This window comes from Somniosus microcephalus, chromosome 13 (genome assembly GCF_052327205.1).
Source record: "Somniosus microcephalus isolate GS21.2 chromosome 13, FLI_Smic_1.0, whole genome shotgun sequence".
NCBI classification, from domain to species: Eukaryota; Metazoa; Chordata; class Chondrichthyes; order Squaliformes; family Somniosidae; genus Somniosus; species Somniosus microcephalus.
In genome coordinates this window covers 38,045,146-38,333,503 of record NC_140999.1, presented here as the reverse complement: position 1 = coordinate 38,333,503, position 288,358 = coordinate 38,045,146, and the positions used below count along the sequence as shown (strand labels likewise).

The 288,358-nt window shown below is 48.4% G+C and overlaps 3 protein-coding genes and 1 long non-coding RNA gene across 11 annotated transcripts in view; 2 read left to right on the top strand and 2 right to left on the bottom strand.

The window, feature by feature from the left end:
* Positions 1–77,266: 77,266 nt before the first annotated feature.
* LOC147108242 (uncharacterized) lies at positions 77,267–84,431 on the bottom strand. The gene is made up of 2 exons (XR_015080553.1): positions 83,928–84,431; positions 77,267–78,592 (listed from the first exon to the last, which is right to left on the bottom strand). It is a non-coding gene; the product is annotated as an uncharacterized LOC147108242 (long non-coding RNA).
* Positions 84,432–95,731: 11,300 nt separating this feature from the next.
* On the top strand, positions 95,732–231,951 carry cers4a (ceramide synthase 4a). 6 transcript variants are annotated; one of them, XM_086004782.1, is made up of 11 exons: positions 95,732–95,968; positions 166,718–166,891; positions 196,187–196,304; positions 203,291–203,382; positions 208,213–208,270; positions 215,811–215,861; positions 217,212–217,304; positions 219,451–219,579; positions 223,521–223,627; positions 225,285–225,441; positions 229,778–231,951. In XM_086004782.1, the coding sequence occupies exons 2-11, from the start codon at positions 166,719–166,721 to the stop codon at positions 229,946–229,948; spliced, it is 1,149 nt and encodes a 382-aa protein (XP_085860908.1). In that variant the 5' UTR covers positions 95,732–95,968; position 166,718; the 3' UTR covers positions 229,949–231,951. The 6 variants fall into 6 exon arrangements, with proteins under 6 accessions (XP_085860908.1, XP_085860907.1, XP_085860905.1 ...); XM_086004781.1 differs by having other exon boundaries at positions 203,288–203,382; XM_086004779.1 differs by having other exon boundaries at positions 203,264–203,382.
* A 12,524-nt stretch (positions 231,952–244,475) lies between these two features.
* LOC147108240 (kelch-like protein 23) lies at positions 244,476–261,284 on the bottom strand. The gene is made up of 3 exons (XM_086004775.1): positions 260,354–261,284; positions 246,861–247,272; positions 244,476–245,434 (listed from the first exon to the last, which is right to left on the bottom strand). The coding sequence occupies exons 1-3, from the start codon at positions 261,282–261,284 to the stop codon at positions 245,116–245,118; spliced, it is 1,662 nt and encodes a 553-aa protein (XP_085860901.1). The 3' UTR covers positions 244,476–245,115.
* Positions 261,242–288,358, top strand: part of LOC147108239 (CDC42 small effector protein 2-like) — a 28,674-nt gene continuing 1,557 nt past the window's right edge. Inside the window, exons 1-6 of one of the 3 annotated variants that reach the window (XM_086004777.1) lie at positions 265,122–265,527; positions 269,109–269,143; positions 271,391–271,689; positions 272,166–272,270; positions 278,303–278,447; positions 284,130–288,358. The exon at positions 284,130–288,358 is cut by the window's right edge and continues 1,557 nt beyond it. In XM_086004777.1, the coding sequence (XP_085860903.1) occupies positions 271,636–271,689; positions 272,166–272,270; positions 278,303–278,404 (261 nt within the window). In that variant the 5' untranslated portion in view covers positions 265,122–265,527; positions 269,109–269,143; positions 271,391–271,635 and the 3' untranslated portion in view covers positions 278,405–278,447; positions 284,130–288,358. Of the gene's footprint in view, positions 261,333–265,121; positions 265,528–269,108; positions 269,144–271,390; positions 271,690–272,165; positions 272,271–278,302; positions 278,448–284,129 lie in introns of those variants that run through there. The other 2 variants (XM_086004778.1, XM_086004776.1) reach the window with 2 other exon arrangements.

Sequence of the window (288,358 nt, the reverse complement as noted above, 5' to 3'; positions counted from 1 at the left end):
CCTTCTTTGGTTCATCGTCCAATCATGCATAACACCTCAGTGAAGCACCTTGGGACATTTCCCTATGTTAAAGGTGCTACTTAACTGCAGGTTGTTGGTTATTGTTGCCTGTACTGCTGTGGGCGACAGTGATCAGCTGACTCAGTACAGACCAGTGATCAAAAATCCAGGACCCCTTCGGTCTGTATCCGTACCTCACCAGGCAACGCAACTGATCACTGAGTGTTTGGGGAGCTGCTTACGAATATCAGTGTGGCATGAAGTCTGGTATTGTAAGGAAAGAATCACCACAGACACCATCTACCAGCCAGGACCCTGTGTGCCAAACAGAAAGTTCACGTTGTGCTGCTGATACAACACAGGAATGGTATTTATAATGCGGCCGGGATCGAGTCCTGGGACACTTTACAATAAACATAATTGTGAATGGTTTCAATAGCAGGAACTCGGTAGAAATGGGTTATTTATAGATTTTGGCAGGGACCAGAATACAGAGAAAATAAACGGGATTTTCATGTTGTAGCCAAAGTTCCCAGGAGGTGTGCAGACACATATTTCTCTTCCCAATACAAAGTAGCTTCAAAGTGTCAGCTGTGGCTCAGCGGGTAGCACTCTCTAGGTGGGAGGGGCTAGGAGTGAGCCAGGTGTTACTGGTTGCCTGATTGCAGCTAGGAGTTGGAGGGAGTTTTGTAAAAAATTGGTGGTGGGTTTGGGGGTTTGGTTTTCAGGTTTTAGGGCCGTTGGGGCCCACAAAAACAGCCAGATGGCTGCTGAGGGGTCCGGAGTGCCGGGCCCCTCAGAGGACAATGTTCCCGAGAGGAATTTAATTAGGGAAGAAACTGTGGTGGGAAAGGGAAAAAAAAGGCCCAAAGATTTGGGCCGGGACCTCAGGAGGTTTGGTAAAGAAAACACGGTGGTGGTGCAGTGTGAAGATAAGAAGATTCGAGCTTGGGATATTATCCAGGCAGTTCATGAGGACTGTGGCGAGGGAAGCTGCTTTGCCTGCCGACCTAAGCCAAATGTGGGATTCGAGGTGACGGTCAGTGGCCATGAGGAGGTGGAAAGACTGTTAATCAGCCTGAAAGTTGGTGAGAAATTCTTGGAGGTGACTCTGCTATATTCAGAGGAGGTGGTGGTTTCATTTTTAAACTTGCTAGTTTACATTGAGGGCGAAGTACGAAGCAAGAAGTTGGAGTCGTGGGACAATAAAAATCTCTTCTGCAATAAAGAGGAGGTATTATCCGGGAACACGGGTAGCAGAAGGAACCCGGTATGTAAAGGTGCGGTTCCCAGAGGGGGTGAGGTCATTGCCGTACAGTATGAAGTTCAAGGCACTGGAAGGAGTGCAGTACTTTCGTGTGCTGCATGATAACCAAGTAAAGGTGTGCTATTATTGTCTTGAACATGACCATCTCGTAAGAAACTGTCCAGAACTGTATTGTTACAATTGCAGTGAGTCGGGACACATTGCTCAGAGCTGCAAGGCGGAGAGCTGTGGGGTGTGTCATAAAGGCCCCACCCATTGTGAGTGTGTGGCAGAAGGGAGCGATATGAGTGATGAGGAGATGGGAGAAGAAGCAGGGGATGAGTGTGGAATGGCCGGAGGAGCGGTGCAGTCGGAGGACACAGCCGGTAAAATGAAGGAGAAAGGAGCACAGGAAGAGGCAGGGGATGGCGGAGTGGAGAACGGGATGGAGATGGTGGAAAACATGCCGAGTGCTGTGGAGGGGAACAAAGACAGCAGCGGGCAGCGAGGGTCGAGTGCAGACTCGAGGCTTAGTGCAGTTCGGCTCCCCCTAGGGAGTCTGGTGTCTGCGGGGGGAGAGGAGGCGGGAGCGGGGTGTGTGGTGGATGTGGGTGCTCCGGGGAGAGGCGGGGAGCCCTGCAGCGGGTAGTCAAAACTGCCCAACGCATTACCGGCACCCGGCTACTGACCATAGAGCACATATACCAGAAACACTGTTTACGGAGGTCACGGTCTATCATCAAAGACCCTACCCACCCCAGCCACAGTCTGTTCACCCTCCTGCCATCTGGGAGATGCTACAGATGCATTCGCACCCGTACGACCAGATTTAGGAACAGCTTCTTTCCCAGGGCTGTCATCCTACTGAATTCCACAAATAAACTCTAAAGCCTGCACATCTGCCAATGCACTTTATTATGGTTATGTTTATGTTAATGTATTACAAGCCAAATGTATGTTGAACGTTTAAATGTCTTAATCTAAATGTACACTCTCAGGAGCTGCAAGCCTACATTTCGTTGTACTGCACTTGTGCACTAACAATGACAATAAAGTTGATTATTATTATTATTATTATTATTATTATTATTATTATCTTGGTGAGCGGGAGGGGGCAGGACGGGGAGAGGGTGCAAGAGGCAGGAGCCTTAAAGGGACAGCAGGATGGGATCGGCGAGATAGAGACGTCAGAAGGGAACAATTTAGGTGCGCCATTGTCCCATGGAGTGAGGGAACAAGGTGCAAGGGTCAGAGGTGGAGATGTGGTCGAAGGGAGCGGCACAGTGGGAGAAACTACGATAGCAGGAAGACTCTCTATGGGAGATGAAGTATCTGACAGGGAGCAGGATTATGTATGTGACGGGGAGCAGGCACAGAGGGTTGCAGAAGAGCTTGAGTGTGAGGAATTAGAGGGGGACAGAGACATGGAAGTCGGGGGTGGGGTGGCATCATGTAGAAAGGAAAAGGTTAGTGAGAGGCAGAAGGAGGGAGAAAGGGCAGCTCCTGGGCCCAAACTTAATGCAAGGAAGAGGCTGAAACAGCAGGGAGGGGTCAAACAGGAGGTGAAAAAGAGCCGGAGGCTGCAGGAAAAAGCAACAGCTGCCCGAAAAGTTGAGAAGGAGCATGAGAGGAGGGAAGACCCAGAGATTAAATGATGGGGAGATTATTGGGCATACTTCCCTTCTTTGGAGCCAGATTACATTGGTCTCGATTAATGTGAACAGACTGAGGGGTGAGAAGAAATTGCAGCAGTTGTTGCAGGGTTTTAAAGGTTCGGACTTGTTGTGTCTGCAAGAAACCTTTTGGGATGAGGATATTCTAGAAAGAGTTCAGAAGGTTTGGAAGGGAGAGGTGTTTGCAAGTTGTGCAAACAATAACCGTAGAGGGGTGGCTGTTTTGGTGAGTCCGTCCATAGAAGAGAACATTGCCTTGGTGGACAAGGACACTGAGGGGAGACTTTTACGGCTAAGGGTAAAAATGGAGGGATTTAATTGCGATCTCTTTAATATCTATGCACCGAACGACCATTGCAAGCGTCGCGAGTTTTTTCAGGCGTTATTCACTGAAGCGGCAGAGGTGGAAAATCCTTGTATAGTGGGGGATTTTAATGTATTTTTATCTCGGATGGACATTTCAGCCCAGATGACCTTTAAGGATGATAACTCCAGAGGGATGATTGTAAAAATGATGGCAAGTTTAAATTTGAGAGACTTATGGAGGGACCGGAACCCCATAAAAAGGGAGTTCTCCAGAGCAGGTTGGATGGGTGATGTTTTAAAACAGAGCCGAATAGATTTTGTGTTAATGCGGGAAGGGTTAAGTTCTGAGGTGATGGAGATTTATTATAAAAAAGTATTTTTTAGTGATCACTCGGCTTTGGTTCTTAGAATTAGGAACAGCAGAGTTAAGATCGGTTCTGGGGTGTGGATTTTAAACAATCAATACCTGAAAGAAATTGCTTATAAAGAAGGGATTATAAATATAATAAAGAATGCTCGGAAGGAACCTTTGTTCTTGAAAGAAAGAAGAGTTTGGTGGGACAATTTCAAATATGAGGTAAAAGTTTTTTCGGTACGTTATGGGAAAAAGAGGGCGGCAGCTAACCGGCATCGAGAAGAGAATATAAACAAAAGGTTTACGGATGTCTGTAAAGCAGTTGACGGAGGGGATAAGGGAGCTGAGACTAAGTTCCGGGTGCTAAAGGAAGAGTGGGAATTATTGCAAGCTGAAAAATGCAAGGGGACATTCTCTGTGCAAAGGCTAGAGATACACTGGAGGGCGAAAGATGCACTAGATATTTTCTAGAGCAAGAGAAGCTGCGACAGAGATTATCGTTAATTGAAGAGTTAAAGGTTGTGGAGAAGATCATTCATGAAAGTGGGGAGATTTTAGAGGCGGCTAGCAGCTTTTATCAAGAGTAATATACAAAAGAAGACATTTCCAATTTGGCGATGGAGAAGGTTACTGCTTTTATTGAAGAGGGTTTAAAGGAGGATGAGGGAAGCATGTGTGACAAAGAAGTAGGATTAGCGGAAATAAAAGTAGCAATAAGTGGAATGAAGGGGGGGGGGGGAAAGCCCAGGGTCCGATGGACTAAGTGCAGAATTTTATAAAGAATTTTTCGAGATTTTAAGTCCATTGCTCTTAGAAGTTTTTAAGGAAATTAAAATTGAGGGAAGCCTGGCCCATACATCTATGAGGAGAGGTATCATAAGCTTAGCTTATAAAAATAAAGGGGATAGACGGGATCTGAAGAATTGGAGGCCCATCACATTATTAACTGTGGATTATAAGATCTTGGCGAGAGTTATGGCAAATCGTTTGAAGGAGGTGTTACCGGAGATAGTTTGGCCCTCTCGGTCCTATGGAGTCATAGGCCGGGACATCACAGACTCTGTGGTCTCAATCCGAGATGCGATAGAGCTCATGGAAGAGAGTGGGAGGGAGGCTTATGTATTAAAGATAGATCAAGAGAAAGCCTTTGATAGGGTCTCTCGTGAGTTTTTATTGAAGGTTTTGGAAGCATTTGGTTTCAAGGAAAATTTCATTCAGTGGATAAGGATTTTTTATTCAAACATATTTAGCTGCGTTAAATGTAATGGTTTTTTATCCAAGTATTTTCCGATACAGAGATCAGTGAGACAGGGTTGTCCCCTGTCCCCATTGTTGTACACATTGGTAGCAGAACCATTAGGTTACATGATGCGAAAGAAACAAGGTGTAGTTGGGATTGTGGCCCCCAGTTCTGGGCTGGTGTCGGTGATACACCAATATGCAGATGACACAACCTTAACATTTAGAAATGGGGAGTCAGTGAGGAAAGCTATGGATGTAGTGGAGGAATATTGTAGAGTTTCAGGAACCAGAGTGAATTATAGTAAGTCCCAATGCCTGGTTGCAGGGAGGGGTAGGTGGGAATGGTTGGGGGAATGTCCCTTTAAGGTGGTGGAGGTTTTGGAAGTTCTGGGGGTGCATATGGGGTGCAAGAAAGACAGGGATGAAGTGGATCAATTAAATTGGGAACCGAAGGTTATGAAAATTAAAAAGATTTTGGGAAGATGGGAAAGAAGGTGGTTGAAAGTGCAAGGAAGAGCGACAGTGGTGTCTGCTCTCCTGCTATCTAAGCTATGGTACTTATTGATGGTGGAGGATATTCCTGAGTGGGTGGAAAAGTCCATCCGAGAGGCTTGTGTCAGGTTTTTATGGGAAGGGAAACCAGCCTTGGTGGCATACAATACCATCATTGGACGGAGAAATCAGGGAGGACTCAAATTTCCAGATATCGATTTGAAGAAGAAATCCTTTAGAATCAAACGGGTGAAGAGATTTCTTCAGAAGTCAAATACAAGTTTTTGGAAGAGTTGTTTTGAGCATTTTTTTAAACGAAGTGGGATAGGAGGGCAGGGGATATTGTATATGGAATACAATAATATGTTTTTGAAATCGATTAAACTTCTCCCTAGGTTTTATAAGGGGGTTGTAGAGACTTGGGCCCAATTTTTAAAGAGTGTGCAGTTTATGCCCAAGGGGGCTGAGGAATTTTTAGAACAGCCCTTATTTTTGAACAGGTGGGTCAACATCGAAGGAGAGGTTTTATTTAATCAAGCTTTTATAAAAGCTGGGATTATATCTGTGAAAGATGTATTATACGAGGTAATTCCAGGTTGGTTGTCGGAAGCGATAGTGAGGGACATGGTGTGGGAGGAGGATCAGGAGGTAGAAGGAAAAGCAATAGGGATCAGGTGTGAGAAGATTGTGAGGGCAATGCCACAGGATTGGATGGAAGAAATAAATGCGGAAATCTCCAAAGGAAGTAAAATGCGTCCTGCTTTTCCAAGCTTTGTACTGGAGAAAGGGGGAGAGTTGGTCCAATTTGACAACTGTAATACTCGAGATTTCTGTGAGGTATTTAGAGAATGGAGATTCAAGACACCTGCTGGTCAGGAGTTTTGGCAGAGTATATACCCACAGCTGGACTTCAACAGGATTTGGAAGGGAGTGTGGGTGAATTTTAAATGCCCAGAATGGATTGAACTGGATTTCAAATTAGCTCATAACCGGATTTTTACCATGACGGTCTTGTGCAAGATTGGACGAGTGGAGGCGGCAACTTGCCCAATGTGTGGGACACGGGATGAGACTCTGTCCCATTTACTGGTGTTATGTCTGCAGTTAAATGACTTTAAGTACTATGTTCAACAGTTGTGTGAAGCTTTTTTGCTGGGTGGGGACCGAAGAGCGAGAATGGGAATCCCGTGGGACTCAATTTTGAGATGGGGATTGCAGGAGAGTCTGCCAGAGTCTAGCGGAGCGGCAATTAATTTAATGTTCAGTTTGGCTAGATTCGTGATTGTGCAAAGAAGGAATGCTCTGTTTTTTAAGGGGAGGAGAATCAATCTAAAAGAGTATTTTAAATATAAGCTAAAAGATCATTATAAGGCTCTGTGGATGTTTTATTCAGAAAGGAATTTAAGGACAGTATTTTACAACCAATTTTTAAAGTACAATCGATTAATATATGTTACAGGTGACAAATTAAACTTCAGGTTTTGACGTTAAAATGTGGTGGCGGAATGGCTGTGCAGAGTGGTGGAATTGATTTGTATCATACAATGTAATGATCATGATGTTGTAAATGTTCTTAATGTTCAATAAAGTATAATATAAAAATAAAGTGGGTAGCACACTTGCCTGTGAGTCAGAAGGTTGTGGGTTCAAGTCCCACTCCAGGGGCTTGTGCACATAAAGCTAGGCTGACACTCCAGTGCAGTGCTGAGAGAGCACTGCGCTGTCAGAGGTGCCGTCGGACCTGCAAGAGGTGAGGCGGGAGAGGCTGATTTAAACTGAGCTCCGAGTGCGGGAGAGAGAGAGGTAAAAAGTAATTGAAGTGTGATGTCACCAGAAAGCTGGTTGGTGAGTATTTTTCGCTTTTTTCCAATCTTAAATTTTGTGGTTTATAGTTTCTAAGGTCTCTGTTGTATAGCGGGGACTGCTGGTAAAAAAGGGCCCTTGAGTATATCATTTAATTATAGTGTAATTGGTGGGATTGATTTGATTTAATTTAATTTGAATTAATTAAAGGGTAAGTCATGGCACTACAGCTCGGCGCCGTGGTATGCTCCTCCTGCACAATGTGGGAAATCAGGGACACCTCCTGTGTCCCTGACGACCATGTGTGCGGGAAGTGTATCCAGCTGCAGCTACTGGCAGACCACATTGCGGCGCTGGAGCTGTGAATGGATACATACTGGAGCATTCGCGATGCTGAGGATGTTGTGGATAGCACGTTTAATGAGTTGGTCACACCGCAGGTAAAGGCTGCACAGGCAGGAAGGGAATGGGTGACCGCCAGGCAGAGTAGTAGGTGCAGGCAGGTAGTGCAGGGGCCCCTGTGGCCATCCTCCTCTCAAACAGATATACCGCTTTGGATATTGTTGGGGAGGATGGCTTATCGGGGGAAGGCAGCAGCAGCCAATTTCCTGGCACCATGGGTAGTTCTGCTGCACAGGACGGGAAGAAAAAGAGGGGTAGACCTATAGTAATAGGGGATTCTATTGTAAGAGGAATAGATAGGCGTTTCTGCGGCCGCAAATGAGACTCCAGGATGGTATGTTGCCTCCCTGGTGCAAGGGTCAAGGATGTCTCAGAGCGGCTGCAGAACATTTTGGAAGGGGAGGGTGAACAGCCAGTTGTCGTGGTGCATATAGGTACCAACGATATAAGTAAAAAATGGGATGAGGTCCTAAAAGCTGAATATAGGGAGTTAGGAGGTAAATTAAAAAATAGGACCTCAAAGGTAGTAATCTCAGGATTGCTACCAGTGCCACGTGCTAGTCAGAGTAGAAATAGAAGGATATTTCAGATGAATATGTGGCTAGAGGAATGGTGCAAGGGGAAGGGATCCTATCTTCTATGTTTCTATGTTTCTATGTCTTTCAGATGAAATGTTAAACCAAGGCCCTGTCTGCTTTCTCAAGTGGATGTAAAAGATCCCATGGCATTATTTCGAAGAAGAGCAGGGGAGTTATCCCCAGTGTCCTGGCCGATATTTATCCCTCAACCAACATAACAAAAACAGAGTATCTGGTCATTATCACGTTGATGTTTGTGGGAGCTTGCTGAGTGCAAATTGGCTGCCGCGTTTCCCACATTACAACAGTGACTCCACTTCTAAAGTACTTCATTGGCTGTAAAGTGCTTTGGGACATCCAGTGGTCGTGAAAGGCACTATATAAATGCAAATCTTTCTTTCAAAGTGGGCTGAAGAGGCCGAGAGAATCCCAATACAGGTTCGGCTGTGCTGCTCCTCTTTCAGTGGGCAGGGCTGGAGATTTTGTCACAGTCACTTCCTGGTTAATCCAGCCTGCTTCCCAGACATAAACATTGGCGTATTGAGGTTCTTGAATGAATGAGGCAAAACCCAGATGGCTTCATTTCCTGCACCTTGGCGTGCTGAGTGCAGGCTGCTTTCCGTCTGGTACAAGCAACCTGAATGGCTCTTCAATCTTTATTTTGGTAGGGTTCCACCAATGACCAGCCCACCTCATATCTCACCCGTTGATTTACGGAGAGGTCCACGTGTGCCCAGTCCCTCTAGTATTTGACATATTGATTTGCATAGACTTTAATGGGTGGAAGGCACACCTGGTACCTCATCCATTGGCTGTTCCTTATATTTGCCTGATCCCATCCTCACACAATATCCATACATTGCACTCTCCAGCAGCGACAACCCCAGCTGATTTCCTTCCTCCCTAGCTCAGGGAGAACTGAATCCATTAGTGACCTCACTGCTGCAGGTTGGTTACTGCCTGAAGCGCACAAACTACGAATGTATTATCTGTGGGCTGTTTTTGTGCCTAATCTCTTCCCACATGTAACTAATGTTATTTGAACGGTTTAAATTAAAAGTCCATTCCCCACATCGGAGTTTATCAAATTACAGATCATCCTCATGAAATAGAACAGAAGAAAGCAGGGCAACAACTACAGACACACGCGTACAGAGAGACACTAACACACACACACATGTGAAGAGAGAGAGACACTAACACAAATACACACACACACGTACAGAGAGAGAGAGACACTAACACACACACACGAGCAGAGAGACACTAACACACACACACACGTACAGAGAGAGAGAGACACTAACACACAAACACACACGTACAGAGAGAGACACTAACACACACACGAGCAGCGAGAGAGACACTAACACACACATGAGCAGCGAGAGAGACTCTAACACACACACACGTACAGAGAGAGAGACACTAACACACACACACACGTACAGAGAGAGACACTAACACACACACACACACACACACACACGTGCAGAGAGAGACACTAACACACACACACACACACACACACACGTGCAGAGAGACACTAACACACACACACATGCAGAGAGAGAGACACTAACACACACACACACACACACACACACACACACGTGCAGAGAGACACTAACACACACACACGTGCAGAGAGAGAGACATTAACACACACATGAGCAGAGAGAGAGACACTAACACACACACGTACAGAGAGAGAGACACTAACACACACACACACACACACACGTGCAGAGAGACACTAACACACACACACGTGCAGAGAGAGAGACACTAACACACACACACGTGCAGAGAGAGAGACACTAACAAACACACACGTGCAGAGAGAGAGACATTAACACACACACATGAGCAGAGAGAGAGACACTAACACACACACGTGCAGAGAGAGAGACACTAACACACACACACGTGCAGAGAGAGAGACACTAACACACACACACGTGCAGAGAGAGAGACATTAACACACACACATGAGCAGAGAGAGAGACACTAACACACACACGTACAGAGAGAGAGACACTAACACACACACACACATGAAGAGAGACACTAACACAAATACACACACACGTACAGAGAGAGAGAGACACTAACACACACACGAGCAGAGAAAGAGACACTAACACACACACGTACAGAGAGAGACACTAACACACACACGAGCAGCGAGAGAGACACTAACACACACACGTACAGAGAGAGAGACACTAACACACACATGTACAGAGAGAGAGAGACACTAACACACACACGTACAGAGAGAGAGACACTAACACACACACGTACAGAGAGAGAGAGACACTAAGACACACACGTACAGAGAGAGAGAGACACTAACACACACACGTACAGAGAGAGAGAGACACTAACACACACATGTACAGAGAGAGAGACACTAACACACACACACACACACACACACGTACAGAGAGAGAGACACTAACACACACACACACACACACACACGTACAGAGAGAGAGACACTAACACACACACACACACACACACACACACACACGTACAGAGAGAGAGACACTAACACACACACACACGTACAGAGAGAGAGACACTAACACACACACACACACACACGTACAGAGAGAGAGACACTAACACACACACACACACACACGTACAGAGAGAGAGACACTAACACACACAAGGGCAGAGAGAGAGACACTAACACACACACGTACAGAGAGAGACACTAACACACACACACGTACAGAGAGAGAGACACTAACACACACACACGTGCAGAGAGACACTAACACACACACACGTGCAGAGAGAGAGACACTAACACACACACACGTGCAGAGAGAGAGACACTAACACACACACACACGCGCAGAGAGACACTAACACACACACACGAGCAGAGAGAGAGACACTAACACACACACACGTACAGAGAGAGAGACACTAACACACACACACGTGCAGAGAGAGAGACACTAACACACACACACACGTGCAGAGAGACACTAACACACACACGAGCAGAGAGAGAGACACTAACACACACACACGTACAGAGAGAGAGACACTAACACACACACACGTGCATTGAGAGAGACACTAACACACACACACGAGCAGAGAGAGAGACACTAACACACACACACGTACAGAGAGAGAGACACTAACACACACACGTGCAGAGAGAGGGACACTAACACACACATACACGTGCAGAGAGAGAGGCACTAACACACACACACACATGCAGAGAGAGAGAGACACTAACACACGTGCAGAGAGAGAAACATAGAAACATAGAAGATAGGAGCAGGAGTAGGCCATTTGGCCCCTCGAGCCTGCTCCGCCATTTAATGAGATCATGGCTGATCATCCAAACTCAGTACCCTGTCCCTGCTTTCTCCCCATATCCCTTGATCCCTTTAGCCTTAAGAAATATATCTAACTCCCTCTTGAATATATTTAATGAATTGGCCTCAACTGCCTTTTGTGGAAGAGAATTCCACAGGTTCACCACTCTCTGGGTGAAGAAATTCCTCCTCATCTCAGTCCTAAATGGCTTACCCCTTATCTTTAAACTGTGACCCCTGGTTCTGGACTCCCCCGCCATTGGGAACATCCTTCCTGCATCTAGTCTGTCTAGTACTGTTAGAATTTTATAAGTTTCAATGAGATCCTCTCTCATTCTTCTAAACTCCAGCGAATATAAGCCCAATCGACCCAATCTCTCCTCATACGTCATTCCTGCCATCCCAGGTATCAGTCTGGTGAATCTTCGCTGCACTCCCTCCATGGCAAGAACATCCTTCCTCAGATAAGGCGACCAAAACTGCACACAATACTCAAGGTGTGGTCTCACCAAGGCCCTGTACAACTGCAGCAAGACATCCTTGCTCCTGTACTCGAATCCTCTCGCTATGAAGGCCAACATACTATTTGCCTTCTTAACCGCCTGCTGCACCTGCATGCTTACCTTCAGCAACTGTTGCACAAGGACACCCAGGTCTTATTGCACTTCCCCTTCTCCCAATCTATTGCCGTTCAGATAATAATCTGCCTTCCTGTTTTGCCACCAAAGTGGATAACTTCGCATTTATCCACATTATACTGCATCTGCCATGCATCTGCCCAATCACCCAGCCTGTCCAAATCATACTGGAGTTTCTCGGCATCCTCCTCACAGCACACATGCCCACCCAGCTTTGTGTCGTCTGCAAACTTGGAGATATTACATCTAGTTCCCTTGTCCAGATCATTGATATATATTGTGAATAGCTGGGGTCCTAGGACCGATCCCTGTGGTACCCCACTAGTCACTGCCTGCCACTCGGAAAAAGACCCGTTTATTCCAACTCTTTGCTTCCTGTCTGCCAACCAGTTCTCTATCCAAGTCAGTACCTTACCCCCAATCCCATGTGCTTTAACTTTACACGCTAATCTCTTATGCGGGACCTTATCGAAAGCCTTCTGAAAGTCCAAATACACCACATCCACTGGTTCTCCCTTATCTATTCTACCAGTTACATCCTCAAAAAATTCTAATAGATTAGTCAAGCACGATTTACCTTTTGTAAATCCATGTTGACTTTGTCCGATCCTGTCACTATTTTCCAAGTGCTCTGCTATTACATCTTTTATAATGGACTCTAGCATTTCCCCCACTAATTTATATGTCCTCTCCTTGGATCTTATGCTATCCCTAATTTCCCTTGTTAGCCATGGTTGAGTCACCTTTTTTGTTTTATTTTTATGCCAAACAGGGATGAACAAATTCTGTAGTTCATCCATGCGATCTTTAAATGTTTCCCATTGCCTATCCACCATCAACCCTTTGAGTAACATTCCCCAATCAATCCTACCCAACTCGTGCCTCATACCATTGTAGTTTCCTTTACTTAAATTCAGGACCCTAGTCTCCGAGTCAACTACTTCACTCTCCATCTTAATGAAGAATTCTATCATATTATGATCGCTCCACCCCAAGGGGCCTCACACAACAAGATGACAGCATTCCTGCTGCCACCACTGGCACTTCTCCACTGCACTTGCCACCGCCTGTAGCCCAGACTACTACCGCCCATGCAGAGTTGGTGCAGTCTGCAGCCGGGCCCTCCAGGCCCAGAGCTGGTCGAGGCCGTCCTTCAAGGGCATCTGCAGTCTCAGGTTCTGACAATCAGCAGCCTTCCATCAGCCTTGCTGCAGCCACTGGGGTCCCATTACGGAGGAACAGTAGGGTGGGAAGGGGGGAAGTGCGCAAGGGAAGGAGATCACCCTCGAAGTGCAAAAAGTAGGAGGTGTGACGAAATGTTGTTCATTTTTTTATTAAAGGCCGAGGTTCGTGGTCAAACTTTTGTTTAGTGTTTTGGACATTATCTCCAGGTTGTGAGAACCAGTTATGTTAATGACTGTTTTTTTGTGTTTCTTTCTATTAGTTTGTCATGAGGAAATGACACACACAGAGTTTGTAAAATAAATATGTTTTTGTATTCAAAATGTACATGTTTGGTCTTTGCAATCATTGCTGCTTTGGCCGGCTTAGGGGTTGCGGGTTGGTTTCATTCATGTTGTTCTCAATGGCAGAAGCCATTTCCTCAGCAGGGGCCTAGAAGCAGCTTGTTATCAGCCATTGATGGCGGCCCTTCCAGTTTCTACATTGTGGGCCTTCCTCCCGCCTTGGTGCTGCTGATGATCATCCTCCTCCTCCTCTGGTGGTGCTCCAAGGCCTGGTGGCATTGGCTGGGCCCTGAGGATTTCCAGGTTATGCAGCATGCAGCACACAACGAAGTGGGAGACTCGCTCAGGCGAGTACTGCAGGGCTCCTCCAGAATGGCCCAGACAGCGGAACCGTTGCTTGAGCACGGCGATTGTGTGCTCAATGATGTTCCTGGTAGCTTGATGGCTCTCGTTGTACTGCAGCTCAGCAGGGGTGTTGGGCATACGGAGCGGTGTCATCAGCCAGGTGCACAGTGGATATCCCTTGTCCCAGAGAAGCCAACCATCTGGGTGATGCGGTGCCTGCAAAAGTTCTGCCACAGTAGTCTGGCACAGGATGTATGCATCATGGCTGTTGCCAGGATAGTGGGCATTGACAGTGAGTATCAGCTGTCTGTGGTCACAGACCAACTGCACATTTAAGGAATGGAACCCCTTTCAGTTGCGGAAATCCTCTGCATTCTCATGCAGAGTACGCAAAGCCACATGCGTGCAGTCAATGGTGCCCTGCACCTTGGGTAGGCCACTATCCTCGCAAAGCCCATAGCGCGTTCATGCTGCTTGGCCAGGGTCATGGGGAAAGAGATGTACTCGCGTCTCCTTTTATAGAGGGCATTTGTGACCTGACGGATGCAGCAATGGACCGCGAACTGGGAGATATTGGCGATGTCCCCAGTAGCTGATTGAAATGAGCCGGTGGCATAAAAGTTGAGAGCCACTGTTATCTTCACAGCAATCAGCTGCTCCTCCTCTGCGTCCAGTGCAGTAGGACTCGCTGGCATACTCTCCCTCTGGGGAGAAGGCCCCCGAGCTTCCCTACCCCCATCGCGTTGCTGCAGCCCGCTGGGTCCTGGAGCTTCACCCTCATCAGACCCTTCCCCCCCTGCTCCCCTCTAGGGAAGGCGTGTTCCCAGTGTGGGCATGGGCTTCCTCGGGAGAGGGTGGCGCTGATGCTCTGGCTTCATCTTCCTCCTCGCCTGCAGCTTCACTCCCACTGGCAGCTTGAGGGCCCGTCTCCTCAGCTGGTGAATCACCATCTGAAAGCAGGGAGGTACAAGAGTGGCTTTAGCGTGAGGACAGGGTGGCAGTAAGGGAGGAATGAGTGCAGCGATTTAGTAAGTTGGATTGAAAGTGTCAAAGGCTGGTGTTGTGAGGGACAAGTGGAAGGAGAGAGGACAAAAAGGTACCTTACCATTGCTGTCCAGAACGGGGTCGGCCTCTCCAGTGGCGATGGGACCGATCACCCGGCTTGCCACAATCCTGTGGACGCGCTCCTCAAGATCGCTGAGGGGCTGCAGCTGAGGCCGCCCTCCACCCGTCCGTTGCTGCTGTCTCCTATTACGAGATAGCTTGGCCTGCAAGAAAAAGGACGGCGTCTGAGTAAATATACAGCCATGGTCTTGCCTGATGTGCCTCCCATAGGTGAATAGCCCTTACTGTATGCAGCCATGGTCTTGCCTGATGTGCCTCCCATAGGTGAATAGCCCTTACTGTATGCAAAGTGTGGAATGTGCGTCTGTGTTTCATGAGGGGGCCGTAGGTGTTGGATGAGTGTTGGGCATTGGGGTTTTCAGACCCTCTGGCCATAGAGTGAGGTTGAGATGGAGGGATGGAGAGGTATTGAAAAAAAGCCACTCACCCTGACGACCCGAGTGAGGTCGTTGAAATTTTTTCGACATTGTATATGGGTCCTGGGCACCATGCTCCTGGAGGAGACGCTCTGTGCCACCTCCCTCCACACTCTTCTATAATCACGCGGCAAAGGCCTCCTGCCACTCTCTGGGTACAGTACTGATCTTCTGCGCTCCACCGCGCCAACCAGAGCCTCCAAGGCCCGCTCGCTGAAGCGCTGTGCTCGTTCTCTGGCCCTCTCCATAGTCCTTGGCTGCAAGATTTAGTCACAGGTCTCTCCAGGCCGAGATTCAAGGCTCCAATGAGCAGGGTGTGGCTGGAGAGCAAGATTGACCCTCCCCTTTAAAAACTGTCCGGCGCCAGTGTGTCTGTGTTCCATGGCTAACTGACAGCACCTGCACTGCACCCGCGCTCCGAGTTAGCGCCTCGCTCCTCGGCCTTTGCGCCTTAAGACAGGTGTGACGCGCCTGATTTAGCGCTCCAATAACCTCCAGGGGCGATAAAAGCCAAGTTTGCTGTCGGAGGCGATAATTAGCACCAGGCGCTAAACTTTGCGCATGGCCGATAATCGCACCCCAAACGGGGAGATACTGAATTTTTCCCACACACACACGCACACACACACGTACACAGAGAAACACTAACACACACACACACGTGCACAGAGAAACACTAACACACACACACACGTGCACAGAGAGACACTAATACACACACACACGTGCACAGAGAGACACTAACGCACACACACACGTGCAGAGAGAGTCACTAACACACACACACACGTGCAGAGTCACTAACACACACACACACGTGCACAGAGAGACACTAACACACACACACATGTGCAGGGAGAGTCACTAACACACACACGTGCAGAGAGAGTCACTAACACACACACACACATGTTCAGAGAGACACTAACACACACACACACGTTCAGAGAGACAATAACACACACACACACGTTCAGAGAGACACTAACACACACACATGAACAGACACACACACACACAGGCAGCAGATGGGTGGAACTGTTGCAAAAAGGAGACATTCCAGGTCTCACAATGAAATACCCAGAGAAATAGTGAGCACCAAGCAGGTCAGATTACAGAGAAGAATTTGTTAGCCCGATATCCCAGTGACTCTAAGAAGGGCTTTGTGATTTTTTAAGTTTGGAAATCAGCCTTGCCAAACAAAATAATCGGTGGGACTCGTAGCCAACTCTAACTTGGCACTTGGCCCACATGCTTAAGTTTCCATGTTATACCCCCTAAGGGTCCAAGTCGTTTGCCATCAACTGAAGTACAGGCCATGTGGTGACAGATTGAAGTTCTCATTTACAGTCCAAGAACGAGTGGTCCTGTGTCCTTAGTGAGGGGTTTCACTGGGTCATAATACTGGATGGCTGCCACAATAATGGAATCAAGGGTTAATTCTTTATGGCCAGTGTGGAACTGCAAGGACACTGACCTGTGTCTGCTGTCAACTGCTTGTTGTTCTTCGTGCATTTAGGCCTCCCAGGAAGCCCTCTGGCTGCAACGGGTCAGCACTTGACCAAACAAGCCCAGCTCTGGTAAGCAGCTGGTTTTACTACGGATCTGAAAACACACAGCCTGTGAACGCAATGCGCTCAGCTTTCTCTCGGTATGCAACTGGCTAGATTCTAAACACGTAGCGGTTACCCCACACAGAGCGGAAAGGTCCCAGGGTTCGTCCCGCATCTGTACCAAGTTAGCTGGAGGCGTGCTACAAATTAATCTCAGGACCCGTCTGTTAGGGAGGTGAACAACCAGCCCAAGTTCCTGTTCCTGATCACTATCCAATAGAAAGTTTGTGTGTGTGTGTATGGATATGAGGGAAGGACAGGTTTGGGCTCTACCTTGATACTCTCCAAGGCTGAATAGCCTGTGAACATTAATTGTTTGGCCACTTGTGTAGGGTACCAGAGATCTCCAGAGATCCGTGTTCCACATTGTATCCCCTTTGTGTCCTCCTGTGCTGTGTTTAATCGCACACCCTGTCCTCTGACCCTGTCTGTGTTTAATCGCACACTCTGACCTCTGACGCTCTCTGTGTTTAATCAACACCGTAACATCTGACCCTGTCTGTGTTTAATCACACACCCTGACCTCTGACCCTGTAGTGTATGTACCTTTAAGGGGAGAACTACTTTTTACAGCTCCTGTATACTGTAGTACCGGCAGTGACCACACCTGTATATAACCCTGAGTAGGGATCTGTACAGTTAGTTTTAGAGTAACCCTCATTCAGTAAACACCTGTTGATTGTTCTCTGCAGTCTCTGTCTAGATATTGAAGGATACAACATCAAGATACACGGATTTAACATTGGCGACGAGCAGATTCGAACCTACCTGCAACTCTGCAGAAGAAGGCCGATTCCAGAAGCACGGACGTCAACCATCCAACGGAGACTCCAGCGAAACGGGCTGGCAACAGGTACGGCGCAGACCCTTCCCGCACAGCAGCGGCTAGAGCCGACCGACGGCACAGGAAAAGGCCGAGCAGCGTCGACGGGAGCAGAGAGAGGACAGAGCGCACAGGGCGCAGCCGGTGTTCAGGACCGAGCGACATCGATGGGAAAAGAGAGAGGGTAGAGCGCACAGGGCGCAGCCGCTGTTCAGGACCGAGCGGCGTCGACGCGAGAAGAGAGAGGGATGCTGAAGAGTGGCAGTGTCACAGCGTTCGACAATGAAGTCGAAGATTGAACGACATATGTCAAACGCATAGAAGTGTACTGCAAGGCGAATGAAGTGCCAGATGACAGGAAAGCGCTGGTATTGTTGAACTCAATGGGTGCAAAAATGTATGGCTTACTGCGAAACCTAGTAACCCCAGAGAAGCCAGTGGAAAAGGATTTTGAAAACATAGTGTCAATCCTACAGGACCACTTAGACCCCACACCGCTGCTGATAGAGGAAAGATTTAAGTTTCACAAAAGGAACCAGCATAAAGATGAAAGTAATGCTGAGTTTTTAACGGAACTGTGCAAGCTATCGAAACACTGCCAGTTTGGAACGGGACTAGCAGATTCTTTAAGGGACAAGTTTGTGTGTGGGCTTCAAAGTGAAGGAACCCAGAAACGGCTTCTATCAGAAAAGGATCTTACACTGGACAAGGCTTTCAGCATGGCAGTATCACACGAAGCAGCAGCACGGGGCGCGGCAGAGATACAATGGAGACCGCAAGAATATGGCACAAATGAAATGTCATACGGAACAGTGAAGTGCTATCACTGCGGCAGAACAACACACAACCATAAGGATTGCTGGTTCAAGGAGCAAGTGTGCAGACAGTGTGGAAAAGTAGGACACATAGCAAGAGTCTGCAGGTCGGAAAAGAAAATCAGCAGCAAGAAATCCCCACAGGAGAAGTACAAGAAGGTACATAAGGTGACGGAGAGTAGTGCAGACGAACAGAAAAGTGATACAGACTCTGGAAGCAAGGAGTTGGGTTGTCTGAAATTACATAATGTGATCAAAACGGAGGATCACCAAACTATCTAGGTCACGCTCAAGATAGCAGGAGTCCAAGTGAAAATGGAATTGGACACAGGATCAGCCCTAACAGTCATAAACCGAAGGGACTACAAGCGGCTATTCTCACATATACCCTTGAGAGATACAGAGATTGTCTTGAAGACGTACACGGGGCAAAAAGTCTACCCCAAAGGAAAAATAAGGGTGAAAGTTATATATAACGGCAAGGAAACACCAAAAATGGACCTATATGTATTGCCAGATGGAGGACCACCACTACTAGGACGTGAATGGATCCGGAAGATACAGCTAGATTGGCATTCCATACAAGCACTGACTGTAGATGCCAAAAAGGATGACGACGTCACACCTGGACGACTGTCAAAAATGCTAACTGACGCACAAGAAGTGTTCCAGGAGGGACTCGGAACACTAAAAGGCATAACAGCGACAATCAAAATAGAGGGAAATGCAAGCCCAAAGTTTTATAAGGCCAGACCGGTACGTTATGCGATCCGCCCAGCCGTCGAAGCAGAGCTGGAAGGTTTGGAACGTTCAGGAGTACTGTCCAAGGTGGACTGGAGCGAGTGGGCTACACCCATCGTTCCTGTAATGAAGAGGTCGTTGAGTAATATGCCTGGGGAACCAAAGAAGGTTCGCATCTCTGGGGACTTTAAGGTGACAGTGAACCCAATCCTTCACACTGTACAATATCCGCTTCCGCGGATTGAAGATATTTTCGCCTTGCTATCTGGAGGGAAACGCGTCACTAAGATTGATCTGGCCCAGACGTACCTGCAAATGGAGGTAGAAGAAACCTCGAAACATTACCTCACGATCAACACTCATAAAGGTCTCTACCAATACAACTGGCTGGTGTTCGGGGTAGCATCAGCTCCAGCTATTTGGCAAAGGGCAATGGATCACGTCCTGCAAGGGATTCCAGGGACCCAGTGTTATTTGGACGACATCCTGGTCACGGGCGAAAATGACAGTGATCACCTCGCCAACCTGGAGCAGGTGCTCACTAGATTGAAGGAATATGGGCTCCGAGCTAATCGCCACAAATGCGAGTTTTTCCAGAAGCAGGTCTCGTATTGTGGCCACGTTATTGATGAAGAGGGGTTACATAAGTCCCCTGAAAAGATTGAGGCAGTAGTCAAGGCTCCAGCACCGGAAAATGTGTCACAACTGAGGTCGTTCCTCGGGCTGGTGAACTACTATCATAAGTTCTTGCCGAATTTGTCTACAGTACTACACCCACTGAACACCCTACTGCAAATGGGGGTACCATGGAAGTGGAATGACGAATGTAAACGAGCTTTCCAGAAGTGCAAAGAATTGATCACATCAAAAGAGGTGTTGGCTCATTTCAACCCAGCACTACCAATTCAGTTGGCGTGTGATGCATCGCCCTATGGCATTGAAGCGGTGCTGTCGCACAAATTCCCGGACGGCTCGGAGAGGCCAGTAGCCTTTGCGTCTCGGTCACTAACCTCAGCCAAGCGTAACTACGCCCAGATTGACAGGGAGGCCCTCAGCCTAGTGTGGGGAGTGAAAAAGTTCAACCACTATCTGCACGGGCAGAAGTTCACCTTGCTGACTGACCACCAACCACTTGTCTCCATCTTTAATCCAAAGAAGGGCGTTCCGGTGATGACTGCGCAACGGCTCCAAAGATGGTCCCTTTTTCTAGGGGCGAACCAATATGAAATCGAGTATAAGGGCACGAAACAGCATGGAAACGCTGATGGGCTATCACGCCTGCCACTGCCTACTGCGGAGGAAGCACCAGCAGTGGGCCCTGTCGAAATATTTGATTCGAATATAATTGAATGCTTGCCAGTAACTAACGCTGATATAGAGAAGGAGACCCGAAATGACCCGACACTGTCTCGGGTATATGATTTGACGGTGAAGGGATGGCCAACACATGGCGACTCACTGTTGCCAGCATTCTCATCCAGAAGAGAACAGCTGTCAGTATGCCAGGGGACTTTGATGTGTGGATCCCGAGTGGTAATTCCACCCAAGTTAAGGGAGAGAGTGCTCAATGAGCTTCACGAAGGCCATCTGGGAGGGGTGAAAATGAAAAGCCTTGCTAGGGCTTATGTGTGGTAGCCAGGGATCGATCAGCAAATCGAGGACCTGACAAAGAGCTGCTCAGGATGCCAGAAGGTCCAGAATGCACCACCACATGCCCCTCTACACCCATGGGAGTGGCCTTCATCTCCATGGCAACGGGTGCATATTGATTTTGCTGGTCCATTCATGGACTCAATGTTTTTAATAGCCGTGGATGCGCACTTGAAATGGCCTGAGGTGATCAAAATGTCCTCCACCACCACGGAGAAAACTATTGCAGTCCTACGGACCATATTTGCCAGGAACGGCTTGCCAGAGCAGATTTGCTCTGATAACGGACCACAGTTTGTGTCCGAAGAGTTTCGAAGATTTATGAAAAAGAATGGGGTAAGGCATTACACATCCGCCCCGTATCATCCTGCCACAAATGGATTGGCTGGGTCATTCTACAGAAATGGTGGCATTCCTGTCTCTCACCTTTGCAGCAAGCAAAATACTTTAAATGAACTTAATGATCACATGTAATATATATTTTTGATAAATATACACTGTTCTTTTAATAATAAAACATATTTGAGTCATGTAATGAGCAATGCTTGTTTTTTATAATTTATATAAAATACCAAGTGCAAGCAATTTGCTTGTCACTCAGATCATGTATGGAAGTTTAGAGACATATTCTGAGTTTAAAAATATATTTTTCTCCTACTTTAAATGTCATTAAGTAAACACAAATGTCACATTTATGGAATGGAAACCGAAAAAAAATAAAATACCAACTAAATATTATAAATAATATAACGGTAATAGCGGTAACCCCATGTTATGTCATTGGTGTTACTGCTTCACAAAACACACTATTTTGAAAAAATGCAATGACTTTTGGAAGTACTTCCTGGTTCAAGAGGTCATTGGAGGAAGTGCGACCAACAGAGGCACCTGGTGAGTCTGCTGTCTCTCTTCATTTGTTATAAATTTGATGATTTAGTTGATAATTTAATGCGAGGCTTTTAAGTATGTCATTGGTGTTAGTCATTTCATAGGAAGGGAAATGAGAAATTGATCATAGAAATTGATTAAATTAGATATTTGAATGATTTTAATATGATTGAAGACATGTGGTCTGAGGTACGGTGGCGTCCATTTTGTAAAAAACATTTTTTCTGCAAATTGTCATTGGTGTTACCGTCATTGGTGTTACTACTCCTCCTGGTAACACCAATGACAATCAGTAACACCAATGTGTTTTCCGTCTGCGGGGTGGAGTTGCAAATTCCAAAAGCCCAGGAACGAAGACAAAAGAGATCCTCCAAGGTTACACAGTCCACTCTCCAGTCAAGAAAGCTCTGAAATTCCACTTTGCTCTTGTGGGAGATTTAAAGGAAAAGTACAATGCAGGCAAAGAAACAAAATCCAAACAGGCTTTTGCAAACATACTGACGGGAAAGCTGATCAGAAAATACAAATTCCAGCTGCTGTGCCAGAAGAGCATTGGCTTCTCATACAAAGCTTGGAGAAAACCAAAGATCGGCTCTCGAGAAACCACCACAAACAAGAGGAAGACTGTGAGACAGTTCTACCTCAGAGATGATGTCAGCAGACTGACCACAGGAAAGAAGAACACAATCACTCTCCAGAAGGTGAAGAAACAGAGGAGGTTACTCTGTGACTCCCTGCTCAACCTCCACAAGAGATTTGCTGCTGAGCATGGAGAACAGATTTCTTATGCCTTCTTCTGCAGGCAGAGACCCTTTTGGGTTGTGACACCAAATGAGCGGGACAGAGAAACATGTCAGTGCAAGACTCATGAAAATCTTCAGTTTATGGCAGATACACTGTACAAACTTGGGCTCTCAGAGTGTAAAAACCTGGATGAAATGGCTGACAGCACCGTCTGCAACAACTCAAAGTCATGTGCCTATGGTGAATGCCAAGAATGTGAACGCACCACATATCCCCTCACCAAATCAACATCAAATACACTGGTAACTTTAACCCAGTGGTGTCTGGAGAAGATTGACCATTCCAAACCAGGTGAAGAGTCTGAGAAGAGAAGAACAATCACTGTCAAGAAAGATGTGCCAATAACAGAGGATGAGCTTGCTACCCATTTTCAAGATAGGCTCTTTAAGTTCCGCAGACACATCTTCAACATCCGTTGGCAGTACAATGCTTACAGAAATCTAAGAGAGAACCTGACCTCCAAGGACTGCCTTATACACATAGATTTTAGTGAAAACTACACTTGCAAGTATGCAAATGAAATCCAGTCTGTGCACTTTGGGGGGTCACATCAACAAGTGACCCTCCACACTGGTGTTCTCTATGTGCAGGACCAGCCCCCCATGCCCTTTAGTACGATCTCCCCAAGTAGAAGGCACGACCCAGTGGCTATATGGGCTCATCTTGACCCCATCCTGGAGATGGTGAAAAATCAGTGCCCTGAAGTCCAGAACCTTCATTTCTTCAGCGATGGCCCTGCCACCCAATACAAGCAGAAGGGCAATTTCTACATGATTTGCTCAGAACCTCACCAGAAGAGCTTCCCCAAAACCACTTGGAACTTCTTCGAGGCAAGCCATGGGAAGGGTGCTCCGGATGGGCTGGGGGGTGCATTAAAGAGGTCAGCCGACATCTTGGTCCGTCAGGGAAGGGATATCCCAGATGCACTCTCTTTCTTCCAGGAGTTAAAGGACTCTGGAACGCAGGTGAAACTGTTCTATGTAAGCGAGGAAGATGTTGAGACTAAAGCACAGAAAATGCTGGAGGTGCCTCTTGTGGCAATAAAGGGGACCATGAAAATGCATCAAGTTTTGAGCATCACACCTGGCATCCTCAAATACAGAGATATCAGTTGTTTCTGCCACGCAGCAGAGGGTGTGTGGGATTGCCCATGTTACAGTCTCCAAGAAATCATTGTAGGAGCTGTGCCGCCTACAGGACGTGACCACTCTGCTCCACAACAACCACACCGACCTGATGTCATTGAGACTCACCATAGCGGGCAGTGGTGTATTGTGAGGTATGATGACCAGCCATACCCTGGCATTATACTGGAGGTGGAAGAGCACAACATAAAAGTCAAGTGCATGCACAGGAATGGCGTGAACAGGTTTTTCTGGCCAAGCCCAAGAGATGACGTAAACTGGTATGGGGACGACCAGATAATGTGTTTCATGCCAGAGCCAGTTCCTGTGAACAAACGATCAGTTCAGGTTGACCAGAAGATCTGGGCATATTTGAAGGGGCAGTTGGATGTGTGACCACAAGTCAAAAACCAGTTGCTGGAAGCCTAAAGTTGATGTAAAGACAGATTACTTTGTTTACTTGTGTTCTAATGAGTATGTTTTATATCTGGCTCAATCAGGATAGAACTAGGCTACATGTTTTATGAGTTTCTATGAAAATGGTGATGTTGACTACGATGTTGATGACAATGTTCAGACACAATCATTCTTGGTCTTGGTCTTAATGTGTTCTCTTTAATGTGCTCCTCTTTGGTCTTAAAGTGTTTTGGCTAAGTTTTTTTATGTTATTACTCAAATTATATGAATCTCTCAGTGCTGTAAATGAGTTAACTGAAAAAAATGGCACATTAGTTAGATGAAATGTAATAAATTCATTGAGTTGTTTGAAATAGTCTGGGGTCAAGTCATTGGTGTTGTATTGTGTCACTGGTGTTACTGCATGTTTTTTTCAGTGATATGATAGCAAAGGTGTCATTTTTGACTTTATAATAATTTTGTGTTTGTTGATTGTTGCTTTATTCACGAGTTAGCAGTTTACAGATAGTATCATTCAATTTTGATGACTGTCCTTCAGTTATTGTTGATATTATAGCAGAAACATGATGGCGCAAATGAAAAAATGTCACTCAATGTAACTTTACACATACCTGATTATAATAAATAAATAAATAATCAAAACTTTTCTTTAAATTATTATCAACCTACTCTGTCTTTCAGTATATGTGCAGATTGAATTAAGAAATAGCATTCTGATAAGCCTTTAATTTTGTTTAAGGTATAAGTAACACCAATGACAAAAAGACGGCACAAGCATTCTTTGAGTGAATGTATAAAAATAATTAAAATACATTAAGCTTTCATTTTTGTGGATTGATAAAGTTAAGAGGTTAATTAATATTGTACAATAAGTTTTGATTATGTAAAATGAAATACATTTCAAGACATCTTGCAATTCCAAATGCCACCGTTTCTGTAGAACGACCCGGCTGAGAGGTTCGTACAAACCTTTAAAAAAGCAGTAAAGACCATGTGCGATGACGACATTCCACTGCAGCATAAGGTGGACAATTTCCTGTTAGCCTACAGAAATGCGACACATGCAGTCACCAACCAGACCCCGGCCATGATGTTCTTTAACCAAAGGTTGAGATCTCGTCTGGATTTGCTCAGACCAAATGTACGAAGAGATGTTGAGAATAAGCAATTCCAGCACATCAATGAGAAGCCGACAAGGAGCTTCAATGTAGGGCAACCAGTCTTGGCCCGCGACTACCGAACAGAGAAATGGCAACCAGGAACGATATGCACACGGCAGGGGCCACTAATGTACACAGTGGATGTTGGGGAGAACAATGTGAGATGCCATGTTGACCAGATCCTAGAGTCACAGGAACGAGTCAACCCCATGTCTCGCGTACCTGGTGATGAACCCGACATACAGGTAGCATCTACCCCAGAAACAGTAGCATCGGAAGCTGATGAACCAACCGACGACAGGGGGCCAGAATCGCCTCCGCACCAAGAGCAAGACACTCAGGAAAGGCGCTATCCAGAAAGGATCAGGAAGCCTCCCCAAAGACTGAATTTATAAATAGACTATTTTCAGTTAATGTTGTGTGTTAAAAGTGTTAATTGTAATTAGTTGATATTTAATTGTTAAATGAATGTTATGGTACTGTTAATCTAAAAGGGGAGGAATTGTAGTGTATATACCTTTAAGGGGAGAACTACTTTTTACAGCTCCTGTATACTGTAGTACCGGCAGTGACCACACCTGTATATAATCCTGAGTAGGGATCTGTACAGTTAGTTTTAGAGTAACCCTCATTCAGTAAACACCTGTTGATTGTTCTCTGCAGTCTCTGTCTAGTTATTGAAGGACACAACATCAAGATACACGGATTTAACAGACCCTGTGCTGTGTTTAATCACACACCCTGACCTCTGACCCTGTGCTGTGTTTTAATCACATGACCTGACCTCTGACCCTGTCTGTGTTTAATTGCACACCCTGACCTCTGACCCTGTCTGTGTTTAATCACATGACCTGACCTCTGACCCTGTCTGTTTAATCACATGCCCTGACCTTGTCTATGTTTAATCACACACCCTGACCTCTGACCCTGTCTGTGCTTAATCACACACCCTGACCCTGTCTGTGTTTAATCACACACGCAGACCCTGTGCTGTGTTTAATCACACACCCTGACTCTACATAAGAACTTAAGAATTAGGAGCAGCAGTAGGCCATACGGCCCCTCGAGCCTGCCCGGCCATTCAATAAGATCATGGCTGATCTTCAACCTCAACTCCACTTTCCTGCCCGATCCCCATTACCTTGATTCCCCTAGAGTCCAAAGATCTATCGATCTCAGCCTTGAATATTCTCAACGATTCAGCATCCACAGCCCTCTGGGGCAGAGAATTCCAAAGATTCACAACCCTCTGAGTGAAGAAATTTCTCCTCATCGCCAGTCTTAAATGGCCGACCCCAAATCCTGAAACTATGTCCCCTAGTTCTAGACTCTCCAGCCAGGGGAAACAACCTCTCAGCATCTAGCCTGTCAATCCCCTTCAGAATCTTGTATGTTTCAATGAGATCACCTCTCATTCTTCTAAACTCCAGCGAGTATAGGCCCAATCTACTCAATCTCTCCTCATAGGACAACCCTCTCATCCCAGGAATCAATCTAGTGAATCTTCGTTGCGCTGCCTCTAAGGCAAGTATATCCTTCCTTAGATAAGGAGACCAAAACTGTGCACAGTACTCCAGGTGTAGTCTCACCAAGGCCCTGTACAATTGTAGCAAGACTTCCTTACTTTTGTACTTCAATCCCCTTGCAATAAAGGCCATTTACTTTCCTAATTGCATGCAGTATCTGCATGTTAATTCAATGGCCGTGATTTCGCCGACCGAGGCAAGTCCGGGGTGGCCAATTAAAAGGAAGCGGGTCTGATGACGCCATTTGATGACGCATCATCAGCCGGTTTCCTTAAAGGGACCATGTCCACATTCATTTGGGCAGTTGTGCTGTCAGTGTTCTGCAGCATTGAGCTGCTGCAAACACTGACAAGCACTGCACAAAGGTGCACGGCTGCACCCAGGCTCTCCCATGACTCCCTTCATATGCTCATGGAGGGAGTCACAGCACACAGGGAGGGTCTCTTCTCTTCCAATGGGCAGAAGACACCTCCCCACGAGACCAATGCAACCTGGTTGCACATTGCACAGGAGGACACAAGCAGGGATGTCGTCAGGAGGACCAGGCTGCAGTGGCGCAAACCTTTCAATGATCTCAGCAGATCACGAAACGTTACTGCCAAGCCACACTCAACCTCATCCTGCTGTGCCACATCCTTACTCACACCAATTTACCTTGCACCTCCACCCATCCCTCTCTGTCTACATTATCACTTCCCCATCTCACTAGCCACCCCTCACACTCACCCTCAAGCATACCAACTAACAGCACACAAGGGTAGGCACTTGGTTGGTTTAGCCTATGTTCATGTGAAATTTCTGGTAATGTGCTGCCAAGCATTGAAATCTTTATTTTCAACACTTTGCATTCTTGGACAGATTTGTGTACCTTTCGAAGTGGCTTAGTGAGCTACAGTGAATTTTGGTGTTCAGAGGGATTTGGGTGTCCTCCTGCAAGAAACACAGAAAGCTAGCATGCAGGTACAGCAAGCAATAAGGAAGACAAATGGCATGTTGGCCTTTATTGCAAGGGGGTTGGAGTATAAGAGTAAGGAAGTCTTGCTACAATTGTACAGGGCCTTGGTGAGACCACACCTGGAGTACTGTGCACAGTTTTGGTCTCCTTATCTAAGGAAGGATATACTTGCCTTGGAGGCGGTGCAATGAAGGTTCAAAAGATTGATTCCTGGGATGAGAGGGCTGTCCTATGATGAGAGATTGTGTAGAATGGGCCTATACTCTCTGGAGTTTAGAAGAATGAGAGGTGATCTCATTGAAACATACGAGATTCTGAAGGGGATTGACAAGGTAGACGCTGAGAGGATGTTTCCCCTGGCTGGAGTGTCTAGAACTAGGGGGCATAGTCTCAGGATAAGGGGTAGGCCATTTAAGACTGAGATGAGGAATTTCTTCACTCAGAGGGTTGTGAATCTTTGCAATTCTCTGCCCCAGAGGGCTGTGGATGCTGAGTCCTTGAGTATATTCAAGGCTGAGATAGATAGATTTTTGGACTCTAAGGGAATCAAGGGATATGGAGATCGGGCGGAAAAGTGGAGTTGAGATGGATGATCCGACATGATCTTAGTGAATGGCGGAGCAGGCTCGAAGGGCCGTATGGCCTACTCCTGTTCCTATTACTTATGTTCTTAGGCTGGTGAGACATAAGGGTACCCCCTCCCCCACCCCGCAACGGTGATGTGTGTTAATGGAATGACTTGGGCATTGTAGGAATGCTTTATGGTGTTGATGTGGGGTGGTGCCAACCTGGCACATCATATGACAGCCAGGGTGTGCAGCATCAAGTGAAGTAAATCTGTCTATGGTGAGGCCATCCCTGGCATCCTGGGCAGCAATGTGGTCGGGTGCTGATGGCCTGTGTCCTGTGCAGCATCAGTTGATTGCGGAGAAGGTTGGTGTTAATGTTGGTGCTGCTGGTGTGCCCGGTGATGCTGGTGTTGGGGCTGATCGTGGTGGGATTCTGAGGACCAGGGTGAGAGAGTTTCAAGGGCACCGATGCTGATGGAATAGATTGCAGGTGCGGTTGAGATGACAGAAGCGATCTGTCAATGTTGAGAGAGGTTGTTCCAATGAGGTGACACTGGATAGAGAGTTTGCTCCAAACACTTGCTAGCTGCATAAAGCTCAATCTGTCTTCCAAATGCAGTAAGCAACAGCTTCTAACCTTGGAAAGTGAAGACCTATGAAATGGGAGCTTTTATAGACCATTTGCAGCTGTCAAGTTAGTAAATCATCCCATGCTGACACAACACCCGACCTCCTTACCTGATGTGATCCCTGAGCAGCCGGGAAGCCATTGGCGAACTCTAAAAATCTACTGGTAAGCTTAAAATAAGACTTAATTGCCTCTTAACAATGCATTGAATGATCTAAATTGCCTCCCCCGCTGTTTGGTGTCGGGTCTGTTCAGCACTGACAGACCCAACACCTGGGAGACTCGCATGGAGGCAGCTTGTCAGCGGGTTCCCGACCTGCTGAAAATCTTTTCTATTTTGACAGCTGACCCACCTCCAATCCCACCCTCTCAGCGTGGGTAAAATTCTGGCCTCTGTGTTTCTTGTACTAGGATGTTTAAATCTCTCTGAACACCAACATTTGATAGTTTCTTACCATTTAAAAGATATTCTATTTTCCTATTCTTCCTACCAAAGTAAATAACCTCACATTTCCCTATATTATATTCCATCTGCCACCTTATTGACCACTCACTTAGCCTGTCTATGTCCCTTTGCAGGCTCTTTGTGTCCTCCTCACAGCTTACTTTCCCACCTAGCTTTGTATCATCAACAAGATTGTAAATAGCTGAGGCCCAGGCACTGATCCTTGCGGCATCCCACTAGTTACAACCTGCCAACTAGAAAATGACCCGTTTATTCCTACTCTCTGTTTTCTGTCCGTTAACCAATCCTCTATCCATGCTAATATATTAACCCCAACCTTATCTTGCGTAGCAACCTTTTATGTGGGACCTTATCAAATGCCTTTTGGAAATCCAAATATACTACATCCACTGGTTCCCCTTTAGTTACATCCTCAAAAAAACTCTAATAAATTTGTTAAACATGATTTACCTTTCATAAAACCATGTTGACTCTACCTAATCATATTATGATTTTCTAAGTGCCCTGTTACCACTTCCTTAATAATGGATTCCAGCATTTTCCTGATGTCTAATGTCAGGCTAACTGGCCTGTAGCTCCCTGTTTTCTCTCTCCCTCCTTTCAATCCTCAGGCTTACTACTATTCTTTGCAACATTATAAGCCTCTTCTTTTAATCTAATACTAACCTTAACTTCTTTAGTTAGCCATGGATGGATCACGTTTCTCAATATTCATTGAGAATTTTGGAATATTTCTTTAAATGTTTGCCATTGGTTATCTGCCGTCATACCTTTTAATCTAATTTCCCAATCTACCTTAGCCACCTTGCCCCTCATACTTATGTAATTGGCTTTATTTAAGTTTAAGACTCTAGTTTTGGACTTAAGAATGTCACTCTCAAACTCAATCTGAAATTCTGAAATTCTATCTTCCCTGAGGATCCTTTTCTATGAGATTACTAATTAACCCTGTCTCATTACACAAAACAAGATCTAAAATAACCTGTTCCCTGGTTGGTTCCATGACGTATTGTTCTAGAAAACTGTCTTGAATGCATTCCATGAATTCGTCCTCCAGATTACCCTTGCCAAGTTGATTTGCCCAGTCTCTATGAAGATTAAAGTCCCCCATGATTATTGCATTATCTTTGTTACAAGCTCCTGTTATTTCTTGATTAATACTCTGTCCAATGGTACAGCTACTGTTAGGGGGCCTATAAACTACTCCCACCATTGTTTTCTGCCCCTTGTTATTTCTTATCTCCACCCATACTGATTCTACTTCCTGATCAATCCGAGCCAAGATCCTTTCTGTCTGTGTTTAATCACACACCCTGACCCTGTGCTGTGTTTAATTACAAAAGCGACTACACTTCAAAAGTATGTCATTGGCTATAAAGCGCTTTGAGATGTCCTGAGGTCATGAAAGGTGCTATATAAATGCAAGTCTTTCTTTTTTTAAATAAATGCAGCACTAACTGCAGTCTGCACTCTCGACTAGTCAGCTCTTACTCCATCGAACTCTATCGGGATGGATCTCAACTAGGATAGGGTGGGATATGTGTTGGTGTAGGGGTTACGGGGATCGGGTGGGATATGTGTCAGTGCAGGCTCGATGGGCCGAAATGGCCTCTATCTGCACTGTGGGGCTTCTGTGATTCTGTGATAGAGAACAAGTGCTCCCTTTAAGCAACACAGCCAATAAGCAGCCAGTCCATCCCCAGACAGGGTGGGATGATGAAGCACTACGCCTGACTAATGTACAACATAGTCAGCATTTCGGTTATAGTCCGGCAGTTCACTGACAAGAGGAAATGCCGTCAGTTACTTAACATGGAGCAGGCAGGTGCGGAGTCACTGGACCCATGGGTAGGCTCCATGTTCAACCTGTTGCACAAATCTTGCTGTTTGTGGGGTCTTGCTGTGTGCATATTGGCTGCCGCATTTCCCTACATTACAATAGCAACTAAACTTCAAAAAGGACTTCATTGTTTGTTAAAGTGCTTTGGGATGTCCCGAGGTGGTGAAAAGCACGATAAAAATGCAAGTTCTTTCTTTTAAATGAGAACAGTTGGACTGATTAAATAACTTTAAACTCAATGCTGTCTGAATCTGCCTAACCTCGATGTGTATTGGGCCGATATGTAAACCTGGCCAGGGGTTGTTGCCATCTGCTGGCCAGAACGACACAGCAGTTTTGTCACGTGGGGTGCAATGCCAGTTTGAGTTGGCAGTGTGAGGTCAGTGGTCCTGCCAATTGTTCACTGCCGATTGTTTGACATGTGTCTCTGATTTACAAGGCCACACCCAGTCATCACGGCGATATCAGAGGAAGGGGCAAGCTGAACGCAGGCTTTCTGATTTCTGACCTTTGAATTTGTCCTGATGGCGGGGCCGATTTAGCCCAGTTTACCCGAATAGAATGATACAGCACCATTCGGCCCATCGTGCCTGTGCCAGCTCTTTGAAAGAGCTCTCCAATTAGTCCCAACATCCCTGCTCTTTCCCTGCAGCCCTGCAAATTTTCCCCCATCAAGTACTTATCCAATTCCCTTTTGAGAGTTACTATTGAATCTGCTTCCACCGCCCTTTCAGGCAGTGCATTCCAGATCACAACAACTTGCTGTGTGACAAACGGTAGCGTAGTGGTAATGTCACTGGGCTAATAATCCAGGAGCTGGACTAATGATCCAGAGATGTAAGTTCAAATCCCACCACGGCAGCTGGGGAATTTAAATTCAGTTAATTAAATAAGTCTGGAATTAAAAATTGGTAACGTTAGCCATGAAACTATTGGATTGTTGTAAAAACCCATCTGGTTCACTAATGTCCTTTAGGGAAGGAAATCTGCTGTCCTTACCTGGTCTGGCCTATATGTGACTCCAGACCCACAGCAATGTGGTTGACTCTTTAACTGCCCTCTGAAATGGCCTAGTAAGTCACTCAGTTGTAACTAACTGCTACAAAACAAAATAATAAGAATTAAACCAGACGGGCCACCCGGCATCGACCTCGGCACCAGCTACGGACACGGCAACGGTATTCCCAACCCAGTCGACCCTCCAAAGTCCTCCTCACCAACATCTGGGGACTTGTGCCAAAATTGGGAGAGCTGTCCCACAGACCAGTCAAGCAAACAGCCTGACATAGTCATAATCACTGAATCATACCTTTCAGCCAATGTCCCAGACTCCTCCATCACCATCCCTGGGTATGTCCTCTCCCACCGGCAGGACAGACCCACCAGGGGTGGTGGCACAGTGATATACAGTCGGGAAAGAGCGGCCCTGGGAGTCCTCAACATTGACTCCAGACCCCATGAAGTCTCATGACTTCAGATCAAGCATGGGCAAGGAAACCTCCTGCTGATTACCATCTACTGCCCTCCCTCAGCTGATGAATCAGTACTCCTCCATGTTGAGAAGCACTGAGAGTAGCAAGAGCACAGAATTTACTCTGGGTGAGGGACTTCAATATCCATCACCAAGGGTGGCTCGGTAGCACCACTGCTGGCCAAGTCCTGAAGGACATAGCTGCCAGTCTGGGCCTGCAACAGGTGGTGAGGGAAAAACCAACTTGACCTCGTCCTCACCAATCTACTTGTCACAGATGCATCTGTCCATGACAGCATTGGTAGTAGTGACCACCGCACAGTCATTGTGGAGACGAAGTCCCCTCTTCACTCTGAGAACACCCTCCATCATGTTGTGTGGCACTACCACCATGCTAAATGGGATAGATTCAGAACAGATCTAGCAGCTCAAAACTGGGCATCCATGAGGCGCTGTGGGCCATCAGCAGCAGCAGAATTGTATTCCACCACAATCTGTAACCTCATGGCCCAGCATATCCCTCACTACCATTACCACCAACCCTGGTTCAACAAGGAGTGTAGAAGAGCATGCCAGGAGCAGCACCAGGAGTACCTAAAAATGAGGTGCCAACCTGGGGAAGCTGCAACACAGGACTACATGCATGCTAAAAAATGGAAGCAGCATGCTATAGGCAGGGCTAAGTGATCCCACAATCAACGGATCAGATCAAAGCTCTGCAGTCCTGCCACATCCAGTCATGAATGGTAGTGGACCATATAACAACTAACGGGAGGAGGAGGCTCCAAGAATATCCTCATCCTCAATGATGGTGGAGCCCAGCAAGTGAGTGCAAAAGACAAGGCTGAAGCGTTTGCAACCATCTTCAGCCAGAAGTGCCAAGCGGATGATCCATATCGGCCTACTCCCGAGATCCCCAATCTTCAGCCAATTCGATTCACTCCACATGATATCAAGAAACGGCTGAGTGCACTGGATACAGCAAAGTCTATGGGCCCCGACAACATCCCGGCTATCGTGCTGAAGACTTGTGCTCCAGAACTAGCCGTGCCTCTAGCCCAGCTATTCCAGTACAGCTACAACACTGGCATCTAGCCGACAATGTGGAAAACTGCCCAGGTATGTCCTGTCCACAAAAAGCAGGACAAATCCAACCCGGCCAATTACCGCCCTATCAGTCTACTTTCAATCATCAGCAAAGTGATGGAAGGTGTCATCCACAGTGCTATCAAGCAGCACTTACTCACCAATAACCTGCTCACTGATGCCCAGTTTGGGTTCCGCCAAGACCACTTGGCTCCTGACCTCATTACAGCCTTGGTCCAAACATAGACAAAGGAGCTGAATTCCAGAGGTGAGGTGAGAGTGACTGCGCTTGACATCAAGGCAGCATTTGACCGAATGTAGCATGAAGGAGCCCTAGTAAAACTGAAGTCAATGGGAATCAAGGGGGAAACGCTCCACTGGCTGGAGTCGTACCTAGCACAAAGGAAGATGGTTGTGGTGATTGAACGTCAATCATCACAGCTGCAGGAGTTCCTCAAGGCAGTGTCCTAGGTCCAACCATCTTCAGCTGCTTCATCAATGACCTTCCCTCCAACATAAGGTCAGAAATGGGGATGTTCGCTGATGACTGCACAGTGTTCAGTGCCATTCACAACTCCTCAGATAATGAAGTAGTCCATGCCCACATGCAACAAGACCTGGATGACGTTCAGGCTTGGACTGATAAGTGGCAGGTAACATTCGCACAACAGAAGTGCCAGGCAATGACTATCTCCAACAAGTGAGAATCTAACCACCTCCCCTTGACATTCAATGGCATTACCATCGCCGACTCCCCCACTATCAACATCCTGGGGGTCACCATTAACCAGAAACTGAACTGGACCAGCCACACAAATACTGTGGCAACAAGAGCAGGTCAGAGGCTGGGTATTCTGCAGCGAGTGTCTCACCTCCTGACTCCCCAAAGCCTTTCCACCATCTACAAGGCACAAGTAAGGAGTGTGATGGAATACTCTCCACTTGCCTGGATGACTGCAGCTCCAACAACACTCAAGAAGCTCGACACCATCCAGGACAAAGCAGCCCGCTTGATTGGCACCCCATCCACTACCTTAAACATTCACTCCCTCCACCACCAGCATACCGTGGCTGCAGTGTGTACCAACTACAAGATGCACTGCAGTAACTCGCCAAGGCTTCTTCGGCAGCACCTCCCAAACCCATGGCCTCTTCCACCTAGAAGGACAAGGGCAGCAGGCGCATGGGAACACCACCACCTCCAAGCTCCCCTCCAAGTCACACACCATCCTGACTTAGAAGTAATTCGCCGATCCTTCATCGTCGCTGGGTCAAAATCCTGGAACTCCCTACCTAACAGCACTGTGGGAGTACCTTCACCACATTGACTGCAGCGGTTCAAGAAGGCGGCTCACCACCACCTTCACAAAGGCAATTAGGGATGGCCAATAAATGCTGGCCTTGCCAGCGACGCCCAGATCCCATAAAACGAATAAAAAAAACAGATGGGCAGGCTTCCAGTGGGTCTTTATTGAGGAATGTCCCCTCGCGGAGGCACCGGGAACTGAGCTGGAACCTAACCACGCAATGACAAATTCGCAGTGGGTGGGGGTGGGGAAGGCCAGTTATACGTGCGGTTCTGAGCCACAGGTGAGCCTCGTGGAGCAGGAATTGGCCGGCAATCGACCCCCGAGAGAATCAGCTGCCGTTTAATTCTGGGCCCACTGTTCAGGGAGCAACATCCCAAAGTCAAATGAAAATGAGGCACCGATGTCTCCGAGCTGAGCGGCCTCGGCAGGGGCAGGGCACAGCTCTGGTGTTCCAGCTGGGAACCCCCCCGCCCCCCGGAGCACCGCTATCGGAGAGGGCACACGCCCCTAAAATGGTGATGACCCCGTTTCCAGGATTTGTTTGGGGTCACGATGATGATCCGTCCCACCAGCGATGCAGCAGAATTTCTACTCTAAGTGGGTGAATATGAGCTGTGGCTCTCCCACTGCTCCACTGTAACCGGCAGAAGGGTCGCAGACACTCCCTTGATGCCATTTTGTCGAGGTTTCTGTGGCTATTCCGACGAGTGGGTGAACCCCCGAGTACATTCTTTATCTGTGGAGCACCTTTCAGTCAAGACCCTCCTTAGTAAGGAGAGGCTGCCATCTGGTGGCTTGTCCAAGAACTGATAACAGAAACAACAACTTGCATTTATATAGTGCCTTTAAAGTAGTAAAATGCCCCAAGGCGCTTCACAGGAGGGTAATCAGACAAAATTTGACCCCAAGGTTAAGAAGGAGACATTCAGACAGGTGGCCATAAGCTTCGTCAAAGAGGTAGGTTTTAAAGCACATCTTAAAGGAGGAGTGAGAGGTGGAGAGGTTTAGGGAGGGAATTCCAGAGCTTGAAACGGCTGAAGGCTCGGCCAGCAATGGTGGGGCGAAGAGAGTGGGAGATGCATAGGAAGCCAGAGTTGAAGAAACGCAGATATCTCGGAGGGTTGTACGGCTGGAGGAGATTACAGAGATAGGGAGGGGTGAGGCCATGGAGCAATTTGGCTCACCACCACCTTCTCAAGGGCAACTAGGGATGAACAATAAATGCTGGTTTTGCCAGCGACACCCACATCCCAGGAACAGAAAAAACAAATTTGAACACGAGCAAGAGAATGTTAAGATCAAGGTGCTGCTGGACCAGGAGCCAATGTAGGTCAGTGAGTACAGGGGTAATGGGTGAACGGATGTGGTGCGAGTTAGGACACGGGCAGCAGAGTTTTGGATCAGTCAAAGAAATGGAGGGTGGAAAATGGGAGGTCAGCCGGCAGAGCGTTGGAATAGTCGAGTCTGGAGGTAACAAAAACATGGAGGAGTGTTTCAACAACTGGAACCACAGAAGTTTACAGCACAGTAGGACCCATCGGGCTGGATTTTGTTACTGGGGCGGGCTGGGGTCGTGCAATCTGCTTTTCGTGTTAGCCACCCGATTCTAAATCGATGTGGGAGAATGATGCGATTTTAACTTAAGTGGGCAATTGAGTTCCAGCGTGTGGAAACCCATGGCCCAATTAGTTTTTTCAGTCTGAAACTCGCCTCCGATGACGTCATCATTGCTGCTGCATTTAAGGTCTGCAACAAGCCTTGCGTCTTCTGCAGACTGCCAACCTTTTGGCCTTTCATGTTAGAGGGACCTGGAGGCAGAATGACAAGCGAGAGACCTAGGTCTGCTCCCAGGTTTGATGACGTTGCCTTGCAGGCTTTAGTGGAGGGAGCAAGAGCTAATAAAGAGGTGCTCTTCCCTTCTTCAGGGAGGAAGAAGCCTCCCCAGCAGACCAAGGCTATGTGGATCCAGGTGGCCCAGGAGGCCAACTCTTTGTCGATAACCCGCAGAACCTGGGTTCAGTGCAGGAAGAGATTTCATGACCTTCTGTGCACTGGAAAAGTGAGTATGAATTTCCCATCACCCTTAATCTGATCCCCATTGCCTCTCCTCACCAGCACTCAACTTTAGCAATCTCTTCCTCCACATCCCACTTGACACTGACATCCATGCACACTTACCCATTCCCTCTCTCTCTATGGTCACATTCACCTAACTATTCGACTATGCAGCCCTCACACTCCCTATCACTCTGATGCTATGAAAACAGCTTACAACACACAGGGAGGGCCCTTGGTCTTGCCACCTCACTCCATCTTTGTCTCCTTCTAAGCATCTATGCTATGGATTCTCTACACTCACTCCTTCATTCTCACTCAAACTCCACTTGTCTCCCTCATTGCAGAAAAAGAGAGCTCACAATAAGAGGGAAAGAGCGAGGACAGGAGGAGGGCCACCCTCAGTAGCCCAGCTCACCCCCTGGGAGGATGCGGTCCTGGAGATCGTGGGAGTGGAGGACGATGCGCAAGTGGGGGACGGACAAACGGGTGCATCACAGCAAGCTGGTGACAGAATCGTTTTCCATCTCTCTCACTGACATTGCATGAGTCGCTGATAATGATTCTGAAGCTATAACAGATGGACTTACGATCATCTGCAATATGCAATGTGCATGTAACCTTGGCATCACATCTCTGACACTTTCCTTTACTCCCCCACAGGACCATCGCAAGCACTAGCCAGGAGGAAGAGCCTGAGCATCCAGACTCCTCAGAGGAAGCTGCAACCTCTGAGGGCGCAGCGTCAGCAGAATTCAGCGCACCCAGCACCAGCGCAGACACTCATACCTCGATGGTACCTTCGCGAGATACTGCAGTGTTATCACCTGGTGTATCACCGCTCACAAGTGAGCATCAGCAGATTGTGCAGAAAGGGACAGCAGTGGAGAGTCCTAGTTGGAGGGCGCAGGACTCTCCCAGCTCGGCTCAGCTGCATGTCAACTCTCTGCCTCTGGGCCCATCCACAAGATCAGCGGTGCTGGAACTCCAGGAACAGATGCAGGAGTCTCTGGCAGGTTTTGTCTCCAGGGTCGCTGCGAGTGTGGAGTGAATGGAGGAGTCCATTGCGAACATAAGCAGTGCCTTTGTGGAGTCATTGGCGCATGAACGCATCACCATGGAAAGGATGGCAACCTCCATGGAGGTGATAAGTCGCCAGAGTGCAGAAAACATGGTGAGTGTTCTGAATAGAATGACATCTCTGGAGGAGCAATGGTCACCTGTTGAACAGAGAAACCAGACCTTCATGGAAGTCCTTCTGAGTAGGACTGCCAGTGCAGATACCGGTCCCCATGGCCCCTCTGATGTGCAGCAAGGTGCTCTCAAGCCACTTGCAAGCGCTGAAGGGGACCTGACCCATGAGAGGGAAGTTGGTGGCAGACATCAAGGAAGTGGGGGCTCCTCTCCAAGTGCTCACACTTCCGTGCCACTGCAGAGCCCTCGGTCAGAGCCCCACCAGAGTCCCCACCCAAATGAGATCGGCGTCTCAGCCCCTGCACAGCCACAGGAGCTGCAGACTTTTGGCGAGCCCTCACAGGTTCACAACCCCAGAGGACGCCCGCCAAAGGTGTCGAGACAGGAGCAGCAAGAAAGTGAGCAAGGGGCCTCCACATCTGCTGAAGCCACAGGGGAAGCATCACGTAGGAGCACGCATAAGAGAAAGATACTGCACAAATAGTCACAAGGGTAGTCACTTGGGTGAAATTTAATGTTTAATGTTAAAAAGCTATCAGATGGTTACTGTAAATAAAAAATCTGATGGCTACTGCTGCAGTTGTGGTGTGTGTCATTTCGCTAATGGGACTTCCACATTGAGGGCTTAGGATTACTTGCAATTGTCAGTATGGTGGTCAAATTGTTAGGAATCCGCTGGTTCTTGGCCATTGTCGAAGCTCTGGTAAGCAGCTGCGAGGCAAAAGTGCTTGATTGGCTAGGCTAAGCAAATCTGGCCAAGATGAGTGCGTTCCTTGCATCCCGGGCAGCAATGTTCTCGCGTACTGCTGCCGCTGGTTGATGGGCCTCTGCAAGATGTTCGTTTTCGCCCTCCTCCTCCTCCTCCTCCTCCTCATCTGAGGAGGATATGTGAGGAGCCACTTGGTCCTCAGGAATCTGCAAGCCACGATGCTGTGCCATGTTGTGAAGTGCACAGCAAACCATGACGATTCTGGAGACCCTGGCTGCTGAGTATTGCAGGGCTCCACCTGATCTAGCCAGGCATCTGAAGCGCATCTTCAGCAAACCGATGGTTTGCTCGATTATGGATCTGGTGGAAATGTGGCTGGAGTTGTAGCTCTCCTCAGCTTCGTTGGATGGGCTCCTCAACGGCGTCATTAGCCACGTCATCAGGGGATAGCCCTTGTCTCCAAGTAGCCATCCGTTAAGTTGGTCTGGCGGACTGAATAGCAGAGGCACACTAGACTGGAGAAACCAGTCTAGACTAGTATGAAGGAGTCATGGCAACTGCCAGGGTACTTGGCACAAACATGCAAAATTTCCTTCTTGTGGTCACACACCAGCTGAATGTTGAGGGAGTAGAAGCCCTTGCGGTTGACAAAAATACCTGGACTGCGATGGGGTGCCTTAAGGGCCACATGTGCGCAGTCAATGACACCCTGCACCCTTGGAAAGCCTGCCAGATTAGCTAATCCAACCGCACGCGCCGTGACACTTGCTTGATCCTTGGTGAAATGGATGTGATTGTGCGCGATGGCAGAGGGCATCAGTTACCTGCGTGATGCAAGTGTGTGCAGCCACCTGGGAGATGCCGCTGATGTCTGCTGCTGATCCCTGGAATGAGCCGGAGGCAAAAAAGTTGAGTGCGGTGGTGACTTTGACGGCCACTGGTAAGGGGTGTCCACCTGGTCCTCTGGGCTCCAGGTCTTGCTGCACCATTGCGCAGATGTCACCCACTACCTCTCGCGAAAGTCGGAGCCGCCTTTGGCACTGCTGCTCAGACATGTTGAGGTAGCTGACCCTGTGTTTGTAGACCCTGTTTGGGGGGTATCTCCTGCACCAACAGGCTTCCATGCACTTGCCCCTTCTGGCCTGTGCAGCTTCAGGTGGGTGAGCAGCAGCTTGGTGCTCCTGTTGCTGCTGCTGATGTTGGTGCTGCTGTTGTTCCTGGTTCTGCTGGTGCCACAGCTGGTCTTTGTCCTCATCTGATGTCCAGAAGGGAAGGAAATAAATGGCTCCCATTCTTCTGGTATATGCCTCAGTTGAGGAACCGCTCAGTCAAGGTGGCGAGAGGGGTTTCCCAGGAGGTCACACTGGAGATGAGTGTCTGGCTCCAAACTTCCACAGCTGTGGTTATGCCTTCTAAAAGTTCCCCCAGACCTGAGACAACAAAGTCCTGCCACCTGCAAATGATGGCTGGTCAATTATCCTATTTAATGGTGGAGCTGCAGCTAATAGTCAGCAATCCAATTGTGCTCCCGCCAGGTTTCACCGTCGTGTTTCAGAGCAGGCGTGCTTCACGTGGGAAAAGGGTTAAAATCACAAAGGCCTTTCAAAATGGGATAATAGAGGCAATTTAGTGCTTGTTAAGGGCCTTAAGGGCGTATCCCACCTCTTAGAGGCGGAACGGAGACGGGAGCAGTAAAGATGATTTCTTGAAAATTGCTTGGAGGCGGGATGTAGGCGGGGTTGGGCCCGCCTGCCACTTTTTGCAATTTTAACACCCCACACGCCTCCATTCCTGCCTCCAAGGCCCTGGGAAAGTCGAGCCCATTGCGTCTCTGCTGGTTCTTTGCTAAAGCAAGCCAAAACTAATCCCACTACCTCGCTCTCTCCCTCTAGCTCTGCATCTTTCTCCACTTCAAATATTTATCCAATCTTCCCTTAAAAGATGGAACAGACTTTGCCACAACCGCTCCCTGTGACAAAATGTTCCATGCTCGACAACGAACTATAAAAGAATTTTCTCCTAACCCCTGCCCTCACTCCCAGTGACAATTTTAAATTGATAACAGAAAGCAGTGGTTTGTTTTAAGGCCACAGTTTGTGACGAGGTTTTAATTTGGTGTTGGCATCTTCCAGAGTACTGGGATAGTCCATTCAGTGTCACAAGGAGCAAGATTGCTTCACTTGGGGCCCTCTGTTGGTGCCCAGTCCTTCAGTGCCAGGAGTAATTGTACACTTCCCTCGTGATCCAGGCAGCAGCAAACTCCTAACGATAAATGGGGAGTCGGACATCAATCAGAGAGTGTGCATATGTGATGGTTATCACGCAGCTTGAGCACTAAGTGCACACGGGCTCACACGCAAGGTTTTATCGATGTGTCTGCTGTTGAAGCGGTTATTCCTGGCAAACAGGCAGGACCACTGGTCATAGACACAGAGGAAAGCACCTAGCATCAGAACAAATAGGCCCTATTCATGTAGGGATAGGAGCGCAGCATCCATATACAGCAGTGCCCATATACATCAGCCTCCAAATGCAGTGTTGGAACAAATGTAGGAAGTTACACAACACCAGGTTATAGTCCAACAGCTTTATTTGAAATCACAAGCTTTCGGAGCGCTGCTCCTTCATCAGGTGAAGTGAAGAGAAGCATACAGGCACAGCATATATAATCAGAGAAAACTGCCAGATGATTACAGGTAATCTTTCTAACTGCCCTTTATCACACCTCGGCAGAGAGATAATCACAGCAATCAAAGGTGTGAATGGTGTCTAAACAGGTCAGTCAGGAAAACATTACATCAAAGAACAATGAGGTGGGGTCACAAGGGGTCAAATGTTGCAGATGCTGGGGTCTGTATGAAAAACAGAAAAAAAACATTTGGGTTCGCTGCTGACATCTTGGGATTTGTGGAAGAATTCCCGGAACCTGCTGTGATTTCCAGCAACGTTTTTTGTTTTTCTCCTGTTTTTCATTTGCAACAAGTGACCCCTTGTGATCCCACCTCATTGTTCTTGATGTAATGTTTTCCTGACTGACCTGTTTGGACACCATTCACACCTTTGATTGCTGTGATTATCTCTCTACCAAGGTGTGATAAAGGGCAGTTAGAAAGATTACCTGTAATCATCTGGCAGTTTTCTCTGACTATATATGCTGTGCCTGTATGCTTCTCTTCACTTCACCTGACGAAGGAGCAGCGCTCCGAAAGCTTGTGATTTCAAATAAAGCTGTTGGACCATAACCTGGTGTTGTGTGACTTCCTACATTTTTCCACCCCAGTCCAACACCGGCATCTCCACATCATGGCTACTATCGACACCACAAACTGCCGGCTCAAAGTGGAGAGGATCTCCAAGAAGATCGCGCATATAGACACAGACATCAAGTTTCTACAGAGATGCAAGAAAGCAGACAAGATCCCGAAAGGACTACAGATCACGAACCCACTCAAGTCGACCTACAACACAGACTACGCTGAGAGACTCTGCCGTCGTACCTCTCGCATGCTCCTCAACCATCTCGTACACCAGCTCTACAGCAGACGCCTCAACCTCAAAATCAAGATAGAGTCCATGTTCTCAGCTTGTGCTCAGGACACAGCAGACCAGCTACGAGACACCGCCAAGCAGACGAGGCAACGGAACTACAGTGCCTACATGCACACCAAGAACAGGAAGCTTGAGAAACTCGGCATCACCACCAGCAGCAACCAAGCCTCCCCCGGTACCACAGTTGGAACCACAGGGAAGTCCATCGTCAACTTGTCCAACCACACCCTTCAACCAGACGAAATCGAAGTTCTCAGCCAAGGGCTCAATTTCTGCCCCACCACCAAAATGGACCCCATCAGCCTTGCGGCAGACACAGAGGAATTCATCAGGAAAATGAGGCTCCGGGAATTCTTCCACAAATCCCAAGATGTCAGCAGCGAACCCAATGAGACAATCAATGATCCGGAACAGCAGAGTGAGGGATCCGCGGTGCAGCAACCGAAGAAGAAAGAGTCAAATTGGACCCCTCCGGAGGGCCGCTGCCCTAAGCTTGACATGTATGCTCAAGCTGTCAGGAGATGCATCAATGCCAGATTCATCAGCCGCACTCACAAGACAGTCCAGAATGTCACCCGAGCACAACACAATGCCATCCACGCTCTCAAGACCAACCGCAACATCGTCATCAAACCAGCAAACAAAGGAGGAGCCATCGTCATACAGAACAGAATGGACTATTGCAAAGAAGCATACCGACAACTGGACAACCAGGAACACTACAGACAGTTACCCGCAGATCTGACCAAAGAACACACCCGCCAACTCAACAGACTGATCAAGACCTTCGATCCAGACCTTCAGAGTATCCTGCGCGCTCTCATCCCACGTACTCCCCACATGGGAGACTTCTACTGCCTCCCAAAGATACACAAAGCCAACACACCCGGACGTCCTATCGTATCAGGCAACAGAACCCTGTGTGAGAACCTCTCTGGATACATCGAGGGCATCCTGAAACCCATCGTACAGGGAACCCCCAGCTTCTGTCGTGACACTAGAGACTTCTTACAGAAACTCAGCACCCACGGACCAGTTGAACCAGGAACACTCCTCGCCATGATGGACGTCTTGGCACTCTACACCAGTATCCCCCACGATGACGGCATCGCTGCGACAGCCTCAGTGCTCAACACCAACAACAGCCAATCTCCAGACGCCATCCTACAACTCATCCGCTTCATCCTTGACCACAATGTCTTCACCTTCGACAACCAGTTCTTTACCCAAACACACGGAACAGCCATGGGGACCAAATTCGCACCCCAATACGCCAACATCTTCATGCACAAGTTTGAGCAAGACTTCTTCGCTGCACAGGACCTCCAACCAACGCTATACACCAGATACATCGACGACATTTTCTTCCTATGGACCCACGGCGAAGAATCACTGAAAAGACTACACGATGACATCAAACTCACCATGGACTACTCCTCAGAATCGGTTTCATTCTTGGACACACGAATCTCCATCAAAGACGGACACCTCAGCACTTCACTCTACCACAAGCCCACGGACAACTTCACGATGCTCCACTTCTCCAGCTTCCACCCTAACCACGTTAAAGAAGCCGTCCCCTATGGACAAGCCCTGCGAATACACAGGATCTGCTCAGACGAGGAGGAACGCGATGGACACCTACAGACGCTGAAAGACGCCCTCGTAAGAACGGGATATGATGCTCGACTCGTCGATCGACAGTTCCGACGGGCCACAGCGAAAAATCACATAGACCTCCTCAGAAGACAAACACGGGACACAACCAACAGAGTACCCTTCGTCGTCCAGTACTTCCCGGAGCGGAGAAACTACGCCATGTTCTCCGCAGCCTTCAACATGTCATCGACGACGATGAACACCTCGCTAAGGCCATCCCCACGCCTTCACTACTCGCCTTCAAACAGCCGCCTAACCTCAAACAGACCATCGTTCACAGCAAATTACCCAGCTTTCAGAACAGCGACCACGCCACCACACAACCCTGCCACGACAACCTCTGCAAGACATGCCAGATCATCAACACAGATACCATCATCACACATGAGGACACCACCCACCAGGTACATGGTACATACTCATGTGACTAGGCCAACGTTGTCTACCTCATACGTTGCAGGGAAGGATGCCCCGAAGCATGGTACATCGGCGAGACCATGCAGACACTGCGACAACGGATGAACGGACACCGCACAACAATCGCCAGGCAGGAGTGTTCCCTTCCAGTCGGGGAACACTTCAGCAGTCAAGGACATTCAGCCTCCGATGTTCGGGTAAGCATTCTCCCAGGCGGCCTTCGAGACACACGACAACGCAAAATCGTCGAGCAGAAACTGATAGCCAAGTTCCGCACTCATGAGGACAGCCTCAACCGGGATCTTGGGTTCATGTCACGCTACATGTAACCCCACCTGACGTAGAGTCATCCAGACTCGAGTCGTCATTGGCTTGTTCTCTCTGCACAGATGCGGCCGGACCTGCTGTGATTTCCAGCAAAGTTTTTTGGGTTTTTTCTGTTTTTCATACAGACCCCAGCATCTGCAACATTTGACCCCTTGTGACCCCACCTCATTGTTCTTTGATGTAATGTATTCCTGACTGACCTGTTTGGACACCATTCACACCTTTGATTGCTGTGATTATCTCTCTGCCGAGGTGTGATAAAGGGCAGTTAGAAAGATTACCTGTAATCATCTGGCAGTTTTCTCTGATTATATATGCTGTGCCTGTATGCTTCTCTTCACTTCACCTGACGAAGGAGCAGCGCTCCGAAAGCTTGTGATTTCAAATAAAGCTGTTGGACTATAACCTGGTGTTGTGTGACTTCCTACATTTGTCCACCCCGTCCAACACCGGCATCTCCACATCAGTGTTGGAACAGGTGTGGGCCATTCAGCCCCTCGAGCTTATTCCAACACTATTAGATCATGGCTGCTCTGTTACCCTTACCTAACAAAAACCTAGTGATCTCAGTCTTGAAAATTTCAAACGCGCCCACCCCGCCACCCACCCCCCCCCAAAACCAGCACATTGGGGGAGAGAATTCTCATTTTCCACTACCCTTTGTGTGAAAATTTGCATCCAAATTTTGCTCCAAAATAGCTTAGCTCTAATTTTAACCTTGCACCCTCTTGTTCTGGATTCCCCCACTAGCAGCCTCACTATATTCAGTTATCTCATTGCTCACCTTTGCACTTTTCTTCAGAGGGGCCACCATTTTGCTGATATCTGCCCAGCTTCCCCAAGCAACCCTGTGATTATGGCCTGGGCGATTGCCTCCCACATCAACAGCCCCTGTGCTCTCCGCCGTCCTCCCCTCGGCACTGCAAAGACCGCTCTGTTATTGTCTAGTCACTGCAGATCTTCATCTGAAATTACGGTTTGCACCTTCACTCCATCCCTCCCTAAAAAAGCACACGCCACAGTGCATGAATTATAACTGCTTAGCGATATATACAAGTTAAGTAAAAACAGAAAATGCTGGAAATAATCAGCGGGGAGACTATGGCCGGGATTTTGCCAATGGGGGCGCGTTGGAGGCGGGACTGCTGCTTGTTGGGTTTTAGTCCCGCCTCCAATGACTTTTGGCCAACCCACGCTATTTTCCCCTGATTGACCTTGTTAAGCTCGCCCAGCGAGCTTAGCAGGCCAATTAAGGGGAAGCCGGTTACAGAGAACATCTGTGAAGCTGTCAAACGCTGACATTCTCTGTTGTTTGATGAGTCCTTGTATTCAAGACTCATCAAACCTCTTTTGTGAGCAGAAATTAGATGGTTGTTGCATTGGAGAATGCAGCAGCCATCTGTCATCTCTGCTGGTGAGATGCGAGACTCTCTGGATCCCCAACTGTTGAAGCCTGCAGGAAGAAACAAAGGTAAGTAAACATTTTCTATCACTTTCCACTCACCTCACATACTTACCTCTCCACACTTGCACCCATCACTTACCTTCACAGCGCACTTTTGCACCCCTCCGATCCCCGCAGACCAACTGCTCGCCTTGGTGACCCTGGAGGGGTTTCCAGACGTCGGGAAGCCCGCGCCTCTGGTGGAAAAATGGGGATAATCCTCTTAACTGCCTGATAACTACCTGTTAACAGGCAGTTAAGTGGCTGTAATCCCCTTTCTGCCTCCAGGAGATGGGACCCAGCGCAGGTCAGCTACCCACCTCCTGGGAAGATGGCACGGAGATTCTGCCATTTTCCCAGCAGTCCCGCCTCCAAACCCACCTCCCCAGGGCTGGCAAGATCCAGTCTGTTAACTCTGTTTTTCTCTCTCCACAGATGCCGCCTGACCTGCTGAGTATTTCCAGCATTTTCTGGTTTTATTTCGGATTTCCAGCATCCGCAGTATTTTGCCTTTATACTGATTAAGTAGCGGTTCAGCTATTTACATTGGTTACGTGGCTGTTAACTATTATCATTGGTTAGTGGCTGTTTAGCCAGTTAAGCAGCATTGCTGCTGGTGCTTCCAGATTGGTCGCTCAGTGTGCGTGTTTTTAACAAAACCCAAACTTGCAGAAAGTGCAACAGATTGTTCGTTCTGGTTGCCTGCCTCTCTTCCGTGGATTTGCCCGTGCGCGGGTGGCCCTGGAGAAGTAGCGCGGGATGTCCGCCGGTACACTTGAGGCCTTCCTCAACCAGTGGGCACCGCAGGGACTGGAGTGCGTGGTCAACACCAGGAACAACATATTGATTTGATTTGATAAGTTTCCTTTTGTTTTATTTATAATTTGGAGTTTATTATTTGTGCCCCTTTAAACAGGGGGCACTTTTGTTCATTTGACTTCTATTGATGACACCTGTGTCATCCTAACTGGCACTGAAAGAAAATCAGAAAGCACAACAGAAACTTGAGGTCTGCTCCTGGGACTGGCCAAGGTGGCCATAAACTGGTCCAGGCAGCAGGCGGTTGAGGGGGTCGTTCGGCCCGATTGCCTGCTTCTCTTCCGCGGCTACGTTCACGCCCGGGTGGCCCTGGAGATGGAGCAGGCGGTGTCCGCTGGCACGCTCGAGGCCTTCCGCGACCGGTGGGCACCAGAGTGACTGGAGTGCATCATCACCCCCGGGTATAGCATTTTAACTTAATTTGTTAAGTTTCCCTTAAACTTATTTGTTACGTTACAGTTTTATTGGTTGTGCCCCTTTAAAAAGGGGGCACATGCTTGACTTTTAATAGGCAATTGCCTCGAACAAGAAGAGTCAGAAACTGGAGGTGCTTTAAAACCAGGAGACAAACTCCTGTTGAACGCAGCCTGAGTGCATATCCCAGGAGTTAAAGGCAATTCTGTAATCAGAGATGCGAACAGCAGAGGAAGCCCAGGGATTTCACAGAATCATAGAAATTTACAGCACAGAAGGAGGCTATTTAGCCCATCTTGTCCGTGCCGGCCAACAAAGAGCTATCCACTCTAATCCCACTTTCCAGCTCTTGGTCCGTAGCCTTGTAGGTTACGGCACTTCAAGTGCACATCCAAGTACTTTTTAAATGTGATGAGGCTCTCTGCCTCTACCACCCTTTCAGGCAGTGAGTTCCAGACCCCCACCACCCTCTGGGTGAAAAAAATTCTCCTCAAATCCCCTCTAAACTTCTGACAAATTACTTTAAATCTATGCCCCCTGGTTATTGACCCTTCTGCTAAGGGAAATAGGTCCTTCCTATCCACTCTATCTAGGCCCCTCATAATTTTATACACCTCAATTAGGTCTCCCCTCAGCCTCCTCTGTTCCAAAGAAAACAACCCCAGCCTGTCCAATCTTTCCTCATAGCTAAAATTCTCCAGCCCAGGCAACAGCCTCGTAAATCTCCTCTGCACCCCCTCTAGTGCAATCACATCCTTCCTGTAATGTGGTGACCAGAACTGCACGCAGTACTCTAGCTGCGGCCTAACTAGTGTTTTATACAGTTCAAGCATAACCTCCCTGCTCTTTTATTCTATGTCTCGGCTAATAAAGGTGATGCGCTATCAATTACTCATAAAAGACGGAGAGTTAGGAGAGTAACTAAAGGCTTTTATTAGCAAAGAACAGAGCATGCCTCTCGTGGTTGACTGGGTTCCAAGAAGGCAGGGGGGCTGCAGAGCGGTCACCTTTATACCTGGGCCTGTGGGTGGAGCCAGGGGCGGAGCCAGCAGAGACATGCTGAGGCATGCGTAGGTACAACAGTGTGCAACAACAACAACAACGGTGAACAACAATAACAGTGGTTTACCACATTCACCCCTTGTTTAAAATTGAGTCCGACGGGGTGAAGTGTACTAAAGGTTCGTGTAAGTAAGTCTATCAGGTGGCCTTGTATGCCGTCCTGATCGTCGTGGTGGCGGCGGTGATGGTGCAGCATCCAACGTTGAATCAGGCGTCTCATTGAGTGGTTGGGTGGTCAATGACGGGTCCTGGGGCTGCGGCATGCCATCTAGCGGGGTTGGGTTGTGGGTAGTGGTGGATGGCAATGGTAGTGTTTCAGGGGCACCCGAAGGTGCAAGATCTCGTGTGGAGGCTGTGTCCTCCCGCCCGTCCGGGTACGCTACGTAAGCGTACGGGGGGTAGGCGTGGGTAGTGGTGGGTGGCGAAGGAGGTGTTTCGGGAGCACCCGAAGGTGCGAGGTCTCGTATGGAGACTGTGTCCTCCCGCCCGTCCGGGTACACCACGTAAGCATACTGAGGGTTGGCATGGAGGAGGCTCACCCTCTCGACCAGGGGGTCCGTCTTATGGGACCTCACGTGCTTCCGCAGTAGGACGGGTCCTGGAGAAGTCAGCCATGTCGGTAACGAGATCCCCGATGTGGACTTCCTGGGGAAGGAGAACATTCTCTCATGAGGGGTGGCATTGGTGGCTGTACAGAGCAGTGACCGAATGGAATGGAGCGCCGCAGGGAGGACCTCCTGCCAGCGAGAGGTCGGAAGGTCCTTAGATTTCAAGTTTAAAAGGACTGCCTTCCAGACCGTCGCATTCTCCCTTTCCACCTGGCCATTCCCCCGGGGGTTGTAGCTGGTGGTCCTGCTTGTAGCAATACTTCTCGCGAGCAGGTACTGACGAAGTTCGTCACTCATAAAGGATGAGCCCCTGTCGCTATGAATATAGCTAGGGAAACCGAACAAGGCGAAGAGGTCATTCAGACATTTAATGACCGTGGTACTGGTCATGTCTGAGCAAGGGATGGCAAACGGGAAACGGGAGTACTCGTCAGTTATGTTGAGGAAGTACACATTGCGGTCAGAGGAGGGGAGGGGCCCTTTAAAATCGACGCTCAGCCGTTCAAAGGGGCGCGTGGCTTTGATCAGGCTTGCTCTGTCTGGCCTATAAAAATGCGGTTTGCACTCGGCACAGATTTGGCAGTTCCTGGTCATGGTCCTGACCTCCTCGATGGAGTAGGGCAGGTTACGGGATTTGATGAAGTGAAAAAACCTGGTGACCCCCGGGTGGCAGAGTTCATTGTGGAGGGTCTTCAGTCTATCAACCTGCGCGTTGGCGCATGTACCACGTGATAGGGCATCTGGGGGCTCATTGAGTTTCCCGGGCCGGTACAAGATATCGTAATTGTAGGTGGAGAGTTCGATTCTCCACCTCAAGATCTTGTCCTTCTTGATTTTGCCCCTCTGCTTATTATTAAACATAAAAGCTACTGAACGCTGGTCAGTGAGCAGGGTAAATCGTTTTCCGGCCAGGTAATGCCTCCAATGTCGCACAGCTTCCACAATGGCCTGGGCCTCCTTTTCGACAGAGGAGTGTCGAATCTCGGGGCCCTGGAGGGTCCTTGAGAAAAAGGCCATGGGTCTCCCCGCCTGGTTAAGGGTTGCAGCTAGGGCAAAGTCGGATGCGTCGCTCTCCACTTGGAAAGTGATGGACTCATCCACTGCGTGCATCGTGGCCCTCGCAATATCTCTTTTTATGAGAGTGAAGGCTGCACAGGCCTCTGCTGTCAGGGGGAAGGAGGTGGACTTGATGAGGGGTCTGGCTTTGTCCGCATAGTTGGGCACCCACTGAGCATAGTACGAGAAAAACCCTAGGCATCTCTTCAGTGCTTTTTGGCAGTGGGGGAGGGGGAGCTCTATAAGGGGGCGCATCCTGTCGGGGTCGGGGCCGATGACTCCGTTCTCCACTACACAGCCAAGAATGGCAAGGCGCTTGGTACGAAACATACATTTGTCCTTGTTGTATGTTAGATTCAGCCGCTGGGCCGTACGGAGGAATTTCTCTAGATTAACATCATGGTCCTGCTGGTCGTGGCCGCAGATGGTGACGTTGTCTAGATAGGGGAAAGTGGCCTGGAGCGCGTTCTGGTCAACCATCCGGTCCATCTCCCGTTGGAAGACTGAAACCCCGTTGGTGACGCCGAAGGGAACTCTGAGGAAGTGGTAGAGACAACCGTCAGCTTCAAAAGCTGTGTACTGGCGGTCCTCAGCCCTGATGGGGAGCTGGTGGTATGCCGACTTCAGATCAATCGTCGAGAACACCCGGTATTGTGCTATCTGATTGACCATGTCAGATATGCGGGGGAGTGGGTATGCATCTAGCTGGCTGTAGTCAATAACTAGGCGCTGTTTTTCGCCAGTCTTCACTACCACCACTTGTGCTCGCCATGGGCTGGTGCTACTTTCAATAATCCCTTCCTTCAGGAGTCTCGCTACCTCGGATTTAATGAAGCTCCTATCCCCGGCACTGTAATGCCTGCTTTTGGTAGCGATGAGCTTAGAGTCGCGGGTGAGGTTAGCGAACAAGGGGGGGGGGGGGGACTTTAAGGGTGGAGAGGCTGCAAATGGTGCGCGGCGGGCGATTTAAAAGCTGCTGGCTGCAGACTGTGAGTGGGGGGAGGGGTCCGTCGTACGCTAATGTGACACTCTTAAGGTGGCACTGAAAATCCAACCCCAGTAGAACGGCAGTGCAGAGATGGGGCAGGACCAGGAGTTTAAAATTTTTGTATTCTGTGCCCCTTACTGAAAGGGTCACTACACAGTAGCCACCGACGTCCGCTGACTGGGCTTTGGAAGCCAAAGAGATCCGATGGCGCGTCGGCAGGACCGGGAGAGAGTAACTGCGCACCGTGTCGGGGTGGATAAAGCTCTCCGTGCTCCCGCTGTCAAAAAGGCAGGTAGTGGCGCGGCAGTTTACTATAATGTCCATCATGGACCTGGACAGTTGATGAGGGAGAGATTGGTCCAGCGTCACGGAGGCCAGCGTATGGTCGAGCGAGTCGATGTGGTCGTCAGATGAGGCGGTGGTTGAGTCCAGGTCCCCCGTGGTTGAAGTTGGAGACGTCCAAGATGGCGGACAAAATGGCGGCGCCCATGATCCCGATCCCCACACGGCTGGGGGAGCCCAAGATGGCGGACAAGATGGCTGCCCCCACGGTTCGCACGCGGCGCTGCTGGCGTTAGCGGTTTTACCTTTGCAGGCGCTGACATAGTGTCCTTTCTTCCCGCAGCCGGAGCAGGTAGCGTTTCTCGCCGGGCAGCGTGCTCTGGGGTGTTTTGCCTGGCCACAAAAATAACATTTCTGTGCCTTGGACATCGCAGCAGCAGTTGAAGGTGGCGGTCCCATGACCCAAGGTTGTGGCGTCCACGTTGCGGAGCGGTTAGGGGAGAAGGCGTCCATATTCCTGTGGGCCGCGTCGAGCGAGAGCGCGAGGGACACTGCCTTTCTCAGGTCCATTTCTCCCTTTTCCAACAGTCTCTGCCGGGAGTAGTCGGACCTTAGACCCGCAACGAAAGCATCTTGGATCAGTCCCTCCGTGTGTGCTGCGGCTGATACTTCTTTGCAATCGCAGCCTCGGCCGAGTATCCGTAGTGCCCATAGGAAGGCCTCCACCGATTCCCCGGGCTGCTGTCTGCGGGATCTTAAGAGGTGCCTGGCATAGACCATATTTACCGGGCGTGCGTATTGCCCTTTTAGCAGATCGATAGCCGCCGCGTAGGTCGTCGCATCCTGGATTATTGTATAAACTTGGTGGCTCACCTTTGAGGCCAGGATTTCCAACTTGTTTTCGTCCAGGGTCACAGTTGAGGCTTGCAGGTAGGCCTCGAAGCAACGCAGCCAATGCGCGAATTTGGTAGCCGAACCCGCTTCTTGGGGGTCTAGGCCCAGGCATGTTGGTCTGAGGGCTCGCAGCAGCTCCTGCTGCTCAGCATTTGGTGCAGCAGCCTGCTGCTCAGCGTTTGTTGTCGACATTTTGTTCTTTGCTAATAAAATTGATGCGCTATCAATTACTCATAAAAGACGGAGAGTTAGTAGAGTAACTAAAGGCTTTTATTAGCAAAGAACAGAGCATGCCTCTCGTGGTTGACTGGGTTCCAAGAAGGCAGGGGGGCTGCAGAGCGGTCACCTTTATACCTGGGCCTGTGGGTGGAGCCAGGGGCGGAGCCAGCAGAGACATGCTGAGGCATGCATAGGTACAACAGTGTGCAACAACAACAACAACGGTGAACAACAATAACAGTGGTTTACCACAAAAGGCAAATATCCCGTATGTCTTCTTAACCACATAATCTACCTGTCCTGCTTCAGGGATCTGTGGACATGCACTCCAAGGTCCCTCTGATCCTCTGCACTTCTCAGTGTCCTACCATTTATTGTGTATTCCCTTGCCTTGTTAGCCCTCCCCAAACGCATTACCTCACTCTTCTCCAGATTGAATTCCATTTGCCACTGTTCTGCCCACCTGACCAGTCCATTGATATCTTCCTGCATTCTGCAGCTTTCTTCTTCATTATCAACCACACGGCCAATTTTTGTATCATCTGCAAACTTCTTAATCATACTTCCTACATTCAAGTCCAAATCATTGATATATACCACAAAAAGCAAAGGACCCAGTACTGAGGCCTGCAGAACCCCACTGGAAACAGCCTTCCAGTCACAAAAACACCCTTCGACCCTTTGTTTCCTGTCTCTGAGCCAATTTTGGATCCAACTTGTCACTTTGCCTCGGATCCCATGCGCTTTTACTTTCGTGACCAGTCTCTCATGGGGACCTTATCAAAAGCGTTGCTAAAATCCATATAGACTACATCAAATGCATTACTCTCATCGACCCTCCTTGTTACCTTCTCAAAAAATTCAATCAAGTTAATCAGACACGACCTTTCCTCAACAAATACATGCTGACTATCCCTGATTAATCTGTGTCTTTCTAAATGAAGATATATCCTATCCCTCAGAATTTTTTCTAATAATTTTCCCACCACTGAGGTTAGGCTGACTGGCCTGTAATAATTCAGTCTATCCCTTTCTCCCTTTTTAAACAACGGTACCACATTAGCAGTCCTCCAGTCCTCTGGCACCACACCTGTAGCCAGAGAGGATTGGAAAATGATGGTCAGAGCCTCTGCTATTTCCTCTCTTACTTCTCTTAACAGTCTGGGATACATTTCATCCAGGCCTGGGGATTTATCCACTTTCAAAGATGCTAAACCACTTAATACTTCCTCTTTCACTATGTTTATTTCATTTAATATTTCACACTCCTCCTCCCTGATTGCAATTTCTGCATTGTCCCTCTCTTTTGTGAAAACAGACGCAAAGTATTCACTAAGAACCATACCCATGTCTTCTGCTTCCACACACAGGTTACCTTTATGGTCCCTAATAGGCCCTACTTTTACTTTAGTTATCCTCTTGCTCTTAATGTATTTATAAAACATCTTTGGGTTTTCCTTGATGTTACTTGCCAATATTTTTTCATGCCCTCTCTTTGCTTTCCTAATTTCCTTTTTGATTTCACCCCTGCACTTTCTATACTCTCAGCTTTCTGCAGTATTGAGTCCTCGGTTTCTGTCATAAGATACCCTTTTATTCTTTATCCTACCCTGTATGCCCCTTGACATCCAGGGAGCTCTAGATTTGTTAGTCGCACCCTTTTTCTTTAAGGGAACATACTTGCTCTAAACCCCCACTATCTCCTCCTTGAATGCCTCCCACTGCTCTGACACTGATTTACCTTCAAGTTTCTGTCTCCAGTCCACTTTGGCTAAATCACATCTCAGCTAAGTAAAATTAGTTTTTCCCCAATTGAGAACTTTTATTCCTGGTCTATCCTTGTCCTTTTCCATAACTACCTTAAATCTAACTGAATTCTGATCACTACCACCAATATGCTCTCCCACTGATACCCTTTCCATCTGCCCAGCTACATTCCCTAAAACTAGGACCAGAATCACCTCCACTCTTGTTGGGCTTGCTACGTACTGGCTAGAAAAGTTCTCCTGAATAGATTTTAAGAATTCTGCTCCCTCTATGCCTTTCACACTAATTTTATCCCAGTTAATATTAGGGAAGTTGAAATCCCCTACTATTACTGCCCTATTTTTGCACGTCTCTGAAATGTGCCTACATATTTGCTCTTCTATCTCACTCTGACTGTTTGGAGGTCTATAGTACACTCCCAGCAGTGTAATTGCCTCTTTTTTGTTTTTCAGTTCAACCCATATGGCCTCATTTAATGATCCTTCTAAGATATCCTCCCTCCTCACAGCTGTAATTGATTCTTTAATCAATATTGCGGACCCTTCCTCCTTTTTTATCCCCCTCTCCCTCTCGTCTGAAAACCCTGTAACCAGGAACATTGAGATGCCATTCCTGCCCTTCTTTCAGCCATGTCTCAGTAATAGCTATAAAATCATACTCCCACATGTCTATCTGTGCCCTCAGTTCATCTGCTTTATTCCCTAGACTCCTTGCGTTGAAGTATATCCCATTTAGCACTGCCAAACTCCCTTCTTGTCTATTTTCTAGCCTTTGTTTCCTCTGCCTACCAAACTCGCTTACTAATTTTCTGCCTTCCATTTCCAGCTTTGCTTCTCTCCCTTCTGCATCCACTCTCAGGTTCCCATCCCCCTGCCAAGCTAGTTTAAACCCTCCCCAACAGCACCAGCAAACCCCGCCGCGAGGATATTGGTTCCGGTCCTGTTGAGGTGCAACCCGTCCGACTTGTACAGGTCCCACCTCCCCCAGAAATGGTCCCAATGCCTCAGGAATCTGAAGCCCTCCCTCCTGCACCATCTCTCCAGCCACACATTCATCTGTTCTATCCTCCTGTTTTTTGTACTCCTTAGCCCATGGCACTGGGAGTAATCCGGAGATTACTACTTTTGAGGTCCTGCTTTTCAATCCCCTTCCTAGCTCCCTAAAATCTGCCTGTAGGACCTCAACCCTTTTTCTACCTATGTCGTTGGTACTGATGTGGACCACGACCTCTGGCTGTTCACCCTCCCCCCTCAGAATGTCCTGTAACTGCTCAGTGACATCCTTGACCCTGGCACCAGGGAAGCAACATACCATCCTGGAGTCACGTCTGTGGCCACAGAAACATCTGTCTATTCCCCTAACTATCGAATTCCCGACCACTACTGCTCTTCCACTCTTCTTCCTCCCCACCTGTGCAGCTGAGCCACCCATGGTGCCGTGGACTTGGCTCTGGCTGCACTCCCCAGAGGAACTACCACCCTCACCAGTATCCAGAACTAAATACTAGTTAGTGAGCGAGATGCACTCAGGGGACTCCTGCACTACCTGCCTGGTCCTCCTCTTCTGTCTGGCGTTCACCCATTCCCTCTCTGCCTGCACACTCTTAAGCTGTGGGGTGACCACCTCCAGAAACGTGCTATTCACGTAACTCTCAGACTCGCGGATGCACTGCAGTGGCTCCAGCCGCTGCTCAAGCTCCGACACCCGGAGCTCAAGCTGCTGTAGCTGGCGACACTTCCCACACATGTGGTCGTCCAGGCCATGAGAAGCGTCCAAGATTTCTCACATGGTACATTTCTCTTCAATTTCATTTGAACCTGATTACAAACACAGCGATCATGGCCCAGCAGCTTCTGCTGGGCTGGGTGTGGGAATGTTGGGCCAGTAAAGGATCAGGTTGCCAACCCTCCCGGATTGTCCTGGAGTCTCCAGCAGCTCAAGGTTCGTCTCCTGGACACTACCGTGAGCAACCCGGGAGAAACATCAGAGGAGCATTAAAAAAAATAGTTTTTATATTTTCTTTTCACACTTTTGTTTATTAATTATAAAAACATTGGATTGGGGGAAGGATGTTTTACCATGCGGCGAGGTTGGAGGTCATGTGATGAAACCTCCGGGAATACGTCCCATCAGAGTTGGCACCCCGAGGATCAGGCTCTGCTCTGGTGCCTGGATCAATCTCTGCTCCTGTTACACAGAATGACATAGTACTTACAGCACGGAAACAGGCCATTCGGCCCAACAGGTCCATGCACCACACGAGCCTCCTCCCACCCTACTTCATCTAAACCCATCAGCATATCCTGCTAATGCTTTCCCCCTCATGTGTTTATCGAGCTTCCCTTACATCACATCAACCTGCCCACTAAGACCTGCTGTGGGAGGCACCTCATTTCTCCACTCGGAATCTCAGGAGGCCATCGAATGGAGAACCAAACTAGACACCCCATTATAAGCTTTTCTTGTCATACGAAAGAACAACAATATCTATGTTATTCATCTCAACTACTCGCTGTGGTAGCTGGGTCCACATTTTAACCACTCTTTGGGTAAAGAAGTTCCTCCTCAATTCCCTATGGGATTTATTAGTGACTATCTTATATTTATGACCCCTAGTTTTGGACTCCCCACAAGTGGAAACAGCGGGCTGGATTTTCAATGGTCCGTGGAGGCGTGATTGGAGGCGTGTGGGGGGTTAAAATCGCGAAAACTGGCGGGCGGGACCCACCTGGTTCCCGACTCCGAGCAACGTTAACTCAGTCGTGTCTAATGGGCCCGTCTCCATCCCGTCTCCAACAGGCAGCATAGGTCGTTAAGGCCCTTAACAAGCACTAAATTGCCTCTATAATCCTATTTTGAAAAGCCCTTGCGAATTTAACCCTTTTCCCACGTGAAACACGCCTGGTGGGAAACACGATGGTGAAACCTGGCGGGAGCACAACTGGATTGCTGACTATCAACTGCAGGTCAACCATTAAAGAGGAGATTTGATCAGCCATCATTTGCAGGTGGCAGAACTTTGTTGTCTCAGGTCTGTGGGAACTTTTAGAAGGCATAACCACAGCTGTGGAAGTTTGGAGCCTGACACCCATCTCCAGTGTGACCTCCTGGGAAACCCTTCTCGCCACCCTCACTGAGCGCTTCCTCAACTGAGGCATATACCAGAAGCATGGGAGCCATTTATTTCCTTCCCTTCTGGGCATTAGATGAACTCGAGCACCAGCCGCGGCACCAGCAGAACCAGGAACAACAGCAGCACCAACAGCAGCAGCAGCAACAGGAGCACCAGGCTGCTGCTCACCCACCTGCAGCTGCACAGGCCAGAAGGGGACAGCGCTTGGAAGCCCATCGGCGCAAGAGATATCCCCCAAACAGAGTCTACAGACTCAAGGTCAGCTACCTCAACATGGCTGAGCAGCAGTGCCAAAAGCGGCTCCGACTTTCGTGAGAGGTAGTGAGTGACATCTGCGCAATGCTGCAACAATACCTACAGCCCAGAGGACCAGGTGGACAAGCCTTACCAGTGGCTGTCAAAGTCACCATCGCACTCAATTTTTTGCCTCCAGCTCATTCCAGGGATCAGCAGCAGACATCAGCGGCATCTCCCAGGCGGCCGCACACACTTGCATCACGCAGGTAACCGATGCCCTCTTTGCCATCGCGCACAATCACATCCATTTCACCAAGGATCGAGCAAGTGTCACGGCGCAAGCGGTTGGATTAGCTAATTTGGCAGGCTTTCCAAGGGTGCAGGGCATTGTTGACTGCACACGTGGCCCTTAAGGCACCCCATTGCAATCCAGGTATTTTTGTCAACTGCAAGGGCTTCCACTCCCTTAACGTTCAGCTGGTGTGTGACCACAAGAAGGAAATTTTGCATGTTTGTGCCAAGTACCCTGGCAGTTGCCATGACTCCTTCAGTTGCCATGACTCCTTCATACTGCGCCAGTCTAGTGTGCCTCCGCTATTCAGTCCACCAGACCAACTTAACGGATGGCTACTTGGAGACAAGGGCTATCCCCTGATGACGTGGCTAATGACGCCATTGAGGAGCCCATCCAACGAAGCTGAGGAGAGCTACAACTCCAGCCACATTTCCACCAGATCCATAATCGAGCAAACCATCGGTTTGCTGAAGATGCGCTTCAGATGCCTGGATAGATCAGGTGGAGCCCTGCAGTACTCAGCAGCCAGGGTCTCCAGAATTGTCATGGTTTGCTGTGCACTTCACAACATGGCACAGCATCGTGGCTTGCAGATTCCTGAGGACCAAGTGGCTCCTCACATACCCTCCTCAGATGAGGAGGAGGAGGAGGAGGAGGAAGAGAAGGAAAAGGAGGAGGAGGAGTGCGAAAACGAACATCCTGCAAAGGCCCATCAGCCAGCAGCAGCATTATGTGAGAACATTGCTGCCCGGGATGCAAGGAACACACTCATCTTGACCAAATTTGCCTAGCCTAGCCGATCAAACACTTTTGCCTCACAGCTTCTTGCCTGAGCATCGACAATGGCCAAGACCCTGCTGATTCCTAGCTATTTGACCAGCATACTGACAGTTGCAAGTAATCCTAAGCCCTCAATGTGAAAGTCCCATTCGCGAAATGACACACGCCACAACTGCAACAGTTGCCATCAGAATTTTTATGCACAAGAACCAACTGATGGCATTTTTACAATAAACATAACATTTCACCCAAGTGACTACCCTTGTGACTATATGTGCAGAATTTTTCTCTTACGCGTGCTCCTACATGGTGCCTCCCCTGTGGCTTCAGCAGATGTGGAGGCCCCTTGCTCACTTTGCTGCTGCTCCTGTCTCGACACCTTTGGCGGGCGTCCTCTGGGGTTGCGAGCCTGTGAGGGCGCATCAACAGTCTGCTGCTCCTGCAGCTGTGCAGGGGTTGAGACGCCTATCTCACTTGGGTGTGGACTCCGGTGGGGCTCTGACCGAGGGCTCTGCAGTGGTATGGAAGTGTGAGTGCTTGGAGAGAATCCCCCACTTCCTTGATGCCTGCCACCAACCTCCCTCTCATGGGTCAGGTCCCCCTCAGCGCCTGCAAGTGGCTGGAGAGCACCTTGCTGCACATCAGGGGGGCCATGGGGACCCGTATCTGCAATGGTAGTCCTAATCAGAAGGACTTCCATGATGGTCTGGTTTCTCAGTTCAATAGATAACCATCGCTCCTCCAGAGAAGTTATTCTATTATGAACACTCACCATGTTTTCAGCACTCTGGCGACTTATCTCCTCCATGGCCGAAGCCATCCACTCGTCTACTGTTGCCATCCGTTCGAGGGAGGTTGCCATCCTTTCCGTCGTGATGCGTTCATGCACCAATGACTCCACAAAGGCTCTGCTCATGGTTGCTATGGACTCCTCCATTCACTCCACACTCGCAGCGACCCTGGAGACAAAACCTGCCAGAGTCTGTTCCTGGAGTTCCAGCACCGCTGATCTTATGGATGGACCCAGAGGCAGAGGGTCGACATGCAGCTGAGCCGAGCTGGCAGAGTCCTGCACCCTCCGACTAGAACTCTTCACTGCTGTCCCTGTCTCCACAATCTGCTGATGCTCACTTGTGAGCTGTGATACACCAGGTGACAACACTACTCTATGTCCCAAAGGTCCCACCGAGGTGTGAGTGTTTGCACTGGTGCTGGGTGCGCTGAATTCTGGTGACGCTGCGCCCTCAGAGGTTGCAGCTTCCTCTGAGGAGTCTGGCTGCTCAGCCTGTTCTTCCTGGTTAGTGGGGACGGATGCTTGCGATGGTCCTGTGGGGGAATAAAGGAAAGTGTCAGAGATGTGCTGCCAAGGTTACATGCGCATTGCATATTGCAGATGCTCATAAGTCCATCTGTTAGAGCTTCAAAATCCTTATCAGCGACTCATGCAATGCCAGTGAGAGAGATGGGAAACTTTTCTGTCACCAGCTTGCTGTGTTTTACCCGTCTGTCCGTCCCCCACTTGCGCATCCTCCTCTACTCCCACGATTTCCAGGACCGCCTCCTCCCAGGGGGTCAGGTGGGCTAATGAGGCTGTCCCTCCTCCTGTCCTCACTCGCTCTCTTTTATTGTGAGCTCTCTTTTCCTGCAATGAGGGAGACAAGTGGAGGTTGAGTGAGAATGAAGGAGTAAGTGTAGAGATTCCATAGCATCGATACTTAGAAGGAGACAAAGATGGAGTGAGGTGACAAGACCAAGGGCCCTCCCTGTGTGTTGTCAGTTGTTTGCATAGCATCAGAGTGATAGGGAGTGTGAGGGCTGCATAGTTGAATAGCTATGTAAATGTGACCACAGAGAAAAAGGGAATGGGTAAGGGTGCATGGATGTCAGTGTCAAGTGGGATGTGGAGGAAGAGAATGCTGAAGCTGGTGAGGAAAGGCAATAGGGATCAGATTGAGGGTGGATAGGAAAATTATAATCACTTTTCCAGTGCAGAGAAGGTCATGAAATCTCTTGCGACACTTTATCCAGGTTCTGTGGGTGACTCCCAAGGAGTTGACCTCTTCAGCCACCTGCATCCACACTGCCTTGGTCTGCTTGGGAGGCCTCTTCCTCCCTGTAAGAGGAGCACCTCCCTGTTGGCTGTAGCCCGATCTACTAATGCCTGCAGGGCCACCTCGTCAAAACGAGGAGCTTATCTGGGTCTCCCGCTAGTCATCTTTCCTGCAGGTCTCTCACACTCCACAGGCAAAAAGCTTGGCAGTCTGCAGAAGAAGCAAGGCTTGCTGTAGACCTTAAATGCAGCAGCAATGATGATGTCATCAGAGGTGACTTTCAGTCAGGAAAAACCCATTTGCCAAGGGTTCCCACACGTTGGAAATCAATTGGACAATTAAGTTAAAATTGCATCAATCTCCCACATCCATTTAGATTCGGGTGGATATCACGAAATGCGGATAACACGACACCATCCCGTACCTGAGTTAAAATCCAGCCCATCTTCTCTACGTCTACCCTATCAAACCCCTTCATAATCTTAAAGACCTCTATCAGGTCACCATTCAGACTTCTCTTTTCTGTTGTGGATCTCTATTGGTCTCTGATACGAAACCTGATTGTTATTTGTTTATACAATGTTGCACGTTGACACTCGTCTCTCCACTATCCCGCGGTTCATGCTGCCGCCTTTCACTGCCCTCCCTGCCACCCCTCAGTTCCAATTCATCTCAGCCCCCTGCTACTCCAAGCAACAGTTCACAGCAATAGAGGGGAAGGCAAAACTCACCAAACTATCATGTGGAATTTCCATTCACAGTATCGTCCCATGCTCCAGAGAACAGCAGTAGGATAGAGCAGGGGGTGGTGGGGGACTGGGGTTTGGAGAGCAGGGAGTGAGGAGTGTGTGAGGGTTTATAGAGTGGAATGAGTGAAGAGCAGTGAGTAAGGAGTGGAGAAGGTAGGAATGAGGAATGGCAACTGAGGATCATGGAACAGGGAATGGTGGTGGGTAAGTGGGACTGGAGAGCAAGGGGCATTCCTTTTCAATGCTCAAGGAGATTAAAAATGGCACAATTGGGTACAGTTTGCATGCCCTGGGTAAGGGTAGTCATTAACTGAGCCACACAACCAGAAGGAGCCAGGTTTTATTCCTGGTCTATGAGGAGTTCGCTGATCACAGCTGGGTTGGAGGCAAAGGTGGTGCATTTAGCCTCAGTGCCACGGGTTAGGGGAAAATAAGCCCAGGTTCCTGCTCCTGATCACTGTATTGGAACGTGGATGCGTGTGGACATTGAATGAGGACAGGATAGGGCTTCATTGCAATACTTCCTCAGTTGAATATAAATAGTCTGGATTAACACATAAAAAATGGCCACTGGATACGTTTCTGGAGGGTAGACCATGCCCCTGCAACCTGAACACCAACAACACTCAGCACATTAAGGGAGGAAGCAGGCCAATGGGGAATAAAAATCTAGTCCCATGATACAGGTGTGGGTTGGCATTCCCTAGTCCCAGCGTACAGCTGTGTGTTGGTGTTCCCCCAGTCCCAGGATACAGCTGTGTGTTGGGATTCCCCCAGTCCCAGGGTACAGCTGTGTGTTGGTGTTCCCCCAGTCCCAGGGTACAGGTGTGTGTTGGTGTTCCCCCAGTCCCAGGGTACAGGTGTGTGGTAGGATTCCCCCAGTCCCAGGGTACAGGTGTGTGTTGGGATTCCCCCAGTCCCAGGGTACAGGTGTGTGTTGGGATTCCCTCAGTCCCAGGGTACAGGTGTGTGTTGGTGTTCCCCCAGTCCCAGGGTACAGGTGTGTGGTAGGATTCCCCCAGTCCCAGGGTACAGGTGTGTGTTGGGATTCCCCCAGTCCCAGGGTACAGGTGTGTGTTGGGATTCCACCAGTCCCAGAGTAGAGGTGTATGTTGGTGTTCCCCCAGTCCCAGGGTACAGGTGTGTGTTGGTATTCCCCCAGTCCCAGGGTGCAGCTGTGTGTTGGTGTTCCCCCAGTCCCAGGGTACAGGTGTGTGTTGGGATTCACCCAGTCCCAGGGTACAGGTGTGTGTTGGGATTCCCCCAGTCCCACGGTACAGGAGTGTGTTGGAGTTCCCCCAGTCCCAGGGTACAGGTGTGAGTTCGTGTTCCCCCAGTCCCAGGGTACAGGTGTGTGTTGGTTTGCCCCCAGTCCCAGGGTACAGGTGTGTGTTGGTGTTCCCCCAGTCCCAGGGTACAGGTGTGTGTTGGTGTTCCACCAGTGCCAGGCTACAGGTGTGTGTTGGTGCTCCCCCAGTCCCAGGGTACAGGTGTGTGTTGGTGTTCCCCCAGTCCCAGGGTACAGGTGTGTGTTGGTGTTCCCCCAGTCCCAGGGTACAGGTGTGTGTTGGTGTTCCCCCAGTCCCAGGGTACAGGTGTGTGCTGGTGTTCCCCCAGTCCCAGGGCACAGGTGTGTGTTGGTGCTCCCCCAGTCCCAGGGTAAAGGTGCGTGTTGGTGTTCCCCCAGTCCCAGGGGACAGGTGTGTATTGGTGTTCCCCCAGTCCCAGTGTACAGGTGTGTGTTGGGATTCTCCCAGGCCCAGGGTACAGGTGTGTGTTGGGATTCCCCCAGTCCCAGTGTACAGGTGTGTGTCGGTGTTCCCCCAGTCCCAGGGTACAGGTGTGTGTTGGTGTTCCCCCAGTCCCAGGGTACAGGTGTGTGTTGGTGTTCCACCAGTCACAGGGTACAGGTTTGTGTCGGTGTTCCCCCAGTCCCAGGGTACAGGTGTGTGTTGGGTTTCCCCCAGTCCCAGGGTACAGGTGTAAGTTGGGATGCCCCCAGTTCCAGGGTAAAGGTGCGTGTGGGTGTTCCCCCAGTCCCAGGGTACAGGTGTGTATTGGTGTTCCCCCAGTCCCAGTGTACAGGTGTGTGTCGGTGTTCCCCCAGTCCCAGGGTAAAGGTGTGTGTTGGGGTTCCCCCAGTCCCAGGGTACAGGTGTAAGTTGGGATTCCCCCAGTCCCAGGGTACAGGTGTGTGATGGGATTACACCAGTCCCAGGGTACAGGTGTGTGTTGGGATTATGCTAGTCCCAGTGTACAGGTGTGTGTTGGTGTTCCCCCAGTCCTAGTGTACAGGTGTGTGTTGGGAGTCCCAGGGTACAGGTGTGTGTTGGTGTTCCCCCAGTCCCAGGGTACAGGTGTGTGTTGGTCTTTCCCCAGTCCCAGGGTACAGGTGTGTGTTGGTGTTCCCCCAGTCCCAGGGTACAGGTGTGTGTTGGGATTCCCCCAGTCCCAGGGTACAGGTGTGTGTCGGTGTTCCCCCAGTCCCAGGGTACAGGTGTGTGTCGGTTCCCCCAGTCCCAGGGTACAGGTGTGTGTCGGTGTTCCCCCAGTCCCAGGGTACAGGTGTGTGTTGGTCTTCCCCCAGTCCCAGGGTACAGGTGTGTGTTGGTGTTCCCCCAGTCCCAGGGTACAGGTGTGTGTTGGGATTCCCCCAGTCCCAGGGTACAGGTGTGTGTCGGTGTTCCCCCAGTCCCAGGGTACAGGTGTGTGTTGGTCTTCCCCCAGTCCCAGGGTACAGGTGTGTGTTGGTGTTCCCCCAGTCCCAGGGTACAGGTGTGTGTTGGGATTCCCCCAGTCCCAGGGTACAGGTGTGTGTCGGTGTTCCCCCAGTCCCAGGGTACAGGTGTGTGTTGGTGTTCTCCCAGTCCCAGGGTACAGGTGTGTATTGGAGTTCCCCCAGCCCCAGGGTGCAGGTGTTTGTTGGTGTTCCCCCAGTCCCAGAGTACAGGTGTTTATTGCGATTCCCCCAGTCCCAGGGTACAGGTGTGTGTCGGTGTTCCACAGGCCCAGGTTACAGGTGTGTGTTGGGATTCCCCCAGTCCCAAGGTACAGGTTTGTGTTGAGATTCCACCAGTCCCAGGGTGCTGGTGTGTGTTGGTGATCCCCCAGTCCCAGGGTACAGTTGTGTGTTGGGATTCTCCCAGTCTCAGGGTATAGGTTTGTGTTGGTGTTCCCCCAGTCCCAGGGTACAGGTGTGCGTTGGGATTCCCCCAGTCCCAGGGTACAGGTGTGTGTTGGTGTTCCCCCAGTCCCAGGGTACAGGTGTGTGCTGGTGTTCCCCCAGTCCCAGAGTACAGGTGTGTGTTGGTGTTCCCCCAGTCCCAGGGTACAGGTGTGTGTTTGTGTTCCCCCAGTCCCAGGGTACAGGTGTGTGTTGGTGTTCCCCCAGTCCCAGGGTACAGGTGTGTGTTGGTGATACGCCAGTCACAGGGTACAGGTGTGTGTTGGGATTCCCCCAGTCCCTGGGTACAGGTGTGTGTTGGTGCTCCCCCAGTCCCAGGGTACAGGTGTGTGTTGGTGTTCCCCCAGTCCCAGGGTACAGGTGTGTCTTGGTGTTCCCCCAGTCCCAGGGTACAGGTGTGTGTTGGTGTTCCCCCAGTCCCAGGGTACAGGTGTGTGTTGGTGTTCCCCCAGTCCCAGGGTACAGGTGTGTGTTGGTGTTCCCCCAGTCACAGGGTACAGGTGTGTGTTGGTGTTCCCCCAGTCACAGGGTACAGGTGTGTGTTGGTGGTCCCCCAGTCCCAGGGTACAGGTGTGTGTTGGGTTTCCCCCAGTCCCAGGGTACAGGTGTATGTTGGTGTTCCTCCAGTCCCAGGGTACAGGTGTGTGATGGTGTTCCCCCAATCCCAGTGTACAGGTGTGTGATGGTGTTCCCCCAGTCCCAGGGTACAGGTGTGTGTTGGGATTCCCCCAGTCCCAGGGTACAGGTGTGTGTTGGTATTCCCCCAGTCCCAGGATACAGGTGTGTGTTGGTGTTCCCCCAGTCCCAGGGTACAGGTGTGTTTTGGTGTTCCCCCAGTCCCAGGGCACAGGTGTGTGTTGGGATTCCCCCAGTCCCAGGGTACAGGTGTGTGATGGGATTACACCAGTCCCAGGGAACAGGTGTGTGTTGGGATTACGCTAGTCCCAGTGTACAGGTGTGTGTTGATGTTCCCCCAGTCCTAGTGTACAGGTGTGTGTTGGGAGTCCCCCAGTCCCAGGGTACAGGTGTGTGTTGGTGTTCCCCCAGTCCCAGGGTACAGGTGTGTGTTGGTCTTCCCCCAGTCCCAGGGTACAGGTGTGTGTTGGTGTTCCCCCAGTCCCAGGGTACAGGTGTGTGTTGGGATTCCCCCAGTCCCAGGGTACAGGTGTGTGTCGGTGTTCCCCCAGTCCCAGGGTACAGGTGTGTGATGGTGTTCCCCCAGTCCCAGGGTACAGGTGTGTGTCGGTGTTCCCCCAGTCCCAGGGTACAGGTGTGTGTTGGTCTTCCCCCAGTCCCAGGGTACAGGTGTGTGTTGGTGTTCCCCCAGACCCAGGGTACAGGTGTGTGTTGGGATTCCCCCAGTCCCAGGGTACAGGTGTGTGTCGGTGTTGCCCCAGTCCCAGGGTACAGGTGTGTGTTGGTCTTTCCCCAGTCCCAGGGTACAGGTGTGTGTTGGTGTTCCCCCAGTCCCAGGGTACAGGTGTGTGTTGGGATTCCCCCAGTCCCAGGGTACAGGTGTGTGTCGGTGTTCCCCCAGTCCCAGGGTACAGGTGTGTGTTGGTGTTCTCCCAGTCCCAGGGTACAGGTGTGTGTTGGAGTTCCCCCAGTCCCAGGGTGCAGGTGTTTGTTGGTGTTCCCCCAGTCCCAGGGTACAGGTGTTTATTGCGATTCCCCCAGTCCCAGGGTACAGGTGTGTGTCGGTGTTCCGCAGGCCCAGGTTACAGGTGTGTGTTGGGATTCCACCAGTCCCAGGGTGCTGGTGTGTGTTGGTGATCCCCCAGTCCCAGGGTACAGTTGTGTGTTGGGATTTTCCCAGTCTCAGGGTATAGGTTTGTGTTGGTGCTCCCCCAGTCCCAGGGTACAGGTGTGTGTTGGGATTCCCCCAGTCCCAGGGTACAGGTGCGTGTTGGTGTTCCCCCAGTCCCAGGGTACAGGTGTGTGCTGGTGTTCCCCCAGTCCCAGAGTACAGGTGTGTGTTGGTGTTCCCCCAGTCCCAGGGTACAGGTGTGTGTTTGTGTTCCTCCAGTCCCAGGGTACAGGTGTGTGTTGGTGTTCCCCCAGTCCCAGGGTACAGGTGTGTGTTGGTGATACCCCAGTCACAGGGTACAGGTGTGTGTTGGTGTTCCCCCAGTCCCAGGGTACAGGTGTGTGTTGGTGCTCCCCCAGTCCCAGGGTACAGGTGTGTGTTGGTGTTCCCCCAGTCCCAGGGTACAGGTGTGTCTTGGTGTTCCCCCAGTCCCAGGGTACAGGTGTGTGTTGGTGTTCCCCCAGTCCCAGGGTACAGGTGTGTGTTGGTGTTCCCCCAGTCCCAGGGCACAGGTGTGTGTTGGTGTTCCCCCAGTCCCAGGGTACAGGTGTGTGTTGGTGTTCCCCCAGTCCCAGGGTAAAGGTGCATGTTCGTGTTCCCGCAGTCCCAGGGTACAGGTGTGTATTGGTGTTCCCCCAGTCGCAGTGTACAGGTGTGTGTTGGGATACCCCCAGTCCCAGGGTACAGGTGTGTGTTGGGATTCCCCCAGTCCCAGTGTACAGGTGTGTGTCGGTGTTCCCCCAGTCCCAGGGTACAGGTGTGTGTTGGTGTTCCCCCAGTCACAGGGTACAGGTATGTGTGGGTGTTCCCCCAGTCCCACTGTACAGGTGTGTGTTGGGATTCCCCCAGTCCCAGGGTACAGGTGTGTGTTGGTGTTCCCCCAATCCCAGGGTACAGGTGTCTGTTGGGATTCCCCCAGTCCCAACGTACAGTTGTGTGTTGGGATTCGCCCAGTCCCAGGGTACAGGTGTGTGTTGAGATTCCACCAGTCCCAGGGTACAGGTGTGTGTTGGGATTCCCCCAGTCCCAGTGTACAGGTGTGTGTTGGGATTCTCCCAGTCCCAGGGTACAGGTGTGTGTTGATTTTCCCCCAGTCCCAGGGTAAAGGTGTGTGTTGGTGCTCCCCCAGTCCCAGGGTACAGGTGTGTGTTGGGATTCCCCCAGTCCCAGGGTACAGGTGTGTGATGTTGTTCCCCCAGTCCCAGGGTACAGGTGTGTGATGGTGTTCCCCCAGTCCCAGTGCACAGGTGTGTGTTGGTGTTCCCCGAATCCCAGGGTGCAGGTGTGTGTTGGGATTCCCCCAGTCCCAGGGTACAGGTGTGTGTTGGGATTCCACCAGTCCCAGGGTACTTGTGTGTGTTGGGATTCCCCCAGTCCCAGGGTACAGGTGTGTGTTGCTTTTCCCCCAGTCCCAGGGTACAGGTGTGTGTTGGTGCTCCCCCAGTCCCAGGGTACAGGTGTGTGTTGGGATTCCCCCTGTCCCAGGGTACAGGCGTGTGTTGGGATTCCCCCAGTCCCAGGGTACAGGTGTGTGTTGGTGTTCCCCCAGTCCCAGGGTACAGGTGTGTGTTGGTGTTCCCCCAGTCCCAGGGTACAGGTGTGTGTTGGTGCTCCCCCAGTCACAGGGTACAGGTGTGTGTTGGTGTTCCCCCAGTCACAGTGTACAGGTGTGTGTTGGTGGTCCCCCAGTCCCAGGGTACAGGTGTGTGTTGGGTTTCCCACAGTCCCAGGGTACAGGTGTGTGTTGGGATTCCCCCAGTCCCAGGGTACAGGTGTGTGTTGGTGTTCCCCCTGTCCCAGGGTACAGGTGTGTGTTGGTGTTCCCCCAGACCCAGGGTACAGGTGTGTGATGGTGTTCCCCCAGTCCCAGGGTACAGGTGTGTGTCGGTGTTCCCCCAGTCCCAGGGTACAGGTGTGTGTTGGTGTTCCCCCAGTCCCAGGGTACAGGTGTGTGATGGCGTTCCCCCAGTCCCAGTGTACAGGTGTGTGTCGGTGTTCCCCCAGTCCCAGGGTACAGGTGTGTGATGGTGTTCCCCCAGTCCCAGGATACAGGTGTTTGTTGGTGTTCCCCGAGTCCAAGGGTACAGGTGTGTGTTGGGTTTCCCCCAGTCCCAGGGTACAGGTGTGTGTTGGGATTCCCTCAGTCCCAGGGTACAGGTGTGTGTTGGGACTCCCCCAGTCCCAGGGCACAGGTGTGTGTTGGTGTTCCCCCAGTCCCAAGGTACAGGTGTGTGTTGGGGTTCCCCCAGTCCCAGTGCACAGGTGTGTGTTGGGATTCCCCCAGTCCCAGGGTACAGGTGTATGTTGGGGTTCCCCCAGTCCCAGGGTACAGGTGTGTGTTGGGATTCCCCCAGTCCCAGGGTACAGGTGTGTGTTGGTATTCCCCCAGTCCCAGGGTGCAGGTGTGTGTTGGGGTTCCCCCAGTCCCAGGGCACAGGTGTGTGATGGTGTTCCCCCAGTCCCAGGATACAGGTGTGTGTTGGTGTTCCCCCAGTCCCAGGGTACAGGTGTATGTTGGTGTTCCCCCAGTCCCAGGGTACAGGTGTGTGATGGTGTTCCCCCAGTCCCAGTGTACAGGTGTGTGATGGTGTTCCCCCAGTCCCAGGGTACAGGTGTGTGTTGGGATTCCCCCAGTCCCAGGGTACAGGTGTGTGTTGGTGTTCCCCCTGTCCCAGGGTACAGGTGTGTGTTGGTGTTCCCCCAGACCCAGGGTACAGGTGTGTGATGGTGTTCCCCCAGTCCCAGGGTACAGGTGTGTGTCGGTGTTCCCCCAGTCCCAGGGTACAGGTGTGTGTTGGTGTTCCCCCAGTCCCAGGGTACAGGTGTGTGATGGCGTTCCCCCAGTCCCAGTGTACAGGTGTGTGTCGGTGTTCCCCCAGTCCCAGGGTACAGGTGTGTGATGGTGTTCCCCCAGTCCCAGGATACAGGTGTTTGTTGGTGTTCCCCCAGTCCAAGGGTACAGGTGTGTGTTGGGTTTCCCCCAGTCCCAGGGTACAGGTGTGTGTTGGGATTCCCTCAGTCCCAGGGTACAGGTGTGTGTTGGGACTCCCCCAGTCCCAGGGCACAGGTGTGTGTTGGTGTTCCCCCAGTCCCAAGGTACAGGTGTGTGTTGGGGTTCCCCCAGTCCCAGTGCACAGGTGTGTGTTGGGATTCCCCCAGTCCCAGGGTACAGGTGTATGTTGGGGTTCCCCCAGTCCCAGGGTACAGGTGTGTGTTGGGATTCCCCCAGTCCCAGGGTACAGGTGTGTGTTGGTATTCCCCCAGTCCCAGGGTGCAGGTGTGTGTTGGGGTTCCCCCAGTCCCAGGGCACAGGTGTGTGATGGTGTTCCCCCAGTCCCAGGATACAGGTGTGTGTTGGTGTTCCCCCAGTCCCAGGGTACAGGTGTATGTTGGTGTTCCCCCAGTCCCAGGGTACAGGTGTGTGATGGTGTTCCCCCAGTCCCAGTGTACAGGTGTGTGATGGTGTTCCCCCAGTCCCAGGGTACAGGTGTGTGTTGGGATTCCCCCAGTCCCAGGGTACAGGTGTGTGTTGGTATTCCCCCAGTCCCAGGGTGCAGGTGTGTGTTGGGGTTCCCCCAGTCCCAGGGTACAGGTGTGTGATGGTGTTCCCCCAGTCCCAGGATACAGGTGTGTGTTGGTGTTCCCCCAGTCCCAGGGTACAGGTGTGTTTTTGTGTTCCCCCAGTCCCAGGGTACAGGTGTGTGTTGGGATTCCCCCAGTCCCAGAGTACAGGTGTGTGATGGGATTACACCAGTCCCAGGGTACAGGTGTGTGTTGGGATTACGCTAGTCCCAGTGTACAGGTGTGTGTTGGTGTTCCCCCAGTCCTAGTGTACAGGTGTGTGTTGGGAGTCCCCCAGTCCCAGGGTACAGGTGTGTGTTGGTGTTCCCCCAGTCCCAGGGTACAGGTGTGTGTCGATGTTCCCCCATTCCCAGGGTACAGGTGTGTGTCGGTGTTCCCCCAGTCCCAGGGTACAGGTGTGTGTCGGTGTTCCCCCAGTCCCAGGGTACAGGTGTGTGTTGGTCTTCCCCCAGTCCCAGGGTACAGGTGTGTGTTGGTGTTCCCCCAGTCCCAGGGTACAGGTGTGTGTTGGGATTCCCCCAGTCCCAGGGTACAGGTGTGTGTCGGTGTTCCCCCAGTCCCAGGGTACAGGTGTGTGTTGGTCTTCCCCCAGTCCCAGGGTACAGGTGTGTGTTGGTGTTCCCCCAGTCCCAGGGTACAGGTGTGTGTTGGGATTCCCCCAGTCCCAGGGTACAGGTGTGTGTCGGTGTTCCCTCAGTCCCAGGGTACAGGTGTGTGTTGGTGTTCTCCCAGTCCCAGGGTACAGGTGTGTGCTCGTGTTCCCCCAGTCCCAGAGTACAGGTGTGTGTTTGTGTTCCCCCAGTCCCAGGGTACAGGTGTGTGTTTGTGTTCCCCCAGTCCCAGGGTACAGGTGTGTGTTGGTGTTCCCCCAGTCCCAGGGTACAGGTGTGTGTTGGTGATACCCCAGTCACAGGGTACAGGTGTGTGTTGGTGTTCCCCCAGTCCCAGGGTACAGGTGTGTGTTGGTGCTCCCCCAGTCCCAGGGTACAGGTGTGTGTTGGTGTTCCCCCAGTCCCAGGGTTCAGGTGTGTCTTGGTGTTCCCCCAGTCCCAGGGTACAGGTGTGTGTTGGTGTTCCCCCAGTCCCAGGGTACAGGTGTGTGTTGGTGTTCCCCCAGTCCCAGGGTACAGGTGTGTGTTGGTGTTCCCCCAGTCCCAGGGTACAGGTGTATGTTGGTGTTCCCCCAGTCCCAGGGTAAAGGTGCATGTTGGTGTTCCCCCAGTCCCAGGGTACAGGTGTGTGTTGGTGTTCCCCCAGTCACAGGGTACAGGTGTGTGTTGGGATTCCCCCAGTCCCAGTGTACAGGTGTGTGTCGGTGTTCCCCCAGTCCCAGGGTACAGGTGTGTGTTGGTGTTCCCCCAGTCCCAGGGTACAGGTGTGTGTTGGTGTTCCCCCAGTCACAGGGTACAGGTATGTGTGGGTGTTCCCCCAGTCCCAGTGTACAGGTGTGTGTTGGGATTCCCCCAGTCCCAGGGTACAGGTGTGTGTTGGTGTTCCCCCAATCCCAGGGTACAGGTGTCTGTTGGGATTCCCCCAGTCCCAGGGTACAGGTGTGTGTTGGGATTCGCCCAGTCCCAGGGTACAGGTGTGTGTTGAGATTCCACCAGTCCCAGGGTACAGGTGTGTGTTGGGATTCCCCCAGTCCCAGTGTACAGGTGTGTGTTGGGATTCTCCCAGTCCCAGGGTACAGGTGTTTGTTGATTTTCCCCCAGTCCCAGGGTAAAGGTGTGTGTTGCTGCTCCCCCAGTCCCAGGGTACAGGTGTGTGTTGGGATTCCCCCAGTCCCAGGGTACAGGTGTGTGATGTTGTTCCCCCAGTCCCAGTGTACAGGTGTGTGTTGGTGTTCCCCCAATCCCAGGGTACAGGTGTGTGTTGGGATTCCCCCAGTCCCAGGGTACAGGTGTGTGTTGGGGTTCTCCCAGTCCCAGGGTACAGGTGTGTGTTGGGATTCCACCAGTCCCAGGGTACTTGTGTGTGTTGGGATTCCCCCAGTCCCAGGGTACAGGTGTGTGTTGCTTTTCCCCCAGTCCCAGGGTACAGGTGTGTGTTGGTGCTCCCCCAGTCCCAGGGTACAGGTGTGTGTTGGGATTCCCCCTGTCCCAGGGTACAGGTGTGTGTTGGGATTCCCCCAGTCCCAGGGTACAGGTGTGTGTTGGTGTTCCCCCAGTCCCAGGGTACAGGTGTGTGTTGGTGTTCCCCCAGTCCCAGGGTACAGGTGTGTGTTGGTGTTCCCCCAGTCACAGGGTACAGGTGTGTGTTGGTGTTCCCCCAGTCACAGGGTACAGGTGTGTGTTGGTGGTCCCCCAGTCCCAGGGTACAGGTGTGTGTTGGGTTTCCCACAGTCCCAGGGTACAGGTGTGTGTTGGGATTCCCCCAGTCCCAGGGTACAGGTGTGAGTTGGTGTTCCCCCAGTCCCAGTGTACAGGTGTGTGTTGGTGTTCCCCCAGTCCCAGGGTACAGGTGTGTGATGGCGTTCCCCCAGTCCCAGGGTACAGGTGTGTGTCGGTGTTCCCCCAGTCCCAGGGTACAGGTGTGTGTTGGTGTTCCCCCAGTCCCAGGGTACAGGTGTGTGATGGCGTTCCCCCAGTCCCAGTGTACAGGTGTGTGTCGGTGTTCCACCAGTCCTAGGGTACAGGTGTGTGATGGTGTTCCCCCAGTCCCAGGATACAGGTGTGTGTTGGTGTTCCCCCAGTCCCAGGGTACAGGTGTGTGTTGGGTTTCCCCCAGTCCCAGGGTACAGGTGTGTGTTGGGATTCCCTCAGTCCCAGGGTACAGGTGTGTGTTGGGACTCCCCCAGTCCCAGGGTACAGGTGTGTGTTGGTGTTCCCCCAGTCCCAGGGTACAGGTGTGTGTTGGGGTTCCCCCAGTCCCAGTGTACAGGTGTGTGTTGGGATTCCCCCAGTCCCAGGGTACAGGTGTGTGTTGGTGTTCCCCCAGTCCCAGGGTACAGGTGTGTGATGGCGTTCCCCCAGTCCCAGTGTACAGGTGTGTGTCGGTGTTCCACCAGTCCTAGGGTACAGGTGTGTGATGGTGTTCCCCCAGTCCCAGGATACAGGTGTGTGTTGGTGTTCCCCCAGTCCCAGGGTACAGGTGTGTGTTGGGTTTCCCCCAGTCCCAGGGTACAGGTGTGTGTTGGGATTCCCTCAGTCCCAGGGTACAGGTGTGTGTTGGGACTCCCCCAGTCCCAGGGTACAGGTGTGTGTTGGTGTTCCCCCAGTCCCAGGGTACAGGTGTGTGTTGGGGTTCCCCCAGTCCCAGTGTACAGGTGTGTGTTGCGATTCCCCCAGTCCCAGGGTACAGGTGTGTGTTGGGATTCCCCCAGTCCCAGGGTACAGGTGTGTGTTGGTATTCCCCCAGTCCCAGGGTGCAGGTGTGTGTTGGGGTTCCCCCAGTCCCAGGGTACAGGTGTGTGATGGTGTTCCCCCAGTCCCAGGATACAGGTGTGTGTTGGTGACGGAGTGAATACACATGCTGAAGATGGGCTGCTGAGATTTTAGTGTTTTTAGTGTCTAAAGTGGGGAAAAAAAGTTTCATTTCATTTCAATTTTTAAAAAGGTTTTAAAATTAAATTTAGTTCTAGTTAAGTTAGTTTAGTTTAGGTTAGTTTATGTTTAGATTAGTCTAGACAAAGTAGAGAAGGAAAAGACCGCCAGAAAGACTACCAAAAAAAAAAAAAAAACCCAGAGGAAAATAGAGGAAAAAAAAAAGCCAAAGCAAAAAAAAAAAAAGAAACAAGAGAAGAACTACACAAACCAGTGAACGGCAGCCACACGGGGCTTCAGCAGCGGTGGTTGAGTCGGCGGCATCGGGACCGAGTTCGAGGAGGCGAGGTGACTCGGGCCGCAGCCCAGCGGTCCAGCAACCGGCACAGCCGAGGGGACTCGGGCCGCATCCCAGAAATCGGAACGCAGCCCGGCAACGGGCACAGCGGAGAGGACTCGGGCCGCATCCCAGAAATCGGCACAGCCGAGGAGATTCGGAACGCAGCCCGGAAATCCAGCAATCAGCACAGCCGAGGGGACTCGGGCCACAGCCCAACAATCCAGCACGGGAAAGGCCCGAGGAGCCAGGCCAGCAGGCACAGAGACCTCTGAGGAGAAGGAGAGCAACCAGAAGGCTCGCAACCAAGACCGTGAGTACAGGGCCCAGGGAGGGAGGCCCAGGGAAAGGCCCGAGGAGCCAGGCCGAAACAGAGGCCCAGAGACCTCTGAGGGGGAGGGGAACAGCCCGAAGGCACCGGGAAACAGTGGCTCACAGACTCAGACCTGAGAAGGGTGAACCCAGGAGCCGAGGCCCTGGGACCACGGGGTCGGAGAGGGGGACCGGGAAAGTTCGCGAACAGGGAGAGGGTAACACCAAACCCGGGGCCCCAGAAAAGCTTATTCTAAGATCAACAATACTTTACCAAAAATGAGCGAATCAGAAGATCCACAACAGCCCCACTTCCAGATTCCCCCCAACACCACAAAAAAAGCTATAAAAACGATCAAGCATGCTCAGATGAGAGAAAAACCAGAAACTCTCTTTACTGACTGTTACAACAATGGGACAAAAAGTAACCTCATATTCTACTCAGATCAGCCAGCGGCTTGGATCAGAGCAATAAAATCACACTATACCAGTGTTAAGCTAAAAAATACCGCAAATGGGTCCATAATGAAAATTAACACACCAGGAGACAGTTCAATCACGACTGTCAACGCGTACAATACCGGAACAATATTAGTGCAAGGCAACCTCGACAAATTTGCAACGGCCTTCAGGACACTGAAAAGATCAACTACGAGGGGAATGAACAGCCCCAGAGTGGCCCGCACTCCCCCCAACATTGACAACTTACCAGGAGAAAATCTGCATGGTCAAGGGATGAACGAGCCACACAGTTCAAACCAGACACTAACCCCGGGGAACCACAGCCACACGATACAACTGACAAACCCCAGCATAACTACCACGGAGGAAGCCACACATAGTTCCCCTACCATTCCCAGCCCACCAAGAGAAGAGCAGCATAGCCAGGAAGTGAGTGAGCCTTCCAGGGCCGACCAGCTTAGCCAGGAAGTGAGTGAGCCTTCCAGGGCCGACCAGACACATACCCCGGGATCACACAGCCAGATACAACCAAAAGATAAATTTTATCAATTAGAGATAGAGATGGTTAAACTTAGAGAGGAGGTCCTCAAATTGAATGACAAACAAAAGCAGGAGAGGGAGAGACACAAGAGAGAGCTGAATAGACTTGATAACCAGGTGAATCTACTTAAGAATCAGGTGAAAGAGCTGCAGGAAAAAGAAGAGAGCCATAGAGGAGAGAAAACACCATTAGACCAGCAACCAGAGACTAGAGATAAGACAAGACAGAGCCGGACGGAACGGCTGCACTCCCACACGGAACAAAAGCAACAGACACACAATACAAGGGGTGCCACACAGACCGACCAGCATACTGATTCGCAATCTTCCCCCACCACCGGGGAACCACAAGCGAGCCGCTCACAAGAGGTACGCACACACCAGACACCCCAGCCCAGCACACACACTATGAGTCCAGGCGAAAGCCACCAGACAGTAAACACAAACAAGGCTGACGTCGTAATACTCATAGACTCAAATGGGAAATTTCTATGGGAGAAAAAGCTCTTCCCTAGAAGTAAAGTAGAAAAGATTTGGTGCCCAACAACAGACAGAGCCATGGGATGGCTGACCAAAGCCAGATTAGGCTCCCCCCAACACATAATAATACACACGGGCACAAATGACCTAAAGGCCAAACAGAAAGAGGTAGCAACATCGCTCAGAGCAATGATTAGGAAGGCAAGCAGTACATTTCCAAACACTAGAATCACTGTTTCCACAATATTGCCGAGAACAGACTTCAACAACAACACAATTCATGAGATAAATGCCAGCATAGCAAGAGACTGCGAATCAAACCACAACGTACACCTGGCCCAACACCCCACCCTCGATGAAGAATGTCTTTACGACCACGTCCACATCCAAAGGCAAAAAATATCGATCTTTGCTAAAGCCCTGAAGGACGTCGCTTTTAACCGGGTCCATACCCAGACTCCAAGAGGACCCCCCCCCCGACCACCAGAGATCAGCGGGGTACATATCAGGAACACTACAAAGACCACCACCACACCAACCGAGACCGGAGAGGATCCCCATGCAAAACAACATTATCAGACCTGCACCACTCCTGTCCCACAGGGGAATAGGACCGCTACCAGCCAGACAGAGGGAGAGATGCACAGGACGTACGCAATACCTCAGACAGAAACAATCCATTAAGAGACAATAAGCAGATGTGCAGCAGCATCTACTTCCGCCTTATGGATCAAGGACTAATTAATAGAAAGAACTGTAACCAAATTGTATTAACTTTTGTAGACAACTGGGGTGATCTTTTTTTTCCCCACACTTAGACACGACAAACACGTACCACTCTTTAACCTATCATAGAAAAAGATAAAACTTAACATGAAATCCTTATATATTTCGACCTGGAATATCCAAGGTCTACGCTCTTCACTGCGAGAAGTGAAGAGTAGGACCCCAGAGTTCATAGAGGTGATGTAAGCCCCCAAAGTGTGGACTGAGTGATATACACAGTCGACAACACTGGCTTGTTGTAAGAAAGACAGACCCAATAATTGAAGTAAAAACGGTTTATTCAGGCCTGGGGAGCTATGGCTCTTGCGTCCCAACACAAGGCTCCAACTCCACCGAATCTCTTGAGGTTCACACAGTTATACAAAACTTAAGGCCCTGCCCTAAAGGCGGGGATAAGCTTATTAACATATACAGAATTATAGTTAAATTGTAATTATAAAACCATGACATTCCATTCTTCCAGTCGCTTACAAATCTCACATTTCGTTATCAGTTGGTCTTGTTACTTTCTCATGACCCGGGCCTCAATTTTATTACTTTACGATCGTCCATTTGCTGTTGTCAGATGGCTTGGTCTTTCTAAGTATTTCTCTAAGATAGTAGATCTTTCCAAAGCGGGCAATCCGCAGACTTTCTGTCTCTCTCTCTTGAATTATTTCTACAGAGCAAAAACACTTTAGTTAGTTAAAAGAATAGAACCCTATTGAGCTTCACACTTAACAAACCCTTAAGTGCAAAGGTGTCGACTCGCGTGGCCGAACCCATATATCTCTCCCTCTTTCTAAGGGGTTGTTTTGACAGTTTTAATCTCTCAGCAGTTACCCCGTAGTCCTGTTTAAACCTTATCTGGGTTTATACAACTTTTACAGACTTCTATTGTTCAACTCGGAGCACGAATTAACCTATTCCCTCCATTTTGTATATTGGTGTTACAGATGAATCCTGGTTTGTTTTTCCTTATTAAATCCAATTTTTAATATCTTACTTCAGTCCCCCCTTTTGACCTTTGGACAATTGCTCCAAACAGGTCAACATGTATTTCCACTTCCTGGTGTCTGCCAGAGCGTGCACTCCCTGGCCTTCTACCAGTTTAGGTTATACATGTATATATATCTTATCAATTTGGAGGCCGACTTCCCCCTCTGTGGTATGGTGGTCTTTCCTTTACGGTGGTCTTTCCTTTAGGGTGGGCTTTCCTTTATGCACTCCGTCCGGTGTAACCATTCCCGGGGCCCCTTAGACCCTACACTAATGGTTGAGGCTTTCCTGCTCAAGCCTGTCCCTCATTCCCACGTGGGGTGTGTGACGTGCCAATTCGAGACTGTCATCACACACCAGTCCTCATTCACCACCCTCCTTCTGCCACCCTCCTTCTGCCACCTCCATCTTACGGTTGGCCGGCCCGGTCATTAATTACCATGCCCAATTAATCCCACATAATTTCAGTCGCTTCCCATCGCGTCTTACACCATTTGCCTTGGAGAGGCAGGGGAGTTGTCCATTCTTAACATCGCTGCCTGCCCCTCCTCAGGCTCTACTTCCTTCACCACACCACTTTCGGCCTTACTCATTCTGGCACAAAGGCACTGGAGAAATAAAAATACACAATATATCAGAATAACAATCAAGAGGAATATCATTATGCCTTGTACCACCGAGGCGCCCACAGTCCCCGACCATCCTGGTCCCCAATTATCAAAATATGAGGAAGTGGGTGAGTTTCCTCTAATGTTGCACTAATGTCTTTTTGTTGTTTCTTTAAGCCTTCTTCTATTTTATGATAGTACTTTAAAATTTCCTTTGTTTCCTGCCGTAACTTCTGCCAAGCTTCCTCTAACTTAGGAATTGTCTTGGGCTCTGGTATGACATAAGTTTCAACCCTTTTTAGTAAGTCTCATATTATCAAATGACCAGGTTTTCCTATCTGTATAAGTATCTTTCGACCAATACAACGGTTTGGTTGGGGAATGGTATAAGCCATATCTTGATATTCATATTTCTGTTCAATTGTGGTGACACAACAGGTCCCATTGTTCCTTGATGCTACCCAGGTCCAGTGTATCCCCTTGGGTGAACCTCGAGGGTGCAATTGGTAATTTTCGTAAATCCGTACTCGGATGTGTCTCCCTCGGTGGGGGGGGTGTGTGCACACCCATGTCCTTCCCTTGTGGTGGCACCCGTCCACTACCACCCCCCTTTAGGTTTCATTCTTCTGTTTATTATCTTCATCCCTTTCCCAAAGCACCTTGGTAGGGACATCATGATATTTAACCCACTTTCCCTTTGTACTTCTCATATATTAATCACGTCGTATCGGAGTTGTCCCCCTTCTGGGAATTGTGGGATGGCCAGTACAAAGCCAATCATCTTAGTCCATGGGGTCAGACAATCACCTGCCCGGTGTACTTGTCCCATTTTACATTCCTTACATAGGCTTTTATTTGTGTCAATCCAAGGTTCCAGATCCTTATTAGTAATCCAATCAGGGATCTGTCCATTATTTATTTGCCTCATGTTATGCTGAGCATTCGACAATAGCCATGAGCCCTACGTGGCACATATTAGTTCCTTATCGGTTTAGTGAGAAGCATTATTAAGTCTATCAATAATTGTATTGATTGTTTCTGCATGGGGGGCTACTATCTCTTCCACCCCCGACAATTGCATTATTGTTTGGTTTCCCTGCCAGTGTCAATTGCTGGCTATTTCCAGTAGCTTGTTTTAGTAACTTCTCTATTTTTGCTTGTCATTCTTCTACTCCTTCGTTTACTCCTTCTATGTCCAAGCTATTAACTGTTGCTAACCCGGCCGCATACCCTGCTCCGGTCGTTTCCAATACTCCCCGTTTCTTACATCTTTGTAAGATAGATTTTTCCTGTGGATCCTCTAATTGTTTTACCCACAGGGAGTTCCAAGTTTGTTTTGTATCTCAAAAGTACTCATATTAATGGCAAGCTTAGTAACTCTATGTGCTACACTAAAATACACCTCATCCTGTGTTCTCCTTATTACTAATCCCCCTTGATAATGGCAATACTTATATTTATCCCTAGAATCAAGGCGAGGACGCTCCATCTCATTCCGGATGTCCAATGTTCCTGTAATTACAAAAAGGGGGCTGGTCGTCACCAGCCAGTCAGAATTATTCTGCTCTTATCCATTTTATCAGTTCAAAATGCTGTACATCTGGTTCATTTCTTGTTCTGTGGCTCTGTCCCCAGACATACCTGAAGATGCAAACTATGGCATATAATATTATCATCCACAGCCCTATCATTGATATATGTAGTAACTCCCCTTCCCATTCTTTATATCTTCTAGTATACTCCTCACTCTGTCAAAAAGGGCACCATCTCTGGTTTACTCATTGTCTTTCTTATATATTTTTAGCTGGGTCCAGTGTTTCCACCTTCCTTTACCCGTTCCAGACCCATCTACATGAGCACGTGTCATTATTCATTAATACTTCATAAGGTCCTGACCATCTGGGTGCTAGCCCTGGTTTGGCTGGTATTATTTCTGCTATCACTTTGCTGTCTATTGCAAAGACCTCCTTCTGGTCGTCCCGTGTATCCTGTTCTCGATCCCGTATAATCTGTTGGTCTTTGGCCTCATGTCTCTAACTATCTGTCCAGATTTATCTTTGGGTAACAGGACAGCTTCCCAAGCAGTCTCCTGGCCGTTTGAGACGGTGCTGCAATTAGTTTATAAGATAACTTCCATTTATCAAATCCTAATTTTCCTTCTATCACTGTGGGGAAATATTAACTCAACATTAAGAAATTTACATTTAATAATGTCCAATATCTTTAAATTCTGTTCAGTAATACTGAAGTTGTTACTTGGTGAACTCAAACAGCTGTCAGTGGAAAGGGTTAACTCCTTCGCAGGCTTTTGAAGGTGGAGCTAAACATTATTGCGTCACTTCACGCAACCCAAAAAAACATCCCTGACTGAAAGACAGTTGTGGTTTCACACTTTGATTCAACATGAACATTTGGGCTTCATTGGTCAGATTCCCTCTCTCAGTTGATCGTTTAGCTGCCCATCCTCTTGTGTGCTTTAACTTATTATTACGGACTCTTTGGGTAGGAGAGAGATTCCTACTCATTCCTTGATTATATTCTTGTCTCTGGTGTCATATATCCCTGCCTACTCCCGCTATCATGTAATCAGACACCACCCCAAAGGCATTCCGACTATCTATATAGGTTTACACATTTTCCTTTGGCTACCCCCCTTTGATCAAATCCTGTATAGGCTGGGCCATTTCTACTTTGTTTCCCGGGCCTGCCTGTTTGTTTGACTTATAATCTGGGGGCCAGTACACTTCATTCGCTTTAGGGTCGACTAAAGCTCCTACTTCTCGCAGTATATCTATCCCTAGGATTGTTCCTTCGGTGTTCTCGCATACCCACAACTGTGTAGGTATTATTATTATAGCCAATTTCTAGTAAGACTGTTTCGCTCTTATAAGCCCTGATTCTTCATCCACCGATTCTTGCTATACTAACTGAAAGTTTCGTTCGGGGTAAGGGTAAGTCTGTCAATGAGATTGTGGCTCCTGTGTCTATTAACATTTTGCACTGTCGGCCCCCTACCAATGCATCAACAAACATCCTCGGATCCCCCTCCCCTCTCTGGCGCGGTCCCTTCCTGCTGCCATCCCTAGAAGCTTGCGAGCAATCAAAGCACGCAGCCAGTCCTAATGCCCCTCCCATCTGTTTTCGGGCATTTGTCTCTTCCCTTGTGTCACTATGTATCCTAGGTAGACTACTTCATCCTTCCCTACCTATACCTTTCTAAGGTTTAACTCTAGTCCCGCCTTCTATAAGGCTTCCAGTACCATAGTCAATTAAATATTGTAGCGGGACCTGCCACTATCAGATATTCTTGCGGAGTGGAGTTATCTTATTCAATTCGGACTACACCAATTTACATCAACCAGAATTTCGCTGTGGCCACAATGAAAGTCTGGTTTTAATAGGTTAATTTACCTCATAACTTCAAGGTTAGATCTTAGACTGAAACTTAATCTTTCATTAAGCAAACTTTTTGTTGCTCTTCTCAGTTTTTACACTCCAGCTTAACTTAAATTGTAATAGGTTTTTTTTCATTCTGAGGGCACAATCTTATTTGCACATTCTTAAACTTCCAAAATCCCCGACAAGACAAAGGGGTTAAATGCTTTTACTTTAACACAGAGAAGTGGGTGGAGCTACAACACACAGCAGACATTTCTTTTTCTTAACGGACAGATTTTCAGACAAAGGAATATTGAATCCTCTTAAACATTCCTAATCAGGAAAACATCCACACTCTCACATTTTTATACAAACTGTAATTTCAGCATATGTCTAAGGTTCCTTTCACTCAGCAAATCTCGTGTTTTACTTGTCTTGGTACAGATGCTAATAACTTCCATGTTGGTAAAGCTTTAAGTTTATCTTTTCCTTCCTTTTTAAATCTGTGACTCAACAGCTTTCCCTAGTTTCCAAATCCCTGTTTGTTTGTTTTTTTTTTGCTGGGGTTTCAAATTGGTTCGCCTGCAAATTAGATCTTTTTCCTTCTTTATCTCTCCCTTCTGTTTCAATTCCTTACATTATCTGTTGCCTCTTTATCTTTAGCTCCTCCCCACCAAGCCTTTGGCTCTCTGCACTGTTTCTTTTTATTTTCCAGGAGTCGGGTTATAGAATCCAGGTCCCTTGAGGATTCTTCTTCCACCCTCTTAGTCATAACTAACTGCTATGTTTCACGCATAATTCACGATGTTGAGGAATTAGGTTTGTACGCTACGTTGTTCGCCCCATAGCGTCACCTTCATTAGTTTCTTGCTTTCTATTAGTCACTTCGTTTCGTTAGACACACACCAACCCTTTAGTCCCGAGGTTTTGGTACTGTGGGGTCTGTAGCTCCCGGCGTCCTACTTGATCCTGGCCGTCACGTGGGACTACTGTCCTCTTAATTCAGGCTCAGGCTAGGTGCTGGGGACAGACCTCACCCTTGTCCGTTCTAACCTCCTTATGACCGCAGGGTTTTATCTCATTCACTCACCACGGTGCACCCATTCATTCAATTGTTGAGATTTCGCCGTCTCACGGATAAAGAGGATTTCCCGCCTCCCCGGGGTAGGGGTCTTTCCGCCCCTGTCGGTTCGCCTACCTACGGCTAAATGAGGACTTCTCTGCCTCCCAGGGTTTTCCGCCCCGTCGGTTCGCCTACCTACGGCTAAATGAGGACTTCTCTGCCTCCCAGGGTTTTCCGCCCCGTCGGTTCGCCTACCTACGGCTAAATGAGGACTTCTCTGCCTCCCAGGGTTTTCCGCCCCGTCGGTTCGCCTACCTACGGCTAAATGAAGACTTCTCTGCCTCCCGGGGTTTTCCGCCCCGTCGGTTTGCCGCTATACGGCTTAGGGAACACCTTATCCCTATCTTTCTAACCGCCTTCAATTAAGGGTGTCTTTCTTTTTATAGTTCTTTTATACGTCGATTCTGACTCACCGTCTCGCCAGCGATTAACCCCTAATTTTACAGGTGGTAATTAAAACATACTCACCCGTCTTAGGTTAACGCTGTCCGAGAGTCTGGTTCAGAACGCGAATCCCATCCTCGTCGCCAATTGATGTAAGCCCCCAAAGTGTGGACTGAGTGATATACACAGTCGACAACACTGGCTTGTTGTAAGAAAGACAGACCCAATAATTGAAGTAAAAACGGTTTATTCAGGCCTGGGGAGCTATGGCTCTTGCGTCCCAACACAAGGCTCCAACTCCACCGAATCTCTTGAGGTTCACACAGTTATACAAAACTTAAGGCCCTGCCCTAAAGGCGGGGATAAGCTTATTAACATATACAGAATTATAGTTAAATTGTAATTATAAAACCATGACATTCCATTCTTCCAGTCGCTTACAAATCTCACATTTCGTTATCAGTTGGTCTTGTTACTTTCTCATGACCCGGGCCTCAATTTTATTACTTTACGATCGTCCATTTGCTGTTGTCAGATGGCTTGGTCTTTCTAAGTATTTCTCTAAGATAGTAGATCTTTCCAAAGCGGGCAATCCGCAGACTTTCTGTCTCTCTCTCTTGAATTATTTCTACAGAGCAAAAACACTTTAGTTAGTTAAAAGAATAGAACCCTATTGAGCTTCACACTTAACAAACCCTTAAGTGCAAAGGTGTCGACTCGCGTGGCCGAACCCATATATCTCTCCCTCTTTCTAAGGGGTTGTTTTGACAGTTTTAATCTCTCAGCAGTTACCCCGTAGTCCTGTTTAAACCTTATCTGGGTTTATACAACTTTTACAGACTTCTATTGTTCAACTCGGAGCACGAATTAACCTATTCCCTCCATTTTGTATATTGGTGTTACAGATGAATCCTGGTTTGTTTTTCCTTATTAAATCCAATTTTTAATATCTTACTTCAGAGGAAACTAAAGATCTAGATATTATCATTTTACAGGAAACTTGGTATAAAGGAAAAGGACACACCGGCTGTCCCCAAGGGTACACTGAGCTAGTGGTCCCCTCCAATAAATTACCAAGTGTAACCCAAGGCAGAGACTCCGGAGGCATACTGATCTGGTTTAAAACAGAACTTAAGAATTACATCAAATTTATAAAAAAGGGCGAAAACCATATGTGGCTCAAACTTGAGAGGGAGATTATCTCAAACACCCAAGATGTTTACATTTGCGCACTTTATATCCCTCCAATCGATTCCCCGTACTACAAAGAGGACACCTTCTCCAACATGGAGGGGGAAATTATCCAATACCAGGCCCAGGGGAACGTGTTGATCTGTGGGGACCTCAATTCAAGAACGGGCGAAGAACCAGACTTCACCAATAATCAGGGAAACAATTACGTATTCGGGAATAACCACTTTGACATCCCTTCCCTTCCATACAGGCATAACTGCGACAAGCAGTCAAATACCAACGGTAAACAGCTACTACAGCTCTGTCGAAACCTGGGTCTGTACATTGTCAATGGTAGGTTCATAGGAGACCTCCTAGGAAGATCGACCTACTGCTCACCTCTTGGCTGCAGCACAGTAGACTATATGATTACAGACTTGGACCCATCCTCTTTCAGAGCATTCACAGTCAAACCACAAACAACACTGTCAGATCACAGTCAAATTACTATGTTTCTCAAAAAGACAGAAACAAACAACATAGAAACACAACCCAGTAAACTGTACAACACCAAAAAATCGTACAGATGGGCCAAAAACGACACGGAAAAATACCAGAAAACAATTAGCAATGCATCAACTCAAGCTCTCTTAGACACCTTTCTGGATAACATATACACTCACAATAAAGAAGGCGTAAACCGGGCAGTTAGTAAACTAAACAATATTTTTGATAATTTGGCAACAAATGCAAACTTGAAAGCTCGCAAGAACAAACCCAAAACAAAAAACTATGAAAAATGGTTTGACCATGATTGCCATAACATGAGGAAAAAACTTAGAAAACTATCAAACCAAAAACACAGACATCCAGAAAACGAGGAATTACGCCTTACTTATTGTCAGACGCTAACACAATACAGAAACACACTCAGGACCAAAAAAGAGCAATTTATTAAGAATACACTCAGCTCCATGGAGGAATCCATTGAGTCGAATTGTTTCTGGGACAACTTGAAAACACTACACAAAAAACAACACGACGATTTGTCCATTCAAAATGGGGACACATGGGTAAACCACTTTGAAAAATTATACCAGAAAAACACACTAGGACCAGAGCAACACCAAATACGCAAAAAACTTGAAAAGCTTGAAATGGCCATAAAAGATAACCAAAACCCGCTAGACGCCATAATAACAGAAAAAGAACTTCTTGAAAAACTCAAGGACCTGCGACCAGGAAAAGCTTGCGGGACAGACGGCATACTAAACGAGATGATTAAACACGCAGACGACAAACTGAAACTGGCTATCCTAAAACTCTTCAACTTGGTTCTGAGTGTCGGTTATTTCCCTGACATCTGGAACAAAGGACTCATAACACCCATATACAAAAGTGGGGACAAAATCGACCCAAACAACTATCGAGGCATCTGTGTAAACAGTAACCTGGGGAAGGTATTCTGTAGCATCATAAACAAAAGACTTATAAACTTCCTTGAGGAGCACAATGTCTTGAGTAAAAGCCAAATTGGATTCCTGCCAAACTATAGAACATCCGATCATATCTTCACCCTACAGACCCTAATTGACAAACACGTTCACCATAACAAAAGCAAAATCTACGCATGCTTTGTAGATTTCCAGAAGGCTTTCGACTCCATCTGGCATGACGGTTTATTCCTGAAACTTATCGAAAGCGGGGTAGGAGGTAAAACATATGATGTAATTAAATCAATGTATACAAACAATAAATGTGCAGTTAAAATTGGAGACAAACAAACAAAATACTTCCCACAGGGGCGGGGGGTGACGCAGGGCTCGCCAATCTCACCGACACTCTTTAATATTTACATTAATGGATTGGCAAAACTACTTGAACAATCTACAGCACCCGGCCTCACCCTATATGAATCCAAGGTTAAATTCCTCCTCTATGCCGACGACCTGGTTCTGCTGTCACCAACTAAGGAGGGTCTACAGCAGAACCTGGACCTGCTGGAGTCGTACTGCCAGACTTGGGCCCTGACAATAAATCCCCAAAAAACCAAAGTCCTTGTGTTCCAGCAAAGATCCAAACAACATGGACCCACAATAAATTTCACAGTAGGAACAACCAAAATTGAACAAACCACTCACTACACATACTTGGGCTTAAAAATCAGTTCTACGGGAAACTTCAAACTGGCTGTGAATGAACTGAAAGAGAAAGCAAGAAGGGCTTTCTATGCCATCAAAAAATCAATCCAAATAGAAATCCCAATTAGCATTTGGCTCAAAATTTTCAAATCAGTAATTGAACCAATTGCACTCTATGGCAGTGAGGTCTGGGGACCACTAACACAACAAGATTTTGCAAAATGGGACAAACACCCAATTGAGATCCTACATGCGGAATTCTGTAAAAGTATCCTCCGGACTCAAAGGAAAACAGTAAACAACGCATGCAGGGCGGAACTAGGCCAATACCCATTAATAATCACTATCCAAAAAAGAGCCACCAAATTTTGGAATCACCTACAAATGAGCAACCCCCAATGCTATCACTACGACGCCCTGAAATGCCAAGAGCTGACCATAAAGAAGAATACCCTCAGTCAACTAGTCCTGGGACTCAGTGAAGTAACTAATAACAATACTAAGAAGAACCAGCCCCAGGACAGTGACAGGGTAACACAAAGAATTCGACCCAACACAATCGTCGCTAAGCAAAAGGAAAAATATCTGTCATATTGGGCAGAAACAACAAAAACCCAAAGCAAACTCAATTGCTACTTGGCCCTAAACAGACAATACAACATAGCTGATTACCTGACCATGGTAAAGGATAACAAACTGAGAAGAACCTTGACAAGGTACAGACTTAGCGAACATAGCCTAGCGATCGAAAAAGGCAGACACAGGCAGACCAGGCTGCCAAGAGAAGACAGGATATGCTCTCACTGCAGTCAGGGAGTAGTTGAGACAGAGATGCACTTCCTCACAGCCTGTGGAAAATATCAGGGCATCAGAGAGAATTTCTATCAAAAATTCTCACAAATATGCCCTGAATTCAGAAATCGGACTGACAACCAAAAACTCCCATTCCTACTGGGGGAGGAGAGAAGCTGTGTAACACTGGCGGCACACTATGTTACAGCTTGCCATGAACAGAGGGACAACCAGTAAACTAAGACAAGAGTATATATAAACAAGGCGAAAATATATTTATAAACTCAGGGATATACCTGTTTATACACTGTATGAATGGAACCGCGTTTATGTGTTCAACCATAAATGTATTTTGATGCTTTGGCAACATAAGATGTACCTTATCATGCCAATAAAGCGATTTGTATTGTATTGTATTGTATTGTGTGTTGGTGTTCCCCCAGTCCCAGGGTACAGGTGTGTGTTGGTGTTCGCTCAGTCCCAGGGTACAGGTGTGTGTTGGGATTCCCTCAGTCCCAGGGTACAGGTGTGTGTTGGGGTTCCCCCAGTCCCAGGGTACAGGTGTGTGTTGGGTCTCCCCCAGTCCCAGGGTACAGGTGTGTGTTGGTGTTCCCCCAGTCCCAGGGTACAGGTGTGTGTTGGTGTTCCCCCAGTCCCAGGGTACAGGTGTGTGATGGTGTTCCCCCAGTCCCAGTGTACAGGTGTGTATTGGTGTTCCCCCATTCCCAGGGTACAGGTGTGTGTCGGTGTTCCCCCAGTCCCAGGGTACAGGTGTGTGTTGGTGTTCCCCCAGTCCCAGGGTACAGGTGTGTGATGGTGTTCCCCCAGTCCCAGTGTACAGGTGTGTGTCGGTGTTCCCCCAGTCCCAGGGTACAGGTGTGTGATGGTGTTCCCCCAGTCCCAGGATACAGGTGTGTGTTGGTGTTCCCCCAGTCCCAGGGTGCAGGTGTGTTTTGGGATTACCCCAGTCCCAGGGCACAGGTGTGTGTTAGTGTTCCCCCACTCCCAGGGTACAGGTATGTGTTGATATTCCCCCAGTCCCAGGGTACAGGTGTGTTTTGGTGTTCCCCCAGTCCCAGGGTACAGGTGTGTGTTGGTGTTCCCCCAGTCCCAGGGTACAGGTGTGTGTTGGTGTTCGCTCAGTCCCAGGGTACAGGTGTGTGTCGGTGTTCCCCAAGTCCCAGGGTACAGGTGTGTGTTGGGATTACACTAGTCCCAGTGTACAGGTGTGTGTTGGTGTTCCCCCAGTCCTAGTGTACAGGTGTGTGTTGGGAGTCCCCCAGTCCCAGGGTACAGGTGTGTGTTGGTGTTCCCCCAGTCCCAGGGTACAGGTGTGTGTTGGTCTTCCCCCAGTCCCAGGGTACAGGTGTGTGTTGGTGTTCCCCCAGTCCCAGGGTACAGGTGTGTGTTGGGATTCCCCCAGTCCCAGGGTACAGGTGTGTGTCGGTGTTCCCCCAGTCCCAGGGTACAGGTGTGTGTCGGTGTTCCCCCAGTCCCAGGGTACAGGTGTGTGTCGGTGTTCCCCCAGTCCCAGGGTACAGGTGTGTGTTGGTCTTCCCCCAGTCCCAGGGTACAGGTGTGTGTTGGTGTTCCCCCAGTCCCAGGGTACAGGTGTGTGTTGGGATTCCCCCAGTCCCAGGGTACAGGTGTGTGTCGGTGTTCCCCCAGTCCCAGGGTACAGGTGTGTGTCGGTGTTCCCCCAGTCCCAGGGTACAGGTGTGTGTTGGGATTCCCCCAGTCCCAGGGTACAGGTGTGTGATGTTGTTCCCCCAGTCCCAGGGTACAGTTGTGTGATGGTGTTCCCCCAGTCCCAGTGTACAGGTGTGTGTTGGTGTTCCCCAATCCCAGGGTACAGGTGTGTGTTGGGATTCCCCCAGTCCCAGGGTACAGGTGTGTGTTGGGGTTCTCCCAGTCCCAGGGTACAGGTGTGTGTTGGGATTCCACCAGTCCCAGGGTACTTGTGTGTGTTGGGATTCCCCCAGTCCCAGGGTACAGGTGTGTGTTGCTTTTCCCCCAGTCCCAGGGTACAGGTGTGTGTTGGTGCTCCCCCAGTCCCAGGGTACAGGTGTGTGTTGGGATTCCCCCTGTCCCAGGGTACAGGTGTGTGTTGGGATTCCCCCAGTCCCAGGGTACAGGTGTGTGTTGGTGTTCCCCCAGTCCCAGGGTACAGGTGTGTGTTGGTGTTCCCCCAGTCCCAGGGTGCAGGTGTGTGTTGGTGTTCCCCCAGTCACAGGGTACAGGTGTGTGTTGGTGTTCCCCCAGTCAAAGGGTACAGGTGTGTGTTGGTGGTCCCCCAGTCCCAGGGTACAGGTGTGTGTTGGGTTTCCCACAGTCCCAGGGTACAGGTGTGTGTTGGGATTCCCCCAGTCCCAGGGTACAGGTGTGTGTTGGTGTTCCCCCAGTCCCAGGGTACAGGTGTGTGTTGGTGTTCCCCCAGTCCCAGGGTACTGGTGTGTGATGGCGTTCCCCCAGTCCCAGGGTACAGGTGTGAGTCGGTGTTCCCCCAGTCCCAGGGTACAGGTGTGTGTTGGTGTTCCCCCAGTCCCAGGGTACAGGTGTGTGATGGCGTTCCCCCAGTCCCAGTGTACAGGTGTGTGTCGGTGTTCCCCCAGTCCCAGGGTACAGGTGTGTGATGGTGTTCCCCCAGTCCCAGGATACAGGTGTGTGTTGGTGTTCCCCCAGTCCCAGGGTACAGGTGTGTGTTGGTGTTCCCCCAGTCCCAGGGTACAGGTGTGTGTCGGTGTTCCCCCAGTCCCAGGGTACAGGTGTGTGTCGGTGTTCCCCCAGTCCCAGGGTACAGGTGTGTGTTGGTGTTCCCCCAGTCCCAGGGTACAGGTGTATGTTGGTGTTCTCCCAGTCCCAGGGTACAGGTGTGTGTTGGAGTTCCCCCAGTCCCAGGGTGCAGGTGTTTGTTGGTGTTCCCCCAGTCCCAGGGTACAGGTGTGTGTCGGTGTTCCGCAGGCCCAGGTTACAGGTGTGTGTTGGGATTCCCCCAGTCCCAAGGTACAGGTGTGTGTTGGGATTCCACCAGTCCCAGGGTGCTGGTGTGTGTTGGTGATCCCCCAGTCCCAGGGTACAGTTGTGTGTTGGGATTCTCCCAGTCTCAGGGTATAGGTTTGTGTTGGTGATCCCCCAGTCCCAGGGTACAGGTGTGTGTTGGGATTCCCCCAGTCCCAGGGTACAGGTGTGTGTTGGTGTTCCCCCAGTCCCAGGGTACAGGTGTGTGTTTGTGTTCCCCCAGTCCCAGGGTACAGGTGTGTGTTGGTGTTCCCCCAGTCCCAGGGTACAGGTGTGTGTTGGTGATACCCCAGTCACAGGGTACAGGTGTGTGTTGGTGTTCCCCCAGTCCCAGGGTACAGATGTGTGTTGGTGCTCCCCCAGTCCCAGGGTACAGGTGTGTGTTGGTGTTCCCCCAGTCCCAGGGTACAGGTGTGTCTTCGTGTTCCCCCAGTCCCAGGGTACAGGTGTGTGTTGGTGTTCCCCCAGTCCCAGGGTACAGGTGTGTGTTGGTGTTCCCCCAGTCCCAGGGTACAGGTGTGTGTTGGTGTTCCCCCAGTCCCAGGGTACAGGTGTGTATTGGTGTTCCCCCAGTCCCAGTGTACAGGTGTGTGTTGGGATACCCCCAGTCCCAGGGTACAGGTGTGTGTTGGGATTCCCCCAGTCCCAGTGTACAGGTGTGTGTCGGTGTTCCCCCAGTCCCAGGGTACAGGTGTGTGTTGGTGTTCCCCCAGTCCCAGGGTACAGGTGTGTGTTGGTGTTCCCCCAGTCACAGGGTACAGGTATGTGTGGGTGTTCCCCCAGTCCCAGTGTACAGGTGTGTGTTGGGATTCCCCCAGTCCCAGGGTACAGGTGTGTGTTGGTGTTCCCCCAATCCCAGGGTACAGGTGTCTGTTGAGATTCCCCCAGTCCCAGGGTACAGGTGTGTGTTGGGATTCGCCCAGTCCCAGGGTACAGGTGTGTGTTGAGATTCCACCAGTCCCAGGGTACAGGTGTGTGTTGGGTTTCCCCCAGTTCCAGTGTACAGGTGTGTGTTGGGATTCTCCCAGTCCCAGGGTACAGGTGTTTGTTGATTTTCCCCCAGTCCCAGGGTAAAGGTGTGTGTTGGTGCTCCCCCAGTCCCAGGGTACAGGTGTGTGTTGGGATTCCCCCAGTCCCAGGGTACAGGTGTGTGATGTTGTTCCCCCAGTCCCAGGGTACAGTTGTGTGATGGTGTTCCCCCAGTCCCAGTGTACAGATGTGTGTTGGTGTTCCCCCAATCCCAGGGTACAGGTGTGTGCTGGGATTCCCCCAGTCCCAGGGTACAGGTGTGTGTTGGGGTTCTCCCTGTCCCAGGGTACAGGTGTGTGTTGGGATTCCACCAGTCCCAGGGTACTTGTGTGTGTTGGGATTCCCCCAGTCCCAGGGTACAGGTGTGTGTTGCTTTTCCCCCAGTCCCAGGGTACAGGTGTGTGTTGGGATTCCCCCTGTCCCAGGGTACAGGTGTGTGTTGGGATTCCCCCAGTCCCAGGGTACAGGTGTGTGTTGGTGTTCCCCCAGTCCCAGGGTACAGGTGTGTGTTGGTGTTCCCCCAGTCCCACGGTACAGGTGTGTGTTGGTGTTCCCCCAGTCACAGGGTACAGGTGTGTGTTGGTGTTCCCCCAGTCACAGGGTACAGGTGTGTGTTGGTGGTCCCCCAGTCCCAGGGTACAGGTGTGTGTTGGGTTTCCCACAGTCCCAGGGTACAGGTGTGTGTTGGGATTCCCCCAGTCCCAGGGTACAGGTGTGTGTTGGTGTTCCCCCAGTCCCAGGGTACAGGTGTGTGTTGGTGTTCCCCCAGTCCCAGGGTACAGGTGTGTGATGGTGTTCCCCCAGTCCCAGGGTACAGGTGTGTGTCGGTGTTCCCCCAGTCCCAGGGTACAGGTGTGTGTTGGTGTTCCCCCAGTCCCAGGGTACAGGTGTGTGATGGCGTTCCCCCAGTCCCAGTGTACAGGTGTGTGTCGGTGTTCCCCCAGTCCCAGGGTACAGGTGTGTGATGGTGTTCCCCCAGTCCCAGGATACAGGTGTGTGTTGGTGTTCCCCCAGTCCCAGGGTACAGGTGTGTGTTGGGTTTCCCCCAGTCCCAGGGTACAGGTGTGTGTTGGGATTCCCTCAGTCCCAGGGTACAGGTGTGTGTTGGGACTCCCCCAGTCCCAGGGTACAGGTGTGTGTTGGTGTTCCCCCAGTCCCAGGGTACAGGTGTGTGTTGGGGTTCCCCCAGTCCCAGTGTACAGGTGTGTGTTGGGATTCCCCCAGTCCCAGGGTACAGGTGTGTGTTGGGGTTCCCCCAGTCCCAGGGTACAGGTGTGTGTTGGGATTCCCCCAGTCCCAGGGTACAGGTGTGTGTTGGTATTCCCCCAGTCCCAGGGTGCAGGTGTGTGTTGGGGTTCCCCCAGTCCCAGGGTACACATGTGTGATGGTGTTCCCCCAGTCCCAGGATACAGGTGTGTGTTGGTGTTCCCCCAGTCCCAGGGTACAGGTGTATGTTGGTGTTCCCCCAGTCCCAGGGCACAGGTGTGTGATGGTGTTCCCCCAGTCCCAGTGTACAGGTGTGTGATGGTGTTCCCCCAGTCCCAGGGTACAGGTGTGTGTTGGGATTCCCCCAGTCCCAGGGTACAGGTGTGTGTTGGTATTCCCCCAGTCCCAGGGTGCAGGTGTGTGTTGGGGTTCCCCCAGTCCCAGGGTACAGGTGTGTGATGGTGTTCCCCCAGTCCCAGGATACAGGTGTGTGTTGGTGTTCCCCCAGTCCCAGGGTACAGGTGTGTTTTGGTGTTCCCCCAGTCCCAGGGTACAGGTGTGTGTTGGTGTTCCCCCAGTCCCAGGGTACAGGTGTGTGTTGGTGTTCGCTCAGTCCCAGGGTACAGGTGTGTGTCGGTGTTCCCCCAGTCCCAGGGTACAGGTGTGTGTTGGGATTCCCTCAGTCCCAGGGTACAGGTGTGTGTTGGGGTTCCCCCAGTCCCAGGGTACAGGTGTGTGTTGGTGATCCCCCAGTCCCAGGGTACAGGTGTATGTTGGTGTTCCCCCAGTCCCAGGGTACAGGTGTGTGATGGTGTTCCCCCAGTCCCAGTGTACAGGTGTGTATTGGTGTTCCCCCATTCCCAGGGTACAGGTGTGTGTCGGTGTTCCCCCAGTCCCAGGGTACAGGTGTGTGTTGGTGTTCCACCAGTCCCAAGGTACAGGTGTGTGATGGTGTTCCCCCAGTCCCAGTGTACAGGTGTGTGTCGGTGTTCCCCCAGTCCCAGGGTACAGGTGTGTGATGGTGTTCCCCCAGTCCCAGGATACAGGTGTGTGTTGGTGTTCCCCCAGTCCCAGGGTGCAGGTGTGTTTTGGGATTACCCCAGTCCCAGGGCACAGGTGTGTGTTGGTGTTCCCCCGGTCCCAGGGTACAGGTATGTGTTGATATTCCCCCAGTCCCAGGGTACAGGTGTGTTTTGGTGTTCCCCCAGTCCCAGGGTACAGGTGTGTGTTGGTGTTCCCCCAGTCCCAGGGTACAGGTGTGTGTTGGTGTTCGCTCAGTCCCAGGGTACAGGTGTGTGTCGGTGTTCCCCCAGTCCCAGGGTACAGGTGTGTGTTGGGGTTCCCCCAGTCCCAGGGTACAGGTGTGTGTTGGGACTCCCCCAGTCCCAGGGTACAGGTGTGTGTTGGTGTTCCCCCAGTCCCAGGGTACAGGTGTGTGTTGGGATTCCCCCAGTCCCAGGGTACAGGTGTAAGTTGGGATTCCCCCAGTCCCAGGGTACAGGTGTGTGATGGGATTACACCATTCCCAGGGTACAGGTGTGTGTTGGGATTACGCTAGTCCCAGTGTACAGGTGTGTGTTGGTGTTCCCCCAGTCCTAGTGTACAGGTGTGTGTTGGGAGTCCCCCAGTCCCAGGGTACAGGTGTGTGTTGGTGTTCCCCCAGTCCCAGGGTACAGGTGTGTGTTGGTCTTCCCCCAGTCCCAGGGTACAGGTGTGTGTTGGTGTTCCCCCAGTCCCAGGGTACAGGTGTGTGTTGGGATTCCCCCAGTCCCAGGGTACAGGTGTGTGTCGGTGTTCCCCCAGTCCCAGGGTACAGGTGTGTGTCGGTGTTCCCCCAGTCCCAGGGTACAGGTGTGTGTTGGGATTCCCCCAGTCCCAGGGTACAGGTGTGTGATGTTGTTCCCCCAGTCCCAAGGTACAGTTGTGTGATGGTGTTCCCCCAGTCCCAGTGTACAGGTGTGTGTTGGTGTTCCCCCAATCCCAGGGTACAGGTGTGTGTTGGGATTCCCCCAGTCCCAGGGTACAGGTGTGTGTTGGGGTTCTCCCAGTCCCAGGGTACAGGTGTGTGTTGGGATTCCCCCAGTCCCAGGGTACAGGTGTGTGTTGGTGTTCCCCCAGTCCCAGGGTACAGGTGTGTGTTGGTGTTCCCCCAGTCCCAGGGTACAGGTGTGTGTTGGTGTTCCCCCAGTCACAGGGTACAGGTGTGTGTTGGTGGTCCCCCAGTCCCAGGGTACAGGTGTGTGTTGGGTTTCCCACAGTCCCAGGGTACAGGTGTGTGTTGGGATTCCCCCAGTCCCAGGGTACAGGTGTGTGTTGGTGTTCCCCCAGTCCCAGGGTACAGGTGTGTGATGGCGTTCCCCCAGTCCCAGGGTACAGGTGTGTGTCGGTGTTCCCCCAGTCCCAGGGTACAGGTGTGTGTTGGTGTTCCCCCAGTCCCAGGGTACAGGTTTGTGATGGCGTTCCCCCAGTCCCAGTGTACAGGTGTGTGTTGGTGTTCCCCCAGTCCCAGGGTACAGGTGTGTGTTGGTGTTCCCCCAGTCCCAGGGTACAGGTGTGTGTCGGTGTTCCCCCAGTCCCAGGGTACAGGTGTGTGTCGGTGTTCCCCCAGTCCCAGGGTACAGGTGTGTGTTGGTGTTCCCCCAGTCCCAGGGTACAGGTGTATGTTGGTGTTCTCCCAGTCCCAGGGTACAGGTGTGTGTTGGAGTTCCCCCAGTCCCAGGGTGCAGGTGTTTGTTGGTGTTCCCCCAGTCCCAGGGTACAGGTGTTTATTGCGATTCCCCCAGTCCCAGGGTACAGGTGTGTGTCGGTGTTCCGCAGGCCCAGGTTACAGGTGTGTGTTGGGATTCCCCCAGTCCCAGGGTACAGGTGTGCCCGGTGTTATACAGATTATCAATTGGAAGTCTCCACCCACTGTTAGACGAGGGGATCTCCGGGAGTTGCAGATTTTGCACTAGGTGGCAGCTTTAGTTCAAATCAGGTTCGGCGGAGCTGAGCTCCTTTATCTGTTTCCCGGTTCTCTGCAGTCTGAATCGAGTTCTTCTGAAATCGCTCGACTTTCACCCACCCGCTCCGGTCCTGTTCGTCAATTTCATAAATCAATTTCTGTGTCGAATCCGCGTCAGCTGCAAGTCGGTGAGCGATGGCAATCTGCAGATTATTGACGCAACTTTTACAATTGTTTTATTACAATGATGATGAAAGGGGCTCGTGCGAGTGCGGCCGGAGGGATGCGGGTAGGAGGAGGAGGAAGTGGGGGCAGAATCCGGGGCAAAGGAGAAAGGGGAGAAGAGAATGATTTGGGGACAGGAGGACTTTTAATAGATGGGAAGGGGAAAGGAGAGTTAGGGGACAGGACAGGACAGGACAGAGAATGAGCGAGCTAGAATGGGAAGGTAATAGAAGAAGGGAGTGAAGGTTAGGGACTAGGATGGGAGTTGTTTTTCTCTATTGTTAAAGTAATCCTTTTCTCATGTATTTGTGGAAATTAATTTTGCAGTCACTTTTTTGTATTTAGTTTTATCGAGATTGTGGAGCTAGCTATCTTTTGGTGCCTGCCATTTTGGGGATTAACCCTCGGCTCATAGCATGGAGTTTGATCTGTATATTTTATGGTGCCTCTCGGTTTTGCTGCATCTTTGGAAGCTGTGAAGTTTTCGGGCTGGTCAGTTGATAGATAAACTGCCCCAACTCCGCTGCCCTGGTACTTGCAGATTTGCTATGTCCCACTCCTGCTGTAACTTGGCAGCTTCCACTTTCCTTCTCGAACATCCTCACTTTCTCTTAATATTGGAGCTTAAATGTTGAAATTAAATATTTTCCAGAGAATAATAGTTTTTTTTTGCTGTGTGTTATGAATAATTTTTGATTTTGGAGGCTGAATAGATGATAAAGTAATTTCTGGCTGGTTGAGAAGGGTCGAAGGGCCCTTTGATCTGCCGCAGGTTAAGCTTGTTGTGTACAAGATGTATCTGAATTGTTCTCCTTCAGGGTTCAGGATGTCCACACATACAACTGGAGGGCTTCCTTCAGCTTGAGATCCATAACCAAACTCTCATGAATCTGTGGCCAAAAAAAAGGGAACCAGCTTCAGGGAAGAAGAGTTCTGTCTTGCTTGGGACCCTGGAGTGCATGAGGGCCTGGATTAAGATATTGGTGAAGAGTAAGGCTAGTCCATGGCATTGGACTTGGACATCTAGGAAATCACAGACTGTTCTGACGTGGGTCCTTCCACCATGTTGATGGCAGATACCTGGTGATGAAAAAACCGAGGCTCAGGATGTCGGCCGCTGGAAGGCAATCTGGAGGCTGAGTGTGCGATCACGTGCTCCTATCCAGGGCCCGGGACCTCCTGGGTTGCGGACTGGCAGGAAGCTTCTGCTGAAGTTCTGCACCTTCATTTGGTGGAACCAACCTCTGGGGGAATTATGGTGTGTGTCTATGCTGTGGTAATCTCTGCTGCTCATGAGAAACATAGGAGTAGGCCATTCAGCCCCTCCAGCCTGTTTCCCCCATTCAATTAAATCATGGCTGATCTATATCTTGACTCCATTTACCCGCCTTGGTTCCATACCCCTTAATACCCTTACATAATTCAAATCTATCAATCTCAATTTTTGAAACTTTCAATTGACTTAGCCTCAACCGCTTTTAGGGGGAGAAAGTTCCACATTTCCACAACCCTTTGTGTGAAGAAGTGCTTTCTGACAGCAACCCTGAACAGCCCAGCTCTAATGTTAAAGTTATGCCCCCTTCTGAACTCTCTACTAGAGGGAATAATAGTTTATCTCTACCCTATCAACTTCTACCTCCTCAACACCTTTAATCATCTTAAACACTTAATTAGATCACCTCTTAATCTTTTCTACTCAAGGGAATGGTCTATGCAACCTTTTCCTTTTAACCCTTTTAACCCCAGAGCTCCTGGTACTTGCTGCCTACCTAGTGAGAGCTCAAACCTGCACTTAGCTGTTATCTAATGACCAGCTCATGACTATCCTTTTTGGGGGAGGAGGTGGGAAGGAGGTAAGCAGGGACTCTTTGGGCTGGATTTTGATACTGGAGGCGTATAGGAGGCGGGACTACAACTTTCGGGGTTGTAGTCCCACCTCCATCGAGTTGTGGCCAACCCACGTGATTTTCACTTGATTGACCTTGTTGAGCCTGCCCAGTGGGCTCAGCAGGCCAATTAAGGGCCACCTGGCAACAGGTGACATCACAGATTGACATTTTGTCTGTCAAGAGCTTTTGACAGAGGAAATATCAGCGTTTGACAGCTCTTTGAAGCTGTCAAACACTGACAATCTGTACTCCAAGCTAATTCCTTCCTCTCAGGCTGATTTAGAGATTGCTCCGGAACAGAAAGCTGAATGCTGCAACTTTTGACAGCTCGTGGCCATTCTGCTTTCTGTACCGGTGAGAATGAGGGACTCCTGAGACCTGAAGGAAGGAAGGCTGTAAAGGTAAGTTAAACTTCTTTAAACACACCAAACACACTTACCTTTGCACTCATGCACCCACCACTCACCTGAACACTGGACATTTTGAACCCTCCAAGCCCTTCAGCCCGATGATCCACCTCGCTAACTTGGCGTGGTTTGGAGCCGTCGGGAATCCCACACTTCAGCAATAAAAATAGGGATTAGGCTAAAAACTGCCTGTTAACTACCTGTTAATTGGCACTAATCCCCTCCCCGCCTCAGGGAAGCGGGTCCCAGCACAGGTCGGGTATCCGCCTCCTTTGAAACTGGCATGGAGGCGGGTTGGGGGTGGGATGGGTTTGTGCCCCCCGATTTTTGAGATTTTTAACCCCCCACACACCTCCAATCCCGCCTCCATGGCCCAATGAAAATCCTGCCCTTTTGGGTTCGAGTTGGCTCCAAAATGATGGGTCTAGAGAGGGACGATTGGAACAGAGTCTACCCGCTGATAGCCTTGGTAATCTGTACTAGACAAGTCTGTAGGACTCCAGAGCACTGTTGAAGATTGACCTGCCAATTTGGCTGATATAATGGGACCAGTTGAGGTAGCTGTGTCACTCCCACTCTGCTCCAAATAACCCTGCAGGCCAGTGCCCAAATGGTTGTCCTACCTGGGCAAGCAGTGAGAAGCTTACCAATGCTCTAGTGAACTGTGTGGTATTTGCGAGTTAAAACTCCAGCAGTACTTTGCATTTTCCCACTTTGAGAATTTTCCGAGACAGAGAGAGACAAAAAAAACTACCCATCAGGCAAACAGAAACTGTGGCTTTAGGGGGCTCCAGGTCAAACTACTGTGAAATTCAGAGTTATTGGTTTCTTCACATGTCGGGCACCTTGCTGACCAAAAACAACTTCTGGCTGAGACTAATACAATAGCAAAATATCGCGGATGCTGGAAATCTGAAATAACAGAAAATGCTGGAAACACTCAGCAGGTCAGGCAGCATCTGTGGAGAGAGAAACTGAGTTAACGGGGTCGATTTTCAGTGTGCAGTGAGGCGGGCTTTTAGGCGTGCGGGGGGCTAAAATTCCCGAATTCGGGGGTCCCGACACCATCCCGTCCAAAACCTGCCTCCATGTAAGTTTCAAAGGAGGCGGGTACCTGCCCCGCACTGGGATCCGCCGACCCGAGGCGGGAAGGGATTAGTGCCAATTAACTGCCTGTTAACAGGTAGTTAACAGGCAGTTTTTAGCCTAATCCCTATTTTAAAGCTTGAAGTGTGGGATTCCCGACTGCTTCAAACCACGCCAGGTTAGAGGAGTCGGACCGTCGGGTTGAAGGACTTGGAGGGGTCGAGATGTCAGTATTCAGGTGAGTGATGGGTGCATGAGTGCAAAGGTAAGTGTGTTTGGTGTGTCTAAAGTGTGTAAAGAAGTTTAAATTACCTGTACTTACCTTTACAGCCTTCCTTCCTCTAGGCTTTGGGAGTCCATCATTCAGCCGGCACAGAAAGCAGAATGGCCACGAGCTGTCAAAAGTGACAGCCTGCAGCTTTCAGTGCCGGCGAGATTTCTAACTGAGTCTGTGTAGAAGGACTCGGGTTAGAAGTGAGACTCAGTGTTTGACAGCTTCAAACAGCTGTGAAACACTGATATTTCATCTGTCAACACGCCTTGACAGATGAAATTTCAGTCTGTGACGTCACCTGTTGCCGGGTGGCCCTTAATTGGCCTGCTGAGCCCGCTGGGCAGGCTCAACAAGGTCAATCGAGTGGAAATCGCGTGGATTGGCCGCATCTCAATGGAGGCGGGACTACTAGTCCCGCCTCCTACCCGACTTCTGAATGAAAATCCAGCCCAACGTTTTAGGTCTGTGACCCTTCATCAGAACTCTCCCCGGATGCTGCCTGACCTGCTGAGTGTTTCCAACATTTTCTGTTGGTTATTTCTGGCTGAGACTGTCCATCACCATTTTAATTAAAAAATGTTGGAATTTTTTCTGAGAATTGGAGTCCTGATTTATTTGTGCTGTCTTTGGGACACGCTGGACTACAAGATGTCGGTGACGTTTCTAGAGTATGCCACTCACATCGGGCTGTTCTAGTGATTGAGGTGAATGTTAAAGATTTCCTAGCGCCACTCAAAGAAGAGCAGCGAGTTCTCCTGGTGTCATAGAATCATAGAATGGTTACAGCATGGAAGAAGGCCATTAAGCCTACCGAGCCCATGCCGACTCTCAGCTAGTCCCACTCCCCTGCCCTTTCCCTGTAGCCCTGCAATTTTTTTTCTTTCAGATACCTATCCAACTCCCTTTTGAAAGATAAAATTGAGTCTGCTGCCTCCACCCTTTCAGGCAGTGCATTCCAGATCCTAACCACTCGCTGCATAAAGTTTTTACTTGCATCACCTTTGGTTCTTTTGCCAATCATCTTAAATCTGTGTCCTCTGGTTCTCGACCCTTCCGCCAATGGAAACAGTTTCTCTCTATCTACTCTGTCCAGACCCCTCATGATTTTGAACACCTCCATCAAATCTCCTCTCACTCTTCTCTGCTCTAAGGAGAACAAACCTAGCTTCTCCAGTGTATTGACGTAACTGAAGCCCCTCATTCCTGGAATCATTCTCGTACATCTTTTCCCTCTAAGGCCTTCACATCATTCCTAAAGTGTTGTTTAATGTTGGAGGCGTTTAGTGTTGATTAGGAGAGCAGACAAACCAGGATCGTTTGGCCTGTTGTAGTCTGGTTTATTCCAGTTTACAAAGGAGATTGTGCACGGTTTGGAGAAACTCTATTTAGCCCAGCTTAATTCATTCATCCACTTGATGTGTTTCCTGCATTGAGCACCCAGCCAGGTCTGTGCTGAACACACTTTATGATCCCCTCACCCCAAGGGAAGCGAGAGAGGGGGCACGATGCCAGGAGGCTTAAATTGGACAGCATTATCAGCAGCCAGTGTTGATGAGGGGGTGGGTGGGCGGAGGCAGGCAAGGGGCGTGTCGAGGCGGGGTGACACTATGCTGTGGAGTAAGGGCGCATTCTACCTGAATGAAGAACGACAGATTGAGAACTGATCTAAATCACTGTGGGAGATGCAGCTTCTGGTGGGCAGGGCCAGCTAGCCCTTGGGAGAAATTTTGACTTTTGATTTGCATTGACTTCAACGGAATTGAATCTGGAGAGATGCATAACGAGTGGCTGAATCCTGTTTTACACTAGTGCCCAAAGTCAAAATTAACCCCCTTGTGTTTAATGCCTTGGATGGGATGGAATACACTAATTTTGTTTGTTCTTTTGCAGTGGGTACAGTTTGAAGGCCCATAGAGCACTCACTCGGTGTTCCCCCTGCAGACCCATGTCTGCCTCCAGTTATCGCAGACAGACAATGCTCCCTCTGTTTGTGCAGCGTTTTTTTTTCTCTTAAAGTGTCTCTTCCCACCCCCCCCCCCCCCCCCCCCCAAAACCCGGTGGGCCCCAGGTAATACCTATGTGTAATCACCCAGGAGCCACTGTCCTCTGAGCCGCTCCATTTAAATCCCACTGGGAGCAGTGATAACCTATTTGTTTTCAGCAGAGAGGGAGTCAACGGAGAAAAGGGAATGGAATGCCTAAAATGTGTGCAGGACTCCTTCCTTGAGCAGAATGTTCATGTGCCAACAAGGGGAGAGGCGTTGCTAGATCTAGTTATGATGAATGAGAAAGATCAGGTTAAATGTGGGTGAGCACCTTGGCAGTAGTGGCGATAATATGATGAGGTTTAAGCTCCAAATAGCAAAGGGGAAAAGTTAGCACAAAAAACAAGGACACCAGATTGGAATAGGACAGATTTTGGAAAGGTGAATGAACTACCGGAGGTGGAAAGAGAAATTGGGGCCCACAGGACTGCAGATTGACGATGGGATCTTATGAAAAAGGAGCATGCAAAGTTGTAGAATGAATATATATCATTAATAAAGGCGACTACTTCAAGTCTGAAAGCACTGAATAAACAGAGGTTCTGAAAGGAATAAGGCAATAGGGAGGGAACAGTGCAGATTCATTAGAATGCTGCTGAGCATGAAGACAGACTTGGAAAAGTTGGGAACTGAGGATTAGAGTGTCATTTGAAGAAGGTATTTAAAATTATGAAGGGATGGGACAGAGTACATGGAATCGGACTGTTTCCAGTGGCTGAAGGGTCTAGAATGAGGAGACCGATATAAGATTAAATGTAAGCGATCTAGGACAGAGAGCAGAAGAAAGCTTTTTTTTACACAGAGGGTTGTGAGGCTGTGGAATGGAAGTGGAGACCATGTCAACATTTAAGAATAGGTTAAAAAGGTGGTGGAAGGCAAGGGGAATAAAGGGATTATGGGCGCAGGGCGGTCACATGGGATTAGGAGTCGTGCTCGAGTGGAGGATAAACTCCCAACACAGACTGGTTGGGCCGAATGGCCTGTTTCTGTGTTGTCATTTCTGTGTAATTCTAGTATGTTGTTTGAGGAATCACTGCCGGTGACAAACATCACTTCAATGACACATTAATAAATAATAGACCGACGCCTGTAACCTGTCGGACTCCTAACCCTTAAAATGTCCCTCATACAGGAAGCAACTGAGGTGCTGTGTTGACCAGAAAGTTTATTCTTTGTTTAGCTGTCTGGAAATTTGTAAATATGTAAATTGGAGAACAACTTTTTTTTCCACTCGCTTCTGTGTGTCGTGTTGTGGAGACGAGTGGTTCGGCAGCAACAAGCCCTTTCCCAGTTTTGGATTTGGGAAAAAGATGGTAACTGTAGAGATAGCTCAACCTCAGCCCCAGGAGGTTCCCTCTCCCCGGTCTTCAGTGCATCCAACACATTCACACCTGACCCTACTGTCTGCAGCATGTGCTGTTTTTAACCTTCAGCAAATGCCGCATGCAAATTCCCCAGTCTGAACAGCTTGTTTGTTTATTGGTTAGCAGTTTGGCGTCAGACTATCAAATGTGGAAAAGGGGACTGCAACCCGACCTTTTATTTCCAGAATTTTCAAAACTGAATTCAAATTTTCAACCTGCCCTGGTGGGATTTAAACCTGCTTTCTCTGTATTGCGAGTCCAAGTTAAAACAGACTGACTGAGACCTCGGTACACAGTGCAGGCTGTACATGATACAAGTACATGGCTGTACACAGTGCAACTGTCAACTTGTCTGAGTTGGGTGTGCCCTTGCCTCTTCAGTCAGGAGGTTATCGGTTCAAGTCCCATGGTCTTGGCCTAACCAGTTTCAGCTGCTTCATCAGTGATCGTCCCAAATTCATAAGGTCAACAGTGAGGCTGTTCGATCCACAGTGTTCAGCTCCACCTGTAACTCCTCCTATAATGAAGCAGCCCATGCCGGCCTACAGTAGGACCTGGACAACATCCAGGCTTGGGTTGACAAAATAATAACCGGTAACATTCAGGCAATATAAATAGTAGATAATGACCACCTTGAACAAGAAAAAGCCCAATCGCCTTCTCCCTAACCTGCAGTGATTCATAGAGAAGGCCCACCACCATCTTCTCAGGTCAACTTGGGATGGACAATGAATGCTGCTGTTGCAGGATCGTCCACATCCCAATTCTTTTTTTTTAAACTTCAGGACGAGCACATAAGCTAGGCTGACACTTCAGTGCAGTTCTAAGGATGGCTATGCTGTTGGAGGTGAAACATACTGCGTTGGCCTAGTTTCAGATGGATGTCAAAGCTGTAATGGGCTGATGGTAGGCTTGGTGGTTCTGGAGGAATGGGATCAAATGGGCTGAAGGGCTGCCTTCATCGGAAGTAACCTTGAGCGTGGGCCCCGTGCGGAGCCCGTGCTGGTTTTGTTGCTGTCGCCATGTTGGCTGATGGCTCAGTTGCCTGCAATGCCGTTATTTTAACTGGGCTGTAATGACATTGAGGGGGGAAACTAAATCGCAGCACTCAGCTGTGGCTCAGTTGGCAGCACACTTGCCTCTGAGTCAGAAGGTTGTGGGTTTAAGTCCCACTCCAGATACTTGGTCACAAAAATCTAGGCTGATACTCCAGTGCAGTGCTGAGGGAGTGCTGCACTGTCTGAGGTGCCATCTTTTGGATGAGACACTAAAGTGAGGCCCCATCTCCCCTCTCCAGTGGACGCAAAAGATCCCATGGCACTATTTTGAAGAAGAGCCAGGGGAGTTATCCCTGGTGCCCTGGCTGATATTTATCCCTCAATCAACATCACTAAAACAGATGATCTGGTCATTATCACATTGATGTTTGTGGGAGCTTGCTGTGTGCAAATTAGCTGCTGCGTTTCCCACATTACAACAGTGACTACACTTCAAAAAGTACTTCATTGGCTGTAAAGCGCTTTGGTGATCGTGAAAGGCGCTATACAAATGCAAGCCTTTTCTTTCTTTCATCGCGGACTGCAGCACTAAGCACATGCCACTTGAGTGGATTCACTCTTTGTCTCCTAGTCAAAGCTTTGTGTGACTGAAATAGTGCCAATATGGTGAATTTTAACTTTCACCAATGGGCATAAAACTGGGGCTAGTGGGATCGGCCACCCGTTATACGCCCGCCTGATTTTCCTTTCCATTCACTTCACTGGATACGACAATTAGGCAGGATGTGCAATGGGCACCTGATGCACTATTGCTAATTTTCCACCCAACATTGAAAGTTTAAAATCTAACTCCATGATTTAAGATGGAAACAGATTTTTGGTGTCATTAGTTTCAAGCCCGTGTGACTGTGCAAAGGATCATTAAGAATCACAGCAGATGATGTAAATGGTGCGTGGAGAGCCTGGCACAGGACGCATGGCAGTCCAGTTCGGTTTCCTGTCTGTCACTAACCTAATAAATCCCGCAACATTCCATCAGCTGAGTTTCTCAAGAGGCCACCTGCCTCGGCTCTTAAGTTGGCATTAAATGTTTTAGCAGCCTAGTCCTATGCAGTGCACTCATTCCCAACGTTATCTCCTTTTCCCTGGATTCCTTGGAATTGGACAAACCAGGGAGAGAGAATGATTGCATCTGATTCCATTATACATAACCCCTGCTGGCAGTCAAGAGCACTGCGACTAAAATGCAGCCTGTGGTCATTAGTGTTGTGTCCGTCAGTAGTAAGACACCGACTGCAGGAGAACGGTACAACAGGTGTTTACGCAACGTGGCTCACTCTGGAACTGAACTGTACAGATTACTACTCAGTGCTATATACAGGTGTGGTCACTGCCGGTACTACAGTATACATGAGCTGTAAAAAGTAGTTCCCCCCCCCTTAAAGGTATATACATTACAATTCCTCCCCTTTTAGATTAACAGTACCATAACACTCATTCAACAATTAAATATCAAACTAATTACGATTAACACTTTAACATACAACGTTAGCTGAAAATAGTCCATTTATATATTCAGTCTTTGGGGAGGCTTTCTGATCCTTTCTGGATAGCGCCTCTCCCGAGTGTCTTGCTCTTGGTGCGGAGGCGATTCTGGCACCCTGTCGTCGGTTGGTTCATCAGCTTCCGATGCTACTGTTTCTGGGGTAGATGCGACCTGTACGTTGGGTTCATCACCAGGTACGTATGGGCGAGGCATGGGGTTGACTTCTTCCTGTGACTCTAGGATCTGGTCAGCATGGCGTCTCACGATGTTCTCCCCAACGTCCACTGTGTACATTAGTGGGCCCTGCCATGTGCATATCGTCACTGGCTGCCATTTTTCTGTTCGGTAGTCGCGGGCCAAGACTGGTTACCCTACATTGAAGCCCCTTGTTGGCTTCTCATGGATGTGCTGGAATTGCTTACTCTCAACATCTCTTCGTACGTTTGGTCTGAGCAAATCCAGGCGACATCTTAACCTTCGGTTAAAGAACATCATGGCCGGAGCCTGGTTGGTGACTGCATGTGTCGCATTCCGGTAGGCAAACAGGAAATTGTCCACCTTATGCTGCAGCGGAATGTTGTCATTCTACATAGCCTTTATTGTCTTCTTAAAGGTTTGTACGAACCTCTCAGCCAATCCATTTGTGGCTGGATGATACGGGGCGGATGTGTAATGCCTTACCCCATTCTTCTTCATAAACCTCCGGAACTCTTCGGACACAAACTGTGGTCCGTTATCGGAGCAAATCTGTTCTGGCAAGCCGTTCCTGGCAAAAATGGTCCGTAGGACTGCAATAGTTTTCTCCGTGGTGGTGGAGGACATTTTGATCACCTCAGGCCATTTCGAGTGCGCATCCACGGCTATTAGAAACATTGACTCCATGAATGGACCAGCAAAATCAATATGCACCCGTTGCCATGGAGATGAGGGCCACTCCCATGGGTGTAGAGGGGCATGTGGTGGTGCATTTTGGACTTTCTGGCATCCTGAGCAGCTCTTGGTCAGGTCCTCGATTTGTTTATCGATTCCCAGCCACCACACAAGCCCTGGCAAGGCTTTTCATTTTTACCCCTCCCAGATGACCCTCATGAAGCTCATTGAGCACTCTCTCCCTTAACTTGGGTGGAATTACCACTCGGGATCCACACATCAAGGTCCCCCGGCACACTGACAGCTGTTCTCTTCTTGTCGAGAATGCTGGCAACAGTGAGTCACCATGTGCTGGCCATCCCTTCACCGTCAAATCACATACCCGAGACAGTGTCGGGTCATTTCGGGTCTCCTTTTCTATACGAGCGTTAGTTACCGGTAGGTATTCAACTATAGTCGAATGAAATATTTCAACAGGATCCACTGCTGGTGCTTCCTCCGCAGTAGGCAGTGGCAGGCGTGATAGCCCATCAGCATTTCCATGCTGTTTCATGCCCTTATATTCAATCTCATAGTGGTGCGCCCCTAGAAAGAGTGACCATCTTTGTAGTCGTTGCGCAGTCATCACCGGAACGCCCTTCTTCGGATTAAAAATGGAGACAAGAGGCTATTGGTCAGTCAGCAAGGTGAATTTCTGCCTGTGCAGATAGTGATTGAACTTTTTCACTCCCCACACAAGGCTGAGGGCCTCCCTGTCAATCTGGGCGTAGTTACGCTCGGCTGAGGTTAGTGATCGTGACGCAAAGGCTATTGGCCTCTCTGAGCCGTCCGAGAATTTGTGCGACAGCACCGCTCCAATGCCGTAGGGTGACGCATCACATGCCAACCAAATTGGTAGTGCTAGGTTGAAATGGGCCAATACCTCTTTCGATGTGATTAGTGTTTTGCTCTTCTGGAAAGCTCGTTTACTTTCATCACTCCACTTCCATGGCACTCCAGTTTGCAGTAGGGTGTTCAGTGGGTGTAGTATTGTAGACAAATTTGGCAAGAACTTATGGTAGTAGTTTACCAGCCCGAGGAACGACCTCAGTTGTGACACGTTTTCCGGTGCTGGAGCCTTGACTACTGCCTCAATCTTTTCTGGGGACTTATGTAACCCCTCTTTATCGATAACGTGGCCACAATACGAGATCTGTTTTTTTTAAAACTCGCATTTGGGGCGGTTAGCTCGGAGCCCGTATTCCTTCAATCTAGTGAGCACCTGCTCCAGGTTGGCGAGGTGATCACTGTCATTTTTGCCCGTGACCAGGATGTCGTCCAAATAACACTGGGTCCCTGGGATCCCTTGCAGGACTTGTTCCATTTCACTTTGCCAAATAGCCGGAGCTGATGCTACCCTGAATACCAGCCGGTTGTATTGGTAGAGACCTTTATGGGTGTTGATTGTGAGGTATTTTTTTGATGCTGCTTCTACATCCATTTGCAGATACGCCTGGGCCAGATCAATCTTAGTGAAGCGTTTCCCTCCAGATAGCGAGGCGACAATATCTTCAATCCGCGGAAGTGGATATTGCACGGTGTGAAGGACTGGGTTCACTGTTAGCTTAAAGCCCCCACAGGTGCGAACCTTCCTTGGTTCCCCAGGCGTGCTGCTCAATGACTTTTTCATCACCGGGACAATGGGTATAGCCCACTCGCTCCAGTCTACCTTGGACAGTACTCCTGAACGTTCCAAACTCTCCAGCTCTGCTTCGCCGGCTGGGCGGATCGCATAAGGTACCGGTCTGGCCTTAAAAAATTTTGGGCTTGCGTTTTCTTCAATTTTAATTGTTGCTGTCATGCCTTTTAGTGTTCCGAGTCCTTGCTGGAACACTTCTTGCGTGTCGGTGAGGATCTTTGACAGTCGCCCAGGTGTGACGTCGTCATCCTTTTTGGCAGCCACAGTCAGTGCTTGTATGGAATGCCAATCCAGCTGTATTTTCCGGATCCATTCACGTCCCAGTAATGGTGGTCCTCCATCTTGCAATACATACAGGTCTAGTTTTTGGCGTTTCCTTACCGTTATATATAACGGTCACCCTTTTTTCCTTTGGGGTAGACTTTTTGCCCCGTGTACGTCTTCAAAATAATTTGTGTGTCTCTCAAGGGTATGTGTGAGAATAGCCGCTCGTAGTCCCGTCGGTTTATGACTGTTAGGGCTGATCCTGTGTCCAATTCCATTTTTACCTGGACTCCTGCTATCTTGAGAGTGACCCAAATGGTTCGGTGATCCTCCGTTTTGATCACATTATGTAGTTTCAGACAACTCCGCTCCCTGCTTTCGGAGTTGGTATCACACTTTTGTTCATCTGAACTATTCTCCGTCACCTTATGTACCTTTGTGGTAAACCACTGTTTGTATTCCTGTTTGTCCTGTTTGTATTCCACTGTGTACGTGCCTGGACATGCCTCGGCTGACTCCTCCCACAGGTCCTAGTATAAAGGTGACTGCTCCCCAGCCCTTAGTATCATGGACCGGTCGACCACGCGAGGCAGACCTCCATTCTGTTGTTAATAAAAGCCTTTAGTTACTCTTCTAACTCTCAGTCTTTTATGAGTAATTAATAGCGCATCAATTTTATTAACAACATTTTTATAATGGAGAAGATCCTCACACCAGCATGCCTGGACTTAGATCATCGGGAGGCGGACTCATCCACCAAGTTTACTCACTGGCTTAAGTGTTTCGAAAAATTCCTGACCGCCTCCGAAGCAATCAAATCGGACGAGGACAAACTGGATGTCCTGACCTCCAAAAGTGAACCACCGAGTGTACTCGGTCATCCAAGACGCGACCTCGTACGCGGACGCTATCAAGCTCCTCAAGGACCAGTACACGCGCCCAGTGAACGAAGTGTACGCCAGGCACCTCCTGGGGAGTCGTAAACAACAACCTGGGGAATCGACCGTGGAATACCTTCAGGCACTGTCTGTGCTTGGCTGGGCCTGTGGTTGTAAGGATGTAAAGGCCGCCGTGTACACAGAGGAACTTATCCGGGACGCTTTTGTAGCGGGCCACAGATCCAATTACACCCGACAGCGACTGTTGGAGCAGAGTAACCTCGACCTCAACAAGGCCTCTGAACTCGCACTATCGTTGGATGCAGCCTACCAGGGCATGGATGCCTACTCCTCTGCACCGTGGACGCCACGGGGAATGACAGCCTGGGACACGGTAGGACCGCCTCATAGCGCCGTGCCACCCCAGCAACGGCCCAACTACCGCAGCAGTGTCCCAAGGCCAGACGGCAGTGCCCCAAGGCCAGAAATGCTACTTCTGTGGCCAGGCAAAACACCCCAGAGCGCGCTGCCCGGCGAAAAACGCGATCTGCTCGGGCTGCGGGAAGAAGGGACACTACGCTAGCGTCTGCAGGGCCAAAGCCACCCCGAACCCCAGCAGCGCCGCGTGTGGGCCATGCGGGCCGCCATCTTGGACCTCCCCGGCCATGTGCGAATCACCGGTACAGCAGCCATTTTGGACGCCTCCAGCCACATGGGGATCATGGACGCCGCCATCTTGGACGACAGCCGGGACGCAGCAGGCCCCCGACACCGCCTCATCTGATACCCGCAGCGACACACCGACCCCTATGCTGGCATCCGTTACACTGGACCAAGCGAGACCGCACCAACTGGCCAGTTCCACAATGGACATTAAGGTAAATGGTCACGATACAATCTGCCTTTTTGACTCTGGGAGCACGGAGAGCTTCATCCACCCCGACACGGTGCGGCGTTGCTCTCTCCCAGTCCTGCCTGCGCAACAGCGGATTTCTATGGCCTCCGAGTCCCAGTCGGCGGACATCGGCGGCTACTGCGTGGTGACACTCGTAGTAGACGGGACCGTGTACGATCATTTTAAACTTCTGGTCCTGCCTGACCTCTGCGCTGCCGTCCTGCTGGGGTTAGATTTTCAGTGCCACCTTAAAAGTGTTACGATGGCGTACGGTGGACCCCTACCCCCACTCACAGTCCGCAGCCAGCAGCTTCCAAACTGCCCGCCGCGCACCAGGTGCAACCTCTCCACACTCAGAGTCACCCCCCCCCCCCCAACTGTTTGCTAACCTCACCCCCGACTGTAAGCCCATCGCCACAAAGAGCAGGCGATACAGTGCCGGGGACAGGGTTTTCATTAAAACCGAAGTGGAGCGGCTCCTGAAAGAAGGGATTATTGAGGGCAGCACCAGCCCCTGGCGAGCCCAGGTTGTGGTCGTTAAGACCGGCGAGAAGCAGCGCCTGGTCATCGACTACAGCCAGACAATAAATCGCTACACCCTGCTGGACGCCTACCCACTCCCCCGTATAGCTGATATGGTCAACCAGATCGCGCAGTACCGCGTCTTCTCGACCATTGACCTGAAATCAGCGTACCACCAGCTCCCCATCCGCCCTGAGGACCGCCAGTACACTGCCTTTGAGGCAAACGGCTGCCTCTATCACTTCCTTAGGGTTCCCTTTGGCGTCACCAACGGGGTCTCCGTCTTCCAAAGGGAGATGGACCGGATGGTAGATCAAAATGCGTTGCAGGCCACTTTCCCATATCTGGACAATGTGACCATCTGCGGCCGTGACTTGCAGGACCATGACGCAAACCTCGAAAAATTCCTCCGCACCGCCCAACTCCTAAACCTGACATATAACAAGGAGAAGTGCATATTCCGCACAAACCACCTCACCATCCTTGGCTGTGTTGTGGAACACGGAGTCATCGGCCCCGACCCCGACCGGATGCGTCCCCTTATGGAACTTCCACTGCCCCACTGCCTCAAGGCCCTGAAGAGGTGCCTAGGGTTTTTCTCCTATTACGCCCAGTGGGTCCCCTACTATGCGGACAAGGCCCGTCCGCTGATCAAGTCCACCTCTTTTCCCTTGACGGCAGAGGCCCGCTTAGCCTTCCACCGTATCAAGGAGGACATTGCCAAAGCCACCATGCACGCAGTGGACGAATCCATCCCCTTCCAGGTGGAAAGCGACGCGTCTGACTTTGCCCTGGCCGCTACCCTCAATCAGGCGGGGAGACCCGTGGCCTTCTTTTCACGAACCCTCCAAGGCCCGGAGACCAGACACTCCGCTGTTGAGAAGGAGGCCCAGGCGATTGTGGAGGCTGTGTGTCATTGGAGGCACTACCTGGCCGGAAAACGATTTACCCTGCTCACTGACCAGCGTTCAGTTGCTTTTATGTTTAACAACAAGCAGAGGGGCAAAATCAAAAATGACAAGATCTTGAGGTGGAGAATCGAACTTTCCACCTACAACTACGAGATCTTGTACCGGCCCGGGAAGCTAAATGAACCCCCGGATGCGCTATCGCGTGGCACCTGCGCCAGCGCGCAGATCGATAGACTGCGGGCCCTCCACAATGACCTCTGCCACCCGGGGGTCACCAGGTTCTTCCACTTCATCAAGGCCCGCAACCTGCCTTACTCTATTGAGGAGGTCAGGACCATGACCAGGAACTGCCAAGTCTGCGCTGAGTGCAAACCGCACTTTTATAGACCAGACAGTGCCCACCTGATAAAGGCCACTCGCCCCTTCGAGCGCCTGAGCGTCGATTTTAAAGGGCCTCTCCCCTCCTCCGACCGCAATGTGTACTTCCTCAATATTATTGATGAGTACTCCCGTTTCCCGTTCGCCTTCCCCTGCCCGGACATGACCAGTGCCACGGTCATTAAATGTCTGAACAACCTCTTCACCCTGTTCGGCTTCCCCAGCTATATCCATAGCGACCGGGGCTCATCGTTTATGAGCGACGAACTCCGTCAGTACCTGCTAACTAGGGGTATTGCCACAAGCAGGACCACCAGTTACAACCCCCGGGGGAACGGACAGGTGGAAAGAGAAAATGCGACAGTTTGGAAGGCCGTCCTGCTAGCCTTAAAGTCTAGGGGCCTTCCAACCTCCCGCTGGCAGGATGTGCTCCCCGATGCGCTCCACTCTATTCGGTCACTGCTCTGCACTGCCACTAACGCCACCCCTCATGAGAAAATGTTTGTCTTCCCAAGGATGTCCACATCGGGGACATCGCTACCGCCATGGCTGACGTCCCCAGGGCCGGTCCTACTGAGAAGACACGTGAGGACCCATAAAACGGACCCCCTGGTCGAGAGGGTCGACCTCCTCCACGCCAACCCCCAGTATGCTTACATCGCATACCCGGACGGGCGGGAGGACACAGTCTCCATAAGAGACCTTGCACCCTCGGGGGCCGCAGTAACCCACTACCCACTACCACCCCCCCCCCCCACGATCCGATATCCAGCCCCAGCAGACGGCAGGCCTGGGCCCCGCGACCCGCTCGACATCTACGAGGACGACACGCCTGTGCCACAGCCTACGCTGGACTCGACGCCGGAAACTTCACTACCCCTGCCGTCGCCACGCAGATCACAGCGGCAGACAAGACCTCCGGAGAGACTCCAATACACTAACTTTTAATACACTTCACCCCGCCGGACTCAATTTTAAACAAGGGGTGAATGTGGTAAACCACTGTTTGTATTCCTGTTTGTCCTGTTTGTATTCCACTGTGTACGTGCCTGGACATGCCTCGGCTGACTCCTCCCACAGGTCCTAGTATAAAGGTGACTGCTCCCCAGCCCTTAGTATCATGGACCGGTCGACCACGCGAGGCAGACCTCCATTCTGTTGTTAATAAAAGCCTTTAGTTACTCTTCTAACTCTCAGTCTTTTATGAGTAATTAATAGCGCATCAATTTTATTAACAACATTTTTATAATGGAGAAGATCCTCACACCAGCATGCCTGGACTTAGATCATCGGGAGGCGGACTCATCCACCAAGTTTACTCACTGGCTTAAGTGTTTCGAAAAATTCCTGACCGCCTCCGAAGCAATCAAATCGGACGAGGACAAACTGGATGTCCTGACCTCCAAAAGTGAACCACCGAGTGTACTCGGTCATCCAAGACGCGACCTCGTACGCGGACGCTATCAAGCTCCTCAAGGACCAGTACACGCGCCCAGTGAACGAAGTGTACGCCAGGCACCTCCTGGGGAGTCGTAAACAACAACCTGGGGAATCGACCGTGGAATACCTTCAGGCACTGTCTGTGCTTGGCCGGGCCTGTGGTTGTAAGGATGTAAAGGCCGCCGTGTACACAGAGGAACTTATCCGGGACGCTTTTGTAGCGGGCCACAGATCCAATTACACCCGACAGCGACTGTTGGAGCAGAGTAACCTCGACCTCAACAAGGCCTCTGAACTCGCACTATCGTTGGATGCAGCCTACCAGGGCATGGATGCCTACTCCTCTGCACCGTGGACGCCACGGGGAATGACAGCCTGGGACACGGTAGGACCGCCTCATAGCGCCGTGCCACCCCAGCAACGGCCCAACTACCGCAGCAGTGTCCCAAGGCCAGACGGCAGTGCCCCAAGGCCAGAAATGCTACTTCTGTGGCCAGGCAAAACACCCCAGAGCGCGCTGCCCGGCGAAAAACGCGATCTGCTCGGGCTGCGGGAAGAAGGGACACTACGCTAGCGTCTGCAGGGCCAAAGCCACCCCGAACCCCAGCAGCGCCGCGTGTGGGCCATGCGGGCCGCCATCTTGGACCTCCCCGGCCATGTGCGAATCACCGGTACAGCAGCCATTTTGGACGCCTCCAGCCACATGGGGATCATGGACGCCGCCATCTTGGACGACAGCCGGGACGCAGCAGGCCCCCGACACCGCCTCATCTGATACCCGCAGCGACACACCGACCCCTACGCTGGCATCCGTTACACTGGACCAAGCGAGACCACACCAACTGGTCAGTTCCACAATGGACATTAAGGTAAATGGTCACGATACAATCTGCCTTTTTGACTCTGGGAGCACGGAGAGCTTCATCCACCCCGACACGGTGCGGCGTTGCTCTCTCCCAGTCCTGCCTGCGCAACAGCGGATTTCTATGGCCTCCGAGTCCCAGTCGGCGGACATCGGCGGCTACTGCGTGGTGACACTCGTAGTAGACGGGACCGTGTACGATCATTTTAAACTTCTGGTCCTGCCTGACCTCTGCGCTGCCGTCCTGCTGGGGTTAGATTTTCAGTGCCACCTTAAAAGTGTTACGATGGCGTACGGTGGACCCCTACCCCCACTCACAGTCCGCAGCCAGCAGCTTCCAAACTGCCCGCCGCGCACCAGGTGCAACCTCTCCACACTCAGAGTCACCCCCCCCCCCCCAACTGTTTGCTAACCTCACCCCCGACTGTAAGCCCATCGCCACAAAGAGCAGGCGATACAGTGCCGGGGACAGGGTTTTCATTAAAACCGAAGTGGAGCGGCTCCTGAAAGAAGGGATTATTGAGGGCAGCACCAGCCCCTGGCGAGCCCAGGTTGTGGTCGTTAAGACCGGCGAGAAGCAGCGCCTGGTCATCGACTACAGCCAGACAATAAATCGCTACACCCTGCTGGACGCCTACCCACTCCCCCGTATAGCTGATATGGTCAACCAGATCGCGCAGTACCGCGTCTTCTCGACCATTGACCTGAAATCAGCGTACCACCAGCTCCCCATCCGCCCTGAGGACCGCCAGTACACTGCCTTTGAGGCAAACGGCTGCCTCTATCACTTCCTTAGGGTTCCCTTTGGCGTCACCAACGGGGTCTCCGTCTTCCAAAGGGAGATGGACCGGATGGTAGATCAAAATGCGTTGCAGGCCACTTTCCCATATCTGGACAATGTGACCATCTGCGGCCGTGACTTGCAGGACCATGACGCAAACCTCGAAAAATTCCTCCGCACCGCCCAACTCCTAAACCTGACATATAACAAGGAGAAGTGCATATTCCGCACAAACCGCCTCACCATCCTTGGCTGTGTTGTGGAACACGGAGTCATCGGCCCCGACCCCGACCGGATGCGTCCCCTTATGGAACTTCCACTGCCCCACTGCCTCAAGGCCCTGAAGAGGTGCCTAGGGTTTTTCTCCTATTACGCCCAGTGGGTCCCCTACTATGCGGACAAGGCCCGTCCGCTGATCAAGTCCACCTCTTTTCCCTTGACGGCAGAGGCCCGCTTAGCCTTCCACCGTATCAAGGAGGACATTGCCAAAGCCACCATGCACGCAGTGGACGAATCCATCCCCTTCCAGGTGGAAAGCGACGCGTCTGACTTTGCCCTGGCCGCTACCCTCAATCAGGCGGGGAGACCCGTGGCCTTCTTTTCACGAACCCTCCAAGGCCCGGAGACCAGACACTCCGCTGTTGAGAAGGAGGCCCAGGCGATTGTGGAGGCTGTGTGTCATTGGAGGCACTACCTGGCCGGAAAACGATTTACCCTGCTCACTGACCAGCGTTCAGTTGCTTTTATGTTTAACAACAAGCAGAGGGGCAAAATCAAAAATGACAAGATCTTGAGGTGGAGAATCGAACTTTCCACCTACAACTACGAGATCTTGTACCGGCCCGGGAAGCTAAATGAACCCCCGGATGCGCTATCGCGTGGCACCTGCGCCAGCGCGCAGATCGATAGACTGCGGGCCCTCCACAATGACCTCTGCCACCCGGGGGTCACCAGGTTCTTCCACTTCATCAAGGCCCGCAACCTGCCTTACTCTATTGAGGAGGTCAGGACCATGACCAGGAACTGCCAAGTCTGCGCTGAGTGCAAACCGCACTTTTATAGACCAGACAGTGCCCACCTGATAAAGGCCACTCGCCCCTTCGAGCGCCTGAGCGTCGATTTTAAAGGGCCTCTCCCCTCCTCCGACCGCAATGTGTACTTCCTCAATATTATTGATGAGTACTCCCGTTTCCCGTTCGCCTTCCCCTGCCCGGACATGACCAGTGCCACGGTCATTAAATGTCTGAACAACCTCTTCACCCTGTTCGGCTTCCCCAGCTATATCCATAGCGACCGGGGCTCATCGTTTATGAGCGACGAACTCCGTCAGTACCTGCTAACTAGGGGTATTGCCACAAGCAGGACCACCAGTTACAACCCCCGGGGGAACGGACAGGTGGAAAGAGAAAATGCGACAGTTTGGAAGGCCGTCCTGCTAGCCTTAAAGTCTAGGGGCCTTCCAACCTCCCGCTGGCAGGATGTGCTCCCCGATGCGCTCCACTCTATTCGGTCACTGCTCTGCACTGCCACTAACGCCACCCCTCATGAGAAAATGTTTGTCTTCCCAAGGATGTCCACATCGGGGACATCGCTACCGCCATGGCTGACGTCCCCAGGGCCGGTCCTACTGAGAAGACACGTGAGGACCCATAAAACGGACCCCCTGGTCGAGAGGGTCGACTTCCTCCACGCCAACCCCCAGTATGCTTACATCGCATACCCGGACGGGCGGGAGGACACAGTCTCCATAAGAGACCTTGCACCCTCGGGGGCCGCAGTAACCCACTACCCACTACCACCCCCCCCCCCCACGATCCGATATCCAGCCCCAGCAGACGGCAGGCCTGGGCCCCGCGACCCGCTCGACATCTACGAGGACGACACGCCTGTGCCACAGCCTACGCTGGACTCGACGCCGGAAACTTCACTACCCCTGCCGTCGCCACGCAGATCACAGCGGCAGACAAGACCTCCGGAGAGACTCCAATACACTAACTTTTAATACACTTCACCCCGCCGGACTCAATTTTAAACAAGGGGTGAATGTGGTAAACCACTGTTTGTATTCCACTTTGTACGTGCCTGGACATGCCTCGGCTGATTCCTCCCACAGGTCCTAGTATAAAGGTGACTGCTCCCCAGCCCTTAGTATCATGGACCGGTCGACCACGCGAGGCAGACCTCCATTCTGTTGTTAATAAAAGCCTTTAGTTACTCTTCTAACTCTCAGTCTTTTATGAGTAATTAATAGCGCATCAACCTTCTTGTACTTTTCTTTTGGAGATTTTTTATTGCTGGTTTTCTTTCCCGACCTGCAGACTCGTGCTATGTGTCCTACTTTTCCACACTGTCTGCACACTTTGTCTTTGAACCAGCAATTATTGTGGTCGTGTGTTGTTCTGCCGCAGCGATAGCACTTCTCTGTTCTGTATGACATTTCGTTTGTGCCATATTCTTGCGGTCTCTGTTGTATCTCTGCAGCGCCCCGTGCTGCTGCTTCATATGATACTGCAATGCTGAAAGCCTTGTCCAGCGTAAGGTCCTTTTCAGATAAAAGCCGTTTCTGGGTTCCTTCACTTTGAAGCCCACACACAAACTTGTCCCTTAAGGTATCTGCCAGTCCCGTTCCAAACTGGCAGTGTTTCGATAGTTTGCGCAGTTCTGTTAAATATTCAGCATTGCTTTCATCCTTATGCTGGTTCCGTTTGTGAAACTTGAATCTTTCTGCTATCGGCAGTGGTGTGGTGTTTAAATGTTCCTGTAGTATCGTCACTATGTCTCCAAAACTCTCTTCCACTGGCTTCGCTGGGGTTACTAGATTTCGTAATAAGCCATACATCTTTGCATCCATTAAATTTAACAATACCGGTGCTTTCTTGTCATCTGACACCTCATTTGCCTTGCAGTATACCTCTATTCGTTCGACATATGTAGTCCAATCTTCGACTTCATTGTCAAATGCGGTGATACTGCCACTCTTCGGCATTTTGGGTGTGGTTTAAAATGGCGTCTCCCGCGCTTTCCTTCCTTCCCCGCTGCTGCCAGCGCCGCTCTCGGCGGTCCTCGTGGCAATGGCGGCACCCTGTAGGTTTCGCGCGCTTCTCCTGCGCTGCTGCCAACACCGCTCTCGGCGGTCCTTGTGGCAATGGCGGCACCCTGTAGGTTTCGCGCGCTTCTCCTGCACTGCTGCCAACGCCGCTCTCGGCGGTCCTCGTGGCAATGGCGGCGCCTCGCGGGTTTCTGCGCGTCTCTCTCTCTCTCCTCGATGCTGCTCGGCCCCTGAACACCGGCTGCGCCCTGTGCGCTCTGCCCTCTCTCTCTCTCCCGTCGACGCTGCTCGGCCCTTTGCTGTGTCGCTCAGTCGGGCTCTAGCCCGCCGCTGTCCGGGAAGGGTCTGCGCACTACCTGTTGCCAGCCCGTTTCGCTGGACCACCGTGACTGGAAAGCCAAGCCTGGCTCTCAACAGCCTCCCCCGCAATTCTCGAGTCTCTGTGGATGACTGGGCGGTTGCCCGTGGTTGACGCCCGTGTCTCTGGCCTTGACCTCCAATCTACTGGTCTCCAGGAACGAATCCCTGGGAGGTGATGCAGAGTTGCAGGTAGGATCGAATTTGCCTCGTTGCCAATGTTGTGTCCGTCAGTTGTAAGACACAGACTGCAGGAGAACGGTACAACAGGTGTTTACTCAACGTGGCTCACTCTGGAACTGAACTGTACAGATTACTACTCAGTGCTATATACAGGTGTGGTCACTGCCGGTACTACAGTATACATGAGCTGTAAAAAGTAGTTCCCCCCCCCCTTAAAGGTATATACATTACAATTAGCATGAGCTCTTAACTGAGATGTGGCTTCCCGGGGTTGGCTACAGGTAAGGACACTGTCTTCTTCCTGCCGCCCCCCCCCCCCCTATATTGCTAACCATGTCCACCCCAAGTTGCTCATCAGTAATTAAAAAATAAAATTGTGTACAAGGAATAAAAACAGGAAATACTGGAAAAGCACACTAAATTCGGTCCGTATCTGAGAAAACCAAAAAAAGTTAGAACTTTGGATGAAGACCCCCTCACCTACAATGAATTCTGGGTAGCCTGTTGCCATGGCTCGAGATGAGGACAAAAGAGAACACTGATACCACTGACCATTCCTGGCAGCCCATGTGACGGATGCAGCTCGTCCCTTGCGGCGCGAGTGGACGCTTCAACGGCAGCAACAACTTGTATCGCGTCTTTAACAAAGTGAAATGTCCCAAGATGCTTCACAGGAGCAATTATCAAACAGTAATTGACCACCAAGCCACGTAAGGAGATAGTAGGACAGGTGACCAAAAGCTTGGTCAAAGGTAAGTTTGGAGGAGAGAGAGGCAGAGAGGTTTACATAGAATTACATAGAATATACAGCGCAGAAACAGGCAATTTGGCCCAACCAGTCTGTGCTGGTGTTTATAATCCACACAAGCCTCCTCCCATTCCATTTACCTTATCTCAGCTTATCTTTCTATTCCCTTTTCTCTCATCTACTTGTCTAGTTTCCTTTTGAAAGCATCGAAGCTATTTGCCTCAACCACTACCTGTAGTAACGAGTTCCACATTCTAACCACTCTTGAGTAAAGCAATTTTTCATTATTTCCCTATTGGATTATTAGCAACTATCATGTATTTATGGCCTTTTAATTTTGGATTCTTCACAAGTGGAAACATTCTCTCCACATCTACCCCGTCCAACCCATTCAAAATTTTAAAGACCTCTATCAGGTCACCCCTAAGTCTTTTTTTTCTGAAGGGAAAAAGAACCAACCTGTTCAATCTTTCCCAATAGCTGTAATTTCTGTTCCTTGTAAATCTTTTTTGCACTTTCTCCAGTGCTTCGAAGTCCTTTTTTTTTTTATAGTATGGAGACCAGAGCTGTGTACAGTACTCGTGTGCGGCCTGACCAGGGTACTATACAAGTTTAACATAGCTTCACTACTTTTGAATTCTATATCCCCAGAAATAAATCCCAGTGCTTTGTTAGCATTTTAGTTGCTTTTCTGACCTGCGATGCTGCTTTTAATGATTTGTTCACCTGTATCCCTGGACCCCTTTGCTCTTCTACCCCATTCAGTTTTTATTATTTTCTAAGGTGTAGGAGGTTTCTAGTTTTCCTACGAAAGTGCTTAGGGATGGAATTCCAGAGCTTGGGGCCAAGGCAGTTGAAGGTACGGCCACCATTGGTGGAGTGATGAAAATTGGGGACACGCAAGAGGCCAGAATTGGAGGAGTGCAGAGATCTCCGAGGGTGGTAGGACTGGAGGCGATTATAGAGATGGGGAGGGGCGAGGTCATGGAGAGATTTGAATGCAAGGATGAGAATTTTAAAATGGTAGCGTTGCTTCATGTTCCCGGATTGTGGTTTAAAGATTCTGCCCTGGGGATTTGTCCATTGTTTACAGCTCTTGGGAATGAGTGCTTCACATGTTAAGAGGTGTGCGAGCTGCAAGTCACATTACAGAGCAGCAGTTGGTGGATAAGCATTGTATCCAATTATCATTTTCTCCAGTTACTCCATTGTTTCCACATTGGTTATAACCACTAGTTCTCAGTTTCCCACTCGTTGCCTACCTTTTCTAAGATAATCACTAGGTGTGTCCAGTGGTTGCTAAACGCCTGATCCAGTAAGTTAGCAGCAAAGAGGTACCTCCGGCACTTCATTCCTGATTAGTTAATGGCTTTGCATAAATAACCATCATTATTAATGTCTGCAGGTTTATTTTTAGCAAGAGAATTGCAGTCTTTGAGAGATTTATGCAACACACTTCTAAAAGAATTAAATGCTTCAGCAAATGAGAAAAGGAGATAACATCGCGACTGAGTAAACAGTATAGACAATGCATGTTGTGGAAAAGTAACAACCATTAAGATGCAAGACCTTTTCAAATAGTTTAGGTTTCACTATAGTTACAGGCATTGAGTTTCATAAGATATGCTGCTCTACAGCCCCTCTTACCCCATTGTAGTCAGATCCTGCTGTCACCACTTTCTGATGCTAGTGTTGTAAGAAACCTTGGCGAGAGCCAAGTCCCACAAGGTTGGAGAGAGGAGGCAGTAAATCAGGAAGCAATGATTGGGTGACGCCAAGCTTGGATTTTAAATACCTGAAGATTGTAGGAAGGCAAGACTAATGGAGCCGAGACGTTTCCCAGTCTCGAGGTTCTGGGAACGTCTTGAGATAAGTGTAGAAGACATTGCGAGGTGTCTTGGTGTCAACACAGTGAGGATGCAGGCAGGAGGAAGCACATAGCCTGGGGGGATTCGGATAGTAGAGGCAGAGACAGTGCTCAATGCAGCAGTATCAGTGTTTCTTTTACTGTATTTCAGGGCCTGTTCTGTGTCTTTCGCAAGGTTATTTCGATGTTATTGGCCACTCTTTGATCTAAAATAAATCAGCATGAAACTCTTTCCCATTTCAGCTGGAAAGAGACAGTAAAACTGGGCTTGTCCCAGAAAGAAAGAACTTGTATTTATATTGTAGGAGTCTACGTACTCCTAGCAAAAAATACTGAACTCGGAGAGGTTCAACAGAAAAGGTTTAATTGTTGAGGCTACATGTTGAACACAAAATGGCGTCAGAGATTACACCAAGTCTGACTGCTTTTCATCAGTCCACAGCTTCGACTGCCCCTCCCCCGCTCTGGGCTTAACTATGTTGCAGATCGAGTTTCTTAAAGGTGTGATTGTTCTTAAAGGCATGACGCCTGATTTATAGTCTACGGACCGAAAAGCGGATTGTGTCCTTTCCGTGATCGGTACGCCACACAGCTTTCCCCCCCCCCCCCCCCCCCCCCAGAATCCGCTAGTAGGGAGTGTACGAACCGGCATGGCGGCTTGATGACACGGCCGGAACGGCTCTTGGCGGTTGGTGTCGGGAGCGGGGCGGTCGGGCTCTTAGGCGGTCTGCCCCGCGGTGGGGGTTGGCCCACTTGAACGGGTTCATTGGGCTCTAGGTGCGCCAGCTTGAGCCGGTCGACTGACACCTTGTCAGTTCTGCCGCCCACTTCGAGGAGGAAGAACTTGTTCCCCGTCTGGAGTACCTTGTAGGGTCCGTCGTATGGGGGCCGTAGATGTCCTCGGTGGGCGTCATGGTGCACGAAAACAAATTTGGCCATGTGCAGGCTAGGTGGTACGCGGGTTGCTGGTTCGCCGTGCCGGCCGGTGGGTACCGGAGCGAACTGTTGTGCTCGGTTCGCGAAAGCGCGGCGTTGCTGGTCAGCCGACCAGGGGGTCGTGGCGGTGGGCAGGAACTCTCCGGGTACGCGCAGCGGCTGGCCGTACACAAGTTCCGCCGCCGAGGCTTGCAGGTCTTCCTTGACCGCGGAGCGTAGGCCAAGTAGTACCCATGGGAGGCGGTCGATCCAAGCCTCGTCCTCGAGGCTGGCGCGGAGGGACGCCTTCATGGACCTGTGGAATCGCTCGCACAGTCCGTTGGCTTGGGGGTAGTAAGCCGTGGTGCGGTGAACGGCCACCCCGAGGTTTCGGGCGATGGCAGCCCACAGATCAGAGGTGAACTGCGGGCCTCTATCCGACGTCATGTCGGAGGGGACGCCGAACCGAGCGACCCAGGTACTGATGAACGCCCTCGCGATGTCGGCGGTGGTGGTGGACATCAGTGGAATGGCCTCGGGCCAGCGGGTGGTACGGTCCATGATTGTCAGCAGGTGCGTGTGACCTTGTGATGGCGGCAGGGGGCCGACGAGGTCGATGTGGACGTGGTCAAACCTTCTTTCTGGCACGGTGAACTCCTCGAGTGGGGCTTTGACGTGCTGGTGGATTTTGGCACGCTGGCAAGCTATGCAGGATCTGGACCAGATGCGCACATCTTTGCGCAGGCCGCGCCAGACAAATCGGTTGGCCACCAGTCTAATGGACGCACGGGTGCCGGGGTGTGAGAAGCCGTGGACGATGTCGAACACCCGTTTTCGCCAGGACGCCGAGACTACGGGGCGGGGTTGCGCCAAGGAGGTGTCGCATTTGACTGTGACGGCGGACGGGCCGCAGGCGACGTCGGTCAGTCGCAGTCCTGGGAGGGTTGTGGGCGCGGAGAGCAGATCGGGGTCGGTGCGTTGCTCCGCTGCCAGTTGAGCATAGTCCACTGCCAGGTGGGCGCCGTGGACGGCGGGGCGGGATAGGCAGTCGGCCACCACGTTGTCTCGACCGGAGACGTGCCGGATGTCCGTGGTGAATTCGGATGCCGCGGCGAGCTGGCGTTGTTGCCTGGCTGACCACGGGTCTGCACATTTCGCCATCGCGAATGTCGGGTTTGTGGTCGACAAACGCGGTGAAGGGGCGGCCCTCCAGAAGGAATCTAAAATGGCGGACTGCCAGGTACAGTGCGAGGAGCTCGCGGTCAAAGGCGCTGTATTTGGCCTCCGGGCGGCACAGTTGGCGGCTGAAAAAGGCCAGCGGTTGCCAGGCCCCGTCGACCCACTGTCCGTACACGGCGCCGACTGCGTGGTCGGAGGCGTCCATGGTGAGGGCCACCCTGCCATTGGGCTGTGGGTGAGCGAGCATGGTGGCGTCGGCGAGCGCATTTTTGGTCAAGTCGAAAGCGGTCAACATGTCCGCCGACCACTCGATCGCCATTCTGTCTTTCTTACCCCGGAGGGCTTCGTATAGGGGGCCGCATGAGGGAGGCCGCTCCGGGAATGAAGCGGTTGTAAAAGTTGATCATCCCCAAGAACTCCTGGAGGCCTTTGATGGTGGTAGGCCAGGGGAACTGCTGGACGGCTTGCACCTTGGCGGGCAGGGGAATGGCTCCGTCCTGCGTGATGTGGTGGCCGAGGAATTCGATCCTGCTGAGGCCGAATTGGCACTTGGCTGGGCTGATGAGCCCGTGCTCACTGAGCTGCTGGAACAGGGTGCGGAGGTGCTCGATGTGTTCCTGCTTGGAGGAATTAGCTACCAGGATGTCACCCAGGTAGACAAAGAGGAACTTCAGGTCCCAGAGGACCGAGTCCATGAGCCGCTGGAAGGCCTGGGCTGCATTTTTGAAGCCGAAGGGCATTCGGAGGAACTCAAATAGCCCAAAAGGGGTGATTATGGCCGTCTTGGGAACGTCCGTGGGGTGGACTGGCACCTGATGGTAACCGCGGACCAGGTCGACTTTGAAGAAGACTGAGTGGCCGGCCAGTCTAGCCGAGAAGTCTTGAATGTGCGGTGTGGGGTACCGATCCGGCGTGGTGGCGCCGGTAGTCCCCGCAGGGGCGCCATCCCCCGTCGGGTTTGGTGACGATGTGGAGTGGGGAGGCCCAGGGGCTGTTGGAGCGGCGGATGATGCTGAGCTGTTCCATTGTGGCGAACTCGGCCCACGCGACCTCCAGCTTGGCCGGGTCCAGCCTGCGGGCGTGGGCATACACCGGTGGGCTTGTGGTGGGGATGAAGTGTTCTACCCCGTGCTTAGCAACTTTCGCGGAGAAGGTCAGGTTGGTGAGGGCTGGGAACTCAGCCAGGAGTGTTGAGTAGTCGTCCGTTGAGCGGGCGCGGCACTGCCACGCCATTTCGGCGGGTTGGGGGGGGCCATGGCACCCGGGATAGGTGACATGGTGTTCATGTCCACGAGGCGGCGCCGAGGCATGTCGACCAACAGGCCGTGGGCGCACAGGAAATCCGCACCGAGGAGCGGGGAGAGCACCTTGGCGGTGATTAAACTCCCAGTGGTAGCGGCGGCCTGCGAGGTCGATGGTGACGGTGCGGGGCCGCGGCCGCCTCGTTGGATCTCTAGGGCGGACGCGGGGATGATGCTGCGCGCCTGTGTCGCATAGGAAACGGCGTCCGGAGGCGCTGTCCGTAATGTACAGCAGCGCGCCTGCTTACCACACGGCCATCGTGTAGGCCGGTGTGGGGGCAGTTGGAAACGTGCAGGGATGGCTGCAGCGGCGTGCCCGTGCGCCGAACCGGGTATGGAAGTAGCAGTAGCCCTGGGTCGGAGGGCTGTGGGGGCCTGGGGGGCCTCGTGGCTGAGCTGTGTGGCTGTGCGATAGAGGGTGGAGCGCACGCTGACGCTGCGGAGGCCAGGTCGGGGGTGACGGCGTGGTTGGAGCCGGCAGACAAGAGCTTATCGGCTTCGTCGGCCAGGACCTCGAAGTCCGTGAGGCTGGACGCCACGATCGCTGGGCGGATGCTGGGAGGTAGTTGGCGGATAAAGAGCGTGCGGAAGAGGGAGCCGGGCGGTTTCTCGTCGGTCAGAGCAAGCATATGTGAGAGCAAGTCTGACGGCGTGGAGTCACCGAGGCCCGGGAGGTAGAGGAGGTGGCAGTTGCGCAAAAATTGGGAGGCTGTGAATTTTTTAAGGAGCGCGGCCTTGAGATGTGCGTACTTGCCTTCCTCCAGAGGGTCTTGTAGTGTTGTCCAGACTTTCGTGATTGTGGAGCTGCCCAGGGAGGCGAGGAGGTAGCCGTACATCGTTGCGTCGGCGGTGATGCCGCGGAGTCGGAATTGCGATTCGGCTTGAAGGAACCAGGCGGTGGCTAGGTTCTCTCAGAACTCCAGCAGCTTCACAGAAACTGCGTTTGTGTCAGCCATAGTCACGCTTAGGAGTCATCCTGAGCGTCGGGGTCACCAATGTAGGAGTCTACGTACTCCTAGCAAAAAATACTGAACTCGGAGAGGTTCAACAGAAAAGGTTTAATTGTTGAGGCTACATGTTGAACACAAAATGGCGTCAGAGACTACACCAAGTCTGACTGCTTTTCATCAGTCCACAGCTTCGACTGCCCCTCCCCCACTCTGGGCTTAACTATGTTGCAGATCGAGTTTCTTAAAGGTGTGATCGTTCTTAAAGGCATGACGCCTGATTTATAGTCTACGGACCGAAAAGCGGATTGTGCCCTTTCTGTGATCGGTACGCCACACTATAGCATTTTAACAACATCAGGACGTCCCAAAGCGCTTTACAGCCGATGAAGTGCTTTTTTGAAGTGTAGTCACTTGTAAATGTAGGGACAACGTCTCACAAACAACAATGACCTAGATGACCAGATAATCTGTTTGTGATGGTTGAGGGATAAATATTGGCCAGGGTACCGGGAGAACTCCCCTGATCATCTTTGAATAATAATATGGAATCTTTTATATCCACCTGAGAGAGCAGACAGGGCTTCAGCAACATCTGATCCAGTAGACAGCACCACCAAGAGTGGAGTGTAAGTCCAGATATGTGCCGCAGTGAGGCTTGAACCCACAACCTTCTGATTCCGAGGCAAGAGAGTGCTACCGCTGCGCCAAGGCAAGTGGTGTCTGTTTGAGGGGAGGGAAGAATTCTTGGCCTGATGAATAGGATTCTGTTTGAGGCTCGTGTACCCTTGGCGTTCCAGCATGCAGTTGTGGTCACTGCCCACAAGCAGGAAGATCCCAGTGAGCTGCAAAACTACTAAGAAATATAGTGATCTCAGTAATTGTCCTGTCTGTAATCTTTGCAAAACTCTGATAATGTTCCTGTTTGGTTAAAAGATCTCACTAATTGAGAAAATTAAACTTTTATGAATAAGAACAGAAGGACATGGGACCCAAGAGTATCAGATAGATACAGTTTGAATATTCAGTTGGAGGGGGGAGAGCTGCGACTAATTTTAAAAATGTTTTTATTTATTCATTCATGGGATGTGGGTGTCACTGGCAAGGCCAGCATTCATTGCCCATCCCTAATTGCCCTCGAAGGTGGTGAGCCTCCACCTTGAACTGCTGCAGTCAGTGTTATGAAGGTACTCCCACAGTGCTGTTAGGGAGGGAGTTCCAGGATTTTGACCCACTGACGATGAAGGAATGGCGATACATTTCCAAGTCAGGATGGTGTGTGACTTGGAGGCGAACTTAGACATAGTGGTGTTCCTATGCGCCTGCTGCCTTTGTCCTTCTAGGCAGTGAAGGCTGTGAGTTTGGGAGGTGCTATCGAAGAAGCCTTGGTGAGTTGCTGCAGTGCATCTTGTAGATGGTACACACTACAGCTACAGTACGCCGGTTGTGGAGGGAGTGAATGTTTAAAGTGGTGGATGGGATGCCAATAAAGCGGATTGCTTTGTTCTGGATGGTGTTGAGCCTCTTGAGTGTTGTTGGAGCTGCTCTCATTCAGGCAAGTGGAGAATATTCAATTGCACTCCTGACTTATGCCTTGTAGACGGTAGAAAGGCTTTGGTGAATCACTCACCTGCTGCAGAATACCCAGCCTTTGACTTGCTCTTGTAGCCACAGTATTTGTGGCTGCTCCAGTTAAGTTTCTGGTAAATGGTAACTCCTGGGATATTGATGGTATGGGATTTGGCGATGGTAATGCCATTGAATGTCATGGAGCGGTGGTTAGACTCTGTCTTGTTGGAGTTCGTCATTGCCTGGCACTTGTGTGGCACAAATGTTACTTGCCATTTATCAGTCCAAGCCTGGATGTTGTCCAGGTTTTGCTGCATGCAGGCATGAACTGCTTCATTATCTGAGGAATTACGCCTAGGTCACTGCCTTGAGGAGCTCCTGCAGTGCTGTCCGGGGACTGAGATGATTGGCCTCCAACAATCACACAACCATCTTCCTTTGTACTAGGTATGACCCCAGCCAGTGGAGAATTTCCCCCTCTGATTCCCATTGACTTCAATTTTACTAGGGCTCCTTAGTGCCACACTTAAGCCTTGGTGTCAAGGGCAATTACTCGCCCCTCACCTTTGGAATTCAGCTCTTGTGTCAATGTTTGGACCAAGGCTGTAGTGAGGTCTGGAGCGGAGTGTCCTAGCAGAACCCAAACTGAGCATTGGTGAGCAGCTTATTAGTGAGTTAAGTGCTGGTTGATAGCAGTGTCGATGACACCTTCCATCACTTTGATGATTGAGAGTATGCTGATGAAGTATTAATTAGCTGGATTGGATTTGTCCTTTTTGTGGACAGGACATAGCTGGGAAATTTTCCACTTTGTCAGATAGATGCCAGTGTTATGGCTGTACTGGAACAGCTTGGCTAGAGACATAGCTAGTTCTGGAGCACAAGTCTTCAGCATGATAGCCAGGGTGTTGTTGGGGCCCACAGCCTTTGCTGTATCCAGTGTGCTTGGCTGTTTCTTGCTATCCTATGGAGTGAATCGAATTGGCTGAAGATTGGGAATTATCTTTTGAATTTGAGTTGAAGGGGCTTCTGCAATAAGTACCTGCACCTGGGCACACTTTTAAAATGAGGTTGTACCTGGTCAGGGTTTAATCTGAATGCAAGAAAGATGGAAAGAACTTGCACCTTTCACATCTTCGGGACATCTCAAAATGCTTCACAGCTCAATGAAGTAGTTTTGGGCATGGTTTTACACTGAGATGGTGCTGATGGATTGCTGAATACTCCTGGAACTATACGGCTTAAATTTAAGTTCAAAGTGAGTAGGAAAAAGTTTGAATGCAGCACAGACCTAACCTGGTCATCACCTTGAACCAGCCTGAAGGTGAAGCTGAGGCTGTGTGAATCTCTACCAGCAACACGGTAGAATCCAGCTCCAGTGTAGAAATAATGAGCAGTATGATCATGTGAAAATTTAATGTACTGTACTTCAATCCTCTCTCTGCTATTTTAAAATAAACTTATTAACAGCTCTGTTAAAATAGTTGAGGGGAATGTAATATGAGCACACAGTAATTGCCTATGCAAATAGCTTCAATCCTGATCAGGCGCTGGGTGTGCAGGAGCTTAGACACTGACTATCCATTTATGGGAATCCTGAGGCTGATGGGATGAAAGTCTCCCCCGTCTGTTTGTTCTGAGGGTCCTACTTGCGGGTGGGAAATTTCAACCAAGTTCCTCGTGGGTGCAAGACCTTGACACAAATTTTCAACTTCATTCAGATGCCACAAGACAGCTGGTGTGGAAATGGATGTCCCACCTCGGTAATAGGGATGCCCTTCTGAAGTTGGGGCTGAGGCACATTATTAGGGGCATGCAGAGGAAACTTTACTCTGTATCTAACTCATGCCTGACCTGAGAGCGCTTGATGGGACAGTCTAGAGGGTGCCTTAACTGATGCCAGATTAGTTGGGACTAAAACCCTGAACAATTTTTATTCTCTAGCACTAGGGTTGGCTCGCTTGTGAGTTTGGTAGGTGGAGCACCTGGCATAAAGTGGAAGAAACAACCCTGGGGTTTCAAGGCTGCTGTCTGTTTTGGGATCTATTCATAACACAAAGGGGCTTTGTGCTATCAGCAGCTGGTCAGATTCATCATTTTCTTTTTGGCAAACGGAAGGTCTTAATGGAAATTGGTTGCAGTGGGAACACAATGAGAGAGAATGTAACAAAGGGTTTAGCTCCATTAGCTAAATGTAATTGGACCTAAAATACCAAAAAGGACTAAGTGACTCCGCCACAACAACTTGCATTTATATAGCGCCTTTAATGTAGTAAAACGACCCAAGGCGCTTCACAGGAGTGTTATCAAACAAAATTCAACACCAAGCCGCGTAAGATATTAGGAGAGATGAAAGATGTAGGTTTTAAGGAGGAGAGATAGATGGAGAGGTTTAGGGAGAGAATTCCAGAGCTTGGGGCCCAGGCAGCTGAAGGCATAGCCACCAATGGTGGAGCGAATAAAATTGGGGATGCGCGAGAGGCCTCAGAGGGTTGTAGGCTGGAGGAGGTTACAGAGATGGGGAGGGGCAAGGCCATGAGGGATTTGAAGATAAGGATGCAGCGTTGCCAGACCAGGAGCCAATGTAGGTCAGCGAGCACAGGGGTGATGAGTGAATGAGACTTGGTGCGAGTTAGGATCTGGGCTGCAGAGTTCAACCTCTGTTCGGCAAAGTGATTTCATTGTAGATAAAATGTGAAGTGACCATGCTCTTTGCAGATTTATTTTCCGTTGGTTGGTTCTGATTCTGTCATTTGAGCGATTGGTTTTACTTTAATGTGCAGTTGGTATCGGTGTTCAGCAAGGCTTACAATCTGTGGGTTTTTGATACTTAAGCTTGATGTCTCCAAATCACTGCCTCCTGACTTATCTTTTCTTTTTTCCTTGGTGACATCCTGTACTCTGCCCTCCCTGTAAGGCTTCTGAATTTTAAAAACAGAAATCTTGAGCACTCCATTGGGTTATTGGTTTGGAGGCTCATAGAGTGTCATGGTGACAGGTGCTGGATTAATGTAGAATTGTATTATCCTGTTTACACCCCCCCCCCCATAAACAGCAGTTCCCTCTCACTCTGATTCATTAACACCTCACTGATGTATTTAATTAGCAGTTTGAATTTTAGACAAGCAAATGTTACAATTCCCATCATTATGATGAACCTGTGGCAGAAAAGGCAGTGGTGGCCAGACTGTATTTAAACAGCTGCACTCTGTTAAACTGATAGACGGTCATGATGGCAACACGTGAAGTAAGTCCATGCTAAAACTGCTTTATTAGATGCAAACATGCCACCCACCCTGACGGCCACAGTAGCTGCCCAGTCTGATTCTAGCGCGTCTAACCCTACCCCTCATCCCGCCTGTGTGTGTGTATGGACCCCCCCACCCCAGCCCCGCACAAGCCACATTTACCCACATTGTTTTTACTAGTTAATGAAGGGGAGCTTGGAAGTCTCATGAGGACATCTGGAGAAGGGGTGGGAGGGAAGAGGTGAAGGCGAGTTCTCTTTGCTTTTACATTTAATACTTTTGATTTGAAGGAGGGATGTTCTGTCCACTTGCTCTGCTTGCATTTAGCAATGAAATCCTGATTTGGGAGGGAAAATGTCCCGAGTTCAGTTTTGTTTTTTTCTTCTCTCGCTCCCAACAGTTTCCAGTCTTTGTACATTCCCTGTTGACCACAGTAAAGGGCAGCGTCTGTTTTGTTTGAATAGAGTGGTGCAGGATGTTGGTGAGGTCCACGGGCTCTGGCTGGGAGAGGCCGAGTGGTTAAGGAGCTGTCTAATTAGTGAAGTTTTCAGAACTGGGCACCAATAGGATCTTCTCGGTTCTTTGTTTGTCCTTCGCTCAGTGCCTTTACACAAAGGCTAGTGCTGTGTTCATTTGGCTCTGGGTTATTTGGGGGCTTGTTCTGTAGAAGTTTTTATTGTAAGGGTTATTGAATTACATCCCCTTTGTGTACTCTGTATTTTGACACGAAGCTTCACACAAGCAGAAGGTGGTGATAAATGGGGAACGCTCTGCCTAGGAAACAGTAACCAGTATGGTTCTGCAGGGAACTGTTCTGGGACCCCTGTTATTTACAATAACTGAATAATATGGAACAGCAGGTCTGTAGTAATAAATCTGCTTGGTACAGAGCTTTGTGGGAAGGTAATGAGTAGAAAGAAGATTGACTCTCCTCTGAGACTTGGACCAATTATGTAGATTGGCTGAGATATGACGGATGGATTTTAATGTGAATAAATGTAAAATAATGCACGTGGGAACAGGTAACAGTAAACGTGTATACCCTGAAAGGGCACTATTTTAAGATAGACCAGTGGGACTGCAGGGCTGGGCAAAATCTAATCTCTCTGGGATTCAACAAGTACCTCCCCTTAAAGAGGTAACACCAGTAAAATTGCAGGGAGAGTGACCCACCCACACTGGCTTTTCAACTAAGAAAAGTAACCAAAATAGCGCACACTTCAAAATCGGAGCAAATTAAAACACAAATTCCATGCGTTGGCCGCGATTTTAACTGGGGCTTAAGTGCGGCATGCTGGGGCCTAAGCGAGCCACAAGATCCTCTTCCTTTTCCCCTTCGTCCTTCTCTTCATCTTCCCTCCCTGTGAATTGTCCTGCACACCCCATGTAAATTTGCTCCTTCACAACAACACTCAATTTTTGTTTTTAGTGCCTGTGTATCCAGCACCCTCCCAGCTTGGGACTGACGGCAAGATCCTCCCTCTCGCAGGTAGCAGTCTGCAATTAGGTGCTTTACCACCTCTCCCCCTCCCCCCACCCACCCCAGCAGGTTTATGCAGCGAGTTGCAGAGCCACACAACAACAGCTTGTATTTACATAGCGCCTTTAACATAGTAAAACGTCCCAAGCCGCTTCACCGGTGCGTTGTCAGACAAAATTTGACACCAAGTCAGAGACATTAGGACAGGTGACCAAAAGCTTGGTCAAAGAGGTAGGTTTTAAGGGGTGACTTAAAGGAGGAGGAGAGGTTTAGGGAGGTAATTCCAGAGCTTGTGGCCAAGGCAGCTGAAGACCCAGCCACCAATGGTCGAGCGAAGAAAACTGGGAAAGTCTCTGATTCATTCCTCGGTCTGTATTGAGCCATCTGGTCTCCGAGCAGCATTGAAGGCTACTATTGGCTTCAGCACCTTATGTTTGAGAGAGGAGAACCCTGCTCCTATGGGATCCTTCCTGGAATGTTTCCGTGTGGTTTTTGTGTGCAAGCTCGATTAGACTTGGCTGTGATGCCCCTTGTGACCAAATCCCCAGCTGGCACTGCCTAGACATACATGAAGAATAACCACTCTGTGTACTGGAGGGAGTCTAGCACCCATCAAACTTTAACCCAGTGAGAATCAACACCTTCAGGAGGAGGTGGGTTGGGATGGGGAGGGGGGGGGGTGGTGTGGGCGGAAGTCAAAAATGGGTCGCTGAGGTGTCGGGAGATGCTGCTCTCCATTTGGCAGAAGGACCTGTGTCATGTTTGAGTGTTGACGTGTTGGGACACAGTTAACAATGTCTTTCATTTTAGTCTAAGATCAATTAGTTCCTGCAGCACGCTCGACTGAGCCCAGCTACTTGATTATGTGAATTTAAAAAGTTGTCGGGAGTGGCACCATGACAACTGCAATGTTATGATATCAGCTTGTTGTGTCAACCCTGCCAGCTAAAGACTTTCCTTGCTGGGGGTGGAAACAGGGCTTGGCCCCAGCTTGGGGAGGACGGGGAGCACGACACCCAAGGCTGATGTTTTTTTAATCGCGGCAAAAGAAAATTCTGGCAACAGTTAAACTGATGGGTGATCTGCTCCTGCTAACAACCTTGCCTTCACTATTCCACCCTCGCCATTAGCACAGATTAATGACCTGGTCACGTGGGTCTGCACAGAGCATTAAACGGAGTGAACTTGAACAGAGTGCTTTGTTTGGGAATTTGGAAAGAGTGGGAATTCGGAGAAGAGGGGGAAGGAGTTGCTGCTTTTTACCTACACTAATTGTAGTGCTTTGTGTTATAGGTAGATATTTAATTTCAGTACCCTTAACTTAATCTAGATCAAGTAAGTAGTGAAGAAACTACACTGTGAACTAAGTTACCTAATTACTAATTTAATTAAGTAAAACAAGTCATAGGGATGGCAGTGCAGGTGGTGTGCCGCAACTGCAGCATGTGGGAGTTTGTGGAGAGCATTGTGATCCCGGACAACCATGTTTGCAGTAAGTGCCTGCATCTTGAGGAACTTCAGCTCAGAGTTTTTGAGCTGGAGTCTGAGGGGCAGACATTGCGGGGCATCAGGGATGGGGAGAGTTACCTGGACACTGATCCAGGAGGCAGTCACACCTCTTAAGTTAGGTAGTGGTACAGGTCTGGTTAGTGGTCAGGGACAGGAGGGTGTGACTGCAACTCAGGCAGGTAAGGGGATCCCAGGTGCAGTGCTGGAGGAGCCTTGGCCTTTGCCCTTGTCCAACAGGTATGAGGTTCTTGCTGCCTGTGTGGATGAGGGAAAAGCCTGCGGGATGGATGAGCAAGCTGACCATAGTACAGGAGGCCATTCAAGTGGGGGGAGTGAAAGGGAATGTAGTTGTGGTCGGGGACAGTATAGTCAGGGGGATAGATACTGTTCTCTGCAGCCGCAACCGAGAGCTCCGAAGGTTGTGTTGCCAGGGTTAAAGACATCATCTCGTGGCTGGAGAAGAACTTGGAGGGGGAGGATCCAGTTGTCATGGTCCACGAAGGAACCAATGACATAGGTAGAACGAGGAATGAAGTTCTGCTGAGGGAGTTTGAGGAGCTAGAATCCAAATTAAAAAGCAGAACCTCAAAGTTAATCATCTCTGGATTGTTATTTGAGCCACGCACAAATTGGCATAGGGACAAACAGATTCGAGGTTAAAATGCATGGATCAAAGAGTGGTGTGGGAGGAAGGGGTTTCAGTTCATGAGGCACTGGCACCAGTACTGGGTAAAGAGGGAGCTGTTTCGTTGGGACGGGCTCCACTTAAACCGGGCTGGGACCGGTGTCCTGGCGAACCGAATAACTAGGACAGTAGACAGGACTTTAAACTAATGAAGTGGGGGGGGGGGTGGGGGAAGGATTCAGGAAAGAGTACATTTAAAAGCAGCGAGAGAAATGTTAAGGCTCTAGAGCAGAGTAGAGTTTTAGGTAAAAAATAAGCAGTGCGAGTCAGGAAGGGACAGAGAGTAACAAAGATAATAAGGCATCAGGGAAAAATAGAAATAATTCGAAGCTGAAAGCATTATATCTGCGTGAAGCATTCGCAACAAAATAGATGAATTAATAGCACAGATAGAAATGAACAGGTTTGATCTAATAGCCATAACCGAGACGTGATTGCAAAGTGGCCGAGGTTGGGGACTAAATATTCCAGGATACTTAACTTTTAGAAGGGATAGGCAAAATGGAAAAGGAGGAGGGTAATAAAGGATGGGATAAAGACAGTAGAGAGAAAGGATCCTAGCTCCGAAAATCAAGAAGTACAGTCAGTTTGGGTGGATCTAAGGAACAGCCAGAGGCAGAAAACATTGATGGGAGTTGTTTATAGACCCCCAAACAGTAGTTGTAATGTAGGGCAGAGTATAAATCAGGAAATTAGAGGCGCATGTAACAAGGGTAATACAGTAATCATGGGGGACTTTAATTTACATATAGACTGGGCAAACCAAATTTGCAGAAATAGTGTGGAGGACGAATTCATGGAATGTATACAAGATAGTTTTCTGGATCAGGATGTTGAGGAATTCCAAAATTCCATAGATTCTAGAACGGTTCCTGCGGATTGGAAGGTGGCAAATGTAACCCCACTATTTAAGAGGAGGGAGAGAGAAAACTGAACTACAGACCAGTTAGCCTGACATCTGTAGTGGGGAAAATGCTAGAATCTATTATTAAGGACGTGGTAACAGGGCACTTAGAAAATAATAATAGAATTGGGCATAGTCAACACAGATTTATGAAAGGGAAATCGTGTTTGACAAATCTGTTTACTTTTTGAGGTTGTAACTAGCAGAATAGATAAAGAGGAACCAGTGGATGTGGTGTATTTGGATTTTTAGAAGGCATTGGATAAGGTGTCACACAAGGAGTTATTAAACAAAATTAGGGCTCATGGGATTGGGGGTAATATACTAGCATGGATTGAGGATTGGTTAATGGACAGAAAACAGAGAGTAGGAATAAACGGGTCATTTTCAGGTTGGCAGGCTGTAACTAGTGGGGTACCGCAAGGATTCACAACCTACATCAATGATTTGGATGAGGGGACCAAATGTAATATATCCAAGTTTGCTGATGATACAAAGCTGGGTAGGAATGTAAGTTGAGAGGGGGATGCAAGGAGGCTTCAAGGGGATATAGACAGGCTAAGTGAATGGGCAAGAACATGGCAAATGGAATATAATGTGGAGAAATGTGAAGTTATCCACTTTGGTAAGAAAAATAGAAAAGCAGAGTATTTTTTAAATGTTGAGAGATTGAGAAATGTTGGTGTTCAGCGGGACCTGGGTGCCCTTGTCCACGAATCACTGAAAGTAAACATGCAGGTACAGCAAGCAAGTAGGAAAGCAAATGGTATGTTGGTCTTTATTACAAGAGGATTTGAGTATAAGAGTAAAGATGTATTACTGCAATTATATCAGGCCCTAGTGAGACCATACCTGGAGTATGGTGTACAGTTTTGGTCTCTCTACCTAAGGAAGGATATACTTGCTATAGAAGGAGTGCAACGAAGGTTCACCAGATTGGTTCTTGGGATGGGGGATTGTCCTATGAGGACAGATTGAGTAGACTAGGCCTATATTCTCTGGAGTTTAGAAGAATGAGAGGTGATCTCATTGAAACATACAAAATTCTTACAGGGCTTGACAGGGTAGATGCAGTGAGGATGTTTTCCCCTGGCTGGGGAGTCCAGAACCAGTGGTCACAGTCTCAGAATAAGGGGTTGGTCATTTAGGACTGAGATGAGGAGAAATTTCTTCATGCAGAGGGTGGTGAATCTTTGGAATTCTCTACCCCAGAGGGCTGAGGAGACTCGGTCGTTAAGTATATTCAAGACAGAGATCGATAGATTTTTGAATATTAAGGGAACCAAGGGCATGGGGCTATTGCAGGAAGGTGGAGTTGATGTAGAAGATCAGCCATGATCTTATTGAATAGCGGAGCAGGCTCAAAGGGCCAAATGGCCTACTCCTGCTCCTATTTCTTTTGTTTATTTCCCAAGATACAAGAACATAAGTAATAGATATTACAAATGTCCTTTTGTTCAGCTCATCTGGATCGTTCATTACAGAGCTGCTGTTTGGGTAAAGGCTCCCTCAGCTCTGACCCACAGTGGGGAGAGTAGTAGAAAGACCGGATCAGTGCCCAAGGAGCTGTACCCCAGTGAGAAGGAGAGGGGACAGTATTGGGACAAAATTATTACCTGTTGCTTTTGTCATAAGCTGGTGAGGCCAAAGTTTCCTGTAAAACCGGGCTCTTCTATCTGCCCATTGTTATGGGGAGTTACACAAGGGAGCTGATGCATTTCACTCAGGGTGTGACAGAATCTTCTTGCAAGCAGGAATTTGCTGCTGACGTTAGGTGATTATAAGATAAAATGACAGCAGCAGGGATTGTTCTTAAAATATTTGGGTTTGGGAATTCCAGAGCTTGGGGCCTAGGCAGCTGAAGGCACGGCCACCAATAGGGACAATGAAAACCGAGATGCACAAGGGGCCAGAATTGGAGGAGCACCAAGACCTGGGATGGTTGTAGGGCTGGAGGAGGTCACCTATAACAAATGCCTCTAATCTTGCTATTGGACGTGGGTTAATTGCTTGAATGAGGCTGATCCATACAGGACACTTTCAGCTCCTTACCAAAACCTTTGAAGCTCAAAACAAAAATCTAATTGACTGGCCTAAAGTCTGATCCTCTGACTGGCTTGTATAGCCAGACACGATGCATTATGGGTTAGTAACATTCTTTTGGGGTTGCTTCCTGTGTCTGTTGCTGTGAACACTGTAGTTTCAGGTCTGCTACATACAGAATTGGGGGACAGATTATGAAACTAATCTCCTTTTCGATCTTGTGCTTGTATCCAGACTTTTTCCTTGAGAATGTCTGACAGAAACCTGGAATAAATCTGATGTTGTGGAGGTTTTGACTTTCCTTTCAATGAAGTTGCTACATTTTTCTATTTTCTACCATCCCAAGTTGTTTTTGTTCAGCGTCTGGACTCTTGTTTCAGCTTCAACTCCATCTCTGTGGTGCCAGGATCACGCATTTTGCTGTCATTGAGGTTGAATTTCCTCTGCTGTTTTTCACAATTCCTGTGTGCATTGTTTTTACAGTCACTTGTAGGAATGTCTAGTTCCTATCAAGAGACTGAGGTCGACTCAGGCGATCAACAAACGATGTTTAATATAAAACAAACGGAGTTTAACAAACCAATACACAAGAACTACGAAAACAGGTCTAGTCAGTTTGGAGGCTCCATGAGGACTGCTAGGGCGGTCCCGTGGTTGGCGTCATCACGTTTTTCCCGCCGGTGGGGGATCACGTGATGAACAACGTGACGTCATCACATTTGCCCGTGCTCTTAAAGGGACCACGCTCTGTACATGCAAACAGTAAAAACAAAGATACAGACTCCGGCTGTAGCTAACATATTGTTAAAGGGAATTATATATGTAGTGTATGTACCCGTCTACCTTTAAGAGAACTATTGTATGTAACCGTTCACCTTTAAGAGAACTACTTTAGGTGTGGCACTACTTGTTTGGCTTCTGTATACTGTAATACCGACGGTGACCACACCGGTATATAAGTGTTGTGGCATGATTCCTTGGGCAGATTCGCCCTGACCTTCGAATAGTAAAGACCTGTTTGTTTGTTATTCCTGAAGTCTGTGTCATTATTAACTGTACAACCCACAGACTTTACAGTGGCGACGAGTCCGATCGTACCCTGCGGCAAGACTACCAAAGCAACTAAAGAGCGTCGGAGAGAGGCAACCGCCCTCGTCGTTCTGCTGGAAGAAAACACGAGGCTGCAGCAATAGAAAGGAGGAAGACTTTAGCAACAAAAGCTTCCATCAGCAACAGGCACTGACTACCCTTCTACCACGGTGCGGAGTGAGCCGATCAGCAGGAAACAAGGCGGCCGCGGAGACTGTGAGTAGGGAAAAGTGTAACGAAATCCGGAGGATAAGGGCTGTGCACTCGACCACGGTCGAGGGGGAGCGGAGCCGGTCAGAAAGTCGGGTCCAACGGCGTCGTGAGACAGCCGGACCATGATCGGCGGGAAAAAGCCGGGCAGTGACCGAAGCGCTGAGACCGGGAGCTGGCGCGGGAAGAGAGAAACTCAGCCGCAGCCGGGGAGGGAAGCACCGGACTGCGTGAGGGCTGGGAGGCGAACGGGAACAGAGCGTGTGGGAGAGGCAGAGCCGACCAAAGGAGGCTGCGCGAGAGCCAGTCCAGCGGCTGAACTGTCCTCCACCAACTGGGTACCCAGCGCCGGTAGAACCGAACGTGCGGGAGAGTGAAAGACAGAGCCGAGTAAGGGGAGCTGTGCGAGAGCCAGCCCAGCGGCTGAACCTGTCCGTTGTGGGGAAAGCGTACCCCTTCCACCAGGGAAGAAACGCGGGAAGCCGCCATTAGGCGGCGAAGACGACAGAAGCGGGAAACCGCCATTGAAGGGGCGGGGAGAGAAGGAAAGAGCAGGAAACCTCCATTTTCGCGGGAAAAACCGCCATCTTAGAAATAAATAAGAATTTAAAGAAATACTTGTGCTGCTCCCAAGGAAAGGAAGATGCCTAAGCGAGGGAATATTAACGATTTTAATTCTGAGATAGAAGACTGGGCCACGTACGTGGAACACATCGAGATCTATTGTGAAGCCAACAAAATAGAGGAAGACGACAAAGCGATAACATTGCTAAACTCGATGGGCGCAAAGACATACGGGCTCTTGAAGCATCTACTAGCACCAGCTAAACCGGCGGATCAGACTTTCGAAGGGATTGTGGCTGTTCTGAAGGATCACTTGAACCCCACACCGTTGATGTTGGCTGAACGATTCAAATTCTATGCAAGAACGCAACGGAAAGACGAAAGCAACGCGGAATATTTGGTCGAACTGCGTAGGCTAGCGAAATGCTGCCAGTTCGGAGGGAATCTGACAGAGGCACTGCGAGACAAGTTCGTATGCGGATTGTCCAAGGAAGGGACACAAAAGCGACTACTCGAAGAGAACGACCTCATACTTGACAGGGCTGTCCTTATAGCCGCATCGCACGAAGCCGCAGCGAAAGGAACGGCGGAAATGCAGCTAAAGGCGGCGGCACTCTGGGTGGACCAAATTACCTCAAGTACAACAAAATGCTATCGTTGTGGGAAGACAACACACGACCAGAATCAATGCTGGTTTAAGAACCAAGAATGTAGGAAATGTGGCAAACTGGGTCACATCGCTAAGGTATGCCGGTCAGGGAAGAAGACCAACAACCAAAGGAAGCCACCACAAGAAAAGTACAACAAGGTACACAAGGTGGCTGAGAAGAGTTCAGACGAACAGAATTCAGACTCCGACCCAAACAGCCAGGAGCTGGGTAGTCTGAGAATTCACAATGTGAGTAAGGAAGCTGACCTACAAACTATCTGGGTCATACTAAAAATAGCTGGAGTCCAAGTAAGAATGGAGTTGGACACTGGATCAGCTCTATCAGTCATAGATCGAAGGGACTACCACCGGCTATTCTCTCACATACCCTTAAGAAATACCAAGTTCGTATTGCAGACATACACGGGGCATAAGGTATACCCCATGGGGAAGATAAGAGTCAAGGTGAGAGATAGGGGTAAAGAACACCCAAGAATGAACTTGTACGTATTATCTGAGGGAGGACCACCACTTCTAGGGTGAGAGTGGATCAAGAAAATAGACATGGAATGGCACTATCTAAAAGCCATAATGAGTGAGGACTCGGTGCAAGCTATCAGCTCAGATTCTGAAACGGATGACGATAAGACCAACTCAAATATGGAAGACAAGGCTAAAATGAACTTGCCGACTATGGTGGAGAAAACGAAGACATGCATAAAGGCTTATGCTACCGAGAAGAATAAAGCTTCAGAGCAGAACTCCAGTTTGACAGAGAATTCTGAGCCTGTTCAAGTTAAGGACTTATCCACGACGGAAGAACACCGAACTCGGACTCAAACTTATTTCAAAGTACGACAACAATTAGAACAGTTGAGTTACCGTCTCGTACAAGAGATGAAAACAATGGAAAAGTTCTGGGACACCGAATGGGAGAACCTGGAAAGACAGCAGAGGCAGCTAGCTCAAGCAAAGAGCGACCATAGAGCCATCGTGACCAATTACCGATCACATCTCCCTTATGATGTTCAGGAGTTAGAATATTTGCATGATCTAGGGATACAGCATAAAGGCAAACCACGCTACACTGAGGATTTTGTTCTGCAATTGGAGACGGAGCTAGTGCAAGCAAGGTTAAGAGAAGCTGAATCGCAGTGTGCACTTAAAGATATGCAGAAAAAAATCTTGGACATGGAAAAGAGAAACGCTTCTTTACCTGATGTGAATAATGTGGCCATGTTGCAAGAGGAGCTTATAGGGGCGAAACTGAAAGAAGCTAAGCAAAGGATGTTGGAACTTGAAACACAGAACCAAATCAGCAGTAACCAGCTATGTCGAGCAGAGAAGGAGTGCTATGGTCTACATGAGAAGGTGCAATATCTCTCAGCCCAGAATAAGGGACTACTCACTCAGTTAAATGAAAGTAATCGGAAAATGGCTGAGATAGACTGCAGGAATAAAGAAGATTTGATGGCAGTGAGACTTCAAGAGGCAGATAGCATAGCAGCCTTGGCTGAACTCCAACAGGAAATTGCGAAAGAAGCAAATGAAGAGGAATCTTCAGGAAGCCAGGATGTTATTCCAGTTCTTCTCTACAACTCCTTACAAGCAGAGTGTGAGAAGTTGAAAGAACAGTATGAACAGGCCCAGGCTACAATTCTGGAGGGGGTTAACTCGGCAACCTCCGAAAAGCTAGTTTCAGTAGAAGCATATGAACAACTAAAGGTTGAACATGAGCAAGAAGTCCAAAGGCTGCAGGAAATTCTTGATGAGCTCAAGGCCAAGACAGACTCATCGGTAGAAGTTCCATCCATAGATGAGAAATTAGAGGTGAAAGACATGGCAGCACATGAAAGACAAGATGTCCAAGAACTCATAAAAATATTGAAGGAAACCCAAGACAAATATGAGGCGGCAATGTCCGAGGTTCAACAACTTGAAGAACAGATTCAACTGGGAATCCTTTCAGTGGAAGAAAAGGAAACTGTAAGAAACACAGAGACTGTAAGAATGGTCCCTGAACATGAGCTAGAGAGCATCAGGGCGCAACTTTTCCGAGCGCTGAAAGCCAAAGTACAAGAGGAACAGAAGGTGGAAGCATTGGAGGAAAAGGTGGATGAAATGGAGAAGACTCTGATCCACAGTGTTCCCGTGGAAGAGTTAACGGTCAGCCAACTCCTTCATATGCTGAGGGAAAAGACTCTGCAATGGGAACAATCTGAACACGAGCTTCAATCTTCAACGGGAAGGAGTTCGGAGCTCTCAAAAGTTTGGGAAATAGCTGAGGTTGCAAAACAGACTTTACTGGGATGCCAAAAGTACGCTGAATCGCGTCTATGTGAACAACAGAATGTTGAAACAGCTGCTCCAGTAGAAGGATTGAATAGCCCGATCAATCAATCCCCGAGGGAAGGGGAAGTATTGAAATCACAAATGAGGTCATTAGTGAAGGATTTGCAGGAAACCCAGGAAGAGCGGGATGAAGATGAATGCATGAAGAAGTCTTTTCAAGAAAGATGTCTAGGGAAGGAACCACAGTCAGCTAACGTCCAGATGGGTAAGGAGGAAGTAGAAGGCCCTCTCGCTGGCCTAACTCAGGACGAACCCGAATATTACCATGACCTGTTGAGTGACACTGAATATTACGAGGATGTGGTCTGCCCAGTTTGTGATGAAAACTCCCAAAGTGCCGAAATCAGGATGAAGCACTTAAAGTCGAAGGAACATAGAGAGTTGGTGGCGCTACAGCTGGCAGCTGATAAGGGAGCCCCGAGAGTCTCCAAAAAGCAGAAAAGAAGAAGCAGAAGATGATAACTATCGCAAATATTATCACTTCTACCAGATCATGCGTGGACCCTACGAAAGGAGTTAAATCAGTTGGGAAGTAGGAAAATATCAAGGCAACCCAGTTGTTGTAAAAGTCAGCACTGCTGGTTCAGCAGGACGAAAGTTCAAGCTGTTACGTCAAGAAAAGGACATGGAGGAGTCACGCTAGCAATGTGAACCATCTACACCAAAGAGATGTTGTTCGGACCGAGTCAAGATCAGAGACTGAACCTGTGAACTGTTTCCCACCGAGACTATGTCTGTAAATTGTTTTATATGAAGTTGAAGATATGTTATGTTTAATGGGGACTCTGTATGTAATAAGCTAAAAAGGGAGGATTGTAGTGTATGTACCCGTCAACCTTTAAGAGAACTATTGTATGTAACTGTTCACCTTTAAGAGAACTACTTTAGGCGTGGCACTACTTGTTTGGCTTCTGTATACTGTAATACCGACGGTGACCACACCGGTATATAAGTGTTGTGGCATGATTCCTTGGGCAGATTCGCCCTGACCTTCGAATAGTAAAGACCTGTTTGTTTGTTATTCCTGAAGCCTGTCGTTATTAACTGTACAACCCACAGACTTTACAATATACAGTTGGTCGGAGTCCCTTAGTGGCTCCGCCACATGCGCCCCCCCAGAATTGTCTTTAACAGAAAAAGTGAAACGGCGAGGAGGCCTGACAAGCCTGTCAGAGCGACTTCTGTACATTTGAAGTGGAAGCTGCTGGACGGCGGGCGGGCTGGCAGGTGGTTGCTCTTGATCTGGCACGGCGACTGTGGGCGGTCGGCCACATCTTGGCGGCTGTGCAGTCTCGACCGGGCGGTCATGGTCCAAGTGAGCCGGCTTCAACCGGTCAACCGAAATGTGGTCCGGTTTACCCCCGATGTCCAACGAGAAAGTTTTGTCTCCCGGCTCTAGCACGCAGAAAGGACCAGTGTAAGGGGCCTTGAGCGAATCCCGATGAACGTCGTGGCGGATGAACACAAATTCTGCGTTCTTCAGCTCTGCTGGGACGTGGGAGCTCTGAAAGCCGTGATGTGACGTTGGTACTGGTGCAAAACACCTGGCAGCCTCCTGGTGGCTGATGAGTTGCTTGGATGCAGACCATGACTCTGTTGGAGTCGGAAGGAAATCTCCTGGCACGCAGAACGGCTGGCCATAGACAAGCTCTGCCGAGGACGAGCGAAGATCTTCCTTGGGCGCCGTGCGAAGACCCAACATGACCCATGGTAACCTGTCCACCCAACCAGCGCCTTGGAGGCTGGCCCTCAGTGCGGCTTTGAGCGACCTGTGAAATCGCTGGCACAGGCCGTTCGCCTGTGGGTGGTAGGCTGTGGTGCGATGTAGCTTGATGCCGAGCCCTTGAGTCACTGCGTTCCAGAGCTCAGAGGAAAACTGTGGCCCATGATCGGAAGAGATGTCCACCGGTACCCCGAAATGGGCGACCCAAGAGGAGATGAATGCCCTGGCTACGTCCGCGGAAGTGATGGATGACAAAGGAACTGCCTCTGGCCATCTAGTGGTGCGGTCCACCATCGTAAGAAGATGTGTGAACCCATGGGAAGGTGGAAGTGGCCCCACCAGGTCTACATGCACGTGATCGAACCTACGTTCTGGGACAGCGAAGGTGGCCAATGGAGCTTTGAAGTGCCACTGCACCTTGGCCTTTTGGCAGACCACACAGGTGTTGGCTCAGTCGCGGACATCCATGTGCATGCCCCGCCACACGAATTTGGACGACATCAGCCGTTGCGAGGCCTTCATGCTAGGATGTGACAACCCGTGTATGGCGTCAAACACTTTTCGGCGCCAGGCGACCGGCACAATAGGGCGAGGATCTCCCATGGAGACGTCACACAGTAGCGTGGTACCCGCGGCATGGAATTTGACGTCGGCCGCTTGGAGGCTAGAGGGGCTGGTTCGGTAAGCTTGTACCTCCGGATCCGAGGCTTGATCCGCAGCCATGAGGGCGTAGTCGATTCCGAGCTGGACTGCATGAATGGTCGCGCGGGAAAGGCAATCTGCCACCAGGTTGTCTTTACCGGCCATGTGCTGAATGTCCATCGTGAACTCAGAAATAAACGTAAGTTGACGTTGTTGTCGGGCTGACCACAGTTCGGCGGTCTTGGCCATAGCGAATATTAGGGGCTTATGGTCTATGAAAGCAATAAAAGTACGTCCTTCCAGCAAGAACCGGAAATGGCGGATGGCCAGGAAAAGAGCTAGCAACTCCCGGTCAAAGGTACTGTATTTCCGCTCGTTGTGCCGTAGCTGACGGCTGAAGAACGGCAGCGGTTGCCACGTACCATGGACCCACTGTTCTTGCACTGCGCCGATGACGTAGTCTGACGCGTCGGTGGTGAGGGTGATGGTGGCATCTGGTAGCGGGTGCGCCAGCATGGTCGCGTTGGCAAGGGTGCCTTTTGTTTCAACGAACGCCCGGTCCATGTCGACTGTCCAGTTAACCGGATCCTTGCCAGACTTGCCCTTGAGGGCCTCGTACAGGGGCTGCATGAGCAGAGCTGCCTTGGGCACACAGCGGTGATAAAAATTTACCATCCCGAGGAACTCCTGCAGGGCCTTGACAGTCTGTGGGCACGGAAAGGACGTCACTGCCTCCACCTTTGTTTGCAAAGGCACTGCTCCCTCCGGTGTAACGCGATGCCCCAGGAAATCCATGTGCGGTAGACCAAACTGACACTTGGCCGGATTGAGAATCAGGCCGTGTAGGCTGAGGCGACGAAAAAGGGTGCGCAACGTGTTCCTCCTTGCTCCGACTGGCCATGAGGATGTCGCCTAAATAGACGAAAATGAAGTTGAGGTCCCGCAGCACAGAGTCCATGAGACGCTGGAAGGCCTGGGCAGCGTTCTTCAATCCAAAAGGCATCCTCAGAAATTCAAACAGGCCGAATGGGGTGATAACTGCAGTCTTCTGCACGTCCTGCGGGTGTACCGGGACCTGGTGGTAGCCTCGGACCAGATCCACCTTTGAAAAAAATGGTGTTCCCAGCCAAATGGGCAGAGAAATCCTGAATGTGGGGGATCGGGTATCGCTCAGGAGTGGTAGCATTGTTAAGCCGTCGATAGTCGCCGCATGGCTGCCATCCGCCGCCAGGTTTCGGTACAATGTGGAGAGGCGAAGACCAGGGACTATTGGACCGGCGAATTATTCCCAGGCGTTCCATCGTAGCAAACTCCGCCTTCGCGACCGCCAGTTTGTTGGGTTCGAGGCGCCGGGCCCGCACGTGGACCGGGGGGGTGGTGGTGGTGGTGGTGATGTGGTGTTCAACACCATGCTTCGTGGCCGTAGAGGAGAACGTGGGCCTGGTCGGGTCTGGAAATTCTCCGAGCAGGCGAGCGAAATCGTCCGTGTAGTGTATGTGCCTTTAAGAGCCCTATGTGTACTGTAATGCCGGTAATGACCACTCGGGCTATATAAGCCTGTATATTGTGTTGTATCCGTTAGTTCCCCTCCAGACTGTGTTTAGTAAACACCTATGAACCAAACTCCTGTCTTCAGTGTCTCTATCAACACACAGACACAACAGTGGCGACGAAGTGGAAACGGACTTACCTGCAATTCGGCAGCACCTCAAGGACATCGATTCCTCTGGCGTCCAGAAGAATCAAGAAAGTGAAAGAAGCTGTGGTTTCACCAGCTGGCCAAGCTGGTGGCAGGTACTGCACTAATCCTTCCTGGGCGTCAGGCTGGGGCTCCAGCGGCTGGCTCTACAGCTGGGACAAGCAGTGAAATCGGAGGCAAGCAGTAACAGACGGGGAGGGAGCACTCGGGAGATGGCCGGCGCTGCAAGCAGGTCGTCGTTCAGACCTAGAGAGAAAGTCCGGCGGGAACGAGTCTCCAACTGTAAATAAATAAATTTTAAAAAAGAACGGAAACCGCGGGAAACAGCGTTGTCATCGGCAGCAGCGGCGGAAAAGCGCGGGAAGCGCCATATCTTTTCTAAGATGCCTAAGTCTGGCGATATTGATGCTTTTGATAACGAGATAGAGGATTGGACCACATATGTGGAAAGAGTGGAGGTATATTGCACTGCAAATGGAATAGAAGATAAAAAAAAGCTTCAGTACTGCTAAATCTAATGGGCGCAAAGACATACGGGCTGTTACAAAATTTAATCACTCCAGCCAAACCAAAGGACAAGAATTTTAAAGAAATTGTTGATACCCTACAGGAGCACTTAAACCCAACACCGCTGCTGATAGCGGAATGATTCAAATTCTTCAAGAGGAATCAACACAAGAATGAAAGTAACGCTGATTACCTCACCGAATTAAGAAAGCTATCAAAACACTGCCAATTCAGGGCAGGACTAGCAGATTATCTTCGAGACAAATTCGTCTGCGGTCTCCTAAGTGAAGGAACACAGAAAAGGCTGCTTTCTGAAAAAGATTTAACACTGGACAAGGCTTTCAGTATGGCTGTATCATACAAAGCAGCCGCAAGAGATACAACAAAAGACACAGGACTTCGGCACCCATGAAATGACACAGGGTTTCGAGAGATGTTATCACTGCGCCAGATCCACCCATGACCAGAGGGACTGCTGGTTCAAGGACAAAGCATGCAGGCAATGCGGAAAGATTGGACACATTGCACGGGTATGCCGATCTGGACAAAATAAATCCACAGACAAGAAAAAAAAAATCAATATAGAAAAGTACAGAAAGGTACTAATGATGACGGACAGTAGCTCCGAAGACCAGAAGAGCGATAGCGACTCCGGAAATAAGAGACTAAGCTGTCTCAAATTACATAATGTACTTGCCAAAGATGATTACCAGACCATTTGGGTTACCCTCACGATAGCAGGGTCCCCAGTTAAAATGGAGCTAGATACAGGATCAGCTCTGACCATCATAAATCGATGGGATTACGAGCGGCTATTTCCACATATACCTTTACAAGACACATCCATTATCTTGAAAACATATACGGGGCAGAAAGTATACCCCAAAGGAAAAATAAGGGTGCCTGTTGTATACAACGGCAAGGAAATACAAAAGTTGTATTTATACATTCTACAAGATGGTGGCCCACCGCTGTTGGGACGTGAATGGATCAGGAAAATACGTTTAGACTGGCACTCCATTCAGGCACTGACGGTGACCAGTAAGAAAAAAAACAATGATGACGTCATACCTGAACGATTAAAAGACATCTTGGCCAACGCCAAAGAAGTGTTTCAAGAGAAACTAGGAACCTTGAAAGGCATCACCACCTCAATAAAAGTGGAAGATGCAGCAATTCCCAAGTTTTTTAAAGCAAGACCGGTGCCATACGCAATTCGTCCAGCAGTCGAGGCAGAGCTGGAGAATTTGGAAAATGCAGGCGTATTATCCAAAATAGATTGGAGCGAGTGGGCAACACCCATCGTTCCAGTCATGAAGAAAGCATTGACTAATGATAAATCTGAAGAACAGAGAAAAATTCGCATCTGTGGAGACTTCAAGGTGACGGTAAACCCGGTCCTTCACACGGTACAGTATCCTCTTCCGAGGATAGAAGATATTTTCGCCTCACTATCCGGAGGGAAACGTTTCACCAAAATTGACTTGGCACAGGCATATCTACAGATGGAGGTTGAAGAGGCCTCTAAAAAAAAATATCTCACGATAAATACACACAAAGGTCTGTACCAGTACAATCGACTAGTTTTCGGAGTAGCATCCGCTCCAGCTATCTGGCAAAGAGCTATGGAGCAAGTCCTCCAAGGGATTCCGGGGACTCAATGCTACCTAGACGACATCCTTGTAACAGGAGAAAACGACAACGAGCACCTTGCCAATTTGGAGCAGGTGCTCACTAGGCTGAGAGAACTGGGCCTACGAGCAAATCGCCCCAAGTGCGAATTTTTCCAAAATCAAATATCATATTGTGGCCACATAATTAATAAGGAAGGGTTGCATAAGTCACCTGAAAAAATTGAAGCGGTCATAAAAGCCCCAGCACCTGAAAATGTTTCACAAGGTCGTTCCTGGGATTAATAAATTACTATCATAAATTTTTACCGAACTTATCAACTCTTCTACATCCTCTTAATGAACTGCTACAAACAGGAGTAATTTGGAAATGGAGCGAAGACTGTAAACGTGCCTTCCATAAATGCAAAGACTTAATCACATCCAAAGAAGTTTTGGCTCATTACAACCCATCACTGCCAATCAGACTGGCGTGCGATGCATCCCCTTACGGCGTAGGAGCAGTATTATCGCATAAATTCCCTGATGGCTCGGAACGGCCGATAGCTTTTGCGTCATGCTCATTGAACTCAGCTGAGCGTAACTATGCCCAAATTGACAGGGAAGCACTCAGCCTGGTATGGGGAGTGAAGAAATTCAACCATTACCTACACGGACAAAAATTTACCTTGTTGACTGACCAACCCCTCATCTCCATATTCAACCCTAAAAAGGGTGTTCCCATTATGACAGCGCAAAGGCTACAGAGGTGGTCCCTTTTTCTAGGGGCACACCAATACAACATAGAATACAAAGGATCAAAACAGCATGGGAATGCTGGCAATGGTAGGCGCGATAACCCGTCAATGGTAGAAGAGGCACCTACAGTAGACTCAGTGGAGATGTTCCACTCAACCATAGTGGAATGTCTACCAGTAACAAATTCTGCCATTGAAAAGGAAACGAGAAATGACCCGACTCTCTCTCGAGTCTACGACTTAACGGTGAAGGGATGGCCAGCGCATGGCGAACCACTGTTGCCAGCATTCTGGCAAAGAAGAGAACAGCTGTCAGTATGCCGAGGAACCTTGATGTGTGGATCCAGAGTGGTGATTCCACCCAAACTCCAGGATAAAGTGCGAAAGGAGCTTCACGAGGGGCATCTGGGTGGAGTGAAAATGAAGAACCTAGCCAGAGCGTTTGTATGGTGGCCAGGTATCGATGGAGACATAGAAGAAATGACCAAGAGCTGCCTAGGATGCCAGAAGGTCCAAAACACTCCACCCCAAGCCCCTCTACATCCATGGGAGTGGCCCTCATCTCCCTGGCAAAGGGTACACATTGACTTTGCTGGTCCATTTATGGACTCAATGTTCTTAATCGCGGTTGATGCACACTGCAAGTGGCCGGAGGTAATAAAGATGTCCTCCACCACCACGGAAAAAACCATCACAGTATTAAGGACCATATTTGCCAGGAATGGGCTGCCGGAACAGATCTGTTCTGATAATGGACCGCAATTTGTGTCCGAAGAATTCAGGAAGTTCTTAAAAAAACAATGGGGCTAAGCACTACACGTCCGCCCCATACCATCCTGCCACCAATGGATTGGCTGAAAGGTTTGTCCAGACCTTCAAGAAGGCCATAAAGGCCATGGGTAATGAAGACCTAAAACTTCAGCACAAGGTGGATAACTTCTTGTTCGCATACAGGAATGCAACACATATATGGTTACAAACCAAACTCCCGCCATGATGTTCTTCAATAGAAGCCTAAGATGCCGGCTGGATTTGATCAAGCCCAACATCAGAAGGGACGTGGAGAACCGGCAATTTCAAGGCATGAATGAAAGGCCAACTAGAACCTTCCAGATAGGTCAACAAGTTTTGGCCCGGGACTACCGTACCGAGAAATGGCAGCCTGGAACTATGCACACGACTAGGACCGCTGATGTATACCGTGGGCATCAGAGGAAAGCATAATAAGGCGCCATGCTGACCAAATCATAGTCATCCGAAAAGGGACAACCTACACCACAACTCTATACGCCTAACGATGAAGTAGAGATACCCATGTCTACCTCCGATCCGGTGATACTGGAACCCGACACTGGCACTCAAGCCGAATCAGCCTTGCCAAAAGAACCTACTACACCACCGAGGCGTTATCCGGACCGAGTCAGGAAGCCTCCAGAGAGACTGACTTATAATTAATTAACTGCAGCAATGTGTATATTATTTTTCTTATAACATGTAATTAATAATTACTTAAAATATTATGTACTGGTTGGCTAAAAGGGGAGAAATTGTAGTGTATGTGCCTTTAAGAGCCCCATGTGTACTGTAATGCCGGTAATGGCCACTCGGGCTATATAAGCCTGTATATTGTGTTGTATCCGTTAGTTCCCCTCCAGACTGTGTTTAGTAAACACCTATGAACCAAACTCCTGTCTTCAGTGTCTCTCTCAACACACAGACACAACAGTCCGGAGCTGGGAAAGCGCAGGAGATGGTGCGCGATATGGTGTTGCCCCGGTGACAGGGAATGGAGTTAAACATGGCCGCGTTGACCAGCCGCTGGTTCCTCACATCGACCAGGAGGCCGTTGTCGCACAGGAAATCCGCGACGAGGATGGCTTGTGAAACCCTGGCCGTAACAAATTCCCAAACAAACCGCTGGCCGTCGAAGCACACCTGGACCCGCCGTTTGCCGAAGGTCCGGATAGCACCGCCATTAGCCACCTCGAGTGAGATACCGTGCCTCCCAGATTGAACATCCATAGCTAACGCGGGAATAATGCTGCACTGTGCGCTGGTGTCGCACAGGAATTGCCGACCAGAGATGGAATCGGTGATGAACAACAGCTTGCTAGAATTTCTGATGGCCATCGCAGCCGCGGGGCACCCGTCAGACCTGCTCTTCCTGCGCCGGGGTTGCAGTGGATGTTTTTCTTTTTTGAGAGAGAAGCTGCAGGGAGGGCGGCAACATCAGGCTTTCGCGCCAAACCGCGCGTGGTAGAAGCACAGCCCCGCAGGCTGAGGGGCTGGGGCGGCGTCCGTGAGGGATGGGCGCCTCGTGGCAGCGCAGTGCTGCTGCGTCACCGCGAAAATCTTATCCGCTTCAGCAGCAAGCGCTGCGCAGTCTGTGACTTCGGACCGGGCCAGGGCAGCCTGGACTTGCTCCGGTAGCTGACTGAGGAATCGCTCCCTGAAAAGGAAGCATTGTGGTTCGGAGCCAAGGAGCATGAGCATTTGGCTCATGAGTTCAGATGGCTTGGAGTCCCCGAGGCCAGGCATAGCGAGCAGTCGGTGGGCGCGCTTCGACTTCGTGAGCCCAAAGACCTGTAATAACCGTGCCTTGATCGCTTCATACTTGCCGTCATCCGGGGGGTTTTCGAGCAGGCTGACGATCCGCGAGGCAGTGGAGCTGTCGAGTGCGGAGACCAGTAACGGGTTTGATCCGCAACGATGTTCCATAACGCAAACTGGGCTTCGACCTGGACGAACCACGAGATCGCTTGTTGCTCCCAGAATTGCGGTAGCTTCAATGTAATGGAGTTTGTTTCCATGCTGCGTTCCTTCTGCGAAAACCGTTTGCAAAAGTCGGGGTCACCAATGTAGGAATGTTTAGTTCCTATCAAGAGACTGAGGTCGACTCAGGCGATCAACAAACGATGTTTAATATGAAACAAATGGAGTTTAACAAACCAATACACGAGAACTACGAAAACAGGTCTAGTCAGTTCGGAGGCTCACGAGGACTGCTAGGGCGGTCCCGTGGTTGGCGTCATGACGTCATCACGCTTTTCCCGCCGGTGGGGATCACGTGATGAATGACGTGACATCATCACGTTTGCCCGTGCTCTTAAAGGGACCGTGCTCTGTACATGCAAACAGTAAAAACAAAGATACAGACTCCGGCTGTAGCTAACATATTGTTAAAGGGAATTATATACAGTTGGTCGGAGTCCCTTAGTGGCTCTGCCACACACTACCTATTTATTTAAAACACGCGCACAGAGGAATTTAATGCAAAATTAATTAATCAGGGCACTAAAAGTAGCAGAAAGAGGGAGTTCAGCCCATTTGTGTTTCAGCTACATATCGCAAAATGAATAAGATTAGCTGACAGGTGCAAAAATCAGCCCCCAGCCCCTCCCTACCACAGTGCTAACACTTCATTAGTTACTGCCCAGTTTGGTAAAATTCCACTGTGGGTGCATGGGCTTGCATTAGTGCAGGTATTGGTTGGGGCTAGACTAAGAGAGAATACAAGAAAGTCTAAGCTATCTTTACAGTGCATGTGTGTAAACACAAAGCGTGGTCAATAAGGTTGGTGAGCTGTAGGCGCAAATAGCCACATGGGAATATGATGTCGTGGCGATAACTGAGACCTGGTTCAAAAAAGGGTAGGATTGGGTTTTAAATATTCCTGGATATAAGGTGCTCGGGAAAAATAGGGAAGGAAAGAAAGGAGGTGGGTGGTAGTATTGGATAAGGAGAATGTTAGTGCTGGAGAGAGAGGATGTCCTGGAGGGGTCAAGGACAGAATCTATTTGGTTAGAGTTAAGAAATAATAGAGGTGCCATTACACTAGTAGGTGTATACTATAGGCCACCAACTAGTGGGAAAGATATAGAGGAGCGACTTTGCAAGGAAATTAGAGAAGTGCAAGAACTATAGAGTAGTGATAATGGGGGACTTCAATTATCCTAATGTAGACGGGGAGAGCAATAGTGTAAAGGGCAGAGAGGGGGAAGAATTTCTGAAATGTGTTCAGGAGAACTTTCTTGATCAGTATGTTTCCAGCCAAACGAGGAAGGAGGCATTGCTGGATTTGGTTCTGGGGACTGAGGTTGGTCAAGTGGAGCAAGTGTCGGTAGGGGAACATTTAGGGAACAGTGATCATCGTATCATAAGGTTTAGATTAGCTATGCAAAAGGGCAGGGAGTAAACTAGAGTAAAAATACTTAATTGGAAGAAGGCAAATTTCAGTGGGTTGAGAACGGATCTGGCCCGGGTAAATTGGAATCAAAGATTGGCAGGCAAAACTATAATCGAACAATGGGCTGCCTTTAAAGAGGAGGTGGTTCGTGTACAGTCGAGGTACATTCCCACGAGGGGCAAAGGTAAGGCAACCAAAGCCAGAGCTCCCTGGATGACGAAAGAGTAAGATGAAACAGAAAAAGAGTGCGTATGACAGATGTCAGGTTCAGAATACAAGTGAGAATCAGGCTGAATATAAAAAGTTCAGAGGGGACGTGAAAAAGAAAATGAGGGGCAAAGAGAGGAAGTGAAAAAGAAAATAAGAGGGGCAAAGAGAGGGTATGAGAATAGATTGGCAGCTAACATAAAAGGGAATTCAAAAGTCTTTTATAAGCATATAAATAATAAACTGGTAGTAAGAGGAGGGGTGGGGCCAATTAGGGACCAAAAAGGAGACCTACGCATGGAGGCAGAGGGCATGGCTGAGGTACTAAATGAGTACTTTGCATCTGTCTTCACCGAGGAAGAAAATGCTGCCAAAGTCATAGTGAAAGAGGAGGTAGTGGAGATACTGGACGAGATAAAAATTGATAGAGGAGGTACTAGAAAGGCTGCCTGTACTTAAAGTAGATAAGTCACCAGGACCGGATGGGATGCATCCAAGGATGCTGAGGGAGGTTAAGGAGGAAATCGCGGAGGTACTAGTCATAATCTTCCAATCCTCCTTAGATACGGGGGTAGTGCCAGAGGACTGGAGAATTGCAAATGTTACACCCTTGTTCAAAAAAGGATGCAAGAATAAACCCAGCAACTACAGGCCAGACAGTTTAACCTCGGTAGTGGGGAAGCTTTTAGAAATGATTATCGGGGACAAAATTAACAGTCACTTGGACAAGTGTGGATTAATTAAGGAAAGCCAGCACGGATTTGTTAAAGGCAAATCGTATTTAACTAACTTGATCAAGTTTGTTGATAAGGGCAATGCAGTTCATGTGGTGTACATGGACTTCCAAAAGGCGTTTGATAAAGTGCCACATAATAGGCTTGCCAGCAAAGTTGAAGCCCATGGAATAAAAGGGACAGTGGCAGCATGGATACGAAATTGGCTAAGTGACAGGAAACAGAGAGTAGTGGTGAACGGTTGTTTTTCGGACTGGAGGAAGGTATACAGTGGTGTTCCCCAGGGGTCGATACTAGGGCCACTGCTTTTCTTGATATATATTAATGACTTGGACTTGGGTGTACAGGGCACAATTTCAAAACTTGCAGATGAGACAAAACTTGGAAGTATAGTGAACAGTGAGGGGGATAGTGATAGACTTCAAGAGGACATAGACAGGCTGGTGGAATGGGCGGACACGTGGCAGATGAAATTTAACGCAGAAAAATGGAAAGTGATACATTTTGGTAGGAAGAACAAGAAGAGGAAATATAAACTAAAGTGGGTGCATGAACAGAGACCTAGGGATATACATGCACAAATCGTTGAAGGTGGCAGGGCAGGTTGAGAAAGCGGTTTAAAAAGTGTATGGGATCCTGGGCTTCATAAATAGAGGCATAGAGTACAAAAGCAAGGAAGTTATGATGAACCTTTATAAAACACTGGTTCAGCCTCAACTGGAGTATTGTGTCCAATTCTGGGCACCACACTTTAGGAAGGATGTGAAGGCCTTGGAGAGGGTACAGAAAAGATTTACAAGAATGGCTCCAGGGATAAGCGACTTCAATTACATGAATAGACTGGAGAAGCTGGGGTTGATTGCCTTAGAACAGAGAAGGTTGAGAGGCGATTTGATAGAGGTGTTCAAAATCATGAGGGGTCTCGACAGAGTAGATGGAGAGAAACTGTTCCCATTGGCGGAAGGGTCGAGAACCAGAGGACACAGATTTAAGGTGATTGGGAAAAGAACCAAAGACGACATGAGGGAAAAACTTTTTTACGCAGCAAGTGATTAGGATCGGGCGTGCACTGCATGAGAGGGTGGTGGAGTCAGACTCAATTGTGGCTTTCAAAAAGGGAATTGGATAAACAATCTGCAGGGCTATGGGGAAAGGGTGGGGGAGTGGGACTAGCTGAAGTGCTCTTGCAGGGAGCCGGCACGGGCTCGATGGACTGAATGGTCTCCTTCTGTGGTGTAACCATTCTATGATTCTAGTGTGCCAATCGACAGCTGCTTTTCTCCCAAACTGCTGTTTCCTCAGAGGACCTTTGCTCCCTGCTCGAAGATGGGTTGCCAACTCTGGTTGGATGTATTCCTGGAGGTTTCATCACATGACCTCACTCCTCTCTCGACCCCATCCAGTCAAACAGCCTTTATCCCCCATCTCCAATATTTTTGTAACTAATAAATAAAACGTGTTTAAAAAAAAAAAATGACAAATGCACCATTTTTATAATGCCCCTATAATTTTTCTCTTGGGTTACTCTAGGAGATTCATCATTAATTGTTAGATTCTAGGATAATCCTGGAGTGTTGGCAACTCAGTGATGTCTCGGGCAGAGAAAGGCTGACTTGCTCCTGCTAGGCCCGGGGGTGGTGGGGGGGCAGCGGGGGGGTGGGGCGAGCGGGTGGCGGGGGGGGGGGTGCGGGCGGGGTGGGGTGGCATTGCAGGGACTCGCTGGCTGAGAAATTAGTTTTGTGACAAAATAGGCCTGGGGCGAGTGGAGAGGTCGCTCTGCCTGCTGGTTCGTGCCAGAATGACGCCTGAACCAAATTCAGATTCTGGCCTCAATTAAATGCTGCTGAATATTGCGTTAGGCGGACTCTGGGTGTCATAAATGTGGCCAAGGTGTCCCACGCTACGCTGCCTAATCTCCCCCCCCCACCCCATCATTTTAAACTGCTAGCCACCCATATCTCGGGTGGGAAACAGGCAGCCATGAGTTGAATTCTCCCTCCTGTCCTTGAAGTTTGACTCATCTACAACATCGTCGCTCCCCCCACCCCCCCCCCCCCCCCAACTCTGAAGAATTGCTGAGTGTGAAATGTTGTTGAATAATAACTCTTGCTGCCAATTCTAAATGAGGTCCCACCTTCCTATACAGCAGTGTCTTGGACCATTGCTAATGCTGCAAGTTTAACCTTCGTTCCCTCCTGCAGATAGGTAGAAATTTTATTTGGCTATCACACTGGGAGTTGTTAAATCTGATCACTGGATGTGGCATGATTTTAATTTTTTAAACCTCTGATCCAGCTTTCTCTCTTCCTCATGTTAGTACAGTGTATACATGTGGTCTTCAGCCCTGCCAGGGCAGGCCCTTCAACATTGGTCCTAAACCAGGTCCTTTTACCATTTAGCTAGGGTTTTGATTGCAGAAATTGCTCTCAAAGTTCTGGTTTGGGTTCCTCTCTGGCTGCATATCATGAGACACCAGCATTTAAGGTGAGGGATGTTATCAGTGCTTCTCTTATCTCTCATCTGTTTTATTGCAGCAAGATTATGGAATAATACTGCTACATTCTTAAAGCTTTGATGCTATTCTTTGTGATGGTTTAAATAGAGCCGTGGTCCAAACGGATGCCTTTTGGGTTGATCTGAGGAATATTGAGGGATTGGTCACATCACTGGGAGCATGTTGGAGACTGCCAAACAGTGGAAAGGAAGTAAAGGATGAAAGTTGTAGTCAAATTAGGGAGGTGTGTTTTAACATAGTTATAGTTGTCGGAGATTTTAATTACACAAACTGTTTGTGGTGAGAAGGGGGAGCTTTTTTTTCCCCAATGCATTCAGGACAGTTTTCTCAGTCAACATGTTGCTACTCCAACAAGGAAGGAAGTACAACTTTACCTATTGAGCATCCCTGATTATAATCGCTCAACCTTTGGTGGCCGTGCCTTCTGCTGCCTAGGCCCTAAGCTCTGGAATTCCCTGCCTAAACCTCTCCGCCTCGCTACCTCTCTTTCTCCTTTAAGACGCTCCTTAAAACCTACCTCTTTGACCAAGCTTTTGGTCACCTGGCCTAATTTATCCTTATGTGGCTCAGTGTCAATTTTTTTTGTCTTAACATACTCCTGTGAAGCGCCCTGGGACGTTTTACTATGTTAAAGGTGCTATATAAATACTTGTTGTTTCTTCTAGGTAATGAAGTGAAGGCAGTAGATGGCCTAAAAATAGATGACTATTTGGGAAACGTGACCCTTATATATTGGGGGAGCTTATATATTGGGGGGGCGGGGGTGGAGAGAATGAGAATGACGAGGAGGAGGAGTATCAGGAGGATCAGGATACCTTGCCTAGATTAAATGGAAGGGAAAAAATGGTAAATAGAAGCATGGAGCTGCAATGGAAAATATTTAAATCAGATGGAAAGGTTACAAATCAAGTACCTTCCAGTAAAAAAAAAAGTGTGGGATGCTATGGATGAATAGGGAGATAAAGAAAAATATCCCATTTCTGTAGCACCTTCTCACATCCTGAGTTTCTTTTTGAAGTGCAGTCATTGTTATGTATGCAAGCATGGCAGCCATTTTGTGCACAGGAAGATCCCATAAACAGCAATAAATAAATGACCAGATGATCTGTAGTTTGGTATTGGTTGGGGAACACTGGAAGAACTCCCTGCTTTTTTACATATGATTGAGCAGGCAGACAGACAGAGCCTCGTTTTAACATTTCATTCAAAGGATGACCCCTTTTGACACTGCAGTACTCCCTCAGTACTGCACTGAAGTGTCAGCCTGCAGTGTGTTCCGGTTCATTGTGCTTAAACCCACAACCTGCTGACTCAGAGGAGAAAGTGTCACCAACTGAGCTAAGCAAACACTTCGATCAGAGCTAACCACCATCTTCAAAAATTTCTAAATCCGCCACTACAAGAATTGTTAATTTGTCTACTTTTAGTTTTCTTTCCCCAATAACACAACTGATGGGAATATTGGGCATAGCTGCAGCTTATGACATGACAAGCTCATGTCCCACTACACTCCCATTGCAACTGCTTTTTTGTTGTATATCCTAGGTGAGACTACGGGGTTTCTGTTTTGACAGAAAAAAACAAACTGGATTGCAGAAACACTAAAAACAAAAATCCTGAAATCCAGTTTTTTTAAAAAAAAGGAATTTAACTTGGTATCCCCTGAAAGCAGTGGCCTTAGTCACCGGCATTTTTAGGGGGGTGTTTTTCAACTGTCAACTTTTATTTGGTGCAGTGCGGCTCGAAGTTATTCATCAGCTTTTGCCAGTTTTGTTGGTTGGCCTGTATAAAAACAACAACTTGTATTTATATAGCGCCTTTAACATAGTAAAACATCCCAAGGTGCTTCGCAGGAGTATTTTAAGACAAAAAAATTTGACCCTGAGTCACATATGGAGAAATTAGGGCAGGTGACCAAAAGCTTGGTCAAAGAGGTAGGTTTTAAGGAGCGTCTTAAAGGAGGAAAGAGAGGTAGCGAGGCGGAGCGGTTTAGGCAGGGAATTCCAGAGCTTAGGGCCTAGGCAACAGAAGGCGCGGCCACCAAAGGTTGAGCGACTATAATCAGAGATGCTTAAGAGGGCAGAATTAGAGGAGCGCAGATATCTTGGGGTGCGTGGGAGTTGGAGGCTGAAGGCGATTACAGGGATTGGGAGGGGCGAGGCCATGGAAAGATTTTGAAAACAAGGATTGAGAATTTTGAAATCGAGGCGTTGCTGAACCGGGAGCCAATGTAGGTCAGTGAGCACAGGGGTGATGGGTGAACGGGACTTGGTGCGAGTTAGAACATGGGCAGCCGAGTTTTCAATCACCTCAAGCTTACATAGGGTAGCATGTGGGAGGCCAGCCAGGAGTGCGTTGGAATAGTTACGTCTGTTAGATCCATGATTCTGAGAGTATGATGTTTTTCAATGACCACACGGATGCTGTAACTTAACAATCAACAGGTATTTACTGGAGTAGGGTAGTCTCAAGACTGGGGTACAGAGGCATGCTCAAGGCTTATATACAGGTGTGGTCACTGCTGGTACTACAGTATACAGGAGCTGTAAAAGTAGTTCTTTCTTAAAGGTACATACACTACAATTCCTCCCCTTTTAAATTAGCAGTACCCATAATATTCAAATAACAATTAACACTTTAACATGTACATTAAACAACAACAGTCCATTTATAGATTCAGTCTTTGGGGCGGCTTCCTGATCCTTTCAGGATAGCGCCTTTCCTGAGGTTCTTGTTCTTGGTGCGGAGGCGATTCTGGCCCCTTTTTATCGGTTAGTTCATCGGGTTCCACTGCTACTGGTTCGGAGGTAGATGCTACCGGTATGTCAGGTTCATCCCCAGGTACGCAAGACATGGGGTTGACTCGTTCCTGTGACGCTAAGATCTGATCAACGTGGCGTCTCACAATGTTCTCCCCGACATCCACTGTGTACATTAATGGCCCCTGCCGTGTGCACATCGTTCCGGGTTGCCATTTCTCTGTTCGGTAGTCACGGGCCAAGACTGGTTGTCCTACATTGAAGCTTCTTGTCGGCTTCTCATTGATGTGCTGGAATTGTTTATCCTCAACATTTCTTCGCACATTTGGTCTAAGCAAGTCCAGACGAGATCGCAACCTTCGGTTAAAGAACATCATGGCCGGGGTCTGGTTGGTAACTGCATGTGTCGCATTTCGGTAGGCTAATAAGAAATTGTCCATCTTATACTGCAGTGGAATTTCATCGTCGCACATGGCCTTTATCGCCTTCTTAAAGGTTTGTACGAACCTCTCAGCCAATCCATTTGTGGCTGGATGATACGGGGCGGATGTATAATGCCTTACCCCATTCCTTCTCATAAATTTTCAAAACTCTTCGGACACAAACTGTGGTCCATTATCAGAGCAAATCTGCTCTGGCGAGCCGTTCCTGGCAAATATGATCCGTAGGGCTGCAATCGTTTTCTCTGTAGTGGTTGGGGACATTTTTATCACATCAGGCCACTTCGAATGAGCATCCACTGCTATTAAGAACATTGAGTCCATGAATGGACCAGCAAAATCAATATGCACCCGTTGCCATGGAGAGGAGGGCCACTCCCATGGGTGTAGAGGGGCATGTGGTGGTGCATTTTGGACCTTCTGGCATCCTGAGCAGCTCTTGGTTAGGTCTTTGATTTGTTGATCGATTCCCGGCCACCACACAAGCCCTAGCAAGGCTTTTCATTTTCACTCCCCCCAGATGACCTTCATGTCGCTCATTTAGCACTCTCTCCCTTAACTTGGGTGGAATCACCACTCTGGATCCACACATCACTGTCCCCTGGCATACTGACAGCTGTTCTCTTCTGGATGAGAATGCTGGCAACAGTGAGTCGCCATGTGTTCGCCATCCCCTCACCGTCAAATCATATACCCGAGACAGCGTCGGATCATTGCGAGTCTCCTTCTCTATATCCGCGTTCGTTACTGGCAATCGTTCAATTATTGACGAATAAAATATCTCGATAGGGTCCACTGCTGGTGCTTCCTCCACAGTAGGCAGTGGCAGGCGCGATAGCCCATCAGCGTTTCCATGCTGTTTCGTGCCTTTATATTCTATTTCATATTGATTTGCCCCTAGAAACAGGGACCATCTTTGTAACCGTTGTGCCGTCATTACTGGAACGCCCGTCTTAGGATTAAAGATGGAGACAAGTGGTTGGTGGTCAGTCAGCACGGTGAACTTCTGCCCATGCAGATAGTGGTTGAATTTTTTTACTCCCCATACTAGGCTGAGGGCCTCCCTGTCAATCTGGGCGTAGTTGCGCTCGGCTGAGGTTAGTGACCGAGACGCAAAGGCTACTGGCCTCTCCAACCCGTTTGGGAATTTGTGCGACAGCACCGCTCCAATACCATAGGGTGATGCATCACATGCCAAATGAATTGGTAGTGCTGGGTTGAAATGGGCCAACACCTCTCTTGATGTGATCAATTATTTAAACTTCTGGAAAGCTCGTCTACGTTCGTCATTCCACTTCCATGGTACCCCTGTTTGCAGTAGGGTGTTCAGTGGGTGTAATACCATGGACAAATTTGGTAAGAACTTATGGTAGTAGTTTACCAGCCCGAGGAACGACCTCAGTTGTGACACATTTTCCGGCGCTGGAGCCTTGACTACTGCCTCAATCTTTTCAGGGGACTTATGTAACCCCTCTTCATCGATGACGTGGCCACAATACGAGATCTGCTTCTGGAAAAACTCGCACTTGTGGCGATTAGCTCGTAGCCCATATTCCTTTAATCTGGTGAGCACCTTCTCCAAGTTGGCGAGGTGATCACTGTCATTTTCGCCCGTGACCAGGATTTCATCCAAATAACACTGGGTCCCTGGAAACCCTTGCAGGACTTGATCCATCGCCCTTTGCCAAATAGCCGGAGCCGATGCTACCCTGAACACCAGCCGGTTGTATTGATAAAGACCTTTATGAGTGTTAATCGTAAGGTACTGTTTCGAGGCTTCTTCTACCTCCGTTTGCAGGTACGCCTGGGCTAGATCAATTTTGGTGAAGCGTTTACCTCCAGATAGCGAGGCGAAAATATCCTCAATTCGTGGAAGCGGATATTGTACCGTGTGAAGGACTGGGTTCACTGTCACCTTAAAATCCCCACAGATGCGGACCTTCTTTGGTTCCCCAGGTGTATTACTCAACGACCTCTTCATTACAGGAACGATGGGTGTAGCCCACTCGCTCCAGTCTACTTTGGACAGTACTCCTGAACATTCCAACCCTTCCAGCTCTGCTTCGACAGCTGGTCTGATCGCATAAGGCACTGGTCTGGCCTTAAGAAACTTTGGGCTTGCATTTTCCTCTATTTTAATCGTTGCTGTTATGCCTTTTAGTGTTCCGAGTCCCTCCTGGAACACTTCTTTTACGTCAGTTAGCATTTCTGACAGTCGTCCAGGTGTGACGTCATCATCCTTTTTGGCCTCAACCTTCAGTGCCTGTATGGAATGCCAATCTAATTGTATCTTCCGGATCCATTCACGTCCTAGCAGTGGTGGTCCTCCATCTGGCAATACATATATATCCATTTTAGGTATTTCCTGGCTTTTATATATCACTTTCACCCTTCTTTTTCCTTTGGGGTAGACTTTTTGCCCTGTGAACGTCTTCAAGACAATCTCTGTAGCTTTCAAGGGTATATGTGAAAATAGCCGCTTGTAGTCCTTTTGGTTTATGACTGTTAGGGCTGATCCTGTGTCCAATTCCATTTCCACTTGGACTCCGTCTATCTTGAGTGTAACCCAGATAGTCTGGTGATCCTCCATTTTGGTTACCTTATGTAGTTTCAGACAACCCAGCTCCTTGCTTCCGGAGTCTGTGTCACTTTTCTGTTCGTCTGAACTACTGTCCATCACCTGGTGTACCTTTTTGTACTTCTCTTGTGGAGATTTCTTACTGTTGGTTTTCTTCCCAGACCTGCAGACTCTTGCTATGTGTCCTGCTTTTCCACACTGTCTGCACACTTGGTCTTTGAACCAACAATCCTTCTGGTCATGTGTTGTTCTGCCGCAGCAATAGCACTTCCCTGTTCCATAGGACATTTCATTGGTGCCATATTCTTGCGGTCTCCGTTGTATCTCTGCAGTGCCCCTTGCGGCTGCTTCGTGTGATACTGCCATACTGAAAGTCTTGTCCAGCGTAAGAATCTTTTCTGATAGAAGCCGTTTCTGGGTTCCTTCACTTTGCAGCCCACACACAAACTTGTCCCTTAACGCATCTGCTAGTCCCGCTCCAAACTGGCAGTGTTTCGATAGCTTGCGCAGTTCTGTTAGGTACTCAGCATTGCTTTCGTCTTTGTGTTGGTTCCTTTTATGGAACTTAAATCGTTCTGCTATCAGCAGCGGTGTGGGGTTTAAGTGGTCCTGTAGGATTTCTACTATGCTTTCGAAATACTTGTTCACAGGCTTCTCTGGGGTTATTAGGTTTCACAGTAACCCATAAGTTTTTGCACCCATGGAATTTAACAAAACCAGTGCTTTCCTAGCATCTGGCACTTCATTCGCCCTGCGGTACACCTCAATACGTTCCACATATGTCGCCCAATCTTCGACTTCATTGTCGAACGTAGAAATACTGCCACTCTTCTGCATCCCTGAGTGTGATTTAACTGTCAAAAATGGCATCTCCCGCGCTTCCCCTTCTTCTCCGCTGGCACAAAATGGCGTCTCCCGCGCTTTCCTTCCTTCCCACGCTCGCCCTTCTTCTCCGCTGCGGCTTCTAAAAATGGCGTCTCCCGCGCTCTTCTTCTCCGCAGCTCAATGGCGTCTCCCGCACTCTCCCTTCTTCTCCCCGCGGACACTGTTCAGCCCTTGAGCCCTGGCTGTGCTCTGCGCGTTCATTTTTTTTTGTGCGCCTTTCCCGTTTCCGCCGCTCGGTCCTGAACCCGGCTGTTGCTTTACCCTCTCTCTCTGTTTTGTTTTTCCTCGACGCCGCTCGGTTTTCAACCCCCGGCTGCACCCTGTGCGCTTCACCCTCTGTCTTACCCCATCGACGCTGCTCGGCTTTCTCTCCGCCGTCGGTCGGCTCCAGCCACCGCTGTCCGGGAAGGGTCTGCGCTGTACCTGTCGTCAGTCTATTGCTGATCGTCGTGGCTGGGGAACCAAGCCCGGCTCTCCACAGCCTCCTCTGCGATGTTCACTCTCTGCTGGGCGGTTGCTCGTGGTCGACGCCCGTGTTTCTGGCCTCGACTTTCTTCCACCCCCCTCCCGGAGCGAATCCTCGAAGGGAAATGCAGAGTTGCAGGTAGATTCGAATCGACACTCGTCGCCACTGTTAGATCCGTGATTCTGAGAGTATGATGTTTTTCAATAACCACACGGATGCTGTAACTTAATAATCAACAGGTATTTACTGGAGTAGGGTAGTCTCAAGACTGGGGTACAGAGGCATGCTCAACGCTTATATACACAGGTGTGGTCACTGCCGGTACTACAGTATACAGGAGCTGTAAAAGTAGTTCTCTCAAAGGTACATACACTACAACGTCTAGAGGTAACAAAGGCATGGATGAGGGTTTCAGCAGCAGAGGAGCTGAGGCAAGGGCGGAGACGGGCGATGTCACGCGCTAACCTCGTTTGTAGGCACCACTGGATAGTGCTCTGAAACTCTGGCCGACCGTCTTTCCTGGGTGCTGAGGCCAATTGTAGCACTTTATTCCTGCCCTGGCTGAGATTGCCAAACTCTGCACAGATCAGGGAACAGTTGAGGCAGAGGCCATTTCATCTTTTAAGTGAATGTTGGATAACTATTTGAAACAGTGGAAGATGGTTGGCTACTGGGAACCAGCAGGACAGTGGATTAGTTTTGGATTGCGCTAATAAAGAACTGGCACAGACCTGATGGGCCGAATGGCCCCTTTCTGTGCTGCAAGCTTCTATGGTTCTACCTGGGATGGAACCTGGGACCTCCTGCTCTAATGTGGCTCAGTACCACACCATGCAATGCATTTACCCACTGAGCCGTTGTACATCTAAGTGTCTGTTGAAAGACCCTTAAAGGGATCTCCACTTCCTGTGTAACCAGTGTTGGATCAGTGGAGCAATGAAATGTTGGGAGCACGAGTCAGAAATGTCACTTCCTCCTCACAGCTGCAATAAGTCTCAAAACATTTATTGTGTTGCAATGAAATTAGAAATGGACAGAAACTGGTTCAGCAAGAAACCCGTGGACAGTGGCCTGCAATTAATTACTGTAAAGAAAAGCAGTGGTGTGGGTAAGAACGAGGAACCTAATATTGTATATAACAACAGAAAATGCTGGAAAAACTCAGCAGGTCAGGCAACATCCGTGGAGAGAAATTTGAGTTGACGTTTCGGGTTGGACACCTAATATTGTATGTTCTTGTCGGAGGCCTGAGTAATTGGATAAATAAACATGCTTTAATTGACCTTGGGTTGGTGAAAAGGGGACAGGCACAGGCTTATCCCTTAGCGCACAAGGCTACCCAACATATCCTTAATTTTTCTCCTAGTTTTCCATTTTTCTCGTGTCCTCTCCTGATGGTGCTCGTCTCTTGCTGGGTTATAGCTCCATGGTGCCGGTGCCTCTCGGGCCCCTTGGACAAGGTTTCAGTCTTCATACTTGAGCCTTGATGGAGGGTCGGTGAGAGATTCAATTGTGGGATGTCTCTGAGCCTAGCCTGACCCAGTTGTCTTCTGGCGCCATCTCACCTCCTGAATGTTCGTCAACTGGGATTTCTGCTGAGCAGTAAAGAGGCCAGAGCCAGAGTGGCCCCCTTCGGATGGTGACTCTCAGGTGATATCGGGTTTGAGATGGAAACACTTACTAGTTCTGAGGTACGCACTTACGGTTCATTGCAGAAAGGGTTAGAGGCATGGCCACCTGACTCGGTGTTTCTCACACTTCAAGTGGACACAGTGTGAGAATTTCCTATGTCGATATTTGTTCCTGAAATCCCAGTGACCAGGCTGGAAGCCAAACCATTGGAGAGAACGTGGCAGCTTTAAACCCTGGTCATATCTGTCACCTCTTGTATTGAAGGAATTAAGTTAAAATCTCTTTTTTTAAAGAATTTTGCTTCTGTAACAACCCTTCAAAACTAACACCTAGGCCTCGAACTGACCCATGGATTTGGGATTGGAGGTGTGCGGGGGGTTAAAGCCCCGAATTCGGGGGTCCCGACACCATCCCACCCAAAATCCACCTTCATGTAAGTTTCAAAGGAGGCGGATACCCGCCCCGCACTGGGACCCGCCTACCCGAGGCGGGAAGGGATTAGTGACAATTAACTGCCTGTTAACGGGTAGTTAACAGGCAGTTTTTATCCTAATCCCTATTTTTAATCTTGAACTGTGGGATTCCCGACGGCTCCAAACCACGCCAGGTTAGAAGAGTCGGACCGTCGGGTTGAAGGACTTGGAGGGGTCGAGATGTCGGTGTTCAGGTGAGTGATGGGTGCATGAGTGCAAAGGTAAGTGTGTTTGCTGTGTAAAGAAGTTTAAATTACCTGTACTTACCTTTTTAGCCTTCCTTCCTCTAGGTTTCGGGAGTCCATCATCCAACCGGTACAGAAAGCAGAACGGCTGCAAACTGTCAGTGACAGCCTGCAGCTTTCTGTGCCGAAGAGATTTCTAACTGAGTCTGTGTAGAAGGACTCGGGTTAGAAGTAAGACTGTCAGTGTTTGACAGCTTCAAACAGCTGTGAAACACTGATATTTCATCTGTCAAAATGTCTTGACCGATGAAATTTCAGTCTGTGATGTCACCTGTTGCCGGTGGCCCTTAATTGGCCTGCTGAGCCCGCTGGGTGGACTCAACAAGGTCAATCAAGTTAAAATCGTGTGGATTGGCCGCATCTCGATGGAGGCGGGACTAAAACCCCGAAAGTTGCAGTCCCACCTCCTTCCCGACTTCTGAGTGAAAATCACCCCCCTAATGTCCTTGCCCAGAAACAAACGCTAGCAATTCATTCGTGTATCCTCTGTGTTCAGGACCCTTTTGTGATCATCTTGAGATTGAGTTCCTTTTGTGATACATTTCAGTATGTGGTGTAGGATTGTGCACTCTGCTGTAACTCCAATACAATACTTAATAATGCCTTGTTTTTAAATCTAAAATGGAATTGAGGCAGAATTCTGGAAATGCAGGAGAATGAACTGAAATCTTGGTCGGCATTGACTTCTGCTTGATCCCCTGTTTTTCTTGCCTCTAGGATGTCTTCTGCCCTGGACAAATGGCTGTGGCACCATGAATACTGGCTCCCACCGGGCATCACGTGGAAAGATATGGAAGATTCTGAACATGCCCAATATCCCCGACCTCGTGACCTTGTCATCACCATCCCATATGCATTTGTGTTTATCGCTGTCCGCTGCCTGTTTGAAAGGTAGTTTGGGGCCAGCTCACTAACATTCTATGCTCTGTACTCCTTTATTCCTATTGTATTTTAGTCTGCATGGCTATAATTAGAAGAAGCCGCTTCAATAATTCATGGTATTGGTGAAACTACTTCACGATTTGAAGATTGTTTTGTTTTATTGTTTAAAAACCTCATTAGCTAGGATTGAAACAAGAAATATGATCAGGTACAGGCTCAATATATAGATTAGCCTCTTCAAAACAACAGCAGGGACACAAATGTTATGCGACTGTGTTTGTCACTAATATTCCATTTTGTGATTTCAATCATGTTTTAATAACCTGATGAGCCAGTCTCTCTTTTGGCACCTTTAATCCTGCAGCTTCCCCCTCATATTAGAATTTGTTTTTGCACTTGAGCAGCCCAGGTGAGGGGGCCCAGGGCGCCAAGCTGCAGGGCACCCAGTGAGGGGCCCCAGAGCGGCCGGGCGAGGGGCCCCCAGGGCGGCCAAGCTGCAGGGCACCCACCGAGGGGTCCACAGGGCGGCCAAGTTGCAGGGCACCCACCGAGGGGTCCACAGGGCGGCCAAGCTGCAGGGCACCCACTGAGGGGTCCCCAGGGCGGCCAAGCTGCAGGGCACCCACCGAGGGGTCCCCGGGGCAGCCAAGCTGCAGGGCACCCACCAAGGGGTCCCCAGGGCGGCCAAGCTGCAGGATGCCACCAAGATTGAAATGAGAGCAGAAAAAAAAGTAGTGATTAAATGTTAACCTTGGATTTTAAAAGCCCATGGATTGCAGGAAGAGGGATAGATTGAAGGAGGTGAGAAATTCCACATTTGAGGTGCTGGGAAAGAATGAATTTATCCAGTTTGTACTGTGCGAGACTTTGCTGGTACCACGACTCCTGTCTCCTCCTGTGCAGCTAGCTGCAGCCCAACGGTAAGGCTGCTGGCCTTTGCAAATCCCAGCAGGCTTCCCTTCAGGTTGCAGTGGCTGCACGAGATCTGTGACACAGGAGCAGCAATGCTACAACAGGGCTCACCTAATACAAGAGCAGAGTTAGAGCAGGACACAGTACGGTGAGAATTTCAATAGTAAGGATGCAGGGAGGAAGAAGTTGGTGTCGGACCGAGTATTTGGAGATTGGGAGCAACAGGAGAATAAGGTTTAAAGGAAGAGGAACACTAGCCATGGTATACGAGTTAAATGTACTAACCATGGTACAGAGATTGAGATCGATCAGTGGTAGCACGCTCGCCTCTGAGTCAGATGGTTTGGGTTCAAGCCCCATTCCAGATACTTGAACACAAAAATCTAAGCTGACACTTCAGTGGAGTGCTGAGGGATTGCTGCACTTTTGGAGGTGCAGTCATTAAACCAAGGCACCTGCCTGCTCCTCAGGTGGTCGGAAAAGATCTCATGGCACTATTCAACAACAACAACTTGTATTTTATATAGCGCCTTTAAAACGGCAGCTGAGTTTTGGATGACCTCAAGTTTAGGTAGCGTAGAACGTGGGAGGCCAGCCAGGAGTGCGTTGGAATAGTCAAGTCTAGAGGTAGCAAAGGCATGGATGAGGGTTTCCTCAGCGGATGAGCTGAGGCAGGGGTGGAGACGGGCGATGTTACGGAGGTGGAAATAGGCAGTCTTAGTTATGCCGAGGCTATGTGGCCGGAAGCTCGTTTGAGTCAAATATGACACCAATGTTGCGAACAGTCTGGTTCAGCCTCAGACAGATGTTAGGGAGGGGGATGGAGTTGGTGGCTAGGGAACGGAGTTAGTGGCCGGGACCGAAAACAATGACTGGTCTTCCCAATATTTGAAGAAAATTCCTGCTCATCCAGTACTGTATGTCGGATGAGCAATCTGACAATTTAGAGACCGTGGAGGGGTCGAGAGAGGTGGTGGTGAGGTAGAGCTGGGTGTCGTCAGCGTACACGTGGAACCTGACAGTGTTTTCGGATGATGTCACCAATGGGCAGCATGCAGATGAGAAATAGGAGGGGACCAAGGATAGATCCTTGGGGGAACTCTGAGGTAACAATGCGGGAGTGGGAAGAGAAGCAATTGCAGCTGATTCTCTGGCTATAATTAGATAGGTAAGAATGGAACCAGGTGAGTGCAGTCCCACACAGCAGGACGATGGTGGAGAGGTGTTGGAGGAAGATGGAATGGTCAACCGTGTCAAAGGCTGCAGACAAGTCAAGAAGGATGAGGAGGGATAGTTTATCTTTGCCACATTTGTGACTTTAACTTTGATGAGAGCCGTTTCGGTACTGGGGCAGAAATCTGATTGGAGGGATTCAAACATGGAGTTGCGGGAAAGATGGGCACGGATTTGGGAGGCGGCAACACTGTTGGATCCGGGTATCTTGATGTTGTGTCCTTCAATAATTAGACAAGACTGCAGGGAACGATTCAACAGGTGTTTACTGAATGAGGGTTACTCTAGAACTAACTGTAGAGATCACTACTCAGGGTTTATATACAGGTGTGGTCACTGCCGGTACTACAGTATACAGGAGCTGTAAAAAGTAGTTCTCCCCTTAAAGGTACATACATTACAATTCCTCCCCTTTTAGATTAACCGTCCATAACACTCATTTAACAATTAAATATCAAACTAATTACAATTAACACTTTTAACATGCAACATTAGCTGAAAATAGTCTATTTATAAATTCAGTCTTTGGGGAGGCTTCCTGATCCTTTCTGGATAGCGCCTTTCCCGAGTGTCTTGCTCGTGGTGCGGAGGCGATTCTGGCCCCCTGTCGTCGGTTGGTTCATCCGCTTCCGATGCTACTGTTTCTGGGGTAGATGCTACCTGTACGTCGGGTTCATCACCAGGTACGTATGGGCGAGACATGGGGTTGACTCGTTCCTGTGACTCTAGGATCTGGTCAGCATGGCGTCTCTCAATGTTCTCCCCAACATCCACTGTGTACATTAGTGGCCCCTGCCGTGTGCATATCATTCCTGGTTGCCATTTCTCTGTTCGGTAGTCGCGGGCCAAGACTGGTTGCCCTACATTGAAGCTCCTTGTCGCCTTCTCATTGATGTGCTGGAATTGCTTATTCTCAACATCTCTTCGTACATTTGGTCTGAGCAAATCCAGAAGAAATCTCAACCTTCGGTTAAAGAACATCATGGCCGGGCCTGGTTGGTGACTGCATGTGTCGCATTTCTGTAGGCTAACAGGAAATTGTCCACCTTATGCTGCAGTGGAATGTCGTCATCGCACATGGCCTTTACTGCTTTTTTAAAGGTTTGTACGAACCTCTCAGCCAATCCATTTGTGGCTGGATGATACGGGGCGGATGTGTAATGCCTTACCCCATTCCTTTTCATAAATCTTCGAAACTCTGCGGACACAAACTGTGGTCCGTTATCAGTGCAAATCTGTTCTGGCAAGCCATTCCTGGCAAAAATGGTCCGTAGGACTGCAATAGTTTTCTCCGTGGTGGTGGAGGACATTTTGATCACCTCAGGCCATTTCGAGTGCGCATCCACGGCTATTAAAAATATTGAGTCCATGAATGGACGAGCAAAATCAATATGCACCCGTTGCCATGGAGATGAGGGCCACTCCCATGGGTGAAGAGGGACATGTGGTGGTGCATTTTGGACCTTCTGGCATCCTGAGCAGCTCTTTCAGGTCCTCGATTTGCTGATCGATCCCCGGCCACCACACATAAGCCCTAGCAAGGCTTTTCATTTTCACCCCTCCCAGATGACCTTAGTGAACTCATTGAGCACTCTCTCCCTTAACTTAGGTGGAATTACCACTTGGGATCCACACATCAAGGTCCCCTGGCACACTGACAGCTGTTCTCTTCTGGATGAGAATGCTGGCAACAGTGAGTCGCCATGTGCTGGCCATCCCTTCACCGTCAAATCATATACCCGAGACAGTGTCGGGTCATTTCGGGTCTCCTCTATACCAGCGTTAGTTACTGGCAAGCATTCAATTATAGTCGAATGAAATATTTCGACAGGATCCACTGCTGGTGCTTCCTCCGCAGTAGGCAGTGGCAGGCGTATTAGCCCATCAGCGTTTCCATGCTGTTTCGTGCCCTTATACTCGATTTCATATTGGTGCGCCCCTAGAAAAAGGGACCATCTTTGTAGCCGTTGCGCAGTCATCACCGGAACGCCCTTCTTTGGATTAAAGATGGAGACAAGTGGTTGGTGGTCAGTCAGCAAGGTGAATTTCTGCCCGTGCAGATAGTGATTGAACTTTTTCACTCCCCACACTAGGCTGAGGGCCTCCCTGTCAATCTGGGCGTAGTTACACTCGGCTGAGGTTAGTGACCGAGACGCAAAGGCTACTGGCCTCTCCGAGCCGTCCGGGAATTTGTGCGACAGCACCGCTCCAATGCCATAGGGTGATGCATCTCACGGCAACCGAATTGGTAGTGCTGGGTTGAAATAAGCCAACACCTTTTTTGATGTGATCAATGCTTTGCTCTTCTGGAAAGCTCGTTTACATTCGTCACTCCACTTCCATGGTACCCCCGTTTGCAGTAGGGTGTTCAGTGGGTGTAGTACAGTAGACAAATTCGGCAAGAACTTATGGTAGTAGTTCACCAGCCTGAGGAACGACCGCAGTTGTGACACATTTTCCAGTGCTGGAGCCTTGACTACTGCCTCAATCTTTTCAGGGGACTTATGTAACCCCTCTTTATCAATAACGTGGCCACAATACGAGATCTGCTTCTGGAAAAACTCGCATTTGTGGCGATTAGCTCGGAGCCCATATTCCTTCAATCTAGTGAGCACCTGCTCCAGGTTGGCAAGGTGATAACTGTCATTTTCGCCCGTGACCAGGATGTCGTCCAAATAACACTGGGTCCCTGGAATCCCTTGCAGGACTTGTTCCATTGCCCTTTGCCAAATAGCCGGAGCTGATGCTACCCCGAACACCAGCCGGTTGTATTGGTAGAGACCTTTGAGTTGATCGTGAGGTACTGTTTCGAGGCTTCTTCTACCTCCATTTGCAGGTACGCCTGGGCCAGATCAATCTTAGTGAAGCGTTTCCCTCCCGATAGCGAGGCGAAAATATCTTCAATCCGCGAAAGCGGATATTGTACAGTGTGAAGGACTGGGTTCACTGTCACCTTAAAGTCCCCACAGATGCGAACCTTCTTTGGTTCCCCAGGCGTATTAGTCAACGACCTCTTCATTACAGGAACGATGGGTGTAGCCCACTCGCTCCAGTCCACTTTGGACAGTAATTCTGAACGTTCCAAACCTTCCAGCTCTGCTTCGACGGCTGGGCGGATCGCATAAGGTACCGGTCTGGCCTTAACAAACTTTGGGCTTGCATTTTCCTCTATTTTGATCGTCGCTGTTATGCCTTTTAGTGTTCCGAGTCCCTGCTGGAACACTTCTTGTGCGTCAGTTAGCATTTTTGACAGTCATCCAGGTGTGAAGTCGTCATCCTTTTTGGCATCTACAGTCAGTGCTTGTATGGAATGCCAATCTAGCTGTATCTTCCGGATCCATTCACGTCCTAGTAGTGGTGGTCCTCCATCTGGCAATACATTTAGGTCCATTTTTGGTGTTTCCTTGCCGTTATATATAACGTTCACCCTTATTTTTCCTTTGGGGTAGACTTTTTGCCCCGTGTACGTCTTCAAGACAATCTTTGTATCTCTCAAGGGTATATGTAAGAATAGCCGCTTGTAGTCCCTTCGGTTTATGACTGTTAGGGCTGATCCTGTGTCCAATTCCATTTTCACTTGGACTCCTGCTATCTTGAACGTGACCCAGATAGTTTGGTGATCCTCCGTTTTGATCACATTATGTAGTTTCAGACAACCCAGCTCCTTGCTTCTGGAGTCTGTATCACTTTTCTGTTCGTCTGAACTACTCTCCGTCACCTTATGTACCTTCTTGTACTTCTCCTGTGGAGATTTCTTGCTGCTGGTTTTCTTTCCCGACCTGCAGACTCTTGCTATGTGTCCTACTTTTCCACACTGTCTGCACACTTTGTCCTTGAACCAGCAATCCTTATGGTCGTGTGTTGTTCTGCCGCAGCGATAGCACTTCACTGTTCCGTATGACATTTCATTTGTGCCATATTCTTGCGGTCTCCGTTGTATCTCTGCAGCGCCCCGTGCTGCTGCTTCGTGTGATACTGCAATGCTGAAAGCCTTGTCCAGCGTAAGATCCTTTTCTGATAGAAGCCATTTCTGGGTTCCTTCACTTTGAAGCCCACACACAAACTTGTCCCTTAAAGTATCTGCTAGTCCCGTTCCAAACTGGCAGTGTTTCGATAGCTTGCGCAGTTCTGTTAAATACTCAGCATTACTTTCATCTTTATGCTGGTTCCTTTTGTGAAACTTAAATCTTTCTGCTATCGGCAGCGGTGTGGGGTTTAAGTGGTCCTGTAGGATTGACACTGTTTTCAAAATCCTTTTTTACTGGCTTCTCTGGGGTTACTAGGTTTCGTAGTAAGCCATATGTTTTTGCACCCATTGAATTCAACAATACCAGCGCTTTCTTGCCATCTGGCACTTCATTCGCCTTGCAGTATATTTCTATGCGTTCGACATATGTCGTCCAATCTTCGACTTCATTGTCGAACGTTGTGATACTGCCACTCTTCGGCATTTTTGGGTGTGGTTAGACTGGCTTAAAATGGCATCTCCCGCGCTTTCCTTTCTTCCCCGCTGACGCTGGACCCTTGAACACCGGCTGTGCTCTGCTCTCTCTCGCCTCTCCCCCCCATTGACGGCGCTTGGTCCTGAACACCGGCTGCGCCCTGTGCGCTCTACCCGCTCTCTCTCCCCCGTCGACGCTGCTCGGCCTTTTTCTGTGCCGTCGGTCGGCTCTAGCCGCCGCTGTCCGGGAAGGGTCTGCGCAGTACCTGTTGCCAGCCCGTTTCGCTGGACCACCGTGACTGGAAAGCCAAGCCTGGCTCTCGACAGCCTCCCCTGCGATGCTCAAATTGCCGCTGGATGACTGGGGGGTTTTCCATGGTCGATGCCCGTGCTTCTGGACTCGGCCTTCTTCCACTGTTCTCCAGGAGCGAATCCCTGGGATGTGATGCAGAGTTGCAGGTAGGTTTGAATCTGCTCGTCGCCAATGTTGGATCCGTGTATCTTGATGTTGTGTCCTTCAATAATTAGACAACAAGACTGCAGGGAACGATTCAACAGGTGTTTACTGAATGAGGGTTACTCTAGAACTAACTGTACAGATCACTACTCAGGGTTTATATACAGGTGTGGTCACTGCCGGTACTACAGTATACAGTAGCTGTAAAAAGTAGTTCTCCCCTTAAAGGTACATACATTACAAACACGTTCAAGGACTTTGGAGAGGAAAGGGAGGTTGGAGATGGGGCGGTAATTTGCAAAGACGGAGGGGCCAAGGCAGGGTTGGTGTATTGAGGAAAGGGGTGATGATGGCAGATTTGAGGGAGAGGCAGGGAAAGTACCTGAGGAGAGTTAACAATATCAGCTAACATGGGAGCCAAAAAAGGAAGTTGGGTGGTTAGCAGATTGGTGGGAATAGGGTCGAGGGAGCAGGAAGTGGGTCTCATGGATATTCAAAGATGATCAGGGGAGTTTTCCCAGTGTCCTGGTCAATATTTATCCCTCAACTAACATTGCTTTAAAAAAAATGATCTGGTCATTAACACATTGCTGTTTGTATGACCTCGCTATGTGTAAAATGGCTGCCGTGTTTCCTACATTACAGCAGTGACTAAAAAGAAAAAAAGACTTGCATTTATATAGCGCCTTTCACGGCCACTGGACGTCCCAAAGCACTTTACAGGCAATGAAGTACTTTTTGAAATGTAGTCACTGTTGTAATGTAGGAAACACGGAAGCCAGTTTGCGCACTGCAAGGTCCCACAAACAGCAATGTGATAATGACCAGATAATCTGTTTTAACGCTGTTGATTGAGGGATAAATATTGGCCAGGACACCAGGGATAACTCCCCTGCTCTTCTTCAAAATAGTGCCATGGGATCTTTTACATCCACCTGAGAGGGCAGGCCGGGCCTCGGTTTAACGTCTCATCTGAAAGACAGCACCTCCGACAGTGCAGCACTCCCTCAGCACTGCACTGGAGTGTCAGCCTAGATTTTTGTGACCAAGCATCTGGAGTCGGACTTGAACCCACAACCTTCTGACTCAGGCGAGAGTGCTACCCACTGAGCCACAGCTGACACTGTGGGGTGGTGGGGGGAGAAAGTACTTCATTGGCTGTGAAACGCTTTGGGATGTCCTGAGGCTGGCTGTGAAAGGTGCTATATAAATGCAAGCCTGTCTTTCTATTGTCTATCAGATGTTTGGCTTAGTAGGCAGTGTGTCTCTCCTCCAGCCCGCGCCACTGTGACTGCGACACACTTGGTTCCTTCCCAAACAGCACTTAAAATTTCACCTCTATATTGACATGCCCTGTTAATGAGCAAAACTGAAAGTTAAATGGGCACAAGCAAATTATTCAAATGTAATCCTTTTATTTGTGGATTAATTGGAGCTACCCTCAGTACTGGCAAATGGACTGAATCCCAATTGGAAAATATGAATGAATTAATTAACCAGAAGTCCAGTTAATACTGTGTGTTTTGATTACAATGTGAGAGATCGATCTTGGAGGTGAAGCTTTGGGAATCCCATGCTGACGACCAAGGTGAATATCCCGACCATGTTCAGAGACTCAGTCGGGACTATCATTCTGACTCCACTGTGTAGATTTGGAGTGCTCATTCAGATCAGGGATGCGATGTGACTGTGTTCCTGTGGGAGAGGAACTGGGAGACTGAGTGATGCCAGTGGGACTGTGCAGGAGTTCAGCGCGCAGCTGAATTAAAGATGTAGAGGGGCAGCACAGACATTAGAGAATCAATAGGAGCACAAATTGAATAGGAAAAAATACCTTTCAATCCTTCAATGTACTTGGAACGTGAAGAATGAGCATCCTAATCTAACAATCAACAGTTGTTTCAAGACTGCCTACAGAGTCTGTTTGAACTATTTTGGATAAGCTTGCCAAAAGTGGTGGACCTGGCATAGAATCAGCTTTTGTTTCCACTGAATCAGGAGTCTGTAGAAACCAGGAAGAACTAGCTGTTTGGTTTTTAACCCTTTGACTGCTCCAGGTAAACACCTCATTGATTTCGAAGCCTGGACACTGAAACGTGGAAGGGTTCATTGTGACCTATCTGGGCAGGTAGGAAACCCACGGGATCGGGTGGAACGCAGGTTTGACACCTTGGCCCATATTGCTCTCTGTTGACTTCGATCGAGAGTAAAATGGGGCGGGTTGTAAAGCCAGTGTTATATCTGATCTTGTCAGTTTCCTGTCAGGCGGGTGAGTTTAAAATTGACCCCGTGATGTGGTCATGTTCCAGATATATTGGCCCAGTAATTCGGGTCCCAACGCATGAGTAAGCACCGTGTACTCACGCGTGGGACCGATGGAATTGCCGGTTTTCTGCATGCACAGCGCATGCGCGGGAAACCGGCATTTCCGATCCTCTGAACCAAGGGGTTCAAAGGTTGAACGCGTGCGCGCAGGAGTCTGTGCGTGCACGCTGAAATTCCTTTTTTTTACAGGGTTGCCTGTGCGATAAGGCCTCCAGCTTTTACGCGAGAAAAAAGCAGACGTAAGTACTTCGTTTTAAAAGGTAAGTGGTCTATTAATTAAAGTTAGAAATTTTTTTCCACAGGTTTATTATTTTTAAAGACTTTACAGTAAGGTAAGTGTATTTTTAGACCCGATTTGTTGTTAAATTATTTTTTTCAAAAATTTGAATAATTGTTTAAATTAGTTTTTTACAGTTATTAATAGTTCATTTAATTAGTGGGATTTTTTTTAACTTTTATTTGAAGTTTAAGTACTGTTTTGGGCACCCGGAGTTTTCATGAGTTTGACAGTTCTTACTATCAAACTCATGAATGAACTTTTGCAACCTCCGATTGGTTGCCCAGTGTTCACGTGATCCCAGCCGGCTCATCGAACTAACTACGCCGCTGGATCACGCAAGCACAGCGCGCCGGGAGCTGAACCGGGCCACTGACAGGAAATCCACTCAGGGCCAGGCTTCAACTGTCGGCGCGCTATGTAAGTGTAGGTCGGGGGCTTGCACCCGCAGGAAGCCCCCGACACCAATTTCTGGGCCAATGGCTCAAAGTGGAAGAGGCTGTGAACCATTGCTGGGCCCAGAGCCTGTAGATAGCTGATGTGAGTAAAGTGGAGCTGGATGGGTTTAAAAAGTGTGCCTTTTTTTTTTTAACATTCACTTCACATTGTGGCACTTGGTTCCAAAATACATTATGAACCACAAATAAACTGAACTTGATCTCACTTCCTTTGGATTAAAAGTCTTTATTGTTACCTGGAAACGGTGAGAATTTTCTGGAACTGTTGACACAATCTTTTTAATTGTTCTTTGATATTTAATCCATCCACAGTGGACAATGGTTTAGTGCATAAATATTGCCTGTGTGGTGCTAATTTTAAACTGCCAGATCACTTCTAGTTCAGGGGACACGTGATTGTATAAGACAAATAACACCAATACCTGTTGCGAGACAGGAGAGGAAGGGGTTGAGGGGTAGAGAGGTGGGAGGGTGAGGGAGGGAGAGAGAGAGAAAGAAAGAGAATTGTGCTTGATTGTTCAGTTCCAGGTCAGTAGTTAATTTAACAGATCCAGAGTCTGTGTTATGTTCCATACCTTGATGCCACGTACTGTGAAACTGCTCAGTAAATGATATTGCTGGGTGTGAAAACAGAGCCAAGTTCAGAATGTTGTTTTCTTCCTCTTCCTGTTACCACTCTGGATTGGAATTCTGCCCTCCTGGGCATAAAATGAACAGGGGTCCAGGAAGGGAAGGCCGGGGGGTGGGGTGGTGGTGGTGGCTTCAGTCTTCCCAATATTTAATTGGAAATTGCGGCTCATCCAGGACTGGATGTTGGACAAGCAGTCAGGCAACAGAGGCAGTGGAGGAGTCAAGCATAGAAGTTGTTCAAAATTTAGATAAAGTAAATGATGGAAATCTATATCTAATGGTCAGTGAGTTAATACCTAGTGGGTATAAATTTAATATCACCAAGAGAACAGGGAGAGGTTAGGAGAACTTTTCTTATGCAGAGGACATGGAAATCCCTACGAGAAACCGTGATGGAAGCAGAATCCATTTTGGCTTTAAAAAGGAAATGGCTAAATATTTGAATAAGAAAAATTTAAAAAGAGACTGGGAAAGGGCACAGGGATGGGACTAAGAGCCGACACAGGCGCAATGGGTTAAATGGTCTCATTCTATGGATGAGAATTTAAACTAAGTCCTCATCTGCCTGTTCAGATGAATGTAAAAGATCCCATAGTACTTTTTTAAATGCCATTTGGTGTTTGGGAGGACTTGCTGTGAGGAACTTAGCTGCCACATTTACAGAGATGGGAATACACTTCAAAAAAAATAATTGGATGTGAAGTGCTTTGGGATGTGATGAGGTGCTCTTTTTAAAAGCAAGTTTCTTTCTTCATTAGTTTATTCTTGCCTTTTGTTACTAGGCTGTGGAGATATTCTGCTCTCACAGTTGAAGGGATGTATGTAGCAGTGGTCTGAGGTGACCCTTCCTTCCCTGCAGCTAGTGTCCAATCTCCACTGAGCATCTCCCACTGGCTGAAATTGGAAGCCCCACATGTGGCGGGGATTGTGGACATGTACCACCTTTGAACATCCGTCACCTACTTGGCCGAGAGCTGAGACACACTGGCCCCCTCCCCCAGGAAACAACAATATTGTATAATAAAAATTAAATAGCGCAGAATTAATGAGGAGAGAAAGGAAAACCAACTCAGTCAAACTTGCTCTCGATCCTTGGCCCAATAAACAAACAGCAACTGCACAATTAGGACTGACATAATGGGGCAGAAATTCCTCCCCAAACGCGTGAGTATGGAAGGGGTACTCACGCGTCTGGCCGGAGGAAATGCCGGTTTTCAGCATGCGCTGAAAACCGGCATTTCCGCTCCTCCAACCCAAGAGTTGAAGAGGCTAGCACGTGCGCTGTAGGGGGCAGCGCGTGCGTCTTGGATTTCCTCTGTTTTGGGGGATTTGCGCATGTGTAAAGGCCTCCGGTCTTTACGCTTGTAAAAAACACACGTAAGTATTTATTTTTACAGGTAAGTGGTGTTTTAGTGTAATTTAGAATTTTTTTTCCCACAGTTTTATTATTTTAAAGAATCTACAATAAGGTAAGTTTAGTTTTAGACCCTTTTTATTAAAAATTCATTTTTTTCAAAAAAAAATTATTGTTTAAATTATTTTTTTTAACTTATTTATACTTAATTTAATGATTGGGATGTTTTTTAAATTTTTATTTAAAGTTTAAATAGTGTTTTGGGCCCCCGTAGTTTTCATGAGTTTGACCGTTCTTACTCTCAAACTCATGAATGAACCTTCCCCTCCCCTGATTGGTTGTACAGTGCTCACCTGATCCCAGCCGGCACATCGCACTAACTACGCCGCTGGATCAGGTAAGCACTGCGCGCTGACATCTGAACCGGGCCTGTGACAGGAAATGCAAGCAGGCCCGGGCTTCAGATGTCAGCGCGCAGGGTGAGTGCAGATCGGGGGCTTGCACCCGCGGGAAGCCCCCGACCCGAATTTTTGGCCCATTGAGACCAGCACTTGAGGCTCTTGTGCTCGGCCTCACTCTGCTTTGTGGGGCCCTGCATTGCTAGTCTCTCTCTCTCTCTGCAGTGTGGGGCCCTGTATTGCTAGACTCTCTCTCTGCAGTGTGGGGCCCTGTATTGCTAGTCTCTCTGTTACATTGTTATAGTATCACATCGTTAAATGGAACTACTTTGGTATGGAACTATTTTGGTATGGTGTAGTTATATTGCTATGTGGCACACTGTGCACGGGCAGTGCACAGTGCAGCGTCGGACATCTTGTATCACTCCGCACCATGCGGCAGCACAGAAAGAAAGCAGAAATACAGCTAGTAAAAGCAGTAACTAAAATGAGCTAAAAGTGTCTATTATTTATAGTAAAAGAACACAAGGAGACACAACATGGTGGCAGCGGTATAAGTGAGTACAAAATTGTGCTATACGAACTACGAATAAGACGAAAAGTGATTTTATGAGGTGATTGAGAGTGAATCGTACGGGAAACTAAAATGACTGCACTGACTGCAAATGCAACCCCTCATGAACTGGGAAGCCGACGATATAGTAGAAGCATTCCGCAAGTTCAAACAGAAATGTGAGCTTACATTCAAAAGCTTCCTGAAGGGCACTACCAACGAGGAAAAGGTTAGTTACATTCTGTTGTGGACAGGAGAAAAAGGTCTAGATTTGTATAATAGCTGGAGTTTGACTGAAGAGGAAAACCCTGTGACAATTTTTGATAAATTCAGCAACCATCTAGAGCCTAAATCCAATCATCGTATACACAGATACAAATTCCAGAGTCTAAGACAGGAACCCGGTGAAACAGCTGACAATTTCCTAACAAGGCTGAGAAATGAAGCCAGCAAGTGTAAATTTAAGGAAATGGAGGAAAGGCTTGTGGACCAGCTAATATGGGGGTCAGCGCATGTAGAGGTACAAAAAGCCCTGATAGGAAAAGAAAAGCTCAGAATAACAGAGGCTATAGATACTGCAAGAGCTCATGAAGCCATGAAGCAGCAAATGAAAATGCTGATTTCTCAAACGGCTGACATGCGGAAGGCTTCTGAGACGGGCAACAGAGTGGATGCAGTGAGAAAAGTACAACACACAAAGATATGCACATGGCAACGGGGGAAACATGTGCAGAAATTGTGGAAGACCGCATGATTACACAGACAAGAGGAAATGTCCAGCATATGGAACAAGCTGCAATGCATGTAGCAAACTAAACCACTGGGAAAAGAGGTGTAGAATGAAGAAAGTAGGAACATACATCAAAGACAAAGGCGGACAGCAGAACCAGAGAAAGAAACACAATATCCATGCCATGGATGAGCAGGATGATGATGATGATGATCACGACAATGCACTAAACATCAAAACCATAAAGATACAGCTTCACGAGATGTCCAGAGCGGAAAATACTCCGAGGAGAGAATTGCACACCATCATCCAAATCAAAAAAAAGGTCAAAGGTCGGCCCACAACCATCAACTTAAAGTTGAAGCTGGACACGGGCTCAGAGCAACATTCTCCCATTGAGACTGTACCAGCAGATTTTTCCCGAAAACCTGAGAGAAGATGGCTACCCAAAAAATGGTTGTTTAAAGGCAAGTAATGTCACGCTGACAGCATACGGGGGGAGTGAGATTAAACAACTCGGAATAACCTTTATCAAAGGGACACATAAAAGAAAGATCAACTGCATGCTCTATGTCACCGACACTGAGGGGCCAGCGATCCTGGGATTAAACAGCTGTGAGAAGTTGAGATTGATCTCACTGCATCACGAGCTGACGGAAATGCCACTGAAGATAGACAGCAACACCCCACTGGAGAACCGCCCACAAATCAAGAGTAAAAAAGACTTGATAGACATGTATCCGGAATGTTTCGATGATACAGTGGGATGTTTTGGAGATTTCCAATACCACATCACCATCGATCCAGAGGTAAAGCCCGTTATCCATGCTCCACGAAAAGTACCCATCGAGCTGAAGACAAAGCTTGAAAGAGAGCTAAAGGAGATGGAAGAAAAGGGAGTGATCATAAAGGTCACTGAACCCACAGACTGGGTAAACTCAATTGTGGTACGAGAAAAGCCAAAAGGGCATCTCAGAATATGTTTGGACCCCAAAGATCTAAACCAGGTGAAAAAGAGGGACCACTATCCCATCCCAACGTTAGAGGAGATTACGCCATCACTGGCAGGAACCAAGGTTTTCTCAAAACTAGATGCCAGAAATGGATATTGGAACGTGAAGTTGGATGAGGAATCAACAACACTGACAACATTCAACACACCATTTGGGCGTTACAAATTCCTGCGGCTACCATTCGGGCTAAATATCAGTCAAGATATCTTTCAACAGAAAATAGACGAGACATACAGAGGCTGTGAAGGAGCTATAGGAATAGCTGATGATATTCAGATCTATGGAGCAGATGAAAGAGACCATGACATGCACCTACATGAGGCCATGGAGAGTACCAGGAAGGCTGGCATCAAGTTAAATGCAGATAAGTGCATAGTTAAAGTCAAGGAATGCCAATTCTTCGGTATGATTTATACACCAGAGGGAGTCAAGCCAAATCCAGAGAAGATTGCGGCGATTGCTGAAATGAAACCACCCAAAGACAAGAAAGAGCTGAGGAGTTACCTCGGCTTGGTCCAATACATGAGTTCTTTCATCCCACACATGTCGGAACATACAACAAATCTCAGAGAGCTATTGAAAGAAGATGCCAAATACCAGTGGTCTGAATCACACGAAAGGAATTTCAAACAACTTAAAGAACTGTTGTGCAAAGAAACAAGTCTGTCATATTATGACAGAAGAAAACCAGTCACTCTGCAAGTAGATGCTTCTACCAAAAATATAAAAACAAAGTAAATGTTGGTCCCTTAGAGGATGAGACCGGGAAATTAATGGTGGGAAATATGGAGATGGCAAAAACACTGAATATTTTGTATCAGTCTTTACAGTAGAAGACACTAAGAATATCCCAACACTGGACAAACAGGGGGCTAAAGGGGGGGAGGAGCTAAACATGATCAAAATCACTAAGGAAGTGGTACTCGGTAAAATAATGGGACTCAAGGCGGATAAATCACCTGGACCTGATGGCTTACATCCTAGGGTCTTGAGGGAATTGGCGGTAGGGATTGTGGATGCATTAGTAATCATTTTCCAAAACTCCCTGGACTCAGCAAAGGTCCCGGCAGACTGGAAAACTGCTAATGTAACACCCTTATTTAAAAAGGGCAGTAGACAGAAGGCTGGAAACTAACATCTGTGGTAGGTAAAATTTTGGAGTCCATTATTAAGGAGACAGTAACAGGACATTTGGATAATCATAATTTAATAGGACAAAGTCAGCATGGTTTTATGAAGGGGAAGTCATGTTTGACAAATTTGCTGGAGTTCTTTGAGGAAGTAACATATAGGGTGGATAAAGGGGAACCAGTGGACGTAGTGTATTTAGACTTCCAAAAGGCATTTGACAAGGTGCCACACAAAAGATTATTGCTTAAGATAAAAAATCACGGGATTGGGGGTAATATTCTGGCATGGGTAGAGGATTGGCTATCTAACAGAAGGCAGAGAGTTGGGATAAATGGTTCATTCTCAGACTGGCAATCAGTAACTAGTGGTGTTCCGCTGGGGTCAGTGCTGGGTCCCCAACTCTTTACAATCTATATTAACGATTTGGAGGAGGGGACCGAGTGTAACATATCAAAGTTTGCAGATGATACTAAGATGGGAGGGAAAGTAGTGAGCGAGGAGGACATAAAAAACCTGCAAGGGGACATAGACAGGCTAAGTAAGTGGGCAGAGATTTGGCAGATGGAATACAATACTGGAAAGTGTGAGGTTATGCACTTTGGCAGGAAAAATCGTAGTGCAAGTTATTATCTTAATGGCAAGAAACTGGAAAGTACTGAAGTACAAAGGGATCTGGGGGTCCTGGTGCACGAAACTCAAAAGGTTAGTATGCAGGTGCAGCAAGTGATTAAGAAGGCCAATGGAATGTTGGCTTTCATTGCTAGGGGGATAGAATATAAAAATAGGAAGGTATTGCTTCAGTTGTACAAGGTATTGGTGAGACCGCACCTGGAATACTGCGTACAGTTTTGGTGTCCATACTTAAGAAAGGACATACTTGCTCTCGAGTCAGTACAAAGAAGGTTCACTCGGTTAATCCCGGGGATGAGGGGATGGACATATGAGGAGAGGTTGAGTAGATTGGGACTCTACTCATTGGAGTTCAGAAGAATGAGAGGCGATCTTATTGAAACATATAAGATTGTGAAGGGGTTGGATCGGGTGGATGCGGGGAGGATGTTCCCGATGATGGGTGAAACTAGAACTAGGGGGCATAGTCTTAGAATAAGGGGCTGCTCTTTCAAAACTGAGATGGGGAGGAACTACTTCACTCCGAGGGTGGTAGGTCCATGGAATTTGCTGCCCCAAAAAGCTGTAGAAGCTACATCATTACATAAATTTAAAATAGAAATAGACAGTTTCCTAGAAGTAAAGGGAATTAAGGGTTACGAGGAGCAGGCAAGAATTTGGACATGAGTCTAGGTCCGGATCGGTCATGGCCCTGTGGGTAGCGGAGCGGGCCCAGGGGCCGTGTAGCCTGATCCTGCTCCTATTTCGTGTGTCTAATTCTGTTAGATTCAGGAGATGGTTCTGTGGTGGATTGGCGGTTAGGATCAGATCAGCCATGATCTTATTGAATGGCGGAGCAGGCTCGAGGGGCCGATTGGCCTACTCCTGCTCCTATTTCTTATGTTCTTATGACTAGGGGCAGCTCTAGTGCAGGAAGGAAAGCCGATAGCTTTCGCATCAAAGGCCTTGACGTCAGCCGAGACGAGATACGCCAACATAGAAAGAGAACTGTTAGCAGTCGTGTACGGATGCGAGAAATTCCATACATACCTATATGGCAGGCGATTTACAATAGAGAGTGACCATCGTCCACTAGAACAGATCTATAAGAAGAATCTGTGCAAAGCGCCTGCAAGACTGCAAAGACTACTTCTAAGGATCCAAAGCTATGACTTCACACTTAAATAATAAGCCAGGAAAGGAAATGGTGCTAGCAGATGCGTTGTCTCGATTGTCACCATATGAGAAACACGAGGTGGAGTGCCTAACAGTAAAAATCCACCACCTAGTGAATGTTACCCCTACAAAGCTCAGCCAAATCAGAGATGAGACTAGCAAAGATGAGGAGTTGCAACTACTCACACAACAAGTAACACAGGGGTGGCCGGAGAGAATCCAGCAGGTACAGGCGACAATTCGTCAATACTGGACGATTAAAGACGATATTGCAGTAGAAGACGGTATTATCCTAGCTGGATTGAGGATCATCGTGCCAAAGACGATGCAGACACAACTTCTCCATCTCATAGATGAAGGCCACATGGGAATGGAGAAATGCAAGCTGAGAGCCAGATCAGCTGTATACTGGATAGGCATGTACAAAAATATCGAACAGATGGTCTCTGCATGTGGTATATGCCAGAAATGCACAACAGAAAGAGGAGATGATACCTAGTGAAATACCATCAAGACCATGGCACACTGTTGGGGCAGATCTCTTCATGTGCAATCAAGAATGGTATCTCATAGTGGCAGATTACTATTCCAAGTTTCCTTTTGTGAGAAGGATGAAAGACTTGAGAGCCACAACTACCACCAGGATTGCAAAGAGCTTGTTTGCTGAACAAGGAATCCCGGAAAAGTAATCTGTGACAATGGAACCCAGTTCACATCGAGTGAATTCAGAGTTCTGGCAGAAAAGTATGGATTCAAAATAGTAACCTCATCCCCACATTTCCCAAGGGGACACGGGCTCATCGAAAGACAGATCCAGACTGTCAAGAGAACTCTCATCAAAAGTAGTGAGATGGGGGAAGACTAAGACCTTGCCCTCCTATCACTCAGATCAACACCACTGAAAGCAGACATGAAATCACCTGTGGAATTGCTGAATGGGAGGAAGTTTAAGACTACACTACCAGCAAAAATACATCCTCCCCAGGACCAGGAGAACTTCAGACAAAAGCTGGCAGAAGCACAAATCGTAGGAAGCAAACATTTTGATAAACTTGCAAAGACGCTACCAGAATTGCTGAATGGACAATCAGTGCATGTGCAAGACCCGGTGTTGAAAACCTGGAATCCAGCCAAGGTCATTGGAAAAGCTGATACTCCAAGATCCTACTTCGTAGAGACTGAACCTGGTAACCAATACAGATGGAACAGACTCCACATCAGACCTTCACCTGAACTGGATAAGCAGCAGACAACATCAGCAACATTGACAACACCAACTACCACAAGCAGTACAACACCAGAAACAAGCGCTACAAATCAAACAACCACGAGTATGCACACTCCAACTCCAAAGGCGACAGCAACAACAACAACGAGAGCGGAACACACCAAAACACCGCAGAGAGGAATGGTCACCACCAAATCCACAAGATGGAGGGACAACATCCAACCACCTGAGCGATATCGCGAATAAAAAAAACAACTCACGATTATTTATATGTAGCCTGGCGAAATGGAGCAGCACAGGACACGAACTTTCGTTTTTGGGGTTTTTTATTCTGTATTAATAACTTGGGTCTAGGTTTAGGATGAAATTGTAAATACATAAAACACAGTCGACAAAATACGGCAGTGGCTTGCTGCAAAACAGAACATGAGGCAAACCACAGGTGAAGGCAGTTAATTAACTAACAATCATTATACAAAACAAAACATATCATACCATACATTCGTATGTCCCGTTATCACTTGTCACCTCTTACAAGCAAACAGAAAGTATTAAACTCGTTCGAAACGTAGCCCCAAGGACTCAACAACAATTTTAACAAAGGTTAACACCAGCACATGGTGGGACAATCTACAAGCATCCCCGTGATATCGAGTGATTTGGGAAACAATATCACTTTAAAACTATGTCTGGCTGCACTAAATGCTGTTTTAGTTGTACTTTACGCAGACTAAGTTCATTTCAAAAGTCATATTCACCCCAACTCTCCTCAGAGCACACCCCCCACGCTGGATCTAGAAAATGGAGGCTGTGAAGAAAGGGAAGGTTCCTTTGGCATCACATGGCCTTACCTATAACCCTTTTCTCCTTTTTTCAAATTCTAAAGGGGAAAATGAACCGCGCCATCTAGTGGACTTAAATATTCACTGCATTTTCCCACTTGGCTACATTCTCCCCTGCTTTAAAGTCAACGTCCTCGGTGACTTAGCACCCGTTTTTCACTTCTTTTACAGCTTCTCGAAAAAATGCAGTACCCAGACTCGATAAAACATGAGAGAACACCTCAGGACTGAGTGAGACTGCATTACAGGCTGACTGAGGCAAATGGTATGGGTTAAGGTTTACCCCAGCATTGGCTCTTTTAGTTCTGCGAGGAGCCGGAATGGGTACCTCAACCTCAGTCCCACACTCAGAAGGATCTGAATGCTCTGGCTCAGAAACAGCCTCTGATTCCTGTACATCTTGGGCGTTACCAACAGGATCATTGTTTACTTTTTCCTCCTGAGTTAACTCTGGATAGGTGACTTCCTCTACCACAACAAACTCAGTATCAGAGGGCTCTGGCAACGATTCTGTCAAAAGAGTGACAGGGGGTACGGTGACAGGGGACTTGGTTCTCGTCCGCCTAGGCTCAGGGACAGGGGTAACACATGGCCTAAGATTAACTCTATGGACCCTTTTTAAAGGACCGCCCTCTACAGGCTCAACTGCATGTGTAGTACCCTGTACCTCCACCACTCTGTACACAGTAGGACCCCACGCATCCTGAATTTTGTTCCTACCCAACGGCCTGTGTCGTAAGTATACCAACTGACCCACCTCAATGGTTGGACAGTACACTTTGTCTTTGTTAAGTTCAATTCTTTGAGCTGATTTCTTTTCAGTGTACTCTCTTGCCCTTGCATGTGCCTCCTTCAAACGCTCTTGGTGGACAACCAACCACTCATGTTTCTTGTCTAACACTTGCTCCTGACCTAATAAAGCATCTACAGGAAGGTGTGGATGAACCCCGAAAAGCAGATAGTACGGTGAGTAGCCAGTCGTAGCATGGGGTGTTACATTGTAGGCATACACCAACTCAGATAAGTGCTCAGGCCAGCGGCGCTTCTTTTCTGGAGGCAGTGTACGCAAAAGATCATGTAAAGATCTGTTGAATCTCTCACATTGAGCATTTCCTTCTGGGTGGTGTGGGGTAGTGCGGGTTTTCTTTACACCATAAAGCTTACACAGCTCGGCAATGATTTCACTCTCAAAATTTCGACCTCTGTCTGAATGCAATCTTTCTGGGACCCCATACTTCATGAACCACTCTTTGAGAAGGACTTTTGCCGTGGTATCAGCCTTTTGGTCCCGAGTAGGGAAGGCTTGTGTGAATTTAGTGAAAACATCGGTCACCACTAACACATTCTCACGACCATCGGAGGCCGGTTCCAGCATGGTGAAATCTACAGCAACTACTTCAAGGGGCCGGGAGGCTAGAAATGATTTCATAGGGGCATGTATCTTGGGGTGGGGCATTTTTGTCAAAACACACCTCTCGCATTTCTTGACCCATTGTTCCACATCCCCATACATCCCAACCCAAAAACATCTCTGTCTCAAAAGGTTCTGTGTGCGCTCTATTCCCTGATGGCCCATACGATCATGCACACCTTCAAGCACGACTTCTTTCAAACAAGAGGGCAGTAGTAGCTGGTGACACTCACCAACATGGACATCCTCGATTACACGGTACAACAAACCATCTTGCTCACAAATACGGGGCCACTGCTTTAACGTGGATAATACTAGCTTGGATAACTGCGACCTCTCCTTGTAAGTTGGCCTTCGCTGCTCACCCCAAAACTTCCTAAACACGCTGAGGGTGGGGTCTGTGTCCTGAAACTTACGTAGTTCCTCTTTAGAGTAACCGGGAAGTGTTGGTGTGTTACCCTGCAACTCACTACGCTCAGTACTTTCTTCTGCGTCCGAAACACGGATCTGTCTGACTTTACAGCACTTGACTCCTGCTGTCCCTAAGTCTGGTCCTAGAGCTGTTCCCTTGTGAGTGACATTACATATGGCCACACAACCATCATAGTCCGCATCCCCACTGTCTGACTCGGGCTCCCCTGCTAACGGCTGCCTAGAGAGGGCATCTGCTGCTGCATTACAGCGGCCTGGGCGGTACTTGACGTCAAAGTCAAAAACAGCTAACTGAGCCACCCATCTTTGCTCAACAGCACCTAACTTAGCTGTAGAAAGGTGACACAGGGGGTTGTTATCTGTTATGACAGTGAACTTGGAACCTAGAAGGTAACCTCGAAATTTCTCTGAAACAGCCCATTTGAGGGCGAGGAGCTCTAGTTTCATACTGCTGTAGTTTCTGTCATTTCTTTCAGCATTACGGAGCCTCCTACTGGCATATGCTATCACTCTCTTCCTATCTCCCTGCTGCTGGTGGAGGATGGCACCTAATCCTAGGTTACTGGCATCTGTCTCTACAATAAAAGGCTGAGTGAAATCTGCGTAACCTAACACTGGAGCACTGATCAGCTTTTCTTTCAGCTGTTCGAAAGCAGCTTGGCACGCCGCTGTCCATGAACCTTCAAACAACCGTTTTGCTTTTGCTGGGCTGTCTTCCCTAAGGCATGCATTGACTACGTCATGGAGAGGGCCAGCTCGTTTAGAAAAATCCTCAATGAACCTCCTGTAATAACTACAGAAACCAAGAAATGACCTCAGATCTTTGACTGTACTGGGGACCGGCCACTTCTTTACGGCGGCAATTTTCTCTGGATCTGTCCCTATACCCTCCCCTGAAATTTGATGCCCAAGGAACCTGACTTCCTGCTGCAGGAAGTGACACTTTTCAAGCTTTACTTTCAAACCTGTCTCTTTCAGTCGTCTTAGAGCTGTCTCAAGCCTCTCTAAATGGTCCGGGAAGGTCTGAGAGAACACAAGGATGTCATCTAAATACACTAATAGGATGTGGAACACTAAGTCGCTCATAGTCGCTTGCATAAGTCGTTGAAAAGTCGCAGGTCCATTACAGACACCAAAAGGCATTCTGAGGTACTCAAAAAGGCCAAAAGGAGTTGTAAAAGCAGTCTTAGGCCTGTCACTTTCACGAACAGCAACCTGGTGGTACCCACTTGCAAGGTCAATGGTCGAGAAGAACTTTGCACCATGAAGGGCATCAAAACTCTCGTCAATGCGGGGCAAAGGAAATGCGTCACGTCTGGTTTTTGAGTTTAGTTTCCTAAAGTCAACACATAGTCGTATGTCTCCATCAGTCTTACGAACTACCACTATGGGTGAAGCGTATGAACTATTGCTCTCCTGGATGACACGCTTTCTTAAAAGCTTAGTGATGTGGTCCCTCACCTCTTTGTACAGTGTAGGTGGGATACGACGGTATGGCTCTGTAACTGGTGCGTCATCTACCAAGTTAATCTCATGCTCAACTTTATCAGTGTAGCCTAGGTCCTCATCCTTAAAAGCAAATACTTCCGAATACCTGGCTAAAAGTGCACCTAACTCTGCTTGTTGGCCCTGTGTGCCACCTATGTGTAGTTTGTCCAAAAGCAACTGAATGTCTTTGTCTGTCATCTGTCCTTCTTGTCTGCCAACAGTTACTTCCTCTGTGTCAGCGGAGATGCGTTGAAATCGCACCTCACAGGAGTCCTTGTCTACACACTCTGCCTGAGTCGGAATACCAAGCCTGGTCCTGGGGTTTAACCACACATCCTCCTCAGAGAAATTTACCACCTGCACTGGAAATAAATGTCCCTTTGATTCAACTAGAGTGGGGACAACTACCAGGCCACCTGGCAATGGTGTGTTACCTGGCTCCAACAGCATTTTAGTGCTGCCACCTGACTGAGTTTTAAGTCCCTTTACGTAGACTGTAGCTATGGAAGACGCAGGCACATGTACAGCACCCCTACCAGCTACACGGACAGAAGATGACTTTGGAGTGATGTTACACTGTTGTACTTGCTGAAATGCTTCCCTCCAATCTGAATCCAACTTTCCCCCTAGAGTAGTGTCAAACTCAGCATGAACTAGTTGTCTGCATCGGCTGATGATGTTCATACCAATAAGACCTGGTGCTGCAGGCTGTGACTGCTGATGCTCTTTGACTACCAGGAAACCACATTCGGGTAAGGTTATGCCCATAGTTTCAACGTCTAACTCAAGGTAGCCCAAGTAGGGAATGTCCAACCCATTGGCGGCAGTGATCTTAAGCCACCCGGTTGTAGGCAGCATATCCTCATCCCTCCCAAGTAAGTGCTCTCTGGAAAAAAACTTCAGTAATAGTGCTGACTTGGCTCCCGGTATCCAGTAAACAGTTAGCAGTAACCCCCCCAATCTTGAGATCTACTACTGGACATTTACCTACTGCACGGTCAAGAAATCTGTCACGAATACCAGTACTGTTCTGAGAGCCTGCAGGTTTTCCTCGCATTGCCCGGCTCATGGCAATCGAGGGAGTTAGTTTTCCTGCACCCCAGCCAGCATTGGTGGATGTGTTTGCTACCTCGTGCTTCTGAGGACACTGTTTGGCAATGTGCCCCGCCCCGTTGCACTTAAAGCAAATAGGCTGACCTTCATCAGTGAACTTTGGCTTGGCTCTAGGTTTCCCAACCTTGTCATTACCCGTGTTTTCCTTCTGTAGAGCAAGACCCCGTACTGCCTCTGTTAGTTCCCCGATAGCTTTACCCTGTTCCGCCACCACTTTAAGAACATCCTGTAAAGTGACAGCCTGGCTGCCTGGTACCCCAATGGCAGAACACTGAAGATCCCTCCCCGTACTGTCACACACTACATTCTTGCTCTTTGCAACTTTAGTGCTACAGGGCTGGTCTTCTAAGGACCATAAGACAGCTTCCTCACGTACATCGAACAGGGTAGACTGGGGGTTGTCTCGTACAAACTTGCGCAACTCTCTCCGGAGTGAGGGATCTCTAACACCATCAACAAATCTGTTTCTGACAACCCGTTTTGTGTCCGGCACAGCATCAGGTGATTGCTTTACCAAAGTTCTAATAATCTGAGAGAGTGCATGTGAGTATTCTTGGAAACCTTCACCCTCTTCTTGCTTGCGTCCATAGAAAGTTTCTAACAGCTGGGACTCACTGCGTTTTTCGGTGAAAGCCCCCCTTAGGTAACTGAACAGGTCACTGGGCTGCTTAGACTCTCCACCCAACCGTAACCTAATTTCCTGTAGGGCTGCCCCCCTCAACAAAGATCGAATGAAATCTACCTGCTCTGCAGGAGTCTGATCTCTAGCTCGTAGTACACTTTCAACCTCTTCAATGAACTCATCAACTGAACGACTATCTTTAGATACCTCACCACTGAATGGTTGGATCTGACGCTCTCTGGGTACATACACATATGACTTGGTTGCCCCATTACCTAGAGTGGCAATAATTGCCATTGCTTGGTCATGGTTTTTTTTCAACTCTGAAATCTGTGCCTTGAGTTGATCTATCTGGTTGCCCTCACCCACACTCGAGGTATTGTCCTCACCATCCGAATTGTGAGCTCCACCCGCCTCCTCAGGAGGGTCTAACATTTTGACTCAGTTCACAAGTCCCTGACAGTCACTGAATGGGATGGCCGCTGTGACGATTCTTCTCCAATGGTGTCCCTCCTCGGTGCCTTGATGGGTCCTCTCCCAGATTGGTCCTGGCGCCCTCTGGATCCCGTCTGTCTGGTCTGGTCCTCCTTAGCAACCCCAGGCAGCACTCTCCGTCCGTCTCCAGGTCCACTTGGCACCACACCGCTCTTCCCCCACTGCCGTATTTTATGTAACTTTCCCAAACCTGAGAAACTCCAAGCTAACAGACCCCACTCCTGGTACCAAAATGTGTAGCCTGGCGAAATGGAGCAGCACAGGACACGAACTTTCGTTTTTGGGGTTTTTTATTCTGTATTAATAACTTGGGTCTAGGTTTAGGATGAAATTGTAAATACATAAAACACAGTCGACAAAATACGGCAGTGGCTTGCTGCAAAACAGAACATGAGGCAAACCACAGGTGAAGGCAGTTAATTAACTAACAATCATTATACAAAACAAAACATATCATACCATACATTCGTATGTCCCGTTATCACTTGTCACCTCTTACAAGCAAACAGAAAGTATTAAACTCGTTCGAAACGTAGCCCCAAGGACTCAACAACAATTTTAACAAAGGTTAACACCAGCACATGGTGGGACAATCTACAAGCATCCCCGTGATATCGAGTGATTTGGGAAACAATATCACTTTAAAACTATGTCTGGCTGCACTAAATGCTGTTTTAGTTGTACTTTACGCAGACTAAGTTCATTTCAAAAGTCATATTCACCCCAACTCTCCTCAGAGCACACCCCCCACGCTGGATCTAGAAAATGGAGGCTGTGAAGAAAGGGGAGGTTCCTTTGGCATCACATGGCCTTACCCATAACCCTTTTCTCCTTTTTTCAAATTCTAAAGGGGAAAATGAACCGCGCCATCTAGTGGACTTAAATATTCACTGCATTTTCCCACTTGGCTACATATAGTTGATGATAATAGTTTAGATATAATATTGTTAATTTAAATTGTTAAATTTCATGTTTTAGTTTTTGAGAAAGAGGGATGTTACATTGTTATAGTATCACATCGTTAACTGGAACTACTTTGGTATGGAACTACTTTGGTATGGTGTAGTTATATTGCTATGTGGCACACTGTGCACGGGCAGTGCACAGTGCAGCATCGGACATCTTGTATCACTCCGCACCATGCGGCAGCACAGAAAGAAAGCAGAAATACAGTTAGTAAAAGCAGTAACTAAAATGAGCTAAAAGTGTCTATTATTTATAGTAAAAGAACACGAGACACAACACACTCTCTCTGCAGTGTGGGGCCCTGTATTGCTAGTCTCTCTCTCTGCAGTGTGACACCCTGTATTGCTAGTCTCTCTCTGCAGTGTGACGCCCTGTATTGCTAGTCTCTCTCTCTGCAGTGTGGGGCCCTGTATTGCTAGTCTCTCTCTCTCTCTCTGCAGTGTGGGGCCCTGTATTGCTAGTCTCTCTCTCTGCAGTGTGACGCCCTGTGTTACATTGTTATAGTATCACACCGTTAAATGGAACTATTTTGGTATGGTGTAGTTATATTGCTATGTGGCACACTGTGCACGGGCAGCGCACAGTGCAGCGTCGGACATCTTGTATCACTCCGCACCATGTGGCAGCACTAACAAAAGCAAGAATACAGCTTAGTAAAAGCACTAACTAAAAGTGTCTGTAATATATATAGTAATAAGAACACAAGGAGACACAACCTGTATTGCTAGTCTATCTCTCTGCAGTGCGGTGCCCTGTATTGCTCAGTCTCTCTGCAGTGCGGTGCTCTGTATTGCTCAGTCTCTCTCTGCAGTGCGGTGCTCTGTATTGCTCAGTCTCTCTCTGCAGTGTGGGGCCCTGTATTGCTAGTCTCTCTCTCTCTCTCTGCAGTGTGGGGCCCTGTATTGCTAGTCTCTCTCTGCAGTGTGGGGCCCTGTATTGCTAGTCGCTCTCTCTGCAATGTGGGGCCCTGTATTGCTAGTCTCTCTCTCTGCAGTGTGGAGCCCTGTATTGCTAGTCTCTGTCTCTGCAGTGCGGTGGCCTGTATTGCTCAGTCTAGCTCTGCAGTATGGGGCCCTGTATTGCTAGTCTCTCTCTCTGCATGCGGTGCCCTGTATTGCTAGTCTCTCTCTCTGCAGTGTGGTGCCCTGTATTGCTAGTCTCGCTCTGCGTGCGATGCCCTGTATTGCTTGTACACTGTACACCTCATTGTCAAGTAATGTTTAAGAACCGGCAGCTCGCAGCGTGACATGGATTGGAGCAGCTAGGATTATGCTGACTATTTGCGTGTCTGTACAGCAAATGTTTCCCTACTAATCCCTACTAAAGGAGAAAATAGAAGAACATCTAGAATCCAAAAATATAATAATGAATAGTCAACATGGATTTCAAAAGAGAAAGTCTTGCTTGACCAACCTTATTGAATTTTTTGAAGAGGTAACAGAGCGAGTAGACAATGATAATGCAGTAGATGTAATTTATCTAGATTTTCAAAAGGCCTTCGATATGGTACCCCATAATACTGATGAACAAGGTCAGAGAATGCGGAGTCGGGACAAGTAGCAGAATGGATTGCTGGCTGGCTTCAGGACAGAAAACAGAGAGTAGGAGTAAAGGGTAGCTATTCACCGTGGCAGAAGGTGGGCAGTGGTGTTCCACAAGGATCAGTGCTGGGACCACTGCTGTTCACAATTTACATTAATGATTTAGACAAGTTACAGGAGGACATTAATAAACTTGCAGAATGGGCACATAATTGGCAAATGAAGTTCAACACAGATAAATGTGAGGTATTATATTTTGGTAGGAAGAATAGGGAGGTCACTTATTACTTGGAGGGTGCGAGTCTAGGTGGGATAGAGGAACAAATACACATCACTAAAAGTTGCGACACAGGTTAGCAAAGCCATTTTAAAAAAAGCAAACCAAGCACTAGGGTTTATTTCTAGAGGGATAGATTTGAAAAAAAGGGAAGTTATACTAAACCTGTATCGAACCTTGGTTAGACCACACACAGAGTACTACGTACAGTTCTGGTCACCATATAAAAAGGATATAGAGGCACTGGAGAGGGTGCAGAGAAGATATACAAGGATGATACAAGAAATGCGAGGGTATACATATCAGGAAAGGATGGACAGGCTGGGTCTCTTTTCTCTTGGGGTTGGGGGGGGGAAGAAAGAAGGCTGAGGGGTGACCTAATAGAGGTCTTTAAAATTATGAAAAATGTTGATAGAGTGGATACAGAGAAAATGTTTCCACTTGTGGGGAAGAGCATAACTAGAGACCATCAACGACGATAGCAAAATACTGCGGATACTGGCAATCCGAAATAACAACAGAAAACACTGGAAAAATGCAGCAGGCCAGGCAACATCCGTGGAGAGAGAAATAGTCAACGTTTCGGGTTGAAACCCTTCTACAGAACTGTAGAAGGGTTTTGACGCAAAACGTTGAGTCTATTTCTCTCTCCACGGATGTTGCCTGGCCTGCTGGGTGTTTCCAGCGTTTTCTTTGTTATTTAGAGACCATCAATATTAGATAGTCACCAAGAAATCAAATAGGGAATTCAGAAGATACTTCTTTACCCAGAGTGGTGGGAATGTGGAACTCGCTATCACAGGGAGTGGTTGAAGCGAATAGTATAGATTCATTTAAGGGGAGGCTAGACAAACATATGAGGGAAAAGGGAATAGAGGGTTATGCTGATAGATTTAGATGAGGAAAGACTGGAGGCTCGTATGGAGCATAAACGCCGGCATGGACTGGTTGGGGCGAATGGCCTATTTCTGTCGTATATCCGAGGTAATGTTCATGTGTAGCACAATCCGAATTTAAATGAAGAAGCAATTGCTGGGCCACGGGTCGCAGCAGCTGCCTTCTGAGTCCCTTCCTCCTCTCCTCGCAGTAAAAATGATTTAAACTTTTAACACTGAGTCACAGCTGAGCACAGGGTATCTGGTGCTAATCTAAGCTACTGCATTGACGGGTCTTGTCTGTTCTGTTTATCCAGGTTGATTGCTTTACCTCTGAGCAAGCAGATGGGTGTGAAGGAGAAGTTCAGGAGGAAAGCACCTCCTAAGCCTACCCTGGAGAAGGTGTATACAACATGGAGCACGTGTCCCAAAGAGGTGGGCTAGTTTATTCTACATCGTTCCAACCTGGGATGGGAGGGGACTTGCAGTGCGACAGAATAATTCAGATGTTCTCCCAAAACGCTTCACAGCAAAAGGGTAGTTTTCATCAGCTGACTGACATCTCCTGTGATCTGAGATTTGCACCCTGATCCGTGACATGAATGGGTTAGCGTGACACAGGACTATCGATTTCCTTTTTACTGTCACATCTCACACCAGATATTGCATAGAATCACCTGTCCATTCTCAAAAGTGGGAAAATATCATTCAGACTACAACTAAAGTCAGATTTATTACCAAGCAATATAATTACACAGACGCAAAAGTAACCAACAGTACAGTAGTTGACTTGCACAATATTTGAACTGTTCTGAAACAAAATAACATCAGTCCAAAATGATTAAATGACTCTCTGATGAATGTAACGTGGGCGCTGAGCTCCACAGGTCCACTTTTACCCCTGTAATGTGGGAACTGGAGGCGACGGAAAAATAGTGCCACTCAGGAAGACAAACGGGGAACTGAGGAACATTGGGGAACGAGCAGCACTTGGGCAGACACGGGTCTGGGGGCCAATGGTTCCAAAGGCAGGCATCAACACTCCAAGAAATTATTGCTGACTAGACAGGCCATCGATTCAAGTAGATAGCACGGTGGCATAGTGGTTAGCACTGTTGCCAGGGACCCGGGTTCGAATCCGGCCTCGGGTGACTGTCTGTGTCGAGTTTGCACATTCTCCCCGTGTTTGCGTGGGTTTCCTCCGGGTGCTCCGGTTTCCTCCCACAGTCCAAAGATGTGCGGGTTAGGTTGATTGGCTATGATAAATTGACCCTTAGTGTTAGGGGGATTAAATACGTGGGGTTACGGGGATAGAGTGGGATATGTGTTGGTGTAGGGGTTACGGGGATCGGGTGGGGTAAGTGTCGGTGCAGGCTCGATGGGCCGAAATGGCCTCTATCTGCATTGTGGGGTTTCTGTGATTTCTGTGAAACAACAGATCTCTGGCCATTTGGTGGGTTTCATTTGTTTTTGTGGAAAGATTTATGTTGATGAACACATGGGAGGATGATATTGTTGCTATCACAGAGACATGGTTGAGGGAGGGGCAGGACTGGCAGCTCAATATTCCGGGGTATAGAATCTTCAGGCGAGACAGGGGGGGGTGTAAAAGAGGAGGGGGTGTCGCAATATTAATCAAGGAGTCAATTACTGCAGTAAGGAGGGATGATGTCTTAGCAGGTTCCTCTAATGAGGTCATATCACAGAATCACAGAATCTACAGTGCAGATAGAGGCCATTTCGGCCCATCGAGCCTGCACCGACACATATCCCACCCTATCCCCGTAACCCCACGTATTTAATCCCCTAACACTAAGGGTCAATTTATCATAGCCAAATCAACCTAACCTGCACATCTTTGGACTGTGGGAGGAAACCGGAGCACCCGGAGGAAACCCACGCAGACACAGGGAGAATGTGCAAACTCCACACAGACAGTCGCCCGAGGCCAGATTTGAACCCGGGTCCCTGGCGCTGTGAGGCAACAGTGCTAACCACTATGCCACCGTGGGTAGAGCTTAAACAAAAAGGGGGCAAGCACTTTGCTGGGAGTGTACTATAGGCCCCCAAACAGTCAGGGGGAGATAGAGGAACAGATATGTGGGCAAATCTCAGAGACGTGTAGAAATAATAGGGTAATAATAGCAGGGGATTTCAATTTCCCCAATATTAACTGGGATAGTCAGAGTGTGAAAGGCTTAGAGGGTGCGGAATTCTTAAAGTGCATCCAGGAGAGCTTTTTGAGCCAGCATGTAGAAAGTCCTACAAGAGAGGGGGCGGTACTGGACCTAATTCTAGGGAATGTAGCCAGGCAAGTGGTAGATATGTCAGTAGGAGAGCGTTTTGGTGACAGTGACCATAATTCAGTGAGATTTAAGGTAGTCATGGAAAAGGACAAAGATGGACCAGAAATAAAGGTTCTAAATTGGGGGAAGGCCGATTTTGATATGATATAAGACAGGATCTGGCCAAAGTGGACTGGGATCAGCTACTTGTAGGAAAATTCACATCAGAGCAGTGGGAGTCATTCAGAAAGGAAATAGAGAGAGTACAGCGCCAACATTTTCCCGTAAAGGTCAAGGGTGGGACCAACAAGTCCAGGGAACCCTGGATATCGAGGGATATACAAGAATGGATTAGGAAAAAAAGGGAGGCTTTTGGCAGATACAAAGGACTGAAAACAGTGGAAGCCCAAGAGGAGTATAGAAAGTGCAGGGAGGTACTTAAAAAAATAAATTAGGAGAGCGAAGACGTGGCATGAAAAAACACTGGCGGGCAAAATAAAGGAAAATCCCAAGGTGTTTTATAAGTATATTAAGGGCAAGAGGATAACCAGGGAAAGAGTAGGGCCCATTAGGGACCAAAGTGGCAATCTGTGTGTAGAGCTGGAAGATGTAGGTGAGGTTTTAAATGAATATTTTGCATCTGTGTTCACTATGGAGAAGGACAATGTAGGCATAGAAATCAGGCAGGGGGGTTGTGATATACTTGAACAAGTTAGCATTGAGAGAGAGGAGGTACTAGCGGTTTTAGCGGGCTTAAAAGTGGATAAATCCCCAGGCCCAGACGAGATGTATCCCAGGCTGCTGTGTGAGGCAAGGGAGGAAATTGCAGGGGCTCTGACACACATTTTCAGAACTTCTCTAGCCACGGGGGAGGTGCCAGAGGACTGGAGGACAGCTAACAGAATTAGTCTCCACTTGGAGAGGCAAGGATTAATCAAGGATAGTCAGCATGGCTTTGTTAGGGGGAGATCATGTCTAACCAATTTGATTGAATTTTTCGAGGGGGTGACTAGGTGTGTGGATGAGGGTAGTGCAGTTGATGTAGTCTACATGGACTTCAGTAAGGCTTTTGACAAAGTCCCACATGGGAGACTGGCCAAGAAGGTAGGAGCCCATGGGACCCAGGGCAATTTGGCACATTGGATCCAAAATTGGCTTAGTGGCAGGAGGCAGAGGGTGATGGTCAAAGGTTGTTTTTGTGACTGGAAGCCTATGTCCAGTGGTGTACCGTAGGGATCGGTGCTGGGTCCCTTGCTGTTTGTAGTGTACATTAATGATTTAGATATGAATGTAGGAGGTATGATCAGTAAGTTCGCAGATGACACGAAAATTGGTGGAGTGGTAAATAGCGAGGAGGGAAGCCTCTGGCTACAGGATGATATAGACGGGTTGGTCAGATGGCAGAACAGTGGCAAATGGAATTTAACCTTGAGAAGTGTGAGGTGATGCATTTTGGGAGGACTAACAAGGCAAGGGAATACACAATGAATGGTAGGACCCTAGGAAGGACAGGGGATTAGAGGGACCTTAGTGTGCATGTACATAGATCCCTGAAGGCAGCAGGACAGGTCGATAAGGTGGACAGGCTGAGGTTGTTTTCCTTAGAGCAGAGAAGGCTGAGGGGGGACCTGCTTGAGGTGTACAAAATTATGAGGGGCATAGATAGGGTAGATAGAAAGGAACTTTTCCCCTTAGTAGAGGGGTGAATAAGCAGGGTGCATAGTTTCAAGGTGAGGGGATTTGAGGAAAAACTTTTTCACCGAGGGTGGTTGGAATCTGGAACTCACTGCCTGAAAGGGTGGTAGAGGCAGGAACCCTCACAACATTCAAGAAGCATTTAGATGAGCATTTGAAACACCATAGCATACAAGGCTACGGACCAAGTGCTGGAAAATGGGATTAGAATAGACGGGGCTTGATGGCCGGCGCCGACACGATGGGCCAAAGGGCCTCTTTCTGTGTTGTATAACTCTATGGCTAAAGGTTGTATAAAAGGGTGGTGTGCTATTACGACATCTTTTCATAGACCCCCAAAAGTGTTAATTACCTTTGTGGCTCCCAGCAGCGGTTTATACTATTTAACACTGGTCACAATTCCTGACTGGCGATGATTTCCAAACCTATCTCTGTTTTATAAATTGTTCACCTGTAACCTGACCCTGCTGGAGCTGAATTCCATGTGAGACTGGAGATTGTACAGAAGGGAGACAGTGTACAAGACTGGCAATCTGCCACCTGTCCCGTGCAGTAACTTAATGACTGACTTACTGCTTTTATCTGATCTATTTTTGTTGAAGAGCAGCCAGATGCCATTCTTTAGCATCAACCTCTGGGCCCAGGACTGGCATTGAATCCCTGCAGTGCTGGAATTCCAGTAAAGAGGAGGTTCTTCCACAGTGAGCATAGAGAACCAACCTGCATACCTGCTTACCGCAGGCTGTCGGTCATGTAACGCTGCAGAACAAACATTTATCCAACTGGCTAACTGCACCCCAGGTCAGGCCTACTCTGTGGGTCTGAGCAGTCATCAGGATAGAGCCACTTCTTCAGTGGATTTGACAGATGTGGAGTTGGAATGGCACGGGACTGGGAAGGGAGCACCATCCGTGGCTAACTAAGGAAGTAAAGGATGGTATCAAATTGAAAACGAAGGCATACAATGTTGCCAAGATTGGTGGGAGACCAGAGGATTGGGAAATTTTTTTAAACCAGCAAAGGATGACTAAAAAAAAATAGAGAGATGAATTATGAGAGTAAGCTGGCAAGAAACATTAAAACAGATAGTAAGAGCTTCTACAGGTATATAAAAAGGAAGAGGGTAGCTAAAGTAAACGTTGGTCCCTTTAGAGGATGAGACTGGGGAATTAATAATGGGGAACGGGGAAATGGCAGAGACTCTGAACAAATATTTTGCATCTGTCTTCACGGTAGAAGACACTAACAACATCCCAATAATGGATAATCAAGGGGCCACAGGGAGTGGGGAACTAAAGACAATCACTATCACTAAGGAAATAGTACTCGGTAAAATAATGGGACTAAAAGACAAGTCCCCTGGACCAGATGGCCTGCATCCCAGGGTCTTAAAAGAAGTGGCTGCAGAGATAGTGGATGCATTGGTTGCAATATACCAAAATTCCCTGGACTCTGGAGAGGTCCCAGCGGATTGGAAAACTGCAAATGTAACACCCCTATTTAAGAAAGGAGGGAGACAGAAAGCAGGAAACTATAGACCAGTTAGCCTAACATCTGTCATTGGGAAAATGCCAGAGTCCTTCATTAAGGAAGCAGTGGCAGGGCATTTAGAAAAACATACTGCAGTCAAACAGAGTCAGTATGGTTTTAGGAAAGGGAAATCATGTTTAACAAATTTGCTGGAGTTCTTTGAGGATGTAACAAGCAGGGTGGACAAGGGTGAGCCAGTGGATGTGGTGTATTTGGATTTCCAGAAGGCATTCGATAAGGTGCCACATAAAAGGTTACTGCATAAGATAAGAGCTCACGGAGTTGGGGGTAATATATTAGCATGGATAGAGGATTGGCTAACTAACAGAAAGCAGAGAGTCGTGATAAATGGGCCATTTTCTGGTTGGCAAATGGTAACTAGTGGGGTGCCACAAGGATCGGTGCTGGGGCCCCAACTATTTACAATCTGCATTAATGACTTGGATGAAGGGATCGAGTGTAATGTAGCCAAGTTTGCGGATGGTGCAAAGATGGGTGGGAAAGCAAGTTGTGCAGAGGACTCGAAGAATCTACAAAGGGATATAGACAGGCTAGGTGAGTGGGCAAACATTTGGCCGATGGAGTATAATGTGGCAAAGTGCGAGGTTATCCACTTTGGCAGGAAAAATAAAAAAGCAAACTATTATTTAAATAGAGAGATTACAAAATGCTACAGTTCAGAGGGACCTGGGGGTCCTTGTGCATGAAACACAAAAAGTTAGCATGCAGGTACAGCAAGTAATCAAAAAGGCAAATGGAATGTTGGCCTTTATTTCAAGGGGGTTGGAGTATAAAAGCAGGGAAGTCCTGCTACAACTGTACAAGGTATTGGTGAGACCATACCTTGAGTACTGCGTACTGTTTTGGTCTCCTTATTTAAGGAAGGATATACTTGCATTGGAGGCAGTTCAGAGACGATTCACTAGGTTAATTCCAGAGATGAGGGGTTTGACTTATGAGGAAAGGTTGAGCAGGCTGGGCCTATACTCATTGGAATTTAGAAGAATGAGAGGTGATCTTATCAAAACATATAAGATACTGAGGGGGCTCGACAGGGCAGATGTAGAAAGGATGTTTCCCCTCATGGGGAAATCTAGAACTCGGGGGCATAGAATAAAGGGGTCTCAGAATAAAGGGTCGCTCTTTTAGAACTGAGATGAGGAGGAACAACTTCTCTGAGGGTCGTAAATTTGTGGAATTCTCTGCCCCAGAGAGCTGTGGAAGCTGGTTCATTAAATAAATTTAAAGTGGAGATAGACACATTTTTGCAAGATAATGGAGTGAAGGGTTATGGGGAGCAGGCTGGGAAGTGGCTTTGAGCCCATGATCAGCCATGATCTTATTGAATGGCGGAGCAGGCTCAAGGGGCCAAGTGGCCTATTCCTGCTCCTATTTCTTATGTTCTTATGATGAGGATCAATTTTTTTTTTTAAGTCTGCCAGTAACTGGGGGGAGAAAAGTAATTCTATATGAAGACCCTTCATTCGAAAGCATACGAAGTCTCTGCCTGAAACTTTAACCAGTCATTTCTCTGCCAGCTAATCTTGGAGACCATCCTTGGCACATTGTTCGTGCGTCTCATCCTTCTGCAAAAGGGTTCCCAATGCAAGACGGCCCACACTCCTCTTCTCGGTGTCAACACGCTCTCCAAAAGCTCTGCTTTTTCCACCTGAGAGGGATGAAAATGAAGGGCAATAAATAAATTAGGGTTGTTTGTTCTGAATGCTTTTGGAGATCTATTTTGTAAGTATGACAGCAGAGACTGTGCTCTCTGGCTGAAGCCATGCTGCAGTTCAAGTTCAGTACTGTGCTGCTTGCTGGTAGCAGCTGTGTGATAATAAGCAGCAAGGTTGATAAGTGCGATTTACGCTACATTTATTGCAGAGTGATCTCCTTGCCCTTTCCAAGCAGTGTGACATCTCCATGCAGGAGGTGAAGATGTGGTTTCGGCACCGGAGAAATCAGGACAGACCCAGCATCACCCAGAAATTCTGTGAGGCCAGGTAAGAATGACGTTGAGGCAACTAAAGAGTGGCAGTAGATTAGTCCCAATATCGGACCTACAGAGATGGCTCCAATTTACGAGCTTCTAATAATTCTGAGATCAGATGTGCCTTCCTGGGACAGTGTTAATCCTGCTGTGGAGATTTTGCCCTTCCTTTGTCTGGGTGTATATTTTTACACGTCGCAAACTAATTCTCAAAACAAAATTGGAAATGGTGGTGGCTTGGGGGGTAAATGCACCATCCAGTGTGGTACTATACCATCCTGTGTGGGAGTGCATTGCCTGGCGTGGGGCAAAGCCACACTGAACAGGAACGTACCAAGTTCTATCCCTTATCTGTGCTGAGGTAGCTGATCCCAGTCAGCCTCCATGCCCTGGGTTTGGAGAGGGGTTGGGGGAAGTGAAGAGAATCACCTGGAGTTCCTGTCTACCAACTCCACAACATTGCCCGTCTCCACCCTTGCCTCAGCCCATCTACTGCTGAAACCCTCATCCATGCTTTTGCCGTGAGACGTTAAGCCAAGATCATGTCTGTCAGCTCTATTGGTTCAGGTGGATCTTAAAGATCCCATGGTGCTTTTTGAAGAGGAGCAGGGAGTTCCCAGTGTCCTAACCAACAACCCTCCCTCGAACAACAAATGCAAAAAAAACATTGATACAATAGCAAAATGCTGCAGATGCTGGAAATCTGAACAGAAAATGCTGGAAACACTCTGTGGGTCAGGCAGCATCATGGAGAGAGAGAGAAACAGAGTTAACGTTTTAGGTCGATGACCTTTCGTCAGAATGTTTTGGGTCTGACGAAAGGTCATCGACCTGAAAGGTTAACTCTGTTTCTCTTTCCATGATGCTGCTTGACCTGCTGAGTGTTTCCAGCATTTTCTGTTGTTATTTCAAATAAAACATTAACTGGCCATTCATCTCATTGCTGTTTATGGGATCTTGTTGTGCACAAAATGGCTGCCAGCTTTGCCTACATAGCAACAGTCATTGCACTTCAAAGTAATTCATTATGCATGAATTATGCTCACTGAGTGGTGTGTTTGGGGAGGTGGCAAGTGATGTAAAGTTTTGTCTTATTCCAAGCTGCTTACTCCCCATCTGAAACATGTCTATCCCAAGTGCTGCACCGGACAACCTGTTTACTGACTAAAGAGAGACCGTGCCAATCAAAGCAAGTTAGACGTGATGGCCCAATAAATATTTAATGGCTCTCTGTCGATTTTGTTAAGGTGCTTCCAAGACTAGGCACCTATTATGCAACAAAAGGATCTCCCAAGACTTTAACAAAGAGAGGAGGATGGGATTGAAGAACGAGGAGAGCATTAACTACAACAAGTTTATACTAGAATATTTAGTTACAATGGAATGACCAGGGAAGTAGTAATTTAAAAGCCTGAATCTGTTTTTGCACCGCTAGATTACAACTAATGAGCAATCTGAAAGTCTGTGTGAGTAGTGAATGGGCCTACTCGAATATTTGATCCTTCAACCTATTCTCTGCGAGGCCCTTTCATCTCTGATTTCTGCCCAGTGGGGGAACTATGGTCCCATGGGGTGATAATTGTCGAGAGGCAGGCCTGCCTTCCGAGTGTTTATTGGGAGATACTTTGCCGCCTCTGGGGAGGGGTTGCAGGAGCAGATTCTACACTGGGTGCAGTGCAAATGGTTTTAAATGCACAAAGAAAATAATCTGAGATTCAAAGGTCGGGGGGGGTAGGCTTTGTGTCAAGTGAGAGGGGGGGCTGGGGCTGGGGCTGAGAAGGGAGTAGAGTCGCTGAGGGGTGGGGTGGGGGCAGGAGTCTCTGAAGTTTTTTTTTTATTCGTTCCTGGGATGTGGGCATCGCTGGCACAGCCAACATTTATTGTCCATCCCTAATTGCACTCGAAGGTGGTGGTGAGCTGCCTTCTTGAATACAACTGAGTAGCTTGCTCGGCCATTTCAGAGAGCAGTTACGAGTCAACGACATTGCTGTGGGTCTGGAGTCACATATAGGCTAGACTGGGTAAGGACGGCAGATTTCCTTCCCTAAAGGACATTAGTTTTTGACGACAATCCGGTAGTTTCATGGTCACCATTACTGATGCTAGCTTTTTATTCCAGATTTTATTTAATTGAATTTAAATTCCCCAGCTGCCGTGGTGGGATTTGAACTCATGACTCCGGATCATTAGTCCAGGCCTCTGGATTACTAGTCCAGTAACATAATCACTATATTAATCGTACCCTCCTCCTACCGTACCATAAGTGTGAGTATAATCCCAAATGATTTATTTGACTGAGGCCCCAAACTTGCTCTTCCTGTAAAATCCACTGCAGAAATCTGCCCTCTATTGTATTTCTATCTGTTTTGTACAGTTCCTCATATTTTAGAGAACTTTAAGAGCATGCAAAAAGGGTAACTAGTACGCACAAAGGAAGATTAAACTTGCTCGTAGCATACTTCTTCTTAGGCAGTCAAAAAGTGAATAGCTCCTGCTGTTGGAGATGGAGTGATTCCCTGTGAATATTTCATCGAGGAATGCTCTTCTAATTGGAGAGCTCTATGAACTTACGAAACAATGACTGACACACAAAGCCCATCTGCTCCATCGAGCCTGTCCCACTAGGCAGTGTGTGATTGAGCCACATGGAGCAAGAGCGTTCCAGGTTCCGTTTCTGGTCTTAAGTTGGCTGATCTATGCAAGGATGGTGTAAAGATGTTACATTTGACCCAGCTGGCCTGTACTAGAGAGGGTTCCAGCTCCTGATCCCTATTCTGTGACCCCAATGCTGGAAACGTGTGCGTGGCAATGTTTGTCTGGTAGGGACACCCCACGCTTAAATTCCCTGTAGGCTTGCCCATCATAAATCGCCACATGGATTAGGAACCAGAGGATACCAGTTGACCATGGACATTGTACCCAGTAGGGGCTGGTGCCTGGGTTGCCTGAGCCCTGCGATGGTCAGTGCCTTCAGGTGAGGAGTGCCATGTAACCAATGTTGCAGCCCACTGTATCTGAGCTTTGCAGATGGGCCGGGTTATGTGTGTGCTTTCTTCAAGGCCGAGTGGATCACACTAAACCCTCACTGTCAGGAGCTAATTGTTTTAAAGGTCAAGTACTTTGTGCTGTTTATTTTTACCAGTGTTAGACCTTGTACTGATGGCTCCCACTCCAATCTAATCTGCTTCAGGTTTGATTGATGTCTCATCAGTATCACGAGGCTCCTGCGTTTGATGATTTCCCCACCCCCGTGCTCCTCTCCCCCACAGAGTTCTGATTTAAAAAATGTCAATCTAGGATGTTCAAGTAGCAAACGCCCTTCCTCCAGTGTGAGTGTATGTGCGTACCTGTGGGTATGGGATAAGGGTTGGGTCGGGATAGGAGGTTGGATGCTACTGAAGATTAATGTGCAGCCGGAGGCCATTTGGTCCATTGTGTCTGTGCCGGCATTTTGCTGAGGCAATTCAAAACTAATTCCACTGCCCTGCTCTCTCCAAAGCTCTGTATCTTCCTCCACTTTGAATATTTATCCACTTTACCCTTAAAAGATACAATGGTCTCTGCCTAAGCTATTCCATGCTCCAACCATCCTGTGTACAGAAACTTCTCCTAATTCTCTTTAACCGCTTTACATTTCTGAGCCCCCTAATATCCCAAGGATTTTCCCCCCTATTCATCGTATCAAGACCGTTCATGATTTTAAAAACCTTTATTAAATTTTTTCACCTTCTCTGCTTCAATTGAAATAGTCCCAGTATCTCGAACCTCTCATTATAACTGTAGATTCCCATCTCAGGTATCCTGGTGAATGAACGTTATGGCTTTAGTTTCCTTTGTTTAATGGGCTACCCAAAACTACACACACTATACAATCTGTGTCTTAACCATTGCCTTGTTGAAAGTTATAATTACCTCTTTTATTCTATGCTCCTATTTATAAAATCCAAAATGCTTTGAGCCTTTTTTAAAGCCTTTATTTACCTGCACATTCTCTTTCAAGGAATTTTGTATTTGATCCCCTCGGCCTATCTGTTCATCAATACACCTCTGTGTCTTCCGACTAGTGTGCCTTGTTTTCCCTCTCACGGTGCATTATCTCAAACTACTCATTAAATTACATCTGTGTGTCCAGTCCACTAACCTTTCTATCCTCCTGAATCCTCCGTTTGCTGAAACCCCAATTTTGTCTTGTTGGCCCTGTACCCAGGTTCCCCTCTCTGCAATAATGCCAGATCCCAGAACCACCCCCAATATTACCAAAATCCAGCAAACCCCCCCCCCCCAATAATTACTACAATTCCTCTCTACCATCACATGCGTAACTCCAATTTGATGATGTCGCCTGCCGTATCCATGAATATCTTGAGACTTAGAAAGGTAAGAGATAAAAATGAATTACATAAGTAAAGGAACATAGAATGATAATTGAGGTAACACATTTGTGGTTTTCATGGGAAGATCGACAGTTGGCGGGGGCTTGTGGGTTGGTATGGGTCAATGAGGGGGAATCATTGCTTAAGTTTATTTCCTTTTCTGATACATTATCAGTAACTAAAGTCTCCAGATCATGCAGATATAAGTGGGGGGAAAACCAAACTTCTGGTCTCTTTTTCACATCATTGAAGTTCCCAGATTGTCCATTCCAGATTCTGATGTGTTCGCCCATCTGGTTTATGGGCGACCACTTGGACAGTGCATGGAACCGTCTGTTTAATATTCGTGGGTAGACGTTTAGACTGGATGAAGGGGCTCTTCCTCTTTGTTTTACTTCGACTGACCGCGGCTCCTCGTGCTTCTGGGCCCCAGCCTGAGATCACTTACATCTTCTCTTTCTCTGTTGCAGTTGGAGGTTTGCGTTTTACCTGCTTGCTTTTGTTGCTGGCCTCTGTGTGCTTCTTGATGTAAGTATAAATCCTCCTGTTTGGCTGCATTGAGATGTGTTGGAAAGAGGCCCAGGCTTTTAAAGTGCTTGGCACGCGAACCCAGTTCCAGAAACTGCCCTTGCGCCCCCTTCTCTTGTTGGCATTGCTATGGAGACCTGCGCCACTTCTGACAGGCTGCCGAGTGACTCCTGACAACGAACCGGAAGCGGCGCAGAAGCATTCTACGCCTTCTCCCCAAATTTAAAAGATAACCATGGTGTGGCGATGCCGGAGTTGGACTGGGGTGGACAAATGTAAGAAGTCACACAACACCAGGTTATAGTCCAACAGCTTTATTTGAAATCACAAGCTTTCGGAGCGCTGCTCCTTCGTCAGGTGAAGTGGAGAAATGCATAAAGACACAGCTTATATAGTCAGAGAATCATGTCAGATGTTTACAGGTAATCTTTCCAACTGCCATTTATCACACCTCGGCAGAGAGATAATCACAGCAATCAAAGGTGTGAATGGTGTCCAAACAGGTCAGTCAGGAAAACATTACATCAAAGAACAATGAGGTGGGGTCACAAGGGGTCAAAAATTGCAGATGCTGGGGTCTGTATGAAAAACAAAAAAACAGACAAAAAACATTTTTTTTGCTGGAAATCACAGCAGGTCCGGCCGCATCTGTGTAGAGAGAACAAGCCAATGTCGACTCGAGTCTGGATGACCCTGCGGCAGGTGGGGTTACATGTAGCGTGACATGAACCCAAGATCTCGGTTGAGGCCGTCCTCATGGGTGCGGAACTTGGCTATCAGTTTCTGCTTGACGATTTTGCGTTGTCGTGTGTCTCGAAGGCCGCCTTGGAGAATGCTTACCCGAAGATCGGAGGCTGAATGTCCTTGACTGCTGAAGTGTTCCCCGACTGGGAGGGAACACTCCTGCCTGGTGATTGTTGCGCGGTGTCCGTTCATCCGTTGTCGCAGTGTCTGCATGGCCTCGCCGATGTACCATGCTCCGGGGCATCCTTTCCTGCAACGTATGAGGTAGACAACGTTGGCCGAGTCACATGAGTATGTACCATGTACCTGGTGGGTGGTGTCCTCACGTGTGATGATGGTATCTGTGTTGATGATCTGGCATGTCTTGCAGAGGTTGCTGTGGCAGGGTTGTGTGGTGTCGTGGTCGCTGTTCTCCTGGAAGCTGGGTAATTTGCTGCGAACGATGGTCTGTTTGAGGTTAGGCGGCTGTTTGAAAGCGAGTAGTGGAGGCGTGGGGATGGCCTTAGCGAGGTGTTCATCGTCATTGATGACATGTTGAAGGCTGCGAAGAACATGGCGTAGTTTCTCTGCTCCGGGGAAGTACTGGATGACAAAGGGTACTCTGTTGGTTGTGTCCCGTGTTTGTCTTCTGAGGAGGTCTATGCGATTTTTCGCTGTGGCCTGTCGGAACTGTCGATCGACGAGTCGAGCGTCATATCCCGTTCTTACAAGGGCGTCTTTCAGTGTACCTGTAAACATCTGACATGATTCTCTGACTATATAAGCTGTGTCTTTATGCATTTCTCCACTTCACCTGACGAAGGAGCAGCGCTCCGAAAGCTTTTGATTTCAAATAAAGCTGTTGGACTATAACCTGGTGTTGTGTGACTTCTTACATTAAAAGATAACGTTCATCACAACAGACGGAGGATTTGAGACGTGCTGAAGCAGGGGCAGCGGAACTTTCCTTCGGTTTATTTACATTTTACCACTTGCACACGATGAGTTTCTATTTAATTTTTTTTAAATCAACGCAAACAATAACCATGCCGGTCTCGGACCTCACTTAAAACTATATTCCTCATTTTGGGAAATCCGGCGACAAAAAACAAACACTGGAACTGCGCGTGCGCAACTACTCCCGGTTCGTTGGCAGCAGGCGCGTCCGATTGGTCCCCAGGCAACGGGCTTTGTATTAAGCTGCAGCTAGAGAGCAAAGACAGTATTCAACATGGCAGGAGATTTGCATTATACTGATAATTTAATTGTTTTTCCCTCCAATTTTCTCCCCTCCTTTCCGAAAGGCGTGGATTTTTGCTGGGGTCTGGATTTCACAGGCGTTGGTTCAGTGTCGGCTGTGGGTAGCACCCTTGCCTCTGAGTCAGAAGGTCGTGGGTTCAAGTTCCACTCCAGGGACTCCCGCACAGAAATCTAGGCTGACACTCCAGTGCAGTGCTGAGGGAGTGCTGCACTGCTGCCTTTCGGATGAGACATTAAACCGAAGCCCCATCTGCTCTCTCGGGTGGAAGTAAAAGATCCTATGGCACTATTTCAAAAAAGAGCAGGGGAGTTATCCCCGGTGTCCTGGCCAATATTTCTCCCTCAACCAACATAACAAAAACAGATTATCTGGTCATTTTCACATTGCTGTTTGTGCGAGCTTGCTGTGCTCAGCATAGATGGAGCCCAAGATCTTCTGCTTAGCGTGGCTCAGCTAAGTGCAGACTTCTCCAGCCCTGCCACTGGGGGAGTTGTGATCCCACTTCTGTTGGGTATTGCACCGAATGTAAGGCTTATTCCACCACATGAGCACATCCAATGTTGTAAACTTTAGAGTGTCCTTCTGAATTGGATAACTGCCTGTAGTAATTGTGCTTTGCAGATGCAAGAGAAAGGGCGTGTGCAAGTAAGAGTTAATCCTGGTCTTCTAAACCACTTTACGGACCAACTTGGTGCTCAGTAGAGGGGAAGGTTTCACAGATCTCCCAGCTGCTCAGTTCTCCTTTCTGTCGGAGCTGACCGTATCTGAGGAGCTCGCACCCCCACCCAAAGAAGGGGTGGTGGCCCAGCCCCCTGTCCCACCCATACATACCTCGCAGAAGCTACTCACTAACTATAGCAAAATACTGCGGATGCTGGAAATCTGAAATAACAAAGTGCTGGAAACACTCAGCAGGTCAGGCAGCATCGAGGAGAGAGAAACACAGTCAACGTTTCGGGTCAAACTCTTCGTCAGAACTGGAAAAGGTTAGGGAAGAGTTTTTTAAGCTGGGGCAGGGAGGAGGGGAGGAAAGAACAAAGGGAAGGTCTATGATAGGATGGAAGGCAGGAGAGATTGACTGACAAAAGGGATGATGGTGCAAGGCAAAAGGAGAGGTAACGGGACAAGTTAAGAAACAAAAAATGGCACTAGATGATGTGTGAATGATGATCGCAGCAACATTAACAGCTATCATGTCACGAACTAACATGGCAGAGGCTGTACCTGCTTGCCTGCAATCTGTGTTGATGAATCCTAAGGGAGGACCTAAAGAGGGAAGAAAATGAGGAAGAGGAACGCTGACCATGTGTGCGGGAAGTGTATCCAGCTGCAGCTATTGGCAGACCGCATTGCAGCGCTGGAGCTGTGAATGGATACATACTGGAGCATTTGTGATGCTGAGGACATCGTGGATAGCACGTTTAATGAGTTGGTCACACCGCAGGTAAAGGCTGCACAGGCAGGAAGGGAATGGGTGACCGCCAGACAGAGTAGGCGCAGGCAGGTAGTACAGGGGTCCCCTGTGGCCATCCCCCCTCTCAAACAGATATACCACTTTGGATATTGTTGAGGGAGATGGCTTATCAGGGGAAGACAGCAGCAGCCAACTTCCTGACACCGTGGGTGGTTCTGCTGCACAGGACGGGAGGAAAAAGAGTGGGAGAGCTATAGTTATAGGGGATTCTATTGTAAGGAGAATAGATAGGCGTTTCTGCGGCTGCAAACGAGACTCCAGGATGGTATGTTGCCTCCCTGGTGCAAGGGTCAAGGATGTCTCGGAGCGGCTGCAGAGCATTTTGGAAGGGGAGGGTGAACAGCCAGTTGTCGTGGTGCATATAGGTACCAACGATATAGGTAAAAACCGGGATGAGGTCCTAAAAGCTGAATATAGGGAGTTAGGAGGTAAATTTAAAAAATAGGACCTCAAAAGTAGTAATCTCAGGATTGCTACCAGTGCCACGTGCTAGTCAGAGTAGAAATAGAAGGATATTTCAGATGAATACGTGGCTAGAGGAATGGTGCAAGGGGGAGGGATTCAAATTCCTGGGACATTGGAACTGGTTCTGGGGGAGGTGGGACCAGTACAAACTGGGCGGTATGCACCTGGGCAGGACCGGGACCGATGTCCTAGGGGAAGCGTTTGCTAGTGCTGTGGGGGGAGGGTTTAAACTAAAATAGCAGGGGGTTGGGAACCTGTGCAGGGAGACAGAGGAAAGGGAAACCAGGATAGAAGCAAAAGACAGAAAGGAGAAAAGCAAAAGTGGCAGTCAGAGAAATTGAGGGTTTAAATCAAACATGACCACAGTAAATAATAATTCTAAAAGGTCTAAGTGTGTTTAAAAAAACAAGCCTGAAGGCTTTGTGTCTTAATGCGAGGAGCATTCGTAATAAGGTGGATGAATTAGCTGCGCAAATAGATGTAAATGGATATGATATGATTGGGATTACGGAAACATGGCTCCAGGGTGACCAAGGCTGGGAACTCAACATCCAGGAGTATTCAATATTCAGGAAAGTCAGGCGAAAAGGAGGTGGGGTAGCATTGCTGGTTAAAGAGGAGATTAACACAATTGTAAGGAAGGATATTAGCTCTGATGATGTGGAATCTGTATGGGTAGAGCTGAGAGATACCAAGGGGCAGAAAACATTAGTGGGAGTTGTATACAGACCCACAAACAGTAATGCGGAGGTTGGGGATGGCATTAAATGGGAAATTAGAGACGCGTGCAGTTATCATGGCTGACTTTAATCTACATATAGATTGGGCTAACCAAATTAGTAACAATACTGTGGAGGAGGAATTCCTGGAGTGTATACGGGATGGTTTTCTGGACCAATATGTCGAGGAACCAACTAGAGATCAGGCCATTTTAGACTGGGTATTATGTAATGAGAAAGGAATAATTAGCAATCTTGTTGTGCGAGGCCCCTTGGGGTGGAGTGATCATAATATGATAGAATTCTTCATTAAGATGGAGAGTGAAGTAGTTGACTCAGAGACTAGGGTCCTGAATTTAAATAAAGGAAACTACGATGGTATGAGGCGCGAGGTGGGTACGATTGATTGGAGAATGTTACTCAAAGGGTTGATGGTGGATAGGCAATGGCAAACATTTAAAGATCGCATGGATGAACTACAGAATTTGGCATAAAAATAAAACAAAAAAGGTGACTCAACCGTGGCTAACAAGGGAAATTAGGGATAGCATAAGATCCAAGGAGAAGACATATAAATTGGCCAGAAAAAACAGTAAACCTGAGGATCGGGAGCAGTTTAGGATTCACCAAAGGAGGACAAAGGGATTAATTAAGAGGGGGAAAATAGAGTATGAGAGTAAGCTTTCAGGGAACATAAAAACTGACTGTAAAAGCTTCTATAGATATGTGAAGAGAAAAAGATTGGTGAAGTCAACCGTAGGTCCCTTGCAGTCAGAATCACGGGAATTTATAATGGGGAACAAAGGAATGGCAGACCAATTAAATACATACTTTGGTTCTGTCTTCACAAAGGAGGACACAAATAAATAAACTCCCAAAGATGTCGGGGAACATAGGGTCTAATGAGAAGGAGGAACTGAATGAAATCAGTATTTGTAGGGAAATGGTGTTGGGGAAATTGACGGGATTAAAGGCCGATAAATCCCCAGGGCCTGATAATCTACATGCTAGGGTACTTAAGGAAGTGGCCCTAGAAATAGTAGATGCATTGCTGGTCATCTTCCAAAATTCTATAGAATCTGGAACAGTTCCCATAGATTGGAGGGTAGCTAATGTTACCCCACTATTCAAAAAAGTTGGTAGAGAGAAAACGGGGAATTATAGACTGGTAAGCCTGACATCGGTAGTGGGGAAAATGCTAGAGTCCATTATAAAAGATATAATAGCAGAGCACTTGGAAAACAGTGACAGGATCGGACAAAGTCAACATGGATTTACAAAAGGTAAATTGACTAATCTACTGGAATTTTTTGAGGATGTAACTGGTAGAATAAATAAGGGAGAACCAGTGGATGTGGTGTATTTGGACTTTCAGAAGGCTTTCGATAAGGTCCCGCATAAGAGATTAGCGTGTAAAGTTAAGGCACATGGGATTGGGGGCAAGGTACTGACTTGGATAGAGAACTGGTTGGCAGACAGGAAGCAAAGAGTTGGAATAAACAGGTCTTTTTCCGAGTGGCAGGCAGTGACTAGTGGCGTACCGCAAGGATCGGTCCTAGGACCCCAGCAATTCACAATATAAATGATCTAGACGAGGGAACTAGATGTAATATCTCCAAGTTTGCAGACGACCCAAAGCTGGGTGGGCATGTGTGCTGTGAGGAGGATGCTGAGAAACTCCAGTATGATTTGGACAGGTTGGGTGATTGGGCAGATACATGGCAGATGCAGTATAATGTGGATAAATGCGAGGCTATCCACTTTGGTGGCAAAAACAGGAAGGCAGATTATTATCTGAACGGCAATAGATTGGGAGAAGGGGAATTGCAACGAGACCTGGGTGTCCTTGTGCACCAGTCGCTGAAGGTAAGCATGCAGGTGCAGCAGGCGGTTAAGAAGGCAAATGGTATGTTGGCCTTCGTAGCGAGAGGGTTTGAGTACAGGAACAAGGATGTCTTGCTGTAGTTGTACAGGGCCTTGGTGAGACCACACCTTGAGTATTGTGTGCAGTTTTGGTCGCCTTATCTGAGGAAGGATGTTCTTGCCATGGAAGGAGTGCAGCGAAGATTCACCAGACTGATACCTGGGATGGCAGGAATGACGTATGAGGAGAGATTGGGTCGATTGGGCTTATATTCGCTGGAGTTTAGAAGAATGAGAGGGGATCTCATTGAAACTTATAAAATTCTAACAGGACTAGACAGACTAGATGCAGGAGGATGTTCCTGATGGCGGGGGAGTCCAGAACCAGGGGTCACAGTCTAAGGATAAGGGGTAAGCCATTTAGGACAGAGATGAGGAGGAATTTCTTCACCCAGAGAGTGGTGAACCTGTGGAATTCTCTACCACAGAAGGCAGTTGAGGCCAATTCATTAAATATATTCAAGAAGGAGTTAGATATATTTCTTAAGGCTAAAGGGATCAAGGGATATGGGGAGAAGGCAGGGACAGGGTACTGAGTTTGGATGATCAGCCATGATCTCATTGAATGGCAGAGTAGGCTTGAGGGGCCAAATGGCCTACTCCTGCTCCTATCTTCTATGTTTCTATTGAGTGTATTTCTAGTATCCTGGACAATTGCGTAGGACTCTTGAATATAGCCACGTGCAACAATATTACTAAGGCCGTCATCAAGGTTCCAGCATGAGTCCAGTTGGCTGCGACCAGCTCTTGTGCTTCAATTGTTGGGTCCTCGCTGGTTATAGAAATCATTAGAAGTTACAACAGGGAAACAGGCCATTTGGCCCATTCAGTCTGTCTGCATTAAACCACCATGCAAGCAAATAGTTCTAATCACATTTACTTGCCCTGTTCCCATATCCCTTTATCAACATTTCCTTCACCCACCTATCCAATCTGGTTGTCAGTCATTGCAACACACTTGTCTTTTTTTTACAGAAACCATGGTTCTGGGATCAAAAGGAGTGCTGGAAAGGATACCCTCAGCAAGTATGTACCTGCTGTGTTTCCAAAGTAAATATTTTAATCCAAAGAGTGATGCTTCAACTGGCCCACCAGTCCTCTTGTGCGGTCTGCCCATCCCCGACAATGTCCTCAATGGGTTGGATTGATATTGTTAAATCCACACCAGAGGATGTCGAGCTTTAAATGCGCACTGTTCTGATCGAACTGCATCTTGAGCACCGTGTTCTCTCTCTCTGCCTCAGTGACTGAAACTGCACAGTTGGGCCAGAGCCACAAGGTTGACCTCCTGGCATCAAAAAGGTTGAGTTCTGGTGAAGACTAGAGAAACTGGGGCTCTTTCGTGTCTGAGGTGAAACTGTAAATGTATAAAAGATTCTGGTACAGATAAGGGGTACAGTACTGTAATGGTTATTGTACTGGACTAACAACCTAGGTTGGTTCAAATCAGCATGGCAATTGGAACTGACTTCAATAAAACTGGTAATTTGTGGGATGGCCAGAACAGGTCAGCGTGAAAGCTGCTGGATTGTGAAAACCCAACTCATAGAAACATAGAAACTAGGAGCAGGAGTAGGCCATTCGGCCCTTCGAGCTTGCTCCGCCATTCAATGAGATCATGGCTGATCATCCAAACCCTAGCACCCGGTCCCTACACCGACAGCCATCCCACCCAAGCCCCACCCCTGTAACCCCGTAACCCCACATATTTAATCCCCCCTAACACTAAGGGTCAATTTTTTTATCATGGCCAATCAACCTAACCCGCACATCTTTGGACTGTGGGAGGAAACCGGAGCACCCGGAGAAAACCCACGCAAACACGGGGAGAATGTGCAAACTCCACACAGACAGTCACCCGAGGCCGGATTTGAACCCGGGTCCCTGGCGCTGTGAGGCAACAGTGCTAACCACTATGCCACCGTGCTGCTTCATAGAATTGTAGCTGCCACCTGGTCTGGCCCACACACTGGTTGACTCCGATTTAAAGCAATGATGCTGCCTGGCCAGTGTCACCCACATCCTGGGGAAAGGACTGGGAGCAGGAAGAGTGATGGATGCAAAACCCTGGAAATGTTTAAGAAACCGGATGCTGAGGGAGAGCGGAGGGATTTTGTCTCTGGACAGATGAGCTGGGATGGGCCCAATAGCCGCCCTCAACCTGTGATCAAATCAGTTCTGCAGAAAAGATGATCATGCAATTTCTGCACTACGACCTCTCTGTGCTGCTCAGTTGTGGGCCAATCCCAGATGGTCATTGACTCTCTAATTGTCTTCCCCCTTTTTGTGGGATGGGTCAAATCTAGTTTTCTTGTATTTGGTTTCAGCATTTAGCCCCATTTGTGTGTCTCTCTCAAGCTGCTGGTTGTGTTTCAGGTGTTGTTGCCCTCCCAGTACTGGTACTATATGATAGAATTGGCTTTCTACTGGTCACTCCTCTTCAGGGTCTCGTTGGATGTAAAGAGGAAGGTAAGTGACCAGCTGGCCCATCACTGATGATCAATGTTAACATCTTGCCCGCTGATATAAGCTCCCTGTAATGTAAGGACAGCCAGATGGTATGTTCTGATGCACAGATGTTAAACATTCTGTGTAAGCAGTGGAACTGGTTTGTAGACTAAATCTGATATGGTGTGTTTGACTTTACTTTAAACACTTATCTCTCAATCCCAGTTTCTATTTATCGTTTCATTATCTCCAGGTCTGATTTATCTATGGCCTAGATAAATAAGATCCCACAGCTTTGAATTGTTTCTGCGGTAAAGATTACTCTGGTTTGCAAACACAGTCGGCCCACTTTTGATGGGGAATATTTGGCCACTCATGACGTGACTAGCTTCTATAGACCCAAGAGCCCCTTGAACAATTACCAATGGGACTAGGTGATCTTTCAGTGGCCTGTTTCAGCATCACACAACAAAGAATAGAATCCTCACCCTAAGCCGGTGCAGTCGATATCACCTTGTGCTACTGTTGCTGAAGTCTTGGTACCACAGCACTGTGGCTACACTCGATCGACCAGTAAAATCTCAGTCACCAAATCCCATAACTGTCGGTGTCCGAGTCTGAAATGTTTGAGGCAGCTCCTGCAGGACAGGTCTGCTGGTCCAGGGGTTTGTGGTTGGGCGACCAGTTTCGTAAAAGAATTCAGAACCGGATACATTTCTGAAACTTCCATGTTTGATTGTTGCAATCAAGAGCCTTAATAAATAAATATTTATAGTAAGGTCATCCGCTGCACTTGAAGTTGTCTTTATAGGTCCCCACCGCGCCGGGCGCCAGGGGTAGGGCCCGGTCTCCACTGCGCCGGGGGAAGGGCCTGGTCCCCACCGCGTAGGGCGCCAAGGGAAGGGCCCGGTCCCCACCACGCAGGGCGCCGGGGGAAGGGCCTGGTCCCCACCGCGTAGGGCGCCAAGGGAAGGGCCCGGTCCCCACCACGCAGGGCGCCGGGGGAAGGGCCCGGTACCCACCGCGCCGGGCGCCAGGGGTAGGGCCCGGTCTCCACCGCGCCAGGGGAAGGGCCCGGTCCCCACCGCGTAGGGCGCCAAGGGAAGGGCCCGGTCCCCACCGCGCAGGGCGCCGGGGGAAGGGCCCGGTCCCCACCGCGCAGGGCGCAAGCAAGGTTGGAAAGCATAGAGATGAGATAACTGGGCAAGTATTGGTTAGCTGACACCTAACTTGGATTTTAAAAGCCTGCAGATTGCAGAAGGCTGAGGGAGGTGTGGCATTTTGAATGCCGAGAAAGAATGCAAGTAGGAGGCAGTGCAGTGAGCCTTGATATCAGCTCTGTTAGGCTGTTTTTCTGGACTCCTGCCCCCTCTCCAGTGTAAAAGTAGGAAATGTTATGTGACATTCCCATGTGATTGGTTGCTATATACATGCAGGAATTATCATTTATTTTTGAGCCATGTTTTCAGATGTACAGTGCAGGAGATCTCCTGTTGGTTTTCATCGACATTTAAACCGGTTCATGAGCACTTTTTCAGGATTTTAGTGAAATAAACAAAGTCCCATATTATATGTTACAATGTTATGAGTGTGATTTTAATTTTTCATGCTTGCTGGGGTCAGGTGTTCAATGTGTGCCAACACCCCCCAGTACTGCACCAAAGGGAGGGTCATGATTGACTCCTTTTGAATAAATTCTACATTCTACGAAAGGTGGAAAATGAGAGTCCGGCCAGGAGAGCATTGGAACAGTCGAGTCATGTGCCTCGGCTCCAACCTCAAACGTATCCCCTCCTGCACCAGTCAGACATATTTCCATTTCCCATATTCGCTGTCCTGTGGCCTCTGAATGATTTTGGCAAATTGGAGCTGTAGGATATGGCCACTGAGATCTGGATGGAAATTGCCCAAACTCATTTGAACCTGTGTCCATCCAGGAGATCAGGTGCTGGTAACCGCAGTCTGACGCTGGGGAGAAATGTGCGGACTCTGGGGACAGCTGATCCTGGTTGTGAGGAGAGATTGTCTCCCTGATGAGTCTGAGATTCTCCTTCATCGAAGGCACTGGACAGCTTTTAACCTGATTAAGACCCCCATCCAAAGGGCTGTGTGCTCTGCTAGCTCTGACCTGGAATTGAATTGATTATATTTTCGTTTCCTGCTGCAGGACTTCAAGGAGCAGATCATTCACCACATTGCCACCATCTTTCTGATTGGCTTCTCCTACTGTGCAAACTACATCCGGGTGGGGACCCTGGTGATGGTGCTCCATGATGCATCTGATTATATAATGGAGGTGAGCTGAAGATAGCTGTAGGGATACTCGTATCCCATTGGTCTCTCGGGATATGTCCCCATTTGCCCAGATCGGATCAGTCTGGAATTTGGATGTTGAGTTAAGTTGCAGATTAAGGTTAGGGGGATGATGGTGGGGAAGGCAAAGGATCCAAACCACCAATAAGTGGCTGGTGAAAAAATTGTACGTTTTGAATCTGAGGTCAGGTTTGGAACTTGCTGTTGGAATTTTGATCTGTTGATCATCGATGCCTGGAATCTTACCAGCCACAATGAACGTATGGGCACAAAAGTGTCATGTATGAGCTCCCTGCTGGCTCAATGGATTAATGCACCATTACTGAGTCACACATCCAGAAGGTGACTGGCGTGACCACCAGTCTGTGCTGGGTTAGCTGATCCTAGATGGGTTCGGAGTTGTGTGGAGGGTACAATTGGTTCGTACCCACATCTCCTCACACAAGTGCTCAGTGCTGGTCCTCACTTTTTCCCCAGCCCTCGCTGCTCACCAGAAAGTACCATAAGAACATAAGAAATAGGAGCAGGAGTAGGCCAATCGGCCCCTCGAGCCTGCTCCGCCATTCAATAAGATCATGGCTGATCTGATCCTAACCGCCAATCCACTATCACAGAACCATCTCCTGAATCTAACAGAATTAGACACACGAAATAGGAGCAGGATCAGGCTACACGGCCCCTGGGCCCGCTCCGCTACCCACAGGGCCATGACCGATCCGAACCTAGACTCATGTCCAAATTCCTGCCCGCTCCCCGTAACCCTTAATTCCCTTTACTTCTAGGAAACTGTCTATTTCTGTTTTAAATTTATGTAATGATGTAGCTTCTACAGCTTTTTGGGGCAGCATATTCCATGGACCTACCACCCTCTGAGTGAAGTAGTTCCTCCTCATCTCAGTTTTGAAAGAGCAGCCCCTTATTCTAAGACTATGCCCCCTAGTTCTAGTTTCACCCATCATCGGGAACATCCTCACCGCATCCACCCGATCCAACCCCTTCACAATCTTATGTTTCAATAAGATCACCTCTCATTCTTCTGAACTCCAATGAGTAGAGTCCCAATCTACTCAACCTCTCCTCATATGTCCATCCCCTCATCCCCGGGATTAACCGAGTGAACCTTCTTTGTACTGACTCGAGAGCAAGTATCTCCTTTCTTAAGTATGGACACCAAAACTGTACGCAGTATTCCAGGTGCGGTCTCACCAATACCTTGTACAACTGAAGCAATACCTCCCTATTTTTATATTCTATCCCCCTAGCAATGAAAGCCAACATTCCATTGGCCTTCTTAATCACTTGCTGCACCTGCGTACTAACCTTTTGAGTTTTGTGCACCAGGACCCCCAGATCCCTTTGTACTTCAGTACTTTCCAGTTTCTTGCCATTAAGATAATAACTTGCACTACGATTTTTCCTGCCAAAGTGCATAACCTCACACTTCCCAGTATTGTATTCCATCTGCCAAATCTCTGCCCACTTACTTAGCCTGTCTATGTCCCCTTGCAGGTTTTTTATGTCCTCCTCACTCACTACTTTCCCTCCCATCTTAGTATCATCTGCAAACTTTGATATGTTACACTCGGTCCCCTCCTCCAAATCGTTAATATAGATTGTAAAGAGTTGGGGACCCAGCACTGACCCCTGCGGAACACCACTAGTTACTGATTGCCAGTCTGAGAATGAACCATTTATCCCAACTCTCTGCCTTCTGTTAGATAGCCAATCCTCTATCCATGCCAGAATATTACCCCCAATCCCATGATTTTTTATCTTAAGCAATAATCTTTTGTGTGGCACCTTGTCAAATGCCTTTTGGAAGTCTAAATACACTACGTCCACTGGTTCCCCTTTATCCACCCTATATGTTACTTCCTCAAAGAACTCCAGCAAATTTGTCAAACATGACTTCCCCTTCATAAAACCATGCTGACTTTGCCCTATTAAATTTTGATTATCCAAATGTCCTGTTACTGTCTCCTTAATAATGGACTCCAAAATTTTACCTACCACAGATGTTAGGCTAACCGGTCTATAGTTTCCAGCCTTCTGTCTACTGCCCTTTTTAAATAAGGGTGTTACATTAGCAGTTTTCCAGTCTGCCGGGACCTTTGCCGAGTCCAGGGAGTTTTGGAAAATTATTACCAATGCATCCACAATCCCTACCGCCACTTCCCTCAAGACCCTAGGATGTAAGCCATCAGGTCCAAGTGATTTATCCGCCTTGAGTCCCGTTATTTTACCGAGTACCACTTCCTTAGTGATTTTGATCGTGTTTAGCTCCTCCCCCCCCCTTTAGCCCCCTGTTTGTCCAGTGTTGGGATATTCTTAGTGTCTTCTACTGTAAAGACTGATATAAAATATTCATTCAGTGTTTTTGCCATCTCCATATTTCCCACCATTAATTTCCCGGTCTCATCCTCTAAGGGACCAACATTTACTTTAGCCACCCTTTTTCTTTTTATATAACTATAAAAACTCTTACTATCTGTTTTTATATGTTTTGCTAATTTACTTTCATAATCTATCTTCCCTTTCATAATCAATCTTTTTGTTATTTTTTGCTGTCTTTTAAAGTTTTCCCAATCCTCTATCCTCCCACTAGATTTGGCTGCCTTATATGCCCTTGTTTTTAGTCAAATACTATCCTTAATTTCTTTACTTAGCCACGGATGGCTGTCTTTTCGTAACATCCAAGAAGCCAGAGACAGGACTGATTCACTAAAATCTGTGCCATGTTTAGAGAATTTTCCGAAGCCATCCATGTGTGTGATGTGGTAGCTCAGGGACTCGACGTGAGGGCTTTAATTCCAAGGTCCGATTGAAGGGTCCCTGCTGAAGGTCCCATCGCAGCATCACAGACAACAACAACTTGCATTTATATAGCGTGTTTCACGTAGTAAAACATCCCAAGGTGCTTCACGGAGTGTTTTCAGGCAAAATTTGACACAGCCTCATAGAGATAGTAGGACAGGTGATCGAAAGCTTGGTCAAAGTGGTAGGTTTAAAGGAGCGACTTAAAGGAGGAGAGCGAGAGGTGGAGAGGTTTAGGGCCTAGGCAGTTGAAGGCACAGCCACCAGTGGTGGAGTGAAGGAAATCAGTGGTGCACAAGAGGCCAGAATTGGAGGAGCGCAGAGATCTCCGACAATTGTAGGGCTGGAGGAGGTTACCGAGATAGGGAGAGGCAAGCCATGGAAGGATTTGAACAACAGAATGAGAATTTTAAAATTGTGGCATAGCCGGACCGGGAGCCAATGTAGGTCAGCAAACACAGGGGTGATGGGTGAACTGGACTTGGTGCAAGTTAGGATACGGGCAGCAGAGTTTTGGATGAACTCAAGTTTATGCAGGGTCAGAGGATGGCCAGGAGAGCATTGCAATAGTCGAGGTAACAAAGGTGTTTCAGCAGCAGATGAGCTGAGGTGAGGCAGAGACGGGATGTTACGGAGGTGGAAGTAGGCAGTCTTGGTGATGGAGAGGATATAGGGATGGAAGCTCATCTCCGAGTCAAATAGACAGAGACGTTGCGAACAGTCTGGTTCAGCCTCAGACAGTGGCCAGGGAGGAGGATGGAGTCTGAAAGAAAAATAGAAAATGCTGGAAATATTCATCAGGTCAGGCAGCATCTGTGGAGAAAGAGGAAACGGCAACATTAACTCTGTTTCTTTCTCTCTACAGATGCTGCCTGACCTGAGTATCTCCAGCACTTTTTGTTTTTATTTCAGATTTCCAGCATCCGCAGTATTTTGTTTTTGTATTAGAGGGGATGGAGTTTGTGGTGGGACCGAAGACAATGGCTTAGACCTTGCCAATATTTAACTAGCAGACTGTGGTTGGGAGGAATCTGAAATAAAGCCCAAGTTTGAGGACTGAATCCATGACCAGTTTTAGTTCATTAATCCCTTGTCTTATTTAATTTGCAGTTTGCAAAAATGTTAAACTATGCAGGCTGGCGAAGGAGCTGTGACGCGCTGTTTGTGGTCTTTGCAGTGGTCTTTCTGATTACACGACTCCTCATCTTTCCAAACATGTGAGTGTTCCTTTACATCATATGTGGTGCGTTTCCACACGGCGTAATTGCGGGCTGTCCAATAGGGTTCAGAGTGCTGATGATTGGGGGAGGAGGAGGGGTGGGTGTGTGTATATATGTCCGGACCGGCCTGTAGTTTTCTTTATTATCAGTGAAGCTAATGAGGAACTCCACTGCTACAGGACCAAGGGAATAGTCTGCCATGGGCTGAGAATCGTACGGGACTGGACCTTTTCTAGGAGCCCTGGGAAATTATAGAATCATACAGCACAGAAGGAGGCCAATCGGCCCATCGTGCCTGTGCCGGCTCTTTGAAAGAGCTAGCCAACTAGTTGCACTCACCTCTTTTCCCATAGTTCTGCAAATTTTTTGTTTTTAAGTATATATCCAATTCCCTTTTGAAAGTTGCTATTGAACCTCAATGAGATTATAATATTTGAGTGACATTGCTCAGGATCAGGATAAATGTGACCCCAGAAATCTGAAACGGAAAATGCTGGATGCACACACCTGTCAGTCAGCATCTGAAAGAGTAAAGACGAGTTAACCTTTTGGGTGGAAACCCTTTGTGTGTCCCAGTGGTCAGCTCCTAGTGGGCAATGTGCCAATCTTGTAGATCAACTGCATTTAAAGAATGACGCAAACTGAAGTACAGATCAGTAATCGAGCACCTAAACGTCCATTTGCCTAAGGCCCGATCTCTGAAGCTGAACAAAGTCATAGATGTGAATCCTGTTCATTGCAGCCTTTGTGACTGGGGCGGTTTAAATTGGGCCTTCGTTAGGGCTGCAGTAATACTGAGATCCCACAGGTGGTGCTATTGAGTAAAGTAGCCTGTGTAAGCTCAGGGCTGCCACCATCAGGCCTTTAATGGTACAGCAGCTGCTTGGGACCGGTTTGTTAAGGAACAACTAGCACCTTTACACTATTAAAGTTTACTGGGCTATGGGTGATTCCAGCAGACTGAATAAGCACAGTGACTGTGCTGCATTGGTTGAGGGAAGTTTTGAATTTTAATTCAAAGTTGACTGCATGTTTCTGCTGCTTCTGTGTTTTAGGGGCAGGAGGTATCTCTGGGAACTTTCTTTTCTCGCTTAGGTCTCTACAAATACAGCGATTTCACCAAATGAGGTTAGACAGGCAAATGTTAGTGGAACTGTTAAACTGTCTACAGCAGCTATAGGTTTACCCACAACAATGTTTTGTTTCACACTGTGTGTGGTTAGGTGTCTGGCTCTTAAATCTGCCTCCACTAATACCCAGCCAAGGTGGGAGTAAAGTTGGTGGTGAATTGTGGACTTAAACTTTGACCCATGTAGCATCAATCGTGGCACCCCCCGCTACACCCCTTTAGTAGTGCACATGACTTGTGCTTCGGAATCCACACAAGCACCTTTGTTAACACCCCCCCCCCCCCCCCACACCCCACCCCCGGCCACCATCCTTCCTACCACCACCCTGCATCACTAAAGGGACGCTGTCATTGAGATGAGACTGAGCTGAATCCCAATACACCCATGAATCACGAGCCAACAGATTTGAGAATTGAAGCCCACAACAATTTAAAGGTCAAGAGCACAATCTCCTGGCTTGTTTGACGCTTTCTTTCCCTGTCACCCATCTGTTTTTGCTAACTATTGACGTTTTTTATTTGCAGGGTAATTTACACCACCTTCTACTACTCCATGGAGATTTTCCAGCCCTTCTTTGGTTACTATTTTTTCAATCTTCTCCTGATGGTCCTGCAGCTGTTGCACATATTTTGGGCCTACCTCATCCTGAGAATGGCAGTCAAGTTCGTGTTTGTTGGGAAGGTAAGGATGCATCATATGTGCTACATGTGGAATGAGTTGGAAATGCATGCTGAGCAGATTGAAGGTGACATCTACCCAACTAGGGTTGGTGCTGCATAACCTGGTTGGTTGCCAGAGTTGGGTCAGTTTCACAGTCGGTTCTTGAACTCGCCTCACTGGGCTCGGTTGATCACCAACTCAAGCCATAAGTTTGGGAAAGGAGTTCAATCTTGCAAATGCACGGTGGGCGAGATGATCCAGTAAACTGCCCAAAGCTCTGGCTCCTTCCATTGTTGAATGTTATAGGGTCATTGCCGTGTAGCAGCAGAAGGTCCAGGTGAGAATCATGGCAACTCTTGGATGAGAGAGAAGATGGCCATGTATGAATGGAGCTAGAATTTGCTGTGAACAGTGCCATCTGGAGTCCTGACTCTCAAGACAGATCACCAATTCTAACATTTAGGAGACTATAATCACTTTTTTTCATATAAAGTATTTTGCATTGTAAATATGTTATGTAGATTATCCTCCGACTCCATCTCATAAACAGACCTACCTCCTTCATCCCATAAAAATATCATCCCAATGACAGAAGAGCCCCCTTAGTGCACCATTGTTCATGTCACCAGCCTCTCGGTGGGATTAATGAATTGGTATCAATTCATGACAAAACGGGGCAGTCTACAATGAATTAATGTCCACTGGGAACCAGAGCAGCAATTGGTGTACACAGCACGTCCATCATCATGACCAAGGCTCCGCACTCCATCTTTACCTGCCTTTCCTTTTTCTAACCCTGATGGAGCTGCTGTGTATTTCCAGCAATGACTATTTCTCTCTCTCCCACTAGATCCCAGGCTGACCAGCTGAGCTTGTTTGAACATAAGAACATAAGAAACAGGAGCAGGAGTCGGCCAATCGGCCTCTCGAGCCTGCTCCGCCATTCAGTAAGATCGTGGCTGATTCAATCTTGGCCTCAACACCACTTTCCCGCTCTCCCCATACCCCCTGACTCCCCTGTAGTTCAAATGTCTGTCAATCGCCGCCTTGAATATATTCAATGATTCAGCCTCTACAGCTCTCTGGGGCAGAGCATTCCAAAGATTCACGACCCTCTGAGAGAAGAAATTCCTCCTCATCTCCGTCTTAAATGGGCAACCCCTTATTCTGAAATTATGCCCCCTAGTTCTAGATACCCCCACTAGGGGAAACATCCTCTCCGCATCCACCCTGTCAATCTCCCTCAGAATCTTATATGGTTCAATAATAGCACCTCTCATTCTTCTAAACGCCAATGAGTATAGGCCCAACCTGCTCAACCTTTCCTCACACGTCAACCCCTTCATCCCAGGAATCAACCTTGTGAACCTTCTCTGTACTGCCTCCAATGCAAGTATATCCCTCCTTAAATATGGAGACTAAAACTGTACGTGGTACTCCAGGTGTGGTCTCACCAGCGCCCTGTAAAGTTGCATCAAAACGTCCCTATTTTTATACTCCATACCCCTTGCAATAAAGGCCAACATTCCATTTGCCTTCCTAATTACTTGTACTGGCATGCTAACTTTTTGTGTTTCATGTACTAGGACCCCCCGATCCCTTTGTATCACAGCATTTTGTAGTCTCTCTCCATTTAAATAATTTGCTTTTTCATTCTTCCTTCCAAAGTGGATAACCTCATATTTTCCCACATTATACTCCATTTGCCAACTTCTTGCCCACTCACTTAGCCTATCTATATCCCTTTGCAGGCTCTTTGTGTCCTCCTCACAACTTGCTAACCCACCTATCTTTGTATCATCAGCAAATTTGGCTACATTACACTCAGTCCCTTCATCCAAGTCATTAATATAGATTGTAAAATAGTTGAGGCCCAGCACTGATCCCTGTGGCACCCCACTAGTTACTGATTGCCAACCGGAAAATGACCCATTTATCCCTACTCTGTTAGTTAACCAATCCTCTATCCATGCTAAGAAATTACCCCCAACCCCGTGCGCTCTTATCTTGTGCCGTAACCTTTTATGTGACACCTTATCGAATGCCTTCTGGAAATCCAAATACACTACATCTACTGGTTCCCCTTTATCCACCCTGTTTGTTACATCCTCAAAGAACTCTAGTAAATTTGTCAAACATGATTTCCCTTTCATAAAACCATGTTGATTCTGCTTGATTGTCTTATGATTTTCTAAATGTCCTACTATTACCTCCTTAATAATGGATTCCAGCATTTTCCCAATGACAGATGTTATGCTAACTGACCTATAGTTTCCTGCTTTCTGTCTCCCCCCTTTCTTGAATAGTGGCGTTACATTTGCGGTTTTCCAATCCGCTGGGACCTCTCCAGAATCCAGGGAATTTTGGTAGATTACAACCAAATGCATCCACTATCTCTGCAGCCACTTCTTTTAAGACCCTAGGATGCAGGCCATCAGGTCCAGGGGACTTGTCGGCCTTTAGCCCCATTAGTTTGCCCAGTACTTTTTCTCTAGTGATAGAGATTGTTTTAAGTTCCTCCCTCCCTATAGCCCCTTGATTATCTATTATTATTGGGATGTTTTTAGTGTCTTCTGCCGTGAAGACCAATCCAAAATAATTGTTTAGCATCTGTGCCATTTCTCTCTCCCATTATTAATTCCCTAGTCTCATCCTCTAAGGGACCAATGTTTACTTTTTAGCTACTCGCTTTCTTTTTATATACCTGGAGAAGCTCTTGCTGTCTGTTTTTAATATTATTTGCTAGTTTACTCTCATACTCTATGTTCTCCCTCTTTTATAATTTTTTTAGTCATCCTTTGCTGGTTTGTAAAAATTTCCCAATTCTCTGGCCTACTGCTAATCTTTGCAACATTGTATGCCTTTTCTTTCAATTTGATACCATCCTTAACTTCCTTAGTTAGCCACGGATGGTGCATCCTTCTCGTAGAGCCTTTCTTTCTCACTGGAATATACCTTTGCTGAGATTTATGAAATATCTTCTTAAATGTCTGCCACTGCTGATCTACCATCTTACCCTTAATCTATTTTCCCAGTCCACTTTAGCTAACTCTGTCCTCATACCCTTGTAATTGCCTTTATTTAAGTTTAGAACACTAGTTTCAGACCTTCTCACCTTCAAACTGAATTTGAAATTCTACCATGCTATGATCACTCTTTCCTAGGGGTTCCTTTACTATGAGATCATTAATTAATCCTGTCTCATTACCAGATCTAAAATAGCCTGCTCCCTGGTTGGTTCCTCAATGTATTGCTCTAAGAAACCATCCCAAATACATTCTATAAACTCATCCTCAAGGCTACCCTTGCCAATTTGATTTGTCCAATCTATATGATGATTAAAATCACCCGTGATTATTGCAGTACCTTTCTTACAAGCCCCCATTATTTCTTGATTTATACTCTATCCTACAGTATAGCTACTGTTAGGGGGCCTATAGACTACTCCCACCAGTGACTTCTTACCCTATTATCTCCACCCAAACTGATTCTACCTCTTGAGTTTCTGAGCCAATATCATTCCTCACCACTGCAGTGATCTCATCTTTTACTAAGAGCTACCCCACCTCCTTTTCCTTTCTGCCTACCCTTCCGAAATGTCAAATACCCCTGAATATTCAGTTCCCAGCCTTGGTCGCCTTGCAACCACGTCTCTGTAATGGTAATGTTTGGTTCAGAGCTGTTCCAGTTGTCACAGAAGTGACTATATCTGCTTCCCATTCCGATGATTTTCCCACACTCCTAATCCTGCACCTGTCTAAATGATGCCCTCGTATCCAATGATGAAACTAAGGGTAATAATGAATTGGTATCGGAACCCGGCTCACATGGGAGCCTTGACCCTCGTTTCATTGCTCAGGGCTGGTTTTGGACTGAGTGTAGTGTGTGGCCAACTGTGCAGGGCTCCAAGGAGCTTAATGAAACAAAACATTCACTTAATAGATTGTCCCTGAGGAGGCATTGAGATTCTTTTAGAATTTGCAGGTCTTGTGCGCGAGAGTGCAAAGATCCAGTTTGATTTAAACATGATTAAGTGTTGTTCATATTTCTTCCCCGACCTTGTTGGATTCCATGGCGGAGGGAGGGTCAGGTCATTCCTGAACCCGAAGCAGTCAGTGAAGGGGGCTGTCTATTCTCCACTCTGCCGTTCCATTTCCCTCCTGACTGAGACTGGAAAGTTTCCAGGGTAGAAATTGCAAGACTAACAGAATGATGTAGACTTTCGGAAAGATTGTGGAGGAAGGGCAGGGGAGGGGATGTTGGGGACTTGAATAGTCCAAGTGACTGATTATTTAAAAGTATAAATAAATTGAGTCTCCCTGTGGAAAATTTGAGAGTATTTTTTGGTCTACTGTAGATTGACAAGGATGAAAGGAGTGATGCTGAAGAAAGTGATGGGACTGAGGAAGACGGGAGGATGGAATCGAAGTCTGCGTCATCGGCCAATCACAATGGTGTGCTAAATAAAATAACAAATGGGATGAAAAGCAAATCGAATGAAAGGAACAGGCTGCCCAAAGCCAGGTAGCTGTCGGCTGCGCTTCTAAGGACGGGTTTAGCGCTGACTGTTATAAAAGATCCATTCTTTGTTTTTGCCTATGACACTAACAGCCGTCTGCTCTGACACTCGCTCGATACGTTTGGAGGGAAAAAAGGTTTGTGCATTGACTCTCCGAACTATAGAAACTACAATTAAACAGCAACGGACCTGTCTCTCCTTTGTGATTGCGGTCAAATCTCACATCTTTCATTTAACTTCATGTGGTTTGGCGGGCGGCGGGTGGGGGGTGGGGGGGTAGGGGGGCGGTGTTTAACGCAGAATATTATTTTATACATCACATCACTATTGAGACCTTCATGCGATTAAAGAATTCAGGATCCGATCCAGGAAATTGTCTTCCGATGTTGAAATGCAGCACAACTGATTAACGTATAAAGTGAAATTATTTGAAGAACTTTCTGTAGAACTGTCCAGTTTTATTTCTCTGCTCCCTCATTGTGCCATCAATTCCCTAGGACTTTAAGTGTAGCTCTCATAGTGGACACTAGGTGGTGCCCAAGACCAGTCTGGGCTGATTCTTTCTTGGGAGAAGCCCGAAATGTTGAGCGCCACAGCTGAGATAGGGAACTCGCTAGGGGACTATCAGGCAGCAACCCCAGATCCCAACTTAAACTGTGTTTTTGTGTTAATGTGCTAAACGGTTTGTAATATTTAGTGTTACATTTTATATGTTTTTATTCGGAGGTAGGTGTATTTTGGGACATGGTTGAGTGTTTCGTCCTCGACATTACAAATCCTGGGAGTATCACTGGGCCGGACACAGAGCATCAAATTGGATTTAAATCCAGCTTCTGATTTAAGGGATTTTTTAAAGTGTATTTCGATAGTTTGCTCTGAAGCAACTCTGTATGAGATGATCCAAGTGCTGCGATACGATAGAGATCCAGCTTGCAACACATTTTCACACTAGGGTGAGCCTATCCTCTCAGACATTGAATGGGAAAGGGATGTGCTTCAAAATCTTTAAATTCTTGTAACTCCTCTCCCCTCCCCCACTGCAGGAAACCCAATGGTTCCAGTTGTAACCAGCCTGTAACATCTGTTCACCACTAGGGGGCACTATTCCTTTTACTTCCAGTGCACTCTGGGTAAGATGACATCACTTGTATTCGTGGTTAATTTTTCCATGAGCTTCGGTAGTTGGAATCCAAATTTCTGTGTGGGTATTACTGTGTGGAGCTGCAGTGATGTCAGCCTGCCCAGAATTCACTAAAGGCAGCATCAATATAGCAACCCCTGCTGGTGAATAGTTGGAATGACCCAAGATGGCTTCCAGGAATGAGCAACTGAGATGGTGTGTTACACTGGTCCCATGAGATTTAACCTAGGATGCTTGGGTTTACCTGCTTACATTAAATATTTGTTTCTCAGATCTAATCCTCACAAATTGGACCACCTTCAAGTTGAGAAATGCTTATAGTCTCCAGATGTTTTGTATAATGCTATGGGAGGAGAGACAATGGACCCAAAGGGACTATTTTTTACATTGGAAACCATGCTGACTTTATGACCAGTTTTATCAAATTATTGAGTACCGTCTGAATTCTGAAGGATAGAAGATGGGTTGTTGCATGAAAGAAGCTCTTTTCACAATCATGAACACTGTAAGGCTTGGGACCACGAGATGCAACAAACAAGACTGTGAAATAATCCTATAGACTTTCTCATTTCATGTTTCAGTTGCTAATGCACCCTCTTGCTCATTTAAAAAAAAAATATTTTGGAGTTAATCTTTTGGAGTTAAATTGTATCAAGACTGAGTGACTTTGTTGTACAGATGACGGTCTTAGTTACACTGCTTGTAAATTATACCTGTCTGAGCGCACATACTTGATTAAGTACATGAACTGATTGATGTACTGAGGTGTCTGATTCTGAACCACTTAGCCAATTTCTGTAGAAGTTTAAAATTGAAATAAGGATTTTGTTTTGAAATAATATCTGAATAAATTAAATAATTCTCTTTAAAATTTAAAGTTTTTTTCCATCTGTGCCTCTGATAACTGAAGTTGAGTCCAGAGGTTGCCAGCTCTGGTGTCTCTTGTACAGTCATTGCCTGAGTACCTGTAACTGCCTGGAGTGTGCCTGTAGTTGTATTGTACAGACCCGCATGTTGGGTAGTTTGACTCATTATGTAGGGCCTGCAGCTCAATCTTTGGATTTAAACATGGCAGCCAATTTGCAAGGTCCCATAAACAGAAATGTTACAAATGACTCGATTCTGTATTTAGTGGTTGAGGGATAATTATTGGCCAGGACACTGGGAAAGCTCTTCAAATAGAGTCATTACTTCTATATGAAAGGGCAGGTAGGGTCTCTATTTAACATCTCATCTGAAAGACGGCACCTCCGACAATGCAGCACTCCCTCAGTACTACACTGAAATATCAGCCTAGATCATGTGCTTGAGTCTCGAGTGGGCAGGAGGCCACACCACAAAACTGCCCCTAATGCAGCCCTAACTGGCAATCTCCGAGGCCCCAAGATGGAAATACAACACATGGGGCTCCTCTTATTAGTTTGTAACAGTGCAGCGTGATCTCGACTCTGCATCCACCCAAGGCAGGGCCCTCATGGAATTGAACCCCAGCAACATTCGGGGAAATTTGGCCTATAAAGGCTGTTGTCTCCCAAGAGCAGTACTGGGCAGTGTGTGATTGTGACGGGTTTTCTATTTTGAGACGATCTACTTGCGTGGAGTTGGATTACTGAAGTATTTACTGACTCTGGCACGTAAGCAATAATACTGCAATTAAAACAAACTTCAAACAGTTCACGCACTCAGTTTTCGATGTCCACCGACTGGGAATAGTATTTGTTTTTTAGCTATTTGGATACGTGTGTAGAAAAAAATGATTGATGTCATGGAGCAAATGTCTCATTGCAAATAACTCTGGTGGGATGATGGAAGGAGCAGAGGACAGTGAGAGCAGTGTTTCCAGCCCTGTAATCCTGCAGTCGTTACACTCTCGATGGAAGCCTTTAAACAGAATTATTTACAATTTGTTTTATTGCCTGGCTTTTTTATTTGACCATAAATAGTGGGTGGGTGGGTGGGGGGGGGGGGGTGGTGGGTGGTTTGGGGGAGAAGAGAAAAACACACACAAGCAGTTAATAGACTAACTCTGCCCATGCCTGTGCCAGCATTGGCAGAGCCAGCACAGGCCTGTACTAACATAGACCTGTACCAGTCCAGACCAAGTCTGTACCATCATTGGCCAGGGCCAACCCATGCTTGCACTGAAATATAGAAACATATTTTTAAAAATCGGTGCAGGAGTAGGCCATTCGGCCCTTCGAGCCTGCTCTGCCATTCAATAGGATCATGGTTGATCCTCTAGCTCAATACCATATTCCCACTCTCTCCCCATACCCCTTGATGCCTTTTGTGTCTAGAAATCTATCTATCTCCTCCTTAAATACATTCAGTGACTTGGCCTGCACTGCCTTCTGTGGTAGAGAATTCCATAGGTTCACCACCCTCTGAGTGAAGAAATTCTTCCTCATCTCAGTCCTAAATGTCCTACCCCATATCCTGAGACTGTCGCACCTCATTCTAGAACCCCCCCGCCCCCCCCCCAGCCAGGGGAAACATACTGTACGCAGTCTGTCTAGCCCTGTCAGAATGTTATGTGTTTCAATGAGATCCCCTCTCATTCTTCTAAACTCTAGTGAATACAGGCCTAGTCGACCCAATCTCTCCTCATATGACAGTCCTGCCATCCCAGGAATCAGTCTGGTGAACCTTCGCTGCACTCCCTCTATGGCAAGTATATCCTTTCTTAGGTAAGGAGACCACACAGTACTCCAGGTGTGGTCTCACCAAGGCCCTGTATAACTGTAGTAAGACATCCTTGCTCCTGTACTCAAATCCCCTTGCAATGAAGGCCAACATACCATTTGCCTCCCTAACTGCTTGCTGCACCTGCATGTTTGCTTTCAGTGACTGGTGTACAAGGACACCCATTCCCTCTGTACATCAACATTTCCCAATCTATCACAATTTAAATAATACTCTGTGACATGAATCAGTCATTCATGAAAGAAAGACTTACGCTATAATACTGAGCAGCCTACGGGTGGTGCTGTCCAGGGAGAGTACAAATACTCGGGCACGGGCCCAGCTTGTGCAGGACATTCTTAACAGGAACTAGTGAAGGACACAACTAGACCTCCATGTTGTAAAACCGTTGACTCAAGCTTTATTTAACGCTTAGACCAAGTGCCTAGTAGTTTTCTTGCGTCACTCTGCCTTTCTGTTTTTCCTACCGAAGTGGATAACTTCACATTTATCCACGTTATACTGCATCTGCCATGTAGTTGCCCACTCACTCAACTTGTCTAAATTGCCTTGAAGCCTCTTTGCATCCTCCTCACAACTCACAATCCCACCTAGCTTTGTGTCGTCAGCAAACTTGGAAATATTACATTTGGTTCCCTCATCCAAATTATTGATATATATTGTGAATAGCTGGGGCCCAAGCACTGATCCCTGCGGTACTCCACTAGTCACCGTCTGCCACCCTGAAAAAGACCCACTTATTCCTACTCTCTGTTTCCTGTCTGTTAACTAATTTTCAATCCATGCCAGTATATTACCCCCAATCCCATGTGCTTTAATTTTGCACACTAACCTCTTATGTGGGACTTTATCAAAGGCCTTCTGAAAATCCAAATACACCACATCCACTGGTTCTCCCTAGACTAGTATCTGCCCAAACCTGTACCAACATTAGGCCGTTCCAACCCAGATCTGTACCAATTATCAGGCCTGTGGTGTATGTAACCTGTTCCACCTTAAGAGAACTTAAGCCTGTTCCACCTTAAGAGATGTACTACTTTCTCTGGCTGCTGTATACGTAATACCGGTGGTGACCACCGGTATATAAGTACCGTGTAGTGATATTGCTGTTAGTATAGCCCTGACCTCCAACTAGTAAAGACCTGTTGAAACGTTATTCTTGTAGTCTGTGTCAGTAATTAATCTTAAATACAACTAGAACACACAGACTTAACAGTGGCGACGAGTCCGATTCTTACCCTGCGGCAGTTTATATCCACGGTACTGCACCCGCTGAACGCTCTTTTACAGAAGGGGGTACCATGGGAATGGAGCGAAAACTGTAAGAAGGCATTTCGCAAAAGCAAAGAATTGATCACCTCAGGAAGTGTTGGCTCACTTCAACCCGACACTGCCTATTCGGTTGGCTTGTGATGCTTCTCCATATGGTATTGGGGCAGTACTCTCACACAAGTTGCCAAATGACACGGAAAGGCCAGTCACGTTTGCATCCAGATCATTGACCTCCGCTGAGCGCAACTATGCGCAGATCGATAGGGAGGCTCTCAGCCTTGTATGGGGAGTGAAGAGGTTTAATCATTACCTGCAGGGCCAAAAATTCACACTTCTGACAGACCATCAGCCGTTGGTATCCATTTTTAACCCTAAGAAGGGTGTTTCGGTGATGACAGCACAGAGACTCCAGAGATGGTCCCTTTTCCTAGGGGCACATCAATATCAAATAGAATTCAAAGGTACAAAGCAGCATAGCAATGCTGATGGGCTGTCGCGCCTGCCACTACCTGAAGAAGAAGAGACGACGAAAGTTGACCCTGTTGAGTTATTTCATTCGACCATCATCGAGTGTTTACCAGTCACCAATGCAAGTATTGAACGAGAAACCAGGAACGACCCGACACTGTCCCGAGTCTACGAGGTGACAGTGAAGGGATGGCCAACACATGGTGATCCCCTGTTACCGGCATTCTCGGCAAGGCGAGACCAGCTGTCCGTCTGCCATGGTACTTTGATGTACGGGACAAGAGTGATTATTCCTCCCAAGTTAAGGGAAAGAGTTCTAAAGGAACTGCATGAAGGTCAGCTGGGGGGAGTTAAGATGAAAAGTCTTGCTAGGGCTTATGTATGGTGGCCGGGTATTGACCAACAGATAGAGGAGTTGACGAAAAGCTGCGCTGGGTGCCAAAAAGTGCAAAATGCACCTCCGATTGCACCGCTACACCCATGGGAATGGCCTTCAGCCCCATGGCAACGCATACATATTGACTTTGCTGGTCCATTCATGGACTCCCATGTTCCTAATTGCGGTGGACGCACATTCCAAATGGCCAGAAGTGATCAAGATGAATACCACTACTTCAGAAAAGACAATTGCGGTGTTAAGAACAATATTCGCAAGGAACGGATTGCCAGAACAGATATGTTCGGACAACAGACCACAGTTCGTGTCGGAAGAATTCCAAAAATTCTTAAAGAAGAATGGGGTGAAACATTATACCTCTGCCCCATATCATCCGGCGACAAATGGGTTGGCCGAGAGATTTGTCCAAACATTCAAAAAGGCAATAAAGGCCATGAACGATGATCAGATTCCGCTACAACACAAGGTGGACAATTTCCTAATGGCATATCGAAACGCCGCTCATGCAGTGACTAACCAAAGTCCTGCCATGATGTTTTATAACAGGAGGTTGCGGTCCAGGTTGGACTTGTTAAAACCAAATGTGCGGAGGGAAGTGGAAAACAAACAGTTCCGGCATATTAATAACAAGACCACTCGAAGTTTCGACGTAGGACAACCAGTGTTGGCAAGGGACTATGGAAACGAAAAATGGCAGTCCGGAACAATTCGGGCCAGACAAGGACCTCTGATGTACACAGTAGATATTGGTAACAATGTGATAAGGCGTCATGCGGATCAACTGGTAGAATCGAGAGCAAGGGTCGAACCCATGGTTGCGACAGAGACAACTGTGGAAGACGTTAATGAACCTGAAGCATCTACCTCGGCAGGGAATGTACCTGATGATGACGTCCAATACATAGGAAACCAACTAGAGGAGTCACCTCAGCAACAAGAATCAGAGACCACTGAAAGGCGTTATCCAACCCGAATCAGAAGGCCTCCTGAGAGACTGAACCTTTGAACTGTTTATACCTGAAGTTATATATGTATATATGTTATTATGTTATGTTAAATGGGGATATGACTGTTAAGCTAAAAAGGGAGGATTGTGGTGTATGTAACCTGTTCCACCTTAAGAGAACTTAAGCCTGTTCCACCTTAAGAGATGTACTACTTTCTCTGGCTGCTGTATACGTAATACCGGTGGTGACCACCGGTATATAAGTACCGTGTAGTGATATTGCTGTTAGTATAGCCCTGACCTCCAACTAGTAAAGACCTGTTGAAACGTTATTCTTGTAGTCTGTGTCAGTAATTAATCTTAAATACAACTAGAACACACAGACTTAACAAGGCCGTTCCAGCCCAGACCTGTACCAACATCAGACCGTTCCAGCCCAGACCTGTACCAACATTAGGCCGTTCCAACCCAGACCTGTACCAACATCAGGCCGTTCCAGCCCAGACCTGTACCAACATCAGACCGTTCCAGCCCAGACCTGTACCAACATTAGGCCGTTCCAACCCAGACCTGTACCAACATCAGGCCGTTCCAGCCCAGACCTGTACCAACATCAGACAGTACCTGCCCAGACCTGTACCAACATCAGACCGTTCCAGCCCAGACCTGTACCAACATCAGACCGTTCCAGCCCAGACCTGTACCAACATCAGACCGTTCCAGCCCAGACCTGTACCAACATCAGACCGTTCCAGCCCAGACCTGTACCAACATCAGACCGTTCCAGCCCAGACCTGTACCAACATCAGACCGTTCCAGCCCAGACCTGTACCAACATCAGACCGTTCCAGCCCAGACCTGTACCAACATCAGACCGTTCCAGCCCAGACCTGTACCAACATCAGACCGTTCCAGCCCAGACCTGTACCAACATCAGACCGTTCCAGCCCAGACCTGTACCAATACTCTAAATTTTCTTTCATTCAATTCTGCCTGTTCAAAATTACTTCATGCTTTTATAATTTAAAAAGAATGCTGATGTGACAAAATAAAAATCGCTACAAAACTAATTGTTCCAAATCAAAAATATTTCACCAGGAAATGGGAAAACAGCTGCTAAAAACATTCTTTGTGCTGTTTCCAAAAGTGATTTTTTTTTAATGCAGCCTCAGCTATTTATCACACTGGAACTTTCCATACAATACAAAGCGATTTTTCATTTCAGTTTTGAAAGTGAATATCTGGCAGGGACAAGACTCGTCCTTTACCATGTCGTGGTCTGGTAGTCCCAGCAGTGGGAAAAGCACAAAGCTCCATTCAGAGCTCAAGATTGAATTGCAGTCTCTATTTATACAGGAAACTCTCGTTTAAACAGCACCTGAAATACAGGAAACTCGATTTACCGGCACCTAAATAACCGGAAATCTCTGTTAACCAGCAAATTTCAGGAGTAGGTTTCAGTAAGTTTTACTTCATATTAGTGGCTGTTCCTGCACCTGTTGCTGTGCAACAGGGATGCCTGGATCTGTGGCCGGGGTTCCTGCACCTGTTGCTATGCAACAGGGATGCCTGGATCTGTGGCCGGGGTTCCTGCACCAACAGGGACGCCTGGATCTGTGGCCGTGTATGGGGCTCTCGTACCTTTTACTATACCTCTCTGTAATCCGGACTTTTTGATAAACCAGCACCACGCCGGTCCCGGATAAAAAAGGAGTTTCCTGTATCCGGAATTCTCTATTAACCGGCGGAATTCTCTATTAACCGGCAAAATTCTCGCTCTGAAAACAACACCTCAATAACCGGCAATGTTGCCGAGTCCGAGTCTCCCGCGGTGGCCGAGTTAGTCAGTGGGGGTAGTTCTCCAAACTTCCACTTCTCGGCTTCTTGGCGCTGTCAGGAGTCGGAACGCCTCAAAACCCCTGTAACAGGAGTCTGACTCTCCTGCGCTGCCGTAGTCTCTTCTGGTCCACCATTTTACAGGGGTATTGTGTGTCTCCCACGCTGCTGGTAGTCATTGCATTGCATTATGGAAATCCCAAAAGTTGGTCCAAGCAAAAGGAAGAGAGTGGTGTTAACTTTAAAACAGAAAATCGACATATGCCAACGACTAGAAAGGGGAGAGAAGCGTATCAACATTATGAATGAATTCAAAATCGGTTCGTCAACAATCTACGACATCAAATCGCAGAAGGATAAGCTGCTCAAGTTTTATTCAAGCTCGGAGACAGCGAAGGGTGTAGAGAAACAGCGTACGCTTTGTAAGCCTAAGCTTGAAGAGCTGGATACCGTGCTTTGAGTGGTTTTTCTTAAGCGTTCAGAGGGTGTTCCGATTTCCGGACCCATGCTAATCGAAAAAGCGAAGGATTTCTACGCAAAGATGGAGCTCGCTGACAAGTGTGCTTTCTCCGAGGGATGGCTAACGTGCTTCAAGGTACGGCACGGGATACGACGACTCGATATTTCCGGGGAGAAGAAATCAGCTGATCACGACGCCACAGAAGAATACTGTGATTATTTCAATCGGATTGTGCAGCAACATGATTTGTCGCCAGCACAGCTGTACAATGCTGATGAAACTGGCTTATTTTGGTGGGTTGATGCAGATAGAGAAGTTGCTGTTGTGCATATGCTAAGTGATGATGAAATAATGGAGAATGTTTTGAATCCAAAGAAAGAAAAGGAAAGTGAGATGGAAAGTGAAGAGGATGAGATTTCTGAAGAGAAGAAGATTTCTTGGGCTAAAGCTGCAGAAGGATTTGCTTCATTCCTCAAATTTGTTGAAAGGCATTCTTGCTATTCTGCCCAAGAAGTTATGCACCTCCATATTCTGCATTCCACCTTTCTACAAAAAAGGCAAGAGTCCACTGAGCAAGCAGACATCCGGGACATGTTTAGGAAAGCTTCCAAAAGAGTTGAAGCTTGAAGAATCTGTTGAAGTGCATGATCCTGATGACCCAGCTGACATGGATATTCCTGATGAACCAGTTGACTTGGAATAAGTGTACAGTCAACCACAGTACTTTATACTGTACTGTACAGTCGTTTATAAGTTTTGTTTTACTGTTAAGTAATTAAAGAGTTATGGATTACCCTCAACTGGCAGTACTGTACTTAATCAACCATCCATTTAACACAACATTCTGTAGGTGAGTACCCAATTACTGTATACTGCACATTTCCTGATTTTTTTAATTTTTCTTTGTTAAAAATAGCCTCGGTAGATAACCCTCTCCGTTATCCAGAAATTTTGATAAACCGGCAACACGGCGCTCCTGTCGGTGCTGGATAAAAAAGAGTTTTCTGTAGTTAGTAACTTCGCTGTAGTAAATAGTCACTTCCCACCCAAACCACCAGAGGGGCCACTTATGCTGATCTACTGTGTGTCAGTCCAAGGCTATCAGTAGTGCCCCACACGATGTATCGGGACTAAATCGGTGTCCCACACTGATGCAGTACTGGGGACTGAATTGGTGTCACACGTTGATGCGATGTCAGGGCCTGGTGTATCGGGAGCTGATCTGGTGTCATATACTGAGGTGTCACAACCTGGTGTGTCACATTGATACAGTGTGTCAGCCTGGTGTGTCACATTGATATGGTGTCACGGCCTGGTGTGTCACATTGATACGGTGTCACGGCCTGGTGTCACACATTAATACGGTGTCACGGCCTGGTGTGTCACATTGATATGGTGTCACGGCCTGGTGTCACACATTAATACGGTATCACAGCCTGGTGTGTCACATTGATACGGATTCACGGCCTGGTGTGTCACAATGATACGGTATCACAGCCTGGTGTGTCACATTGATACGGTGTCACGGCCTGGTGTGTCACAATGATACGGTGTCACGGCCTGGTGTCACACGTTGCTACAGTGTCACGGCCTGGTGTGTCACAATGATACGGTGTCACGGCCTGGTGTGTCACATTGGTACAGTGTCACGGCCTGGTGTGTCACATTGATACGGTGTCACGGCCGGGTGTCTGTCACACATTGATACGGTGTCACGGGCTGGTGTGTCACATTGATACGGTGTCACGGCCTGATGTGTCACAGTGATACGGTGTCACGGCCTGGTATGTCACAGTGATACGGTGTCACAGCCTGGTGTGTCACATTGATACGGTGTCGCGGCCTGGTGTGTCACATTGGTATGGTGTCACGGCCTGATGTGTCACATTGGTACGGTGTCACAGCCTGGTGTGTCACAATGATATGGTGTCACGGCCTGGTGTCACATGTTGATACAGTGTCACGGCCTGGTGTGTCACAATGATACGGTGTCACGGCCTGGTGTCACATGTTGATACCGTGTCACGGCCTGGTGTGTCACAATGATACGGTGTCACGGCCTGGTGTGTCACATTGATACGGTGTCACGGCCTGGTGTTTCACATTGATACGGTGTCACGGCCGGGTGTCTGTCACACATTGATACGGTGTCACGGGCTGGTGTGTCACATTGATACGGTGTCACGGCCTGGTGTATCACAGTGATACGGTGTCACGGCCTGGCATGTCACAGTGATACGGTGTCTTGGCCTGGTGTGTCATATTGATACGGTGTCACGGCCTGGTGTCACACATTAATACGGTGTCACGGCCTGGTGTGTCACATTGATACGGTGTCACAGCCTGGTGTGTCACATTGATACGGATTCACGGCCTGGTGTGTCACATTGATACGGTGTCACGGCCTGGTGTGTCACAGTGATACGGTGTCACAGCCTGGTGTGTCACATTGATTCGGTGTCACAGCCTGGTGTGTCACATTGATACGGATTCATGGCGTGGTGTGTCACATTGATATGGTGTCACGGCCTGGTGTGTCACATTGATACGGTGTCACGGCCTGGTGTGTCACATTGGTATGGTGTCACGGCCTGATGTGTCACATTGGTACGGTGTCACGGCCTGATGTGTCACAATGATACGGTGTCACGGCCTGGTGTCACATGTTGATACAGTGTCACGGCCTGGTGTGTCACAATGATACGGTGTCACGGCCTGGTGTCACATGCTGATACAGTGTCACGGCCTGGTGTGTCACAATGATACGGTGTCACGGCCTGGTGTGTCACATTGATACGGTGTCACGGGCTGGTGTGTCACATTGATACGGTGTCACGGCCTGGTGTGTCACAGTGATATGGTGTCACGGCCTGGTATGTCACAGTGGTACGGTGTCTTGGCCTGGTGTGTCATATTGATATGGTGTCACGGCCTGGTGTCACACATTAATACAGTGTCATGGCCTGGTGTGTCACATTGATACGATGTCACAGCCTGGTGTGTCACATTGATACGGATTCACGACCTGGTGTGTCACATTGATACGGTGTCACAGCCTGGTGTGTCACAGTGATACGGTGTCACAGCCTGGTGTGTCACATTGATTCGGTGTCACAGCCTGGTGTGTCACATTGATACGGATTCATGGCGTGGTGTGTCACATTGATATGGTGTCACGGCCTGGTGTGTCACATTGGTATGGTGTCACGGCCTGGTGTGTCACATTGGTACGGTGTCACGGCCTGGTGTGTCACATTGATACGGTGTCACAGCCTGGCGTGTCACATTGATACGGTGTCACGGCCTGGTGTAGTATTGGTGCTGTATTGGTGCTGATACACTGAGGTGTCACACACTGCTAGTTATAAAAATGAACATAGACTGACCATTCAATTTTCCCATGGGAAATTCCTCGGGGTTCTGGCGATCGGTAGAAACCCGGGATAGACGTGTAAATGGGGTTTCTATCAAAGTTATGGTGGCCGATCAGCAGAACGCACGAGGAGATATCCGGCATATTTCTCTTTCGGTCGCAGTGAAGCCACAGCTGCCTTTAACACCCAGTGCTTGATGTCATTCTGCTCGCAGCCAATTTCAGAATCCTGACAAAGGCGGGTTTCTACTCAGTGACCCATTCGGAACAGCAGATGGGGATTGGAGCAGACAGCTCCACTTGAAGAGCTGGCACAGGTTCGATGGGCTGAATGGCCACCTCCTGTTCTGTAATTTCTATGATTCTATATGGTTCTAGTAACTCAACTCCTGGCATTGCACTGACCAGCAACAACAACTGGTAACTCGGGCCAGAAAGAGGTCTGCAGCTTGAGTGCCACGGCTGAGGGTGGTAAAATTAAACACACCTGATTAAAAATGTCCAGCCTGCTCTAAATACAGAGGGGGCAGTAAATGTGAAGCTATAGTCTAACCGCAAGAGTAAAAAGAACAGCTGGCCGTCTGAAACAAAAATAGAAAATTCTGGAACTACACAGCAAGCTCATCGGCATCGAAGAGAGAAAAGGCAGGTTAACATTTCAGGCAACGAGCCTTCATCAGACCTCAACCATGGATCCCACCCTTAACACTGGCCTGTCTTTTCTCTCAGATGCGGAAGGACATGCTGTATATTTCTAGAATTTCCTGTTAGCACAGTAAGATCAGATTAGATGTTTTAATTTCGGTAGAGTTTTTAGAGTACCCAGATGTTTGTGAGCAGATGTGGCTCATGAGCATTCCTCGTTCCACCCCCAGCTGTGCGTGGCAGTGAAATGGGGATTCATGGGTTGTTCCGAATCTCGCCTCTTGTGCATCCCCGGTTTTCCATCGCTCCATCATTGGTGGCCGTGCCTTCAGCTGCCAAAGTCCTAAGCTCTAGAATTCCATCCCTAAACCTTGCCCCTCTTTCTTCCTTGAAGATGTTTTTAAAACCTACCTCTTTGACCAAGCTTTTGGTCACCTGTCCAAATATCTCATGTGGCTCGGTGTTAAATTTTGTCTGATAATTGCTCCTGTGAAGTGACTTGGGATATTTTACTATATTAAGGGCACTATATAAATGTCAGTTGCTGTTGTAGTAGTGGGGGTGATGTGGGAGAATAAACCGACTCAGTGGGTAGCCCCCTTGCCTCTGAGTCAGAAGGTTGTGGGTTCAAGTCCCACTCCAGAGACTTGAGCACAAAAATCTAGGCTGACGCTCCAGTGCAGTGCTGAGGGAGTGCTGCACTGTCGGAGGTGCCGTCTTTCGGATGAGACATTAAACTGAGGCCCTGTCTGCTCAGGTGGACGTAAAAGATCCCACGTCACTATATCGAAGAAGAGCAGGAGAGTTCTCCCTGGAGTCCTGGCCAATATTTATCCCTCCATCAACATCACTAAAATAGATTATCTGATCATTATCACATTGCTGTTTGTGGGAGCTTGCTGTGTGTAAATTGGCTGCTGCATTTCCCACATTACAACAGTGACTACACTCCAAAAGTACTTCATTGGCTGTAAAGCGCTTTGGGACGTCCTGAGGCTGTGAAAGGCGCTATATAAATGCAAGTCTTTCTTCCTTTCAGGTTACACCACACCCTTGATGATCAGTGGTCTTCTCGCCTGTTGGAATGGAACAGTTTAATCCTGTTCATTTATTCAAAGAATCTGATTTCCTGACTTTCTCATCAATGTCCAGTATTCTGTGCTCATCTTCTTCTTTTGAACCTTTCACATTCTGTCTTTCAGTGATGCTGCAAACAGCAGCAAGGAAACACAACGTTGCTTTCAGTCCAGAATACGCACTCACAATGAAAAATAAAACCCTTAAAGGGATCAATCGATCGCTGATTGAAAGTTTATTGTATTGGCTCCTGCCAGCTGCTATAAAAAAACAACTTGCACTTATGCAGCATTTTTAATGTAGAATAACACTCCAAGGCATAAGGAAAATGGATGCTGAGCCAAAGAAAGATAGGAGGGGTGACCAAAATCTTGGTCAGAGGTGGGTTTTAAGCAGGGTCTTAAAGGAGCAGAGAGAGACCTGGAGAGGGGGCGGGGTTTACGGAAGGAATTCCAGAGCATGGGGCCTAGGTGGCTGAAGGCACAGCTGTCAATAGTGGGGTGAATGTGGGGGGGGGTGGCGAAGCACAAGAGGCCAGAGTCAGAGAAAAAGAATTCAGAGGGTGGCTTAAAGGACTGGAAGAGGTTACAGAGATAGGGAGGAGTGTGGCCATGGAGAGTTTACTCCCTGGATTATTAGGTCAGTCTGTCTCACGGTGCCTTTTAATGGTACATTAGGTAAGGTGCCTGTCAGGACCCCAGATTCTGTTACATGGCATGTTACAGTAGCGATCACAAGTCCCTCCTGTACTGGGAAAGCTGGCACTGTGATTGCCCAGTCTCAGCCCCACTGTCAGTGGGTGGCACTGATCCAAGGCCAGCAATACAAAGAACGTATCTCCTCCTAAACCGTGTCTTATTAGACTCCAGACCTCACGATGAACTTTCGGATGGACACGCAGCCTCGTACAGGGAGCAAGCAGGGCACAGCCGTATCCACCACCTGACAGGTGTCTGTATAAGGGTCGAAGAGAATCATGTTTGGGATCGATGTGTTCCCTCTCCTCTCCCCAAGGAGAAAGATCTTCCCGTTAACAGTAGCGCAACCGCTGAAGAACTTTTCATTCAAGCATTCCTCGTCCACTGGGGTCCACTCGTCAGTGTCTGTGTCCAGACGGAATGTCTGACCTCCCACTACGTATACTGCACCATTCAGAAGTGTGGCACAGAGATCGTACCTTAAACAAGTAAAGAAAATGTCAGTGTCAGTATGGTGCTGCTGATCTGTGTTTAATTCTGAGACTTCTGCTACAATGCAGAGACACTCAGTTACAGCTCATCACAGGCAGAGCCAACCTTAAACAGGACCAAACCGAGCTCAAACATGATCGACCCACGCTTAAACACAATCGACCGGAGTTTAAATATAAAAAGAAAATGCTGGAAATACTCATCAGGTCAGGCAGCATCTGTGGAGAGAAATAGAGTTAGGGTTGATTTTCAGCGTGCCGTGAGGCGGGCTTTTAGGCGTGTGGGGGGCAAAAATCCCGAATTCGGGGGTCCCGACACCATCCCGCCCAAAACCCGCCTCCACGTAAGTTTCAAAGGAGGCGGGACCCGCCCGGCACTGGGACCCGCTGACCCGAAGCGGGAAGGGATTAGTGTCAATTAACTGCCTATTAACAGGTAGTTAACAGGCAGTTTTTAGCCTAATCCCTATTTTGAAGGGTGTCCTGTGGGATTCCTGACAGCTCCAAACCAAGCCAGGTTAGAGGAGGTGGGCCATCTGGTTGAAGGGCTTGGAGGGGTCGAGATGTCGGTGTTCAGGTGAGTGATGGATGCATGAGTGCAAAGGTAAGTGTGTTTGGTGTGTCTAAAGTGTGTAAAGAAGTTTAAATTACCTGTACTTACCTTTACAGCCTTCCTTCCTCTAGGCTTTGGGAGTCCATCATTCAGCCGGCACAGAAAGCAGAATGGCTGCGATCTGTCAAAAGTGACAGCCTGCAGCTTTCAGTGCTGGCGAGATTTCTAACTGAGTCTGCGTAGAAGGACTCAGGTTAGAAGTAAGACTGTCAGTGTTTGACAGCTTCAAACAGCTGTGAAACACTGATATTTCATCTGTCAACACGTCTTGACAGATGAAATTTCAGTCTGTGACGTCACCTGTTGCCGGGTGGCCCTTAATTGGCCTGCTGAGCCCGCTGGGCGGGCTCAACAAGGTCAATCAAGGGAAAATCACGTGGATTGGCCGCATCTCGATGGAGGCGGGACTAAAACCTGAAAGTTGTAGTCCCGCCTCCTTCCCGACTTCTGAATGAAAATCCAGCCCAAGGTTTCAGGTCTGTGACCTTTTGCCAGAACTGGAAAAGGTTAGAGATGTAAGAGGTTTTAAGGAGGTTCAGAGGCAGGGAAAGGGGAGGAAAGAACAAAAGGGAAGGTCTGTGATAGGGTGGAAGGCAGGAGTGATTTAAATGACAAAAGGGATGATGGTGCAAGGCAAAAGGGGATGGTAATGGGACAAGCAAAGAAACAAAAGATGGGTCTAGAGGAGCTAAGCTTAATCAGGATCGATCTGGGCTTAAAGCCATCAGCTGACGACATGTACAGAACAGCAACATGTTGCCTAATTAGCAAACTCCCTCATGAAAATGAAACAGAACCTACCGAGGAAGTGGGGAGAAGGAGATCACATCCCAAACATCACTGTCCACGTCCAGCCGTTGCACCCCACTGTAGACATCGCCATTTTCATCCAGTCCGCACAGGACGTATATCTTGGCGCCGACGCTAACCACTGCGGCCCTCTCCACGGGTTGCACCATGGGCTGCATGCCCTCCCACTCTTTGTCCGTCAATGGCAGTCGCTCGACGTCAGCGATGACAGCCTCGTCAGTGCTCCCTCCCAGCACGTAAAGGTACATCCCGACACCGACTGCACAGTGCCAGTTGCGAGACTGCTTCATGGCCGGTCCTTCTAGCCAGCTGTTTTCCCAGTAGTTATAAATCTGGACCCAGTCCACACAGTACCACACCACCTCATCTCGGAAGTACCCGCCCGTCACAAAGATGAAATTCCCTGTTACAGAAACATACGGGGAACAGCTTAATCCCAGAATAGGAAACCTGCTGGGATCAGGGTTCATACAGACTAAAAATAGATAATCTCCCAGACTTTTACCCAACAATTTACAGAAGAGGGCGATGCCTAATTTTATTTCTGCGTTGAATGAATTGCAAGTAAAATCACAAGAACGTGCTGCTTTAAAACTTGCGATTGCTGAGAATGCACACCCGTTGGGCTCGATTTTATCTCAGGTGCGGGGAATTGGCGGGTTCCCCGAATTTAGTGATTCTGACACGATTGTAAATGGGTCTGTGAGATTGATGCAAATTTAACACAATTGGCCAATTGATTTCCAGCGTGTGGGAAGCCTTGGCAATTGAGTATTTCCAGTCAGAAAGTCGCAGAATATGACGTCATCGTTGCTGCTACTTTTAAGGTCCACAGCAAGTCTTGCTTCCTCTGCAGGCTTCCAACCTTCAACATTAAGATGGCACAGGAGCCTGCAGGAGCAACGGCCAGCGGGAGGGCCAGATCTGCGCCCAAATTTGATGAGGCTTCACTACAGGCATTACTGGATGGTGCTAGGGCCCACAGGGAGGTCCTGTTCCCTTCTTCAGGGAGGAAGAGGCCTCCCAGCCAGACCAAGGCTGTGTGGCTAGAGGTGGCAGGTCAAGTCAACTGCTTGGGGCTCACACGAAGAACGTGGTTGCAGTGCAAGAAAAGATACCATGACCTTCTTCGCACTGCAAAAGTAAGTACTGTATGATGTTTCCATCACCCTCAATCTGATCCCCATTGCCTTTCTTCACCAACACTCAGCTTTAGCAATCTCTTCCTGCACATCCCACTAGACACTCACATCCATGCACCCTTACCCATTCCCTCTCTCTCTATGCTCACATTCACAGAACTATGCCACCATGCAGCCCTCACACTCCCTCTCTCTGATGCTTTGAACACAACTGACAACACACAGGGAGGGCCCTTGGTCTTGCAGCCTCACTCCATCTTTGTCTCCTTCTAAGTATCTATGCTATGCAATCTCTACACTCACTCCTTCATTCTCACTCAACCTCCACTTGTCTCCCTCATTGCAGGAAAAGAGAGCTCACAACAGGAGAGAGCGAGCCAGGACAGCAGGAGGGCCGCCCTCATTAGCCCAGCTCAGCCCCTGAGAGGAAGGCGTCCTGGATATTGCCGGGGCTGACCGAGATGTGGACGTTGGGGAAGGACAGGCAGGAGCATCCCCGCAAGCTGGTGACAGAATAGTTTTACATCTCTCTCACTGGCGTTGCCTGAGTCGCTGATAATGATTCTGAAGCTACATCATATGGGCTTATGATCATCTGCAAAATGCAATGTGCATGTAACCTTGGCATCACATCTCTAACCTTTTCCTTGACTCCCCCACAGGACCATCGAGAGCCCCCGTCCCCACTGTGCAGGAGGAAGAGCCTGAGATTCCAGACTCCTCAGAGGAATCTGCAACCTCTGAGGGCGCAGCGTCATCAGCAACAAGTGCACCCAGCACCAGCGCAGACACTCACACCTTGGTGGGACCTTCGGGACATAGAGTAGAGTTGTCACCTGGTGTATCACAGCTCACAAGTGAGCATCAGCAGATTGTGGAGACAGGGACAGCAGTGGAGAGTCCTCGTCGGAGGGCGCAGGGCTCTGCCAGCTCGGCTCAGCTGCAGGTCAACCCTCTGCCTCTGGGTCCATCTGTCAGATCAGAGGTGATGGAACTCCAGGCACAGATGCAGGAGTCTCTGGCAGCTTTTGTCTCTAGGGTCGCTGCGAGTGTGGAGCGAATGGAGGAGTCCATAGCGAACATGAGCAGAGCCTTTGTGGAGTCATTGGCGCATGAACGCATCAACACGGAAAGGATGGCTACCTACGTGGAAATGATTGCTGCCTCCATGGTAAGGCTGGCTACAGTAGAGGAGAGGAGGGCTACGGCCATGGAGGAGGTTAGTCGCCAGGGTATTGAAAACATGGTGAGTGTTCAGAATAGAATGACATCTCTTGAGGAGCGATGGGCTTCTACTGAACAGAGAAACCAGACCTTCATGGAAGTCCTTCTGAGTAGGACTGCCATTGCAGAAACGGGTCCCCATGGCCCCCCTGATGTGCAGCAAGCTGCTCTCAAGCCACTTGCAGGCACTGAGGGGGACCTGACCCATGAGAAGGAGGTTGGTGGCAGACCTCAAGGAAGTGGGGGCTCCTCTCCAAGCGCTCACACTTCCATGCCACTGCAGAGCCCTCGGTCAGAGCCCCGCCGGAGTACACACCCAATGGAGATAGAGGTCTCAACCCCTGCACAGCCGCAGGAGCAGCAGACTGCTGGCGAGCCCTCACAGGCTCGCCATCCCAGAGGACGCCCGCCAAAGGTGTCGAGACAGGAGCAGCAGGAAAGTGAGCAAGGGGCCTCCACATCTGCTGAAGCCACAGGGGAACCACTATGTAGGAGCACGCGTAAGGAAAATAAAGCACAAATAGTCACAAGGGTAGTCACTTGGGTGAAATGCTGTGTATTTTGTAAAAATGCCATCAGTTGTGTGTTTTTCATAAAAATTCTGATGGCAACTTCTGCAGTCGTGGAGTGTGTCATTTCACGAATGGGGCTGGAGGTCCTCTAATGCCAAGAGGGGAAGGAAAAAAAGGCCTCCCATGCTTCTGGTAGGTGCCTCAGTTGAGGAAGCGCTGAGTGAGGGTGGCAAGAGGGGTCTCGCAGGAGGTCACACTAGAGAAGTGTGTGAGGCTCCAACCTTCCACAGGTGTGGTTAGGCCTGGTAAAAGTTGCCCCAGGCCTGAGACAACAAAGTCCTGCCACCTGCAAATGATGACTGATCAAATATCCTCTTTAATGTTGGGCCTGAAGCTGATAGTCAGCAAGCCAATAGTGTTCACGCCAGGTTTCACAGGCGTGATCCCCACCAGGCGCGTTTTACGTGGGAAAAGGGTTAACATAAGAACATAAGAAGTAGGAGCAGGAGTAGGCCATACGGCCCCTCGGGCCTGCTCCGCCATTCAATAGGATCATGGCTGATCCGAATCTAGACTCACATCCACTTCCCTGCCCTCTCCCCGTAACCCCTAATTCCCTTATCTGCTAGGAAACTGTCTATCTCCATTTTAAATTTATTTAATGTTGCAGCTTCCGCAGCTCTCTGGGGTAGCAAATTCCATAGATTTACTACCCTCTGAGTGAAGAAGTTTCTCCTCATCTCAGTTTTGAAAGGGCAGCCCCTTATTCTTAGATTATGCCCCCTAGTTCTAGTCTCACCCATCAATGGAAACATCCTCACCGCATCCACCCGATCAAGCCCCCTCACAATCTTATATGTTTCGATAAGATCGCCTCTCATTCTTCTGAACTCCAATGAGTAGAGTCCCAACCTACTCAACCTTTCCTCATACGTCAACCCCCTCATCTCCGGAATCAACCGAGTGAACCTTCTCTGAACCGCCTCGAGAGCAAGTATATCTTTTCTTAAATATGGAAACCAAAACTGCACGCAGTATTCCAGGTGTGGCCTCACCAATACCCTGTATAACTGCAGCAAGACTTCCCTGTTTTTATACTCCATCCCCCTCGCAATAAAAGCCAAGATTCCTGATCACCTGCTGCACCTGCATACTAACTTTTTGTGTTTCATGCACCAGGACCCCCAGATCCCTTTGTACTGTAGCACTTTGCAGTTTCTCTCCATTTAGATAATAACTTGCTCTTTGATTTTTTCTGCCAAAGTGCATAACCTCACACTTTCCAACATTATATTGCATCTGCCAAATCTCTGCCCACTCACTTAGCCTATCTATGTCCTTTTGCAGGTTTTTTATGTCCTCCTCACTCACTGCTTTCCCTCCCATCTTTGTATCATCAGCAAACTTGGATATGTTGCACTCGGTCCCTTCCTCCAAATCGTTAATATAGATTGTAAAGAGTTGGGGTCCCAGCACTGACCCCTGCGGAACACCACTAGTTACTGATTGCCAGCCCGAGAATGAACCATTTATCCCAACTCTTTGTTTTCTGTTAGATAGCCAATCTTCCACCCATGCCAGTATATTACCCCCAATCCCGTGATTTCTTATCTTGATCAGTAATCTTTTGTGTGGAACCTTGTCAAATGCCTTTTGGAAGTCCAAATACACTACATCCACTGGTTCCCCTTTATCCACCCTGTATGTTACATCCTCAAAGAATTCGAGCAAATTTGTCAAACATAACTTCCCCTTCATAAAATTATGCTGACTCTGTCCTATTAAATTATGTTTATCCAAATGCTCTGTTACTGTTTCCTTAATAATGGACTCCAACATTTTGCCAACCACAGATGTTAGGCTAACTGGTCTATAGTTTTCAGCTTTTTGTCTACTTCCCTTCTTAAATAAGGGTGTTACATTAGCAGTTTTCCAATCTGCCGGGACCTTTCCTGAGTCCAGGGAGTTCTGGAAAATAATCACCAATGCATCCACAATCCCTACCGCCACTTCTCTCAAGACCCTAGGATGTAGGCCATCAGGTCCGGGGGATTTATCCGCCTTAAGTCCCATTATTTTACTGAGTACCATCTCCTTAGTGATTTTAATCGTGTTTAGCTCCTCCCCCTCCCCCCCATTGCCTGCAAGGGCCTGTTAAAATGGGATTATAAAGGCCAATCAGTGCTGTTTAAGGGCCCTAAAGACCTGTTGCAGGTGGGATTGATTCGGGTCAATCAGACACAATTAGGTTAAAATGGCGTGGAGGCGGGAACCAGGCGGGGGGTCCCGGCCCCCAGGTTTTGCGATTCAACCCCCCGCCCGCCTCACGGCCCAATGAAAATCGAGGCCGTTATCTCTGTAACTTATCGCCCTCCAAAGCAATGGCATTCTTAGATATTGCATGTTTTAAAGCCACACATTCTTGCAATCTCTTCCTGGGTTTTTAATTACACAGAACAAATAGCATTGTCCATTTTAATCTCACCTCCGTGGCCATTCTTGGACATGAGGTGTTGATCTGTAAAGCCTTATCTTTGTTATTTAATAACTATGCCCACAAGTGACTCGTGGTTATTACCCATTCAACTAAAAAAAAGCTGACACATATTTCAAAGAATTAGTCAATATAAATTCTGATTGTAATAAGAACCTAAGAAATAGGAGCAGGAGTAGGCCATTTGGCCCCTCGCGCCTGCTCCGCCATTCAATAAGATCATGGCTGATCTTCTAACTCATCTCCACTTTCCTGCACTATCCGCATATCCCTTCATTCCCTTAAGATTCAAAAATCTATCGATCTCTGTCTTGAATATACTCAACGACTGAGCCTCCACAGCCCTCTGGGGTAGAGAATTCCAAAGATTCACCACCCTCTGAGTGAAGAAATTTCTCCTTATCTCAGTCTGAAATGGCCAACCCCTTATTCTGAGACTGTGACCCTTGGTTCTAGACTCCCCAGCCAGGGGAAACATCCTCCCTGCATCTACCCTGTCAAGTCAAGCCCTGTAAGAATTTTGTATGTTTCAATGAGATCACATCTCATTCTTCTAAACTCCAGAGAATATAGGCCTAGCTTACTCAATCTCTCCTCATAGGACAATCCCCCCATCCCAGGAACCAGTCTGGCGAACTTTTGTTGCAATCCCTCAATGGCAAGTATATCCTTCCTTAGGTAAGGAGACCAAAACTGTACACAATACTCCAGGTGTGGTCTCACCAGGGCCCGATATAATTGCAGTAAGACGTTTTTACTCTTATACTCAAATCTTCTTGTAATAAAGGCCAACATACCATTTGCTTTCCTAATTGCTTGTTGTACCTGCATGTTAACTTTCAGTGATTTGTGTACAAGGACACCCACGTCCCTCTGAGCACCAACATTTCCCAATCTCTCAACATTTAAAAAATACTCCGCTTTTCTATTTTTCCTACCAAAGTGGATAACTTCACATTTCTCCACATTATATTCCATTTGCCATGTTCTTGCCCACTCACTTGCATCCTCCTCACAACTTACATTCCCACCCAGCTTTGTATCATCAGCAAACCTGGATATATTACATTTGGTCCCCTCATCCAAATCATTGATGTAGATTTTGAATAACTGAGGCCCAAGCACTGATCCTTGCGGTACCCCACTAGTCACAGCCTGCCAACCCGAAAATGACCCGTTTATTCCTACTCTCTGTTTTCTGTCCGTTAACCAATCCTCAATCCATGCTAGTATATTACCCCCAATCCCATGAGCCCTAATTTTGTTTAATAACCTCTTATGTGGCACCTTATCGAATGCCTTCTGAAAATCCAAATACACCACATCCGCTGGTTCCCCCTTATCTATTCTGCTAGTTACAACCTCAAAAAACTCTAATAGATTTGTCAAACATGATCATAAATCCATGTTGACTCTGCCCAATCCTATTTTTTTTTGAAGTATCCTGTTGCCACATCCTTAATAATAGATTCTAGCATTTTCCCTACTACTGATGTCAGGCTAACTGGTCCGTAGTTCCCCGTTTTCCCTCTCCCTCCTTTCTTAAATAGTGGAGTTACATTTGCTACCTTCCAATCTGCGGGAACCGTTCTAGAATCTATGGAATTTTGAAAGATGACAACCAATGCATCCACTATCTCTATAGCCACCTCTTTCAAAACCCTAGGATGTAGGCCATCAGGTCCAGGGGATTTATTGGCTTTCAGTCCCATTAATTTCTCCAGTACTTTTTTTTTACTAATACTAATTTCTTTCAGTTCCTCATTCTTGCTAGACCCTTGGTTCTCCACTATTTCCGGGAAGTTTTTTGCGTCTTCTTCTGTGAAGACAGACACAAAGTATTTGTTTAATTTCTCTGCTATTTCCTTATTCCCCATTATAATTTCTCCTGTCTCAGCGGACCCACATTTACTTTTGCTAATCTTTTCCTTTTTACATACTTATAGAAGCTTTTACAATCTGTTTTCATGTCTCGCGCTAGTTTACTCTCATATTCTATTTTCCCTTCAGCAATTTCTTGGTCCTCCTTTGCTGAATTCTAAAATCCTCAGGCTTACTACTCTTTTTGGCAACATTATAAGCCTCTTCCTTTGATCTAATACTATCTTTGACCAATATTCACTACAAGCCCACTGACTCCCACAGCTACCTGGACTACACTTCCTCCCACCCCACCTCCTGTAAGGACTCTATTCCATTCTCCCAGTTTCTCCGTCTCCGCCACATCTGCTCCGACGATGCCACCTTCCACACCAGTGCTTTCGACATGTCTTCCTTTTTCCTCAACCGAGGATTCCCCTCTACCGTGGTTGACACGGCCCTCGACCGTGTCCGTTCTATCTCCCGCACTTCTGCCCTCACCCCTGCCCCTCCCTCCCGGAACCACAATAGGGTTCCCCTTGTCCTCACCTTTCATCCCACCAGCCTCCACATTCAATGGATCATCCTCCGCCATTTCCGCTACCTCCAAAGTGATCCCACCACCAAACGCATCTTCCCCTCCCCTCCCCTTTCAGCATTCCATAGAGACCGCTCCCTCCGAGACACCCTAGTCCACTCCTCTATCACCCCATCATCCCTTCCCCTTCGCCTGGCACCTTCCCGTGCAAGCGCAGGAGATGTAACACCTGCCCCTATACCTCCCCCCTTCCCACTGTCCAGGGCCCCAAAGACCCCTTCCAGGTGAAACAGCGATTTACTTGTACTTCTTGCAATCTAGTATACTGTATTCGCTGCTCACGATGTGGTCTCCTCTACATTGGGGAGACCAAACGCAGATTGGGTGACAGCTTTGCGGAACACCTCCGTTCAGTCCGTAAGGGTGACCCAGAGCTTCCGGTCGCCTGTCATTTTAATTCACCGCCCCATTCCCACTCGGACCTCACCGTCCTTGGCCTCTTGCATTGTTCCACGGAAGCTCAACGTAAACTCAAGGACCAGCACCTCATCTTCCGATTAGGCACTTTGCAGCCTTCCGAACTCAATATCAAGTTCAACAATTTCAGATCATAACCTCGGCCCCTATTACATTTTTACTTATATATTTTTTTCCACCCCTTTGTTTTGGGTTTTCCCTCCCTCCACCCCCCCTTTCCTCTTTTTTTACATGGCAGCTGTCTCTCATTCTGCCAGTACATTTCACACCTAATCTGAGCCGTCTTTTGTCTCTTTACTAGTCCTATCACCATCTCGTCTCGTTTTGAATACCTCTTAATGTCTATTCACTTCTTTTGTTCCCTCCCCAGCCCTGCCTTTCGATCTATTTCATTTCCTTTCCAGTTTTGAAAAAGGGTTAGACCCGAAACATCGACTCTAATTTCTCTCCACGGATGTTGCCTGGCCTGCTGAGTTTTTCCAGCATTTTCTGTTGTTATTTTGGATTTCCAGCATCTGCAGTATTTTGCTATCGTACTACCTTTAACTTCTCTTGTTAGCCATGGTTGGACCACTTTTCCTGTGGGGTTTTTGTGTCTTAAAGGAATGTATATTTGTTGTAAATTATGTATTAATTCTTTAAATGTTAGCCATTGCTTGTCTACCGTCATACCTTTTAATGTAGTTTCCCAATCGACCTTAGCCAACTCGCCGCTCATACCTACGTAGCTTGCGTTGTTTAAATTTAAGACCCTAGTTTCCGATTTAACTAAATCACTTTAAAACTCAATATAAAATTCTATCATATTATGGTCACTCTTCCCTAAAGGCCCCTTTACTACAAGGTTATTAATTAACCCTTTCTCATTGCACAATACTAGCTCTAAAATAGCCTGTTCCCTAGTTGGTTCCTCAACATACTGATCTAGAAAACTATCTTGCATACATTCCATTAATTTGTCCTCTACACTATTACTGCAAATTTGGTTTGCCCAGTCTATATGTAGATTAAAGTCCCCCATGATTACTGTATTACCCTTGTTACATGCGCCTCTAATTTCCTGATTTATACTCTGCCCTACATTACAACTACTGTTTGGGGGCCTATAAACAACTCCTACCAATGTTTTCTGCCCCTTGCTGTTTCTTAGCTCCACCCAAACTGATTCTACTTCTTGATTTTCAGAGCTAAGATCCTTTCTCTCTACTGTCTTTATCCCATCCTTTATGATCCTCCTTTTCCATTTTGCCTATCTCTTCTAAAAGTTACGTATCCTGGAAGATTTAGTTCCCAACCTTGTCCACTTTGCAACCACGTCTCTGTTATGGCTATTAGATCAAACCTGTTCATTTCTATCTGCGCTATTAATTCATCTATATTGTTGTGAATGCTTCGCACATTCAGATATAGTGCCTTTAGCTTTGACTTATTTCTTTTTTTGTGACGTGGGTTGCTGTGGTGAACTCTGGGCATTGTAGTCGCACAGCACCATGGTGTCAACTATAACTCTCATGATCCAACTCTCTCGCACACAGAATTTCTCCACAGCGGCTAAAATTACAGAGCATCTCAAGATCCAGCAGAAGTTTCGAACTCAAGCCCAGACCCCAGACACAGTAAAAGGCCAATGTAGAGGAACATCTTGCAGGCATTTGTAACACTAAATAACTAACTTTATGGCTACTACAAAATCAAAATACTGCAGATGCTGGCGATCTGAAATAAAAACAGAAAATGCTGGAAATACTCAGCAGCAATGTTCCCTCTAAGCTGCACGGCCACGTGGCCCTCTGCTGGTCCCGCACAGCCCGGACTGGCTTTGTCAATGTTAAACTGTGCATGCACAAAACTGTGAATGAGCCACACAGCCCCTTAAAGGGGCCACACACCCAGACAAAAATTAGGGAGAACATTGCTCAGCAGGTCAAGCAGCAGCTGTGGAGAGAGAAACAGAGTTCACATTTCAGGTCGGTGACCTTGCGTCAGAGTTCTGATGAAAGGTCATCGACCTGAAACATTAACTCTGTTTCTCTCTCCACAGATTCTGCCTGTCCTTCTGAGTATTTCCAGCATTTTCTAACTTTATGGCTAATTGGAGTGATTTTTTTTTCAGAATTGACTAATTTTTTAATGTCTTTGTTGTGATATAAATGTTATTTTTAGCTGTAAGAAATAACTTTAATTTATATAGTCCTTTTCATGACCTCAGGATGTCGCAAAGCTATTTACAGCCACTTTTGAAGTGTAGTCACTGTTGTAATGTAGAAAATACAGCAGCAAATTTGAGTTATTAACGGTGTACTGACTGCTGAACAACCATTCTATCCATGAAAAACAAATTTTATATTCGTGGAATGTCAAATTTTTCCATGACTATGATTATAAATTACAAGTTTTTAATATAATAATTTCTTAAGTTTGTTTGATATTTCAGCTTCTATCTTAATCCTTTGTGTATGTCCCAATCTTTATTTCGCACTCTGTAAAATTTATAAAAAAGTCAATTAGAATCTGTGCATTTTACTTCCTGCTTTGTTGTCTGTGAGAATTCTTCAATGTGATTGGTTGCTTAGCCTGTTTGATGACCTCACTGTTGCTGGATGCTGGCGATTCGCTTGATTTGGTGCCAGATTCAAAAAAGGTCGGGAGAGCTGAAATCGACGCCAGAGATTGCTAGATTGTAGGCAGCTTTCTTCAAGGTCAGTGACGAGCGCAAATTCCGGGCCAATCTGTTTGAGAGATGTTGGTTGAGGAATAAATGTTGGCCAAGTTGCTGGGAATAACTCCCCTGCTCTTCTTCGAAATAGTGCCATGGGATCTTTTACGTCCACCTGAAAGGGCAGATGGGGCCTCGGTTTAATGTCTCATCTGAAAGACAACACCTCTGACAGTGCAGCGCTCCCTCAGTACTGTCGGCCATGATTGTGTGCTCCAGTCCCTGGAGTGTGGCTTGAACCCACAATCTTCTGACTCAGAGCCAAGAGTGCTATCCACTGAGTCACGGCTGACAGGCAATACACTGACGTAAACAAAGAACAAAAATGGTTTGAAGAAATTATTTGCGATTTGATTGGTTGGTTTTGTAGTACTTGCTGGTTTGTGAATCGTAGCTTTGGGGGGGAAAAAGCGAGTGATTTAATTGCTTGGCTTTCTCTGGGTTACTCATTCCTGATTGGTACCTTTGCCACTTGTGATTCATTCACATTTAGTGAATCAGATATTTGATTGGTAACTTAATAAATAAGTGGTTATTCAAGCCAAACACTATTTTTGTGCTAAGGATATGTGACAGCTCTGACGTGTGATGTGATGTTTTTGACAAGTGACATTATGGATGTGGCTAAACACCAGACTTTCAATTAGATAGGTACAGATATTCTACCCAAAGTTTGGAAGCTATTTTGTTTCCTTTCTTGTTTAACCCACCTAAAAAATATGCACCAGTCCTCTCACAGGAATACAGAAGTGACCCTGGGTCACTTGTCTGATGTTCCCACCATCCTATCTGGAGGGACTAACTTTTGGAATCTCACCCAAATGCACAGTTGAGGCTAGGAACTAGCTGTGGGGGGATTGTGGGCATAAACCAAGATAAATGTGAACAAGAGCCAATTAGATGTATTTCTGGAGAGAAGAGCTAGGAATACAGTGAGAAACGAGATAGGTGGGGTTGATCGATCCAAAGGCCTAATAGGCTTTTCTTGCTCATAAAGATTTTATGTACTAACCCTCAACTCAAGCACCTGTTGCACTGGATGTTGAGGGCACCTCCTGTGAGAAAAATGGCTTTTATTTAAATTGCTGTCCGTCATCAAACCCTGAATTTTATTCAGTTTTTCACGTATTGTTAAAAGCAAATGAGCCAATAATGAATTGAAGCTTCAAGTACCAGAGGCTGAATGGTGCAGCGAGTTTAAGCCCTGTTATTTCACCTCTGTGTTCCAATGCAGCCCAGACTGATGGGCTGGAGGTCTCCTTTGCCTCTTGGCTATAAAGATCCCAAGTAAGTTGAGTCTGGGGCAGCCTCAGCCATGAAAAATTCACACTGGATGCTCCTGAGGTTGTGTTTTGGGGCAGTGTTATTCTGCATCTAACCAGTGCTGCACCCGACTTAGGAGTGTTTGACAGGATGTGTAGAGGGAACTCTACATTTAACCCAATGCAGAGTAAAGCTCTACACTTGATTCAGACACAGGGTGCCCAAAATGGAAATATTTCATGCCTCAGCACTGACATAAAAAATAGGAGCAGAAGTAGGCCATTCAGCCCTTCGAGCCTGCTCCGCCATTCAATAAGATCATGGCTGATCTTCAACCTCAACTCCACTTTCCCACCCCATCCCCATATCCCTTGATTCCCCTAGAGCCCAAAAATCTATCTATCTCAGCCTTGAATATACTCCCCAACACAGCACCACAGCCCTTTGGGGTAGAGAATTCCAAAGATTCACAACCCTCTGAGTGAAGAAATTCCTCCTCATTGCAGTCTTAAGTGGCCGACCCCTTATCCTGAGACTATGCCTTCTAGTTCTAGACTCTCCAGCAGGGAGAAACAATCTCTTCGCATCTACCCTGTCAATTCCCCTCAGAATCTTATATGTTTCAATGAGATCACCTCTCATTCTTCTAAACTGCAGAGAGTATAGGTCCAATCTACTCAATCTCTCCTCATAGGACAACCCTCTCATCCCAGGGATCAATCTAGTGAACATGCATCACCTGGATGGGCACTGAAACAGGTTTTTAAACTCACCTACAAGCATAATAATTTCATTGTATTCATTTGAATAGGTGGCTCGGAGGAAATTTGCAGGCAAGATATCCAAGCTGTTACATCGCAAGCTTTGGCCTGGATATCCAACTTAGATATTGACATTTGATTTGATTTGCTACTACCATACGAAAGAAGAATAGGTGAAATAAAAACAGAAAATGCTGGAAATACTCAGCAGGTCAGGCAGTATCTGTGGAGAGAGAAACAGAGTCAACCTTTCAGGTCCATGACCCTTCATCAGAACAAAGACCCGAAACGTTGACTCTGTTTCTCTCTCCACAAATGCTGAGTATTTCCAGCATTTTCTGTTTTTATTTCAGATTTCCAGCATCTGCAGTATTTTGCTTTTGTTGAAGAAGAATAGGTGGTTAAGTTTGTAAACTAGCCCAACCCCTAGAACTGTGCCAAGTGGCTGACTCCAGTTACTGTGCTGCACTTTGCCCACACAATTCATGCTGCGTTACCTACTGCTGCTACGGCGTATTGGGTGAGGTTTCTGCGGCGTAGAGGAGAGCAGGCTTGCCAGGTGTTGGTTTTAGGCAGAAACTGAAAGAGCGCCTGCTCTTCTCGCTGGTGTTGGCCCCCCAGGACGTACATGGTCTCAAAGCTCCTGCCGCTTTGGGGGAGGGAGCGGGCCGCAGTCCAGCTCTGGGGGAGGCTGCGGTTTAACATTTTCAGCAGGCGGCTGTCAGGGTCCTGAGCCGCACTGCGCCGGGCCCGTTTCACCAGCAGGTCGAGGAAGGACAGGCTGAGGAAGGGGGCTCTCACCAACCCCAGCAGCTCCAGCAGCTCCTCCTCGCTGCTGCTGCGGTAGTGGTGGTTCGCCCACTTCATCACTGCTTCCAACACCTCGTCGTCCCCGGTCACGTATAGGTCGTCGCTGGCCAACAGGTCGGCCAAAGCCTCCTTGGAGAGTTGCAGGAACTCCTCCTCCTCCTCCTCGGCCACCAAGGCGGCCAGGTGGGTGAGGGCCACCCCGCGGGCGGCGGCGGCCAGGCCGGGGCAGGCGAAGCGCCGGCCGTAGGCCCAGGCCCCCAGGCAGTTGCCCACCCGCAGCTCCCGCTGCAGGAAGGCGGCGCACAGCATCTTCACCCGGTCAAACTGCAGGAAATCGGCCGCCTCCAGCAAGGCCGTCGCATTCTGCCGCCCCACCGTCACCCGGCCGTGGGCAGCGAAGTCCAGCAGCAGCCCGAAGGCCTCGGGGTCCAGCCCCCGCAGCACGATGTGAACCTCCGACCTCTCTCTGGTGCCGCCGTGGAACATGGCCTGGAAATACCGGCTGGCCGACGACAACACGCCTCTGTTGACATTGAAAAGCCTCTGGCCAACTTCAAGGACGGTGTCGGTGGCCGGGTCCTGGTTCTCGTCCCCGAGGCTTGTCGGCTCGCAGGCCATTTCCACCCCCGGCCTGCTGCTTTATATTTAACCCGATTCAGAGAGCAGGTACTTCAGCTGGAGGCCAGAGTTATGTCTGGCATCTGGACCTATTTTGGTGGACCAATACGGGTTGACCCAGGGTCAGCAGACAAGAATCATCACAACAAGTGCCCCTTTTAGGGCACCACTAATATAGGAAAGAAACATAGCAACAGGAGTGGGCCCGGCCGGATTGCCTCCCTCTCTTCCGCGGCCACGTTCGCGGCCAGGTGGCCCTGGAGATGGAGCACGCGGTGTCCGCCGGCGAGCTCGAGCTCTTTCGTGACCGGTGGGCGCCGCGGGGACTGGAGTGCATAATTGGTTTAAACAACCAAACTTTAATTTAATGGGTTAAGTTTTGTTTCGGGGTTTATTGGACTGGGTGTATTTGTTTAATGTTTCTGTTTTATTGGGTTAAACAAAAGAGGAGCAACAGGAGTGGGCCATTCAGCCCCTTGAGCATATTCCGCCATTCAGTGAGATCATGGCTGATCTGCAACCTAACTCCATATACCCGCCTTTGATCCATATCCCTCAATACCTTTGGTTAACAAAAATGTATCAATCTAAGATAAACAATTGATCTAGCATCAATTGCCATTTGCAGAAGAGAGTTCCAAACTTCTGCCACCCTTTGTGTGTAGAAGTGTTTCCTAATTTCACTCCTGAAAGTCTAACTTTTAGACTATGCCCCCTAATCCTAGACTCCTCAACTAGTGGAAATAGTTTCTCTCCATCTACCCTACCTGTTCCCCTTAATATCTTGAAAACTTCGATCAGATCACCCCTTAACCTTTAAAATTCTAGGGAATACAACCCTAATGTGTAAAACATATGGTCCAATCAAACTGAAAGAAGCTCAACATTAGCAACAAAAACAAAGGGAATATACCCCGTGGAGTCCACCGGTCGTGAAAGGCCTCAAGCATACCAGCAGACACCGCATGTTCCCTCTCCGAGGGCAACAAGTCACGGAGAGTACCAGAGAAGAGAGTCAGGGAGCCAGGGCGACAACAGCCATGGTGTGACATCTGTCAAGTCTCAGCTAAAAAGCAAGACTTCAATTTGCTCCACTGCTTGTGTATGTCGCTGGCAGGTGCGGTAAGCAGACCGCAGCACCAAGCACACGTCTGCTTGTGTGTGTACTTGACAGGAGTTTCAGCTTGTTTTGTTTGCTCTTTTGTCTTTAAAGTAGTTACAAGCTGATCTCCTGTGACATTGCTCGCGGGTAGTCCAGTACCTGAAGTGCGCTTACTGAGGTTTATCACATTGGTGCTGCAGCCCAAACACCACAACAGTTCACCTATCGCTCTGATGCACTGGATTTTCTGCAACAATATATCGTGTGGCTGCTGTATTGTAAAAATATTACACAACTTACTGATACCCAAAGACATAGGTGCTCGGATTCTGCCTCTTTCCCAACACTTCTATCTTGTGTTCACTGCCAAAAGGTAGTTTCCATAAACAGGCTAAGGCTCCAATAAACTAAGAACTGGGATAGTGTGTACAGTATTAACAATTACCCTTACACATCCCATCTCTGGGATAATATGCCCAGGATTAACAATTACACTTACACATCTCATCTCTGGGATAGTATGCCCAGGATTAACAATTACCCTTACACATCCCATCTCTGGGGTAGTGTGACTAGGTGACACCAAGTTTAGGATTTAAAGCCCGAAGACTGGAAGGAAGGGAGGATCATATATTTTCAGTTACATTGATTTAAAATGTATGGCACTTTCTTAAGCAATCATTGTTGCTGACTGTGTTACAGAGCTGTATTTTTAAAATTATGCAATGTTGGACTTTCCAGCTCAGTTTGTAGCAGGATGGTAACGCGCACATCACCAGCAGACTTCAGTTGAGTCACACTGTCAATTAATATATGATCACAGGCCCTCTCTATGATGAAACATTGAAAGAATAAATTAAAACAACACATGATCTCATTACACCCCAAAAATATACATCTTTTGGTAGTTGCTTTTTGTGGTGAGATTTGAGTATCCTAACCAGGCCCAGATGGGGAATTAAATTAAATTTTGCCTTTTAAGCAGTTTAATTGTACTGTTCCCCAGTAAGGGGTTCATGACATTGTACCTCAACAAGGGATCTAATATGGCTATACCCCAGCAAGGAGCTAATGGGACAATCACCCAGCAGGAGGTCCATGAGACTGTACCCAACAAAGAGCCACTTGAATTAAACCTCAGCAATGGGGTCCAAAGGGACTGTAAGGGGTTCATGACACTGTACCTCAACAAAGGATTTAATATAGCTGTACCCCAGCAAGGAGCCAATGGAATTGTACTCCAACAAGGAACTCATGGGACTGAACCCCAGCAGGGGTTCCATGATACCATAACCCAGCAAGGTGTTCAATGGGCTGTACCCTAGAAATGGTCCATTGATGCTCTAGAAAGGGGTGCGTGGGACTAAAGCCCCAGCAAGGAATTGAAGGAACTGTATCCCAGCAAGGAATCAGCGGCTTGAGGATAGGAGAGCGGAAAAAAGTGTAAAAAAATTGTCACAGCATCCTGGGTTGCAGAATATTCTTTCACCTGCATCGCACTCACATCAATTCCAACCAACCAGCCCCTAAACTTAACCAAAGTGAGTCATCCCCAGCCAAAGGATATAGCTGGGGATGAGTTAAGTTTAGAGTATTGCTGGGGATGAGTCAGGCTGAGTTAAGTTCAGGGTATTGCTGGGGCTGAGTTAAGTTCAGGGTATTGCTGGGGATGAGTTAAGTTCAGGGTATTGCTGGGGATGAGTTAAGTTCAGGGTATTGCTGGGGATGAGTTAAGTTTAGGGTATTGCTGGGGGTGAGTTAAGTTCAGGGTATTGCTGGGGATGAATCAGGGTGAGTTAAGTTCAGGGTATTGCTGGGGATGAATCAGGGTGAGTTAAGTTCAGGGTATTGCTGGGGATGAATCAGGGTGAGTTAAGTTCAGGGTATTGCTGGGGATGAATCAGGGTGAGTTAAGTTCAGGGTATTGCTGGGGATGAGTCCGGATGAGTTAAGTTTAGGGTATTGCTGAGGTTGAGTTAAGTTTAGGGTATTGCTGAGGCTGAGTCCGGATGAGTTAAGTTCAGGGTATTGCTGGGGATGAGTTAAGTTCAGGGTATTGCTGGGGATGAGTCAGGTGAGTTAAGTTCAGGGTATTGCTGGGGATGAGTTAAGTTCAGGGTATTGCTGGGGATGAGTTAAGTTTAGGGTATTGCTGGGGATGTGTTAAGTTTAGGGTATTGCTGGGGATGAGTCAGGCTGAGTTAAGTTTAGGGTATTGCTGGGGATGAATCAGGGTGAGTTAAGTTCAGGGTATTGCTGGGGATGAATCAGGGTGAGTTAAGTTTAGGGTATTGCTGGGGATGTGTTAAGTTCAGGGTATTGCTGGGGATGAGTCAGGCTGAGTTAAGTTTAGGGTATTGCTGGGGATGAATCAGGGTGAGTTAAGTTCAGGGTATTGCTGAGGGGCACTCAGTGACCTTTGACATGTTGTGCTATGACGTCAGGCGCGGCGGTTTCCGGGTCCCGTGACGCGGGCTGGGAAACGGGGAGGCTCGGTTACAGCGGGCCGGGCAGCGCCGGGATCCTGAGGAACGGCAGGCGCTGACTGGAAGCTGGCCGCTCTCAGGTAACTCAGGGCCGTTATGGAGTTTCGCTCAAATCTCCGCGCCGCTGCGGGGCAACCGAACGTGATGGTGGGCGTGAAACCGGTGGAGGTGACTGACAGGGAAGCGACCAATCAGGATGAGGCGAATCGCAAGGAGAATCGCAAGCAGCCATGACGCGATTGGTCCATTGGCGTTGCTAGGGCGGGTGCCGCGGGTAGCGGGGTAGGTTGAGCGGCCATCAACCGGGCCTGTATCTTCCCGACAGCTCATCCCGGAGCAGAGCCGCTGTTGGCTGCGCGTCCTCAGGCTTTGATCACCGAAGAGCAGGTGGAAACGGCCTAACCGACCGTCAAGGGCAATTCCGGCAGCATTGCGGCGGGCTGGCGTGCGCCCCCCTCCCACTTAAAGGGACATCGCCCGCCCCCCTATCCCGCCCGGAGTAATTTCGGATTGAAAGCCGGATCGCAGCCGGACTCATTGATGGAAGCTCGGTGCTGCTTCCGCACAGCCGCCAATTCTAGTTTGTGTGTGGAGTCAGTGTAAGCTGGCGCCCGCTGGTTCCAGTCAATTTACAAAGAGGCGGATTTTGGAATTGGTGTGTGCTTTTAATTACTATAATAATGCCCATTAAATGAGAAATCCGGTTAGTTTTACTGCTTGTAAACAGTTGAGGTCAGATAGAGGGCAATTGCATCTCCTTGGAAATTTCTGGCTGCAGGTCAGAAGAAGCCAGCATGAAAAAGCTGCCTTTTAAAATAAGGCATTGATTCTATTGAATTATAACCCAGCAAAGTTTGATGTATGGAATGTGACAGACTTGCATCAGATTCCAGTCTTTTTATAAATGTATATAATAGATGATCCAAACACTGCAAATAGCTGACAATACATAATATAATTTCCCCCTCCTTTTTGCCCATTTTCCCCTTCTTCATAAAATATTGTCTTCTTGCAGGAGTATGGGTTTCACGGGTACTGGGCACATTATGGCACCTCATCGGTGTATGAATTCTTCATGTGTGAGCTTAGTTGTTGAGTTTTGGCTGGGTATTAGACAGTGAAGGGACATCACAGCTGAGCTGCATCCTATTGCATGTAGTTCTATTGGAGCGTCTAGAACTCGGGGGGTATAGTCTCCCGATAAGGGGTCGGCCATTTAAGACTGAGATGAGGAATTTCTTCATTTTAGGGTTGTGAATCTTTGGAATTCTCTACCCCAAAGGGCTGTGGTGCTGAGTCATTGAGTATATTCAAGGCTGAGATCTAGATTTTTGGACTCTAGGGGAATCAAGGGAAATGGGGATGGGCGAGAAAGTGGAGTTGAGGTCGAAGGAGGTGATATTGAGTGACGGAGCAGGCTTGAAGGGCCGTATGGCCTACTCCTGCCCATAGTTCTTGTGTTCACACACACACTTGCACTTTCTACTAGAGGTCACTGGATAGCAATCAGCATAGGAACCATGGCTAATTTTCCCTCCCCTTTCCTCCCTCAACCCATCTAAGGATGCAGGGACTAATTGTAAAGTCCCTGCTGCTACTTCAGATGGGATAAGCTAACTCAACAGAGGCCACTGATGTTACCTGCGACCTTTCTGATCTTTATAGCTCAGTTACTCACTGTCCTAACTGGCTGAGCCATTGAAGTGGCTCACTGCACTTACAGCTTATAAAAATAGATTGGTGACTTGTAGAGAACTCGGATTCATTAATTGGAGAACATTCCCGGTCTGGTTGATGAATGCAGGACATCACGATGGAAAGTTACAGATCCCTCAGAGGGGCATGGTATTATGGTGCATCATGCCAATCCCTACGATAATACAGTTTGAGCTCGTTTCTGAGTAGAGATGACTGAATGGAACTGAACCCATGGCTCAAATTGGATCAGGCTATGTGCTGAGTAAATTTGAACCGCTGAGGATGTTCTGTCTGAGTTTGGGTCAGTGAAGATATTGAGGGTGCCTTGCCCACATTGGGATCAGCAAAGACTCATTCAGATCAATGGTTTAAATTAGTTAGAATTTTGAACACAGCACAAACACCTCAAAAGTCAAATACAGGCCGGTCCATATCTGAAAAGAGAGGAGACAAGTTAACGTTTGGCTCGGAGAACCTTCATCTGACTAAGGGACTCCACACAAATGTTAACCTGTCATTTCTTTCAGATACTGATGGAGCTATCTTGTATTTCCAATATCTTCTGCTTTAATTTTAGATTTCCTACAGTTTTTTATTTTTATCTCAAAAATAAAGCTCCTTTTGTGCACATTCCTCCTCCTTGTTAGTAAATTAGCACATGACTGGGAAAATGACCTACTTTTCATCAGGTGCTGACGGACCTGCATTTCAGTTTTTATTTCAATGCCGAATATGACATTTCTAGAGGAAAATCTCCTCGCTCACTAACAAAAAACACACAGCTTGGAACAAGCACACATTGACATACAAGAGGTCACGTTATACACAGGGAATCTGATTTCTACTTGGCCTGCAGCATACATACCGCAAACACTGTGCCTTCTCCCTTCAGTTAGTCATTTATAAATGCACCAGACGTTCTCACTTAACTATAGTCAACACTAGAAATTTCCAGAAGCTTTCCCGATGACTCAATGAGTTTATCTAGTGAGTACCCGAGTCACGCGGAAAGCTTCCAGGTTCCATCCCCGGTCTGTGGGGGTCATCTGATCTCTAACATAACAGCATTAAGGGTGCAGCATTCATCAGTTAGGAAGGGGCAAAAAGAGCCAAGGTTTCGGCATCTGATCATTAACCAATGGTTTCTGCTGAAGTAAGTAAGAAGCCTGTGGGATGGCACCCCAGTCAAGAGGAGTGACTGTCCCAGTGTGGCAGTATCCCAGTCAAGAGGTGGGATTGTCCCAGTGTGGCAGTATCCCAGTCAAGAGGTGGGATTGTCCCAGTGTGGCAGTATCCCAGTAAAGAGGAGTGACTGTCCCAGTGTGGCAGTATCCCAGTCAAGAGGTGGGATTGTCCCAGTGTGGCAGTATCCCAGTCAAGAGGTGGGATTGTCCCAGTGTGGCAGTATCCCAGTAAAGAGGTGGGATTGTCCCAGTGTGGCAGTATCCCAGTAAAGAGGTGGGATTGTCCCAGTGTGGCAGTATCCCAGTCAAGAGGTGGGATTGTCCCAGTGTGGCAGTATCCCAGTAAAGAGGAGTGACTGTCCCAGTGTGGCAGTATCCCAGTCAAGAGGTGGGATTGTCCCAGTGTGGCAGTATCCCAGTCAAGAGGTGGGATTGTCCCAGTGTGGCAGTATCCCAGTAAAGAGGAGTGACTGTCCCAGTGTGGCAGTATCCCAGTAAAGAGGAGTGACTGTTCTCGTGGGGCAATATCCCAGTAAAGAGGAGTGATTGCTCCTGTGGAGCAGAATCCCAATAAGGATTCAATGCTTGAGTGGTGAAAATTGGTGAAAAATATCAAAAGAATAATCATTTGCAGATGTTGTTTTATGGTAGAACTCGTGATTTTAACAAAAAAAAATTCTCTACTTAAGTTTTCATCCGGTGTTCCAGGATAGTGTTGTCAGTGAGAAATTACCCAATAATCTGGTTATGATCTAACAGACTAGAAATGTTTGCTAATGGCCTCAGAATGGTGGAGTCTCAGATTGTAATAGTACCTTATTCCACTTTAATTACTGGAGCAACTGACTCGATGGGTATGATTCGGCAACAGAATCAGCTGGACTGGGACTAGCTTTGTGTGGAGTTACAGATGAGTTATGAAAGGATTGAAGAATCTGCAGTTCTTGTGTGCTGGGGTTTGACAGTGTTTTACACTGTACACTGAATGGTCCAACTAGTAAAAGTGCTTTTACTGAAGGTATAGTTTTACTTGAGTGTTCCAGTATTTACCGCAATGTCTGACTAACCGGGTAATGACGACTGTGTAAAGACACTGACACATACTGTAAACGTCTGACTCATGGGGCCAGCTACCAAAACATTTCCCAGTGGAAAGTGCAGATTCCCATGGACTCTGCAGGCAGAGACAAATCGTGCTGCCCAGCAGAATGCCAGAGTCCTGTCCAACAGTCAGAGGTACACTATCCATTTGAAACCGTTGGCTGTGCGGCATTTTTAGGTGAGGATATTGTTGCGGAGTGGCCAGGAGCGAGCTGTATGGGTAGAAGCTTACATGGTGCATTTTTCCCCACAGTGATGCTCTTCAGAGAAGTTTGACAGAATTCACAAGTAAGACTACTATTCACTCTTTATGCATTGTTCACATTTATTTATTTATATTTCTCTTACCGTCCCAATTTTCTTCTCTCCTGAAGGCGTGACTCTCACAGGGGTTTGAGCACTGGGGTTTCCCTGGCGCTTGGCTCCCCATGTTGTTCACTCTCACTGGGATTTGGTTCCCTGGGTGCTGACTCCAACTGGGAATTGGGTTCCCCGTGCGCTGACTCTCACTGCGGTATGGGTTCCCCGAGCACAGGGTTTTCCCTGATGTGTTCACTCTCACTGAGGTATAGGTTCTCTGGGTACTGACTCTCACTGTGGTACAGTTCCCCAGGTGCTGACTCTCTCTGGGGTACGGGTTTCCCGGGTGCTGACTCTGGGGTACAGTTCCCTGGGTGCTGACTCTCTCTGGGGTACAGTTCCCCGGGTGCTGACACTCTCTTGGGTACGGGTTCCCCGGGTGCTGACTCTCACTGGGGTACGGGTTCCCCGGGTGCTGACTCTCACTGGGGTACGGGTTCCCCGGGTGCTGACTCTCACTGGGGTACGGGTTCCCCGGGTGCTGACTCTCACTGGGGTACGGGTTCCCCGGGTGCTGACTCTCTCTGGGGTATGGGTTCCCCGGGTGCTGACTCTCACTGGGGTACGGGTTCCCCGGGTGCTGACTCTCGCTGGGGTACGGGTTCCCCGGGTGCTGACTCTCTCTGGGGTACAGTTCCCTGGGTGCTGACTCTCTCTGGGGTACGGGTTCCCCGGGTGCTGACACTCTCTTGGGTACGGGTTCCCCGGGTGCTGACTCTCACTGGGGTACGGGTTCCCTGGGTGCTGACTCTCTCTGGGGTACAGTTCCCTGGGTGCTGACTCTCTCTGGGGTACGGGTTCCCCGGGTGCTGACACTCTCTTGGGTACGGGTTCCCCGGGTGCTGACTCTCACTGGGGTACGGGTTCCCTGGGTGCTGACTCTCTCTGGGGTACAGTTCCCCGGGTGCTGACACTCTCTTGGGTACGGGTTCCCCGGGTGCTGACTCTCACTGGGATATGGGTTCCCCGGGTGCTGACTCTCACTGGGGTACGGGTTCCCCGGGTGCTGACTCTCACTGGGGTACGGGTTCCCCGGGTGCTGACTCTCTCTGGGGTATGGGTTCCCCGGGTGCTGACTCTCACTGGGGTACGGGTTCCCCGGGTGCTGGCTCTCGCTGGGGTACGGGTTCCCCGGGTGCTGACTCTCGCTGGGGTACGGGTTCCCCGGGTGCTGACTCTCTCTGGGGTATGGGTTCCCCGGGTGCTGACTCTCACTGGGGTATGGGTTTCCCGGGTGCTGACTCTCACTGGGGTATGGGTTCCCCGGGTGCTGACTCTCATTGGGGTATGGGTTCCCCGGGTGCTGACTCTCATTGGGGTATGGGTTCCCCGGGTGCTGACTCTCATTGGGGTATGGGTTCCTCAGGTGCTGACTCTCATTGGGGTATGGGTTCCTCAGGTGCTGACTCTCATTGGGGTATGGGTTCCCGTGTGCTGACTCTCATTGGGGTATGGGTTCCCCGGGTGCTGACTCTCACTGGGGTATGGGTTCCTCAGGTGCTGACTCTCATTGGGGTATGGGTTCCCGGGTGCTGACTCTCACTGGGCTATAGGTTTCCTGAATGCTGACTCTCACTGGGGTTTGGGTTCCCTGGACACTGACTCTCACTGGGGTTTGGGTTCCCCGGACACTGACTTTCGCTGGGATACAGGTTCCCCAAGGAATTGACTTTCCCTGGCGTTTGGGTTCCCCGGGCGCTGTCACTTGCTCAGATTTGGCTTCCACCGGTGTGTTGACTCTGGCGAGGTTAGGGTTCCTGGTCGCTGATTCTCACTGGAGGCGCTTCAGAACCGAGCCAACAATGCACACTACTTCCCAGCAGGGATCAGTCACTCATCATCAGGAGTAGGATCCCTTGCTGATTATTTTTTTCATCCTCCCTGTCTCACGGGCAGTAATGCCAATTGTAACTCCCCTGGGCTCTGCTGGCTCTGATCAGTTAGCTCAGTACAGCTGGGATTGAAGCTGGGATCTTGCTGCACTATTTGCCTTGGATACTCACTGGATAAGCTCCCTGACCCAGTGTGGGAGCTGAATTTTAGTAAAAGCTAATGTAGGGCAGTGTAGTGCTGGTTACTTGGTAATTGTGGAGCCTCAGTGATGCCTCGCTACTCGGAGCCAAAATAAAACCAGATAACGTTTCTCTAACGCAAATATTTATTTTGTTTCTCCAGCTTGGTTACAGCAGTATTGGCGATACATAAACCTGCTTCAGCATTGGGAGGAGAAAGCGTTTCAGTAGAAAGACTGATAACCAACCGCCTGACTACAGGACTCTAGCACCCTGCGGTTAACGCCACAAGTACCAGAACCTGAGTGCCCTGCAACGAACGCATCGCCTGCCTGGGTTTCTTTAAGGACTGCAAACATAGCCAAAGTGATCCTGGATTTATCAAACACGGCAAAATAGGTTGTAACAATGAGTGAATTCTGGTTATGTTTTAACTGCTGTATTGCAGAACAACCGCAGCCAGTAAGTGTGCTTTTTAAATGAATGAATCCCATACTTTTAACTGTTAACTGAATTTATAATATGACAAAACCATACTGATGGATTTCAGTGACTTGTTATATACTTACTAAAAAGAAGGGGCAGGGAATAGAATGGAACATCTGCTCTCGGCTTTGTATTCCTGGACACTCTTTGATGTCCGCATTTATGTTGCAAAAATTTTTTGGGGGGACTGGGAGATTAGCACACTAACCATATAACACACCTAACTCCTGTAATGCTTATTTACTATTTTACATTGGCTTTCTACACAGACGAGACGATTGCACAGTAAACATATTTAAATAGGGTATAACGAGAATGTTTCTAGTGTCAGCTTGCATTAATGGACCTGCTGTATATTCATGGTAATCTTTTCAATGTCGTCATTTTACCACTGTTGTATCCATGTGTTAAAAGTGCTGCAGGATCTCACTCTTGGTACCTTTTTTTGACAGAAAAGGCGGAGGCGGATAGACAGGAGTATGATTGGAGAGCCAACAAATTTTGTTCACACATCGCACATGGGGGCTGGAGATATGTTCGGGGATCGAATGAACTCTGTAAGTATCTTTCAAATATTTTGTAAGGTTACTAAATCTTTTTCAGTTGGTGCGTTGTTATTTTATCTGCTTTGCAACTGTGGTGGAGAGCGAGCGAGCCAACAGCTGAGAGAGTGAGCAGGCACCGCAACGCTCCTAGGCTACACAAGCCGCATGAGGCTCCCTCCCTGCCTGCCTTGTGTGTCAGTACACTGCCATCAGTGAGATTGGAAATTCATTGTATGGGGAGGCTGCAGAAGCTAAAATCACAGTGTTACCCACTAACTGCTTCAACTACTCAGATTCTAGAAATAAAAGACTTCTTTTCACATTTTGTGTCAATAAGCCAGGATATAAATGACCCTGGGTGAGCAGGAACCAGGGTATAAATGGCCCAGGGTTACATAGAATTATATAGAAATTATAACACAGAAACAGGCTGTTTGGCCCAACCAGTCTGTGTTGGTAGTTATCTTCCACATAAGCAGTAGTGCTAATCCCATGTGCCCGCACTGTTCCCATTATCACTTTATTCCCCATTTGCTTCAACTACCTATCTAACCTATTCTTAAATGTTAACGTGGTCTCTGCTTAAATCACTAACTCTTGGTCGTGCATTCCACAGCCTCATAACTCTCTGTATAAAAAGAAAAGTTTCTCCTTCTAATGCTGGGTCATTTATAAATACCCATGGTGAGCAGGTGCCAGGATATAACTGCCCACAGTGAGCAGGTGGCAGGATATAAATGCCCACGGTGAGCAGGTACCAGGATATAACTGCCCACAGTGAGCAGGTGGCAGGATATAAATGACCACGGTGAGCGGGTGGCAGGATATAAATGACCACGGTGAGCGGGTGGCAGGATATAAATGCCCACTGAGCGGGTGGCAGGATATAAATGCCCACAGAGCAGGTGCTCTGATATAAGTGCCCATGGTGAGCAGGTGGCAGGATATAAGTGCCCACAGTGAGTGGGTGGCAGGATATAAGTGATCCTGGATGAATATAAAATACAGGAAACTTTGGTTTATCCGGAGGTTGTATGTCTGGAAACCTCGATCTACCGGCAGAAATCAGGAGCCATTTTGTTAGGTTTTTTTTCTTCTCGTGGCTTTGTTTTCAACAGTCGGGCTCTGGAAAGTCTCTCTCAAGCTGTTGCTAAGCTACAGAGACACTTCCAAGGTACGGGCCGACTGTTTACAAGCTGTTGCTAAGCAACAGTGTTTGTTGTCAGATACGGAGATGAAAACCTCCGTATGCTTCAACATTAACTTTGTATGTCCGGCAGTTTTGATAGATCGGCAACAGGTCGGTGCCGGATATAACAAAGTTTCCTGTACATAGAATCTGCAGCACAAATTTGGCCATTTGGCCCAACTGATGTATACTGGTTTTTATACTCCTCCCACTCTAATTACCTCTTCCCACCCTGGTCCTACATCCCTCTATTCCCTTCTCCCTCATGGATCAAGACCTCCCTTAAATGCATCAGTGTTGTCTACTTCAATCATTCCATGTGGCAGCGAGTTCCATCACTGTGTTAAAAAAGTCCCCACCATTCTTTATTTGATCTATTAATAGCTACCTTATATTTATGATCTCCCTTGGTCTGAACTCACTCCCAAGTGGGATCAGTTTCTCCACATCCACCCTGTCGAACCCCTTCATCATTTTAAAGACATCTACCAGGTATCCTCTTGGTCTTCTCTTCCAGAGAGAAGCGTCCCAGCCTGCTCAATCTTTCCTGTAGTTGCATCCTATTAAGTCTGGTAACATCCTTGTAAATCTTTTCTGCACTTTTTCCAGTGCTTCAATATCCTTTATGTAGTATGGAAACGAGAACTGTGTGGTATAACCAAGGTTCTATATCAATTTAACATTACCTCCCTGCTTTTGTATTCTATTCCTCTAGAAATTAACCTCAGTACTTTGTTTATAATCTTTATGGCCTTATCAACTTGTGTTGCTACTTTTAGCAATTTATGTATATGTATTCCCAGATCTCTTTGTTCTTCTACCCCATTTAGTGTCTTAACTTCTAAGGAATAAGTGGCCTCCTTATTCTTCCTACCAAAATGAACCACCTCACACTTTGTTATATTGAATTTAATTTGCCATTTATCCACCCACTGTGCAAGCCTGTTTATATCTTCCTGTATTTTGGCGCAGCCCTCCACATTATCAGCTTTATACCCCAATTTCATACCATCCACAAATTTTGACACCATACCTCCAATTTCTGAGTCCAAATGATTTATGTGTATGGTGAAAACAGTGGTCCCAGCAAGGTTCCCTGCGGGACACCATTTCCCAATTTCTGCCAGTCCGAAAAACTTCCCTTGACCCCTGAACTCTGTTTTCTGTTTTGTAGTGATCTTTCAATCCATTCTGCCACCTGGTCCCTGACTCCAGTCCTTTGTCATAAGTCTCTTATGTGGCACCTTGTTGAAGGCCTTCTGAAAGTCCATGTATACCACATCCACTGCATTGCCCTTGTCTGCTATTTCTGCTATTTCTTCAAAGGTTTCAATAAGGTTTGTTAAACACGACCTTCCATTTAGAAATCTATGCTGATTGTTTTTATTATATTCTCTGGGCTGAATCTTAACTCCCAAAAATGGGTGGGTTGGGGTCGTGTCAGGGGTTAAAATTCAAAAAGTCTGAAACAGGAACCCAGCCCACCTACTTCCGGTCTTAACGTAGGCATGATGAGGGGCGGGTGACCAATTTGCTCATGGTTGGTCATTTAAATATTATAATGAGGCTGCTTGCCTTCATTTTAACAGCCATTCTATTTTTAACTCGTGTCGGCCGGATTTCCCAGGTCTCGGTAATCCAGCAGGTGAAAGGAGGCGCTAAGGGCTGAATTCATGAGATAAGTGCCAGGAGGAGCAGGAGTGTTTCCTCCAGACTTAACAACCTATCCAGTAAACTACCCCCCCGATCTGTCTGCTCTCTCCCACCCAGCACCGGACACCCTGCCCCGCCCACACAATCGGGATCCCCACCACAATCTGTAACAACCCTCCCACTAGACCTACTTGCTCTCCTCGGCTGCGGCCTTGTGCTGCAGGCCTTCTGCCCGACAGGCCTCTAGTCTGTCAATCAGGCTGTTTGTGGGTGGGAAGCTGACAAAAAATTTAAAGGCGCCGTGAATTTAGCAAATATTCTTGTATTTTTCCTGCCACTGACGATAGGCGAACTTGTCTATAGTTCCCTGGGTTAGTTTTATTTCCTTTTTGAAGATAGGAATTACATTTGCTGTTCGCCAATCCGCTGGCACTATTCCTTTGAATTCTATTGAATTTTTATATATGGCTACTAGTGTTCCAGCTATCTCTGCCCTAGTTTCTTTGAATATCTGCAGGTGCAATCCATCTGGACTCAGGGCTTTGTCCTCCTTAGGTATGCCTAGTTTGTCTATTATCTTCTTTCTTTCTGTCTTAACTGTTGTAATATCTCTCTTGACTTCTACCATTGTAATTTCCTGTTCAGTAAAAGCTGAGGCAAAGTATCTGTTCGTTATCCCTGCCATTTTATTATCATCTCCTGTGAGTTTATCTTGCCTATCCTTAGCTTAATTGTCCTTTTGTTATTTATGTGCCTATAGAATATTTTGCTACTTTTTATATTATTTGAGATTTTCATTTCATATTTCCTCTTTGCCTTCCTAATTGTCTTATTTTTACCTCTTTCCTAAGATCATCATATTCCCTTTTGTCATCCTTTCCTTTATTATTTATATACCTTGGGTATGCCCTTTTCTTTAAATTCAGTTTTATCCTCACCTCTGTTTATCCATGGCATCTCATTCTTGGCTAGTCTGTTCTTATTTTTTAGTGGAATATATTTATCCTAAACACTCTTGATCTCTCTCTTAAATATTGCCTACAGTTGTTCTACTTCTTTGTCAGTTATTTTACCTTCATTCAGTTTACCTTCCTTAGCTCCATCCTCATTCCCTCATAGTTGGCTTTTTTCCAATCTATTACTTTAGTCTTGGTACTATCTATATCTCTCTCAATCATTATCTTAAACCTTGTATTGTGATCGCTGCTCCCTAAATGTTCGTCCACTCTTACTTCTCCTATCTTCTCCAGTTCATTTCCCATTACTAGGCCTAGCAGTGCTTCCTCCCCTATTGGGCTTATACATTGGGTCTGAAAGGAGTCTTGTACACACTATAAAAACTCCATCCCCTTCTGCTCTTCCTCTCCCCTGTCAGTTAATTGGGGATGGTTGAAATCTCCCATGATATAATTCTGTGTCTTTTCCTGATTTCATATATTTGCCTACATATTTCTCCACTTTCCACTATTTCATGGTCTGTAGTATATCCCTAATAGTGTGACGATTCCTTCTTATCCTTTATCTTAACCTGTATAGATTCTATTTCAATCTCCTTGTTAGTTATGCCCTTTCTTGCTACTGCCATTACGTTGTATCAGATTAACACAGCATTTCACTCCCTTATTCCCTTGCCTATTATTTCTAAATACAATATAACCTGCAATATTTAACTTCCAATCCTGTCCTGTCTACAGTCATGTTTCCGTTAGCCCTATTATACCTATTTCCTCTCTTTTAATTATTGACTCCAATTCCCCAGTTTGTTGCTGATGCTATCTGTACATTGCTATACAGGCAATTTAATATGCTGTTATTTTTCATTACTTCTGTTTTATTTTTGTCAGGTATTTTATTATTTCACATAACCTTTTCTGTTCCCTGAGTATTTGTGTTCTCTCATCTCTTTCTATAGCCTGATCTTTGCTCTCGTCCCTTTTTTTCCTTATCTTTAGGTTAGTATTATATACACCCGAACCCTTCCCTCCCCTGCTTTATTTAGTTTATAATCCTGTCTACAGTTCTATTTATGCTTTCTGTAGTGAGCAGATACTACGGTATAAATGACTCAGAGCAAGTACCACCAACAACAATTTGCATTTTTAATGCAGAAAAATTAGATGCCAAGCCAAAAGGAGATCATTAGGAAAGGTGACCTAAAGCTTGGTCAAAGAGTTGGGTTTCAAGGAAGGTCCTAAGAGAGAGAGATTTGGAGAGGCAGAGGGTTATTCATTCTAGAGCGTGGGGGCAAAGGCAACTGAAGGCATGGCCGTCAATCGTGGGGCGAAGGGAGGGGGTGATGTGTAAGAGGTCTGAATCAGAGAGTTTTGGGGGGGCGGGCAACAACCACATCTCCTTCTCCACCCACCCACATATCTGGTGGAACATTGAAGTCTTGCTCTCGCCTACAGATCATGCGCCAAACAGAAGATTAGGTGAAAGGTTCTGATATTCCCGCACAGTGCCTCTCAGTTTTCAGACCTGAGACATGCAGCCAGTGCACCAGTACACTTCGATGACCCACTTTCTGATACAACTTTGTGATTCTGAAACATGTCTTAAAATGCTGTAATAGCTCCACCTAGCTGTGATAATGCAAACCATCGGATTTATAATTAGAATGGCAGGCTAAAACAGGTTTTCGGTCCTATTTTTCTCCCCTCTCTTCCCCTGAAGGCACTGACTCATGTTGGGGTACACTTCTAGCATCACCCAAGTGGCTGTTCTTCATGCGTGAGTTCAGGTAATGGCTATTCAGCTGTGGGGAGATCCTGCCCTCACCTGACAGCCTCATATTTCAGCAAGGGTCACTGGATAATGATCATGAGGGACTGATTTTTTTCTCATGCCCAGTCTGAAGGCGTTGAGGTCAACTGTAGTGCCCCAGCTAATTCAGTAAAGGCCGTGGACCTCTTACAGCAGAAAGTGCTAAATGAGAGATCAACTCTAGACTGACCTGCTGTAGAAGTGACAACTAGTGGATGCTAGTCCTGTGGGAGTTAGTGACAGAGGCCTGAGATTTCGAGCAATGGTCGCCTATAAAAGACAAGCATTTTCAAAACATGCTTGGATTTTGAACAACCTAAAGTGAAAGAGTGCAGTGTTGGCAAGGTTAATTAGAACTACAGGTGGAAAGGTTTTGATAGTACAGTATTACGTTAGCCTGATTTCCCATACTAACGAACCCTCTTTTTTTCTGTCACAGGTGAATGACGTACATGGCCAGATGCAATCTAAGGGCGGCTACAGTGACACGGTGCCAATTAGTATTCAGACAATGCAGCTTATCGATACGACAGCAGCGTAGCGTTACTTGGCTACTGAGTTACATAACTCGGGTAGATCCATTAGTAAGTATCACTTGCTGTGGTACTGATTATAGAGTCAAGTAAAGCCATTAATAAATATCACCATTACCATGGTACTCTGCTTAAAGAGTAGTTGTACTTTTTTCTCTGCCTCGCTCCTGAAGGTGCTGACTTTTGCTAAGGTACAATTCATCAGGCACTAGCCACTCACCTGAGTGCCCATTCTCCATGAGTCTAGACTGAGTGTCGGCAAGCAATATTCCCTTTAAGTTGCATGCGTGCGCGGCCATGCAGTAATCTGCAAGGAACTGCGCAGGCCGCTCTCGAGCTTTCCCATTGGAAATACCGCGCATGCGCAGAAATTTAAAGGGACCGCGCATTGAAATAAGCAGGCCACGCAGAACAAAGCGCAGCTTAGAGGGAACATTGTCGACAAGGTATTAGACCATGGAAGGCATTGCAGTTAAGTCTGATTCTGTCCTTGACATCACTTTCCAGCAGGAGTAACTAGAGCAAAAGTAAAATACTGCGGATGCTGGAAATCTGAATCTCTCTCCCACATGGCAGCTGTCTTTCATTCTGCCAGTGCCATTTACACTTCATCTAGAACCACCTTTTGTTTCTTAACTTGTCCCATTACCATCTCCTTTTGCTTTGCACCATCTCTTAACCTCTCTTAATCCCTCCTGCCTTCCATCCTATCACAGACCTTCCCTTTTGTTCTTTCCTCTCCCAGCCCCTGCACTTACTTAAAAACCTGTTCCATCTCCAGCTTTTTCCAGTTCTGACGAAAGGTCATCGACCTTAAACGTTAACTCTGTTTCTCTCTCCACAGATGCTACCTGACCTGCTGAGTATTTCCAGCATTTTCTGTTTTTATTTAGGAGTAACTAGAGACCTGGCTGATTTTCTCCTCCCTGACCCCAGGCTACCCTGACTGAAAGCAGATTAAGCACAAACCAGAGGTCAAACCCGGGACCTTGCTGGCCTGTATACCTCATTACCACCACCATCACCCATTGCACTGAGAGAATTTCCCAGGCAAGAGTCAAAATTCACCCATGCAAGTCTGAACATTTTTTTTTACTTATTTTGTTTGTCATATTTATTAATTTCATTTTGCAGTTCAATGTCATGGCTGTTTTTCCAGCTACCCGTTTGTATCTTTCCAGCTGATACATACATTATCAGTAATCATGCTTAGGGCACGCACTTTGTTCCCACGAACCTTATTTCTTCTTGTCACAATTTATGGTCATGCTTTGGTGTCCGCATTTACCATCGTAAATTGCTATATTAACTTTTCCCATTCAATTTCACTATGTCAACCATCAAAATGCTGTTGCATGCCGAGGCCACTAGGTGGCTCTGTGCGGCGAGTTAATGAAGTCTCCCAACTCTCTTGCCATCTTCTGTATATGGACTATGTACAGCAGGCACCTCAAAGCACTGGAGAGGTACCACCAACGCTGCCTCCGCAAGATCCTGCAAATCCATTGGCAGGATAGGTGCACCAACGTCAGTGTTCTTGCTCAGGCCAACATCCCCAGCATCGAAGCTCTGACCACGCTCAATCAGCTCCGATGGACGGGTCACATTGTCCGCATGCCCGATACGAGACTCCCAAAACAAGCGCTCTACTCGGAGCTCCGGCACGGCAAGAGAGCTCCAGGTGGGCAGAGGAAACGCTTCAAGGACACCCTCAAAGCCTCTTTGGAAAAGTGTAACATCCCCACCGACACCTGGGAATCCCTGGCCCAAGACCGCACAAAGTGGAGGAGAAGCATCCGGGAAGGCGCCGAACACCTCGAGTCTCTTCGCCGGGAGCACGCGGAAGCCAAGCGCAGGCAGCGCAAAGAGCGCACGTCAACCCAAGCACCCCGCCCACCCGTCCCTTCAACCACCGTCTGCCCCACCTGTGACAGAGACTGTAGGTCCCGTATTGGACTCATCAGTCACCTGAGAACTCATTTTTAATGTGGAAGCAAGTCATCCTCGGTTCCGAGGGACTGCCTAAGAAGAAAAGATGGAAGAAAAACGTATTTTCATTAACTGACCACAGGCGATGGCAGAAGCAATTCACTAGTATATAATTAATGTTAGGGTGCTATTGTACTATGCTACACTATATAGAGTATTTCATAAGTTAGTGTGTTCGTATACTGTGCTGCATTGTAATAGGATTCCTTATCGCTGGGTCATTAGTGGCCTTTACCCTCACCATGTTGAGTAAAGATTGACCAGCAGCTCGAGGAAAGTTGGTTTTGTAACTAACCTTATTTGGATGTGCAAGTTTGTTTAATTTGCATAAGTTACATGTACTAACCAGTTTCTTAAGGTAGACTTGAGTTATTCATGTAAATATTTGCTTTTTCCCAGGGTTGTACCACCTTGCCCCCTACCTTACTCCACAATATGAACTGGTTCTTGAGATCCAAAAAGAAATGCATTATTTGAGCTAGTTGCTTTAATTTTTCCCTCGGGTATCTACTCTGTCTAATTGATCTTTAATTATTATTTTGCTTGGCCCAGTCTAACAGTGACCTTGTCATTGTCTGACAAGTTCATTATCCGTTTCATGCTTCCTCCTCTTTCAATCTGCTGTGGATATTACAGTAATTATCTTACTACACAATGGCTGGCAACTTAACATGTGAAAAGTGACCTTTGTATTCCTTGATGGTTCAGTGAGTTTATTTAGTGAGTGGCTGAGGCATACAGAGCAGGAAGGTGTGGTGTCAGGTTCCATTCCTGGTCTGTGCAGCTAGCTGATCACAGTGGGTCATTATCATTGCCCCCAGGATAGAAAGGGGAAGACATCAACCAGAGTTTCCCCTCCTGATCACTAAAATGACACAGTAATGTGGTCCTATGTGACTGTGACCATGGTGTACTATCAATTCAATTCAATTCAAATCGCTTTATTGGCATGATAAGGTACATCTTATGTTGCCAAAGCATCAAAATACATTTATGGTTGAACACATAAACGCAGTTCTATTCATACAGTGTATAAACAGGTATATCCCTGAGTGTATAAATATACATTCGCATTATTTATATATACTCTTTTCTTAGTTTACTGGTTGTCCCTCTGTTCATGGCAAGCTGTAACATAGTGTGCCGCCAGTGCTACACAGCTTCTCTCCTCCCCCAGTAGGTACTATCCCTCCTCATCCTTCTTGACCTGTCTGCAGCCTTTGACACAGATGGCCACACCAACACCTCTCCTCCGTTTTCCAGCTGAGTGGGCCTGCCCTGGCCTGGTACCACTCTTACCTATCCGGTCGTAGCCAGAGAATCTCCATCAATGACTTCTCTTTCTGCTCCTGCACCATTACCTCTGGTGTCCCCAAAGGATCTGTCCTTGGCCGTCTCCTATTTCTCATCTACATGCTGCCCCTAAGCATCATCCAAAAGCACAACATCAGGCTCCACATGTACGCTGACAACACCCAGCTCTACCTCACCACCACCTCTCTTGAACCCTCAACTGTCTCTGTGATGTCAAACTGTTTGTCCAACATCCAGTCCTGGATGAGCCGAAATTTCCTCCAGTTAAACATTAGGAAGACTGAAGCCATTGTCTTTGCCCCTGCCACAAACTCCGTTCCCTCACCACCGAATCCTTCCCTCTCCACCGAATCCTTCCCTCTCCACCGAATCCTTCCCTCTCCACCGAATCCTTCCCTCTCCACCGAATCCTTCCCTCACCACCGAATCCTTCCCTCACCACCGAATCCTTCCCTCTCCACCGAATCCTTCCCTCTCCACCGAATCCTTCCCTCTCCACCGAATCCTTCCCTCACCACCGAATCCTTCCCTCACCACCGAATCCTTCCCTCACCACCGAATCCTTCCCTCACCACCGAATCCTTCCCTCACCACCGAATCCTTCCCTCACCACCGAATCCTTCCCTCTCCACCGAATCCTTCCCTCACCACCGAATCCTTCCCTCTCCACCGAATCCTTCCCTCTCCACCGAATCCTTCCCTCTCCACCGAATCCTTCCCTCACCACCGAATCCTTCCCTCTCCACCGAATCCTTCCCTCTCCACCGAATCCTTCCCTCTCCACCGAATCCTTCCCTCTCCACCGAATCCTTCCCTCTCCACCGAATCCTTCCCTCTCCACCGAATCCTTCCCTCACCACCGAATCCTTCCCTCACCACCGAATCCTTCCCTCACCACCGAATCCTTCCCTCTCCACCGAATCCTTCCCTCACCACCGAATCCTTCCCTCACCACCGAATCCTTCCCTCACCACCGAATCCTTCCCTCACCACCGAATCCTTCCCTCTCCACCGAATCCTTCCCTCTCCACCGAATCCTTCCCTCTCCACCGAATCCTTCCCTCTCCACCGAATCCTTCCCTCTCCACCGAATCCTTCCCTCTCCACCGAATCCTTCCCTCTCCACCGAATCCTTCCCTCACCACCGAATCCTTCCCTCACCACCGAATCCTTCCCTCACCACCGAATCCTTCCCTCACCACCGAATCCTTCCCTCACCACCGAATCCTTCCCTCTCCACCGAATCCTTCCCTCTCCACCGAATCCTTCCCTCTCCACCGAATCCTTCCCTCTCCACCGAATCCTTCCCTCTCCACCGAATCCTTCCCTCTCCACCGAATCCTTCCCTCTCCACCGAATCCTTCCCTCTCCACCGAATCCTTCCCTCTCCACCGAATCCTTCCCTCTCCACCGAATCCTTCCCTCTCCACCGAATCCTTCCCTCTCCACCGAATCCTTCCCTCTCCACCGAATCCTTCCCCCTCCACCGAATCCTTCCCCCTCCACCGAATCCTTCCCCCTCCACCGAATCCTTCCCCCTCCACCGAATCCTTCCCCCTCCACCGAATCCTTCCCCCTCCACCGAATCCTTCCCCCTCCACCGAATCCTTCCCCCTCCACCGAATCCTTCCCCCTCCACTGAATCCTTCCCCCTCCACCGAATCCTTCCCTCTCCACCGAATCCTTCCCTCTCCACCGAATCCTTCCCTCTCCACCGAATCCTTCCCCCTCCACCGAATCCTTCCCCCTCCACCGAATCCTTCCCCCTCCACCGAATCCTTCCCCCTCCACCGAATCCTTCCCCCTCCACCGAATCCTTCCCCCACCACCGAATCCTTCCCCCACCACCGAATCCTTCCCTCACCACCGAATCCTTCCCTCTCCCTGGCCACTGTTTGAGGCTGAGCAAGACTGTTTGCAACCTTGGCATCCTATTTGACCCTGAGATGAGCTTCCAACCCCATATCCGCTCCTTCACTAAAACTGCCTACTTCCACCTCCGTAACATCGCCCGACTCCGTTCCTGCCTCAGCCCATCTACTGCTGAAACCCTCATCTTCCAGACTCGGCTATGCCAATCCTCTCCTGGCCGGCCTCGCATCTTCCACACTCTATAAACTTAAACTCGTCCAAAACTCTGCTGCTCCTATCCTAACTCAAGTGTTGTTGGAGCTGCAGTCATCCAGGCAAGTGGAGAGTATTCCATCACACTCCTGACTTGTGCCTTGTAGATGGTGGAAAAGCTTTGGGGAGTCAGGAGGTGAGACACTCACTGCAGAATACCCAGCCTCTGACCTGCTCTTGTAGCCACAGAATTTATGCGGCTGGTCCAGTTAGGTTTCTGGTGTCTAACCCAGTTGTATCTGACTGGTATCTGAGCCAGCTATATTTGATCCATATCTTAAAGTACATGTGTTTCTCTTTTTTCAGATTCCTCTATCTTCTTTAAAGTGTTCCTCTGTGATCCATTGCCTCTCCTTGTCGACTAAGCCAAGATGAAGTTTGTGCTTTGCGTAATGAAAGACTCAGCATTGTGTTAAAAGTGGCCACATTCCTCCCAGGGGAACCTGTTGCTCACAATACCAGCTGAACATGTACAGAGAAACTGCCCCTTGTGTTTTCAGAAGTGGACTACATGTTTTTTTCTAATATTGCCTGAATCAGTCCAATTGGGAGTGTTTTTTGTCCTTGTACAGTTTGTGTTTTTTGACTTGCAATAAGTACTGGAGTCGGGGATTCCCACATACAGTGGAGGAATACAGCTTTTCATCAGAGTGCAAATGACTGTATAGCTGTGTTTGGAATAATGTTTAAGTGTTGTGTTCTGTAGCCTTATTATATGGACGGACTTTATTTTGATGCTCTCAAAGATCCTGGATTTCCGTGTAGAGGTGCAACTTGAGTGCGATGCAGGAGGTCCAGTGACTTGATGATTGGGATACAAACATTTAGATTACTACTTGCTTCTGAAAATGTAGTTTTAAAAATTAAATTAACCCCCCCCACCCCACTTCCAGTTTCCTCATCGCCACTCATGAAAGTGTTGATTCCTTGCTGGGGTACAATACCCCTGGTGTGCTGACTCTTGCTGGGGTATATTACCCCGGTCTCTCTCTCTCTGTGGGGTACAGTTGCCTGGGTGCTGACTCTTGTTGGGGTATAGTTCCCCAGCACTGCCTCTTGCTGGGGTACAGTTCCCCGGGTGCTGACTCTCATTGGGGTACAGTTCCCCAGGTGCTGAATCTGGGGTACAGTTCCCCGGGTGCTGACTCTCACTGGGGTACAGTTCCCCGGGTGCTGACTCATTGGGGTACAGTTCCCCGGGTGCTGACTCTCATTGGGGTACAGTTCCCCGGGTGCTGACTCTCTCTGGGGTACAGTTCCTCGGGTGCTGACTCTCATTGGGGTACAGTTCCCCGGGTGCTGACTCTCTCTGGGGTATGGGTTCCCCGGGTGCTGACTCTCACTGGGGTACAGTTCCCCGGGTGCTGACTCTCTCTGGGGTACAGTTCCTCGGGTGCTGACTCTCTTTGGGGTACAGTTCCCCGGGTGCTGACACTCTCTGGGGTATGGGTTCCCCGGGTGCTGACTCTCACTGGGGTACAGTTCCCCGGGTGCTGACTCTCTCTGGGGTACAGTTCCTCGGGTGCTGACTCTCTTTGGGGTACAGTTCCCCGGGTGCTGACTCTCTCTGGGGTATGGGTTCCCCGGGTGCTGACTCTCACTGGGGTACAGTTCCCCGGGTGCTGACTCTCTCTCGGGTACAGTTCCTCGGGTGCTGACTCTCTTTGGGGTACAGTTGACCGGGTGCTGACTCTCACTGGGGTACAGTTCCCCGGGTGCTGACTCTCACTGGGGTACAGTTCCCCGGGTGCTGACTCTCACTGGGGTACAGTTCCCCGGGTGCTGACTCTCACTGGGGTACAGTTCCCCGGGTGCTGACTCTCACTGGGGTACAGTTCCCCGAGTGCTGACTCTCACTGGGGTACAGTTCCCCGGGTGCTGACTCTGGGGTACAGTTCCCCGGGTGCTGACTCTCTGGGGTACAGTTCCCCGGGTGCTGACTCTGGGCTACAGTCCCCCGGGTGCTGACTCTGGGCTACAGTCCCCCGGGTACTGACTCTGGGGTACAGTTCCCCGGGTGCTGACTCTGGGCTACAGTCCCCCGGGTGCTGACTCTGGGCTACAGTCCCCCGGGTGCTGACTCTGGGGTACAGTTCCCCGGGTGCTGACTCTCTGGGGTACAGTTCCCCGGGTGCTGACTCTGGGGTACAGTCCCCCGGGTGCTGACTCTGGGGTACAGTTCCTCGGGTGCTGACTCTCTGGGGTACAGTTCCCCGGGTGCTGACTCTGGGGTACAGTTCCCCGGGTGCTGACTCTCTGGGGTACAGTTCCCCGGGTGCTGACTCTGGGGTACAGTTCCCCGGGTGCTGACTCTGGGCTACAGTCCCCCGGGTGCTGACTCTGGGCTACAGTCCCCCGGGTGCTGACTCTGGGGTACAGTTCCCCGGGTGCTGACTCTGGGGTACAGTTCCCCGGGTGCTGACTCTGGGGTACAGTCCCCCGGGTGCTGACTCTGGGGTACAGTTCCCCGGGTGCTGACTCTGGGGTACAGTTCCCCGGGTGCTGACTCTGGGCTACAGTCCCCCGGGTGCTGACTCTGGGGTACAGTTCCCCGGGTGCTGACTCTGGGGTACAGTTCCCCGGGTGCTGACTCTGGGGTACAGTCCCCCGGGTGCTGACTCTCTGGGGTACAGTCCCCCGGGTGCTGACTCTGGGCTACAGTCCCCCGGGTGCTGACTCTGGGCTACAGTTCCCCGGGAGCTGACTCTGGGCTACAGTCCCCCGGGTGCTGACACTGGGGTACAGTTCCCCGGGTGCTGACTCTGGGCTACAGTCCCCCGGGTGCTGACTCTGGGGTACAGTTCCCCGGGTGCTGACTCTCTGGGGTACAGTTCCCCGGGTGCTGACTCTCTGGGGTACAGTCCCCCGGGTGCTGACTCTGGGGTACAGTTCCCCGGGTGCTGAGTCTGGGGTACAGTCCCCCGGGTGCTGACTCTGGGGTACAGTCCCCCGGGTGCTGACTCTCTGGGGTACAGTCCCCCGGGTGCTGACTCTCTGGGGTACAGTTCCCCGGGTGCTGAGTCTGGGGTACAGTCCCCCGGGTGCTGACTCTGGGGTACAGTCCCCCGGGTGCTGACTCTCTGGGGTACAGTCCCCCGGGTGCTGACTCTCTGGGGTACAGTCCCCCGGGTGCTGACTCTCTGGGGTACAGTCCCCCGGGTGCTGACTCTCTGGGGTACAGTCCCCCGGGTGCTGACTCTCTGGGGTACAGTCCCCCGGGTGCTGACTCTCTGGGGTACAGTCCCCCGGGTGCTGACTCTGGGGTACAGTTCCCCGGGTGCTGACTCTCTGGGGTACAGTTCCCCGGGTGCTGACTCTGGGGTACAGTCCCCCGGGTGCTGACTCTGGGGTACAGTTCCTCGGGTGCTGACTCTCTGGGGTACAGTTCCCCGGGTGCTGACTCTGGGGTACAGTTCCCCGGGTGCTGACTCTCTGGGGTACAGTTCCCCGGGTGCTGACTCTGGGGTACAGTTCCCCGGGTGCTGACTCTGGGCTACAGTCCCCCGGGTGCTGACTCTGGGCTACAGTCCCCCGGGTGCTGACTCTGGGGTACAGTTCCCCGGGTGCTGACTCTGGGGTACAGTTCCCCGGGTGCTGACTCTGGGGTACAGTCCCCCGGGTGCTGACTCTGGGGTACAGTTCCCCGGGTGCTGACTCTGGGGTACAGTTCCCCGGGTGCTGACTCTGGGCTACAGTCCCCCGGGTGCTGACTCTGGGGTACAGTTCCCCGGGTGCTGACTCTGGGGTACAGTTCCCCGGGTGCTGACTCTGGGGTACAGTCCCCCGGGTGCTGACTCTCTGGGGTACAGTCCCCCGGGTGCTGACTCTGGGCTACAGTCCCCCGGGTGCTGACTCTGGGCTACAGTTCCCCGGGAGCTGACTCTGGGCTACAGTCCCCCGGGTGCTGACACTGGGGTACAGTTCCCCGGGTGCTGACTCTGGGCTACAGTCCCCCGGGTGCTGACTCTGGGGTACAGTTCCCCGGGTGCTGACTCTCTGGGGTACAGTTCCCCGGGTGCTGACTCTCTGGGGTACAGTCCCCCGGGTGCTGACTCTGGGGTACAGTTCCCCGGGTGCTGAGTCTGGGGTACAGTCCCCCGGGTGCTGACTCTGGGGTACAGTCCCCCGGGTGCTGACTCTCTGGGGTACAGTCCCCCGGGTGCTGACTCTCTGGGGTACAGTTCCCCGGGTGCTGAGTCTGGGGTACAGTCCCCCGGGTGCTGACTCTGGGGTACAGTCCCCCGGGTGCTGACTCTCTGGGGTACAGTCCCCCGGGTGCTGACTCTCTGGGGTACAGTCCCCCGGGTGCTGACTCTCTGGGGTACAGTCCCCCGGGTGCTGACTCTCTGGGGTACAGTCCCCCGGGTGCTGACTCTCTGGGGTACAGTCCCCCGGGTGCTGACTCTCTGGGGTACAGTCCCCCGGGTGCTGACTCTCTGGGGTACAGTCCCCCGGGTGCTGACTCTGGGGTACAGTTCCCCGGGTGCTGACTCTCTGGGGTACAGTCCCCCGGGTGCTGACTCTGGGCTACAGTC

Bases quoted from the DNA above. Each gene is read 5' to 3' on its own strand.
- cers4a (XM_086004779.1), top strand. From the start codon at position 166,719: ATGTCTTCTGCCCTGGACAAATGGCTGTGGCACCATGAATACTGGCTC. The intron at 217,305-219,450 runs GTAAGTGACCAG...TTCCTGCTGCAG, and splicing joins CGTTGGATGTAAAGAGGAAG to GACTTCAAGGAGCAGATCAT. The intron at 219,580-223,520 runs GTGAGCTGAAGA...TTTAATTTGCAG, and splicing joins CATCTGATTATATAATGGAG to TTTGCAAAAATGTTAAACTA.
- LOC147108240 (XM_086004775.1), bottom strand. From the start codon at position 261,284: ATGGCCTGCGAGCCGACAAGCCTCGGGGACGAGAACCAGGACCCGGCC. The intron at 247,273-260,353 runs GTAACGCAGCAT...TTTCTGTAACAG, and splicing joins ATACGCCGTAGCAGCAGTAG to GGAATTTCATCTTTGTGACG. The intron at 245,435-246,860 runs GTAGGTTCTGTT...TACTTGTTTAAG, and splicing joins TCCTTCTCCCCACTTCCTCG to GTACGATCTCTGTGCCACAC.